Genomic DNA, 212,145 nt, shown 5'->3' with positions numbered 1-212,145 from the left:
CGTCAGTGGGCAGGGACTGTCTCTATCTGTGGCCGAATTATACATTCCAAGCGCTTAGTACAGTGCTCTGCACATAGTAAGGGCTCAATAAATACTACTGAATGAATGAATGCTCAGTACATGGTATATGCTCGATAAATACTATTGACTGGGGTCCTGTGAACGGCAGGGCAACATTCAGGTGCTGGGGCTCGAGACCCCGAGGGACACTCCTCGCCCCCCAAAAACCAGCGGGCACCTTAATCATTTGCATATCTTTAATCCACACCCCCCCCCAAAAAAGGGAGGAGAGTCAGGGTGTCCCCCCCCAACACCCCCCGCCCCTCACACACACACACACGCACACACACCCCAGAGGGACACAGAAATGCCCCCAGACAGACAAGGTAGCCTTGGGAAGGGGAGGGGCCCTCAAAAGCCACTCACACCCCTCCCCAGACACAAAAACAACTCCCCTCACACCCCTGCCCCTAGCAGCGTTTGTCAGGTCCCGCGGGGAGGGGGTCGGAGCCCCCCCACCCCTCCCCCGCGCCCAAAGCACCCCCCCGCCCCTGTTCAGGGGGCTCCCACTTGCCTCTCCCCCCTCCCCCCCAGCCCCACACACTTTGGTTCGCTTCCTGCAGCTCCGGCCCATGTCTCTCTCTCTCTCCCTCCGCTGGCTCCGCGCCCCCCGCCTCGTGTCCTGTGACCCCGCCGCGACCTACTCTGACCTTCTCCTGGCTTCCCCGTGCCTGTCCCGGCCCCGGCCCGTGGGGACCCCGGCCCCCCATCATCATCATCATGCCGCCGCCGCCCCCCGAGGTGGTTCACAGGGCGGCGTTGCCCCGGTCCTTGAGGTCGGGGGCGGACCGCTGGCGCCGCATGCGGGGTGGCGTAGTGTAGGGCGGGTAGCGGGGCGCCTGGGGGTGGGGGTGGGGATGTTTCCGGGGGTCGGCCTGGCCGGGGCTAGGGGCGCGGGCTGGGCCGGGGGCTTCCCCGCCGCCCCGCTTCGCTCGACCTCCTCCGTCCAGCGAGTTGCGACGGGGTCGGTGCGGGCGGCGGGGACTGGGTGGCCGGCGGGGGGTGGCGGGGGCCGGGACCGGGACCGGGGCCGGGGCCGGGGCCGGGGTCGGGGGGTCGGGGTCGGCCCCCGGCCCCGGCTCCGACCCCCCGGCGGCGGGCCAGGACTCGCGGTGCTGAGGGTTGCTCTTGAATGGGAAGCGGAGCTTGCAGTCGTGCGGGGGGACGAAGCGGGCCGGGGGTCGCCGGAGCCCCCCGCGGGGCCCGGGGCCCTGGAGGCCGGCCTGCAGCCGCTGCTGCTCCTGCTTCAGCCAGCGCAGGCGGCCGCGGCGGAACGCCGGATCTTCTTCCATCAGCCGCGACAGGCGCTCCCAGCTGCTGGCCGGGGCCGGGGGCGGCGGGGACGGGGAAGGGGGCTCCCGGCGCGCCCCGGGGGCCTCCTCCGACGAGCCGCCCTCCCCCTCCTCCTCGGGGGCACCCCACAACCCCATCTCTCCGTCTTCCTCCCCATCCTCATCATCCTGCGGCAGAGACGGAGGAAGAGACACGCAGAGACAGAGAGTCAGAGATAGAAAGAGCTGGTTGCTCGAGCTGACGAGCTGACGTGAGCCACCGCCCTGTGGGGGGGGAACGACAGGGGGTCTGTCTTCCCCTCTAGACTGTAAGCTGGTTGTGGGGAGGGAACGTGTCTGTTGTTCTACTGTCCTCTCCCAAGCACTTCGTTCGGTGTTCTGCACACAGTAAGTGCTCAGTAAATGATTGACTGGTGGGGGCCGGGGAGAGCAGCAGGGCCCGGGGTGGTGGAAGCAGGAGCAACAGGGCCGGGGGGACTGGGGTCAGCAGGGCCGGGGGGAGGAGCAGGAAGGTCTTGGGGGGGGGGGTCAGGGGAGGACAGGAGCAGCACGACTGGAAGCGGGGGACGGTAGGAAGCCGGCAAGCAGGACCCCTCCACCCGGGGCAGGGGTGGGGGGTACCCCCCTCACCTGCACCAGGGGGACCACCCGCTCCATCCTGAGCATGCGGTCCCTGAGGGCGCGGATCTCACGGTCCTTGGTGCTGTTCTGCAGCTTGACCTCCTGCAGGATGCCCGTCAGCTTGTCGATGTGGGCGCGCAGGTCCTCCACCTCGCCGGCCCCCCCGCGGGCCCCGCCCCCGGCCCCCTCCTCCCCGTCCTCCTCCCCGACCGTGTCCCAGACGTCCCGGGCCACGGCCCGCCACGAGTCCCCCGGCCCCTCGGCCTTGCCGTAGGTGCGGCAGAGCTCCCGCATCTTGAGGGCCGCCAGGGCCTCGATCTCGGCCCGGCCGTGGCGGAAGTCGGCCAGGGCCACCTCGTAGCAGATCTCCTTGACGGCCTGCATCTTCAGGTCGGCCAGCGTGGCCCAGCGCGGGTCCTTGCCCTGCAGGCGGCGGCGCTGGGGGATCTGGTAGACGACGCGGCGCGGGGCCCGGCGCTTGCCGCTGCTGGGCAGGCCGCACCGCTTGACGATGGACTGCACCGTCGTCGGGGGCAGCTGCTCGCGCAGCGACGAGATCAGCCGCCAGCTCTCCTCGCACGACCGCTTGTCCGAGTCGTCGCCGCTGTCCGAGTCCGCGTACTGCCCGCGGCGGGACGGGGAGGGGCGGGGGCTCAGTCGGGGGAACGGGGGCGGGCCGCGGACCCTCCCCGGCTCCCACCCCGGTGCCGCTTAGGAATGGAGCCCGCTTTGAGATGTGCCCTGACGGGACCCCAACTCCCGGAAGTTCCGTCCCCTCAGGGCCACCCCAGCTTCCGGCAAGCGTCCCCAGCTCCAGCACCTCTTGGGCCATCCCGCCTCCCGGAAGGCCCCTTATCCAGGACCATCCCAGTACCCCCCCAACCTCTCCAGCTCCCAGCACCCTCTGGGCCATCCCAGCTCCCAGCCTTGCTCAGGCCCGGCAGGCCACGGCCCCTTGGCTCCCACGGCCGCCCCTCACCAGCCTCTGCTGCTCCAGTAGTAGGTCGGCCTCCTCCTTCTCCTTCCGGTATTGGTTCTCCAGATCCTGCAACCTAAGGGGGTGCGGGGAGAGCCGGAGCTGTCAGGAACCCTGGGGGTGTGGGCGGGGTGGGGAACCTGGGGAAGCAGAGGTTGGAGATGGGAATGGGGCCGGGAGCGGCGGGACGGGTGGAGGGGGTGCCGGGGCAGGGCCGGAGGCTGGACGCCGGACGCCAGGGTCTCACCTCTTCTCCATCTCCAACTTGATGTCGATCCCCTGCTGCTCCAGCAGCTCCTTCTGGGCGAAGTTCCAGTCGACGGGCTCGGGGGGCGGCCCGGGCGGAGGTGGGGCCCCCCGCTCCCGCTCCAGACGCGCCTGCTCCGGGTGGTTAAAGCGGAACACGTGGTTCTTCCCCAAGACGATCCGGTTCCCTGGAGACGGCGGCCCACCAGGGTCAGCGGCGGAGCCCTCCTCGGTCGGCCCCGGCCCCAGGCTCAGACCCCTGAGCGCTTCCCCGGTCCCCCATTAATCAGTTAGCTGCCTCCCAAGGGTGGGGTCGGATCTCCTTTCCCCCCAGAGACCCCAAGGAACAGGCTCTGTGGGGCGAGACCACCAGGAAGTGACCTCGTACTCACTGCTGTCTGTCTAGGCATCCAACACGGACGGAGGCCCTGGGTCTGAGGTGGCCTGGGCCCCGCTAGCTGGGTTGGGCAGGGCTGTGGGTCCGATCCGCTGGACTCGCTAACCATTCCCAGGATTCTTTACCAAGGACAACCACCTCCTCAAAGGCCTCTCCTCCCTTCCCACTCCAGTCGGAGGGACCCCAGCTCTCTTCTTTATTCAGTCGTATTTATTGAGCACTTACTGTGTGCGCAGCACCATACTAAGCACTTGGGAGAGTACAATATAACAATTAACAAACGTATCCCCTACCCACAGTGAGCTTTCAGTCTGACCGGGCTTTTCCCTTGTCGTAGGCAGGTAGCATGTCTACCAACTCTTATAGTACCGGATTATCCCAGGCGTTCAGTATAGTGCTCTGCACACAGGAAGCACTCACACGATACCACTGATTCATTGATTTATATTCAATTTAACACCGCCGGCCAGACCACTCCCCCGATAATAATTTTGGTACTTTTTAAGTGCTTAATACGTGCCAAGCATTATTCTAAGTGCTGGGATAATAATAATGATAGTTGTGGTATTTGTGAAGTGCTTACTATGTGCCAGGCACTGTCCTAAGTGCCGGAGTGGATACAAGCAAATTGGGTTGGACAAAGTCCCGATACAATACGGGGCTCACAGTCTCATTCCCCATCTTACAGTTGAGGTAACTGCGGCACAGAGAAGTGAAGTGACTTGCCCAAAGTCACACAGCAGACAAATGGTGGAGCTGGGATCAGAACCGACGATCTTCAGATAAATCAAGTCCCACATGTGCCTCACTAAATACAGACGATTTAATCCCCATTTTACAGATGAGGAAATTGAGGGACAGAGAAATGAAGTGACTTGCCCAAAGTCACACAGCAGAAAAGTGGTGGTCCTCTGACTCCCAAGTCTGTGCCCTTTCCTCTAATAATAACTGTCGCATTTGTCAAGCACTTACTATGCTCTGGACACTACTGAGCGCTGGGTGGATAAGAGCAAATCGGGTTGGACACGGTCCCGGTCCCACGTGGGCCTCACAGTCTTAATCCCCATTTCACAGCTGAGGTAACTGAGGCCCAGTGGAGTGACTCGCTCAAGGTCACAGCAGACGAGGGGCGGAGCCGGGATTAGAAGCCGGATCCTCCGACTCCCGGGTCTGCGCTTTCTCTCCCAGCCCGTTTCCCGCTGGCCCTGTCTTCCCCCATTGATCTGTCGCCCCAACCAACCACCCGCCGCCCCGAGGGCGGCAGCTGGGTCATCGCCTTCCGGCCCGGGATCCCGCAGGCGGAGGGGATGGAACCATTGGAGGGGCAGACTGATTCTGGTCTCCCCAACCCTGGCTGCTCCCCACAATCCCCCCGACGGGCGCCCTCTCTCTCCGTTCTCTCCCCGTCCCGGGAGGGCATACCTGATCTCAGCACCAGGGGTTGAGTCACCGGGTTCCCGTTGACATAGGTCTCCGCCCCTTCCCAGGGCTCCAGCGTGACCACCACTGGCAGGAAAGAGGAGGGGAAGCGAGTCAGAGGCGTTGGGAACGAGGGCGTGGTTCTGGGGGACCGGCAGCGCTCCCCCGAGGGGAACCAGGGCGGCCCCCGCGGCCCCACCTGCCCACCCAGTACCTGCTGGAGTCCGCCGAACCCTCTGATGGCAGCACAGAGAGGAGGGAAGAGTAGAGGGACATTAGAGCTCCCACAAGCCTTTATCGAAGGGCATAAGGCTCCCCCAAAAGAGCCTACAACCCCCCAGAATCCTCTGCAGGATGGTCTCTCCCCGGCCCGGTGCCCAGACTCTATCTCTCATGAGGCTAAGCTCTTCTGGGGTACCCAGAGAGGCGGGGAGAAGCCACAGAGGACTGAGGGATGGAGGAGATGAGTGGGGAAAGAATGGCAGGGAATCAGCAATCTAGGCTTTTTTTTTTTTAATGGTATCTGCTAGGCACTGTACTAAGCCCGGGGTAGATCTAAGCTCATCAGACTGGACACAGTCCATGTCCCCACATGGGGCTCACAGTCTCGATCCCCATTTTACAGATGAGGGAACTGAGGCCCAGAGAAGCCAAGTGACTTGCCCATGGTCGCCCGGGAGACAAGTGACGGAGACGGGATGAGAACCCAAGTCCTTCCGACTCCCAGGCCCGGGCTCTATCTGCCAGGCCACGCTGCCTTAGGCGACTCTCCATGGGAATGTCTCCAGGTGGTTTCAGGAAGGACTGAACCCTCAAGGGCCAAGAGGGTCCAATTCCCTGAGCGTCTGCACGGCCCCTAGATGCCTCCCCTACCTTCTCCATCTGGCTGCGTCAGGCTCCGAAACAGGCAGTGCTGTTCCCGGATAAACTGTCCCGTCAGCTTGATGTCGACGTCCACCTGCCCGACCCTGTGGGGAGGGGGAGATGGGTGGGACGGGGAGAGTCTCCCCCGGCCCCCAATCTCCCCGCCTGGCCGGTCTCTCCTCCCCGCGCCCCACTTTCTCCCGATGTCCAGGCGGTACCTAGTGACCCCGTCCTTGATGTGATAGAGGAGGCACTCGGACATCAGAGGGTCTTCGTTGAGGTTGACCAGGTGCGGGGTCTGTCCGGGAAGGAAGAGGAGGGAGTGGGAGTGGGGCTCAGAGTCTTAATCCCCATTTTAAAGGTGAGGTTAGTGAGGGATGATGAAGTGGAGTGACTTGCCCAAGGTCCCCCAGCAGGCAAGTGGCGGAGCCAGGACTAGAAACTAGGTCCTTCTGACTCCCAGGCCCGGGTTCTACCCACTAGGCAGTGCTGCTTCAGCCCTCTAGACTATAAGTTTGTTATGGGCAGGGAGTGTGTCAGTTCTACTGTCCTCTCCCAAGCACTTAGTACAGTGCTCTGCACACAGTAAGCACTCAATAAATACAATCGACTAAGCGGTCAGGGTTCAAAGGTCAAAAGGTGTCAGGGCGCGGCCAGGAATCTCCCCTCCCCAACCTCGGGCCCCTCGCCACTCACCTTCCTGGGGGAGAAGACCCCTACGGTGCCGCCATCTTCCCGCACGGCCACCCCCATCTCCGCCAGCAGCGCTTCTCTGGAGGGAGATGAGAGCGGAAGAAGCTCACCTCTGGCCCCCTCCCCGCTTCCCCTTTCCCGTCCTTCCTCCTCCTCCCCCTCCCCGGGTCCTAACTCAGGGCGAACCCGAATCCTTCATGCCGGGACTGGAATTGGAGTGGCTCCCCCTCCCCATGAAATAATAATAATAAAGCAAGAATCATAATACTTATGGTATTTAAGCATTTACTATATGCCAAGCACTATTCTAAAGAACTGGGGAAAATGATGGTGATGATGATGATAATACTTAAGTGTCTGTTCTAAGTTGCTGGGATGGATACAAGTTAATCAGGTGGGATACAGTCCCTGTCCCACATGGGGCTCACATTCTCTAATTCCCCATTTTGCAGATGAGGTAACTGAGGCCCAGAGAAGTGAAGTTACTTGCCCAAGGTCACACAGCAGACCTAGTGAAGCCAGGAATAATAAATAATAATAATTATGGTATTTGTTAAGCGCCTATGTGCCAGGCACTGTACTAAGAGCTGGGGTGGATACAAGCAGATGGGGTTGGACACAGTCCCTGTCCCACGTGGGGCTCACAGTCTCAATCCACATTTTACAGATGAGGTAACTGAGGCCCAGAGAAGTTAAGTGACTTGCCCAAAGTCACACAGCTGACAAGTGGCAGAGTTGGGATTAGAACCCATGACCTCTGACTCCCAAGCCCAGGCTCTTTCCACGGAGTCACACTGCTTCTCCCAGGTCCTTCTGATTCCCAGGCCCGGGCTCTGCCCACTAGATCACACTGCTTCTCAGCAAGGTAAAGCCCCCCCCTAAACCTAACCCTTCTGAGGCTCAACCCCTCAGCCTTCTCCTCCTGGACGGACACCCTACCCTTCCATCTTGTCCCGTGCCCTGTATACACTCTCCAATCTAACTGGCTGAAAGAAGGCTCTGCCTTATTTGATTAGCTACAAGAGGGTTCTGCATAATTTCGCCTGATCGGTCTCGACTATTAGCTCCTGGTGGGCAGGGCACATATCTACACGTATTACTCTCAATCAAACCGTCATATATAGTGAATGCTTACTATGTGCAGACCATTGTACCGAGCCACTTGGGAGAGTACAATTCAACCGAGTTGGTAGGCGAGTTCCCTGCCCACGACAAGCTTACAGTCTATGGGGGAGACAGACATTAATATAGGAAAAAAACCAAAAACCAAACCCAAATTATGGATATGGACCTAAATCCTGTGGGGCTGAAGTGAATAAAGGGTGCAAATCCCAGCACAAGGGCGATGCAGAAGGGCGGCTAAGCGCTCAATATATCTGAGCACGATAAGCAATCAATAAATATAGATGACTGATTAACTGACTGGTCAAGAAAGTTTCCAAAGACTGACCAGCACCCCTCCCCGCCGGCATCTCTTGCTCTAGACAGACTTCCCCGCCTCCCCACTCCACCTTTGCCTCCCAAGACTGCACAGCATTTTGGAAAGGGGTTGAGTCCGGCCCACTCCACTCCCCCATCCGCCTCACCTCTCCATCCGCAGCGCCTCCGTCTTGCGCAGTTTCTCTTCCCACGTCTCATTCAGTTCCGCGATGATCTTCTCTGTCTCCTGCGGCCACGGAGAGGGGCGGGTTCAGAGGGGTAGGGGACGCGGGGTGCTGCCCCTCCTCCCAACCCTCATCCCCCTTTTCACCTTCAGGACCGAGGGGCCCCGACCCCCACCCGGCCCCTCCTCACCTGCAGCCGCTCCATGGCCTCCTCGGGCCCGATCTGGGGTTCGGGACTTGGGGAGTAGGGAGGTTCCAGCTCCCCGTTCTGGCCAGGGGGGCTCAGGCCGGGCTCCGGGGGGGTGGCAGGTGGGGAGAGGGGCGGCAGCGGGGTCCCACAGTGCCCATCCTCCAGCTTCAGCCCTGGTGAGGGAAGCGCGGAGGGACACAGGGAGAGGCATGAGGCCTGCAGGGGCCCAGCTATCAGGGCCGGGGAGACCGGGGTGGGGGGGTTGGGAGGAACCGGCCAACAGGGAGGTCAGTGGTGACAGTTGATGGGGCTGGGGTCCCGGCCAGGGTCGCTCTGGGAATGGAGACGGTGGACAGGGAAGGAGAGAGAAGGAAACGCAAAGAGAGATGGGGACACATGGAAAGAGACAGGGAGAACCCAGAGTCGGAGAGACCAAGCACAGCATCGAGGCGGATGATGAGGCGGTGGGTGGTGGAGGGGCCACCCAGAACGATCCCCTCCCCACCCCCCATCCTGCTGGTGGGTGCCAGTGTCATCCTGAGGAACCCCCCGGCCTGTCCACTACTAGGGACCCAAAAAGAGAAGAGGGTGGGGAGAAGAGCAGAGATTGAGTGATCAAGAGCAAGAAGAGTGGAAGGGAGACCAGGTACATAGGAGGGGAGAGAGAGAGCAGAGATCGAGTGGGCAGTGATCGAGAAGGGAGAGAGATCGAGAGGGGAGACAACAGAGATCGGGAGAGAAAGGGTGAGCAGAGATCGAGAGGGAGTGCAGCGGTTGAGAGGGGAGAGCAGATATCGAGAGAGTTGCCCCAGAGCAGAGATGGAGAGGAACCGAGAAAAGGAGGCGAAATGCCGGGTCCCTCCCCTGGTCCCCCTGTACCCCCGAGGGCGGAGGCCGACAGCCCCTGGGCAAACAGCAGCTCCCGCAGACGAGCCACCTCCTCCTGCAGCTCCCGGATCAGCCTGGCGTTGGGGTCCTCGTTGATGACGGCGTTGCAGCGGATCTGCTTGGCACGGTCGGCGTACCTGGGCGGGGGGTGGGGGGAGGGTTGGAGCCAGAGCCTCCAGCATCCGACCTCCCGGCCCCCGCCCCGCTCGGGAACCCCGGGCCCCCAGCCCCGCCCAGCCCCAGGGCACCTGAGGGTGCTCAGAGTCTCCTCGTAGTTGATGTCGGCCGGGCTCAGGGCCGCGATCATCGCTGTGCGAGAGTTGCCCCCTGGGGAGGGGAGACATGGCATGGGGGAGGGTCAGACTGGGACTCAGAGCCAGGAGGGGGTGCTCCAATGGGGATTGGGGGATGGTCACCAGACGCAACCTCCTAGGATTCAGGATAAGGCAGGGTCACTTCCTGAGGTGGGAAGGGGGGCACACAAAGGTCATGAGGCCACCAGGAGGGGGAAGGGGGGACGGGCTCAACAGGAGGGGCGGGGGCTGAAGGGTGGTAGAGAGATGTGGCTGGAGTTAGGGTCAAGGGACCAGGAGCGGATGGGGTGGGCAGTGGTTAGGCCACAGGAGAAGGGTCATGTCGTGGGGAGGTTGGAGGGAGCGGGAATCCGTCGGCAGCCCCTTACCCAGATTCTCCTTCAGCAGCCACGTCAGCACCGAGTCTCTGTACGGGATGAAGTCCGACTTGCGCTTTTTGGATTGCTGAGTGTGATGGCGGTTGGGGGGGAGGGGGCATATCAGGCTACTGGAGGGGCAGGGGTCCCTCCCCAAAGCCCTCCATTGCCCTTCCGACTCCCTGGGGACCCTCCCGCACCGTCCCCGGGCCCAGCCCCCTGCCCGTTCCTCACCATCTCTGCCAGAGCCGAGATCACCTTCCCCAGCGTGGTCAGGGACTTGTTGATGTTGGCACCTTCCTGGAATGAGGGGGAGAGGCAAACCGGGCCTCTAATCACCCCTTCCTCCAAAGCTCCCCCAGACAGTCCCACTATGGCACCCCCCCCAGACGTGGAGAGTTCTCCCCACCCCAAAACGCTCCTCTAGGCTCCTCTGAGGTGAATCGGACCAACCCCCTGCATCCCTGGAGGTGGCCCTAGCCCCAGCTGGTGAGGGGCAGTCTAGTCCCTCTCCCCTTTTTCATTTGTTAAGTGCTTACTATGTGTCAGGTACTGTACTAAATGCTAAGGTTGATAAAAATTAAACGGACTGGACACAATCCACTTCTCACATGGGGCTCACAGTCTTAATCCCCATTTTGTGGATGAGGTAACTAAGGCATAGAGAAATGACGTGATTTGCCCAAAGTCACACAGCAGACAAGTGGCAGAGCCGGGATCAGAATTCAAGTCCTCTGACTGCCAGGTCCGGGCTCTTCCCACTAGACCACACTGCTTCTCCCTCACAAATGGAATTCCTCTCTACACTGCGAATTTGTCCACTCTCACCAGTCTGTCTTCCTTATTCCCCCCTCCCTTTTTTTAATTTTTAATGGTACTTGTTAAGTGCTTACTACATGCCAAGCACTATACTAAGCGCTGGGGTAGATACAAATTAATCACATTGGGCCCCATCCCTGCCCTACACGGGGCTCACAGTCCAAGTCAGATCCTCGATATCTCAGTGCTTCAGTTGCCCCGTCCCGGCTAATTGGCCCAGCTTCATTTGTTGAAAGACTGAAAGGACTCCCCGACACCCAGTCAGTTTCTGGCAGCTGCTCAGCTTGGGGTCCCTTCTGAACTTTGGCTCCTTTTCTTTTCCTGTCTTCACTCCTGTTCTCTGGCCGCCTCTTCTCCCCGCCCCTCACCCCTACTTCCTCCTGGGGCTCTCTCTCCTGTCCCCCAGCCCGCTCTCACCTTCAGCCGCGTCCCCTTGGCCCCCGTAGAATCAGCTCGCTCGCTCCCAGCCAGATCCACCAGGCTGATCTTGCTAACCTGGGGGACAGGAAGAAGTGAGTGCGAGGGAAAGAGCCAGACAGAAGGCACACACCAGTAATGGGACAGGAGAAGCAGCACGGCCTAGTGGAAAGAGCCCAGGCCTGGGAGTCGGGAGGACCCAGTTTCTAATTCCAACCCCCGACATGTCAGCTGTGTGACCTTGGATGAGTCGCTTCATTGCTCAGGGCCTTGGTTACCTCATCTGTAAAATGGGGATCGAGACTGTGAGCCCCACTTGGGCCAGGGGCTGTGTCCAACCTGAATAGGTTGTATCTACCCCAGCGCTTAGCACAGTGCCTGGCACATAGTAAGCACTTGAAAAATACCATAAAAAATGGGGGGAGAGGGGATGGAGGAAGGGAGAGGGAGAAAGGAGTGAGGAGAAGCAGTCGGGGGGTGGTAGGACATCTTGGATGGGCAGTGGGTGGGCCGGAGGAAAAGGGTCATATCTCGGAGAGGTGAGGGAGAGTTAAAAGGCTGTGGATTTGGGAGGAGCCTAGGGGGCAGCGGCAGAGAGACGGGGCACCTTCTCCGTGTCGAGCCCCGAGAGCTGGTCATGGGATCGCTGGGTGAACACAATGGTGAAGACGGCATGCGAACGGCTACTGGTCTCATTCATGTTGGTGGCAGCCACCGTCCTGGAGAGGGGAGGGGACCCGGGCATCCAGCTCTCCGCCTGCTGGGCCTCCTCCAACCACCCGCCTCCCCACCCCCCACCCCAGCCCGTCCGAGGCCTAGGCATCCCAGCCCGGCCCTCGCTGGCAGCCTCCTCACCGGGCCTTGTTGCCGCAGTCCATGAGGTCGGCGATGTCGACATAGGAGGTGACGGCCAGCTTGGACAGGTCCTGCACGTACGGCCCCAGGATCGGATGCTCCCGGACCCGCAGGGCCCCCCGGCTCTTGGGGTTTAGCAGGTCCCGGACACGCTCGCAGTAGATCTCCATGTAGCTCACCTGGTCGGGGGCGGGAGACCCGGGCATCCTGCCACCCCACTCTCCTCCTTCCGGTCTTGCCCCCCACCCCCATCCTCCCAAGCTCCCAGAGTCCCACGGGCCCCCCACCCCTCCCACCTGGAGCAGGTGTATATGCACATACGAATATATCTGCTATTTATTTACATATATTAATGTCTGTCTCCCCCTCTAGACTGTGAGCTCGGTGTGGACAGGGAATGTGTCTGTCGTTGCACTGTCCTCTCCCAAGCACTGAGTACAGTGCTTTGCACACAGCAGGGCTCAATACAAAGGATTGAATGAATGAATGAAAGCATCCTCACCTCGACGGAGAAGGAGAGCTGGGCGCCCTGGTTCTCACTGACGCGGGAGAAGAGGTCTTCGCAGAGCTGGGGAGCCAGTGAGGGGGAGGACTGAGGCCCCTTTTGACCTCGGAGGTGGGGGGCCGGAGAGATGGAAGCAGATGGGGGACCTTCTGCTCTCCCCTTTCCTCTCCTTCCAGCACCTCCTGCGGCTCCCCCCCATTCTCCCCCATGGAGTTGAGGACGGACGGACAATTGGACCGAAGCCGTCGGGGACTTGTTCCCTTCCCCCCGTCAGACGGAGCACTCGCTTCTGGATCGCCGGGGTTTCCGGATTGGTTGCTTTCCGACCATTCCCACTGGTGGATCTTGGGCCCTGTCCGTGGGTCTCCTACTCTGCCCCCCTTCACTCGGGACCCCTCCTGGAGCTTGTGTATCTACCAGGCACAGGTCTCTGCCCAGGGTGGTCAGCTCCACCCCTCTCCCAGGGCCCCAGACAGTCTGCCAGACTCTGTGCACCCCCGCCCCCACAACCGCTGGTATGGGGGATGGGTCGGGTACCTGGGGCACGATGCCCTGCTGCCCCGGCTCCTGCCGCCCCATCATGGTGTAGGACTTGCCAGCCCCGGTCTGCCCGTAGGCGAAGATGCAGACGTTGTAACCCTCGAAGGCATGGACCAGCATCTCCTCCCCGATGTCCTGGTACACTTGGCGCTGGGAGGCAAACTGGGGGTCTTCGGCCTGGGGCGGGGTCAGAGCATGAGGGGGGAGGCCACAGGCCTCTTGACACCCTCCCCCCCACTCAAGTCCGAAGGGACGCCGGGGTCCTGCTCACCGACGTGTGGGACCAGTAGCTGTGGTCGAACGTGAAGCTCTTAGGGGAGTCCTTGTTCTGCTTGGGGTTGGTGATGGCTGAGAGGGTGGAAGGGGGAAGGGGTGAGGGCAAGCAGCCCCCCAAGTCTCTCTCCCACCCCCTGCCCCTCCACTCCCCACCCTCTGCCCTCTCTCTACCACGCCCCAGGGCTAAATTCAGCCCTGAGCCAAGGCCCCCACCTCCGAGCGGCCTTTCTGAATTGGGCAATGGGGATTCTGGGCCAACCCCTGCCTCCTCCCCCACAATCACTGCCCAGTGACCCAGAGAGCAGAGGCGAAGGGACAGGAGAGAAAAAAAGAACCCAGGCTTCCCAGCCCCTCCCTCGCTCCCAATCCCTGCCGGCCACCCCCACTGCCCGTCAGTCTGCCTGGCCATATGGGGCCCACTGGTCCACTCTCACTCCGCACCCCAACCTATTGGACCATTCCCTCCCCCCTGAGCCCACAGTCTGTCCCCCAGCTCCCCATCCCATCCCCTTGCCATCCCCGGCCACCCCACCCCACCCCCTCCGGCCCCCTAGCCTTCACTCACAGGTGGTAGTCCCCTGCATGCTGACCACACATTTGGCATCGCGGCTGGTCTCGCGGGCATTGAACGGGCGGACCCGGACGGCCACCTTCACCGAGGCCCCCGCCATGGCCCCCTCACGGCAGTGGGCGAATCCCCGCAACTCAACTGGGGCGGGGGGGACAGAGGGGAGGAGATGGGTCGGGCTTAGGGCAGCTGGGAACTCTGCCCCACCTGCTGCTCCCCTCAGGCTCCCAAGCCCACAATCCTCTCAGAATGAGCCCCCTGAGCATCCTCCTGCTTCCCTTCAGGACCCCGGGTGCTCCGGTTCCCAGCTACCACAAACCCCTCACCCATTAGGGGCCGGGCTTTCAGCTCCCAGCCCTGGCGCCACCTTCCTCAGGGGTACGGCACACCCCCTCCCCTCAGCCCCATCACCCTCATGGACCTTAGGCTGTCCCGCCACTGACCCCACCCCGCACAGGGACCCAGGCATCCTGGACCCCAGTAACTCCTCCACATCCTCCCCACCAAAAGTCTCCAAGCAACCCAAGGCCCATCCCTCTTGGGCCTCCATGCCCTGGGTCCCTCCCCTCGGGGACCCCTGATCTTCAACCCTCCATACTGAGCCAGGCACCCAGGTCCCCAGCTACCTGGTGGCCAGGCCCCAAGAAGGGGAGGCCGGATCAGAGGCAGCTGTGTCTGGTCTCGCGTGAAGAGTGGCCATCTTATGCCCAGGCTAGTGGCCCAGAGATCCTGGAGCTGGGGGGAAAAGGAAGAGAGGCAGGTCGGGGCGGGGGCGGGTGCCAGGCCAGCCTCCCGGCCCCCTCCTCTCTGGGGCTCATCGCTGGGGGGGGGGGTCCCAGGAGGGCTGAAGCCTGGGGCCGGACACCAGGCCAGGCCCAAGGTGAACCCAAGGGCAGGGGATGAGCGGGCGGGGGGAGCGGGGGCAGGGCCGGCAGATAGTATTTTTAGACCCCCGGCTCACAGCCACGCGGACCACACACAGAGGAAAACAGAGAGCCCGAGGCTGCAGAGGTGGGGGGGCGCGCACAGAAACCAGGTGGGGGTCTCCGCGGGCGAACCCCAGAGGCAAGGTGGGGGACAGAGCAGCAGCAGGAGTGGGAGGGGAGGGAACCGAGAAGACGGTGGAGGGGGAAGAAGACAGGGGAAAAGAGCGGAAAGGCCAGGAGAGACCAAGACACCCAGAAAGCCAGAGGCAAACAGAGAGAATGGGGAAGGAGAAGTTGAGAGACACCGAGACAGCCAGAGACATACAGAGGCAATGGGGATGGAGAGGCCGGGAGAGATTGGGACACACAGAGAGCCAAAGACACTCAGAGACACCTTGAGAGCCAGAGACAGAGAGGGCAGAAGAGATTGGGACACCCAGAGAGCCAGAGACATACAGACAGCCAGAGAAATATAAAGAGGGTGGGGACAGAGAAGATAAGAGAGACCAAGAAACCTAGAGTGGGGCCAGACCAGGAGAGACTGAGCCACACGGAGACATACAGAGACGGTGGGGATGGAGAGGTCAGGAGTGACCAAGATACCCAGGGACATACAGAGATAATGGGGACGGAGTGACAGAGAGAGACTGAGGCATTCAGAGAGCCAGAGACATCCAGAGACGGCAGGGATGAAGAGACCAGGAGAGACCAAAACACCCAGTGAGCCAGAGAGATCCAGAGACAGCGGGGACGGAGAAGCCAAGAGAGACCGAGGCTCTCAGAGAGTCAAAGACAAACAGAAACGGTGGGAACGGAGAGGCCTGGAGAGACTGGGACACAGAAACATAGAGACGGAGGGAACCGAGAGGCCGAGAAAAACGGGGACACCCAGAGACAGAGGAGACAGAGAGGCCAGGAGAGATTAGGACAGCCAGAGAGCCAGTGACACACAGAGACAGCAGGGACAGAGAGGCCAGAAGAGATCGCGACATACTGAGAGGCCAGAGACATGGAGAGAAAGTGGATCAAAGGGACACTACGGAGTGTTCCCCAACCACTACCCCAGTCTCCACCCTGTGCACATGTACGTACATACACAGACGCATGTGACCCTGGCAGGCCCAGAGCAGGCCACCTGGCACACGTGGAGAGGGAAGAGTGGGAAGAGGACAAAGTTTCCCCTCCGTCTGGGTCCGGCTCACCCTCTCCAAAACCACTCCGGACCCTTGGAGACACCCCTCCCCACAAGATTTCCCGCCTCCTGGACTCCCATCCCGCCCCCCAGCTGCTTCCTCTTGGGAGAAGGGGACAAAAGGCCCAGCTGGGTGGAGTTTTCCGGCCCCCCCCACCCAGTGAGCACTCGGGGAGTGGCAAGTGGGGTGGGGGTGGGGGGGATAGAGGGGATGAGCCAGGACCCCCCCCCACCCTGGAGCGCAGACTCACCGCCCTCAGGGAGCCAGAAAAGACAGAACTCGGAGAGACGGGATCTCAGAGAGAAGGGAAGGAAGCCGAGGAGCAGGGCACCAAGGGTTCCTGAGAAGCTGGAGTTGGTGGGAGGGGTCTGGGGGCTCTATGCCTGGGCTGGCGGAGACACCGAAAGGATTGCTGGGGGGGATGGTACTGGGTTCTGGGAAAGCTTGCCCAGAACTGGGGGATCGGAAGAGCAAGGTTGGGGGCTGGAGAGGGCCAGACTCAGGGCCTCAAAGTAGCTGAGGAAGGCAGGCCAAGATGCCGGGGTCCTGAGAGGGTTTTGGGGTCCGAAGGGGATCAGAGGGCTGGAGGGGGGTGTTGAGCCGGTCAGGAGCTGACAGGAAATGGGGGTGGGTGCGTGAGGGAGTTGGGGGGAACCCCTCCGACTGCAATCCCCGTGACGGGATCGAGGCGTCCCGCCTCCCCGCCGCCCCGGGGCCTCAGGGGTGCCAGACAGGAGTCCAGGAATGCGGGAGAGCGGGTGCCCACACCCTGAGTGGAGGCAGGCCTCGCCTGCCACCACCCACGGAGGGGAAGACACACCAGGGAGGTCAGGGAGGGCTGAGCGGGCGGGCGGGCGGAGGAGGTTGGCAACAAGCCCGCGGGGTCCCCTTCCCTCGAGTCCCTCGGCCCGGGTGGGGGGAAGTGGGGTCCAGGCGGCCCCCGGGGGGGTCGCCCTCACCTCTGGCACAGCGGGCCCGGCGTCCCGCCCACCGGCCCGGCCCGGCCCGGCCCAGGACAGGCAGGAAGGGAGCCGCTGAGACCGGAGCCGCTCGCTCAGGAAGGGGCGTTTCTGACCCCCAACCCCGGCCGGGAAAGGCAGGGGGCTGGGGGGGCGGGGGCTGGACGGATGGGGGGGGCGGAGCCTGGGTTGGGCTGTCAGACGGGTACAAGGGCGGGGGCGGCGGGGAGGGGGTCCCCCGGAACAGACAGCCGAGGATACCGAACTGGACCCCACCCTGATCCCCATCCTTTGGGGTGTGGGGTCCCCCAGAGTTGAAAGCTGGAGACACCGAACTGGACCCTACCCTGACCCCCGTCCCTTGGGGTGGGGGTCCCCCGGAGCCCAAAGATGGGGAAACCGAAGCGGACCCCACCCTAACCCCTGACCTTTGGGGTGGGGGCGTCCCCCGGAGCTAATAGCTGGGGATACCGAACCGGACCCCACCCGACCCCTGACTCTGGGGGTGTGGGGAGTCCCTGGCTGGTAGCCCCCCGGGCTGGGGCTGCCCGGGCTGGGGGGCGACCCCGGCCCCCCGATTCCTCCCTCGCGAGCCGAGCCCGGCTCCCGGGGCACCGACGGCCGGTTCAAAGGCGCACGATCGGCCGGCCGGCGCTCGCCTCCGGTCCGGGACATATTCCTCCCGCTCCCGGAGCTCCGGCGGACCCCCACCCCCCCCCGCACCGCGGCCCGGCGCACCTCCCTCCCGCGCCACAGAGTGTGTGTGTGTGTGTGTGTGTGTTGTGTGTCCCCGTTTCCCCCCCCCCTTCCACCCAGCCCGGCGCATTCCTCGGCGGGCCGGCCCCCTCCCCCCGCCCGCCCGGACCGGGACCGAAACCGGGACCGGGACCGGGACCGGACCGAGCCTCCCCCGCCACGCCGCCCTCCCTCGCTCACCTCTGCTCCCCTCCCGGGGAATGCAGAATTTCAGAACTCGAGGGGACCGGAGGCTCCGGTTGGCGGGCGGGAGGGTGGCGGCTCCCCCCGGGCCCCTCTGGCGGGGTCCCGGGGGTGGGGAGGGGGGGGGGGGGGGGGGCGGCGGCGGCGGCCTCGGGGAGAAGCAGCTGCCGGCGCCCGCCGGGGCAGCGCGAGCGAGCGGCGCGGGGCGGGGCGGGGAGGGGGCGGGGGTTAGAGCGGCCGGGCGCGCGCGCGGGGGACGGCCGGGCGCGCGCGCTCGGAGGGGCGGCCGGGCGCGCGCTGGGGGGGGGCGGGGGGCGGGGGGCGGCCGGGCGCGCGCTCTTCCCGGCAAGCCCCGGGCGTGGCGAAGGCGGAGGCGGAGGCGGAGGCGGAGGGACTGGAGGGAGTGGAGGGAGAGAGGGAGGGCGCTGAGGCGAAGCTCGGGGCGGCGAGGCCCGGGCCGCTGAGGGGAGTCACAGGGAGAGGCGATGGAGGGGCGGGCGCGGTCGCCTCCGTGGTCCCGCCCCGTCCACTCCCAAAGGATTCTTCCCCCGGGCGGGGCGCGGGGGGCCGGTGCCCGCTGAGCCCGGCCTTCCCCCTCAGGCCTTCCTTCCTTCCCCCTCGGCTCCCTCCCCTGCCCTCCTCACCACCCCCGCGAGGCCCCGCTGCAGTCCCATCCCCATCCCCATCCCCATCCCCATCCCCATCCCCATCCCACGGTGGCCCGGACGCCATCCGCCACCCCCGGCCGGCCTCGCCCGCCCTCAGTCGCACCCACGGCGGTGCCAGCCAAGTCCAGTCCAGCCCGGGCCAGTCCCACTGGGAGAGCGGGGCCCGGCCCTGCCCGCGACCCCGGGCCCCGCTGCGGCCTTCATCCACAACTTCGAAGGGCCCGCGACGCGCCCGGGCGCCTCAGAATCAGGCCTGCCGCACACGCGGCCCTGCCCCGCTTCTCCCGCTCCCACCTGCAGATACGCAACTCCCGCGCTTTGCGGGGACTTTTCATTTTCCTTTCACTTTCCAGGGTTCAGAAAGAGGGCAAAGGCTCACCCTCTCCCCTGACCGGCCATGCAGGGGCAGGACGAGAGGGGAGGCTTCGTCCCCTTCGTCAAGTAGGTTTCCCCCCCGACATGCCCCCGTTGGGACGGGTCTGGATGCCCGGGTCCCTGAAGAGCGGAAGGAAGGGGACTCAGGAGACACGTTCTTGCCCGTAGATGCTCCCGGATTGTAAGGCGTGCCCCGCCTCCCGGCCAAGCCGCCTTCGGTCTCCCCGCTCAAGGGGCCCCCAGATCGACTCCCCGGCCTTATGGGGAGGTTTTCTGGGAGAACCTCAGTCGCCAACCCAGGTATGCGACTGCTCGCTATTTCCGCCCTTTGCCGCCATTTTCCAACTCCAGGGGACCAATGGAGAGGACGAGCGTTTGGTGTCCGCCCTTGGGGGTGAGGGGAGGGAGGACGTGGGTGGATGAGAGATGACTGAGGTACAAATCCCAGCGTGTCCCGCGATGGTACACCGTGACCTGGGTGATCTCTGGCCCCAGGGGCCGTCGGGGTCCAAGACCCGGTACCAGGCCCCCGCGAGGAAGGGTTTGGCGAGGAAGTTGGGCAGACAAAAATTCCAGCAGCTTCGGTGACAGCTCTCAGTCATTCCAGGGGCCCAGGTGGGAAAGAAAACTGCTTACAGGGGCAGAAGACCAGTTCAAGGGAGAGAAGGGGAGATCAGTTAAATGGGGCCACCTCTTATCCCCAACCAGCTATTTATCCAAGGGTCTGTAGAGGCTTAAACTAGTCTCTTTCTCTCTCTCTCTCTCCCCTCACCCCCTCCTTTGGATCTTTTAGCTCTATTTCACCACCGGAAAAGCACACCATGGCTTCAGTTGTGTTGGTATGACAGCCTCCTCCAGCCTCTTCTCTCCTACAGACCCAGTCACCTTGTCCCCACCCCTTTTCTCCCCTTCACAAAGACCTCCCACAAATACGCTCCTCAGGGACCCAGCATCCTGCCCAGCCCACCCTCTCTTCTGACCCTCTCCCCACATCCAACCCCCAGTGTGAGCGGTAGAAGATGGGCCGCCGGCCCCATCTTCCTCCGTCTCCCTCACCCCCACCCCTCCCAGGTGCACGGAGATGCCCATCGGGCACTGTCCCACCTGGAAGCCCCCGGAGATCTGCCGGCCCCCGAGACGCTGTGCAGGAGGCGGCGGCGACAGGGCAGACCTCAGAGGCTCCGGGAGGCTTCGGTCCGGGTGCGGGCCGTGAGCTTCCACCTGGAGGAGTTGAGGAGACGCCAGCAAGCCATCGACAAGTAAGGGCTGGAGGGCCCGGAACCCCGAGGGGAGCAGGAGGATAGCGGGCGGGGGGAGTGAGGGTTTTGAGGTCTGGGGAGGAGAACCCGGGGCAGAACATCTAAGTCCTCGATCCCACCTGGTTCATGTCCCAGAGGGAAGAATCTGCAGTGGAGCAGCTGCAGCGCTCCATCTAGGGGCCCGGAGTCCGAGGCTGAAGCCCCAAATCTGACCTCGAGGCCTCCTAGCCCCACGGAGACCCCAGGGCCCAAGGCGGAGCCCGGGACCACCACCGAGGTTGGGAACAGCGCCAGCCAAAGACAGACCCAGGTGCTTGGAAGAGAACGGCGTGGAGGCTGGGCAGAGCGGGATGGGAACGGGGGGTCCGGGTTATAAAGGGGAGTGGGGTGTCTGCCCCCCTGAGGGCAGAAGAGAACAAACTGAGGGTTAAGAATTGAGCCGGGAGGTTGACGGAGGTGGGAAACTGTGGCCAGGAACTGTGGGGACAGAGAAGGGAGGGTGGGAGGCCTGGGGGCAGGAGGGGGGGCATTGGGGAAGATGGGGTCTTCCCCCCCAAAATATCTCATGTGCGCTCTCTACTTCCTCCTCATCCCCAACCCCTCCGCAGCTCCTGTGGTCCCCATGGACTCCCCATGGCCCCGAGCAGCCGTGGTTGCCCGGACTCGGCCCTCTGACTTCCTCCTTCGTTGTCACGGCCAGCAGGGCCGCTCCGGAGGTCCAGTGGGACCAGAAGCTGGAGGTGGAGTAGCCGTTCCCACGGTCTCCAGCCTCACCTCCTTCTCTGCATTCCTTCCCTCCCCAGGAGACCTAGGGTCCGCGGGGGTGGGGCGTCCTCACCAGGGGATCCAAGGACCCCTTTCTCCCTGTTGAGATTTCATTATTAAAGGAAATGAAGCTGATTTCAAGTTTTCTCATCCTTACGGGGTGGGGGAAGCTGTAACCTTATTTTTTAAATGGTATTTGTTAAGCGCTTACTATGTACCAGGCACTGTACTAAGTGCTGAGGTAGATTATCATCATCAAAAGTATTTATTGAATACTTATTGTGTGCAGAGCACTGTACTTAGTGCTTGGGAGAGCACAAGAGGACAGAGTTAATAATAATAATAATAATGTTGGTATTTGTTAAGCGCTTACTATGTGCCGAGCACTGTTCTAAGCGCTGGGGTAGACATAGGGGAATCAGGTTGTCCCACGTGGGGCTCACAGTCTTCATCCCCATTTTACAGATGAGGGAACTGAGGCACAGAGAAGTTAAGTGACTTGCCCACAGTCACACAGCCGACAAGTGGCAGAGCTGGGATTCGAACTCATGAGCCCTGACTCCAAAGCCCGTGCTCTTTCCACTGAGCCACGCTGCTTCTCAAAGTTGGTAGACACATTCCCTGCCCATAATGAGCTTAGAGTTTTTGAGGAGGAGATATAAGATAATCGGGTCGGACACAAAGCATATCCAATCCCCATTATACAGATGAGGGAACTGAGGCCCAGAGAAGTGAGGCGGCTTGCCCACGGTCACGCAGCGGGCAGTGGCGGAGCTGGCATTAGAGCACAGGTCCTCTGACTCCTGGGCTGGGGCTTTCTCCTCTAGGCTACACAGCTTCTTGCTGTGGGCAGGGAACACGCCGACCAACTCTGTTGTATTCAAGTCTCCCAAGCGCTCAGTACAGTGTTCTGCACACAGCAGGCGTGCAATCAATACCACCGATGGATTGGTTGGGAAGGGGAGACTGGTATATTGTGCCCGCACACTTCGTTCCTCCAATGCTACCCGTCTCACCGGAGAAGCAGCGTGGTGGAAAGAGCCCGAGCTTGGGAGTCAGAGGTCATGGGTTCTAATCCCGCCTCCGCCACTTGTCAGCAGTGTTACTTTGGGCAAGGCACTTCTCTGGGTCTCAGTTCCCTCATCACTAAAATGGGGACTAAGACTGAGCCTCATGTGGGACGACCTGATCACCTTGTAACCCCCCCCCCCAGCGCTTAGAACAGTACTCCGCAGATAGTAAGCGCTTAACAAATACCACCATTATTATTATTGTTATTATTACTTCCTTCTTGTCGATCTCCCTGCCGACCCCTCACCTACGGCCTGGCTCTGGCCCGAAACGCCCTTCCTCCTCAAATCCGACAGACGACTCCCACCCCCCCAAGCCTTACTGAGGGTCCATCTCCTCCGAGAGGCCTTCCCTGACTGCGCCTTCCTTTCCTCTTCTCCCCCTCCCTTCTGCGTCGCCCGGCCTCGCTCCCTTTATTCATCCCCTCCCTCGCAGCCCCACAGCGCTCGTGTCCGTCTCCGTCATTTCTTTATTTCTGCCTCTCCCTCTTAGTCTCTAAGCTCACTGTGGACGGGGGATGTGTCCGTTGTAATAACGAGATGTGTTTATTCATTCAGTCGTGTTTATTGAGCGCTTACCATGTGCAGAGCACCGCACTAAGCGCTGGGAAAGTACAGTCCGGCCACAGATAGAGACCTACCCAGCCACGGGCTCTCGGTCTAGAAGGGGGGGAGCCCGACAAGTTAAAGGGCTTACTCTGCGCCAAGCACTATTCTACGAGATAATAAGGTTGCCCCACGGGGGCCTCACGTTTAATCTAATCCCCATTTTAGAGATGAGGCAACGGAGGCCCAAAGTCAGGCGGCCGACCAGGGGCGGAGGGGCACTGATGATGATGATGATGTTGGTATTTGTTAAGCGCTTACTGTGTGCCGAGCACCGTTCTAAGCGCTGGGGGAGACACAGGGGAATCAGGTTGTCCCCCGTGGGGCTCAGAGTCTTCATCCCCATTTTACAGATGAGGGAACTGAGGCCCAGAGAAGCCAAGTGACTTGCCTACAGTCCCACAGCTGACAGGCGGTAGAGCCGACATTCGAACCCATGACCTCTGACTCCCAGGCCGCGGCTCTTTCCCCCGAGCCCTGCTGCTTCTCATATTATTGTTCTCAGAGGGTCCTCTCCCGAGCGCTTCGTAGAGCGCTGTGCACACGGTGAGCGCTCGGGATGGAGCTAGGGCTGAGGGCCGGAGGGGGCCCCTCACGTCAGGAATCCCCCCCGCCCCGTTAAGCGGGAGCCCCCCGGCCCCGCCCCCGCCCCCTTGCGCGGTGACGTCAGACGCCGCTGTCACGGCCGGGGCGGGGGGGGGGGGGCCGGTCTTGGGGAGAATGGCCGCCGCCGCCGCCGCCAGCGGGACCCCGGGAGGTAAGAGGCGCCGGGGGCCGCGGCCTCCCGCCCCAGCGCCAGGGGGCGCCGCCGCGCCCATCCGCCCCCCCCGGGTCTCCCCTGCCCCCTCCCCCCCCCCGCCGCGGCCACCCCCGACCCCCGCGGGGGACGGCGACGCTCCGGGGACCGTCCCTCCTCCCCGGGCCTCGCGGACGGGCTCCGGGCCGAGGACGGCGGTGGCCGCCGGCCGGGATGGGGGGACCCCCGGGGCGCCCCCGCCGGGGATCACCTTGACCCCGGCGCGCCCTGCCCCCCCCCCCGGAGAGCCGGCCGCGGGGCGGGGCGGGGCGCGGGGGACGGGACGGACCAGCCGGGACCAGCCGGGATGGAGCGCCGCCGCCGGGCCGGGACCGTCGCCCACCCCTCCGAGCCCCGTCCGCTTCCTCCCGCCGGCGGGGGCGGAGGGGAGCGGGGCGGGAGGCCCTCGGGACGGACCCACCGGGGACCCCTTCGGGACGGACCCACCGGGGACCCCTCCGTGGGTCCCTTCTGCGGCCCCGGGGTTGGGCTCCCGCTCCGCAGGGAGGGCGTGGGGGGCGAAGGGCGGCGGTGAGAAGAGCCGACGGGAAGAACGGGGGTCTCCGTCGGGGGGGAGGGGGCGGGGAGGAGAAACCGAGGCTGCTTCTCGAACCGAGCGCCGGTCGGTGGGCCAACCGATGAAAAGGGGGCGGCGGCTGAGCGGGGAGCACCCTGGGGGGCGTCTCGGGGCCCGGCCGGGCTTCGTGGGGTGCAGAGGGCATCGTCCAGCCACGCCCCCTCCCCCCTCCACCCCCTCCATACCCCTGGTCTCCATCCCGGCCCCCCCCCCCGACTCCCGCCCCCGTCGGCCTTCCCATCCCTCCTTCCTCTTCTGTCTCGCTCCATCCCTTCCCCTGCTTCCCCCTGCCTGTCCTTCCCCCGCCTCCGCCTCGCCCCTTCCGTCCAGCCCAGGGGATCCCAGGGCAGTAGGGAGGGACACCTTGGGGCCGGAGACGTTTAGCCGGTCCTGGACAGCTCCTGGCAGATGGTGTTTCCTGCTCCGTTCACCTTCTCCCGGAAGCTCATTCGTCCCCAGGGTCCCCCCGACCCCGGCCCTCTGCTCCCCTCAGGGACCCAAGCCCATTTCCTAAGCCCAGGCAGCCCTCCACCCCCTTTGCTGCAAGAACAGGGGGAGCAGGCCGCGATCGGAATCGCAACCCCGACCCCACCCTCTCTTCCCACAGCTCGAACGCCCCCTCCCCCCGGCCCCCCTGGCCGGGGGTGACCTGGCTTCCCGGAGCCGACCCGACCATGAATAACAAGGACCCAACCGAGGTCGCCGGTGAGTCTGCCCCGACCCCTTCGTCCTTTGGGGCCTCTCGGACCCTTCCCCCCACCCCGAGCGCGACATCCCCACCCCAGGCCAATCCACGGGCTCCCAGAAGCCTTTTGGGCTCCCTGCAGCTCCTGCTCCTTCTCAAGTCACTTCACTTCTCTGTGCCTCAGTTCCCTCATCTGCAGCAATGGGGTCTCAGTCCCCGTTCTCCCTCCTACTTAGGGGACTGGGAGCCCCTTGGGGGACTTGATTAGCTTGTATCTAGAGCTTAGTTCAGTCCTTGACACAAAGTAAGCGCTTAACAAATACTATTATCATCATCATCATTATTATTGTTCTCAGATGGGAGTGGGGGTGCGGGTGGGAGGGCCGGGGGCCAGGCTCACCTCTCCCCATCTGGTTTCCCTGCCCAGAGAACAGCCACCACCTGAAGATCTTCCTGCCCAAAAAACTGCTGGAGTGTCTCCCCCGCTGCCCCCTGTTGCCCCCAGAGAGGCTCCGGTGGAACACCAATGAGGTGCCCGGGAGAGGAGGGGGGCATCTCGGGGTGGAGGAGGGAACCCCGGAACAGGTTGACCGTGAAGCCTGACGGCGTCTTGTCCTTTTTCCCCCTCCTCCCGCCCCCAGGAGATCGCCTCCTACCTGATCACCTTCGAGAAGCATGATGAGTGGCTGTCCTCCTCCCCCAAGACCAGGTGAGGGAGGTCGGGGAGAGGGGGAGCGGAGAGGTCAGCCCCGGTTCGGTCCCAGGGCCCTCAGCTCCACCTCCTTCCCCCGCTTCCCTCCCCAGGCCCCAGAATGGCTCCATCATCCTCTACAACCGCAAGAAGGTGAAGTATCGGAAAGATGGCTACTGCTGGAAGAAGCGGAAGGATGGGAAGACCACCCGCGAGGACCACATGAAGCTTAAGGTGCAGGGCGTGGAGGTAGGGGCCACCGCCCTGTCCCCCATCCCCACCCCCCAACTCACCTCCTGGGCCGGGCCTGGGGAGTTCTGGACCTTCTGTGGGGAGGAGTGGGGAAGGTCCGCTGGTGAGGAGGAGGAGGAAGAGGAGGAACGTGACTCCTCCCACACTCGGCCCTGTTTCGTCCTCTCCCCCTCCCCCTCCCCCCCCCAGTGCCTCTACGGCTGCTACGTTCATTCTTCCATCGTCCCCACATTCCATCGGCGCTGCTACTGGCTGCTGCAGGTAAGGGGATTGGGGGAGAGAGCTGGTAGGGGAGTAGTGTTCCTGGGTCCTCGTGGCTGGGATTGGGGGGCTTGGAAGAGTGGGTCGCCTAGGTTTCTTGGGGGTCTTTAACGGGGAGGAGACAGGGGCTGTAGGGGAGGGTTACCAGAGGCCAGTGGGGTGGCCAGCTTGGGGGGCACAGGGGAGGGATAAGGGCAGACGCGGGTCCAGACTGATGCCAGTTTCAAGGAAGAGCCTCTGCCTCCTCGGGGTGCCGGGGGGGTGGTAAGCTGAGGCTGGGCAAATGCCATTAAAAAAAATCATGGTATTTATTAAGCACTTACTGTGGGCCTGAGCACTATGCTGAGGCCTGGAGTAGGTCCAAGATAGATCAGATGCTGTTCCTGTCCCTCGTGGGACTTACAGTCTGAGAGGGAGGGAGACCCAGGTACCTTACCCCCATTTTACAGATGAGGAAACCAAGGGTCAGAGAGGTTAAGGAACTTGCCTGAGGTCCCATGGCAGGCCAGGAGTAGACCTGGGGCCTGGAGCCCCGCCCCGTGTCCCACGGGCTCCTTTCTTTCTCTTCCCCCATCCCCACCCAGTTTTTTGGAGGTGCTGGGTAGAGGGAGGAGTGGGGTGAAAGAGGAACAAGCACTCAGGGGAGTGGGATGCAAAACCGAGGGGTTCGGGGGTACCCTGACCCTGGCCTGAGAGATAGGGACCGAGGAACCAGAGCCTGGCCCAGACTGAGCTCTGCCTGTCTCCCCCACTGACCTGTCCCCATCACAGGCTGGGGGAGTCACTCCCGTCCCCCAGAACTGAGTCAGCCTGGCTCCTGGAACTCACTTCCTGGAGGCTGGAGGGTGGCCTGGGGGCGGTTCCCGTCCTTACTGTTCTCCAGGAGACGGATGAGGGCGAAGGGGTGAGGGCCAGGGCACGGAGACCCCACGGTTTCTCACGGTCCCCTGGTCCCCGTCGCCCCCAGAACCCCGACATCGTCCTGGTTCACTACTTGAATGTCCCAGCCCTGGAGGATTGTGGTAAAGGCTGCGGCCCCATCCTGTGCTCCATCAGCAGTGACCGGCGCGAGTGGCTCAAATGGTCCCGGGAAGAGCTCGTGGGCCAGCTGAAGCCCATGTGTAAGGATTGCGGGGGCCAAAGAGGGCGCGGGGGTGGGACGGACGACCCCGTTGTCCCACGCGCACCTCCCGGCAGCCCGTGGGGCTCCCGGAGCTGAGCGAGGGCGCAGCCCCGGGGACCGCCGGGAGCTGGAGTGTGTCACGATTTGGATCGCGAGACGGGGGGGCGGCCGGAGGACGAGACTCCCCGGCCTCCTGCTGGGAGCAGGTTCCTAGAACGGGGGGTGGGGAGGGGGGCCGGGGTTCCCATGGGTGTGCCTGCCCAGGGACACACTGGGAGCTCGGCGGGAAAGGGGAGCGCGGCTCTCCGGGAGAGACCGAGTCACCGATACCTCCCCAGCCTCTCCAGCGGCCCATCCTGAGGCCCCCCCCAGGCTTATGGGAATCTGGGTGGGCGGGGATCCACGGGGACTGGGCTCTCCCGGGTCCTCATGGCTTCCCTCCACTCCTGGCCCCCCAGTCCACGGGATCAAGTGGACCTGCGGCAGCGGGAACGGGGCGGCGGAGTTCTCGGTGGAACAGTTGGTGCAGCAGATACTGGACACCCACCAGGCCAAACCCCCGCCACGGACTCACGCCTGCCTGTGCAGCGGTGGTCTGGGTCGGTACCCCACCCCCTCCCTCCCTCCCTCCCTCTGTCCCTCCCCGGGGCCCTGACCTTCGACCCCCACCCTCTCCCTCCCCTGGGGCGGGTCCGCCTCCTGCACTATTTGCATGGTGAGTGCATGTCCCTTTGCATGTGGATGATTCCCGGGATCCGGCCCCCGCCGGAGGCCTCCCGGCCCCGTCTGTCCTTGCCGCCCCCCGGCCCCCGCCCCCGCCCCTCTGCCAAGTGGGTGGTCTCCGCCGCCCCCCGGTGGGCCTCTCTGGCACTGCACCCGGCCTCGCCCTGGGGGCTCAGGGGGGCGGGATGGGGTCCTGGGGGAGCGGGCGCGGCGGCCTCTCACTCCCTCCTCCGCCCGTGTCCCCAGGAGCCCCCGGGAGCCTCCCCCACAAATGCAGCAGCACCAAGCACCGTATCATCTCCCCCAAAGTGGAGCCCCGAGCCCTGGTCCCCCCGGACCCTCCGCCGGCGCCCCCCGCCCCGCCCCTGGAGCCCCTGGAGCCCCCGAAGGCCGACGCCTCCCCTTCCTCCTCGTCGTCCTCTTCCTCCTCGTCCTCCTCGTCCTCGTCCTCCTCGGGGTTTGCCGAGGCCCCCGAGGTGACCCCCAGCCCCCCGGCCCCCCTGGGTGGGAGGTCTCGGAGCCGGGGAGCCCCACCCGCCTTGCTCCTGGTGACGGGTCGGGAGCAGCCCCCCGGCGGGCTGACCCCCAGCCAGCACCTGGCCCCGCAGGCCGAGCTGGGCCCGGCCCTGGGCCTGGCCCTGGTCCTGGGGCCCGAGCCCCCCGCGGCCCCCGGCCCCCCGAGCCCGGCCTTCGACCCCGACCGCTTCCTGAACAGCCCACGCCGGGGCCAGACCTACGGAGGGGGGCGGGGCGTGAGCCCGGACTTCCCGGAAGCCGAGGCGGCCCGGGCGCCCCCCTGCCCGGCGCTGGAGCCCGCCGCCGCCCTGGAGCCGGGAGTCCCTGGGCGGGGCAGCCCCCCGCCCGGTGCCCTCCGGGGGAACCGCTTCTTCATCCGGGACGACGACGACGGGGACGGGACGGGGACGGAGCCCCCGGGGGAGACCCCCGCCCCCGAGGCCCCGCCGGCCCCCACGCCCATGGACACGGCCGGCCGGCGGGGAGCGGAGGGGCTGTTTGGGGGGCCCGCGGCGGCCGGCGAGCTGCCCCTGGAGCCCTTCGGGCTGACCTTCCCGGACCTGATGGGCGAGATCATCGGCGAGGACCCCGCCGGGCCCCAGGCCCCACCCCCCGCCGGACCCCCCATGCCCCTCGGGGCCATCACCGACTTCTCGCCGGAGTGGTCCTACCCGGAGGTGAGCGGCCACCCATCTCCTTGCCCAGCCCACCCACTCGCTCCCCCGACCCGCTCCACCCGCCGGGCCTGGTTTCCACGGCAACTGAGCACCACCTGTTTTTCCTGGGTTTCCATGGGAACTGGGAGCCGGCCACCATTTGGGGGGCTCCTTCCTCCCCGGTTCTCACGGTACCCAGGGCCCCACCCTACCCTGTCCCCTTGGTACCCGTGGTCCCGTCCTCCCTTGTTTCCAGGGCAACCGCACCCCAGACCTCCGTGCCCATGACTCCGACAGCACACCCCCTCCCAGCCACTGTCCAGTTAGCATGTCGCCATGTCCGAGGGCCTTAGGCTTCTGGGATCCTGAGCCCCCCCCGCCCCCCCCCAGGCAACCCGCTCTGTCCCCTGGGTGTGACGGTGGGGTCTTGGGGCGGCGGGAACCTGGTGTCCCGTGTCTGCAGGGTGGGGTGAAGGTGTTGATCACGGGTCCCTGGACGGAGGCCTCGGAACGCTACTCCTGCATCTTCGACCAGATCCCCGTGCCTGCCTTGCTCATCCAGCCTGGGGTCCTGCGCTGCTACTGTCCCGGTACGGGGCCGGGGGCCCCCTGGGATTTTGGGGGGGTTGCCCTCTAGACGGTCCAACCTGTCAAGGGCAGGGGTTCAGGGCACCAGTTCGATTGAACCGTCCTTTTCCAAGCACTTGGGAAGCAGCGTGGCCTAGTGGACGGAGCCTGGGCCTGGGAGTTAGAGAACCCAAGTTCTTATTCCCCGTCTCCGCCACTTGTCTGCTGGGTGACCTTGGGCAAGTCACTTCCCTTCTCCGGGCCGCAGTTCCCTCATCTGGGAAATGGGGACTAAGACCGTGGACCCCTGGTGGGACATGGACCGTGTCCAATCCGATCGGGTTGTTTCTACCCTAGCACTTAGTACGATGCCTGGCCCGTAGTGAGTGCTTAACGAAGTGCTCAGTGCAGTGCTCTGCACCCATTAAGTATCACCAGTTGATTGACCGCGATGCACTGGGAATTCGGGGCCCGATCAGAGGTTGGGGGCTCGGGTAACCCGGGGATTGGAGGGCACGGCTTCCTGAGGCCTACAGCCTTCATTTCCCCTAGCAACCGAATGATGAGGCTCCCAGCATTGATGGGGCCGGTCCCGGGGGAGGGGAACGGGGAGACTCGGAGGGGAGGAATCCCCGCCCTGAGCCCTAACGGGTGCCCTCTGTCCCCCCCGCAGCGCATGAGGCGGGGCTGGTGTCCCTGCAGGTAGCCGGGGAGGGCGGGCCGCTCTCCGCCTCGGTCCTCTTTGAGTACCGAGCTCGCCGCTTCCTGGCACTGCCGAGTACCCAGCTGGACTGGCTGTCCCTAGATGGTGAGTACCCTGCCTCCGCTTCCTCTCTCCTTTCCTTCCCCGCTCTGCCCACCACAAAACCCTCTCCTTGGCCCCGGCTCCCAGCTTTCTTTCCCCAGAACCCCATTCTCGCTTCCCTTCTCAGGACCCGGGCATCCTGTCCCCCAGCTCTCAGTTCTTCTCCTGTCCCCTTCCAGCTCTCGCCTCCCCCTTCCCCATCAGCTAGGACCCCAGTTCTCTGCCCTTCTCCCCAGGCCCACTTAATGATGACGACAGTAATTGTAATAATAGTTTTCTATGCCATTTGTTAAGCACTTACTCCGGGTCAGTCATATTTATTGAGTCCTTACTGTGTGCGGAGCACTGTACTAAATGCTTGGGGGAGTACAGTGTAATAGACACATTCCCTGCCCACAACGAGCCTAAAGTCTAGGGGGAGACAGAGATTAATATAAAAAAATAAATTACAGAGCCGGACATGAGCGATGTGGGGCTGGGAGGTCGGATGAATAAAGGGAGCAAGTCGGCGCGACGCAAAAAGGAGTGGGAAAAGAGGAAAGGAGGGCTTAATCAGGGGAGGCCTCTTGGAGGAGATGGGCCTTCAATACACCGTTCTAATTTGGGGGTAGGTACAAGTTTAATTAGGTTGGACGCAGTCCCTGTCCCGTGTGGGGCTCACAGTGTATGTAGAAGGGAGACCAGGTATTGAATCCCCATTTTATAGTTAAGAAAACCAAGGCACAGAGAAGTGAAGCGACTCGCCCAAGGTTACACAGCAAGCAGTTGGCAGAACCAGGATTAGAACCGAGGTCCTTCTGACCCCCGGGCCCGGCCTCTCAGGCTGTGGCTGCCGTCCGGGGGTCACCATCACGGAGGGTAGGACCCAGGGGTCCTGACAGACCAAGACCCCCAGTACGCTGGCTTTCTGACCCCGTCCCTTGGTGTCTCGCCGCTAGGAAAGCAGCGTGGCCTAGTGGATAGAACATGGGCCTGGGAGTCCGAAGGACCTGGGTCCTAGTCCCGGCTGCACTACTTGTCTGCTGTGTAACCTTGGCAAGTCCCTGAAGTTCTCTGTTCTTTGTGTACCTCACCTGCAGAATGGGGATTAACGGGACATGGGATTGTATCCAACCTGATTAGCTTGTTTCTACCCAAGCATTTAGTGCTTGGCACACAGTAAACACTTAACAAATACTATTTAAAAATGTATATAAAAATGTCTTGGAGTCCGTGGCCTGTGGTGTCCCCACATCTCCCCCTCCGCTGTCTGCTTTTCCGTTTCCTTCGTTTGTGCTCTTGCTCTCTCACCCCAGGCCGGGGTTGGCTGTCGGGTTCCCCCCGATTCCGGGGGGCATTTCTTCTGGGTGGAAGCGGGTACTGGGATGGGGGGCTTCCGCCCATTTGCTCCTTCGGGCCTCTCCCCGGGAACGATCTCTCCCCGCCGAAGTCGGCGCGTCCTCGTGTCCGTCTCGGGCCCGGGTCTCTACCTCCGTCTCGGTCTCTGGGGGTCCGTGTCCGACTCCCTGCCGGCCTCTCTCCCTCCTTCCGCCCATCCCGGTCTGTCCCTCTGGATCTGCCTCTGACCCTGGCTCCCGCTCCTCCCTCGGCGCGCCCGTCCTCGCCCCTCTCGCCCCCGGCTTCGATCTGCCTCCCTGCCGCCGGCCCCTGGCCGCCTCCCTCGACCTGCCCGCGTCCGAGCTCACGAGGGGACGGATATAGCCCGTGGGTGGCAGAGGCAGGAGGGTGAACCCCGGGCTGGTCCTTCCACCCCGCCCCTTCCATGCAGACAGCTGCCCGAGGCGGGGGAGGGGGCGGGGGAGAGGGGACAGGGGAGGGGGAGAGGGGACGGAGACAGGGCGGGGGGGGCGGGGCGGTGCTTTCAAACCACAGGCTCCGCGCCCCGGCCGGGTGGCAGACGGGACCCTGGGGCCCCCAGCCTGGCCACGGAGGACAGAGGTAGCGTTCGGTTGGGGTGGGGGGCTGTGGGCCAGGGGCTTCTCCCGGGGAGAGGTGGGCGAGGGCCAGGCGCAAGAGAGGTACATCTCGCCGGCCGGCCCCCGTCCTCCCCCCGCCACCTGTGGCCCACCCACTGGAGGTTGGAAAGGTCCCCCAAGTTTGGAGAGGAGGGTCCCAGGCCTCCAGTCTCAGACGGGTTCTCAGTTGTAGGTTCTGGTGCCCCTGGGCGTGCGGGGTCCTCTGCAGTTCTGGCCCCGAGGTTTAGGGGTTCCCAGGGACCCCCATCCCTACGGTCTGGACCGGTCTCCCAGCACGACTCCTCCCCACCCCCTCTCAGATAACCAGTTCCGTATGTCGATCCTGGAGCGGCTGGAGCAGATGGAGAAGAGGATGGCGGAGATGGCGGCCGCCGGGCAGCCCCCTCCTCGGGGGCCCGAGCCCCCCCACGGGCAGGTAGCAGGCCAGCGGCCGGCCGGGGAGGGAGATGAGGGGCTTCCTGACGACTGCGGGTCGGGACCCACCCTCTCCGACCTGACCCTCGCCTTAGTCCTGGCCTCCTGTTCCTTTCTCTGCTGCACCACCCCCCTCCGCCCCCCGCTTCTCTCCCACCTTTCTCTCCCCGCACCCCAATCCTGCATCCCTCCTCCTCCTCCTCCTCCTCCTCCTCCTCGTGTGGCCCTGCCTCTTTCCCCTCCCCCTGACGTCACCCCAGCGCTCCACCCTCCGTGGCGGCTGCTATTCTGGGCTCCATTTTGGCATGCTCACCCTTGGGCTATTTCTGGCCCGAGGGGCGGGGGTGGGGAAGTGGGGGGTGAAGGGGGAGGGTCGTGCGGCCCACATCTTTCCCCTTTTCTCGGGCCAGCCTGGCCCCGAGCCCCATGGCCCGAAGTCCCCCAGGGGGAGGGCTCGGGGATCGGGGCCGGACCCCCTCGGTGATGGGACGGGTCCCCCGCAGGGCGGTGGCGGTGACTCGGGGGCCAGGTTCGAGGCCCGCATCGTGGCCCTCGTGGAGCAGATGATCCCCCGGGCGGGCTGGCGGCAGCGGTGGGCGGAGCGCCTGGCCCACGGGGGCCCTTTCCGTGGCATGAGCCTGCTGCACCTGGCGGCCGCCCAGGGCTACGCCCGCCTCATCGAGACCCTCAGCCAGTGGCGGTGAGCCGGGGGCAGGGCCGGAGGGGCGGGGTGACCGCGGGGTGCCCGGGAGGGGCTCTGGGCCGGCGGCCCCGAGACCCTGACCCTCGGTCCTTTCACCCTCTAACCCCTTGACCTCCTGCTTCCCGGGCTCTCTGTCTTGCCGACCCCTTGCTCTTCCACCTCCGGATGCCCTGCACCCATCACCGCCCCCCGCCCCAACACACACACGCATTCCTGGCCGTCCTGACGGCCACGCGCCGCTGCCCCCTCAGGAGTGCCGAGGCCGAGAGCCTGGACCTGGAGCAGGAAGTTGACCCGCTCAACGTGGACCACTTCTCCTGTACCCCACTGGTGAGGGGGCGGGGGATGCCCAGGACACCCAGGAGAGAGACAGTTGGGCTGGGACCCAGTGTTCCCCCACAAGCCTGGCCGGGGTGGGGGGTGGGGGAGGTCTACACGGTTCGGGACTCTTGGCCTAGGTCCCTTCCCCAGCAACGGGGTCCAGCCGGGGGTCGTCCATGCTGTCCGGGGCGTTGGGTGGGCCTGGGGATTGCCAGTCCAAGTCAGCCCCTGGGTGGGCAGTAAGGGCCGCGGGGTCCCCGTCTGACCCCGGCTGCTCGACCGTCCATCCTCCCAGATGTGGGCCTGCGCCCTGGGCCACCTGGAGGCGGCCGTGCTCCTCTTCCGCTGGAACCGGCGGGCCCTGACCATCCCCGACTCCCTGGGCCGCCTGCCCCTGGCCGTGGCACAGGCCCGGGGCCACGTGCGCCTGGCCCGCTGCCTGGAGGAGCTGCAGCGCCTCGACGCCCCTCCGGACCCCGCCCCCTCCCCGCCCTCGGCCAGCCCCGACACCGGTGAGGGGGCCCCGGCACCTACCACGGACGGGCCGAGTGGTGGGGGGGGGGGGGTAGGGACTGGCCCGGAGGAGGGGGGAGAGGTTGTGGGGCAAGGAGGAAGTTGGTCGGGGGATACCGCCCTGGGAAGGGAGAACCTAGAGGCGGGAAGGCTGATTACCGAGGAGATCGAGGCAGGAGAGAGGTGGAATGGAGGAGGGAAGTGGAAGCTGGGTGATGGAAGAGGAAGGGATTGGAAGGATGGGGGGATGCGGCAGAGGTGCGTGGAGGGAAATGGGAGAGGTTTTGAGACCCCACCCCCCCTTCCTGACTCCAACCTTCTACCCCTTACTCCGGGCGGGCCCAGGGTTGAGCAGCGTCTCCTCCCCCTCGGACTCGTCGGACGTCTCCGTTTCCGTCACTTCGGCTTACTCCAGCGCCCCCGAAGGCAGCCCCCCGCCCCCCTCCATCGAAGTGGCCATGGAGGTGACCGAACTGAGCCACCCACCCCCTCCTCGGGAGCCCGAGGCCCCCGCCCTGCTCATGGACTTCGAGGCCAGCAGCCCCGGGGGACCTCCCTCCCCCCCACCACGGCCCCCTCCCCTGGGAACTCAGCTCCTGGACTTCGGAACTGGGCCCGGTGGGGGCGGCTACCTTCAAGCTGTGGATGTGATCCAGGTACGGAGGGGGCGGGGTCAGGGGTCACTGGGATGGCGGGGCGGGGGGAGGGATGGCAAGCTTAGGAAGAAGGGGGGAGTCGGGCGTGACGGGAATGGCGGTGAGGAGGTTGGCTAGTTTAGCGAGTGGGGGGGGTGGTCCAGGGTCACGGAGATGGCAGTCGGGGAGTTGGCCAGTTTTACAGTCCCTCTAGACTGTAAGGTCGTTGTGGGCAGGGACTGTATCAGTTCATTGTTATGTTGACCTCTCCTAAGCCCTTAGGATGGTGCTCTGACTCAGTAAGCGCTCAATAAATAACAGTCGAAAGAATGAAAAGCTTAGGAAGCAGGGGTTGGGGGGCGATCAGGGTCAGGAGGGCGATGAGGCAAGTTTAGGGAGCAGGAGAGGGTTGGGGACAAGGAGTGGCGGGGGAGACGCAGTTGCCAGAAGAGATATGGTGCTGGCCGCAGGGGGAGGAGGGGAGGCCGGGACGGAACTGACCTTGGGCGGGGGCGGTGGGGGACGAAGAGGCGGGGCAAGGAGGGTCTCCACCCAATAACCAAGAGGCACGGTACTAAAGGAAGCGGGTCTGGGGCATACTCCGGCCAACGGAGGGCTCTGGGGGAGGGGCAAGGGACGGGGCTCTGGGAGAGCCGGTGACGGGGGCCCGGCGGCCGAGGTCCCGTCCTCTCCCCTCCCCGTCTCCCGACCCCTCCCCACGCTGTCCCTCCCACCCACTCCCCCTTCCAGGTGGACATGATCTCCCTGGCCAAGCAGATCATTGAGGCGACCCCGGAACGCATCAAGCAGGAGGACTTCGTGGGGGACTCCGAGGCCGGGGGGCTGCTGCGGGAACGGCCCGGGGCCATGGGGCTCAGCGAGACCATGTCGTGGCTGGCCAGCTACCTGGACAACGTGGACCAGCTGCCCAGCCTGGCCCAGCACAGGTACACGAGGGGGACCGACGTCTTCGCAATCCTCCTCTTGCCCCTCGGAACCCTCTCCTCCACCTCACAGTCATAACCGTGGTATTTGCTAAGCGCTAATAATAATAATTACAGCTCTGGTATTTGTTGAACACTACGTGCCAAGCACCGTACTAAGCGCCGGGGTGAATACAGACAAACCGGTCGGTCACAGTCCCTGTGCCTCACAGCCTTAATCCCCGTTTTACGGATGAGGTAACTGAGGCACAGAGAAGTTAAGCGACTTGCCCAAGGTCACACAGCAGACACGTGGCAGAGCGGGGATTAGAACCCAGGTCCTTCCGACTTCCAGGCCCGAGCTCTGTCCACCAGGCCCCGCTGCTTCAATCAGATCGGACACAGTCCCTGTCCCACACGGGGCTCACAGTCTAGAGGAGAGGGAGAACGGGTATTTAATCCCCATTTTATAGATGAGGAAACTGAAGCACAGAGAATAATAGTAATACTTATGGCATTGGCAAAGTGCTTACAGTGTGCCAAGCATTCTACCGAGCACTTGAGTAGATGCAAGTTAATCAGGTTGGACACGGTCCCAGGTTCACAGAGTAGCAGAGAGGGTGAGCGGGTGTTTTAATACCCATTTTACAGATGAGCAAACTGAGGCCCAGAGAACGATAGTAATAGCGATTAATAATAATTGTGGTATTTGTTACTCTGGGCCAAGCACTGGGGTGGATACAAGACCATCAGGTTGGACCTGGGGCTCACAGTCCTAAGTAGGGCAGGAGAACCTCGGTATTGAATCCCCATTTTGCAGATAAGGAAAGTGAGGCACAGAGATGTGAGCCACCTAGTACGGAGAAGGAGCTCTGTCTGTCTCTCTGGAGAAGGGAGAGAGTCAAGCGGGGTGGATGGTCCTGCCTGGATCACTGGGGGAGAGTCAGGGATGGAGAGGGGAGGGTTTTTTTTGTTTTTAATGGTATTTAAGTGCTTACTATGTGCCAGGCTGGAGTAGAGTCAAGCTACTCGGGTTGGGCTGGCACGGTCCCTATCCCACAAGGAGCTCACGGCCTTAATCCCCATTTTACAGATGAGGGAACTGAGGCCCAGAGAATTGAAGGATTTACCCAAGGTCACGCAGCAGACAAGTGGCCGTGGCGGGATTAGAACTCTTCCCCTCGGAATCGCTAATCTCCCCACCTCCTATCCTCCAGCTGCTGCCTCAGCCTTCTCACCGTCACCTAAGCACTTTTATTACCCAAACCCTCTCAAACCTCTTGTGTACGTACGGATCTTAGGTGATCTCTTATTCCCCGATCTGGAATCGAGTGTCTGCCTCCTCTACTAGACAAGATCCTTGGATGCAGGAATCGTGGGCCAGGGACAAGAGCGAGTGTCAGAGGACCTGGGTTCTAATGCCGAGTCTTGTGTCATTTTGCTTTTTTTTAATGGTATGTGTTAAGTGCTTACTATGTGCCGACCACCGTTCTAAGCGCTAGGGTAGGTACAAGTTAGGTCAGATACGGTCCCTGCCCCACATGGGGGCTCACAGTCTAAGTAGGAGAGAGAACCAGGTATTTAATCCCCATTTTACAGTTGAGGAACTGAGGCACAGAGAAGTGAAGGGACTTGCCTAAGGTCACACGGTAAGCAAATAGCAGAGCTGGGTATAGAATAGGGTAAGCAGCGTGGTACACTGGAAAGAGCACGGGCTTGGGAGTCAGAGTTCCTGGGTTCGAATCCCGGCTCCGCCACTTGCCAGCTGTGTGACTTTGGGCAAGTCACTTAACTTCTCTGTGCCTCAGTTACCTCATCTCTAAAATGGGGATTAAAACTGTGAGCCCCATGTGGGACAACCTGATTACCTTGTATCCCCCAGCGCTTAGAACAGTGCTTTGCACATAGTAAGCGCTTAACAAATGCCACCATTTATTTAACTCAGGTCTTCTGACTCCCAAGCCCAGGCTCTTTCCTGCTGCTCTTTTGGGCCTCGGTTTCCTCATCTGTACGATGGGGATACAATGCCCGCTTAGACCGTGAGCTCCTCGTGCGACCGGGACTGTGTCTGACCTGATTATCCTAGTGCCTACCCCAGCGCTCAGTACGGTGCTCGGCATTATCCCGAGCACCGATGATTATTAGCCCGATGATTATCCTTATCATCACTGATTCTGTCATAGTCCCCCAGCGTACAGTGCTCCGCATGCTCGTTAAAGTGCCGTCGGTTGAGGCGGTGTGCCGGAGGGCAGGGGGACGGGAGAAGCCCCCTCTGATTCCCCCGTGTCCCCCACAGCGAGCTGCCCTTCGAGCGGGGGCGCCTGGCAGTGCCACCCGCCCCTTCCTGGGCCGAGTTCCTCGGGGCCTCGGCCAACGGCAAGATGGAGAGCGACTTCGCGCTGCTGACCCTGTCGGATCACGAGCAGAGGGAGCTGTACGAGGCCGCCCGGGTCATCCAGACGGCCTTCCGGAAGTACAAGGTGGGGCGCGCCCCGGGGGGCTGGCGAGGTTGGGGGGGGACTCTGGAACTTGGGCCGGAGGGCCCAGAGGGCCAGGTCCCAGACGTGCCGGGGTCCGAGAGGCGGGATGGAGCGAGGAACATGCCAAGGCCCATCCAGAAGGGGACGAGCGGGGGTCCGGAAGGGACCGGGGAGGCCACCTGAGGCGCGCTGAGGCCCTTCTCCTCCCGCCCCACAGGGCCGGCGCCTCAAGGAGCAGCAGGAGATGGCGGCCGCCGTCATCCAGAGGTGCTACCGGAAATACAAGCAGGTGAGAAGGAGCCCTTGGCCGAACCCCTCCTCCTTCCTGCACCCGGGCCCCCCCCACCTCATCCTCACCCCCGCCCCGGCCTAGGCTCTTACCCCACTTCTCTCCCCACAAGCTGACGTGGATCGCCCTCAAGGTACTCGGTGGGGGGTGGGGGGTGGGGGGTGGGGTGGGAGGGTGGTCTGACCCCGAGCGGTGAGGGATGTGGGGGGAGTCTGACCTTGTGTGGTGAAGGATGTGGGGGGGTCTGGCCCCGTGTGTTGAGAGATGGGAGGGGTTCTGACCCTTAGGGCGAGGGACTCTCCGGGGAGTCTGACCCCATGTGGCAAGGGATGTGGGGGGTTGAGTTAGGGGGTCCGGGGGAGCTTTCGGAGGGCACCCGGCTCTGCGTGTCCGCTCCCGCGACCCCAGATCTCACCAGTCCGTGCCCTGCGGCGCCCCGTGCTTCGTACGGTCTCCCCGCCGGCCGCAGTCCCCCGTAGCCGCCCCTCCCCGCCCCGGGGTCCGGTCCCTCCGGCCGGGCCTACGCCCACCCCCTGACCGGCCGTCTCTCCGGCGCCGGCCCCGGGCCCGCCCAGTTTGCTCTCTACAAGAAGATGACCCAGGCCGCCATCCTGATCCAGAGCAAGTTCCGCAGCTACTACGAGCAGAAGCGCTTCCAGCAGAGCCGCCGGGCGGCCGTCCTCATCCAGCAGCACTACCGCTCCTACCGCCGACGGCCCCCTGCCCTGCCCCCGCGCAACAAGTACGGCCGCCCCCCTCCCTCTCCCACCTCCCACCACGCCTGGGCTGCCCCACAGCCCCTCCCCTCCGCCCCACCAACTTCTACCCTGTACCCCCCACGGCCTTTTTTTGGGTGCGTCTTTAATGGTATTTAAGTACTCACTGTGTGCCGGGCACCGTGCTAAGCACGGGGTAAATGCAAGCTCATCAGGTTGGACGGTCCCTGTCCTGCATGGGGCTCGCGGTCTTAATCCCCATTTACAGATGAGGGAACTGAGGCCCGGAGAAGTTTAAGTGACTCGCCCAAGGTCCCACAGCAGACAAGTGGCGGAGCCAGGATTAGAACCCAGGTCCTTCGGACTCCCGGACCCGGGCTCCACCCACTGGGCCACTCCGCTTCTCACAGGCTTCTTGCCCTGTCCATGCCCAAACCCCCGTCTCTCCCTGGCCTCCCGCCCTACCCCCTGGGTCCCTCTGCCCTGACCCCTTTCTCTTCCCAGCCCCTTACTCGTCCCCCTACCCCTCCACTCGGAGCTCCCCTGCCCCCCGGCCTCTCCCTGGCCTCCCACCTTCTCCCCCACCCCCTCCATCTGGCCCCCCGTCTCTGCCAAGCCTCTTACCCTGTCCCCGTACTCTTCCATCTGGACCCCCTGCTCCTCCCGGGCCTCCCCCGCCCTTCCCAATCCCCCTCCCGCCTGCGCGCCCCCCCCCCCCCCCCCCCCCCCGTGAGGTCTGATCAGTCGACGACGGCAGGTCACTTGCATCACCCTGTCCCTCTGCTTTTGGCTTGGGGGATGGGAGGGGACGTGCCCCTCCCGCCCCACTTTCTGCTCACTACTCCCTCCCCCGCAGGGGCTCCTTCCTCACCAAGAAACAGGACCAGGCAGCTCGCAAGATCATGCACTTCCTCCGGCGCTGCCGGCACAGGTGACCCCTTCCCCCCTCTCTCCTGCCCACCTCCGGCTTGCCGTGGCCCCCCTTCCCCCCGATTTCCACCTACTCCCTTCCCCAACTTCCCAGGGCCCTTCCCCCTCCCCGCAGCCATCCTTACGCTCCCCCGCACCCTGCCTCCCGCCAAACCCATCAGACACCCCGCTCGGACTCCCACCCGGGGTGATCATCACCCGAGGTTCCTCCGCCTGTGACCCCCGGGGTCTCTCTCTCTCCCTCCCCCGACAGGATGAAGGAGCTGAAGCAGAGCCGGGAGCTGGAGGGCCTCCCCCCGCCCGGCTTGACCACCTGACCCGCCCTCTACCCCCGTCCCCGGCCCTGCCCCGTCCCCGGCCCTGGGGGCATCGGAGTCTTAACCGGGAGGGGTCCCCCTGCGGAGGCGGCGGAAGGATGAGACTGCACGGACGGCTCGGGCCGCCTCCCCACCCCAACCCGCGCTCTCTGCCACCCAAGTGCTTGGCGTTGCCACCCCCCGCCCCCACCTATCCGCGTCCCCGCGGCCAAGTGGGCACGGAGCCATCCTCCTCCGGCCCAACCGTGCATTCTCCGTGGCACCGCCTGGGCCCTCCTCGTGTCCACCCGGCGAGCAGGGGGACGGCGAGGGGCGGGATAGGGCACGCCTTCGACCACTCCACCGCTAGCGGGCGGGCGGACGCTGCCCTCGGAGCTGGGAGCTTTCCCCCACACCACTGGGACCCCCGCCCCCTACTCTGTTCCACACAGCTTGGACCCCCGCCCCTCGTGCTCTGCCCCGCCCCTCGTGCTCTGCTCTGCCCACCTCCCCGGGCACCTCGCTCAGGCCACGTTGCCCCCGAGCCGCCTCGACTGAGCAACTGCATCTCCAGCAGTAGTGCCCGCTCAGAACCGCAGCCCCTGATGGGTCCCCCCTCCCCCCGGCAATGGCCGGGGGCTTTCTTCCTCCCCAAGCCGGGGGTGCCCCCAATTGCTCCATCTCCGGAGGTCTTCGTCTGCCCCCCCACCCCCCGCGTCGTCCTACCAGTGTCTCGGCAGCCTTTGACCTTAACCCCACCCGCCAGCGCCCCAAACCCATCTTCCCTCCCTCATCCCCCCGACCCTCGGCCCGTCCCTCGGGGGGTGCCGAGGGAGGGGTGTAAATAGGAACGTGGGTGGGGGAGGCGCCCTGGGTCTCCCCCACTGCGGGAGCTGTGTACATACTGTAACATACAGATTATAGTGGAGAATCTATTTAAGGGGCTGTGCTGGGGGAAACGGGGGTGGGGGGTGGGGTCGGTGCATGGACCCTAGGTTGGTCTCCCCATTTCCCGCCCCCGCAACCTTGGGGGATGTGGGGGAGGGCCAAACCCCCCCCTTCCCGGGGCCCCAGGCCCAGCTGGTCACCGTTTCTACTTCTGCATGGCCTTGGTTTATACAAATTGCCATTAAAATCATTGCTGCACCAGCCCCCGGCTTCTCCTTCGTCCCGGGGAGGAGAAGGCCCGAACCCCAGGAGTCGGGGGGGGGTCCGGCAAGAAGTCCAAGGCTCCGGAGGGATCCGAGGGGAAGGCGCCAAGGAGTCTTTGGAGCCGAGCTGACAGAGGGAAACGCAAATGAACCATCAGACCCTCTTTGGAGCCAATCGGGGTGGGCAGATGAAACGTCAACCACCTCCCCCACCCACCGGAGCCAGTCGGTTTTGGGCCAGAGGGCAGGAGAGCTCGCAGGGTGGGGTGAGATGAGGGGGAGATGCAAGCCCAAGATGGCGGGGCCCTGAGGGATCGTGACTTCGTGGCCCAGATAATAATAATTCTGGTACTGGTTAAGTCTTTACTATGTACCAGGCACTGTACAGAGCACTGGGGTGGATACAAGTAACCTGTCCAGAGGCAGGATTCATTCAATAGTATTTATTGAGGCAGGATGTGGGCAAGGGGTCGGTGGTGAGGTAGGTGAGTTAGAGGTACAGCGTGAAGGTTGGCATTAGAGGAGCGAGGGAGAGCAGTGAGGTGAGGTAGGAGGGGCCTATAGCATCCCTCTCTCCTCCAGTCCAGAGGATGTGGGAGGGGCTGGGGCCCGCTTTTATTTTAAAGGTTTTTGTTGAGCGCTTACTGTCTTCCAGGGACCGTATTAAGTGCTGGAGTGGATACAAGCTAATCAGGTCGGATACAGTCTCACAGTCGTAATCCCCATTTGACCGATGAGGGAACTGAGGCACAGAGAGGTGAATTGATTTACCCAAGACCACAGAGCAGGCAAGTGCCGTCAGCTCTGCGCCAGCCCAACTTGGGTCTGAACCCCGAGCCCAGCCCAGGCCTCCAGAGCGGGGAGAAGGGCTGAGGACTTCCTGGGAGGGGAGGAAAGGAAGAAGGCTGGCTTGCTTCCTTCTTTGGTCCTTCTGAACGTGGGACTCTCTTCTGGAGGGGAAGGAGGGGGCGGGGTGTGTTCGGAGGCAGGGGAATGGCCCGCCTCCAGAGGTTCCTGTCAGGCAGGGAAGTTAAGGTCCTTCCTGATGTTAAGCTAAGCGAAAGAGAGAAGTCTAACCAACAGGAAACCGGGGAGGTGGGGGGTGGGGGGACGCCGGCACCACCAGCAGATCATTTGAGGGCTCCCAAAACCCAGATATCCCGACCGTCACTCCGTGACCGTCTGCCCCCCGCATATATATTTTGAGAGTCAGAGGACCTGGATTCCAATCCCGGCTCCGCCATTTGCCCGCCGGGTGGCCAGGGGCAAGAAGTCACTTGACTTTTCTGTGCCTCAGTTTCCTCATTTGTAAAATGGGGATTAAACAAATACCCGTCCTCCCTCCTGTGTACATGGTGAGCCTCATGCGGGGCAGGAGCTGTGGCCTGATTCTCTTGCATCTACAGTCTTTCGTGCATAGTAAGCACTTAATAAATACCACAGTTATTACTACAATTATTTTGCTCTCTGGTCCCTCCCCCCGACATCAGAACAGCCCTTTCCTCTGGGGCCTCGGTGAGTAGTCCAGGAAGTCCAACGGAATAAGAGCTGGGGGAGACGCACTTGGATCTGTGACCTTTGGGCATTTGATATTCACCCCACCCCAACCCCAAGGCACCTACGTACCTATCTTTCAATTCCTTATTATAAATTACTCATTTATATTAGCGGCTATCTCCCTCTCGAGACTGTAAGATCATTATGGGCAGGGAACGTGTCTGCTAATTCCACGGTATTGAACTTTCCCAAGTGTCTACTACAGTGCCCTGCACAGAGTAAGCACTCAGTAAACGTCACTGATCGACCGATTGAGCTCCCGGTGGGACGTGGACCGTGTCTGACCTGATTAGCTTGTATCTACCCCAGCGCTTAGAACAGTGCCTGGCACATAGTAAGTGCTTAACAAGTACCATAAACAATTTTTAAAAACCCTCCTCGAGGGCACGGGTCGTGTCTACCCCAACCTATTGTCTTTTCCCAAGCGCTCAGTACAGCGATGTGTACACGGTAAGCGCTCAATAGATAATGATGGTATTTGTTAAGCGCTCCTTATGTGCCAAGCGCTGGGGTAGATACAGGGTAATCAGGTTGTCCAACATGGGGCTCCCGGTTTTGATCCCCATTTTTCAGCTGAGGTCACTGAGGCCCAGAGAAGTTAAGTGATTTGCCCAAGGTCACACAGCAGAGTAGCGGGGCAGGCAGGATTAGAACCCATGTTCTCCGATTCCCAAGCCCATGCTCTTTCCACTAAACCACGCTGCTTCATTCAGTCGTATTTATTGAGCGCTTACTGTGTGCACAGCACTGTCCTAAGCGCTTGGAAAGTCCAATTCGGCAACAGATAGAGGCCATCCCCGCCCAAGGACGGGCTCACAGTCTAGAAGACTACTTCATAGTACATAGTATTGTTTGATCGGGCCCCTACCTCCATGTGGGCAGGGAACCCCTCCTCCAACTCCGCTGTACTGTATTCTCCCAGCCGCTTATCACAGTGCTCCGCACAGAGTTACGGCTCAATAAATACTACTGACTGAGAAGCAGCGTGGCTCAGTGGAAAGAGCCCGGACTTGGGCGTCGGAGGTCGTGGGTTCGAATCCCGGCTCGGCCCCATGTCAGCTGTGTGACTGTGGGCGAGTCACTTCACTGGGCCTCGGTTCCCTCATCTGGAAAATGGAGATGAAGAACTGTGAGCCTCTCGTGGGACAACCTCATGACCCTGTATCTACTCCAGCGCTTAGTACAGTGCTCCGCGCATAGTAGGCGCTTAACGAATACCAACGTAGTCTCTCGAGCGCTCAGTACAGTGCCCTGCCCGCAATAAGCGCTCAATAAATACCCTTGATTGATGATTCTGTATTCTCCCAAGCGCTCTGGACAGGAGAGGCGCTGGAGCCCCGGGCCACTCCGCCCCCTGTCCGCTGTGTGACCTTGGGCCAGGTCACTTGGCTCCTCCGGGCCTCAGTTCCCCGGTCTGTAAAAGGGGAGCGGGGAGCGGGGAGCCCCGCCCGCCCCAGGGCCTGGGCCCAGTCCCTTCCCTTGCCCGGCAGCCAACGCTTGCCGACCGCCATCGGGATTACTGGAAATAGCGTCGATCGACCGCTTGCCTCCCTAGCGCTTAGAACAGCACTCTGCACCCCGCAAGCCTCCGACGGGCTCGGCGGCGGCCTCCCCTTTAAGGGGCGGCGGCCTCCCCTTTAAGAGGCGGGGCCTCCCCCTTTAAGAGGCGGGGCCTCCCCCTTTAAGGGGCGGGGCCTCCCCCTTTAAGGGGGTGGGCTCCCTGACGTCACCCCGCCCCCTTAAAGGCGCCCGGCCTGCCCTTTAAGGCGGCCGAGCGGCCGACGCTCAGTCGCTTCCAAGATGGCGGACCTGCTGGGCTCGATCCTTAGCTCCATGGAGAAACCGCCCAGCGTCGGCGACCAGGAGAGCCGCCGCAAGGCCCGGGGTAAGGCTCCAGCCGCCGACGCCCCGGAGCCCCGGGACCTTCCCCCGCCCCGGGGCCCGGCCTCCCCGCCTCGGCCGCCATCGACGGCCCCCCGCGGCCGACTGCGGCCCGCTCCTCCCGCCCGCCGCGCTCCGATTGGTGGCCGGGCCCGTCCGTCCGCCCGCTGCGCTTCCCCGATTGGCGGCCGCTCCCGCTCTGGCCCCCGCCCGGCTTTTCCCCGCCCACCCGCGCTGCCGATTGGCCGCCGGACCTGCTCGTCCGGGGCTTTCCTCTTCCCGATTGGCGGAGGCGCCTCGTGGGCGGGGCCGGACTGAGGAGCCCGACGGGACGGGCCTCCCCCGAGGGGGAGCGGTTAAAATCCCACCCCCAGGAAACCAAGCCCTCCACCTCCTCCTCCTCCTTGTGGAAGGGGAATGTGTTTATTCTTATAGCGTACTCTCCCGAGCGCTTAGCACAGTGCTCTGCACACAGTAAGCGCTCAATAAATATCATCGATTGCCTGATTTCAGCCCGCTAGCAATGAGGGGCTTCCCCCCTCCCCCTTTCTGGTATTTCCGGTCTGGCCCTGATGTCCATATCCGGCGTTTATTGATTTTAATGTCGGTCTCCCCCTCTACTACTAAAAATTATGATGATGGTACTTGTTAAGCGCTTACAAGGTGCCAGACTCTGTCCTAAGCGCTGGGGTAATGACAAGGTTATTGGGTTGGACACAGAGCCTGTCCCACATAGGGCTCACAGTCTTAATCCCCATTTTACAGAGGAGGGAACTGAGGCCCAGAGAAGGAAAGTGTCTTGCCCAAGGTCACACAGCAGACAGGTGGCGGAGCGGGGGTTATGGCTTAGTGGAAAGAGCACGGGCTTTGGAGTCAGAGGTCATGGGTTTGAATCCCGACTCTGCCACTTGTCAGCTGAGTGACTGTGGGCAAGTCACTTCACTTCTCTGTGCCTCGGTTACCTCATCTGTAAAATGGGGATTAAGACTGTGAGCCCCACGTGGGACAACCTGATTCCCCTGTGTCTACCGCAGCGCTTAGAACAGTACTCTGCACATAGTAAGCGCTTAACAAAATACCAATATTATTATTATTATGACTTCCTGGCTCCCAGGCTGTGCTCTTTTCACTAGGCCATGCTGCTTAAACAGAAGGCATTAGTTAAATGTGTACTGTTAGGCCAGCGTTGTGCAGAGTGCTGGAGTAGATACAGATTAAGTGACTCGCCCAAGGTCACACAGCAGGCAAGAGGCAGAGGCCAGGTCTTTGAACTGTGAGCTAAGTACTATATGAGAGTGGGAATAATGACCATGTGCTTATTTGGGGTTGGGTTTTGGATCCCCTCCTACTTTCCATTCATACATTCAGTTGTATCTATTGAGCGCCTACCGTGTGCAGAGCACTGTACTAAGCACTTGGAAAAGTACAGTATAACAATAAACAGTGTCATTCCCTGCCCACAATGAGCGTACAGTCTAGAGAGCCTGGGAGAACGAGCCTTAGCTCTCTCATCTGTAGAATGGGGTTCTCCCATCCCCTGAACAGTGTGTCCCATGTGGGCCAAAGAGAGCCATAAACCGATCTGATTACCTTGTACCTACCCCAGCACTTAGCACAGTGCAGTCACTCAGGAAATATCAATATAACAATGAACCTAAACAAGTAGACCCACAGACCCTGCAGAAACTTCTGGGCATGTCACTCCCCTTCTTAAACACCTCCAGTGGTTGCCTATCAACCTCCGCTCAAAACAAAAACTCCTCACTCTAGGCTTTAAGGCTCTCCATCACCTTGCCCCTTCCTTCCTCTCCTCCCTTCTCTCTTTCTACCGCCCACCCCGCACGCTCCGCTCCTCTGCCGCCAGCTTCCTCACCGTCCCTCGGTCTCGCCTATCCCGCCGTCGACCCCTGGGCCACGTCCTCCCGCGGTCCTGGAACACCCTCCCTCCTCACCTCCGACAATCTAATTCTCTTCCCCTCTTCAAATCCGTACTTAAAGCTCACCTCCTCCAAGAGGCCTTCCCAGACTGACCTCTCCCCTTTTTTCCCTCTGCTCCCTCTACCCACCCCTTCACCTCTCCGCAGCTAAACTCTCTTCTCCCCCCTTTCCCTTTGCTCCTCCCCCTCTCCCATCCCACCCCCTCAGCACTGTACTCATCCGCTCAACTGAATATATCTTCATCACCCTATTTATTTTGTTTAATGAGATGTACATCACCCTGATTTTAATTATTTACCATTGTTTTTATGAGATGTTCTTCCCCTTAACTCTGTTTATTGCCATTGTTCATGTCTGCCTGTCTCCCCCGATTAGACTGTAAGCCCATCATAGCGCAGGGACTTTCTCTATTTGTTGCCAACTTGTACATTCCAAGCGCTTAGTACAGTGCTCTGCACATAGTAAGCGCTCAATAAATACTATTGAATGAATGAATGAATGAATGAACTTACGTTCAGCACTTCCCAGCCCTTATGTCCATATCTCTAATTTTATTTATTTCTGTTGATGCCTAGACTGCAGTCACCTCTCTAATAATAATATTGGTCTTTGTTAAGCGCTTAACAATGTGCCAACACTCTTCTAAGCGCTGGGGTAGATACAAGGTAATGAGTTGTTCCACATGGGGCTCCCAGTCTTCATCCCCGTTTTACAGATGAGGTCACTGAGGCGCAGAGAAGTGAAATGACTTCCCCAAGGTCACCCAACAGACAAGTGGCAGAGCCAGGATGAGAACCCAGGTCTTTCTGACGCCCAGGCCCAGGCTCTAACCACTAGGCCATGCCGCTTCTACAGAGGAAATCCACCTCTCCCGATAGAAATGTCAGACTCCCACTCTAACGCCAGGGGAGAGACTCACCCGATCCAGCGACTGTGGGGACCGAGGAGGGCGAGCGAGCAGCGGTGGTCCCGCGGGACTTTTCTCCATGGACCAGAGACGACTCTAATATGACCTACCGGCCCCGGCGGACCACAGGATATTATGGGAGAAACCCAGACCGTGCCTGGGGCTCCCGGTGGTGGCGAGTGGGCCTGGCCAGGGTTCAGTCCACGGTTGGCGCTCAATAAATAGCATTGGTGATGGTGTTTTCTCCCCCCCTTGCAGAATGTGTAATAGCAGCCCCCTCCCCCCTCCTCCGGCCATGTGATCCTGCTGCTTCCGGATGATGTCATCGTTTGCCCCTCGAACCCTAACTTTCTTCCAGGGCAGATACCGAGAAATAATCTCTCCCCCCCAGGGTGTAATAACTGTCCTCTCGTTGACCTCTCTTCTCCCACCCCGAAACTAGCTTCTCCATTAACAATAATCATCATAATAATTATGGGACTTGTTAAGCACTTACTATGTGCCAAGCACTTTTCTAAGGGCTGGAGTAGATGTAAGTTAATCAGGTTGAACACGGTCGCTGGCCCACGTGGGGCTCTAGCTCTTAATCTCCATTTTACAGATGAGGTAACTGAGGCCCAGAGAAGAAGAAGAATAATAATTATGGTATTTGTTAAGCGCTTACTATATGACAAGCACTGTTCTGAGCACTGGGGTAGATGCAAGGTAATCGGGTTGTCCCACGTGGGGCTCACAATCTTAATCCCCATTTTCCAGGTGAGGTAACTGAGGCACAGAGAGGTTAAGTCACACAGCAGACAAGTGGCGGGGCTGGGATTAGAACCCACGTCCTCTGACTCCCAAGCCCGGGCTCTTTCTACTAAGCCACGCTGCAGTGGCACGGATCTACCCTGGAGAGGGGGGCAAGAGAGAGAGAAAGATAGTGTCCGCCTCCCAGGCCCGCGCTCCATCCACTAGGCCACGCTGTTCTCATTAGGTTAGTCAGGGAAGGCTTCTCAGAGGAGGTGTGATTTTTTTAGGAGAGCTTTGAAGATGGTACGATCAATCCAGTGGTATTTTTTGAGTGCTTATTGCGCTTGGGAGAATACGATTCAACACATTCCCTGCCCACAAGGAACTTACAGTCGAGAGGGGGAGACGGACATTCACAGAAATTGTGGATAGGGACATAAGTGCTACGGGGTGAATATCAAGTGTTTAGAGGGTACAGGTCCAAGCGCGGAGGTGACACAGAAGGGAGAGGCAGTAGGGGAAATGAGGGCTTAATCTGGGAAGGCCTCCTGGAGGAGATGGGATTTTTTTTTTTTTTTTAATAAGGCCCTGAATGCCGGGAGAGTCATCATCTGCTGGATAGGAAGAGGGAGGGTGTTCGAGGCCAGAGGTGGGATGTGGGCCAGAGGTCGCCGGTGAGATGGGTGAGATGGAGGTACAGTTAGCAGGGTGGCCTCAGAGGAGCGAAGTGTGCGGGCTGGGTTGGAGTAGAAGAGCAGCAAGGTGAGGTAGGAGGGGCGAGGTGAATGCCTGAGCGCTTTACAGCCGACGGTGAAGAGTTTCTCTTCGCCGTGGAGGTGGATGGGCAGCCGCTGGAGGTTCTTGAGGAGCGGGGAGAGCGGTGGTCTGTCGGCCATGAGGAGGGAGGGTGTTCCAGGCCAGAGGCAGGATCTGGGCGAGGGGTCGGTGACGAGAAAGACGAGTTCGAGGTACGGCGAGTAGGTTGGCGTTAGAGGAGCGAAGCCGCTCGGCTGGAGTAGGAGCTAGGTGAGGTGGGAGGGGGCGAGCTGACTGAGTCGTTGACCCCCTCGGCCTTTTGTTTCCTCTCCCCCCTCCCCTCCCCCATCTCCCCTCCCCCATCTCCCCTCCCCCAGAGCAGGCCGCCCGGCTGAAGAGGCTGCAGGAGCAGGAGAAGCGGCAGAAGGCGGAATTCCGGAAGAGGGTGAACGTGCACCCCACCCCCACCCCCCGCAACCCCCAAATCCTAGCCCAGGCAGAGTTGGGGGGCGGGAAGGATGGGCTCTCAGGGAAGGATTCGGAGTGTGGGGAGGCTTCTCAGGCTTGGAGACGTGTTGGGGGAAGGGGGTGTGAGGGAAGGAAGACTTTTGAGGGAGAGGGTCCATGTCTGATTTCTACCTGGGCACTTTTGTCAGCACTCAGCACAGTAAGTGCTTAGTAAATGATACTACTACTCTCTCCCCCTCCCCACAAGCTCACTCAGTCACTCACACAATTAGTAGTGTGTCCTGAACAGCACAGACTGTATAATGTGGTGTTCTTTGGGCGCTTTCTGTGTGCCGGGCGCTATACTAAGCATTGGGGTAGATATGAGATCGTCAAGTCAGCCCCCATCCCACACGGGGCTCGTAGTCTACGAGGGAGGGAGATTGGGGATTTTAATCCCATTATACGGTTGAGGCAACTGAGACCAGAGGAAGTGAAGTGACTTGCCCAAGGTCACACATCAAGTAATTGGCAGAGCTGGAATTTTAGAATCCGTGTCCTCTGATTTCCGGGCCTGGGATCTTTCCACTAGGACACACTGCTTCCCTGCCCACTGTGAGCTCACAGTGCAGAGGGGGAGGCAGACATTAATTCAAATAATTTGCAGAAGTCTGTCAATTGTATTGAGTGCTTACTGTGTGCAGAGCACTATATTAAACGCCTGGGAGAGTCCGATATGACAGTATAACAGACACGGATTCATTCATTCGATTGTATTTATTGAATGCTGACTGTGTTCAGAGCACTGTACTGAGCGCTTAGGAGAGTACAATACAACGATAGACACATTCCCCGCCCACAAAGAGCTTCCAGTCTAGAGGAGGGGAGACAGGCATTAATATAAATAAATGATGGATGTGGACATAAGTGCCGTGGGGCTGAGAGGGGGGAAGAACAAAGGGAGCAAGGCAGGGCGCAGCGGAAGGGAGTGGGAGAAGAGGAAAGGAGGGGCTTAGTCTGGGGAGGCCTCTTGGAGGAGGGGTGGCCTCAAAAAGGCTTTGAAGGGTTTGGGGGCAAGAGTCATTGTCTGTCGATGTGACACATGGTAACTCAGAGCGGAGGAAAAAGTGCCTAAAGACTAGAGCGTTTACGGTGCTGTGCTCTCTCGTCTGTTACCCCGATGACCACCATCACTGGTGCCCGCCCCACTGGGCAGCAAACGGGGGAGGACCGGGGGGAGGGGCAGGCCCGGGGTGACCCCTCTAGGCTCAGGGAGGAGAACGGCAGAACGCAGCTCTGATCTGACTCGCGGCATTTGTGAAGTGCTTACGAATGCCAAGCACCGTACTAAGCGTTGCACGTGGGGGCTCACGGTCTACCCCTCCTCCCCCCGAGGGCAGATGGAGAAGGAAGTGTCAGACTTCATCCAAGACAGCGCCCAGACCAAGCGCAAGTTTCAGCCCATGAACAAGATCGAGCGGAGCATCCTGTACGTTGGGGGCGAGGGCGGAGCCGGGGGCTGGGTTGCCCGGGTCCGGGGTCCAGCCCTCTGAGATGTCGGGAGGTGGGGGCCAGGATGCTTGGGTCCCCGACCTCTCCCTGCCATCGGCCCTCCTTTGAGATGTCAGGGGTGGGGGGCCTGACCTCTCCCGGCCGTTGACTCCCCGAGATGTCAGAGTGGGGCTGCCGGGTTGCTCCCCGGGATTGGTTTCCTGAGTGTGTCGTCCCGGCGTACCCCCAAAATGCCAGGCCTTCCCGGGGGGCGGAGACCACATCTCCTGGCTCTTGGACCCTTCCTCAGGTCCCTGGCTGGAGACCGGCCCAAAATAAGGCCACCTACTGACCACTCCCCCCTCTCTCCCGCCACACCAGCCACGACGTGGTAGAGGTGGCCGGCCTCACCTCCTTCTCCTTCGGCGAGGATGACGACAGCCGCTACGTCATGATTTTCAAAAAGGTGCGGGGGCACCCCGGGAGGCAGAGGAGAAGGGTGATGGAAAAACCCGCCCACCGTGGCCCAGCCGGACTGGATGGGAGGACTCTGGGGAGACTTCCCGGAGGAAGTGGGCTTCTGGCAGTTCTGGGGGAGGCAGGCAAAGAAGGCGGGAGGTTGAGGGGTGGGAGTTGGCGGCTGCAGCCCCTGAGGCCTGGCATTATGAGTAGGTGGGAGGAAAGAGTGGCTACTTGGTGGGGGGAAGTCCCGGGTGGTCTCTCTCCCCCCCAAGCCTCCATCGCCGCCCCCTTCCCCCATCAGGAGTTCGCCCCCTCAGACGCCGAGCTGGACTCGTACCGCCGGGGAGAGGAGTGGGACCCGCAACGGGCGGAGGAGCAGCGGCGACTCAAGGTATGGCCGCCTGCCCCCTCTCCCCTCTCCCCCGCCATGCCCACCCCCTGCTCTCCCCGGCCCCCACTCTCCCCGGCCCCCGTGCCCATCCCGCTCCTCTCCTTCCCTTCAGGAGCTGGCCCAACGGGAAGCGGAGGAAGAGGCCTCGAGGGGCCCGGCGGTGGTGAACCCCAACACCGACTACAAGGACAAATACAGCCACCTCATCGGCAAGGGGGCCGCCAAGGACGCCGCCCACATGCTCCAGGCCAACAAGGCCTACGGCTGCGGTGAGAGGAAGTCAGGCATCTATAAGGGCCTAGCGGGGGAGATTGCGTCTCCCAGAAACCCTGGGGTCCCAGTTCCCGAGCTGGGAAGCCAGTGAAACTGTTACCTACCAGTAGCCAGCAGGGCCACAGGCTCCTTGGCTGGGAAGTGAGTACGACAGTGTCTTCCAGAAGCCCGTGGGGCCTCCGGCTCCTCAGCTGGGAAGCGGGTTAGATGAAGTCGCCCAGGAGGCCCCCAGACCACTGGCTCCTCAGTTAGGGAGCGGGTGAGGCTACATCTTCCAGAAGCCCCTGGGGTTCCAGGTCCCCCATGTTGGGAAGCCCCGGGGGCCGCAGGCTCCTCAGCTGGAAAGGGAGTGAGACTGTGTGTCTCGGAAGCCCCTGGGGCCTCCCGCTCCTCAGCTCGGAAGGAGGTGAGACTGCATTTCCCAGAAGCCGCCGGGACCTCCGGCGTCCCAGCTGGTGAGGATATTGATCCCGGGTCTGCTGGGAGTTGGATTCCCCTTTGACTCGATCACACGAACGGGGAAGTGGTTGGCTGGGGTCCCGGCAGGGAGAGTCTCTGAGATCTCGCCTCCTTCCTCCCCCGCCTCTTTCAGTGCCGGTGGCTAACAAGCGGGACACGCGCTCCATCGAGGAGGCCATGAACGAGATCCGTGCCAAGAAGCGGCTGCGGCAGAGCGGGGAGGAGGGCCCGGCTGCTTCCTAGGCCCTCCCTGTGGCCCGGGGTGGGGGCCGGGCAGACCTCTCCCCCCCCACCCCGTGATGGGCACTCGGCAACCCCAGGCCCCTCCCCGAGACCTGAGCTTTTAAAGGCTGCCAACCCCAACCCCTCTCCCACCGCCCAGACAGAGGGCAGGGAAGGGAAGGGCCCTGAGTCTGGGGGACGGTGGCAAGGGGATGTGAGGCGAATGTTTTAGAGTTTTAAAAGGCGGAGTGGGAGTTATGCCCCTGCTCCTTGAGGTTGTGTGTATGTGTGTGTGTCTGTGTATGTGTGAGGCAGAGATAGAAAGGAAAGCGAGAGTGAGTCGTGACCAGAAAGACCATACTGAGTATTTAATTTGTGTTTTTCTCCCCCCCCCCTCCCTTTCTCACAGGGACTTCCTCTTCCCTGAGGGGAACGGGCAGGGAGTGTGGGGAGGGGCGGGGGGTGCTCTGAATAAATACTATGGAAAGACTCAGCCGTGGTGGTCTGTGGAGGGAGAGGTAGGGTTGAGGCTGTTGGGGGGGGGGGGTCACAGGCCCGCCCCCCACCCAGACTCCCCAGTTCTACCCGGCCGGCCTGAGATTCTGTCTCTGGCCGGGACCACGGGGCCCTTAGAGGAAGACGGGGGAGGTCACCTCTCGGCCGGCGTCTCACAGTTAGGGAGGGACCCTTCAGCCCCGCTCAACTTTCTCCACCACCCCCCTCCTCAACTTTTCCCCCCCAGCCGCCCCCTCAGAGACCGCTTCTCCCCGCGTCAACTCAGAACCCCCCTCGGAGCGGCTGGTGTCGTCTCTGCCTGCACGACTTCCTGTGGTAACAGATCACACAGGCTCACACTCTCTCACGGCCTCCGACGGTAGGGTGTCCTCCGCTCGGGCTTGAACCTGCGACCTCTGAGCTTTCCCCCACCCCACCCGGGGGGAGAGGGATTCTGGACAGATTTCGCTCACACCGGTTCGCGTTCCCCAATCCCAAGGCCCTCCGGAGCTTCTCAGGACCCGGAATCTCTTGACGCCCCTTCTCCAGGTCGGGTCTGTCTATAGCGAGAAGGGTGATACAGTATTCCAAGTGTAGGTGTGATGTCTTTATCTACAGAGGCAAAATTAAGCTGCTCTCTCTCTTTTTTTTTTGTTAAGCGCTTGCTCTGACCCAGCGCTTAGTACAGCGCTTTACACAGTAAGCACTCAATAAATACGATTGAATGAATGCGCCGTACAGACTAATCGGTCAGCCACAGCCCCTGTACAGGGGGCTCACGGTGTTAATCCTCATTTTACGGAGGAAAGAACTAAGGCACAGGGAAGTGAAGTGACTTGCCCAAGGAGAAGCAGCATGGCCTAGGAGGTAGAACATGGGCCTGGGAGTCAGAAAGATCTGAGTTCTAACACTGGGCAAGTCACTTCATTTCTCGGCTTCAGTTCCCTCATCTATGAAATGGGGATTCAGACTGTGAGTCCCATGTGGGCCAGGGACTGTGTCCAACCTGATTAGCCTATATAACAATAATAATAATAATAATAATAGTATTTGTTAAGCACTTACTATGTGTCAAGCATTGTCCAGTCCCATGTGGGACAGGGACTATGTCCAACCTGATTAGCATGTATTATAATAATGGGTATTTGTCAGACACTTACTATGTGCCAAGCACTGTCCTAAGTACTTGGGTAGATACAAGCGCTTAGTACAGTGCCCAGCACATAGGGAGCACTTAACAAATACCCCCAAAAATGGTTCACACAGCAGACGAGTGTCAGAGCTGGGATTCAATTAGATTAGTTTCATTTTCAATCCCTGTTGGACGCTGCGTGGTTCTCTGTCATGAGAGAACCAGGGGAACTGACACAATCGAATAATAATAATTGGTATTTGTTAAGCGCTTACTACATGCCACGCATGTCCTAAGCGCTGGGGCAGATACAAGGTAATCGGGTCCCACATGGGGCTCATAGTCAAAGTAGGAAAGAGAACGGGTATTGAATCCCCATTTTGCAGACGGGGGAACTGAGGCCCGGAGAAGGGAAGTGTCTTGCCCAAAGTCACAGAGCAGGGAAGCGGCAGAGCCGAGATTAGAACCCGGGTCTCCTGGCTCCCAGGCCCGGGCTCTTTCCATTTGGTCATGCTGCTTTCCAGTCGACTGATCTCTTTCCTAGTGGGCGCCTCCAGGTCTTGATGACGGCCTCGGGGGGCACCGGCCAAGACCCTCCTCAACTGGAAGAGGGGCTGGAGCCGGCCAGGGTCGGGCTCGGTCAGTGCCCTACGGCTTCCTCTTTGCTCCGTCTCACTTCCCTCATCCTCGTCTCATATCCTGTGTCTCCTTTCCAACCTTCTTCCCTTCCTGGATCCAGTCTGTATTTGGTCAGCTCTACCCACCAACAGATTCCCCAGGTCTCCTCTCTTGCTGCCTTCCCACATAATAATATTATTATGGCATTTAAGTGCTTGCCCCTGTGCCAGGGACTGTACTAAGCGCTGGGATGGATATAAGCAAATCGGGTTGGAAACGGTCTCTGTCCCATGTGGGGCTCACGGTCTCAATCCCCATTTTAGTTTTTAGTCCTCATTTTCTTTATCTTCTGAGCCCAACCTGTCTGTCCTGTCTGTTCCAGCCCTCTATTTCCTGCTTCCCTGTCATGTCCAGTCCCTCTTCTGACTTCCTCTCTGCCCCAGCCGTCCATTTCCAGGGGGTTTCCCGGTCGTGCTCGGTCCCACTTCCATCTGCCGGTCCCCTCCCCCTTTCCCCTCTCCTCAACTTCCCACTTGCCTCGTCCCATAATTTATATTCCCAATGTCACTTCCCAAGCCCTTTTCCCCTCCCTTGCCTGTCCCACCTCCACGGCTCTCGGGTTGCATTTCCCGCCCTCTCCTCCCCCAAAACGGAGTCCGAACTTCGCGGCTTTCACTGGAGCTTTATTGACCGGGAAGGAGGGAGCATCGCCGGTGGCCGAGATCCAGACTCCTCACTTGGCCTTGGGGTTGCGGAACTTGCGTCCGGCAAAGACTGCTTTGTCGCCAAGGGCCTCCTCGATCCTGAGGGGGGAGGGGCGGGATGGGGTGTCACGTCCAACCATACACACGAAGGCCCAGCCCCCCTGCCCTGAGACACCATCCCACCTCCCCTTGAAATGCTCCCATCTCTTCCCCTCTAGACTGTAAGCCCATTGTGGGCAGGGAATGTGTCTCTTATATTGTGCTATTGTACTCTGTCATGCGCTTAGTATAGTGTTCTGCACCCAGTAAGCGCTCAGTAAATACGATTGACCGTTTCATTGTTCTGTCGTCAGCTCCCAAGCGCTTAGTATACTGCTCTGCACACGGTAAGCGCTCAATACAACTTACTGACTGACAGCCGGGACCCCGGCCTATCTATCGCTCGACTGCTCCCTTCCTCCCCAAACCCCTCGACCCTGCTCCAGATGGGCCAGCTTTTCATCGTGACCGTGGGGGTGGAATGGGGTTAGGGATTTTGGGGAGCCCGGGGGGTGAAGGGGGTAAGGGAATAGACTCCAAAGAGGGGATGGGCACTATTTTAGGACTGTTGAAGCCAGGCTGGAAACCCGTAGGTCTTAACAGAGTGGAGCAAGTGTGGGAGCACGTCTGGCTCACACATGACGTCGGGAGGGACATCTGGATGGGGGGGGCGCTTATGACACCCCGGGGAGCGGGTGGTCTTGCCCCCGACCGCAGCCCCCTTCCTCCACCCTCCCCATTACCTCATAAGCTGGTTGTACTTGGCCAGGCGCTCGGAGCGACACGGGGCTCCCGTCTTGATCTGGGGGAGAGAGAGGGCTGAGTGAGCCTCCGAGAGTTGGGAAGGGGATGGGGAGAGGGGCTGGGGGACCGGAGCTGAGCGGTGAGGTCCGGAAGGGGGAGAACCCGGCTGCGGGATGGAGATGGGCTGACGCGGACCTTGGAGTCTGGGGCTCCCGGGAGGGGTATGTAGGGGGAGGGGGGTGATGGAGGAGTTTTGGGTGGGTGGGGAACCTCCCTCCCCCCAACCCCCAAGACCTGGCCGGTGCACAGTCCCACGACGAGGTCGGCGATGAAGGTGTCCTCCGTCTCTCCCGAGCGGTGGCTCACCATGACCCCCCAGCCACTGCTCTGGGCCAGCTTGCAGCTGCAAGGCAGAAGGCCGGGGAACGGGAGGGGTCACACTGCAGTCCTCACTTGTCCCATTCTCCCCTGGCTCTGCCCACCCATCCCTGGGGCTTTCGATAAGGAATACGATTCTCATCCTTCACTTCCCGGCCCCGGGTCAAACGTGGACCTCTCGAGCGTGACCCTTGACCTCTGGAGGCTGATTCCCGGCCCCCTTCGCCGGGGTGTCCTGGGAGCCGATCGGATGAGGACAGGGGGCGGGTGACTTCGAGGCGGGGGTTGCCGGGCCGGAGAGAGCGGCGTCACTCACGCCTGGATGGACTCGGTGACGGAGCCTATCTGGTTGACTTTGAGCAGGAGGCAGTTGCAGGCTTTCTTCTCCACGGCCTGGGCGATGCGTTTGGGATTGGTCACGGTCAGGTCATCCCCCACGATCTGGATGTCCACGCCGGAAAGGAAGGACGCCCACGTGGCCCAGTCGTCCTGGTCAAACGGGTCCTCGATGGAGACCACTAAGGGAAGGTCAGAGGAGGTTGTCGGGGAGGGGATCAGACGGCCCGGTGACGGGGAGCGGGGGAGGCCAGCGAGGGAGACCAGGCGGCCCGGCGTGGGACAGGGGCAGCTCTCACCGGGGTAGTTCTTGATGAAGCTTTTGTACAAGTCTCCCAGCTTCTCCCCGGAGATGTGCCGGGCGGGGTCATCCGGGGATTTGAAGTCCAGGTCGTACTTCCCGTTGCGGAAGAACTCAGAGGCCGCCACGTCCATCCCGATGACGACTTTGTCCGGGTAGCCGGCCTGCTGGATGGCCGTCTTCAGCAGCTCCAGGGCTGGGGGCGAGGCAAGGTGAGAACCTAGGAGTTCACCCCCGCCCCAGGGACCCCCAGCTCCGGGGCAGGGTGTCCAGCCAGTGACCCTCCGCTGCCCTCAGCGCTCCCCGCCCCCAACCCCAGGGCCCGGTCATCCCTCCGGTCCAGGGGCCGGGCACCTTCGTTGTTCTCCAGGATGTTGGGGGCGAAGCCGCCCTCGTCACCCACGTTGGTGGCGTCCTTGCCGTACTTGGCCTTGATGACGCCCTTGAGGTTGTGGTAGACCTCGGCCCCGATGCGCATGGCCTCCCGGAAGGAGGCGGCCCCCACGGGCAGGATCATGAACTCCTGCATGGCCAGCTTGTTCCCCGCGTGGGACCCCCCGTTGATCACGTTGAACGCCTGTTGCCGGCGGCGGGGTGCGGATTGGGGGGGACGGTCACGGGAGGGAAGGAGGGACACGCCCGAGGAAGGAGAGCACGGGGGGGGCAGGATGACTAGAACTCGGGACGGGAGGGAATTGTGGGAGGAGACGGATATCCGAGGGATACTTCAGTCGCATCTATTGAGCGCTTACTGTGTGCAAAGCAAGGTACTAAGCCCCTGGGATACGGTGAAAGAGGAGGGGAGAGGGAGTTGAGGTGGGGAGAGGGAGGATTCCCCAGGGACCTCAGGCGAGGGCAGGAGGGGTGCGAGGGGTGGGACGGACGGGGTGAGAGCCCCCCCCTTGGTCACGGGGAGAAAACCGGTCACCCTGCAGGGGTCTGAGGGCTCGGACTGGGGACGCCAAGAACCCCTGCGGGGTCAGGGATCGGGGCTACTCACGGGGACGGGCAGGACAAGGTCAGGATTTCCGGCCAGGTCAGCGATGTGTCTGTACAGGGGGACGCCCTTCTCGGCCGCCCCGGCCTTACACACGGCCAGAGAGACGCCCAGGATGGCATTGGCCCCAAATTTGGCTGCGAGGGAGACGGGGTGGGGGAGGGGATCGGAAGCTGCTCCTTCCCCAGCCACCCTCTCGTACATACTCCGGTGCTTGGCCCAGAGTAAGCGCTTAATAAATCCCACACTTTAGAATTATGATAACGAGAGTTTCATCCCCCCCCCCCCACAGCGACTCACACTTGTTCTCTGTCCCATCCAGTTCGATCATGAACTTGTCCACCTTCTCCTGATCCACAACGCTCAGTTTCTGTAGGGATGGGGGTGGGAGGCAGAAGCCGGGCAGGTCAGGTCTCAGTGGTCTAAGCCAGCGGGGGCGGGTTAGGGATGGTGGTGTTCAAAGAAGCCACACTTCTGGGTCTTCAAGCTCCCTCCAACACCCCTTTTCCTGGAGGTATCCAGGGATGGAGGCGAGGATTGGGAAGCTGGGTAAGCTTGAGGGGTTGGAGAGGTTGAAAGGGAGGGGGTTGGTGCCCTGGGAGAGGTCAGGGGTCACGGGGAGACCAAAAGGGGAGGATGGGAAAGGGGGAGACCGTGAGGGGGGTCACCTTTTCCAGGAGGGCGGGGGCCAGAGTCTTGTTGATGTGCTCCACGGCCTTTAGCACCCCTGAGAGGTAAGATTGGGTTGAGGGATGAAAAGGAAGCCCCCCCCCCACCCCTACTCGAATGTCTGCTCCCCCCCAGCCCTCATACTCTGAGCCCTCAGACCCCTGGTATTAGCCCCGCCTCCTTTTTAATGGTATTCGATAAGCGCTCACTGTGTGCCAGGCACTGTGCTAAGCGCTGGGGTGAATCCAAGCCATTCGGATCGGACTCAGTCCCTGTCCCACATGGGGCTCCCAGTCTCCATCCCCATTTTACAGATGAGGGAACTGAAGCCCAGAGAAGAGAAGTGACTGACCCAAGGTCACCCAGCAAGCAGACTAGGGGCCGGGATGAGAACCCAGCTCGTTGGGGGCAGGGGATGTGTCTGCTTAGATTCTATTTATCGCGATTAAGTTGTCTTGTTTTTGTCCCTCCGTCTCCCCCGATTAGACTGTGAGCCCGTCGGTGGGCAGCGATTGTCTCTACCTGTTGCCGAATTGTACCTTCCAAGCGCTTAGTCCAGTGCTCTGCACATAGTAAGCGCTCAATAAATACTACTGACTGAATGAATGTTATATTCAGCCCTTAGTACAGTGCTCTGCACACAGTAGACGCTGAATAAACACGACTGACCGAACGCAGGTCCTTCTGCCAGGCGGGCCCGGGGCTCCGGCCATTAGGCCCCGCCCCTTCTTCGGAGCGAGGCGCTATTAGCCCCGCCCCCTTCAAACCTTGACCCCGCCCCTTTCTCACCTGGCACGACCCCGCCCCTTCGAACCTTGACGCGGGCCCCGCCCCTTTCTTACCTAGCGATGACTCCGCCCCCTTCGAACCTTTGTCGCTGGCCCCGCCCCTTTAGAACCTTGGCGTTGGCCCCGCCCCCATTCGAATCTTGATGTTAGCCCCGCCCCCTCGGGGGAACCCTCGGAGTCTCCGGCCCCCTCCCCCGCCCCCCGGTCCGTCGCCGGTCCCCCGCCCCCGCCCCCGCCCCCCGGTCCGCACCTTTCCCCAGGTAGCGGCTCTTGTCGCCGTCTCGCAGCTCCAGGGCCTCGTAGATGCCGGTGGAGGCTCCGCTGGGCACGGCCGCTCGGAACCGGCCTGCGGGAGGCACCCACGGGGGTCACGGGGGGCGCGGCCCGAGAGATCACGCCCTCTCACTCCCTTCGGAGTCCCGTCCCCCCGCGATTTAGATGAATAGTGACGGTATTTGTGACAAGCGCCTGGCACTGTACTAAGCGCTGGGGAGGAAACGAGCAAATCGGGCTGGACACAGTCCCGGTCTCACAGTCAATCCCCATTTCACAGACGAGGCCACTGAGGCCCAGAGAGGGGAAGTGACTGGCCCGAGATCACGCAGCAGAGAAGGGGCAGGGTGGGGATTAGAACCCAGGACCTTCTGACTCTAAGGGCCGTGCTCCATCCACTAAGCCACGCTGCTTCTCTTGCTCCCCGTATTCACCGTCACCACAGCGCTTATGTCCGGCTCCGTAATTTATTCATTTCTACTAATGTCCTTCTCCCTCTCTAGACGGTAAACTCGTTGTGGGCAGGGATCGGGTCTGCTAAAGTATGTCGTCATCTCCCAAGAAGGTCATGGGTTCTAATCCCGCTTCTGCCACTTGTCTGCTGTGTGACCTTGGGCGAGTCACTTCATTTCTCTGGGCCTCAGTTCCCTCATCTGTAAAATGGGGAATTGAGACGGTGAGCCCCACGTGGGACAGGGACCCTCGTGTCTAACTCAATCTGCTCGTATTCACCCCGGTGCTTAGTACAGCGCCCGGCACACTGTAAGCCCTTAACAAATACCATCACCCTCTGCTCCTCGTCCCCTCCCCATCACCCCTACTCCCTCCTTCTGCCTCTAGCCCCGTCCCCGCCCCACAGCACTTGTGTATATTAGTACACATTTATATTAGTACATATGTTTTATTCTATTTATTTGTTTTATTAGTGATGTGTACACATCTATAATTCCATTGATCTATTTTGATGCTCTTGATGCCTGTCTACTTGTTTTGTTTTGTTGTCCGTCTCCCCCTTCTAGACTGTGAGCCCGTTGTTGGGTGGCGATTGTCTCTGTTGCCGAATTGTACTTTCCGAGCGCTCAGCACAGTGCTCTGCACATAGTAAGCGCTTGATAAATACGATCGAATGAGTGAATGAAGCACTTGATCCAGTGCTCTGGACACAGTAGGTGCTCAATAAATACGATTCAGGGAAGGGAAGGGAAGGGAAGGGAAGGGAAGGGAAGGGAAGGGAAGGGAAGGGAAGGGAAGGGAAGGGAAGGGAAGGGAAGGGAAGGGAAGGGAAGGGAAGGAAGGGAAGGGAAGGGGGGAAGGGAGAGCCACGGTGTCGAGTTGGGGGCTGGGGTACCAAGAGAGGGGGATGGAGGGATGTTGGGGGGGTCCCACGCGGAACTGGGGGGGGGGGACGGCCAAGCAGGACAGGGAGAGTGGACCGACCCGACGCCCCCCTCTCCCTCACCTTTGTTCGTGTAGAGGTCGACTTCAACCGTGGGGTTTCCGCGGGAGTCCAGGATTTCCCTGGCGAAGATCTTCTGGATCGACATGGCTGTAGGGGAGAGGAGATGCGGGACGTGGCGGGGAGGGAAAAGAGGGAAAGGCAGGGGGAGCGTTAACGGGGCGGGGGGGGGGGTGTCTGCGGTTTTCAGGGCGAGCTTTCCCGGTCCTCTCCCCCTCCCCTTAGCCCCCCACCCCGCCCCCCCTCCCCGGCACTTCAGCTGGGGCAGGTGCTTGGGATAAAAATACCCGGCGGAGTGACATTGGAGAAAGGTCAGCCCGCGCCCCCGCCCCCCTTTCTCCTCTGACCCCCCCCCCCGCCCGAGGACCCCAACCCATTTTCCCCCTGCACCGACTTCTTTTCCTCTCCTTCAGCTCTAAAAATCCCACTCTCTCCTCTAGTCCCCCCCCCACCACCCCGCCGTCTTTTATTGCCCTTCGCAGATTTTACAGGCCTCGCCCCGTTTCCCTTCCCCCCACGACCACCCCCCTCCACACACACGCACACGCACACACACACACACACACACACACTCTCACACCCCACACACATACACAGACCCACCCCAACCCTTCCCCGCCCCGCCTCGCTCCTCCCGGGGCCAGATGGCTTTCAGTCCACGGAATGTCTCCCTCCCTCCCCCTCCCCCCAAAGTCTCCACCTTCTAAACCGTGAGCCCGTGGTCGGGCAGGGATTGTCTCTATCTGTCGCCGAATTGTACTCCCCGAGCGCTTACTACAGTGCTCCGCACCCAACCCAGTAAGCGCTCGGGAAATACGATCGAATGAATGAACGGGGCTTCTGAAAGCCCCCCGCCCCGCCCCCCGCAGCCCCCCGCAAGCGGGACCCCGGGGTCCCGGGACCCCCCTGAAGGTGGGGGAGCGGAGGGGTCACCTCACCGGCGCCGGGCGAGTCGGGGGGGGGGTCCTGCGGGGCGGTCGGTGGGACAGTCCCAGGGGCGCCCCCGGCCCCGGCCCATTTATGCCCCTCCCCGCCCCTCCGGGGCGCCCCAGCCCACGCCCACCAAGCCTTTTAGGGACGGCGCCTCGCCAGGCCCGGACGGTCGCTGACCGTTTTCCCCGGGGGCGAAGGGCGGCGGGGGGTCCGCGCCCACCGTCCGGGGCTCGGCCTCCTGGGCCCCCGCCCCCCGCCCTTCGGGGGTCCTTGCGGCCCTCGGCCGGTCCCGGGCTCCCCCTTCCCCTCCCCCCCGCCCCTCCCCCCCGCCGCCCTGAGCCCCCGGATTGAGTTCCCGGCGGGAAAGGTTAAAGATCGGGGCGGCTATTCGGGAAAGGCCACCGGGGTAACCCGACCCCCGGCCCTGCCTCCGCCCCCCTCCGGCTCCAGCGGGGACCCCCGGGCCCTGGGCGGGCGGGGGAGGGGCCTGGGGAGCGCCAAAGGAGCGGGGCGGGGGGGCGTGGAGAGGCCGTCGGAGGTGGGGGAAGTGCGGGCGGGAGGGTGGTGGGGAAAGCGGCTTGCGGGGAGGAAAGTGCGGGTCCCGGGGCGGGTCAGAGCGGGCCGGCGGGAGGGCTCCGTTCTCACCTCCCAGGCGCCGCATGGCTCCCGCTCCGCCCCCTCCCCCGCCGCCTGTCCCCTGTCCCCTCCCCCGCAGGAATGTCACCCCCTCCCCCCGCTCGGCCCCGGGGAGGGGGGGAGGGGGAGGGAGGGGTCCGGGGGCGGCGCCCCCTGCTGGACCGAGCGGGGAAGGGGCGGCCTGGCGGCTCCCGCCGGCGCGGTGCGGTGCGGTCCTGCGTGGTGCGATGCGGTCCTGTGCGGTGCGGTCCGAGCTGTGGTCCGGAGGCGGGGGGAATCCGTTGGCGGGCAGCGGGGCGGCCGGGCCCCGGCCTGGGGCTGGCCCGGGCGGGCGCGGAGGCGGCCCTGAGTCACCAGGCCGCCGGGTGGCCTTGGGCAAGTGGCTTCACTTCTCTGGGCCTCGGTGACCTCATCCGAATGAGTGGAACGAACCCCCTGGGCCCCAGGGGGGACCCCCTCCTTACCTTCTATCCACCCCAGCGCTTAGAACCATGCTTGGCACATAGGAAGCGCTTCACCGCCTGTCTCGTTGTCCGTCTCCCCCCTTGTCGACTGTGAGCCCGTCGTCGGGCGGGGAAGGCCTCCATCGGTTGCCCACTTGTACTTTCCAAGCGCTTCGTCCACTGCGCAGCGCCCAGTGAGGGCTCAGTAAATACGATTGAATGAATGAATGAACAAATACCATCATCGTCATTATGATTATTCCCCTCTCTGGGCCTCGGTTACCTCATCTGGAAAATGGGGATTGAGACCGTGAGACAGGGACTGCGTCCAACCCGATTTCTTTCTGTCGACCCCAGCGCTCAGTAATAATCATGATGATGTCGGTATTTGTTAAGCGCTTACTGTGTGCAGAGCACCGTTCTAAGCGCTGGGGTCATCGGGTTGTCCCACGTGAGGCTCACAGTCTTCATCCCCATTTTACAGATGAGGTAACTGAGGCACAGAGAAGCTGAGTGACTTATCCGCAGTCACACAGCTGACGCAGGGCCGGGATTCAAACCCATGACCTCTGATTCCCTAGCCCGGGCTCTTGCCATTGAGCCATGCTGCCAGTACAGTGCCTGGCAGACAGTAAGCGCTTAACAAATACCACAGTTATTATTCTGTTTGTTTGTCGGCTTTGCGAGCTGGAAGGCTCCCCACGCCCCGCTCCGTTATCTCTCCGGCCTGCCCCGGAGATCTCTGCCCCGGCTCTTTCCCTCCCTCCACCTCTCTCGGGGCGTTTTCTGCGTCTCTCGTCTCCCTCTGTCTCGCCCACCCCCGAGTTATCACTCTGCGTCGCTTTCTCTTTCAACGATCGATCAATCATATTTATTGAGCACTTACTGTATGCAGAACGCTGTATTAAGCGCTCGGGAAGCAGGGTGGCTTAGTGGAAAGAGTTCGGCCTTGGAGTTAGAGGACCTAGGTTCTAATCCCTATCAATCAATCAATGGTATCTGAATGCAATGTGCAGAGAACTGTACTGAGCGCTTGGGGGAGTAATAATAATATCTGTGCTATTTAAGCATTTATTATATGCCATGCACTGAGGTAGATACAAGGTAATCAGGTTGGACACAGTCTCTGTCCCACATCTTGATACAGTGCAACAGAATCAGCAGGCACATTCCCTGCCCGTAACGAGTTTACAGTCTGTCACTTGCCGGCCGTGTGACTTTGGGGCACGTCACCACTTCTCTGTGCCTCAGTTCTCTCACCCGTAAAACGGGGATTAAAACCTACACTTCCTTCTCCTTAGACTGTGAGTCCTTTATGGAACAAGGACTGTGTCCAACCTGAATATCTTGTCTCGGCCCCAGTGCTTAGACCAGCGCTTGCCACATAGTGAGTGAGTGCTTGACAAATACCATAATTGTTTTTATGGTATTTGTTAAGCGATTACTATGCCAGGCACTAAGCGCTGGGGTAGATCCAAGCTAATCAGGTTGGACATAGTCCACGTCCCATATGGGGCTCACAGACCTTCCCCATTTTACAGATGAGGTAATCGAGGCACAGAGAAGTTAGGTGGTTTGACCCAGGTCACACACAGAGAGGTTCCCTGTCCCCAGCCATTCAAATAAATTATCGATTCATTAATTCAATCATATTTATAAATGCCTACTGTGTCAGAGCACTGTTCTAAGCACTTGGGAAGGTACAATTCAACAATCAACAGTGGCATTCCCTGCCCAAACGAGCTCGCAGTCTACATACCCGTGCTGAGTGGGGTGAATATCAAGTTTTTCAAGGGTACTGGTCCAAATGCATAGGGGAGGCCAAAGGGAGTCAAAGAAATCAGGATTTAGGAAGGAACGCCCTTTTTTTTTAATGGTATTTGCTGAGTACTTACTATGTGCCAAGCACTGTACTAAGCACTGGGATAAAGACATGCCAAACAGGTTACACACAGCCCCTGTCCCACATGAGTCTCGCTGTCTTAATCCCCGTTTACAAATGAGGTAACCGGAGCACAGAAGTTATAATAATGGTATTTGTTGAGAACTTACTACGTGCCAGGCACTTTACTAAGTACAGCTAATGAATTGCCCAAGCTCACACAGCCGACCGCGTTATTATTTCTGGCATCTTCGACCTGGATCGAGAGATGTGGGGGTCGGGGGATGTCGAGGTTTCCTGGGGGTGGGGGAGACTGATTTATCTTGATGGTACTGTCTTGTTTTGCCGTCTCCTGTTATTGGGCAGGGAGTGTCTCTTATCTGTTGCCGAATTGTCCATTCCAAGCGCTTAGTACAGTGCTCTGCACATAGTAAGCGCTCAATAAATATTCTTGAATGGGGAAGGGGGTGGATCAGAGGGCAAATGAAGGACCCAGGTGCCCCTCGCCCGGATCCTGTGACTCAGCGACTGTCTAGGAAGCCGGGCTGAAAGACAGGACGCCTGGGTCCTCGAGAGAAGAAGATAATGGGGAAAGGGGGGACGGCACTGGGAGGTTTCCTGCAAGTCCAGTCGACCCAAACCCTCGGCCTCCTGGGGCAATTCACAGCCCCGGGCCTGGCACCTGGATGGGCTTTGAAGGATCAGCTGCTGCCAATCTAGGCGGGCCCGTGGCCCGTCTGGAAGCGAGCCAGCCTCGTGCTCGGCCCGTGCAAAAGTTTTAAGAAAAGCCCCTCCAAAAAACCCGGGCGCAGGCTCACTCTCTCCCCCCCTCCGCCCTCCATTCTCGGCGGCGAGCTTTCGTGGTCCCTCCGCCTCAGAATGTAGTCCGCCCCGGGCCTGGACGGGGGCAGTCCGCAGCCGGTGACCTCTGCGCGGGCCAGGGACACGTGCTGGGCGCCGAGCCGGCCGGAGGGGGAGGGAGAGGAGGAGAAGGAGGAGCAGGAGCAGCGGGCGGAGGGCGGGACCGGTGCGGGCCGCAGCTTTGGGTGGGGCCCCCGGCGGGCCGGAGCGCCAAGCCGGGCGGAGGGATATCCCCGGGGTGACGGGCCGGGGGGGGCGCCGGAGCGTGGCACGGTCTGAGGGGGGAGAAGGGGCTGGAAGGGCGGGCTTGCGCGGCGCCCTCCCGCCCCCCCCCCACCCCGCTCCTCATTTCTGACTGGGAGAAACACACACTCCACAAAAGAAGTCGAAGGCGCCCGGTGCCGTCGCCGGCGGCCGGGGCGGGGGGGGGGGGGGGGGGTCGGCGCGAGCCTCCCCGGCGCGAGACACGTCTGCGGCCCCGCCCTCCGGCTGGAGGCCGTCAGGCGGCCCCGCGCAGGCGCACAACCGCGCCACGGCCCCTCACCCCGCAGGCGCATCGGGTCCTAAAGAAGCCTTCCGGGAAAGGGGGGGGAGGGGGCGAGAAAGGCGCGCGCGAGGTGGGGAGGGGGGGCGCGCCGGGACCGGACCCACTTTCCCCCTCCTCATTCCTTTTCCCGGGCTTTCCAAGCCGCCCGGGCGGGCGCCGGGGGTTCTGCGCCTGCGCCGTAGGGCGCGCGCGCCTGCGCAGATCACCCTCCTCCCCTCCCGCGCCCCCCCCCCCCCCCCCCCCCCCCCCCCCCCGGTCTGAGCGCTCTGGCGGGGAAGGCGACGCCTTTTCTTTTAACCCCTCTTCCGCCAGGAGAAAAGCAGCTCCTTTTGCGGTTGCCGAGAACCGGCGCTTCAGCTCTTTCCGCCTCGGGAGTGTCACTGTACGTATTGCTACACCAACGCACGTTTCCACACGTGCATTAGGGTTCCAGCATCTTTTCTCGCCCCGATACCCCCCAGCCCGCGTAAATTAGGGCTGGAAGTTGGGTCTCCCGGCTTCTGGCAAACTCCTGCACCGAAGGAGCGAGGGGGAGGGGGAGGAGGAAGGAGAGGCTCCGCCCCTCGGGGGGCTGCACCCTCCGTCTACCAAAAAAAAGGGGGGGGGAGGGGAAAAGGCTAAGGGGAGGAGGAGCAGGAGCAGGAAGCGGTGGTGGCGGCTGCTTCTTCCAGCGAGCGAGGAGTGAGCGGCAGCAGCGAGAGGGAGAGGAGCGCAGCGCACAGCACAGCAGAGGCGGCAGGTGTCTCCCCAGCGAACGAGCGAGCATGGCCGGCTGGAACGCTTACGTCGACAACCTGATGGCCGATGGCACGTGCCAAGATGCGGCCATCGTGGGCCACAAGGACTCGCCCTCCGTCTGGGCCGCCGTGCCGGGCAAGACCTTCGCCAACATCACGGTAAAAGGGGGGAGCCGGGCCCGGACGGGCGGTAAACAGAGGGGGAATTGGGTGGGGGGGGGGCTCGAAGTAGGGGAAGGTGGGGAGGTTGGACCCCGGCCGGGGCGGGGGGAGATTGGGGGGGGGCCCCCCCCCGAGGGGGCGGCGGGGTCTCAGGACTGGCCAGGGTTTCGTCATCCAGAGCTTGGGAGTGTGGGGGGGTCACGCAGAGGGGCTGGGGGGCCCTGCCGGGACGTGGCGGAGATTCAAGGGGGAACTCAGGGAGGGTCTCCCTCCCTCTCCCGCCCCTCCCGTCGCATGTTGCCGCCCGCCCCCCACCCGCCGAGGCCTGCTGTTGGGGCGACCGGGAGCCGGAGCGGGGGTTACATCCGGGGTAGGAGGCCCGGGGGGGAGGGGAGGGGAGGGAGGGGCGGCCCGGCCCGGCTCGGTCACTTCCGCCTCCTCGGGGCGGGGAGGGGCGGGGCGGGCTGGAAAATTTTTTTGCCAAGGAGGGGGGAGGGGAAGCGGGGGGTGGGGGGTGTCCCGGGCCGCGCTCCCCCGGGCGTTGCGAGAGCCCCCCACCCCCCTTCTCCCTCCACTTCCGGCTGCGGACCCTCCCCCTTCTCCCCCCATTGTTCCCCCACGCGGGAGCGGCGCGTGCTCCCGGCCGCCCCCTCCTCTCCTCTCCTCTCCCCTCCTCCTCGGGGACCCCCCAACCCCCGTTCTCCCGGGGGCCGCATTCCTCGCCCCTTGAGCCGCGCCCCCCTCCCCCAAAGCCCCCCCGTTAGGACGCCGTCCCCGGCCTGGGCGGACGGCGCCGGGCCCCGTCTCGGGGTAGAAAAGGGGGAGGGGGCCGCGGCCGGGAATGCCGGGGGGGGGAGGGGGCGCTAATCCCGAGCCCCCCGCGCTTCCAGGCTGCCCGGAAGTGGGGAGGGGGAGCGGAAGCGGGCCGTGGGGGGGAGGGGGGATTTCCGGGCGCGCGGGGACCGGATGTGGGTTTTGGGGGGGCGGGCGTGGTTCGAGGGGCCGCGCCGCCCGGAGTTGGGCGGGGGGGGAGGGTCCGCAGGTCCCGACTCCTCCGCCGGCTCGGGCCCGGTCCTGTCCCCCTCCCCCCTCCTGCTCCCCCAAACTTTCCCAACTTCCCGGAAGTTTGCAAGGGCGAAGCGTGTGTCTCCCCCCCCCCCCCCTTTCTCCCCTCCCCCCACTCCGGAGAGGCGAAGGGGGTCGCAGCCCCCGCCCCGACAACCTGCCCCGGATCAGCGTCCGTCCGGGCTTCCTGCCCGGGACCCAGGCGTCCTCCACGGCCCAGAAAGGCCCGGCCCGCAAAGCCCGCGTTTGCCCAAATAAGGACACGCGGCTCCCTCTCCCGCCGCCACAGCCCACACCGCTTCTGCTTTCCCTCCCGAGGCGGGGGTGGAGGCCGGGGGCTTCCCCCTACCCCCTCACTGAAGCACCTCCCCACCCCCGCCATCCCCAGCCTGCCCCCCTCCCCCCAACACCAGAGTTAGGGGGTCGCCCGGCCTGAGCCTCCTTGACCCCCACAGGCCGGTCGGTCCTATTTATTGAGTGCTTACCGGATGCGGGGTCCCGTACTGATCGCTTGGGAGGGGACAATAGGACGGTATTGCAGACGCGTTACCTGCCCGCAGCGAGCGTACAGTCTAGACGGGGAGATGGACTTTAATAGAAATAAATTAGAGATATGGACGTAGAGACCGTGGGATCGGGAGCGGGGATGAATGATGCAGGTCTGGGGAAGAGGCCCGTGGGTGGGTGTAGGTCGTGGGAGGGGACTCCAAGGATGCAGGCTTTGAGGGGCTGGGGAGTGAGGCGTTCGGGGGCGGTGGGCTTGGCCGGGTTCGAGCCCGGCTCCTCACACGTGTGTGTCCGTGTCTGGTTGCGCGCGTGTCTGTGTGTCTGCAGCCAGCAGAAGTTGGGGTGCTGGTGGGCAAGGACCGGTCAAGTTTCTACGTGAACGGGCTGACGCTGGGCGGCCAGAAGTGCTCCGTGATCCGGGACTCGCTGCTGCAGGATGGGGAGTTCACCATGGATCTGCGCACTAAGAGCACCGGAGGGGCTCCCACCTTCAACCTCACCGTCACCATGACCGCCAAGAGTGAGTGTCGTGTCCCGCCCCCGCCCCCAAATCCCCACACCCCCTCGGGACCCCCAGCAGCGTGAGGGCCCGTCACCAAACCTGCCACCCCGGGTCACCAGAGGGGACTTGGGGAAGAGGAAGCCGAGCGACTGGTCTGCGGCCACGGAGGTCGGCTGTGGGTGGCGAGGGGCCGGGGCTTGACGAACTACAGTGAGAAGCTGTTCGCTTTGACCCGAGAGAGGCTCTCCGCAATCAAGCAAGCAGTGGCATTTATTGAATGCTTACCATGCACCGAGCGCTGTACTAAGCGCTTGGGAGAAGATGTGCAAAAGCTAGCGCACACGTTCCTCGCCCGCCGTGAACTTCCGGTCTAGAAGAGGGAGAGGATCTTCCTCACTTGGGAAAGGGTCAGATTGGTTCACCTGTCTGCAGGCAGAGGGCTCATCTGATTGAGCCCTTGAGGGCCCAGATGCCACTCAAATGCCTCCTCCCCCAGGGGATCCGTGGAGAAGCCTGTTGAGGCAGCAGAGAAGCGAGGGGGGTGAAGGGAGCGGCGTTCAGGCCCCTGTCGTTTGGGTTGTCCAGAGGAAGGAGGTGAAAAGCCTGTCACAGGCTCTAACCCTGTCCCACAGAGCGAGGTGGGGGCAATTGGTGGAAAGGGGGGGCTTTCAAAAGCCTCCCAGAACCAAAAAGAGCTGAGCTCCTCACTGTCCACCAATACCCCGTGCCCGACCTCCCCCCGCCAATTCTGCTGGAATGGAGCCCAACTGGCAGGATCCTTCCAAAAAGCCCCTCTTGAATGGTAGCAGAACCCTGTCTTCCCTACCCACCCGTCCGCCCTCTCGCAGATCCTCTCCGAGGGAGGGAGAGGCGTGGAGTCAGTGAGGGCCGTCGTCCCCGAGGCCTTCTAGAAAGGCTCTGGAGCCACCCAGGAAGTGGCTGGGACGTCTCGTCCCCACCGGGCCTCGATTAGGAGGCGATTGGTTGGGTTGGCTCTGAGGGAGCAGAGCGGGGATGGGTAACTTTGCCAGGGATGCTTGTCCCTGGCCGGGACCCTCAGGAATGCTGGTGTGTTTAAGCGAGGCCTCGGGGGTGGAGCTGGGCCAGCCTGCAGTCAGTTGGTGCAGAGGCAGGGAGGGGGAGGGGAGGGGAAGGGAAGGCGGGATGTGGGTTTAGATACTTAAGATTTAGGGAAAAAAAAAACATGATCAAACCGGGACCGTTTTTGCCCTGAGAACTCCGACTGGCACCCTCCCCCTTCGACCTTTAACCTGCCCTTGAAGATTAGTCACCCGCTTACCTGCTTGACCCCGGAATAGAGGCGGCAGGGGCCGGAACTGCCTTGATGGTTGGGGGGAACGCGGCTGCTCCGCCCTCGACCTTTGCCCACCCAACCCAGACCCCTCTGACCCCCGACCTCTAACTCCCATACGGCCACGTGACCGAGGCGGGGTGGGGCAGAGGCCTATTTTTTCTCTTTTTTAAATGCCCTATTGTGTCCAGTTGAGCGACAGCTGGGCCTGTGAGGAAGGCTCAGTTTCCAGTCCCCAGGGCAGACAGCTGCTGGAAGGGGCGGATGAGGGGGAGGATGGTGAGGTGAGGGGGAGGGAGGGGAAAGGGGGGGATGGGGGCGCCAGGTCCGTCTGCTGAGATCATAACTCCTCGCCCTCTTCTCCCCACAGCGCTAGTTCTGCTCATGGGCAAGGAGGGCGTCCACGGTGGCTTGATCAACAAGAAATGCTACGAGATGGCGTCCCACCTTAGGCGTTCCCAGTACTGACCCCTGCCCCCGCCCCCCTCCGGTTCCTCCCACACCCCCCAGCCGCTTCTGCACTCCTCCTGTCCCCTGGCTCCCCTCCTCTCCCGACCCCCTGCCTCCCCTCCCCGACCACCACCACCGCCCCCCCCCCCCCCCCCCCCCCGACCTCCTCATCGCTGCCAAAACCACGCGGGAGTCCCGGGCTGGCCCCTCATTCCGCCCCCCTGCCGGCCGCCGAGACCCGGGCCCTACCACTTGCCCCCTTCTCATGTCCCCCAAGCCCTTGTGTGTGGTTGGGAAGTTTTTTGTTTTTTGGTTTTTTTTTTTGAGAGAAAAAAATACATTTTTGTTTTTTTTTTTTTTTTTTTCCTGGAAACTTATATTGGAATATGAATAAAACCAGATTCTACTAAACGGAGGCTGTGTAGTCAAGGCTCTGTGAAAGGGGGGGAGGGGGGCGGTGAGTCCTGAGGTCGGCGGCAGAGAAAAGCATAACTCCACCCTCGTACGCAGTTTAGTGCTCCGCACACAATAAGTACTCAAGAAATGCAAGAGAATGAACGAAGGGTATAGGGCCTGACTGACGGTCTGGTATATAACGTCTTTGCGGGCCAAGAATGTCTATATACTGTGATGTTATACTCTGTGAAGTGCTCAGTACAGTATTCTGGGTACAGTAAGCGCTCAAATACCACTTACTGACTAAAGGCTGGAACAGATCCCGTAAACTCTGAAAGTCCTCTCGCTCCTTCCTCCCGCCCGGGGCCCGAGCACTGTCGCCGTCAGGGTGGCCGGCCGGGGCCGAGGTGGAGCGGAAGGGTGGGGGCTGGGAGGCCTAGCGGAGAGGAGAGGGCGGGTGGTGAGCGGGCCCGGGTTGGAGGTCGAAGGTCGAGTTTGCTCTGAGGGAAGGGACGGGGCGGCCCCTGCCCCTCATCCGCTGCCAGGCTGGCTCCCGTTGTAACCGCAGGGCGGCCGGGGCCGGAGGAAGGTGGTGGGGGGAAGCAGCTGAATTCTGGTGGGCGGGGAGCAGCCGGTGAGGGTGCGGGGCGGCCTGGGCCCAGGCCTGGCCCTGGGGGCAGGGTAGGGGCGGGCTAGGGCCGGCTGGGTTGACTCAGCCCCACGTGGAGGCGGGCCTGGACCCTCCTTTCCCTCCTGGCTGAGTCACCTCGGGACGCTGGGGGTGTCGCCCTGGCAACCCGCCCCCCACCACCGACCCCAGGCGGGTCCGGAAAGAAACAAGTTTTAATAATCCAAAATGACAGCCCCAAGCCCCCAACCCAGCCCCTTCTCCCTCTCCACCCCCCGCAGCCCCCACCCGGGACGGGAGTGCTTTTGGCACGGGGGGGGGGGGGGGGGAGGGGTGTGGCAGGAGGCCCTGTAGTGTCCAAACTCCCTCCCCCGAGAAGGGGCGGCCTGGGGGAGGGGCCTCAGACCACCACGGGGCCAGGGGGCTCGGTTGGGGGTGTGGGGGGAGGTGGCCAGGGAACCGAAGGAGGGGAACGCCCGGCCCCGCCGGCGAAGGAGCCCAGTAGTGGGGGTTCGCTCGGAGGCCGGGCTGGCTCCTTCCGGGCCTCCTCTTCCTCCTCTTCTTCCTCTTTCCTCGTCCTCGGGGCCTCTCTGCACAGGCTGCTTTGCAGAGGGGCAGGTCTTGCGGGTTTGTGTGAGCCAGGGGTCCACGCAGCGGCTGTGGTAGGCTGGGAGGGAGATACGGAAACGGGGTGGAGACCGACAGAGATCGTCAGCTGGCAAGGAAGGGGTAGAACGGAGGTCACTCGAGGCCCCGGCGGAGGTGACACAGGGCAGGGGTGGAGCATGTGTGTGTGTTGGGCCGGGGGGGGGCAGGGGTCTTGCAGCTGATGGTCTGGGGGAGCGGGGGGCAGGGAGGAAGGGGGGTCCGGGGTCCCTCACCGTGAGCACAGGGCAGTACTCGCAGCTGGTCTCCCTCTTCGTACTCATCCAGGCAAATGGCACAGACGTCATACTGGTCCCCTGGGGTCGGGGGTATAGGGGAAGACAGGGGATGGCATCAGGGGGGTCGGGGGGGTGGGTCGGAGAGCGGGAAGGAATGGTTGATGGTGGGAGTGGAAAGGGGGAAGGGACGGGTTATGGGGCCTTTCCTGGGTTGTCCTTTCCCCCTTTCTTCCCTCTGAGGCTGATCAGTTCTCCTGGGAGTCCCCTGCCCCCTCAATGCCCCTCCACCTCCCTGCCTTACAGACCCCTCCCCTGCCCCCTCGGTGTCTCTCTCCGCCCCCCAGCACCGACCCCTCCTCGGCTGGGGCTGCGGGATGCAGTGGATGAGGGGGGTGGGGGGAAGGGAGGGGCCGGGCCCAGACGCATCTCAGCAACCTGGGGAGGGGGCGGCTGGCAGTGGGAAACAGAACAGGGTGGCGAAGCTGGGGGGAAGGGGGGGGAGAGGGAAGTGGTTTAGGGAAGGGAGGGGGTGAAGCAGAGCGGAAACTGGGAGGTGGGGGGCGGGGGTGGGCAGGGCCTCCCTGTGCTCTTGACCTTATATGGACACTAGAGGCTCCTGGGGCTGGCGCCGGCCTGCACCTCCCCCTCTCCGGTGTGGCCACCCACAGCCCCCCCATGGCCCGCCCTGCCCCGGTTCTCCTGGAAGACCCCAGCTTCCCCCTCGGCCCCCTGCCCATCTCCCTCCCTCCACCTGACTCTCCTGCCCCTTTGCGCCTCACCTTTCTCCAGGGCCCGAATGCTTTTTGCACATCCCTGCCACTTCCCAACTCTGGACCCAATCTTCCCCCCACCCCCCGAGGGGTCTACCTCCCCCAGTCCTCTCCAGCCTCCTCTGGGTCGGGGGGGGGGCGGGGGGGGGAGGGAGGGGCGCGGTTCTCCCACTCACCCCCAGCCTCTTCTTTGGGGTGGCCCGCCTCTCCCGGGTCACCTCCGGCCTCCACTCTGGAGGGCCCAGCTCTCCGAGTCACCCCCAGCCTCTTCTCTGGGTGGCGGGGAGGGGGTCCATCTCCCCCTAATCACTGCCAGCCTCCCTGCTCCCCTCACACCCCCACAATCCATTTCCGTACTCCGTCTCTCCATCCGAAGCTCTGCCTCACCTCCGTGACTCTCCCTACTCGTCTCCTCTCCAGCACTCCTCCCCACCACGCCCCAACCTTCTCCTATAACAGTGATGTCATTTCCTAAGCGCGTACTGTGTGCCAAGCACTGGGCTAAACTCTAGGGCCACTAGCAATCCAGAGGGGCCCTGTTCCCACGTAGGGCTCACAGTCTAAGAGGGAGGGAGAGCAGGAATCTTATTCCCATTTCACAGTCGAGGGACCTAAAGCCCAGAGCAAGATAAGTGACTTGACCAAGGTGACACGACAGGTCAGTGGCAGAGCTGGGACGAGAAATGGGTCTCCCAGAGCTCTGCTCTTTCCACTGGACCATCCTGCCTTCTGCTGCTCCCCACCCTCCTTCCCGAGGAGGCCCTCCCCTCGTCCCTTGCCCCCCGACCCCGACCCACACGGTGGTCCCGGCCCCCACCTCCCCTCCCCTGCCCCGGGGGCTCACCCTTCTGGTAGTTGTGTGTCGGCACCTGCCTCAGCTGCTCCTTGGTCAGCCGATTCCGACGGAGACGCTTCCGCTGCTGAACGCAGGCGAACCACCTGCGGGAGGGAGCGGGCCGGGCGCCGGACCCTTCCTCGTTAGGGCTGGACCCTCCTCCCCAAATCTGGTCCCCAGGCCACCGCCCGCCCTCGCTCTCCTCTGGGACCCAGGTGCCCTTGCCCCCCACCCCCCCAGGGGACCCAGGTGTCCCGGCCCCTGGGGCCCAGCACCCCACTCACCAGCACGGCCCCCATGGCCAGCACCAGGAGCCCCACAACCCCGGTAAAGGGGATGAGGTAGTAGCCCAAGGGGAAGCCGCTCTCAGGGACCAGCAACACTCGGGCCCTGGGGGAGGGGAGGGAGGTTAGCCGGGTTGGGGGGGTGGGGGGGTCGTCGAGAGGAGGTAGGGAGGACCCTACAGGGCAAAGGGGAGGCAGGCGGGGAGGTGGGTCAGAGAGCCAGCAGAGTCAGTCGACCACATGAGCAGTGCGGCCTAATGGCTAGAGCCCGGGACTGGGAATCAGAGGACCCGGGTTCTCATCCCGGCTCCGCCGCTTGTCTGCAGCGTGACCTTGGGCAAGTCACTGTGGGCTTCTCCGGGCCTCAGTTCCCTCATCTGGAAAATGGGGATGAAGACTGTGAGCCCCATGTGGGATGGGGACTGTGTCCCACCTGATTAGCTTGGATCTACCTCAGTGCTTAGTACAGTGACTAGCACAGAATAAACGCTTAACAAATATCATTGGAAAAAAACCCACACACATAGGGCTGGCTGATCCCACTGTGAGGAGGGGGCTGGAAGGGCTGGGGGCGGGTCCACGTCGGCAGACAGAACTGGTCCCTGGCTTCAGGGAGCTCACAGTCGGCGGAAGGAAGTCAGGCACATGAACACCCACTGTTCATAAGTGTACAAACGTGCTACCTGAGCGGGCGGGGGGTTGGGGGAGGGACCAGACAGGACCAGACTGTGGCCGGGGGATAACAGGGGGAAGAACTGCCTGGAAGAGAAGCAGCACGGCCTAGTGGGTAGGGTTCGGGCCTGGAAATCGGAGGGTCTCAAACTCAGCAGACACTGGGCGGCTATAAGACCTTGGTCATTTCCCTTTCCTGGCCTCAGCCTCCCCACCTGTAAATTGGGGATTCAGTATTTGTTCTCCCTCCCGCTTTAGACTGCGAGCCCCGCTGTGACCGTCCGACCTGACCGTCTTGTTTGTATCCGCCCCAGTGTTCAGCCCATAGAAAGTACGGCGATCTCGTCTGTCTCGCCGCCGACCTCTCGCCCACATCCTACTTCTGGCCTGGAATGCCCTCCCTCCTCATAGCAGATAGATCATTGCTCTCCCCCACTTCAAAACCTTACTAAAGGCACATCTCCTCCAAGAAGTCAGGGAAGGCCGCTCTTGCTTGCTCCTTCATTCATCCCCCCGCTTCCATCCCCACAGCACATGTGTATAGATCTGTAATTTATTTATTTATATTTTACATTTATTTATATTTATATTTTATGTCTGTCTCCCCCTCTAGACTGTGAGCTCGTTGTGGGCAGGAATGTGTCTGTTTTGTTGTTACACTGTCCTCTCCTAAGCACTTAGTACAATGCTTTGCACACAGCAAGCACTCAATAAATATGGTTGAATGAATATCATTATAATTGTTGATATTGCTATCCATCGATCAATGGTATTGATTGAGCACGCACTACATCCAGACCACTATACTAAGTGCTTAAGAGAGAACAGTGCAAGAGAATTAACAGTCACGTTCCCTGCCCAAAAGTAGCTTCCAGTCTAGGTGTCCTTGAGCGGCCAAGTGGGGCAGGGAAGCGAAAGGCTCACGGGAGGGGAGGCTGAGGCAAAGCTTTGGCTGTGGAGAGGGCAGACCTGGGGCTGTGAGGCAGGAGAGAAGAGAAGGGCGGCCAGATTGGGTGGAGGGGAAACTGGGAAGGGCCGATGAGATGATGCGGTGGATCCAAGGAATCCAGAGGATCCGACAGGAGGAGTCGCTTTAGAGCCGGGGGTGGGGCACGGAGTAATAACCTCAATGATAATCACGATAATAGCAGGATTTGTTAAGCGCTTACTATGTGCCAAGCACTGAATTGAGCACTGGAGTAGATACAGGATCATCAGGTTCCACAGAGGGCTCACGGTCTAAGTAGGAGGGAGAACAGGTATTGAATCCCCATTTTTTCAGATGAGAGAACTGAGGCCCAGAGAAGTGAGGTGACTTGCTCAAGGTCACACAGCAGATAAAGTGGCAGAGCTGGGAATAGGACCCAGTTCCAATGACTCCCAGGCCAGGGCTCTTGCCACTGGGCCACTCTGTTTCCCCCAGAGATAACGACAAGAGCAATATCTGTTAAGTGCTTACTATATCCTAAGCACTGTGGCAGATGGAGGATCATCAGATCACACCCAATCCCTGTCCCCTGTGGAGTTCACAATCTAAGGGGAAGGGAGAAGAGATATGTAGTCCCTATTTCACAGAGGAGGAAACGGAGGCCCAGAGAAGTCAAGTGACTCACTCGAGACCACCCAGCAGGCAAGTGGCTGACCCCGGACTAGAACTCAGATCTCCTGGCTCACAGCCCTGTGCTCTTTCCACTAGGCTGCACTGTTTCTTAAGGTCTCAGGGTACAAGGGCTGGACAGGAGAGCGAGGAGAAGGAACGGGGAGCCCGACAGGAGGAGGGGGTGAGCAGCTGGGCCCGCGGGAGAGGATAGGAGGCAAGTGGGAGGAGCAAGGAGGGGATAGAGAGATCATTTATTTTAGCATCCGTCTCCCTCTCTAGACTGACTGTAAGCTCCTCATAGGCAGAGAACACGTCTACCAACTCTGGGGTATCGGACTCTCCCAAACTCTCCGTCCAGTGCTCTACACGCGGTGAGTGCTCAATAAATACGATCGATCGTTGGATTGATGGAGAGAGGACAGGTTGGCTCTCGGTCCAGGGCTCCGCGCGCAGTAAACGCTCGAGAAATACCATCGATTGATGGATTGATAGAGAGAGGATGGGGTGGAGGAGAGCGAGGCAGGAAAAGGAGGCGTCCAGAGGGAAAGGAGCTGGAATTCGCCAGGGGGTGGGGTGGCTGCAGGGGCGGGGCGCGTACCCTTTGTCGTAGACAAAGAGGGAGCGCAGGTATTCGGAACTCGTCTCTCCCACGAACACGGACGGGATCCAGATCTGCCGCTGGACCTCCTCTGCGGGGACCGGCTCGTTAGGGGATCGCGGGACCCAGGCGTCCCCGCCCGTCCGCCCCCTCCCTGCCCCGGCGGCCCTCACCGCTGTTCCACACCATGTTGAGGAGTTCGTTGGAATGGACGTTGTGGACCACGGCCGCGCCGTATCCGGCCTTCTGGGCGTTCAGGACCTGAGGGGCATCGGCTCATGCCGGGGAGGGTCGGGGCGGCCTTCCGGCTCCAGCCGCCCCCGCCCCCTCCCGGGCTTCCCCGCTTCCCCCGGCTCCTCCGTCGTGGTCCCGGCCCCACCCCGGCGGCCTCCCGGGTGCCCCCTGACCTTGATGTCGAAGTTGCAGTCGAACCTGCGCAGCAGGGCGATGAAGACCGAGCCGTTGGTGGGCGCTGGAGGCGGGGGGGCGATAGGGGCACAGGCGTTGGCCGGCTGGGCCTCGATGAGAAACCCCTGGAGCGGGGCCAAGGGGATCTGGGGTCACGGAGCTCCCGGTGTCCAGTGGCCCCTGGTGACCCCCGCTCCCCCTCTGCCCCTCTAGGCTGAGGAATGTGTCTGCTGATTCTGTTGTGTGGTGCTGTCCCATCTGCTTAGTACAGCGATCTGCCTCTCGTAAGCGCTCAATAAATACCGCTGAGTGACTGACAAGCCGACCCAACCATCTACCCTTCTCCCCTGGGTCCCCCCGGCCCTCACCACCATCCCACCCTCCATCCCCCTCGGGGCTCTGTCCTTCCAGGTGTGCGTCTCACAAACTTTGGATCCACCCCCGCTTCGGCCTGGTGGCTCGGGAACTTGCATCGGGCCACAGGTCCACCGGCTCTCTCCCCGAACCCTCCCCCGGGCCCACGGAGGGTAACCCTGATAGCCATAATTACGGTATTTGGCAAATGCTTACTACGTGCCAGGCACTGTACTGGGCGCCGGGGTTGGGCAGAGTCCCAGTCTTAATCCCCGTTTTGCAGATGAGGTACCGGGGGCTGAGAGAAGTGAGGCGACTTGCCCAGAGTCAGCCAGAGGACAAGTGGTGGAGCCGGGACTAGGATCCGGGTCCGGGCTCCATCCACTCGGCCGTGCGGCTTCTCCCAGGGATGCTCACCTGCAGGCCATCCCGGGTCAGCGCTGCCCCAAAGAGGGCGGGAAGGTCCGCAAAGTCCATGCTGGAGTTGTGATCCGAGATCTGCCGAGGGGCATCTTAGTCTGGCTCCGCTCTCCCCGTCCCCGGCCCCCCCTCCTCCGCAGGGACCCAGGCATTCTGCCTCCAGAACTTCCCCGGAGGGTCACTTTTCCAACGCTTTTCCTCGGGGTCCCAGCCCCTTCCCTCCCCAACACCCCCGCCTCGCACCGCAGACTCACCGCTCGGATGAGGCCGCAGGTCGGGCTCGTCCCCCACAGCACAGTGGCGGCAAAGAAGGGGAAGGGGAAGGCGGCGGGGTGCATGGCGGGCCGAGGAGAGGGCCGAGGAGCAGGACTCCTAGGACCGGGCGTCACGGCACAGTCAGAGCCTCGGAGCCCCCCTGTCCCGACCCCTCACTCCGGGGCCCAGGAGACCCCTTTGCCTCCAGGGACCGGGGCTTCTGCCCCCTCTCTCTCTATTGCCCCCCTCCAAATTCTTGTTACCCCGCTGCGAACCTTGGCAGAAAGGGGGCGGAGAGGAGGGCAGGGCATAAGGATGGGGGAAGACGGGGATGCTTGGGTCCCTAGGAGAAAGGTGACTAGGGCAGTTTGGAACTGGACCCCGAGCTCACCCAGGAGGGATCAGATTTGGGGTTAACAACTGGGGAGGGGGAGGTGGGGGGGGGGGAACCAGCTGACGAGAGGCACTTCCGGTGGAAGGAGGACGGGAGGGAAGCCAGCGAGGAGGGGACTTCCGCCCAAAGGCCGGACCCCTTCGCATGGGGCCTTCCGGTAAGGGCAGCGGTACTTCCGGCAACCCGAAGACCCTCGCCCGGGCCGGGAGACTTCCGGCCGGAACGGCGGGTTGCCGCAGGGTCTCGCGGGAGGGACGATCCAGGTCTCTGAGGGAGAGGGCCTCCCTACCGGTCTCCCTGACTCGGGGGCCCCGATCCCGGCCGCCGGGCCCCGCCGCCCCGCCCGGACCCACTCTGTTTACACACCTCTCCTCCCTCTAGCCGCCGCCGCCGCCGCCGCTACTTGCGCTCCAAATCTCGCGAGATGGTCCTCCGCTTTCCTCCTTTCCCAACGGCCGCCGGCGTCTTTCGCGAAAAGTCTCGCGAGAGGTCGACCCGGGGTGGAAGGGGGGGGAGAGAAACCTTCGCGGCTCTCCGGCCCTCCCCAGGGCGCATGCTCCTCCGAACCTAACTCCTTCGGCCCCTCCCGCCTCCCCGCGCGCGTGCGCTTCCAGTCGCTCGGCCAGCCCCCCCCCACCCCCGCGGCCATCCATCGGTGGCCTTGCGCCTGCGCGGCCCTTCGCCTTTGGAGTCACCCCCGGGGAGGGGGGGCGGGTGCGCGCGCGCGGCGTGCGCGCGCGCGCGGTGTCACCTTGGGCGCGAGCGGGGCGGCGCGTGCGCGCGCGCTGGGGCCGGGCCGGGCCGGGTCGCCGGGCTTTGCGGAGCGGCGATGGCGGCGGGGGCCGGGGGCGCGGGGGCCGGGGCCGACGGCAAGCCCCGCACCTCCCCGAAGTCCGTCAAGTTCCTGTTCGGGGGCCTGGCCGGGTAAGCGCCGCCCCTCGGGTGCGAGCGGGGCCTCGGGGCCTCGGGGCCGCGGGGCCGCGGGGCCGCGGCCGGACCGTCCCCGGAGCGCGGGCCCCGCTCCGCCAGACCGAGCCCCGCTTTTCCTCAGCTCCCCCTCCCTTCTGCGGCGCCCCCCCCCCCCTTGCACCCTCTGCTCCCCCGCCCCCCAGCACTCGTGCATACGTCCCTAATTTATTTCTACCGACGTCCGTCTCTCCCGCTGCAGACTGGGAGCTCGTCCAGGGCAGGGATTGTCTCTCTTTATTGCTGCATTGTCCTTTCCCGAGCGCCTAGTAGAGTGCTGTGCACACAGTAAGCGCTCGATAAATACGACCGAATGAATGACTGACCCTCCCGCCCGCGCAGCATGGGGGCCACCGTGTTCGTGCAGCCCCTGGATCTGGTGAAGAACCGGATGCAGCTGAGCGGCCAGGGGGGCAAGAGCCGTGAGTACCGGACCAGCTTCCACGCCCTGACCAGCATCCTGCGAGCCGAGGGCCTCAGGGGCATCTACACCGGGTACCCACCTCCCTCCCTCCCTCCCTCCCTCCGGGCAGGCCATGCGGGGGGGGGCCTGGGTCCCTAGAGGGGGAGGGGAGGGGGCTCGGAGTTCAGGTTCCATGCCAAGATGGGCAGCTGAGAGGGAACAGCGCCAGGGGATTTGGCTTCCCCATGTGAGAACGATGGGAGGCGACTGCAGGGGACTGGACGGCAGCTGCCTAGGTCCCTGGAGGGGTGGGCTGGGACCTGGTGGCACTGACCGTGAGTCTCGGGGGGTGTGGGTGGGCTGGCTCCCACGGGGAACTGATTTCTGGGGCCCCGGGGAGAGGGCGGCCCCAAGTCCTGGGGGGCTGACCCCTGGGGCTCCCAGGGTAAAGGGTGACCTCAGGTCCTGGGGTGCTGATTGCTGGGTCCCCGGGGGTGGGGGTGACCCCAGGTCCTGAAGGTGCTGATTGCTTGGCCTGCGGGAGCGGGCCGAGTCCGGGGACACTGACCACCGGGTCCCCCGGCGTGCAGGCGGGCCCGGGTCTGGGTCCTGACCGCCGGAACCCCGGGGGGTTCCCGGGGTAGGGGTGGGCCGGTTTCCGGGGGCTCCGACCCGGGTCCTGGGGGCGCCGATCACTGGGTCCCCAGGGGGTGGGGGCGGGCCGGCTCCCCGGGTCGGAGGTGGTGCTCGGGGCACTGACGGCCGGGCGGCCCCGGCCACCAGGTTGTCGGCCGGCCTTCTGCGCCAGGCCACGTACACCACGACGCGATTGGGCATCTACACGGTGCTGTTCGAGCGGCTGACGGGCACGGACGGCACGCCCCCCGGCTTCCTGCTCAAGGCCGTCATCGGCATGACGGCCGGGGCCACCGGCGCCTTCGTGGGCACCCCCGCCGAGGTCGCCCTCATCCGCATGACGGCCGACGGACGGTGAGTGACACCCACCCCCCGGGCCCTGCCCCCCCGACCCAGCCCCACCCCCCGGGATCTCCGGGGTCCCGGCACCCCCGCCCACTCTCCTGTCCCCTCGCAGGCTGCCGGCGGCAGAACGGCGCGGCTACCGGAATGTGTTTGACGCCCTGATCCGGATCGTCCGGGAGGAAGGAGTCTTTACCCTCTGGAGGGTGAGTCGATCGATGTTCGTGTTCGTGCAGAGGACAATACCCCAGAGTTGGTAGACGAGGAGCTTAGTCGTGCCAGGATCAGGAAGGGCTCTGGTTGCACCGGGCTTGGATCTCCCCGAGGAGGGAGGTCAGCTCCGCGGCCCTTCTGAGGATCCGGCCGGGTCGATGTTCCCGTCCCCGGGCTCTTGGATGGACTATGGTGCTTAGCCATATGGGGGTGGGGGAGACGCACGTGCACACATACGCATACTCACACATACGTGACACTTTACTATAGGCTTGGGAGACTGCAGCAGGCTCTCTGCCCTCAGCAACTTTACTTTGGAAAAGACAGGCCAACCCAGTGGACGGACACAAGCACACACACACACACGTGGACAAATTCCAAGTGGGAAGCAGTGTGGCCTAGTGGATAGAGCCTGGGCCTGGAAGTCAGAAGGACCTGGCTCACCCATCTATCTACTTTGTGATTTTGGGCCCAGTCATTTCACTTCTGGGCCTCAGTAACCTCACCTGAAACATGGGGATTGAGACTGTGAGCCCCACGGGGGACATAAACTGTGTCCAACCTTGTATCTATCCTGGTGCTTTGAATGGTGCCCGGTATATGGTAAACGCTTAACAAGCACCACAAAAGAAAAAAAACCCAAGGGGGAGTTCTGGTAGGGCGGTCCTCGGCCTCCGAGGGAGCAGGAAAGCCCCGGGCCGGGGGTTGGGATGGGGAGGTTTTCAGACTGGAGGGAATGGGAAACCCCGGCCTGGGTGGGAAGGGGACACAATCCAGGTTCTCTCAGTGGGACTCTGGAAAGCCCCTCCCCGCACTCCCCGGCCACCATTTCCTCCAGGCCCCCCGTCAATCAGCCAGTGGTGTTTATTGAGTGCTGACTGTGCAGAGCATTGGTCTAAAGCACTGTGGGAGAGCTTGGTAGACAGAGTTGGTAGACACATTCCCTCCCCATATTGAATTTAAAGTCCCCAGGGGTGGGAAGCGTCTTGAGTAAGGAGCAGAGAGACTCCACGGGTCTGCCAAGAGGTAGGGAAAGGGGTAGGGGGGTGTCCGGGAACCCCACAGGCTCTGACTCCCCCCTTCCCCATCCCAGGGCTGCATCCCCACCATGGCCCGAGCCGTCGTGGTCAACGCCGCCCAACTGGCCTCCTACTCCCAATCGAAGCAGTTCCTACTGGACTCAGGTGAGGGCCTCCGGCCTGTGCCCCCCCCACCTCCCTGTCAGACACTGGGTCATCTGGCCCCTGCCCGCCCCACTACCCCTAATAGATCAGGACATCTAACCTGTGCCCACCCTACTCGTCACAGACTTGGATCCCTGGCACGGGCCCACCCCCTCTTCCCGGGAACAACCCCCCTGGGGCTGCCGGGGAACTCAACTGAACCCCTCTCATCTCCCTCAGGCTATTTCTCCGACAACATCCTGTGCCATTTCTGCGCCAGCATGATCAGCGGCCTGGTCACCACGGCTGCCTCTATGCCTGTAGACATCGTCAAGACCAGGTGAGAGACGAGACCCTGAGGTTGCCAGGCGGGAAGGGGAGGGTGTCCTGACTGGGGGGACTGGAATTGAGAGGTTGTGACTCCACACACAAACACTCCAAGGGGTGGGGTCACCCGAGATCCTCAGTCCATGGGGAGAAGGAGGGGGCGGGCAGCCGGGATGGGAGCCCAGGCTGGCCCTAGGCCACCCCTCCTCACGCCCACTCCCCGCTCCTTCTCCTCTTTCTCCTCCTCAGGATCCAGAACATGAGAATGATTGACGGGAAGCCAGAATACAAGAACGGACTGGTGCGTCCCACTGGGGGCTGGAGGGCGGCCAGAACACTTGGGGCCCTGAGAGGGTTGGGGGGCGAGCACAGGGTGAGGGTCTGGGGGAGGGCCCCTAGACCTGGGGTCCTTGTGGACCCCCGCCGAACCCGTCTTTCTCACCCGGGCAGGACGTTCTGGCCAAGGTGATCCGCTACGAGGGCTTCTTCAGCCTGTGGAAGGGTTTCACTCCGTACTACGCGCGCCTGGGCCCTCACACCGTCCTCACCTTCATCTTCCTGGAGCAGATGAACAAGATGTACAAGACGCTCTTCCTCAGCGGCTGAGCCCCGGGGGCGGGGCTGACCCCCACGGGGGTGGGTGGGGCTGACCTAGGGGGCCCGGGGTGGGGGAGGGTCCTGAGGAGGACAGGGCCGGGGAAGGGTGAGCCTGGCCTTCCCCCACCCTCTGCCCCTCTTATCCTGGGCCTCGGACTCTGCTCCCCCCAGGCCCCGCCCCTATCGCCCTATTTATTACTCCTGCTTGCCCCTCCTGCCCCCCCCTCAACCCCCACCCCGGCCTGGGCTCCTTCCCTATAAAGGACCTTGGTCACACCCGGCCCAGCCTCCACCTCTATTCCCTCTTCCCAACACACAGACTTCTCTCCTCAGCCCCATGTGACCTCTACCCTTTGACCTCCTCAGACTCCAAATTGTGCCAGGAGTGGGGTGAAGAGAAAGGAGTAGCCAGAGGTGCTTGGGACAGAGGTCTGGTTTCCTTGGAGGGGGAGAGGAGGGGCTGAAGACGAGCCCGCTGTACTAGCCACCTGAGGGAGCAGGAACATGCCTGGGCCACGGCACTGGTCCTGGGCCCTACCCTGCCCTCCACCCCCCTCGACAGAGTCCGTCCATCCCATTCCCGTCCCCCACTGAGCCAGGCTTCCCTAGCCTAGCTACTGTCATCCAGCTGGGGTCCATCCATCAGTGGTATTTATTGAGCGCTTACTAGGTTGAAGAGCACTGTGCTAAGCGCCCGGGAGAACCCAGTACAACTGAGAGGGTAGGAACGTTCCCTGCCCACAAGGAGCTTACCGTCTATGAGGGGAGATGGGCATTAAAATTTAAATCCGATTTCAATGCGTCCCCTATCCCGAGTGAACCCTCCACCGATATTTCTGATGAAATGAGATTTCTTTTAATCTAATCAACTGAAGGTATTTACTGAGCATTTATTGTGGCAGGACACCGCACAAAGCACTGGGGAGGGAACCCCGTGGGCCCCCCCCCCCCAAATCTCAGCCATAAGTCCAGTGTGTTCCACCAGCGTCATTTTCCCCTCCTGACTCTTTTGCCTGGGCCCCGCTCCAGGAATCTGTAGACCCGAGTTTTGGTCTTGGTTCTGGGAATCAGGAGGCCCGGACTCTGGACCTGGCTCTGGGAATCGGGAGGCCCGGGTTCTGGAAACTAGAGGACCTGGGGTCAGGTCCCGACCCCGGGAATTAGGCAGCCCAGATACTGGTCCCGGCTCTGGGAATCGGGAGGCCCGGGTTCCGCTCCCAGCTCTGGGATTCGGGAGGTCGGGGTTCTGGTCACAGCCCCAGGAATTAGTAGGCCTGGGTCTGGTCCTGGATCTGGAAATCGGGAGACCCAGCCTGCGGTCCTGACTCTGCCTGCTGGCACTACACTGTCAAGCAAGGTTTCTGACCAGAGACCCGTGGAGGCCCTGTGCCAGCTGAGCTGGCCCAGCCCCGAGCCTGAGAAGCAGCTGGCAAACGGGCAGCCATGTCCGTGGTGGCTAATGCCACCCCTAGGCAGGTGACTCCCTCGGGATCGTGGCAGTCTGGCCTGGGGCTGGCACTGGGCCTCCGTCATGGGCTCCAAGTGGACCCTGCGTGGGATAACTGTGCCCGGGTGTTGCATCCCTGCTTTCCTGCCTACTTGCTCGTTGCACTTTGTGCCCCCAGGGGGGATCACCACCAGGTTGGGACTCCCATGACTGGTCCCGACCCTCTCTGAGGTCATAACTCAACCTTGCGGTTAAGCTTGGGATTTGCCAGCCTACAGGCCTAGAGACCATACTCTCCCTCCCCAGCCTTTGGTGGTCAACCCCACCCTCTGCCAGGGGAAGGAACACACACACACACACACACCCCCGCCCTGCTTTCAGGCTCCCGGTGGCTGTCAGTGGCTCGGGAGTCCAATTGAGAGTCATGGTCTCTGGTTCTGCTGTCTGGCTTCTCTCAGGCCTCCCTGGTTTTTTCAGGCAAACGTTCTCATCCAGGAGAAACCGATGAAGATGGGCCTGAGGTTGAAAGATCCCACTGATCCCTTGGCCCCTGTCTGCCCACCACTGGGTCGTGGGGCTGAGATACCTCCTCCCACTGGGAAATCCCAAAGAAACCTGAAGTAGGGCTGCCATTTGATTCATGCCCATGTCCTTTAGGAGTTTAAGGTGCCTTAAGAGCACTGATTGAGGAATTCCTATTTTTAATAGGAGTTTAAGCAGAGAAGCAGCGTGGCTCAGTGGAAAGAGCACGGGCTTTGGAGTCAGGGCTCATGAGTTCGAATCCCAGCTCTGCCACTTGTTGGCTGTGTGACTGTGGGCAAGTCACTTAACTTCTCTGTGCCTCAGTTCCCTCATCTGTAAAATGGGGATTAAGACTGTGAGCCCCACGTGGGACAACCTGATTCCTCTATGTCTACCCCAGCGCTTAGAACAGTGCTCGGCACATAGTAAGCGCTTAACAAATACCAACATTTATTTTTTTTTTATTTTTTAATCTATGTGCCAAGCACTGTACTAAGCGTTGGAATCACAGTCCCTGTCCCAGGTGGGGCTCACAGTCTTCAGACACAAAGCACAGGGAAGTCAAGTGGCTTACCCAAGGTCTCATAGCAACTCCTGGGCCTGGGCTGTATCCACTATTGCAGACCTCTGTGCAAATCCTTGGGAAAGTGCAGTATCAGAAAGCCATCAGTCGTATTTGTTGAGCATTTACTGTGTGCAGAGGACTGTACTAAGCACTTGGGGGGATACAATGAAAAACAATCATTGCTAAGCATCTAGTGTGTGCCAAGCTCTGAGGGAGATGTAAAATAGGTTAAATATAATCTAAGTTCCATACCGAGCTTACAGACTGAGGGAGAGCAGGAATTTTGAATCCCCATTTTGCAGATGAAGAAATGGGTAATAATAATAATGTTGGTATTTCTTAAGCGCTTACTATGTGCCGAGCACTGTTCTAAGCGCTGGGGTAGACATAGGAGAATCAGGTTGTCCCACGTGGGGCTCACAGTCTTAATCCCCATTTTACAGATGAGGGAACTGAGGCACAGAGAAGTTAAGTGACTTGCCCACAGTCACACAGCCGACAAGTGGCAGAGCTGGGATTCGAACTCATGAACCCTGATTCCAAAGCCCGTGCTCTTTCCACTGAGCCACGCTGCTTCTCCAGCGTGGGTGGACAGAGAAGAGAAGTGACTTGTCTAAAGTCACAGAGCGGAAATTAGAACTCAAACCCAGGCTTCTCCCCTGAGATCACTCTGCTCAGACACAATCTCTGCCCTCGGTGAGTCAAATTATTTCACATGCGGGCTTGTCCTGTTTGAGGGCAGTGTGCCCTATTCATTCATTCAATCAATTGAATTTATTGGGCGCTTACTGTGAGCAGAGCACCGTACTAAGCGCTTGAGAGAGGACGATACAATGATAGACACATTCGCTAACCACAAAACGCTCGGGCTACGTCCCTCAGTGCCCTGCTCTGTGGGTGTTGTGTGGGCATTTTACAGAACGCCCCCCCCATTTTCCACCAGGCCCCACCCTCTCCAACCCTCCTCTCTCCCAGCCAGGGTCCAGAGCCGATGGAATGCCAGTCACCAAAAGTCTAGAAAAGACAGGACTAGAAGACAGGGACAGAATTTCCGTTTATTTTATTCCCATTCCAACTCTTCCAGAGGCTGACCGCTCTCCGTCCCGACCCTGGGTGTGGGAGAGGCGTGGAGAGGTCAGGCCAAGTTTCATATTGGGCCAAAGGAGATGACCAAGTTTAGTTAACCAGTTTGGCCAAATTCCCAAGCTTCCAGGCACCTGTAGGGGGATTCTGGGAGGCAGGGAAGCAGGGATAAAAAGCAGGGTTCAGCAGCTGGGCATTCCGGGCTCGAGATCCGGGGCTCGCCGGTACCCCATTTCTATGGTTTCCGTTGGGCCCGGCCCCTTTCCACCCCCTGGGCTGAGATGGAGTTGGGGTGGGCAAGCAGGGTGGGGTTGGGGGAGCGTGTGTGTCAGGGGACGGTGGGGGATGGCGGTGTGGTCCTCACAGGCTGTGATTGGCATACTTGATCTTGACCCCCCCAAGGAGATCCGAGCCACGATCCACGCTGAGCACCGAAGGCCTCCTGCCCAATGGGCGGGGCACCACCCATACGCCCCCGCGGAACCAGAGGAAGAGGCTGGACCTGAAGGTCGGCAGCGGGGCCAGGAGCTGGAGGAACCAGGCCCGGGGCACGGTCACCCACTTGCCCAGTGGCAGGAGGACGCCGGCCCGGAAGGTGGGTGGGGACGGGGCCCCCTCGCTGGATGGCCGGGACCGCAACAGGTGGGGCGTGGATGGTGGGCTCATGAGCGGAGGCGGATGGGTGCGGGCCACGGTCAGTGCCAGGGCAACCAGGGAGCCCAGGATTAATGCCACCCCCAGGAGGTACAATACCAGGGAGAAGAGGCAACAGGACACCAAAAGGGGGGAGCCTGGGCCCTGCCTCTTTCTTTCCAGTGCCATCACCTCATAGAAATGAAACTCAGAAGAGGTCGGGAAAGGGATCACTTCACTGGTCCCGGGAGGGGCAGAGGTGGGAGGGGTGGGGGTGACCTTTGGGGAGGAGACTTGGGGCGACGTGGTCTGAGGTTGGGGGTGCGGGCTGGAGGTGGAGAGCGTAGGGTTTGGACTGGGTTCCATGGTGCCCGGGGACGTGGGGGGTTTTGTGGTGGGGGGGGCCGCTATGAATTGTGAGGAGGTTGAAGAAGAGGGAGGCCCTGAGGTGATCAGCAAAGTGACGGGTGCTACGGTGGTAGAGTTTTTGATGGTGGATCGTGGGGTCGATGGAGCCATGGGGCTGGGTTTCGTGATGGAGGAGGACGTTGTAAGTGGTTGGGAAGTTGGGGAAGGGGTGGGCTCTGAGGTGTTCGGGAAAGCGGCTGGCACCAGGGTGGCAGAGCCCACGGTGGTGGATTGGAGGGCCACGGTGGTGAGGGTGGTGTCAGGGGCCAGGATGGTGGTGTTGATGGTAATGACGTTGGCTTCCGTGGTGGTCGGGGCCCCGCTGGGCTCCATGGTGGATCCCGTGACCGCTGAGACCAGAGTGACTCGCGTGATCGACAGGGCGGATTCCGTGGTGGTTTCCGTAGCTGCGAGGACCCCGGCACTCTTCGGGCTTATCGGGACCACGCTGGATCCCATGGTTAACGGAACTTTGGCTGGTACCGTGGCGACTTCCGTGATCATCCGGACCCCAGCGTTTTCCACGGAGGACGACCCAATGACGGGTGTAGACGGGACTGGGGACATCCAAAGCCACGAGGTCCCTGACCGCAACTCGGCCCGGGATGTGATCATGGTGGAGTCCTTGGCCGAGTCCTCGTATGCGTCCCCGTAATCCAAATCGTAGTCCGTGTCGCCCCCGACCAGGCAGTGGGCCTTGAACCTGTAGACGGGCGTACCCTTGGGCACCAGGTCCCCGGCGGCACACTGCACGCTGTCCACGTTGGGCGTGAGCGACTCCCTGACCAATTTCCCTTTGTCCTTCCGGTAGACGTTTCCCTCGTTGTCCCGCAGCCAGCGGGCCAGGTAGGAGATGTTGCAGTCGCAGTACCAAGGGTTATCGTGGAGGAAGACATAGGGCAGGATAATATTGCTGGAGAAGAAGCCGTTGACCAGGTACCGGAGCCGATTCTCCTGCAGCATGAGGTCCTCTAGGTCCCTCAGGGACTCCAGGAGGAGTCCGGGAAGAGCCTCCAGCTGGTTGTGGGCAAGGTCGAGCGTCTTGAGCTTGGGCGTGGGCCGTAAGAGGCCTTCCGGGAGCCCCTGCAGCCTGTTGACCGCCAGGTTCAGGCGCTCCAGGTTGCCGAGGCCGGCGAACGCCCCCTCGGGCAGGGTCCGCAGGGAGTTGAAGGAGAGGTCGAGGTCGGTGAGGTTGAGGAGGCCGCTCAGAGCAGGTAGGGCCTCCAGGGAATTGTTGGCCAGGTTGAGCTGCAGGAGGGTGGGCAGCCGGTACTTAGTGTCCAGGGTGTGGAGACCGTTCCCGGAGAGGTCGAGTTGGGTGAGCTGCTGCAGGTGGGCGAGGCTGGCGGTGGAGACGTGGGACAACTGGTTTTCCGCCAAGTCGAGGATGCCCGTGGCCGCGGGCAGGTTGGTGGGCACGGCCCGGAGCCCCAGGCCCCGGCAGGTGGTTTCCAGCTTGTCTGAGTGATGGATCTTCTCGCTGAGGCAAACGGCCCCGCACTCCTGGGGCCTCATGGGCAGGGGCAGCATAAGGAGGAAGAAGAGGAGATGGGGCGGCATGGAGCCTGGGGGCTGACGGAGAGGGGTTCCCTCCCCTCAGGCTCACTTCACTTCTCTTGGCTTCAGTTCCCTCATCTGTAAAATGGGGATCAAGCCTGTGAGCCTCATATGGGACGGGGACCGTGTCCCACCTGATGACCTTGTCTTTACCCCAGTGCTTAGGAATGGTGCTTGACACATAGTAAGCACTTAACAAATACCACAGTCATTAGTATTATTATTATTCCAGACACCCTGGAAACCCGGACCCTTCCCCCCGCCGCTCTCACTCTCCCCAGGGATCCCAGACGTCCTGCCCCTCCAACCCCGGTCCCCGTCCCCAACTCACCGGTTCCCACCGTGTCAGCAGCCCGGTCGCTTCTCCCCACTCCGGCCGTCTCTCTGCCAAGCACCCAGGCCCCCGGTGGGGGCAGGGGCAGAGGCAGGAAGCCAGTGGGCGAAGCTGCCAGGCTGATAGAGGTCCCGAGCCCCAAAGCGACTGGAGCGTGGTCGGAAGGCCGGGTCCTTATCTCCTCTCTCACCCGCTTCTCCTAATCCTGGAGGGGGCTATGAGGGGAAGGGGACATGTGGGAGCCAACTCGGTTGCAGGGGGCGAGGGCGGCGGGGGCAGGGGTGGGGGAGGAGGGAAGAAGACCAGCCCGGCTGGCTTTCCTCCTCCCACCACTGACAGGGGCATCCGGGTCTCATTGTAGGAGGGGCTGGATAATGGTGTGTGTGTGTGTGTGTGTGTGTGTTTGGGGGGCGGGGGGAGTTCACTCACTGCAGGCTGTACGAGACCAAGGTTTTTGCTGGAGCAGAGCACTGGACTAAATGCTGGGGAGAGGACTATATAGCAGAGTTGGTAGACGTGTTCCCTGCCCACAACGAGCTTCCTTCTAGAGGGCGAAACAGTTATTAATATCAGTAAGTTATGGATTTAGACAAAAGTTCTGTGGGGCTCTAGACGGGAAGCTCGTTGTGGGCAAGGAATGTGTCTGTTATATGGTTATATTGGCCTCTCCCAAGCGCTTAATACAGTGCTCTGCACACAGTAAGTGCTCAATAAATATGATTGACTGACTGACAGGTTTGTGGCGGAGGTGAATAAAGGGTGCAAATCCAAGGGAGAAGACACTGGTCCTGGGTTTCCTCAGTTCACCCAGTTAGTGACCAAAGGGTCTCCTTCCAAGGCGGCGTGGTTGGATGGCCTAGTGGAAAGAGCCGGGGCCCAGGTTTCTGGGGATCTGGGTTCTGACCCCGGTTCCACCACTTGTGTGCCATGTGACCTTGGGCAAGTCACTTCACTTCTCTGGACCTCAGTTATAAGATGGAGATTGAGACTGGGAGCCCCACAGGGGATGGGGAATGTGTCCAACCCGGGTTCACTTGTCTCCAACCCAGCACTTAGTACAGTGCCCAGCACATAGAAAGCGCTTAACAAATATCACCATTATTATTATTATCTGAAAGACCCCCACTATTCCCTTTTTCAAGGACCTACTGAAATCACATCTCCAGGAAGCCTTCCATGACTCACCTCCCATCTTTCCTCCCTATTTTCCTTCCCTACTGCATCTCCTATGTCCTTAGCCCTACCCTGAGCATTCCAGTGCTTAGTATAGTGCCTGGCACGTAGTAAATGCTTAAATAGCGTAATCATTATTATTTATTCCCATATTTACAGCCCTTATGTGCCTCTCCTTATACTCAGTGGTTTCCCCTACTGTAGGGTCTCTACCAAATGCACTGTGTTCTCCCAAGTGCTTAGTACAGGGCTCTGCACACAATAGATGCTGCTGATTGGTTGCTCATCTCTCTGGCAGGCCTCTCCTAACAATAATAATAATACTAATAACTGCAGTAATAAGGGGTTACTATGTGCCAGGCTCTGTACTAAGGACTGGGGTGGTTACAAGCAGATCAGGTTGGACACATTCCCAATCCCAAATAGGGCTGCAGAGTGGCTTAGTGGAAAGAACCCGGGAGTCAGAGGTCGTGAGTTCTAATCCAGGCTCCGCCCCTTGTCAGCTGTGTGACTTTGGGCAAGTCACTTAACTTCTCTGTGCCTCAGTCACCTCATCTGTAAAATGGGGATTGACTGTGGGCCCCACGTGGGACAACCTGATTACCTTGTATCTACCCCAGTGCTTAGAATCGTGCTTGGTACATAGTAAGTGCTTAACAAATACCATCATCATTATTATTCTCCTCTTCACCCTGTTCCCTTCCTCTCTTTCAGAGCCCCCCATTTCACCCCCAAAACCAAAGACCAGCCTCGTGTGGGTTCCTGGGGTCAGAGATTTGCCAATCTCCCTTTGGATCTGGGTAAAGGAACGTGGGCAGGGAATGTGTCTATTGTTGTAGTATCCTCTCCCTTGCGCTTAGTAAAGCGCGCTGCACACAGTAAGCGCTCAATAAATACGATCGAATGGATTGAAATATGATCTACCCCAGCTCTGAGTACAGTACCTGGCACATACTAAGCGCTTGACAAATGCCCTAAAAGAAAAAAGTAAAGAAACCCCGCCGCTAGTCCCGCTCTTATTCCACTCATGGCCACTAGAGGGCAGCGGAGGGATGAGGCGGACGCTGTTCCGGCCCATGACCACAAGGGGGCAGCGGGGAGGCGGAAAGGCTGCGGTGGCGGCCCGGTGCCCGCCGCCGCCGTTGGTCCAACGGATGCGCGGCTCCAGAGCCCGGAGAACCGGACCGGACCTGGAAAGGGACCCGGAGCCAGAGGGTGGGCGGGAACCCACCGGGTCGGAGAGCGGGCGGGCAGCGGGAGGCCTCTGCCCATCCGCCTGGAGGCGACTCTCGCCCCCGTGATGCCTGCTGATTTTGCGAGCCACCGACGGTGACTCCTGACCCCGCATATTGTCTGCAGTATCACAGACCTCGCCGCAAGGGGGCAGCAGACATGACGCTCTTCTCGTCTTCTAATAATAGTTGTGGTGTTTCATTCATTCAATTCACTCAATTGAGCGCCTACTCTGTGCAAAGCACTGTACCGAGCGCTTGGGAGAGGATGATAGAACAACAAACAGACACATTCCTTGCCCACGGATGACGATAGGCGGGTAATATGTGCCGAGCGCTGTTCTAAGCACTGGAGTAATAATAATAATTTGGTATTTGTTAAGCACTTACTATGTACCAAGCACTGTTCTAAGCGCCGGGTAGATACAATGTAATCAGGTTGTCCCACGTGGGGCTCACAGTTTTAATCCCCATTTTCCAGATGAGGTAACTGAGGCACAGAGAAGTTAAGTGACTTGCCCAAAGTCACACAGCCGATAAGTAATAATGTTGGTATTTGTTAAGCGCTTACTGTGTGCCGAGCACTGTTCTAAGCGCTGGGGTAGACACAGGGGAATCAGGTTGTCCCACGAGGGGCTCACAGTCTTAATCCTCATTTTACAGTTGAGGGAACTGAGGCACCGAGAAGTTAAGTGACTCGCCCAAAGTCACACAGCTGACAAGCGGCCGAGCTGGGATTCGAACCCATGACCTCTGACTCCAAAGCCCGGGCTCTTTCCACTGAGCCACGCTGCTTCTCTAGCCAAGCTGCTTATACAAGGTAATCAATTTGGACACAGTCCTTGTCCCACAGTGGGGTTCACGGACTTGATCTCCATTTTACGGACGAAGTGACTGGAGCACTTAAGTGACTTACCCAAGGTCACACAGCAGGCATGTGGCAGGGTTGGGATTTGAACCCACGTCCTCTGACTCCCAGGTCCAGGCTCTTTCCACAAGGCCACGCTGCTTTTCTTCTAGACTTCTAGAGCCTACAGGGAAGGTGCGCAGGGGCTCTGTCTTTTATTGTCATGTTGTACTCTCTGGAGCGCCTAGTACAGTGCTCTGCACAGCGGAAGCTCTCAATAATTGCGATTGACTAATTGACTCTGAGCTCGTTGTGGAGAGGGAAAGAGTCTGTTTATCGTTCTATTATACTCTCCCAAGCGCTTAGTCCAGTGCTTTGCACCCAATGAGCGCTCAATAAAGTACGATGGAAGGAATTGAATGAATGACCGACTTTCTCATATACACTCATGGCCACTGGGTGGCAGCAGAGAGGCAGAAACGACGCGGTCATCGTCTCATTATACACCTGGACACGAGGGGGCAGCAGAGAACAGGAACCAGGCGGTAAGAGAATATTGACTTTATTTTTTTAATGCCATTTTGTCAGGCGCTTCCTATGAGCCAAGGACTGGGATGGATACAAGCTAAGCAGCTTGGACACAGCCCGTGTCCCACAGGGGGCTCGCAGTTTTAATCCCCATTTTACAAATGAGGTAACTGAGGCACAGAGAGGTGAAGTGACTTACCCAAGGTCACACAGCGGACACGTGGAGGAGTGGGAATTAGAACCCGGATCCTTCCGATTGGGTAGTTTATCCACTAGGCCACGCTGCCTCTCTATTATTGATTTATAGTAGGGTCCACCTTACTGTGGTTCAGACCTGAGTGGGCAGCAGAGAGAGGAGAACAAGACAAGCTCCGGTGACAGCTCCTCTATTAGGGCTGAGTTTGCCTTTTTTTTTTCAGGAGGGTTTATGTTGTTTTCAGGCTCAGACCAACAGCATCTTGACGCGATCGGTTCATCTGCCCTGTACATGATTGGCTGGGGTGCTAATCCCGGCTCCGCCACCTGCCTGTTGTGTGACCTCGGGCTAGTTATTTAAATTCTCTGGGCCTCAGGTTCCTCATCAATAAAATGGGGATTGAATACCCATTCTCCCTCCCTTAGAGAGAGGCAGGGTCTGTTATCTCACCTGATCCTCTGATGTTGTGAAAGGGGGATTAAGTACCTTTTTTCCCTCCCCGTAGACTGAGAGCCCCGTGTGGGTCAGGGTCTGATCCGATTGTCTTGTAATCTACCGCCGTGCCGAGCCCTTGGTAAGTGCTTAATAGATACCAGCGTTGCTTAGTGGAAAGAGCCAGGGCTTGGGAGTCGGAGATGGTGGGTTCGAATCCCAGCTCTACCACTTGTCAGCTGTGTGACTTTGAGCGAGTCACTTCACTTCTCTGTGTCTCGGTCACCTGATCTCTAAAATGAGGATTAAGACTGTGAGCCCCACGTGGGATAACGTGATAACCTGGTATCTACCGCAGGTTTTAGAACAGTGCCTGGCACATAATAAGTAAAAAATACCATAATAATAATAATTATTATATGCAAAAGATAAGAAGCAGTGAGGAATCAAGTAGATCACTGTGGGCAGGGAACAGCGCTTAGCAGAGGGCTCTGCACAGAATACATTCCCAATAGACACCACGGATGACGATAGGCGGCTAAGGAGAGGCTCTGGCGCGGCCTGGGTTTTTTGTAGGATGTCCGTGTTGCTGAGATTTCCTTCGTGGAGGAGAGGCAGTGGAGGGGGCAGTGAAGGCAGGGGTCATCGGTGGAGGAGGGGGGGCCCGAGTCGGGCCCTCACAGCTGTCGAGTGGTTGGGGAGATCGGGTGACAGACTAATCTCCCCGGACGGAACTGTCACCCTCCTCCCTTCCTTCCTCCCTCCCTCCCCCGGCCCATCCCGGTCTGGAACCAGCCCCCGCCCCCGCCCCAACCCGGTGGCCGGACTCACAGGCCCAGAAGCCCAGACGATTCGGGGCGGACGACATGGGGACAACGGCGATCTGGGCTCTGATCTGCTGGGGGCTCTGGGGTAAGGGGTGGCGCGGAGCAGAGGGACACACACAGCAAACACACACATACGGGGAAGGGGGCGCGCGGGTCAGAGAACGAGAAGGTGGGGAGGCAGATTGGGAGGGGATTTGGGGGACGCAGAGAGAGACAGAGGCAGGTGGGCAATCAATCAAGCAATCAGTCGGTGACATTTATTTTGTTTGCTTCGTTTTTTTGGTATCTGTTAAGGGTTTACTGTGCGCCGGGCACTGTGCTAAGCTCTGGGGTTGGACAGATTTGGACCCAATCTATAGGGGATCACGGTCTTTATCCCCATTTTACAGACGAGGTAATTGAGGCCCAGAGAAGTGAAGTGACGTGTCCAAGGTCGGGAGCGCTTACTACGTGCAGATCGCTGGACTAGGCGCTCGGGAGAGAATACAATAGGGCAGGGCTGGCAGAGGAGCGGAGGGCGGGAATGGAGGAGAATCCAGGGGAGTAAGGGGGACGCGGGGGACGAGTCGAGACAGGGAGGCATGGGGTGGGCGGGGCGGGGGGGGAAAGGGGGTTCCTGGGGCAGGAGAGAGACAAACGGGGGGTTCGGGGGGGAGAAGCGTCGGACGGCGATGGGGGAAGGAAAGGGGAGAGAGACGGAGAGAAGACAGAGGCCCTCTCCGCGGTCAATCGCGGGGATTTGCCAAGCGCTCCCTGCCCGCAGAGCACTGTGCTAAGCGTTGGGAGAGGGTAGGGATTGGAACAGGGTCCGGGCAGAGGGAGATCGATGTGAAGGGAGACCCGGCGCGGTCGCGGTTGGGGAGGGGAGGCCTGGGCCGGGCTGGTTCCGGACCGACCCTCGGCGCTGCCCGCAGGGCCCGGCCTGCTCCAGGTCCGAGGGAACGAGGAGCTGCGCCTCTACAACGCCCTCTTCTCCGACTACGACAGCGGCCAGAGGCCCGTCCGGACCCCGGAGGAGACGGTGCCCGTCGCCATCAAGGTCACCCTCACCAACCTCATCTCCCTGGTGAGGCGCCCTCGGGACCCCCGACCCCCCTTCCGACCCCCTTCCCTCCCTGCCCCATCTCTGATTCCTCCCCGCTCCGTCTCCCCCTAGAACGAGAAGGAGGAGACCCTGACCACCAACGTGTGGATCGGACTGGTGAGGGGGAGGGCCTCTCACACCGGGGGGAAGAGGAGGAGGAAGGTCGGGGCTCGGGGGGGGGGGAGGGGGAAGGATGCTTGAAATTATTGATCTACATATTAGGGTATAAGCGAAGCGCTTGCTAGGGGTCTTACTAGCACCGTAGTAAGCGCTGGGGGTGGATTGCTACGGGCCGCCCCGTGATTGACGGGTTGGGCGGTGGGCGCGGGCAGGACTGGCAGGATTACAGACTCAACTACAGCAAGGGCGACTACGGGGGCATCGACACCCTAAGGGTTCCCGCAGAGAAAGTCTGGCTGCCGGAGATCGTCCTGGAGAACAAGTAAGAGCGAGGAGCGGGGCGGGGCGGGGCGAGCAGGGGAGACAGAGGGGACCGAGGGAGGGGGCAAAGAGCGGGGCCAGGGGCAGCAATGGGTCTCTTGGGTGTTACACGGTCCACTCCCAAGCGCTGAGTACAGTGCCTCGCACACAGTAAGCGCTCAATAAATACGACTGGGTGCATGGAGGAGGCAGGGGGAGGGGACAGGAGGCGGGAGACCGCACCGTGTCCCCCCGCCCCGGTCCCCGCACAGCATCGACGGGCAGTTCGGGGTGGCGTACGACGCCAACGTGCTGGTGCTGGAGGGCGGGTACGTGAGTTGGCTGCCCCCCGCCATCTACCGCAGCGTCTGCGCCGTCCAAGTCGACTTCTTTCCCTTCGACTGGCAGAACTGCTCCCTCGTCTTCCAGTACGGGCCGGGGCCCGGGGGGGGGCGGGGGCCGGGGGGGCGGGGCCGAGGGGCCGGGAGCCGAAGGGGGGGACGGGGGGCGGGGCCGGAGCCTACAAGGGCCCCGATAGGCCGGCGGGGGGGTGGGGAGGGGGCGGGGGTCGAGGGGGGCGTGTCCCGGCCCGCCCCTTCCCCTCCGGTCCCCGCCAGATCCCAGACCTACAGCGCCCGCGAGGTGGCGCTGGAATTTGCCACCGACGCGGACACGGGCCGCTTCATCGAGAAAATCGAAATAGACACGGAAGCCTTCACAGGTGGGCGACGCCCCCGGCCCGACCCCTCTCCCCACAGTGGCGGCGAGGGGGGTCCTCCTCGTTCATTACCGAGCGATTGTTACAGGGGGCTCTCCCCGGCGCCTAGTACAGCGCTTTAAACACAGTAAGCGCCCAAGAAATCCGGCCGACCGAACGGATGCTCGGCCCACCGGGAGCGCTCAAAAAACACGATCGAATGGATGAGTGAATATTGATTCACTCATCCATTCGATAGTATTTATTGGGCGCTTACTATGTGCAGAGCACTGTACTAAGCGCTTGGAATGTACAATTCGATCATCTCCCCCTCTGGCCCGGAAACTGGTGTAGACAGGGAACGTGTCTACCAACCCTTGGGTTGTCCTCTCCCCGGCGTCCAGTTCCTTGCTCTGTACGCAGAATGAGCTCAGTGAATACCACTGACCGTTCGCTTACTGGATCACGGTAGGGTCCCCCGGTCCTGCCCCGGGAGGTCTGTGATGGGACCCTAGGTTGTAACCGCCCCTCGGCTCCGAGGAGCGGGGCACGGGCGACCGGGTCTCGTCCCTCTGTCCCGCTTCCTCCGGGGCCGCAGAGAACGGGGAGTGGGCCATCGAATACTGCTCCGGGATGCTCCGCCATCACACCCACCTGCCCCCCGACACCCCCGGGAACACCGACGTGGTCTACTCGCTCGTGATCCGCCGGAAGCCACTGTTCTACGTCATCAACATCATCGTGCCCTGCGTCCTCATCTCCGGCCTGGCGCTCCTGGCCTACTTCCTGCCTGCACAGGGTAAGAGCGGGAGGTGGAGCGGGGGCTCCCCGGGATGAGGAGGCGAGGGTCCCGGGAGCCTCACCGCCCTTTCTCCATCATCTCCCCTCTTGGGGTCACCCGGCCGGGGCCAGCGGGAGGTCAGAAGTGCACCGTGTCCATCTCCGTGCTCCTGGCCCAGACCGTGTTCCTCTTCCTCATCGCCCAAAACATCCCGGAGACGTCGCTGGCTGTGCCTCTGCTGGGCCGGTGAGGGGGCGGGGCGGGGGGGGGGGCGAGTGTGTGTATATATGGGGGGGGATGGTTACCACCTCATCAGAGAAGCATCGTGGCCAAATGGCTCGAGCCCGGGCCTGGGAGTCAGAAGGACCCGAGTTCCGATCCAGACTCCGCCACTTCTCCGCTGTGTGACTTTGAGCGAGTCACTTCACGTCTCTCATCTGTAAAATCAAGCGCTTAGTACAGCGCTCTGCACACAGTAAGCGCTCGATCAATACCACTGAATGAATAAAATGGGGATTGAGATGGCGAGCCCCACGTGAGGGACTGTGACCCACCTGATTACCTTATATCTACCCCAGCGTTTAGTGGAGTGCCTGGCCCACAGTCAGCGCTTAACAAGTACCCCAGTTCTTGTTGTTGTTGTTGTTATCGTTTTCGGCTCCATCCCCGCATCACGCGATGGCCACTCCGGGAGCCGGGGAGGCCGGGCGGGCGAGCGGCCTGGTGACGTCCCTGGCCAGTCCCGTCCCGCCGCCACGTGCGTCGAGGAGGCGGTGGGGGGGGGGGGGGGGCGGGATCGTGACGTCACCCGCCCCGGCTCTTCTCCCCCCCCGCCCCCCCCCGGCCAGGTATCTCCTCTTCGTCATGGTAGTGGCGACCCTCATCGTCATGAACTGCGTGGTGGTGCTGAACGTGTCCCTGCGGACACCCGCCACTCACACCCTGTCCCCGCGGCTGCGGCGGGTGAGGCGGGGCCGGGGGGGGGGGGGCCCGGGGGGCGGGGCCGGGGCGGGCTCTCCCGACCTTTGACCCCTCCCCGCCTCCTCCCGCCAGGTTCTGCTGGAGCTGCTGCCCCGGCTGCTGGGGTCGGGGCGGCCCCCGGAGCGGCCCGAGGCCGGTCCCCCGCGCCGCGCCTCGTCGCTAGGCCTGCTGGCCCGCGCCGAGGACCTCATCCTGCGCACGCCGAGGAGCGAGCTGCTCTTTCAGGCCCAGCGGCACCGGCACCGAGGCGCAGGTGGGCCGGTCGACCGGCCGGGGGCTCCGGGGGTGCGGGGGCCCCGCCCGCCCCGCCGCCCCGCCAACCGCTCCCGCCCCCCGCAGACGCCTCCCCCGGCACGCTGGGGCTGAGCCTGGCGGCGGCCGCCCCCGACCTCCGCTACTGCGTGGACGCCATCAACTACGTCGCCCGGAGCACAAGGGAGCAGGAGGAGTGCGGGGAGGTGAGAGGGGAGCGGGGCTCGGAGGGGAGGGGGGCCGGGAGGGGCGGCAACAAAGGCAGTCCCAGCAGCCCCCGCCCCCCCAGAGTGAACCTTGGGCACATCCCTTACTCTCCCTGCCCCAGTTTGGTGATAAGAATTTCATTCAATAGTACTTATTGAGCGCTTACTATACGCAGAGCACTGTACTAAGCCGTTGAATTCTGAGGTCATTTTAGTCTGCGCCAAGCGCGGTGCCTAGATTTTTCTCCAGTCTCACATCTCCTCCTGCCTTCAGGACATCATTACTCGGATGTCCCGCCCACGCCTCAAACTTAACGTTTCCGAATCAGAACTCCTCGTCATCTCACCCAAACCCCGTCCTCCCCGCGGCCTTCCCCTTCGCCGTGGACAGCCCCTCCATCCTCCCCGTCTCCCAAAAGCCCGGGACCTTGGCAGTTTCCTCGATTCCTCTCTCGTTCGACCCGCATATTCAGTCTGTCACCGGGTCCCGACAGTTCCATCTTCGTGCAGAAATCCACCCTTTCCTCTCCATCCGAATGGCTACCTCGTTGATCCGAGGGCTTATTCTATCCCACCTCGATGAGCGCCTCAGCCTCCTCGCTGACCTCCCAGTGTCCTGTCTCCCTGCTGCTGCCCGGATCATTTTTCTATAAAGCGTTCGGTCCTTGTCTCCCCTTTCATCAAGAACCTCCCACCGTTGTCCGTTCTCTTCTGCATCAAACAGAAACTCACCACCATTGGTTTTAAGGCACTCGATCAACTCGCCCCCTCCTACCTCACCTCGCTGCTCTCCTCCTACGATCCAGCCCGCATGTGCTTCGCTCCTCTAGCGCTATCCTTCTGTACTTCAATCTCATCTCGCCACCGACCCCTCACCACATCCTGCTTCTGGCCTGGAACTCCCTCCCCCTTCTTATACCACTTCTCTCCCCACCTTCAAAGCCTTATTAAAACCACAGCCCCTTCAAGGGGCCTCCCCCATTTAACTTCCTCATCTGCCCTATCCGCTTTCCCCTCTGTGTGGCCCGAGCGCAAGGGTCCGTTCTCCTTGAGCACTTTGACAGTCACCTCCCCCCCGGCACTTATCCATCCATAATTTATTTTAATGTCTCTCCCTCTAACTCTGAACCCTTTGTGTACTTCAGTTGTACTCTCCCAAAGAGCTTAGTACAGCGCTGTGCATGTAGAGCTCAATAAATATCATTGATTAATTGATAGAAGAATATCAGATCAGCTACAGTCCCTGTCCCTGAGGCAGACTCAGTCTAAGGTGGAGAGAGAGCAGGTATTTTATCCCTAATTTACAGATGAGGACACTGAGGAACTGAGAAGTAAAGTGACTTGCCCAAGGTCACAACAGAAAAGTGGCGGGAGTCAGGATTAGAACCCAGGTCTTCCGGCTCCCAAGCCCAGGCTCTTTCCACTGGACCTGGGTTCTGAGATCAACCCCCTGTCCCCTATTTTACTTCACTCTGCAGCCTCTGGCTGCTCAGATAGGGACAGGGCCTGTTTCTGACGTCATTATCCTGTTTCTACCCCACTGTTTAGGACAGTGCTTGGAAAATAGTAAACACTTAAGATTCCTTATTTATTGCTATTTTTAAGCAGCGTGGTCTAGTGGAAAGAATCTGGGCCCGGGAGTCAGAGGACCTGGGTTCTCATCCCGGCCCTGCTACTTGTCTGCTGGGTGACCTTGGGCAAGTCTATTTACTTCTCTGGGCCTCAGTTCCCTCATCTGTAAATTGGGGGCTAAGAGTGTGGACCCCATGTGGGACAGGGACTGTGTCCAACCTGATTAACTTTTATCTCCCCTAGTGCTTAGACTAGTGCTTGGCACATAGTAATGCTTAATAAATACTTATTATTACTATTGTAGTGGGATCCAGTGTCTTTCCTGGCTCCCCCGCCCCCCCACCCCGTATTCATTCATTCAATCCTATTTATTGAGCACTTACTGTGTGCAAAGCAGTGTATTAAGCCGCTTACTTACTAAGCCCTGTATCCCGTGCCCAGAAGGTTTCAGACGAGTCGGGGGCAATGGATGGGCCACTTAGGGTGTGGGGGAGGAGGGCAAGGAAGGCCGGGACAGAGGGGCGGGATGGTATGTGTGTGATGTCCCCGTGCTGTTTTCTGGTCTGCCCCTGCCCTAGGAGATGGCCATGTGGGCCCAGGTGGGCAAGGCCATAGACAACATCTGCTTCTGGGCAGCCTTGCTGCTCTTCAGCCTGGGCACCGGCATCATCTTCTTTGGCGGCCACTTCAACCGGGTCCCCGACCTGCCCTTCCCACCCTGCATTGGCTAACCGTGCTCCCCTCCCCACCCTCAACCGCCTGTCCCAGGGGGTCCAGCTCAGCCCGAGCTCCCCCTCCCCAGCCTCAGCTCTTCCCCACACTGTTTTTCTCCTGCCCTGCCAGAGAGGCGTTCAGGCCTCTTGGAATAAACCCAAGAGTTTCCCACAGGTGAGAGTTGGTGAGTGGTGTTTATTGCAGTGCTGGGCACTGGGCTACACCCAGGCCACTCCGGCCTGGCCCACCTGGGACTCCCAGGCCAAGGGGAAGGCAGTGCTGAAATTGGGTGGAGAGGATAGGGACCCCAGGAGTTGAATCCGACAGTCTGCTTCCTAAACCTGGGCCGGGGCAGCTGGAGCCACAGATGGGCTTGGGAGTCAGCAGGATCTAATAATAATCATAATGGTATTTGTTAAGCGCTTACTATGTGCCAGGCACTGTACTAAGTGCTCAGGCGGATATAAGCTAATCGGGTTGGACACTGTCCCTGTCATATGTGGGGATCACAGTCTAAATCCCCATTTTATAGATGAGGGAACTGAGGCATAGTGAAATGACTTGCCCAAGGTCACACTGCAGACAAGTGACAGAGCGGGGATTAGAACCCATGACCTTCTGACTCCCCGGCCTGGGCTCTAGCCACTGAGCCATGCTGCTTCTAGATCCTAATCCCAACCCTGCCATTTGTCTGTTGTGTGACCTTGGGCAAGTCACTTCACATCTCTGGGCCTCAGGTGCCTCATCTGTGAAGTGGGGATGAAGACTGCGAGCCCCATGTGGGACAAGGACTAGGTCCAACCTGATAAGCTTGATTTGATCCCAGCGCTTAGTACAGTGCCTGGCGTATAACAAGCACTTAACGAATAACATTTTTGTAAAAAAAAGAGTCCTGGAGGAGACAGAAGTGAAGAGAAGTGAGGGGGGTGTTAAGCCTTAGAGAAGAGAAAGTTGCGGAGGAGGAGAAGGCTACCAGTTGGACCAAAGGTCAAGGGTCTCAAGAGGTTCTGTGAGGAGTCTGACGGTTTCTCCCTGACCACAGAGGACAAATGATCGCTATTTACTGCGTGCTTCCTGTGGGCGGAGCACTGGACTAAGTACTCACGAGTGTCCAGTACGTTAGGAATGGCAGCTTTGCTCCCTGCCCTCCAGGGGAGAACAAGGAGTTCCCACTATCGGTGGCTGGGAGACTTGTCAGGGAGATGATGATAATAATAATAGTAGTAACTGCCGTGTCTTTCCAGCACTTACTGAGTGGCAGGCACTGTACTAAGCACCGGTGTGGATACGAGCAAATGGGGTTGGACGCAGTCCCTGTCTCGAATGGGGCTCCCAATCCGAATCATCCCACGATGGGCTAGCGGTGGGGATGGAAGCCATAGTCAGAGAGCTGGGCGGGCGGGGGGTGGGAGGGGGCCTTGACCATCTACGGTTCGGGGGTTCCTTGACCTAGGCTTACGTCACTGGCTCAGAGGAGGTCCTGAGGGTCGGCGTGGTTCTCTGTCATTGGTTCCCACCCTCTTGATCCTCACTAGGCTTTGGGAGGGGTGGTCCCCCTCTGACCCCCGATTTCTCATGGGGGCAAGGAGGCGGTGGCGGGCAGTAGGGAGGCAGCTGGCTCAATTGAATCTTTATTAACAAATGAGGATTCCAAGGCCACTACATTGGGGGGGCGGGGGGGGGGGCGAAGGGCAAGAGGGAATGGGGGGCTTCTTGCTGCTCACACTATATACAGATGCAAGCAAGGGCCAGGCCTCTAGGGGACAGGGGGAGGAAAGGGGGCACGTTTGGCTGGCGGGGAGCCCCCCAGGCTCCACCCCTGTCCCGGGGTTGGGGGCGTTAAAGTGCTTTCAGAGAATGACAGAGGAAACGGTCCCCTCCCACCCCCCACCCCGGGTTGGGTACATTCATGGGGGGGGGCCGGCCCCCCCGGCGTGCAAAGCGTTGGGGGGAGGGAGGAGGAGGCTCTGCTGCCAACATCAGCAGCGGGTGTTGAGAGGAGACCCGAGGGGTTCCTCTTGGGGGAAGGGGGCCCGAGACTCCACCCCACAACAGCAGCAGCGTGTGTTGCGGGGAAGGCTCCCAGGGGTTTCCCCTTGGGGTTGGAGGGGGTGGGGGGGGCAGGGGCAGGGCCTGCTCAGCTCCTTTGGGGAGGGGCGGGTCACGTGATCACAGAAGCATCCGGCGGCCCGCTCCCAGCGGGCTCCAGTGAATCAAACCGGGGGAAGCAAGGGGCGGGGGGCCGGCTGGTGAGGTCCCCGGGCCGGGGGGAGTTGGGGATGGGGCCAGTGAGGTCCACTGGCTGGGGGCCCTCACTAGTTCACGGGGTTGGGGGGCGGGGGGGGAAGGTTCCAGCCGGGCCCCATCACCAGTTCATGGGGTGGGAGGGCGGGGGCGTGAGGGTGGGGAGGGTCCAGCGAGGTCCCCGGCAGGGGCCCGTCACCGGTCCATGGGGTGTGTGTGAGGGCCCGGGGTGGGAGCCCCTCACCAGTTCATGATGCAGTTCCGATTGAGGGTCATGAAGTAGACCTGGCTGCTGCCGCCCGAGCGGACCGAGGCGAAGAAGACCTGTGGGAGGTGGGCAGAGGGGCCTGGGTCAGGGGGCTGGGGCAGTGGCGGGAGGGCAGCGGTGATGGGGGGTGGTGGTCGCCTACCTTGTCATTGCGCTCACAGAGGAACTTGAGGCGCTGGGCCCGCTTGTGCATGAAGACGCCGTCCAGGTGTCCGGTCTCCACGGAGCGGATCTCGATGGCCTTCTCTCCCCAACCCATGATCTGGTTGGAGCAGATGTAGGCTGCCGGGGGACACAGGGGGTGGGGTGAGGGGCAGGGATGCCTTCAGGGGTCCAGGCAGGCGCGCCCTCCCCAGGACCCCCCGGGCCCGTCCGTCCGCTCGGACGGATGAGCGGCCACACCTGCTTCCCCAGAGGCCCGGGAGCGGGGATCCCGGTGGGGAAGGAGGGGTGGGTACAGACTTGTGCGGTGGGCAGGGGGGTTCTCTGGCGAGTCAGAAGGGTCTGGGGGCAAGTGGGGCAGCTGAAGGTAAAAGAGGGTTGACACTGGAGGAAGCCAGGGAGGGATAGCTGAGTCTCCAGCATCTGGGGGGAAGTGGGATGTCAAAGAAAGGGGGGTGACGTTGAAGCCAGGGTGGGGTGCCTGAGCCTCCAGGATCTGGCGGGGGGGGGAAGTGGGGCATCTGGAGAGAAGGTGGTGGCTGGGGTGGGGGAAGCCAGGAAGGAGTGTCTGAGTCTACAGAACCTGGGGGGGAAGTGGAGCATCTGAAAGAAGTGGGGGTGACACTGAGCAAAGCCAGGGCGGGGAATCTGAGCCCATTCGGTGCCCTTGTGGCTGCCCTCTTTCCACATCGCTGATCCCGTAGCTCTTGTCTAAGACTAGACTCCCTCTTCCCCCTCTGCTCTCTCCTCCTGCTTTACCCCTCCTCTGTTCTCACACCTTTCCCCCACCTGGAACACCCAACCACATTCCCAGCCTCTCCAAACCACACCGGTCCCACCCAGAGCCCCCCTAGAAAGCCACCTTCACCAGGGGGCCTTCCCGGAGCCACGGTCCCTCTGCTTCCTCTGAATGAACTCCCAATACAGTGGTCCAGAAAACGCCCCTGCCTGCCTTTCCCTCCGGGCTGTGAACACCTGGGAACTTCCCTGGCTAGGGTTCTGGCCCCTGGGAGGCATGCATTCCCCATGCGGGTGGGGTCGGGGGCTCACCCACGGAAGTGGGCATCTCCCCCCACTGCAGCACCACGTCCTTGATGATGCGCCCGTAGGTGTTGACGTAGACGCCCTCGTCCTCGTAGCAGAGCAGCATCTCCATGCCGTCTGCGTTGGGCAGGAAGATGATGGCGTGGGGGGTCACCTGGCTCTGGATCTGCCGCCGGGGAAGACCCAAACTCACACACGGCCCTCCCGGTGCCCCGCTGCTCCCCGGCCCTCTCCAATGCTCTCCCCGCCCATCATCCCCAGCCCTTCTGGTCTCTACCCCCACCACCCCCTGGTCAGCCCCGGCCCTCCTGGTCCCATCCCCTGCCCCCCTCCCCCAACCTGTCATACCCGGCCCTTTCGCTCTCCATTCCCACCCCCCGCCAACCTACCCAGACCCTTCTGGTCTCCACCCCTACGGCCTGTGGACCCCCCGCCCCCTCGCCACGGCGCAACCCCCAGGCTCCCAGGCGTCCCCAGCTCACGTGCACGGGGATGTAGATGTCATAGCTGTTCCCCGAGTCCACATCCACGGCATGGAAGCCGGCGCTGGAGCCGTAGATGACTTTGAGCCGCTGGCCCTCCTCCACGGTCAGGTCCACCAGCAGGGGGCGGTGCGGGAGATCTGCGAAGGACTGAAGGGGTGGGGGTGGGGGTGGGGGTGGGCAGCAAATTCGGGCCCAGGGCCGGCGGGTGAGGGACGAGGAGGAGAGCCAGGGCAGAACGGGCCAGGGGGCATGGAAGAGGAGGAGAGCCAAGGGAGAATGGGCCAGGGGGCATGGAAGAGGAGGAGAGCCAGGGGAGAATGGGCCAGAGGGCAGAGGAGAGGATATGGGCCCGGAGGGGTCGGGGGCCGGGGAAGAGGGGAGGAGGAGGAGGAGAGAGGGTGGATTGGGGGTAGAATAAACTCCTTAAAACCCCTCACCATCACCTTTAAAGCCCTCAATCAGCTCCCCCGCTCCTTCACCTCACTGATCCACTACAGCCCAGCCCAGCCCGCACTCTCCGCCCCTCTATCGCCAATATACTTAATCGCTGCGCCCCAATCTCGTCTACCTGGCCGCCGACCCCTTTCCCATGTCCTCCCCCTTGCCTGGGAGTCCCTCCCCCTCCATATATGCCAGGCCACCACTCTCTCCACCTTCAAAGTATTACCAGGGTCACATCTCCAAGAGGCCTTCCCCCATCAAGCTCTCTTTCTCTGGCGTGCTCTCCCTTCTGTGTCATCTATGCAGTTCAGTGTGTGACCTCTGGTCATTTAATATTTGCCCCACCAACTCCACAGCACTTATATCCATTTCTCTAAATTATATATTACAAACCATTTATTTGTTCATAGTAACATCTGTCCTCCCCTCTAGACAGTAAGCTCGTTATGGACAGGGAATATGTCGGCTAATTCTGTTGTATTGGACTCTCCCAAACACTTAGTACGGTGCTCTGCACACAGTAAGCAAGCACTCGGTAACTACGATTGACTGACCGATAGAATTAGAGACTGGGGGGGATCTAGGGGATGAGGGGAGGGAGGGAAAGGGAGGAGGAGCAGTTACCTTAAAGGCCATGAACTTGTGGTAGGGCTTGGGAGCCCAGGCGTACACCTCCACCGAACTCTTGAGGGCGATCACCAGAAACTTGATGCGCTCGTACTTCACTGTGGGGAAGGGGAGAGGAGAGGGGGCGGTCAGAGGAGAGGCCCGTGGCTGCTCGCGAGCCTGTCCCATCGTCCTCTGCCCTCCTCCTCCCCAGGCCCAGGCCCTGGCCCTGACCGACGCGGTAGTGGCCGCAGCCCTCCATGTCCCCCACGGTGGTCCAGCCCTGCTTCTTTTCCACCTCGGGGTCGTTGTGCAGGATCTTGTTCCGCAGCCACGACAGGTAGTACACCCGCAGCTTGTTCCGTTTCCCTGCGGGCCCGGCCGGAGGGTGCTGGTGAGCGCGGGAGCCCCGACCCTGGAGTCCCGAGTCCCGACCCCCCCGGCCCGCCCCTACCAGAGATGGTGATGAGCAGGTTGAGCCCCTCCAGCACGTCCATCTGCTGGAAGCGCCGGCGGCCGATGAGCCCGTACACCTTGCCCTGCCCACTGCGGTCCAGCAGCATCAGCCCGCTCTCCGTGCCCACCAGGAGGTTCACCCCTGCGCGGCCACAAAACGCTCAGGGATTCCACTCCCGGACACCTGCGCCATCCCCCTTTACAAGCTCCCCGTGCCCCACCCCCACGCCCAGCACTTCTGTCTCCCATCTCCCCAGCCTCCTTATCCTCACTCCACTGAGCCTCTGTCTCCCCACTCCCCGTGGCCTCCTCCTCTCCGTCTCTCCCTCTCTGTCTCCGCTTTATCTCCGCTCCTCCGCCTACCCCCCCGGCCTCTGTCCCCCGGGGCCTCTGTCTCCCCTCTCTCCCCAGGCCCCCGTCTCCCCTCTTTCCCCAGGGCTCCATTCCCCCGGGCCTCCGTCTCCCCGTTCCCCTGGGCTTCTGCCTCCCCTCTCTCCCCAAGCCTCCATTTCCCCTCTCCCTGGGCCTCCTCCCACTCCCTCCAAGCCTCCGCCTCCCCCTTCCCCCCTGACTCCGTCTCCCCTCTCTTCCCGGGCCTCCTTCCCGCTCAGGCCGGGCCGGCTCACCCCAGAGGGCGGCGCAGAGGATCTCGGAGTTGAAGCGTTTCTTGTACTTGCGGATCTCGGGGGTGTCGCTGTGGGGCCGCGTGTTGGTGGGGTTGACGTTCACCACTGAGCCCTTCCGCGCCTCGTACTGCAGCTGCTCCAGGCGCCCGCCCTCACCGCCGACCAGGGCTGCGGCCGCGGGAGGCGGGAGACCAGATTCAGGGTGGTGCCCTCTCCCACTTGCCACCCCACCCTACCACCCTGCCCTGCCACCCCACACAGCCCGCAAACATCCCGCCCTGCCCCGCCGGCCTGGTACTTCCCAGCCCCGTGCCCCATCCCCCAGCTGTCCCACGTGAACTCACCCGTGATGGGGATGGTGTCCCCGGAGCCCCCCGGCTGATAGATGCCCAAATCCACAAACATCGTGAAGGAGCTCTTCCCTGGGGCCTTGACCAGTCCCCGCGACTGGTACTGGGTGGAAGAGGGTGGCGTGGTTGGCACGGGCCAGGGCACACTTTTTTTTTTGTATTTGTTAACAGCTGACTATGTGCCAAGCACTGTTCTAAGCACTGGGGTAGATACAAGGTTATCAGGTTGTCCCATGTGGGGCTCCTAGTTTCAATCCCCATTATACAGACGAGATCACTGAAGGACAGAGAAGTTAAGTAACTCGCCCAAAGTCACATAGCTGACAAGGGGCAAAGCCGGGATTAGAACCCATGACCTCTGACTCCCAAGCCATTAAGCCATGCTGCTTTCTCTTGGCTACCCCATCCCGGCCCCTCCGCCCCGCAGGCGCCATGCCCTCCCTAATGTCTTCTCCGAGGCCCTGACTTGACCTGCCCTCCCTCTGCCCGGCCCAGTGCCCTCACCCTCCCCCCTCGGCACCGCCTACCCCCTCTCCATCCATCCCCGGCCCCCTCGGCCAGCCCTCCCGGGGCCTCCTTCCCGGGGTCTGCCTAGCCCCAGGCCCGCCTCACATCACCGCCGCCTCCTCCGTCCTTGGCGGGGGAGCCGGACCCCTTGGTCCCCTCGGTGGGCGACTGGCTGGGCTGTACCACGTCGGGCAGGTTGGTGTAGCCGTTGCTGTCGGCGTGGATCAGACCGCGCTCTTCCTCGGGGGTCTGGAGGGGGAGGTGGGAGGGGACGACAGCCGGGTCCCAAGAGGTTGGGCATCGGGCCCCACTGAGGTGGGGGCTTGGACCGGGGGGGAAGGGGAGGACCGGGAACCAAGGGGTTGGGGCAGGGGAGACAGACCCCAAGAAGGTGGGGAGACAGACTCCAAGCCTCCCCCCTGCTAGACTGTAAACCCGTTAGGGGCAGGGATTGTCTCTCTTCATTACTGTATTGTACTTTCCAAGCGCTTAGTACAGTGCTGTGCACACAGTAAGCACTCAATAAATAATAATAATAAGGGTATTTGTTAAGCACTTACTATGGGGTAGATAGAAGGTAATCAGGTTGTCCCACCTGGGGCTCACAGACTTAATCCCCATTTTAGAGATGAGGTAACTGAGGCACAGAGAAGTTAAGTGACTTGCCCAAAATCACACAGCTGACAAGTGGCAGAGACAGAATTAGAACCCACGATCTCTGACTCCCCAAGTCTGTGCTCTTTCCAGTAAGCAAGTTACTTCTCAAATATGACTGAATGAATGAAGGGGATGGGGGGAAGGGGAGGACTAAGCTCCAAGGGGTTGGGGGGAGATGGTCCCTAAGGGGTGGGGGCTTGAGGATATGGAGGACCCACAGGGATGGGGCTGGGTCCCAAGGGAACAGGGGGCTGGGGTGGGGATAAAGGTTGGGGGGGAACCCATCTCCAGCGGCATGGCGCCTTCTTGGAATCTGGGGGGGGAGGAGGAGGGGAGGGACTACCGAGGAGGCGGATCTTGGAGGGGAGGAGCAGGAAGACGGGCTTACCCGCTGGACCACCATGGTGCCGTCTCCATAGGGGGTCTGGGCCCCGGGCAGCTCCTCCACGTCGTGAACCACCATGGTGCTGACACTGTCCGTGTCCCCGTCCCTGTGGGGCCCAGCCGGGGTCATGGGGAGATGCCTCTCAACGGGCCCCGCCCCCCGGGCAAACCCCCGCAACCCCCGGTCCACTCCTACCGGGTCCCCGGCGTGTCCCTGCTCTCCTCTGAGCGCTCCCCCTCCCCCTCCTCTTCCTCCTCCTCCTCTTCGCTGCTCTCCATCTCGTCACTGGAGGACGAGTAGTCCATGGCTTTCTTCGGGGGTCGGGGGGCCTCGTCCGTCCTCTCCTTGAGCAGCACAAAGTCCTGGGGGAAGGGAGGGCGGGGGTGAGCTGGGGCAGAGGGGTCTGGGGTCCTGAGTCGGGGTTAACGGGGGCGCAGAAAGGGAAGGAAGAGCCAGAGGCAGCAAGGCAGGGGCCGTCTCTACACGCCTGTCGGAGCACATGCCCGCATGCTCACCCTCCCACCCCTTCCTCAAGGGTCACTAACCTCGCCGATTGCTCGCTTATAGCTCTGAGGGCAGAGGCCGCCAGGGCAGGCAGGGAAGAGGTTAAAAGAGGTTAGTGCCGCGGGGGGTGGTGGAGGGTGGTGGTGGCCATCTCTGCCCGCCTCCCGTACCCCTCCCTCCACAATCTCCACATCACCGCCACCTCCCATACGTCCCCCCTTCCCTCGGCGACCTCAAGCGAGGCCTAGCACACTCACGGCGGGCCGGCCTGGCCGAGAGCGGTGGTCCTCGCCCTTCTCTTTGTTCCCAGGGGGCAGGATGGGAACGCTCTCCGGCTTGGAGGAGGCTGAGGGCAAGGGGGAGGCACAGAGCCGAGGGCACAAACAGCAGGGAAGGCAGAGGGACAGAGAGGAGGGAAGGGAGAGAAGGGAAGGGAATGGTAAAGAGAGGAAAGGAGGGAGAGGCAGAGAGATGAGGCAAAGGAGAGGCAGGGAGAGGCAGAGGAAGGGAGGGAGAGGCAGAGAGAGGAGAGAAGGGAGAGGATTGTCACAAGAGGGCAGGGCACAAGATGGGCAGAGGGGGGCCAGGAGCCCCCTCCTCATTTCTCCCCCTGGAGTGTTCTCGAGATCCCTCTCCCTCCCTCCCTCTCAAATTTTAGCTCCACCAATGGCCCCCCTCTGACTCTCCAAGGGTCCCCCTCCATCCCCGCCGCCCTGTCCTCTCCACTTCAAGTCTCTCATCCTTGTTCCTCATTTGACTTTTCTGACCACCCCTTGGGGTCTGCTCCCCCTCCAGTCCTAGGCTCCCTAGGTTCCCACTCCTTAACCTCGTCCTCTCCCTTGGAGAGGCCCCACCCCAATCAGAGGCCTCCACGAGGCCTTCCCCCACTAATCCCTCTTTTCCCCTACTCCCTCTTTTTTTTTAATGTTATTTGTTTAGCGCTTTCTATGTGCTAGGCACTATACTAAGTGCTGGGATAATCAGGTTGGACCTAGCCCAGGTCCCAAATGGGGCTCAGTCTTAATCCCCACTTCAGAGAAGCAGCGTGGCTCAGTGGAAAGAGCACGGGCTTTGGAGTCAGAGATCATGGGTTCGAATCCCAGCTCTGCCACTTGGCAGCTGTGTGACTTTGGGCCAGTCACTTCACTTCTCGGTGCCTCAGTTACCTCATCTGTAAAATGGGGATTAAGACTGTGAGCCCCACATGGAACAACCTGATTCCCTTGTGTCTACCCCAGCGCTTAGAACAGTGCTCTGCACATAGTAAGCACTTAACAAATACTAACATTATTATTATTAGAGATGAGGGAACTGAAGCCCAGAGACGCAAAGTGACTTGCCCAGGGTCACATAGCAGACAAGTGGCAGAGCTGGGATTAGAGCTCAGGTCCTTCTGACTCCAAGGACTGTCCTCTATTCACTAGGCCATGGTGCTTTGTGGCTCGGTGGAAAGAGCATGGGCTTTAGAGTCAGAGGTCATGGGTTCGAATCCCGGCTCTGCCACTTGTCAGCTGTGTGACTGTGGGCAAGTCACTTAACTTCTCTGTGCCTCAGTTACCTCATCTGTAAAATGGGGATTAAGACTGTAAGCCCCGCATGGGACAACCTGATTTGCCTGTGTCTACCCCAGCGCTTAGTACAGTGCTCTGCACATAGTAAGCACTTAACAAATACCGACATTATTATTATCATTGCTTCCTGGTCCCTTCTACGTCTTCTATGCATTCCTTTAAGCACTTGATATGCACCCCACCCTCAGCCCCACAGCACTCCTGGCCATAACAGTCTGTCTCCCACTCCAGACTGTCAGTTCCTCCAGGGCAGAGAACATTTTGTATTGGACTCTCCCAAGCGTTTAGTTCAGTGCTCTGCATACAGTAAGTGCTCAGTAAATACTGCTGATTGATAATCAGGTCAGACACAGACCCTGACCTGCATGGGGCAGAGAGAGAGAGAAAGAGAGACTGGCCCCACCCCCTGCAGTGCCCTGCTGTAATTTATACCTGTAATTTATGTCCATATCTGTAATTTCTTTATTTCTATTAATGCCTATTTCTCTCTCTAGACTGTAAGCTCGTTGTGGGCACGGAATGTGTCCATTTATTGTTCTGTTGGGCTTTTCCAAGTGTTTAGTACAGTGCTCTGCACACAGTAAGGGCTCAATAAAACAGTGTGGCTTAGAGGATAGAGCACAAGCCTGGGAGTCAGAAGGACCTGGGTTCTAATGCCAGCTCTGCTACATGGCTGCTGTGTGACCTAAGGCAAGCACTTTATTTCTCTGAGCCTCAGCTGTCTCATCTGTGAAATGGGGATGAGTAGGTGCCCCATGTGGGACAGGGACTGTGTCCAACCTGATTAATTTGTAACCACTCCAGCACTCAGAACATTCATTCATTCAGTCGTATTGAGTGCTTACCTTGTGCAGAGCACTGTTCTAAGCGCTTGGAAAGTACAATAGAACAATAGAGGGAGACAATCCCAGCCCACCACGGGCTCACAGTCTAGAGACAGTGCTTGGCACAGAGAAGGCGCTTAACAAGTGCCATAATTATCGTTATTATTATTATTATTATCAATCAGATGGAATAACTGAATGCCCCGCCCTCCTGGGTCCCGGGCCCGCCTCCTGGGCCATGGCTCGCACCCCACACCCCGTACCTCCCACACGGTTGCGCTCCAGCGATCCTGCCTGGGGCAGGTGTCCGTGGGCCGGCAGGAGGCTGTCTGCTCGCTCCCAGCCCGGCTCGCTTCGCCGCAGGTCGGGGTTGCTGGAGGAGGGGGCAGGGGTTGGGGGAGAGCGGGCGGAGACCCGGGGGTGAGGGGGGTGCCGGGCAGGGGCGCGCCCAGGCACCGGGGGGGAGCAGCGGAGCAGGGCGGACTGGGCTCACCGCGGAGGGGCAGGCCATGCCAGGCCATTCCAGGCCATGCCATCCCAGCGCTTGGATGCGGGGCGGGAGGGGCGGGGGGGCCCGCCTCCACCTTCCATCACCAGGAGAGTGGGGAAAGGGGTTGTGGTGGGGGAGGGGGGCCGCCACCGGGCGGGAGGGGGTGTGGGGGGGCGGCTCCATTACCTACTGGCGTTGGGTGGGGCGGGGGGCCGGGAGGGGGGCCCCGGGGGGCGGGGGGCCGCCCGCTCCGCCCGCCGCTGCAGGTAGATCTGCCAGGCTGAGTTGCTGCGGGGTCTGTGGAGGGATCGCAGGGGCTCCGGGGTTCGGGGGGGGCGGCGGTTCGGGGGGAGGGGGGCGGGCCCGCCTGCAGGGGAAGTGGGGGTACCCCCTCCCTTGTCCCTTCCCGGCCCCCCAGCCGTACCCCGGTGCGGGGAGGGCTTACCTGGCACGGACGGCCTGGGCCGGGCGGGAGTTAGCAGCACCGCTGGTGTTGAGCGCCGTGGCGATGGACGAGGTCCGCTGAGGCACCTGGGCGGGAGTGGGGGTCGGGGGGAAGGGGGTGGGTGCCGGAAATTGAGGGAGGGGAAGTGGGGGGGGCTCCTCTCCGACCCTCCCCCTCCCTAACCCCCGCCTGGGGATGCCGGCAGCTCGCTGTGGGCAGGGAGCGTGTCCGTTTAATGTCGCACTGGACTCTCCCAAGCGCTCGGTCCAGTGCTCTGCACAGAGGAAGCGCTGAATAAAGATGGTTGAATGAAGGAATGAATGAACGAGTGAACTTACCTTGGGGGGCGCCTCGCTGTTGGGGTCAGACCGGGCCCAGGGCTGGGGGGGTGGGGCGGGTCCGGGCCCGGGCCCCTCGGACGTGGGGTCGGAATTCTGGCGGATGACGGCCCCGCGGGCGGGGGGCGGGCCGGCGGGGTCGTGGGCGGGGAAGGCGGCCAGATTGCGGGTGGGCTGGTCCTGCAGGGACTGGGAGCGCGGGACCGGGGCCGCGTAGGGCTTCAGGGGCACCCGGTGGGCTACCAGACTCTGCGGGGCGACCGGGCCGGGGGGGGGCGGGAGGGAGGGGAAGGAGGGAGGAAGGGCTGGGAGGGGGAGTCAGCCTCCGGGGGCTCGGGGGCCTTGGCTCTGGGCAGCCAGGCAGGAGGCCGGAGGCGGGGGGGGGATGACGAGCCCAGAGATCGGCCAGCCTACCCCCAGGGGCACAACCCTCTCCCAAACGCTCTGCACATGGTAGCCCCCAGTGAACACGACTGACTGATGGATTGATGGAGCAAAACCCTCAGATACACCGCTGGGGGATTCGGACCCCCTTGACCCCAGGGCCCGAGGCTTAGGCGGAGAGGGAGTTAATAATAATAGTAATAATAGTAATAACAGCTGCGGTGTCTGCTAAGTGCTTAATGTGTGCCAGGCACTGTACTAAGCGCTGGGGTAGATGCCAGCTAATCAGAGTTAGAGGTGGGCCACCCAGAGAAAGACGGGCAGAGAGGCGGAGGGCGCGGGTTGGGGAGGGGCTGACCTTGTGCGGTCCTTCCTGGGGCTCCACGGGCCGCTGCATGGGGGGTGTCTGGGAGGTGGAGCCGGGGGGCCCCACGGGGGGCTGGGCGGGTGGGCCCTCCGGCCCTGGCTTGGCCTTGACCAGGGGCGAGTTCTGCTGTTTGTTCATCCTGGTCCTCTCCTCCACCTGCCATGGGAGTGGGCGGCGGTCAGCGGAAAAGGTGGGGGTCGGGGGCTGTCCCCTCCCCTCTGTTTCTGGTAGGGCGTCCCCTTCCCCCCTCGCTCCCCTTCCCGCCCGCAGGAAGCCCGAGGGGTGCGTCGGCCACGGCGGGCCCGGGGCGGGGCTACCTCTCGGGCCCAGGCCGGCTTGTCGGCAGGGTTGCCCCCGCGGCTGTAGTGGTAGAGCGGCTTCTTGTCTCCGGGGGTCCCGGACTGGGCCGCCGGCGGCTGGGGTTGGGGCTGTGATTGCGGCTGCTGCGGTTGCGGCTGCTGCTGCTGCTTCTGGAGCTGCTGCTGCTGCTGCAGCGACTTGAGGTAGGCATGCTCCTGCTGCAGCTGCCGCTGGAGCCGCTCGGACTGCCTCTGCTCCTCCAGCTGCTTCCGCTTGTACTCCTGGGCCGGGGAGCCGGGGGACCCTCAGTGGGACCCTCCCCGCCCCGGACCCTCGCTCCGGAAGCCGGGCCCCTCCCGGGCCCCGGCCCGGGCCGCCGGCTCCCCTCCTCACCCTGCCCGGCGCCCACGCAGACCCGTGGACCCGCTCTCTGCTCCCAGGCCGGGCTCCCCCACTCCTGAACCCCTTCCCCGGAACATTTCTCCTGCCCGGAACGCCCTCCGCACGCCTCTTCTCCAACTCCCTCTGCCCTCTTCCTTCTACACCTACCACCCCAGTGCCCCCTTCCTTCTACAAGTCCCACCCACCATGTCCCCTTCTACCTACATCTGCTGTTCCCCCCAAGGCCCCCTTTCTTCTGCACCTACTGCGCCCCATTCCTTCTACCCCGGCTATCACCCCCAGGGCCCAGGAAGCCTTCCCGAACTGACTCCCCCTCCAGCTCCTTCCAGCCCCCAACCCTCCCCCTGCCCCACCGGCACATGACTGTTACATGAATTCACTCTCGCGAGCCATCCCTCTGTCCTTGTCACCCCGTCACCCAATGTGGGCTTGTCCGTCTGGGCCTTCCCCTGCCCAGACCCCCATTAGACCGATGGCTCCACATAGGGTAGGATCAGGATCTCGGTGGTCTGCTTCCTTCTCCCCTCCTCCTCCTCCCCTCTCCGCTCCCCCGGGCCTCTGCCTCTTGTCTGGCAGAGCTCTGGCAGCTCCCAGCAGGCTCTGGGGCTCCGGTGGCCGGGTAGCCCAGTAGTCCGGGAAGGATCACCGTCCAGGTTGAGGGCGCCCTTGGGCCGGCTTTGGCCCAGTCAATACTTGGCTGGGCTGGGCTGAGCTGGGTCTGAGGCTTCCAGGTCATTCAGGCCCCAAATGTCTTCCCAGCTCCCCCCGGCTCCCCACCGGCTCCCTCTCTCTTTCTCGCAGGTCTGGGCCTCCTGGGGTCTGGCCATGTTATTTTGGATCTGTCTCTCTCCCTCCCACTCCAGTCAGCTCCCCCTGCCCCAGGAGGGCCAGATTTCAGCTCTCCCTCCATCCCTCTCCTCGGTGCCCAGGGCACGGCAAGGCAAGGCAAGGCAAGGCTCGGCCCCCAGGACGCTCCTCGGCCCTCTGTGTTTGGACCTGGCCCCCCGACCCGCCTAGAGTTGGGTCCATGCCTTCCCACAGCTTTCTGTCCTGGGCAGAGCTGGGGCAGGGCAGGGGGAGGGAGGGACGGGGACAGACACCCCGTTACCAGCAGCAGGGCCTGTTCCTGAAGCAGCTGCTGCTGGAGGATTTCGAGCTGCCGCTGCTCCTCCTCCAGCTTGTGGCGGATATATTCCTGGACAGAGGGTTGGGGACAGGCAGGGAGGAAAGGGGGGGACAGGGAGGAAGGACAGAGGAATGATGGGACAGGGAGAAGGGACAGGGAGGAAGGACAGGGAGGAAGAGGGGATATGGAGGAAGGGGGAACAGAGAGGCAGGGGGAACAGGGAGGGCAGAAGAGCAGGTACAGGACAGGCAGGTAGGTGGGGAGGAATGAAGGGTAGCGGAGGTGACAGGAGAGGGAGGCAGAAGATGAGGGCAGAGGGAGAGGATAGCGGGGAAGGTGAGGAGCAGCAGGAGGGAAAGAAAGGATTTCAGAGTATGGGGAGTCAGCGGGGGAGAAGAGGGGATGGCAGGATGGATTCCAAGGGCAAAGGGTGGCAGGGAGAGTAGAGGGGAAGAAGAGGAGGAGGAGGATTGTGGGAGGGCAGGCGGGCGAGGCGGCGAGGAAGGGAAGACCAGACAGTGGGAGAGTAGACCGGGGGAAGAGAAAGCAGAGAGAGAATGAAGCGGCAGAGAGAGGAGCCCGCGGAGACCAGGGCACTGTCGTCGTCATCGTCGCTATCTCGTCGCTGTCGTGGCGGGGGGGGGGGGGGGGGGGGAGTACCTGCTCGCGCTCGGCCTGCCTCCGCTCCTCCTCCCGCCGCAGGGCCTGCATGTCCTCCAGCCGCCGCTGCTGCTCCTTCTCCTGCAGCTTCCGCTGCTCCCGCTCTCGCCGCTGTTGCTGTGGGGGAAAAGGCCGGGGCCGGGTCAAAGGCGGGCTGCCTCCATGGCCGACTGGATGCCCACCAGATGGGGGGAATAGGTCACGCATGGGCTATCTCCATGGACGGATGGACACTCACTAGCAGGGGCCGGGGCCCCGGGCGCACCCTGGCTACCTCCACAGCCGACCGGATGCCCATCAGCTGAAGAGCATCCTCCTCCCTTCGGGCGTCCTTGCTGTCCCGCCAGTGTTAGTAGGGCAGTATCCAGCTGAGGTCAGGGGGGACAAGGGGCTTTCCCTCAGGAAGGGCAGCCCCCCTCTAGAACGGGGGGGCAGGATGCGGGCACGGCTGACTTTCCGGAGACAGGCCGAGTAGCATAGTGTTGGTATTTAATAATAATGTTGGTATTTGTTAAGCGCTTACTATGTGCCGAGCACTGTTCTAAGCGCTGGGGTAGACAAAGGGGAATCAGGTTGTCCCACGTGGGGCTCACAGTCTTAATCCCCATTTTACAGATGAGGGAACTGAGGCACAGAGAAGTTAAGTGACTTGCCCACAGTCACACAGCCGACAAGTGGCAGAGCTGGGATTCGAACTCATGAGCCCTGACTCCAAAGCCCGTGCTCTTTCCACTGAGCCACGCTGCTTCTCAAGAGTGCCACGGAGTTGGGGTGTCAGGAGACTTAGATTGTAAGATCATTATGGGCAGGGAATGTACCTGTTCTATTGTTTTACTGTCCTCTACTGTCCCAAGCACTTAGTACAGTGCTCTGCACACAGTAAGTGCTCAATAAGCAACCACAGCCTAATGGATAGAGCACAAGGTTGGGAGTCAGAAAGAGCTGGGTTCCTATCCCAGCTCCACCACTTGTCTACTATGTGACCTTGGGCAAGTCCCTTCGCTTCTCTGGGCCTCGGTTTACCTCCTCTGTAAAATGGAGATTAAGACTGGGAGTCCCATAAGGGGCAGGGACCGTGTCCAACCCTATGAGCTCGGATCTACCCCAACGCTCAGAATGGTGCCCGGCACACAGTAAGCCTGTAAGACATCCATTAAAATTAAATAAATATATATGATTGACTGACTGCTTCATCGAGACCTGGGTTCCAGTCCCTACTCTGCCGCCACCCTGCTGGGTGACCTCGGGCGGGTCCCTTCTCCTGTCTGGGCCTCGGTTTCCCCATCCGTGGGATAATGGTACCCGCCTCTCCCTCCCTCCCAGAAGCTACCCAATGAGACGATGCCGCGGAAGGACTATCAAGCCGGATACACTCAAGAGCGGAGGTAGGGGCGGACAGAGGACAAAACGGCAAAGGCAGAGAAAGACAGAGCCCGGGGGAGGGGGGCGATTGGATGGGGCGCCGAGGGGTGGGCTGCCAGGTCCGTCGCCGCCCCCGCTGGGGCTGGAGGCAGCGCCCAGGGCCCGGGCAGCCCACCCGGGGCGTCTGCCCGGGCCCACCAGGGGGCGCCGTGCCCCTTCCCCTGGCTCCGGCCCTCCCTCCCGCCCGCCCCATTCCGGGAACCAGCCCGGGCAGGTTGGCAGGGTGCGGCGGCCCCGGGGGCGGCGGGGCGGGGGGTGGCCCCGCCTCTCCGGGAGGTTTCGGGAGGGGGCTGGGACGACGGCGAGTTGATCCAGGACCCCATGAAACTAGGTCCTGACCGGGCGGGGGTGTCCGGGGATGACCAGCGTCTCTGGTTCCCCAAGGGCCTGCTGGGGCCCGGACTGACCGCCACCCCCAGGGGAGCCCCAGACCTAGGGGGGCAGTGAAGGACCCGGATGGGGGCTCTGCAGCCCCCCACCCCCGGTCCACACCCACTGGTCCCTGGAACCGGCTGGGCCAGGAAGCCCGGTGGGGTGGGGGCGGCCCCTCCCTGGGGCCAGCCCGGGCCAAGTGGGCACGGCCGGGGGAGGGGCGCCTGAGCTTACCCCCTCCTCCACCCACGGCGCCCTGCAAGGGCCTGGATGCCCAGCCAGCAATCCGGCCCATCCGGTCTCAGGCCAGGCCGTGGGGGGCCACGGAGGGGCAGGGGCGTGGGGAGAGGAGACAGGACCCCTGGGGCTCCAATGCGGGTGCCGGGGCCAGTGGCTCGGGAGCCTGGCCCTGGGGGCAGGGGGAATCGGGGGGGCTGCAGGGGAGCCAAAGCCTTCCGGGAGAGTTGCCTGCCGAGGTGGGCACAGATGGACGGAGGGACCGCTGGCTCCAGAACAGATTTGGGGGCGTGGGGGTTCAAGCCCCTGGGATCTCTGGACCCGAAGCTGATGGTGGGCGGGGTACATGTCCACCAACTCTGTCATACTTTCCTGAGCGCTTAGTCCAGTGCCTTGCACACAGCAAAATCTCAATAAACACCACTGATTGATTGATCTGGTTCATCCTGGGGTCTACCTACACACTTGGGGACCTTAATCCTGAGAGAGGCAGACTCCCAAAGAAGGGGCAACTGCCCAAAGCCCGATAACGATGGGAAAGGAGGGAGGGAGGGAAGGAGGAAAGGAGGGAGGGGGAGGGGAATAATAATAATTGTGGTATTTGTTTAAGTGCTTGCTGTGTGCAAGGCACTGTACAAACCGCTGTGGTAGATATAAGGTAATCGGGTTGGACACATTCCTGCCTTATTTGGGGCTCACAGTCTTAATCCCCATTTTACAGTTGAGGGAAGTGAGGCCCAGAGAAGTGAAGTGACTTGCCTGAGGTGACTTGCAGACAAGTCGAGAGCGGGGATTAGAACCCAGGTCTGGGGAGGGAGGGAAAAGACGAAGGAAGGACCTGGGGGGCTTCCCAAACTGTCACCTGCTGATTTTCCTAGGGAGGGGAGGGGGTTCCAGGGTGGGGGCGGACCGATCCCGGTCAGGGTGCGGCCCAGTCACAGAACTGCTCCGGGCCGAACCGCTGCAGGGCGGGATGGGTCAGCGAGGGGTGGGTCAGGACCCCGTCCACCCCTTGTCCCCCGATCCCCCACGGCGCCCACCTCCTCCACCCGCCGCCGCTCCTCCTTCTGCTCCTCGATGCGCCGCTGGCGCTGGTGCAGGAGGTGTTTGATGTGGGCCTCGGGGTCGCGCTGCAGCTGCTGCAGCTGCTGCTGCTGCTGTCTCCTCAGGGCCTCCGAGTTGCTCTTGTTCTCCTGCTGCAGCCGCAGGAACTCCCGGCGCAGCGTGGATTCCCCGGGCACGTTCATGATGGAGCTGGGGAGGGCGGTGAGGGGGGACCGGCCAATGGGGGCTAAGTCGGTCCCCCGCCCACCAGTCTGAATCCCCAGCATGCCCCCTCGCCCCCCCCCCCGTGGGGGCTTACCTGGGTTCCCCTTCCTCCCCGTGGCTGTCGTCCTCCTCCTCGCTGCCACTGTATTCGTACTCAGTCTCATCTGGGGGGGGCAGAGAGGAGAAGAGGGGGGCATGTCTAGCTGATCAGATTAACATGCCCACCGATGCCCACCCCCAACCAAACACAGGCCGGTGAAGGGGCTTCCTCAGGAGGTAAGTGCCCCCCGCCCCCCAGGCCTGGGCATGGGCAGCAGCCTCTGTCCCAGCGGGAATGGGGGGAAGGTCAGAGGGAGGGAGCCATCCATTGGAGGAGAAGTAAGAGCAGAAGATGAGAAGGATGATGAAGACAGGGTGGCACGCAGTGGCCACCCCATCTTGGCCACTATGTTTGTTTTTCATATGGCATTTGTTAAGTGCCAGGAGCTGGACTAAGTGCTAGGGTAGATCCAACCTAATCGGGTTGGAGGAAATCCCTGTCCCTCATGGGGCTCATGGTCTTCACCCCCATTTTACAGATGTGGGAACTGAGGTCCAGAGAAGTGAAGTGACTTGCCTGAGGTCATGCAGCAGAAAAGTGGCAAAGATGGAATTAGAACCCAGGTCCTTCTGATTTCCAGACCCGGGGTCCATCCTCTAGGCCACGCGGCTTCTCACGGTTAGGAGTGTACCATCCCACCCCACATCAGGGAGCCCACGAGGCAGGCAGGAGGAGGAGAATACTAATTATGGAATTTGTAAAGTGCTTACTATGTGCCCAGCACCGTTCTAAGCACTGGGGTAGGTACAAGTTGATCAGGTCGGACATGGTCCCTGTCCCACGTGGGGCTCACACTGTTATCCCCATTTTACAGATGAGATAACTGAAGCAGAGAGAAGTTAAGTGACTTGCCCAAGGTCACACAGCAGACATAGGGTGGAGATTTGATTAGAACCCAGGTCCTTCTGACTCCCAGGCCTGTGCTCTATCCACTAAGCCACGTTGCTTGGAGCAGGAGGAGGAAGAGAAGGAAGAGGAGGAGGAGGAGGAAGAAGAAGAACAGGAGGAGGGGGCCATGTGTACTTGTGCGTTTGTGCGGGCGGTAGGGAGGGAGCAGATGTGCAGGAGGAGCAAACCGGAAGCCTGAGAACCGAATCCGGGGAAAGGGGGCCTCACGGCAGGTGGGGAGGCGGTGTCGGGGATGGGTAGTGCCCCGGGGAGGGGGTTGTGTGTGTATGTGAGTGTGTGTGTTTGTGTGTGGGTGGGTGGGTAGGGGAGCCGCCCCACTGACCCTTCTCGCCCCGCTTCTTGCGGGAGCGGTCGATGTGGTCCTTGAGCTGGATGCGGACCTGGCGCTCTGTCGGCTGGTCCCGGATGAAGGGGAATTTGAGCAGCTGCTCGGTCGGGGGGCGGTTCAGGTACGTCTTGATGAGACACGTGTCGATGAAGTCGATGAACTTCTTGGACCTGTCCAATGGGGGCAGGGATCGGGCCGGGCACCCTCCCTCCGGGTTTGGGGGGGTGGGTCCAGAGTCCCTCCCACCCCTTCCTCTGCAAGGTCAGATCGGGGTAGGGGGCGCAGCAAGCAGCCGGCTGGGGCCGAAGGGGACACCGCGGCGAGGGAGAAGAAGTGATGGAGAGAGAGGTCGACAGGGAGGGGGTGCAGAGAGTCTCCTCCCTCTCCCGGCCCCTCTCCGGAGACACATACCATTTCTTGGACTTGAGCTTGGGCGGAGGGTTGCGGGGGATGAGGAAAAGGGCCCGCATGGGGTGCATGTCACACAGAGCTGCGGGGGGGGGCAGGCAGATACAGCGCTGTCAGTACCCTTCCCCACCTCCAGTCCCCCGCTCCCACCTGCCCCCCTTAGAGTGCCAGCCCACTCCCCCCCTACTTACGGGGTGCGCCCTCCGCCATCTCAATGGCTGTGATGCCCAAGGACCAAATGTCGCTCTGTGGAAGGGGAAAGGGTCAGCAGGGGTGGGTGTGTTTGTGGGGGGAGGGGGCAGCGGGAATCTCTGCCCCCCCCGCGGTCTGTGTTCCTGGGGTCCGTCTTGTCTCCCCGGGCCCTCTCCGCTCCCCGAGTCCAACCTCTCCCCCAACCCCCGGCCCCTTCCCCCTCCTCCCACCCCTTCCCCCACCGGTTCTGGGCATCCAGCCTTATCACCCCCCGCCCTTGCCCTTCCTGCTCCCCTCCTCCGGCCCCTCCGCACCCGGTAGTCATAGGTGGCGTCGGGGTTCTCGTCACAGGCGATGACCTCGGGGGCCATCCAGTAGGGCGTCCCAATGAACGTGTTCCTCCTGCCCACCGTGCGGTCCAGCTGGGCACTCACACCAAAGTCGACTGCGCGGCACCAGCATAGAGGGGGATCAGGGACCCAGCCCGCCGCCCCCAGGCCACCCTCGACCTCGTTCAGGAGAGTGGGGGCTTGTGCGGGAGTCAGAGGGAAGAGGACATGGGGGATGCCTAGCAGGTGAGGTGGGTGTGTGGGGTTCCCGAGGCTGGAAGGAGGGCCAAGGTAGGGGAAGAGGGCAGCAGGGAGTGAGGAGAGGCTGGGGAGCAGGGAGGGGCAGGCTTCTGGGGTTTGGGGCTTCTTTGGGGACAGGGAGAGGGGCCCCCTGAACGGGGAGCTGTGTGGGTGGTCAACATGGAGGCTGAAAATGGTTCAGTGGAGGCAGTCTCCTGCCTGAGGGCAGCGGGCCGGCGTGGGGGCTAGGGCGGGGTCTCAGAAGGTCAGGGGAGAAGAGTTGGCACCCCTCCCACCTCTGCGCTGGGGCCCACGCTCACCCAGTTTGACTTCGGCGTTCTCGGTCAACAACACGTTCTGGCCCTTGATGTCCCGGTGGATCACCTTGTGCGCATGCAGGTGGGCCAGGCCCTGGGGGTGGCGGGGGTGGGGAGAGGAGTCGGGGGCTGCACTAGGTGTGACACCTCTCAAAGCCTCTCTGGCAGGGGGCAAGGGGGGTGGGTGAAAGGGGAAGGGCCTGAGGAAAGCCAGAGTGCCCAGAGGCAGGGGGCTAGATGAGGTGGTTCGAGGAGGGCTGTGGGGTTGCCCGGGGCAGGACCCCGGGGGCGGACATAGGGCAGAGCCTCACCCTGAGTATCTCCCTGCAGATGTAGGCGATGCAGTCCTCCTTCAGGGCGTTGCCTTTCGTGTTCTTCACCAGGTCGGTCACGGAGCCGGCCCCACAGAACTCCATGACCAACTGCGGGATGGGGTGGGACGGGATGGGGAGGGTGAGGGTCCGGTGGGATCAGGGGGTGGCGTCGGGAGTTTGGGGCTGGGGCAGGTGCTGCGGGGCTCCCTCGGACTCAGCCCCACGGAGGGCAGGAGAGGGCAGGTAGACTGGCGGAGGACCATGGTTTTGGGGGAGTGATGGTGGCCCCATGGTGGGCAGGAGAGGGCAGGGTGGGGGCAGGGAAGAGGGTGGGTGAGGGGAGGTGGGGTTCCCATTTTTTGTGTGTCGGGGGTACTCTGAGTTGGGGGATGGAGGTCCCCCACCCCCGGCAGAGGAGCATCCTGGATGGGTGGCTTGAGGGGCGGGAAGGAACCCGAGTCAGTTGACCCTGGAGGAGAATGCTGCGAGACCTCCACGGGGCTCAGAGACAGGGGCATGGATCAGATGAGCTCCCAGGGCCCTGGGGTGGGGGGTGTCACCCCTAACTCACCCAGAGCTGGTCGTCGTTCCCGGGGGGGGCTCTTCTTGACAAAGGCCCCATAGTAGGTGGCGATGTTGCGATGGTGGGAGTATTTCTTCAACATGTTAATCTCCTGCTTAATCTCCTCTTCCTCATCCTGGGAGGGGGAGGACGGAGGAGGGAATGGTGAGGGGGAGGGTTAGAGAGGGGAAGCTGACTCCCCTCCCCCACCGGGTCCCTCCCACCCTCTTCCTCCACTTGCCCTGATCTCTCTTTCTCTCCCTTCCCTCCCTTCCCTCCGGGTCCACCCTGATCCCTCCTCTGCCTCTCCTCCATCACAGTTTCCTTCTCTCTGCCCCGCTTCCTTCTTCTTCCCTCCATCCCCCAAGGGACGCCTCCATCCACACACCTCTGTGACATCCATGACCTTGATGGCTGCCAGCTGCCCGGTCTTGACATGGCGACCCTGGGAGAAAGGAATGACCAGTGGGTGGGAGAGCCCTCTCTTACCACCCGACCCACTTCGGAGGCCTCCTGGTGGGGCAGGGGGCAGCCGTTCTCTCAGGAAACCCTAGCAGGGGGGCTTCAGGTTAGATCTGAGGAAGAACTTCCTAACTAAGGGGATGGGAGCCACTGGCACAGGTTCCTGAGGGAGGCTGTGGGGATTTTAATGGAAAGGGACAAGAGGATGGAGGTTGGCCTGAATGCAGAGGGATGGCCCCGGTGACCTCCATCATGGCCCTGCTCAGGCCCCGCCCGCCTCATTTCCTCTCAGCCCAATTTCCTGGTTTCTGATCCAGGAATTGGGGAGGGGGTCACTACCCTTTGGGGTCCCAGGGAACGAGGGGAGGCGGTCTCTGCGCGGTCCTGACCTTGACCCTCCGCCGGCAAAGCCGTCAGGTCCCTCCCCTCTGTGCCCCCTCCTCAGCTCCGAGGGTGGGCCCAGCCTCCAGCTCCAGACCCAGTCCCTCCCCTCGGGAGCAGCCACAGCCCCCCACCCCCCAAGATTCCATTCGGGCTCCCCCACAGCATTCATGGAAACTCTCCCGGAGGGGTCTCTGTTGTGGGGGAAAGATGAGGGGGGAAGCCCCCTCCTCTCTGCCAGTGCATTCAAAGGAGACTGGAGGGTGGATGGCAGCGGGGGTGGGAGAGGGCAAGTCGCCAGAGAGCAATCTGGGTTGGGGCAGGGAGGATTGGGAGATACTCCTCCGGACCAGGTGAAGTAGATGAGCCACAGAGGGAGAAACAGGATGGAACTGCGAAGTTTTTGAGTTGGCGGAGGAGGGGGTTTAGATGCCATCGTGGTAGTCGATGATCTCAGGGTCAGGGGGACGGAGAACACCCAGGAGCAGCAGAAGGTGGGGGCGGGGAGAAAGGGGAGGCGCTGAGCTTTACCAACCGGGTTGGCCGGCAGGCCACCATCCGCCCCAGACCGTTTCGGCAACCATCTGCCTGGACGCAGGGGGTTGGAACAGATGACCCCCTCAAGGTCCCTTCTGAGAGGGTCCGCCCTCCTCGACCCCCAAACTCCAGCAGGGCGCCTGGGGCAGCCCCCTTGCGCCCCCACCCCCGGCCCCCGCCCGGTCTCTCCTTCCGGATTCCCCGCCGAGTCTCCGGGGCAGGAAACGGCAGGCCGACCGGCCCTTCCTGTGGAGGTAGCGGGGTGGGGGGGTGGGCCAAGAGCAGGGGCTCGCACGGGACTAGGGTCCCGGGGCACCAGGGAGGGGGATGGGTCCAGGGGAAGTTCTCTAGGATATTTTCTCCCTCTGCAGTTGTTTCAGAAGGCCCCAGCGAGAAGCAGGGAGGCGGTGGGCGGCTGTTTCCATAGAAACAGGCAGGGAGGTGGAGGGGTGGGAAACGGGTGGGAAGGGGGGTGGGGGGTGGCTGGGGCCTAATTCTCCAGAATCGCAGAGGGAGGGTCGGGGGCCGGGGCATGTCCATGGCTTTCATGTGTACACAAACACACACCCACACTCACACGTGTACGTGCAGACACACACACACAGGTGGGCACACATGCCCCTCCCAGGTCAAGGCCCACTGACTAGAATGGGTCAGCTCCCCCTGCACCGGACTTATCATTAGCCCCTCCTGGGCCTGCAGGAACACCTCTCCTGCCCCCACCCTCCTGCCCCACACTAATCCACCTAGCCTGGGCTCAGGGGGCAGAGGACCCCGAGGGTCCCGGTCTGGCTGGCCCCAGGGGTCATGGTCTGCCCAGCCCCGGTCTAGTCCCCAGGGTGAACCGGATGGGGGCCAGCGAGCCAGGGCGGGGCTTGCGCTCAGCCACCAGGGCAGTTCTGTGCGGGTACTGTCGCCCTGCCCCGCCCTTCGACCTTTCACCCTCACCACAGTCTCACGACTTACCTTATACACTTGCCCGTAGGTGCCATTGCCGACCACCTCCACCAACTCAAAGATGCCGGCCGGGTCCTGTGGGGAGAAGGGAAAGGCCAAGTCCGGGGTCAGGGCAGGGAGGGAACGGGGTGGCCCGCTGCAGACGGGAACCCCAAGACCCTCCAGACACGCCCTGGCTCTAGTGATCCGGGGCCAGGCCTACCACCTGGGGGGCCAGGGGTCCGGGAACTGAGCCCCCCATCCATCGCACCCTTCACTTTGGTTCTCCCTCCTTCAGGAAGCCTTCCTCTCTTCCCATAAAGACCCTGGAAAGCATATCGCCCGACTCTCCAGTCTGGAATGTGCTTCCCCGCTGCTCCCCCTCCGCCTTATCCCGGCCCAATCCCATCTCCCCCCACACCTCCTCTTCCAGGAAGTGCTCCCGGATTAACCCCCTGACTCAGCTCACCCATTTATTCCAATCCCCTCCGGCCCTGATGCCCATCTGTGTCACCGGGGCTGGCGCCTGGGCTTGTGGCTGTTTGTCACTCAGGCTTTAATAATTAATAATAATAATGATGGTATTTGTTAAGTGTTTACTATGTGCCAAGTACTGTTCTAAGTGCTGGGGTAGATACAAGGTAATCGGGTTGTCTCAAGTGGGGCTCACAGCCTCAATCCCCATTTTACAGATTGCCCAAGGTCACGTAGCAAACGAGTGGTGGACCCGGGATTAGAACCCACATCCTCTGACTCCCAAACTCGTGTTCTTTCCACTAAGCCACGCTGGGCTCTCTCGGCTTCCCACGGCAGCTCCCCTCAGGCAGGGACCTGCTCCCCACTCTCTTCCACCCCTCTCCGCTCTCGCCTGGGTGAAGCTGGGCTGGGCCTACGCCGGGTGCCCGATCCATGCTGCCCATCCAGTCGTCTGGGTGGAGCCCGGCCTCATGCCTGCCAGGGTCGCCTCCCTCCCCGAAATGGCAGCTTTCTGTGGGCAGGGCTGGCGGAGCGCCCCCAAGGGGTGAGGCTGAGTGGGAATGAGCCCAGGGCTGGGAGTCGGAGGATCTGGGTTCTAATCGCCAGCAGTGTGACGGAGGGCAAGTCATCTTGCTTCTCTGGGCCTTAGTTTCCCCATCCGTCAAATGGGGTTTCAACAACCCGTCCTCCCTCCTACTTAGACCTTGAGCCCCACCTGGGGTGAAGACTGTGTCCAACCTGCTTATCTTGCATCTACCCCAGCACTTAGTACAGTGATTAGCACAGAGTAAGTGCTTAACCAATATTGAAATTACTATCATTTCTGTGCTAGCGCAGCCAGGAACAGCGTCCGGTGGGCGTGGAGTCCGGGGAGGCCCGGCTCAGCTCTGCCCCGCGGCAGGCCACCCCCAGCAGCACCCTGCCCCACTCCCAGGCTGATGCTCAAGGGGCCTGGATGCAGAGGAATGGATGCGATGAACCCACCTCGTCCCTTCCACCTTCATCATCGGGGCATTTATTGAGTGCTTACTGTGTGCGGTGTACTGTACTAAGCGTTTGGGAGAGTCCAATACATCATTCCCCGCCCACAGCGAGCTACCTCGAGGAGTTGATGGCATTAAAGGAGCAGGGGAAGCCCTGGAGACTCCGCTCTGGGGAGCCCCAGGCTGAGCTGGGCTTCGGGGGGAAGGGGAGAATGAATGCCACCCTGTCATCCCCCTTCGCCCCAGGGCCAGGCGGCAGAAGCATGGTGAGGTTGGGAATGGGGAAGGGGCACCTTTCTGGCAAATGCCAAGTCCTCAGGCTGAGGTGGCGGGAGGTCCCTTCTCATATCCGACAGATAATGACTCTCTCCCCATTCGAAGCCTTACTGAAGGCCCATCTCCTCCAGGAGGCCTTCCCTGACTAAGCCCTCCTTTCCTCTTCTCCCACTCTCTTCTGCATCGCCCTGACTCGCTCTCTTTATTCATCCCCCGTCCCAGCTCCACGGCACTTACATCCACATCTGTAATTTTATTTTATTTCTATTAATATCCATCTCCCCCTCTAGACCGTAAGCTCGTCAAGGGCAAGGAACGTGTCTACCAACTCGGTTACATTACACTCTACCAAGTGCTTAATACAGTGCTCGGCACATAGTAAGCGTTCAACAAATTATGACTGACTGGTGCAGGGCTGAGTCGAGAGCAGGGGCAGGGGTTGGAGCAGGGCTCGGTGGGGAGCGGGCCACCGTGCCCGTCAGCCTAGCCGATCAGCCGTGCCGGCCAGAGAGGGCTCCGGCCTGGGAGCCGAACAAAGCCAGTCAGCCAGGGAAGCTGCGTCCCATCCCCCAGGGCCGGGTTGGGCCATCCGGGGGGCAAGAGGGCCCAGATGCCCAAGGAAGCATCTGTCGGTCACGTGAGCACATGTGACTCGGGGGGGGGGGGGGGGGGGGGGGAGCGAGAGGGTGGGGATGAGCCTCAGAGTCCCCTCCCGCTGTCCCATTTACCCAAGAGCCAGTCTGGGGAGGGGTGGCCAGCAGAGTCGGAGGGAACGCTGATGGTTGAAAGGGAAAGGGGGGAGGCGCAGGTTTATGGGACCCTCCCAACTTCCTTCGTGGACCCCAGCCATGGCTGCCCACCCCAGGCCCCGCCCAGCCCGATGTAGGTTACTCCCGCGTCCCACGACCGTGATGTGCTGGTTGGGCCCGCTGGGGCCCCCGCGGAGCGGTATAATAGCCGCTCACTAGGTCGGCAGCGGGGGGTTGGGGGACGGTGGCAGGAGGTAGGGGGCTGCAGCCCTGCTACCCCACAAGCTTTGCGGACCTAGCCCTGAGACCCCATCAACCCTTTTCCCCCAGGAGGGGGAGACATCCCAAGCTTCTGTTGCTCTATTCCCAAGTGTTCAGTACAGTGGGGGCACTCGCTGGGCGGTTCAGTAAATACCTTCACACTGCCACCGCCGCCGCCACCACCACCAGAGAAGCAAGGTAGTGATGCCTTCATCTCAGCCATCCCCCACCCCATGCCCTTCAGCCAGCCCTCCCCTCCCCTTCTGAGTCTGCCGACTGGAAGGTTCTTAATTCGGTCTGCCCCAAATCCCCGTGTTGCCACGGCCTCTCCTCGCCCTCCGTACCAGCCTCAGGAGGAGCCGCAGCCTTCCCCTCGGCGGGCTACAATGCTGCTCTGGGCCTTCTCTCTTCTAAACTGGAAGCTCGCTGTGGAGCAGGGAACACGCCTACCAATTTGGTTGCTTTGTTCTCCCCCAACACTCGATATAGTGCTCTTCACACTGTAGGCACTCAGTAAATACCAGATTGATTGGGAAACCTCTCCCCCTACCCCAGCAGACTGGAGAGGGACCAATCTGGGTCTACCCGGCCCCCAGCAGGCTTACCTCACTATTTAGGGGTGGGTCCTCGGATGGGCTACCTCAGCCTGTCTCCCCAGAGTCCCCTGGTTGGAGGGGCCAGCCCCTCCAATTCCCTCTTCCCCATGGGAGACCCTCCCCCCACCACCCATCAACATTTAGTTCTGCTCTTGGCTCCAGCGTGGGAAATAGTAGCTACACCCTGGGGATCAGGGGAAAGCAGGACTGACCAGGCTGGGGAGGCCCCCCCTGACCTAGGGAATGGCCAGGTAGCCCCGGCCGCCATCACTCCTCTGGCATGAGCCTCTAGGGTGGCTGGGGACCGGTAACTGGTCCGGGCCCTGCCTTGAGGAACATCGGTGGGCAGGCCCTCCCCCAGATGCAAACGTGCCAGGAGACCCACAGATAACCAGGGAGGGGCAAGGACATTCTCTCCACAGCAGTGACCTCTTGCCCACCCCGCAGAGACAAACCAACACCTGGGGGTGGAGGGGGAGGTGGAAGAGATGTGGATGGAATGAGAGGTGCTGACCAAGTGGTCGATAATAACTATACTAATGGTGTTGGTATCTGTTAAGCACTTAGTGTGCGCCTGAGCACTGTACTAAGCGTCGAGAGATACAAGCTAATCAGGTCAGACATAGCTTGCATCTCACCGGGAGGCTCATAGGCCTAAGTAGGAAGGAGAACAGGAATTGAACCCCCATTTTACAGATGAAGTAACTGAGGCCAGAAAAGCCAAGTGACTTGCCCGAGGTCACCCAGCAGACAAATGGAGGAGGATTAGAATCTAGGTCTTCTGACTCAAAGCCCGGGCTCCTTCCACTAGGGTGACGCTGCTTCTAGCTTTGAGCCAATCCCCTTGTGAGTTTGGAACCCCCCGAGTGACTCTTTGGCCACTCCAACTCCCACTTCTGGGGTCTGGGAAGGCTTCCTGAGGGAGGGAGACTTGATTTTTCTACAAAAACGTTCAAGCCACCTCTCCCCACTCCTCAACAAGCTCCAGGGGTTGCCCATCCACCTCGGCATCAAACAAAAACTCCTCGCCATTGGCTTTAAAGCATCCATCACCTTTCCCCCTCCTACCTCACCTCGCCGCTCTCCTACTATTCATTCATTCAATCATATTTATTGAGCGCTTACTGTGTGCAGAACACTGTACCAAGTGCTTGGAAAGTACAATTCGGCAACAGAGAGAGACAACCCCTACCCAACGCGCTCACAGTCTAGAAGGGCGGGGGAAGCCCACAACATAACAAAACAAGTGGACAGGCATCAAGAGCATCAAAATAGATAAACAGAATTATACTACAGCCCAGCCTGTACACTTCCTGCATACTTCCCTCCTCTAACGCAACCTACTGACTGTATCTTGATCTCATCTCTCTCGCCTTCGACTCCTTGCCCACGTCCTGCCTCTGGCCTGGAACGCCCTGCCTCTTCATATCCGGCAGACCACCTCTCTCCCTGTCTTCAAAGCCTTATTGAAGGCCCATCTCCTCCAAGAGGCCTTTCCCAACTAGGCCTTCATCCCCTCTCTCCCATTCACTTCTGTGCCACCCTTGCATTTGGATTTGCTCCCTTTATTCACCCCTCCCTCAGCCCCACAGGATTTGTGTCCATATCCATCATGTATTAATTTATATTAATATCTGTCTCCCCGTCTAGAGTGGAAACTCGTGGGCAGAGACTATGTCGACCAGCTCCGTTATACTGTACTGTCTCAAGGGCTTAGTTCAGTGCTCAGCACCTGGTAAGCGCTCAATAAATATGATTGATTGATTGATTGGCTTTGAAGAAGAGGTGGGCCCTGGGTTGGAGAAGAAAATGGTGGAGGGGACTCCCGGTAGGGGAATGGCTCGGAGGTGGAGGGAAAGAACAGGGTGGGGGTGGGGTGGGGAAATGGAAGGGAAGATCTGAGCACAGTGGGACCAGTAGGTGAAAGCAGTTAATAATAAATAATAATGTTGGTATTTGTTAAGCGCTTACTATGTGCAGAGCACTGTTCTAAGCGCTGGGGTAGGCACAGGGGAATCAGGTTGTCCCACGTGGGGCTCACAGTCTTAATCCCCATTTTACAGATGAGGTAACAGGCACAGAGAAGTGAAGTGACTTGCCCAGAGTCACACAGCCGACAAGTGGCAGAGCTGGGATTTGAACCCATGACCTCTGACTCCAAAGCCCGTGCTCTTTCCACTGAGCCACGCTGCTTCTCGTAAGGGATGGGATGATCGGGGGGGACGACACACATATGGAGGAAGTGGGGTGTGGGAGGAAGGTCAGGAAGTTTCGTGTTGGAGAGCCCGGACACCTCAGTTCAGTTCTGATTCCTGCTGTGTGATCCTGGGCAAGGCCCTCGGCCTCTCTGGGCCTTGGTTTTCTGGCCTGTACAATGAAAAGAGGAATCCCGGGGGCCCAATCCTTGTCTCCCGGGGATGTCGGGAGGACAGAGTGAGCTAATTGGCGAGAAGGCGTTTGGGGAAATAAAGGCGCCACATAAACGGCAGCAGACGGGAGGTGCTAGTACCCGGGCCATTACCATTATCGGAGGGGGATGGCAACTGAGCAGCAGGGTCAGCAGGGTAGGGGTGAGCTTCTGCAGACGTCCCGAGGTGGCGGGGGGGTGGTCCAAAAGGGAGACTCCTGAGCCGGCTCCCACCCCCAACATCCCCTGCACAGAAGTGGGTGAAGACGGCTGGAGAATCGGGGTCCGTGGGGGAAGCAGCGGGGAGGGGCCGGCGGAGATCACCGGGGTGGGTGAGGTGGCGGGAGGTCCCAACTCATAGTCCTGACCCCTGCAGATGGCTGGGGTGGTGGTGGATGCATTCCTGGCATCTGGTCCGGGGGAGAGAGAGAGGTGTGGGCAGGGACTCGGAGATGGTCCATGGACATCTCCTGGCTGCCCGTGGACGTATTGTACCAAACACTCCCAAGTGTTAATACAGGGCTCGGAGCACTCCAGAGTCAGCGTTGAGTAAATGCCGAGGTTTTAAGGATGTATTGGAGAGTGTCCACAGAGGGGATCGATAGTAAACTGGATTCACGGGGCCCAGGGCTGGGGGAGGAGGAGACCGCTGGTCCCGAGCTGGGACTTGTAGGCAGGTGAGGAGCTGGCCATCGCCTAGGCCGCTTGCCTGCCCTTCTTAAGGGCTGGGCCGACCTGGCCTCTTCCCCTTGGGGGAGTCCGGCTGGGGGTAGGCTTCCCGGGAGAGGGGGCAACCTCCACAAGGAGGAAGCCGAGGCGGGGAGAGATGGAGCAGTGGCTGTAGGCTGGCCGGGGAATTTAGGCCCGGCTCAGATAACAAAGCCGATCCCAAAGGCCAACAGCTCCTTCTTCCAGGAGGGAACCCCGTGGGGAGTGGGGGTGGGGGGTGGAGGCGGGGGCTGGGGGCAGCACCTGTTTATCTTGAACCGTTTCAAAGCAGGAGGCGGGGAGGTGGGAGGGTACTGAGGTAGGGTTCTCCCCAGCAGGGGGAGAACAATAGGTCCGTTTTCCTGCCTACCCGCCCGGCTCTGTGCAGCTCAGCTCTGGGCAACCCGGGCTCCCATCATCCAGTCCCAGATCCAATCCAGCCCCCGCAGGCTTGTGGCCTCACAAAAGACGGGCAAAGGACCCCAGAAACTGCCCTGCTGTGGAAGGTAGGCCAGAGCAGAGTGTGGGGAGGAAGGGGCGAGGAGGCCCAGGTCACTTCTGAATCCACGGCTCCCCACCACCTGCCCTCGCTCCTGCCTCCCCCACCCATCCCCCCCCCCCCCCGGACCTGGGCTGCACTCAGTGGGATGGTCCTGAGGACTTGGGGTTCCTTCCCATCCTAGATGGTGCCCCTGCACGCCCGGGTCCCCCTGCAGTGCCCAGCCCAGCCAGACCCCAGAGCCCAAGTGGAGAGAGAGACAGACAGGGAGGAAGAGGTACGGGACAGGACCTGGGGTTGAGGGGTGCAGGCTGCTGGGGGAAGCAAACAAAACATTACACACATACCCACACTCTCTCTCTCTCTTTTTCTCTTCCCTCCCCTCCCCCCCCCCCCCCGAGGATTCCTGGGCTCTCTCACCTGGGAACCCAGTGAGGTGATACCCCTGTGGCGGTGCCATCCCATGCCCCACCTTCTCTTGGCTTCCACCATGGTTCTTCCCAGGCCAGGCCAGCCTGCTCCCTCCCCTCCCTGCCACCTCACCGTGGATGTGTGGGCTCCCAAGAACCCCAGGAATCTCAGGGGGCTGCGAGACTGGGGAAGGGGCAGAGGGCCTGTTAAGGAGGGGGGCGGGCCTAGTCTGATACCATGCAGAGATCTCTCTCTCTCTCTCTCACACACACACACACACTCACTCCACACGCATACACACGCACACATTCCTGAGTCAGTCATCAGCCCGGGAGCCACCTTTCAGGATTTGAGCTACAATAATTCCAAGAGAAAGTGCTGCAGGGAGGGAAACCGGGGAGAAGAGGAGTCTCCACCTCGCCCACCCCCAACCCCAAAACACCTCTCCCTCCCCACGCACGAAAGCGTCGGAGCCGACCTGCCCTCCTGACAGTGGAGGGGGATGGGAACTGAGGCAGGGGAGGGCTGGGGGACCTTTGGCTAAGTCATCTCACCACTGTGAGCCTCGGTTTCCTCATCTGCAAAATGGGCACTCAGTACCTGTTCTCCCTCCTACTTAGACCATGAGCCCAATGTGGGTCAGGGGCTGTGTCCGATCTGACTGCCTTTGTATCCAGCCCAGTGCTTAGCACGTAGTAGCCTTTTAAACACATTAGAGGTGTCAGAGCTGCAGAGGGAGTTACGCTTTCCTGCCTCAGTCGGCAGGGGAACATAAGGGATTCCCCTCCCCCAGTGGAAGGGACGGGGACATGCAGTATGGATGTATACACACATATGCCCACACACACACGTACACACTCACGTAGGCACGCATGCACACACGCAGCACTTTTTGCTGTTTTTTCTCCCCTGGTTAGTCCTTTTCGGGTGGAGAGGTAGCCTGAGGTGGGAGAAGAGATGACAGAGAGAGAGATAATTCATCTCAGAAATGCCCTTTCTAGGTCTCTGTCTTAATTGCTTAGGAGAGTCCAATATAACAGAGTCGGCAGGCATGTTCCCTAACAAATTAACAAATTGTAGTATTTGTTAAACGCTTTGTGCCACGCACTGTACTAAGTGCTGGGTTAGATACAACACAATTGGGTTGGCCACGGTCCCTGTCCCGGGTGGGGCTTGTGGTCTTAATCCCAATTTTCCAGATGAGGGAACTGAGGCCCAGAGTTACAAGCAGACAAATGGCAGAGCCGCGATGAGAAGCCAGGTCCTTCTGAGTCCCAGGTTTGGGCTCTAGCCACTAGTCCACGCCGCTTCTCAGTCCCTCACTACCCTCTCCCCGCCAATGCTCCAGGCCGGGCCAACCTGACAGGTCTCCCAACACCCCGAATGCCCTCTTGGTCGCTTTTGTGTCTATTTGATATACACTCAATTATCAACTCGGCCAATCCACACAGACACATCTGTATCGTCTTGTCCTATTTCCACTACTCTGGAAGAATTTATCTGCCCATCCATCTGACCCCTTAGATTGGAAGGTCCTCGAGGGTGGGGAATGGGGGCTTGGCCTCTACTGGACTCTTCCACTCAATCACATTTGAGTGCTTTATTATTTTGGTATTTACTGAGAGTTTGCTGTGTGCCGAACACTGATCTAAGCGCTTGGGAGACTAATAGAACAGAGTTACTGAAGGTTCATCTCCTCTAAAGAGGGCTTCCCTAAGCACCCCCTTTCCTCTTTTCCCACTCCCTTCTGAGTTGCCCTGACTCGCTCCCTTTATTCATCCTCCTTCCCAGCCCCATGGCACATATACATAATCGTAGTTTATATATTTCTATTCATGTCTATCTCCCTTTCTATTTGTAAGCTCACTGTGCACTGGAATGTTTCTGTTTATTGCTATATTGGACTCTCCCAAGTGCTTAATACAGTGCTCTGCACACAGTAAGCGCTCAAAAAATACAACTGAATGAAGTTGGTAGACACCTTCCCTGCCCACAAGGAGCTTGCAGTCTAGATGGGGAGACTGTTAATAGAAATAAATGACAAATAGGGACATAAGTGCTGGGGGGAGGGAATCTGGGGATGGGGTGAAAAAGGGAGAAAATCCAAGTGTACGGGTGACACTGGAGGGAGAGGGAGAAGAGGAAATCAGGGCTTAGTCGAGGAAGGCCTCTGGGAGGAGATGGACTTTTAATAAGATTTTGAGGTGGGGAGAGTGATGGTCGGATATTAAGAGGGAGGGCGTTCCAGGATGTGGGCGAGAGAGGTCAGTGGCACCACTGCTGTGTGACCTTGGGCAAGCCACTTCACTTCTCTGGGCCTCAGTTCCCTTTTCTGTAAAGTGGGGATTAAGACTGTGAGCCCTATGTGGGAAAACCTGATAAACTTGTACTTACCTCAGTGCTTAGAACAGTGCTTGGCACATAGTAATCACTTAACAAATACCATCATCATTATTATTTGCTCGGTAGAGGGTTCTGCTCCCCGTGGGCCCACGGCAAATCCCTCTGATTGGTTGGTTGGTTGCCTGTCTGCCTGCTGCTATGGCTGGGGTCTGGGCTCTGCCTCTGTCCCTCAGCCTGGATATATCCATTTAGAAGCCCAAGCCTGGGAGTTAGAACCACCTGGGTTCCAAACCTGACTCCTCCACTTATCTGCTGTGTGACCTTGGGCAGGTTCCTTCACTTCTCTGTGCCTCTGTCACATCTATAAAATGGGGATTAAGACTGTGAGCCCCATTTGGGACAGGGGTTGGGTCCAACCTGAGTGTCTTGGAGTTACCCCAGCACTATGTACAATGCCTGGCACATAGTAAGCACTTAACAAATACTATCTATGTAGATAGGTAGATAGATAGATAGAGATAAATATATATTTGGAAAAAAAAGGGAAGAGCAACTGATTGTCTCAAGGTGAATAAGGGAGAGAACTTCCTGGCAGGCAGAACTAGCAGATGCTGGGGCAGGTGAATGAAGGCGGTTTGTCCATGTCCCAGGCTTTACAGACCGGATGGTACCCCAGGAGGTCAATGGGCCTATCCCTTTGCCTCCGGGCAAGGGAGGTGGTCAGTGTTGGTGTGTCCCTCTCCCAGATTTCCAAGCCTCGGGATGGAAGACTCCAAATCTCCCTCTGTCCCAGCCTCCCAGACCTGATTTCCTCCCAAGGGAGTGGAGGTGGCTGGATTGAGCGAAAGGTCTGCGGTGAGATAAATGAGATCAAAGTACATTGAGATCAGCATAATCATGGTCTTTGTAAAGCGCTTACCATGTGCCCAGTGCCCTACTAAGCACTGGGTTAAATACAAGATCATCGGGTCTCACATGGAACTCACGGTCTAGGTAGGAGGAACCACGAGGATTGAATCCCTTTTTAGCATTTGAGGGAACGGAGGCCCAGAGAAGTGACTTGCCCAAGGTCACATGGCAGTCCTGGCCCTCTCCAGTAAACCATAGTAGTAATGGTGACCGGTGACCGGTCAGGCCTTGAACCATCCCTCAGTGGTTCAGTCATTCATTCAATCATATTTATTGAGCACTTACTACCTGCAGAGCACTGTACTAAGCACTTAGGAGACTACCACAGAATAATAAACAGACTCATTCCTTGCCCACATTGAGCTTCTAGGGGGAGACAGACATTAACAGAAATAAATATATTACAGATACAGACAGAAGTTCAGTGGCATATTTTGGGACATTTTGAGCACCCGCTGTGGGCAGAGCACTGGATGCACATGTCCAACTGAGAAAGTGCCCAGCCCACAGCCTGGTGACAGTCTGTAAATGGCCCTGGCCCCCTCTCATGGGAGGGCAGCCATTCCTAATCTTCCATCGCCCGAACTTCCCACCTCCTCATCACCACCTCCTCCTCACCACCCCATCATCAAAAACCACCATCACCATCATCATCATTACTGACCCTCTTGTGGGCAGCAAAGCTCTTGGGAGAGAGAGGGAGAAGAGGACCTGTCCCCGCCCTCGCTGGGTTTGCAGTCTAAATCTGGGTGCTTGCTGCACCTCCCTTCCCCGCCCCCCCCCTTCCCCTAAACTAGACAGGAGGTGCCCTACGTACAGTGCCTGGCACATCGTAAGCGCTTAACAAATACTATGTATATAGATAGATACAGATGAATATATATTTTTAAAAAAGGAAAGAGCAACTAATTGTCTCTTAAGGATAGTAAGGGAGGGGACTGACGGAACAGCAGCGATAGCAGTGACTGGTCATCTGGGGTTGATCTGGGAGGGTTTCCTAGAGGCAGCGGAGAGGAGCTGAGCAATGAGTCTGTCTCCCCCTCTCGTCTGGAAGCTTGATGTGGGCAGAGATGTGTTTGTTTATTGTTCTATTGTACTCTTCCAAGCACTTAGTACAGCACACAATAAGTGCTCAATAAATACGATTGAATGAATGAGTTGGGCTGTGCTGGACCAGTGGATTCTGCCTGGCCTCTGCTGACCTCAGCTTGGCCCCTGGCATCCCTTTCCTCAGCACACTCCACCCCAGACTCAGCTGCCTCCCTATTTCTGTGATCCCTTCTGGGCCTCTCACCCATTTTTTTGTTTGTTAAGTGCTTCCTATGTGCCAAGCACTGTACTAAGTGTTGGGGTAGATACAAGATAATCAGGTTGGACACAGTCCCTGTCCCACAGTCTTTAATCCCCCTTTTACAGATGAAGGAACTGGGGTCCAGTGAAGTGAAATGACTTGCCCAAGGTGACACAGATGACAGGTGGTGGAGCCGGGATAAGAACCCAGGTCCTCTGACTCCCAGGGCCGAACTCTTTCCCCTAGGCCATGCTGGTTGATTGAGTCTCTCTCTCTGTCTCTCTCTCTCTCTCCCTCTCTCTAGGTCTCTCAGCAGTGTGCCCCTCCTCTCCACCCACTCCTTCACCCATGGGCACCCGGCACCCACCGACCCACAGCTGAAACCCAAACCCAGGGCTGAAATCAAAGAAGGGCAGGTGGCGTGTGGCCGGAAGCCGGAGCCTGCCCGGACCAGACGGCTACCGATCGCCCACCGTCCGTGGGGGGATGAGACAAGCTCTGCCCCAGGCTGCCAGCTGCCGCCCTGGCACCCCAGGCTGATGGAGAACCAAAGACAGAAAGAGATGGGGGAGAGAGAGGGAGACAGAGAGAACAGTGTGGGGCTGTGTGTGTAGGGGGGAAGAGAGGGAGGGAACCAGGGAGAGATGGAAGTGAGGAGGGAGGGAAGGGGGAGAGCAAGGGAGGGAGGAAGTGAGGAAGGTGAGGGAAAGGGAGTGGGAGAGGAGAGGGAGCCAGGGAGAGAGAGAGAATGAGGGAGTGACAGAGGTGGGGGGAGGAGCAAAGGAGGGGAATGAAGGGGCAGGACCAAGGACCCAGGCATCCCTGATTCCCCAGGACCCCGTCAAGAACTCAGAGGTGGCAGTGGAGGGATGGACCCCAGTGAAGAGGGCTTCCACACAAACCCTATCCGGAATGCCCTCTCCATCTGTCTTGGCCGAACCGTACCCCTGCCCATTTTCCGAGCACTCCCTCACACCCCGCCTCCTCCGGGAAGCCTTCCGGGGCAGACCCCGCCTCACTCCGCCCGCCCCGATCCCCGAGGCTCCCCGCGAAACCCTGACGCACAGCTCTGTCAGCACGCGCCCCTTCGCCCGAGGCCTTCGGTTTCCCTCACGGTGCCCGCCCCCACTGGCTCGGGACCTGCCCGCCCTGGCGCCCCCCACCTCCCATCAGTCTGTCGGCATCACCCAGGCTGGGCCGGGCCCCTCCCCCGGGTGGCAGCAGGGCGTGTGTGTGCTGTGTGTTGGGCACTGCCCACGGTGAACGCAGTTCTCACCTGAGAACTTTCTGACACCGGAAGTACAACAGCATTTTTGCAGTGGGGCGGGGAGAGGAGAAAGGTGAGGGGAAGCCCTAGGTTTGTGGGGAGGGGCGGGGAATCACTATCGGACGGGGGGTGGGTGGCACAGGGTACCCTCCCTGGAGTTGGGCCCAGTATCTCATCCGCCCTCCCTGTGTCTTGAATGCCCACTCGGGGACCAGCGGGCTGGGCCTGCAGTCGGGGCATAACAATAACTGTGGTAAATGTTATATGCTCATTATGTGCCCAGCACTGTTCTAAGCGCTGGGGTATATACAAGCTTCAGGTTGGACACAGGTCCTATCCCGAATGGTGTTCACAGTCTTCATTCCCATTTGACAGAGGGGATAACTGAGGTCCAGAGAAGTGAAGTGACTTGGCCAAGGTCAAACAGCAGAAGTGTGGCGGAGTCGTGGTGTGAACCCAGGTCCTCTGACTCCCGGACCCAGGATCTTGCCCCTCGGTGGATGGGTCTCCAAGGGGTGGATGGTCTCCGAGCCCATATCTCCCCGTGTCCCCCGAGCCCTTCCCAGCACCAGCAGGGGTGGAGGCCTCCGCCGCCGGGAGCAGCCGGGAGACAGGCCCGGGCAAGAGCAGGGAACCAGCGCCCGCCCTCCCCTCCCCTGCCTGCCCGGGATTAGAGAGTGGATGACAAACCCGGGCGGAGTCGGGCGGGGCAGACCGAGCTTTGGGGGCCCGGGGCCTCTCCGCCCACGGTGCCAGCCTCCCACAGCCAAGCCCCCGGCCCCGACCCTCCGCCCACCACAGACGCCATCTCCTGTGCCCCCCGCGTTGGTCCCCACCAGCGGGGTCCACACAACAGCCCGACTCCCCATTCCAGTTTGGACCCTCCCCGGGCTGCAGCAGGGGTCCCAGACACCACGTCCGTCCCCTATGCCCATTTGAGGGTCCCATGGGCGGAGAGCGGGGTGCCGCTGGCCATCTCCATCCACCCGAGGGGCCTCTCCGAGGGGGCAAACCCCCCCCAGTGCTTCCCCCCGCCGTGTCTAGATACCCGTCCCAAGGGGAAACCCCTCTTTTCTTCAGGTCCCCGTCCGGGACCGGATCCTGGCGAGGGCCTGTGTCGTGCCCCGGCCCGGCTCCATCTAGGCCTCCTGCTCCCACCCCTGGGCCAGGTGAGAGAAGCAGGGTGGGGGAAGGGGTGGAGGAGGAGGAGGAAAGGGAGGAGGAGGGAGAGCACAGCTGGGAAGCAAGATGAGCAGAGGCTGGGCTGGGTGTGGCAGGACAGGCCCGGGGTTTCCCTGCCCACTGCCGCCGCTCTGTCAACAGGAAGCTGGGTTTCTCATGGCCGGGTGGGGGTGGGGACGGACTGCAGGGCTCATGGACTGAGAAAGGCTCCCCGTTACCCCCACCCAGCTTCCCGGCCTCCTGGCCCAGGGCCAGCCTCTGTTCTGTTCCTCACGCCCCACCCCAGAGCGGCCCCCGGATATCAGAGTGGCCCTTGGGCGCCAGCCAACCCTGGGCAAAGAGTCTGTGTCTGGGAAAGAGACGGGCCCAGCACATGGCAGGCCTCCCCCGAACCTACTCTCGTCCAGCCGGTTGCCCTCCTCGAGAAGCAGCGTAGCTAGTGGATAGATGCTAGGCCTGGGAGTCAGAAGGACCGGGGTCTAATCCCAGGTCCGCCGCTTGTCTGCTGTGTGACCTTGGGCAAGTCGCCTTCACTTCTCTGGACCTGTTACCTCATCTGAAAAATGGGGATTAATGGTGTGAGTCCCATTTGGGACATGGACTGAGTCCAAATCGATGACCTTATCTACCCCAGCACTTTAAACAGTGCTCGGCACATAGTGAGCGCTTAACAAATACCGTCATCATCATCATCCCTGCCAGGCAATCTCACAGTTTAGGGCCCCAGCTGTGGCCCCCACTTTCCCTCCAACCGGGCCCTGGGGTCCGCTCACCTGAAACACCATTATCCTATTTATTTTGTTAATGAGATGTACATCACCCGGATTCTATTTAGTTGCTATTGTTTTAATGAGATGTTCTTCCCCCCCGATTCTATTTATTGCCATTGTTCTTGTCTGTCCGTCTCCCCCCGATTAGACTGTAAGCCCATCAAAGGGCAGGGACTGTCTCTATCTGTTACCGATTTGTACATTCCAAGCGCTTAGTACAGTGCTCTGCACATAGTAAGCGCTCAATAAATACTACTGAATGAATGAACACTGGACGTTAGGAGTGAAGGGAGCTTCACTCTGACCAAGGGCAGGGAGGAATCTGGGTCTTGCCTGTGCCCTCGGAGCTTCCGTCGTAGGTTTCATTCATTCATATTTATTGAGCGCTTACTATGTACAAACACTGTACTGAGCACTTGGGGGAATACAATAGAACAAGAGACACATTCCCTGCCCACAACTAGCTTACAGTCTAGAGGACGAGTTTCAATCCCAGTGCCCATGCCTCTTCTCCCCCTCACTCCCTGGGGTCAGGGGGAAAGACTGGTCTGGCCCAGCACCCCGGGGGAGATTACCATCCCCCCCACCCAATTCTCCTGTCCTCTCCCAGCAGGCGCTAGGCTCAGGGCAGAGCACCAGTCAGTGAGTGCTATTTATTGAGAGTTTATTGTGTGCAGAGCACTGGACTAAATGCTTGGGAGAGGACAATAGAAGACAGCAGGTGCTCGGTCAATCTTGCTAACTCATTTATTCAATCGTATTCATTGAGTGCTTACTGTGTGCAGGGAACTGGACTAAGCGCTTGGGAGAGAACGATACAACAACAGACACATTCCCTGTGATTCCAGCGCCAAATCCTATGTTTGCCCATGGCCCCCGTGGCCCAGTTGGCCTCCCCACAGGAGCGACAGATGTTGGAAGGCCTCCCCAGTGGCCGGGAGGCACTGGCCACTCTGCCTCTGGTTCTAGCCCAGGGCCCCAGAGCCAGGGCAGAGGGCGAGAGAGGGGCCAGAGAAAGGCCTGAGAGGCTGCCCTGATGGCTACCCAGTCGGGCCTCAGCTCCCAAGTCCTCCTTTGCCTAAATGCCCTCATCTCAGGGGGGTGAAACAGTATGGCCTAGTAGAAAAAGCCCAGGCCCAGGAGCCAGAGGACCTGGGTTCTCATCCTGGCTCCGTCACTTGTCCACTGTGTGACCTCGGGCAAATCGCTTCACTTCTCTGGGCCTCAGTTCCCTTATCTGTAAAATGGGGATGCAACTGGGGAGGGAGTGTTCCCTTAATTCATTCCCCTCTCCTCCAGCCCCAGCACTTATTTCCATATCTGTCAATTATTTATTTCTATTAATGTCTTTCTCCCCCTCTAGACTGGAAGCTCTTTGCAGGCAGGGAATGTGTCTGTTTATTGTTATATTCTCCTCTCCCAAGCGCTTAGCATTGACTGTCCTGTTCTCCCTCCTCCTTAGACTGTGAGTCCCATGTTGGAAAGGGACTGGGCCTGACCTGTCTGGGTGGACCCCAGGACTTAGACCAATACTTGACACATAGTAAGCACTAAACAGATGCCATAAAAAAACTACCTCCTCCTCTCACCTCCCCCACCGAGCCTCCACTCTACGCTCCCACATCCTGTGCTCCTGTCCCCGTTCCCTTCCTCGTCCCCTTACCCAGCCCAGAGAGAAGCCCTCAGGTAGCAGCACCCCCAACTCAGAGATCCAATGCCCCCTCCCCACCGCCACCCAACCCCATCCGTTCCCAGCCCACTCAGCCCCTCTCCTCGGGATAGCCCTCGGCTCTGCCCCCCCCGGGGCGACCTGCTGTTTGCCAACCTGCCCGTCTCTCTCCCGCCCTACCCGGCCGCCAGCTGCCGCTCGACCTCGGGAGAGAAGTGGCCGGCTTCACGCCGGAGAAGGGCCAGCCGGCGTCCTCGGGATCCCCCACTGGCTGGCGTGTCGGGGGATGGCCCCGCTCCGAGCCAGACCCTCGAATCCAGGGAGGCACCGGCCCCTCACTACCAGTCTCCCTTCCCATTCCGTCCCCAACGGGTACCCTCCAGGTGCCAATCCAACAGGGGAGCAGCAGGGCAGGCCAGATGGGGAGTCAGGACACCTGGGTTCTCGTTCTGGCTCTGCCACCTGCCTGCTGGGTGACCTTGGGCAAGCCACTTGACCTCTCTGGGCCTCGGTTTCCTCGACTGACAAATGGGGATTCAATACCTGTTCTCCCTCCCGCTTCGGAAGGTGAGTCCCCTGTGGGACAGGGACTGTGTCTAATCTACCTGTACTGTATCTACCCCAGCCCTCAGCAAAGTGCTAGGCACAGAGCAAATGCTGAAATATCACAAATGCCATTATGATTACTATTAATTGGAAGAAAAAGCCAAAGGTTTAGGCTGGAAGAGGCGGAGGAGGAGGAGAGAGTTACAGAATGCTTCTTGGCAGGGGTATGAAGCTTTGGTGTCAGCTCGTTGTGGACAGGGAACGTGTCCACCAACTCTGTTGTAATGTCCTCTCTCAAGTGCTCAGTCCAGTGCTCCACACACAGTAAGTGCTCAATAAATACCACTGATCGGTCGACTGACTGATTTGATTGATTGAGTTCTGCCCCAGGCAGAAAGGGTTTAAACTACTGAGGGAGATGCAGTGCATGTTGGGCGGGGAAAGGACGCTCGACCAGAGACCCTGTTCGGGGCCCATTTCTTCCCCTGCCCAGCGGGGGCAAATGGAGGCCCTGCCTCTCCCTGCCTCCAAGGAATGTGCACGGGGCAGATCAGAAAGCACTTTGGAGAATCAAAGGGTGGGTATCTTCATCTCCATCTTCATCATCCTTATTACTAGAAAAATAATAATAATGATAATTATATTTGTTAAGTGCTTACCCTGTGCCAGGCACTGTACACTGGGGGTGGATACAAGCAAATCGGGTTGAAGACAGTCCCTATCCCACGTGGGACTCACTCTTAATCCCCATTTTCCAGATGAGGGAACTGAGGCCGAGAGAAATGAAGTGACTTGCCCAGGGTCACACAGCAGACAGGTGGCGGAGCCGGGATTAGAACCCATTACCTTCTCCCAGGCCCGGGCTCTAGCCACTACACCATGACGCTTCCCATTACTCCAATCCCTTCCGGAGGGTATGGGTGTAACCACGCCCAGAGATGGTCCCCAGGAGTAATTCATTCATTCACTCATTCATTCAATTGTATTTACTGTACGCTTATTGTATGTGGAGCACTACACTAACTGCTTTGAAAGAGTACAATACCACAAGAAACAGTGACATTCCCTGCCCACAACGAACTTCCAATCTAGAGAGTCACTTCCAGGTCCCAAAGAGGAGCTTGGTATACCAAGGTCTGGGCACTGGGGGATTCCAGCTTAGGGAAGGGAGGCTGGAGGGCAACTACTCTGGAAGTTCGTGCAGGGCAGGGAACCTGTCCGTCAACTCGGTTGTATTGGCCTCTCCCAAGTGCCAATACAGTGCTCTGCACGCACTAGTGTGGGAGTTAGAAGGGCCTGGGTTCTAATTCTGGCTCTGCCACTTGTCTATGTGACCTTGGTCAAGTCACTTCATTTCTCTGGGCTTCGGGCACCTCATCTGTAAAATGGGGATTAAGACCGTGATACTATGTGGTCATCATGGACGCCACCTCCGGGCAGCTTACAGGTGAACCACAGGTCAACTTTGCTATGATCACACCCACCTGGGCTGTGAGAGCAAGAGCAGAGGGGCTGGACAGTGGGCAGCAGGACCAGGTAGGGCAGAGCCAGGGAGATATCTGAGGGTCCAAGGTTGGCAGCTGGGTTGTGGGATCTGGATTTGGCGAGGAAAGGGTTCCTAAGATAATAATAATAATGATGATGATGGTATTTGTTAAGCACTTACTGTGTGCCAGACACTGAACTAAGCACTGGGAAAGATACAAGCAAGTCAAATGGACACAGTCCCTGTCCCCCATAGGGCTCACAGTCTCAATCCCCATTTTACAGACGAGGGAATTGAGGCCCAAATGCGTCCACCAACTCTGTTGTATCGTCTTCTCCCAAGTCCTCAGTCCAATGCTCTGCACACAGTAAGTGCTTAATAAATGCCAGAGATCGATCGACTGACTGATTTGATCGAGTTCCTCCCCAGGCAGGACAGAAGGGGAATGAATGAATGAATGAATGAATGAATGAATGAATGAATGAATGACTGTGTCCAATCTGATTTGCTTGTGTCTACCCCAGTGCTTAGTACAGTGCCTGGAACATAGTAAGTGCTTAACAAATATCACAATTATTATTATTAACATCCCCCCACACACTGCTGAGCGAGCATGGTCTCTGGCCACTGTCCATGGTCACCCCAGGTTGGGAAGGGGAGAAGAGGGAGCAGAGCCCTGAGTCTTCCCCGCCCGTGAGACACCCCCAAACCTGCCTAGTGGGTTCCCCCCATGGGCATCTCGGTGTTTCTGCGCCTGGAACCCCCTCCCCCCTCCATATATACCAGACCCCCACTCTCCCCACCTTCAAAGTTCTATTAAGATGAATAATAGTAATGATGTTGATGATGGTATTAGTCAGTCAATCTTATTTACTGAGCGCTTACTGTGTGCCGAGCATTGTACTAAGTGCCTGGGAGAGGACCACAGAACAGATCCATTCCCTGCCCATAACAAGCTTACAGTCCAGCACTTCGTTAAGCGCTTACTACATTTCAAGCATCGTTCTAAGCGCTGGGGTAGGTACAAGCTAATCAGGTTGGATACAGTCCCTGTCCCGCTTGGGGCTCCCGGTCTTAATCCTCATTTTATAGATGAGGCAATTGAGGCCCAGAGAAGTGAAGCAACTCATCCAAGGTCATGCAGCAGACAAGCCGCGCAGCCGGGATGAGAACCCAGGTCCTGCTGACTCCCAGGCCCGGGCTCTACCTGCTAGGCCTTGCTGCTTCCAATAGCCCTCTTTTGCCCGGCTCCCTCCCCTTCCGTGCCGTCTCCCAAGAGCCATCTATGCACTTGTCTCTGTGACCTTTGGGCATTTGCTATTTGCCCCACCCTCAGCCCCACAGCACTTATGCACATATCTATAATTCTTTATTTACATTAATGTCTGTCTACTTCCCCCTCTAGACTGGTAAGCTCCTGGTGAGCAGAGAACATGTCTACCGACTGTTGTGTGGTACTCTCCCAAGGGCTTAGTGCTCTGTGTTCTGCACATGGTAAGCACTCAAATACAACTGATTGATAGATTCTGAACAGACCTGAGAAGCAGCATGGCCTTGTGGAAAGAGCCCGGGCCCAGGAGTCAGAGGACCTGGGTTTTAATCCCAGCTCTGCTGCCTGTCTGCTGTGTGACCTTGGGTGAGTCACTTTGCTTCTCTGCAGTTCTGTTTCCTCATCTGCAAAATGGGGATTTAATACCTGTTCTCCCTCCTACTTAGACTGTGAGCTCCTTGTAGGATAGTGACGATGCCTGACCTAATGATCTTGTGTCTACCCCAGTGCTTAGTGCAGTGCCTGGCACATAGTAAGTGCTGACCGACTACCGCAATCATCATTATTATTATTATTATTATTACCTTAAACCTTGGTTGCTTCCCCCCCTCCACCCCGTCAGCTCCTCGAGGGCAGGGAATCGATCACATTTACCATCTCTGTTGTACTGTCCTCTGCCAAGCACTCAGTACAGTGCTCAGCACACAGTAAGTATTCCGTGAATACCACTGATTAATTGATTGACAATCACCCAGCTCTTTGGCAAGGCCTTTCTTGAAAATAGCACAGAGCCCCAACCCCATTTCTCATCCACTCCTCCAAAGTGCCTCCCTATTGGATAGATGGGCACACAGAGGCCCAGAGAGGTTAAGTGACTTGCCCGAGGTCACCCAGCAGCAGAACAGAGATGGAGCCCAGGCTTCTGGGTGCCAGGGTGAGGGAACTCCTGCCCCCCATTACCCGTGGCATTCTCTTAGTAACTCCCAGCCAGTTTGAGGGAGCGCACGGCTAAGAGGTTGGTGACCTGGAATCTAGTGAGTCTATTTGGAATAGCGACTGTGTCCGATCTGTGTGTGCATGTATACACACACACACATATATATATGTATGTATCTATCTATCTATATATATATCACTTTTTTAATGCTACTTGTTAAGTAGTTACTATATGCCAGGCACTGAACTAAGTGCTGGGGCAGGTACACAAGAATCAGGTTGGACACAGTCCCTGTCCCACTTGGGGCTCACAGTCCAAGGGGGAGGGAAAACAGGGTATTCCACCCCCATTTTACAGATGAGGTAACTGAGGCACAGAGAAGTGAAGTGACTTGCCCGAGCAGACAAGTGGCAGAGCTGGGATTAGAACCCAGGTCCTCTTGACTCCCGGGCACGGGCTCTTTCCACTAGGCCAGATTGTTTCCTCAGTGCTCGGTAGAGTGCTTGGCACAAAATGCTTAACAGATAACCACTATTATTACATTAGTCCCAGAGCTGCTGGGTGACCTTGGGCAAGTCCCTTAACCTGTCTGAGCCTCAGTCTTCTCATCTGTAAAATGAGAAGAGTAATCCTTCCCATCCACTCCCTGCCTCCCAGGGGCTTTAGGAGGACAACCGAAAGGAGTAATGGCAAAGTTCTCTGGAAAATACAAGCGCAATGTACAGTCAAGGAATTATGATATTATTCATCTCATTATTCCTATCCAGCGGCCACCCCCGGGGAAGGGTGGGGGTGGTGACTGGCCTCTAGGAGTCATTTGGACCCAGTTCCGGTGCCAGGTCAGAGCCGGGGCCACGGGCTCCCGGTTGACAAGGTCGGGGACCCCGGGTCCCTCATGAGCCTGGCACTTTCGCATCGGCGGCCTCCTTATCAGACAAACGGTCGCTGGCATTCACTGAGCGTTTGCTAGGTGCAGAGCACTGTACTGCGAGTTGGGAGGAGTCTTATACCATGGAGTCGGTGCCCTGGGAAGACAGGGGGAAGGGGGATTCTTCTCCCCATTTTGCAGCCGAGGCCCAGAGAGACTCCGTGCCCTGGGCAAGCCCACCCTCCGAGGGCCGCGGAAGGGCCGGGCCTAGAACTCGGGTCTCGCGCGTGAGCGCCAGAGCCGGGCCCCACTTTTCCTCTTCCTCCTGGCGGGCAGGCGGCGAGGGCAGAGTCTGGCCGGCGTGGGCACACCCACCCATTTCATTACGGACCCCGACCCCAGGCTAATCAATAACCCGGATTTTGGCGGGCAAGAACCCAGAAGAACCCGTCGGGCCCCACGACCGACCCCGTCCCCGCCGGCCTAGCTCGGCCTCCTGGGTCTCCCAGATTCCCAGATTCCCGCCCGGCTCCTGGCCCAGATTCTCCGCTCTTCCCTGGAAAGCCTCCCGAATCCTCTCCCCGGGCGCCCAGGTGCGGCCGAGAGCCGCCGAGCGGCTTCTCCTCCAGGAAAACCGGGGCTCGGGGACGGACCCGGCTGGCGCGGTGACCTGGATGCCGGGGAAAACTGTGTCACCTCCAGAAACCTCATTACCACCGTGACGGTGCTCCCCGCTCCCCCTCCCTCTCGGGCCGGGCGGGCTGGCGGGCTTTTGGCTCGGTGGCCAAGCGTGCCCACGACGGCGGGTAGTGGAGGGGGCTGACCCGGGGTTCGTGGGGCCGGGGAGGGGGCCCCCCAGGCTGAGTCTTTCCCGGAGCTCCCCCGCGGCCCTCCCCCGGGCAGCGGGCAGCGGGCACCGGGCAGGGCACGAGCGGACGGAGGCTGGCACAAATGCTTATTCATCCGGGCCGGGCCGACGGCCGATGAAGAGCTGGGTTTGAGTCGGTGGGCGGGAACGGATCGTGCCGGAGAAAGGCGCGGCGGTCCCGGGGGGTCTCCCCCTGCCATGCCCTGCTCGTTGGCGCTCCCGCGACCCGAAGGCCCTCGTGGCCGTCCACGACGGCCCCCGGCTTCGCCCACATAATCCCCGCGGGGAGCGGCGGCGGGGGCGGGTCCGCACAGGCACGCACCGTCCCCAGCCCTCCGGGGAGCCGGCTCGGGAGGAACGCTTCCACGCCCCTCCCCCCAAAACGCATCCCCTCCGCCCCCCTCCCCCAAATGCACTTGTCTCTCCCAGCCCGTGGCTGCTGCAGAGTCGGCAATGCCCTACCCCGAGGCTGGGGCCCCGAAATCCCTGAACCAGCCGGGAGGGGATGAGGATAATCCTGGGACCGGAGAAGGGAAAGGCAGCGGGCGGGGGTGGGGGGATGGGGTGGGGTGCACGCAGGAAGAGAAAAAGCGGGGAAGGGGTGTGTTGGGGGGGTGGAGGCCGTTGTGTTCCCGGATCCTGGAGGCTGGTGGGCGGGAGGGAGATGAGGAATTGGGGGGACGGGAAGGAGGGGGGTTGGGGGAGGGGGGGACCCCCGGGTGGGAAGGGTGTGCGGCTGTGCGCATGCCCGGGAGGGAAGGAGGGCTGAGGACGAGGGTGGAAGGAGGTCAGAGGGCCAGACAAGGGGCCAAGGTGGAGCCGGACAGGTGGATGCCCAGCGGGCCCGCGGCGGGAGCCGCAGGCCGGGACGGCTTGGAGGGTGGCTTGGTGGGCGAGCCCGGAGGGGAGGGAGAGGCCGGCTGCGGGGCAGCAGAGGCAAGGCGGGGAGGAGCGAGGGACGACGCCCCCACCGGAGCCCGGCCCGGCCCGGGGGCCCGGGAGTCCGCCAAGGAGGACTGACACCCGCCTGGGCTTCGGCTGAGGCCCAGCCTGGCAGGACTCGGATCCAGGGGGCAGAGGGGGGCAATAAATGGCGGGGGGCGCAGAGAGGGGTGGCGGGTGTGCCAAGTGGACAATAGGGGTGGGCGTGCAAGGAGGACTATGGGGGAGGGGGACGGGCCAGGAGGACGATGGGGGGGGGGGGAGAGCTTGCCAGGGGGGCGACAGGGAGGTGCGTGCAAAGAGGACGATAGAGGGGCGCGGGCAAGGAGAACGATAAGGCTGAGCGTGCAAGGAGGGCGGGGGGGAGGGGGAGTGTGCAAGGAGGACGATGGGGGGAGCGTGGGAAGTGGCGGGGGTCCCAAAGGAGGGCGGTCTGGAGCGGGAAGGAGCCAAACCAAAGGTGGGGGGTGGAAAAGCGGGTGCGGGGGGGGGGGTCGGCGAGGGGAAGGGGGGAGAACGGGTGACAGGTGAGGGGGCGGGGCCTGAGGCGGGGCTCAGGTGAGGGGGGCGCGAGGCGGGAAGGGCGTCAGGCGCGCGCGCGGTCCCCCGCCCCCCCCCCCCCCCCGCCCCGCGGACCACCCCGGCCGCTTCGCTCACCCGCAGGGCGGACAGGTCGATGTCGTCCAGGCTGCGGGCGGGGGCCGGGTCTCCCATGGCCGGGGGAGCCGGAGGGGGAGAGGGGAAGGGGTCCGCTTCACGCTCCGGCCCGGCGGAGGCTGAGCCCGCCGCCGCTGCACCTGCCCCGCCGCCGCCGCCGCTCCGGCTCCGGCTCCGGCTCCTGCTGCGCCTGCCGCTGCTTCTCCCCCATCGGGAAACACGGCCGCCGGGGACGGAGAAAGGAGGGAAGAAGGGAGCGGCGGCAGCAGCTTCCTCCTCCTCCTCCTCCTCCTCCTTCTCCTTCTCCTCAGCCACCCACCGCCTCGCCTCCCTGACGGCCCGACTGACGGCGCTGACAGCGGCGGAGCGCCCCGGTCTCTACTGCGCAGGCGCCGGCGGGGGCGGGCTGGGCAGGCAGGGAGCGCGCGCGCGCGCCAGGCGCCCCCGCCCCGCCCGCCTGCGCGCGCGATAGGGTGAGCGCGAGGCCCGGAGCGGGAAGGGCGCGTGCGCGAGAGCCCTTGGGTGAGGAGGAGGGGGCGGGGCAGTCGGGAAAAGGTGTCTCGCGCGGCCACGCACGCGTGTTCCCTTCGGCCCCCACCTAATCGCCCCCGCACCTCACATACACACACCTAGAGAGAGCCCCCCCCCGGTTTCCTTGGCAACGCCTGCGATGCGGGGTGGTTGGCCTCGTGGAGGCACACACACACTCCAAACAATCGCCGTCACCATGGCAACGGTTGCCTCGCGAGAGGGGGGCGGGGAGGGCGGTGCCCCCCCCCACCAAGAGGCACGTGCTGCCTGAAGGGCGCAGGCCGCCTCAGCCCCGAGCCTCCCCTCAGTCATGGCTGAGGGGAGCAGGCCGAGGAGGCCGAGTTCACCTACCAATCAATCAATCGATCGATCGTTTTTATTGAGCCCTTGGTGCTAGAGCACCGTACTAAGCGCTTGGGAGGGGACACTACAACAATAAACAGATACGTCCCCTGCCCTCAATGAGCTTCCAGTCCAGAGGGGGAGATGGACACTAGTAGAAATCAATAGATGAAGATGGATATAAGTGGTGTGGGGATGAATAAAGGGAGCAAGTCAAGATGACGCAGAGGGAGTGGGAGAAGGGGAAAGGAGGGTTTAGTCAGGAAAGGCCTCTTGGAGGAGATGGGCCATCGATAAGGCTTTGAAGCAGGGGGAGAGTCATCGTCTGTCAGATATGAAGAGGGAGGGTGTCCCAGGTGGAACCCCATTGTGGAAATGACTCAGATGCCTTAGGTGCTTTAGGGCCACTCTGCCTCCTGCAACAGGTCACTTGGACCCTCAGGAAGGGCCAAGAGGTTTTTTTTTGGTTGTTTGTCTTTATTTTTATTGTATTTGTTAAGCACTTACTATATGCCAGGCACTGTACTAAGCACTTGAGGCTAATCAAGTTGGACACTGTCCATGTCTTACATGAACTCTAGACTGCAAACTCATTATGGGCCGGAAATGGGTCGGCTAATTCATTTATACTGTAGTCTCCCAAGTGCTTAGAAGAGTGCTCTGCACATTGCAAGGGCTCAAAAAATATCATTGAATGATGGGGCTCACAGTCTTAATCCCCATTTTACAGATGAGGTATCTGAGGTCCAGTGGAGTGACTTGCCCAAGGTCACACAGCAGACAAGGAGCAGGGCTGGAATTAGAACCCGGGTCATCTGACTCCCAGGCCCATGCTCTATCCACTGGGCCCCGCTGCTTCCTAGAGTTGCCCTTCCTAGGGGACCAGGGCTCCCACCACCCCAGGGACCCGGCCACAGAAACACTAGCCACATCTGATCCTTCCCCTAAATAGTTTTGGTGGTGACATGGACCCTACCGAGACATTATCTGGGTAATCCAGATCCCCAGAATCCACTTCAACCTCAACTCTCTGGACAACTGAGCCTCAAAAGATCATATTATTATTAATAATTAATAATGGTACATTTCAAGGGCTTACCATGTGCCAAGCACTGTACTATGCACTGGGGTAGATACAAGTTGATCAGGTTGGACTCAGTCCCTGTCCCACTCACACTCTTAATCCCCATTTATAGCTTAAAATAACCAGAGAACTTGAGGCCAGTGGCCAGGTCTCTCTGGGACCAAGCAAATTTTTTGAAGAGGCTTCTGGTAAAATAACTTCCATTTTTGGTCTCAATTCACACGAGGGAAATCTCACTTTCGGTGCCAAGCTAGCCTGAGTGGGAATTTCGCTATGCAGACACAGAGTGGGAACCACAAATCTCTAGTCCCATCCCCACATCTCCCCGAGAAACCCTAGCCTCACCCTGTCCAGTCACAGATGAATGAGGAAATGTAAAATTTGCTAGATTCATGGGTGCTGTGATGTTAGAATAGCAGGAGGGGGAAAATGGAAGGGAAGGCCACCTGGAGGAGGTGCCTTTTTTAAGGAGCACTCTGAGGAAGGAATGGGGTGAGATTTGGTGAAGTGGGGGTGCAGGAGAGGACTCTTCCTCCCCCCCCAAAGCTTTATTGAACACCCATCTCCTCCAAGAGGCCTTCCCTGACTAAGCCTTCCTTTCCTCTTCTCCCACTTCCTTCTGTGTTGCCCTGACTTGCGCTCTTTCTTCATCTCCCACCCACAGTACTTCTGACCACAGCTGTAATTGATATATTTATTTTAATGTCCATCTCCCCCTCTTGACTGTAAGCTCATTGTGAGCATGGAAGGTGTCTGTTTATTGCTATATTGTCCTCTCCCAAACTCATGTCCAGTGCTCTGCACACATTAAACGCTCAATAAATACAAATGGATGGTTAAATGAATGAAGGGGGAAGGAAGTGGGGGTGAGGGTGAAGAGTGTAGGTGTTCTAGGCAGGGGGAAAGGTATGAGCAAAGGGTTGGAAGTGAGGGAGTCAAGAGTGAGGACTAACAAATCAATTTATTGAGGCTTTGAGTCTGTCTCTTTCCTCAACCTCTGCTCCCAAATTCAAAAGCCTTTAGAAAGCAGCATGGCCTAGTTGAAAGAGCGCGGGCCTGAGAGTCAGAGGACCTGGGTTCTAATCCCAGCTCTGCCGCATGTCTGCTGTGTGACCTTGGGCAAATCATTTCTCAGGGCCTCAGTTAACGTCATCTGTAAAATGAGGATCAAGAATGGGAGCCCCATGTGGGACAAGGACTGTGGCCAACCTGATTGCCCTGTATCTATTCCAGTGCTTAGAAGAGTCCTTGGCTCATAGTAAGTGCTTAACAGATACCACAATTATTATTATTAGTGGCAGGAGGTGAGGAAGAAGCAGGGGAGGTTGAGAGGGAGGACAGGGTGGGGATAGTCCATGAGCCAAATGAGGGGGCTGATCTTTTTTTTTTTTCTTTTTAAATTATATTTGTTAAACACGAGGTGCCCACCCTATACAAAGGGTTGGGGTAGATCCAAGCTAATCAGATGGGACACACAGTCTTAATCCCCACTTCACAGGTGAGGTAACGGAAGCACAGAGAAGTTAAGTGACTTGCTCAAGTCACTCAGAAGGCAATGGTGGAGGCTGGATTAGAACCCAGGTCTTCAGATTGCTAGGCCCCTGCTCTTTCTTAATCGAGGCCTTCCATGATTAAGCTCTCTCTTCCCTGTCTTGCTCTCCCTTCTGCATCATCAATGCACTTGGATCTTTGACCTTTGGACATTTAATATTTGCCCACCCCTAACCTCACAGTACTTGTGTACATATCTTTAAATTATATATTGTAAATTAGTTATTTATTCATATTGTCTGTCTTCCCCACCGAAACTGTAAGCTCGCTATGGTCGGGAAATATGTCTGCTACTTCTTTTGTATTGTACTCTCCCAAGCACTTAGTACAGTGCTCTGCACATAGTGAGCACTCAATAAATACCGGATTGTGTAATTTTATTTATTTGTATTGATGTCTGTCTCCCTTCCTCTAGACTCATATTAAGCTTGTTGTGGGCAACGTGGCTCAGTGGAAAGAGCACGGGCTTGGGAGTCAGAGGTCGTGGGTTCTAATCCCGGCTCTACCACTTATCAGCTGTGTGACTTTGGGCAAGTCACTTAACTTCTCTGTGCCTCAGTTACCTCACCTGTAAAATGGGGATTAAGACTGTGAGCCCCACGTGGGGCAACCTAATTACCTTTTATCTACCCAGCGCTTAGAACAGTGCTTGGCACATAGTAAGCACTTAACAAATACCAAAATTAATATTAGTGTTGTACTTTCCCAAGAGCTCAGACCAGTGCTCTGTACACAGTAAGAGCCTCGATGAGTATGAATGAATGAATGAATGAATCGATTGATTGATTGGGTAGCCCGGATAAAGTCCAAACTGAAACCAATTCAATCTCCATCTCCCTCCAGTTTGGGTCGGGATCCAATCAGCCAGGACCTCTCCCCCACACTCATCCCCACCCCCTGACCGTGCCATTTGTTAAGCGCTTACTCTATGCCGAGCACCATATCAGTAGCAGCGGGGCCTAGTGGAAAGAGCACTGGCCCGGGAGTCAAAAGGACCTGGGTTCTTATTCCGGCCCTGCCACTTGTCTGCTGCGTGACCTTGGGCAAGTCACTTCACTTCTCTGGGCCTCAGTGTCTTCGTCTGTAAAATGGGGATTAAGTCGTGAGCCCCATGTGGGACAGGGAGGGTCTGTGTTCAATCCGATTTGCACGTGTTCACCCCAGCACTTAGTACAGTGCCAGGCACATAGTAAGGGCTTAACAAATGCCACAGTTATTATTATTCAATTCATTTGTTTTTATTGAGTGCTTATTGTGCGCAGAGCACTGTACTAAGCATTTTATTATATTAATATATATTTTTATAATATTCTAAAAATATATATTAATATAATAAAATGCTTAGGTTAGATACAGGATAGTAGCAGCAGTATTTATTGAGTGCTTACTTTGCGTAAACCCGTTATAGGCAGGCAATATGTCTGCCGATTTTGTTGTCTTGGAGCCTCCCAAGTGCTTAGTACGGTGCTCTGTACACAGTAAGCACTCAGAAAATACCATTGATTGATTGATTGATTCCAGAGCACTGTAGTAAACAATGGGAAAGAGTCTATAGGTGGGAATTAAAAATGGTCCCTGTCCCTTGAAGGGCTCATGATCTATGAATATAATAATAATAATATTGCTATTTGTTAAGCACTTACTCTGTGCCTGGCACATGTACTACGCACTGGGGTGGATACAAGCATATTGGGTTGGACACAGTCCCTATCACACACTGAGCTCCCAGTCTCAATCCCCATTTTACAGATGAGGTAACTGAAGCCCAGAGAAGTGAAGTGACTTGCCCAAGGTCACCCAGCAGACAAGTGGCAGAGCAGGGATTAGCACCCATGACCTTTTGATTCCCCAGGCCGTGCTCTATCCACTACACCGCTTCGGGGGAGGACTGGAGGCGGATCCATCGGGAGCAAAGAAACACTAAAACATAAATACAGCATAGAGGACAAGGACAGCGACACAATACACAAAAGGCAAACAAAAGTCAATAGGGAGCCGTAGTCAGAGCAGCAGAACCTCTCCTCGTGATTCAGAGTCCACAGCAGTGTCCATGCAGTCACTAGCTGTCTCCAGGTTCTCTGAGGTCTCATGCTGCAAGACCTCCTCTCATTCCCGCTGCGGGTGGGAGGAGGGGAAAACAGGACAGAAAGGGGGTCTCCTCGATGGTGAGGAGGGGAGTCGGGGACAGCCCTGGGCGGCGGGGAGTCTATCGGTCAGTCAAGTCAACTGTATTTACTGAGCACTGACTGTGTACACAGCACTGGACTAAGCGCTTGGGAGAGGACAATATAACAGAAACATTCCCTGCCCACAATGAGTTTACAGTCTAGAGGGGGGACAGGCATTAATAGAAATAAATAAATGATGGAGATGGACATAGTGCTGTGGGGCTAGGTGGGGACAAAATGAAGGGAACAAGTCAGGGTGATGCAGAAGGGACTGGAAGAAGAGGAAAGGAGGGTTAAGCAGGGAAGGCCTCTTGAAGGCAGTTTGCTTGGCCGCAGTGAGGGATGTCGAGAGCAGGCAGGAAGGCGAGGAAGAAAATGCCGGGTGTTTCTTTCAGACACGGTCCCTGTCCCCCACTGGGGCTCTCTAAAGGGGAGGGAGAACAGGTATGTGCCCTGCATTTTACATTTGAGGAAATGAGGCCCAGAGAAATCAAGTGACCTGCCCTAAGTTACCCAGCAGGCTGGTGGCAAAGCCGGAATTAAAACCCAGTGGCATTTGTTAAGGACTTACTACGTGCCAGGCACTTTATGAAGCGCTGGGATGGATACACGCAAATCGGGTTGGACACAGTCCCTCTCCCTTGTGGGGCTCATAGTCTTCAACTCCATTTTACAGCTGAGGTAAGTGAGGCACAGAAAAGTTGAGTGACTCGGCCAAGGTCACACAGCCAAAAATTGGCGGAGCTGGGATTGGAACCCAGGTTCAGTTGACTCCCAGGCCCAGATTCCTTCCACTAGGTGAAGCACTGGTTCCCAGGGGTTGTGGGGGAGGGAAAGAAGAGAAGGCTTCAAACCCACCCCCGGAACAGCTCCAGGCTCTTGAGCTCTGGGCTGACACATCATGACCCAACAGACTCCCTGGGAGGTTGAGTCACAGGTGTGTGTTGGGGAAGGGGGGATGACGACACCCAAACTGGAGAGGCAAGAGAGAAAGAGAGTCCAAGCGAGATGAGAGGGAAACAGAGACCAAAAGAAATGAGAGACCAAGAGACAAGATAGAAAAAGAGTCAGAGAGCTGACAAAGGAGAGGCTGAGGGACAAGAGAAAACAGAGACTGAGAGAGATGAGAGAAAAACAAGTAGGGAGAGATGAGAGAGTAACAAAGGCCGAAAGAGATGAGAGAGAAACAGAGGCCGGGAGAGATTGGAAAAGACACAGAAGCTGAGAGATATAGGGACATTTTTTGAGAGACACAGAAGTTTCTGCCCTCTGTGGTTTCAATATTTTTACCCTGGGGGGGGGGGGGGGGTCTGCGGGTTGTGTGTATGTGTGTGTGTGTGCATACAGGTGGGTTTCCTGAACCCACACTAGACTGACAATTCCCTGAGGTGAGGGATGGATTAGGTACATATCCCTCCCTCTCTTTCCCTCACCTCTTTCTCTGTCTCTTTGTCTGCCTCTTTCCTCTCCATTTCTCAGTCTCTCTCTCTCTGTTTCTGCCATCTGTGCTGTCTGTAACTAGCACAGAAATGCACAGGCTCTCCCCAAAAGCGGCGTCTGAGTAAGCAGAGAAGTGACAGATGGGAGGGAAGATGGTGGTGGAGGCGGGGGGTGATGGGGCTAGGGGTAGGAGGGGAGGATGTGGGTACCAGGGCAATCCAGTAGGTCTGCCTGGAGGGGACAGAATTTGAACTGAGCTCTGAGGGGGCCACTGGCCCAGGGCGGAATAGACAGGGCAGGAACCAGGAGGGCACGCATCCCCAGGGCCTGTTGCTGGGCATGAAATCCAAATGCTATTGGCACCATCTCTTTTCAGACACGTTTCAAGTCAGCAGGTGCTTAAGACAGTGCTCTGCGCTCAGTAGGCACTCAACAAATACTCTTGATGGATTTGTTCATTCATCCTTGGATGGGAAGGGGAGAGGCTCCAGGGGGTGTCCGGACTAGTGAAGGATGATAAGGGTGGGAGAGGGCAGTCGTAAGAAGCAGCAAGGTGTAATGGATAGGGCACGGGCCCGGGAGTCAGAGCATGGCTCTGCCACTTGTCTGCTGTGGGACCTTGGGCAAGTCACTTCACTCCTCTGGGCTTCAATTACCTCAGATGGGGATTGAGACTGTGAGCCCCATGTGGGACAGGGACTGGATCCAATCCGATTCGCTGGGCTCAACTCCAGCGTTCAGAACAGGGCCGGGCACGTGGTAAGCGTATTAAAAAATAAAAGGGAGCTGGGAGGGAGGCGAAGGCTGGATCAAACGTCCCTCCAACACCGTTCCCCCCCACCCCCCGACCAAGCATGGAATCCAGAGAGATACCCTTTTCTAATGTTTATTTAGGAAATAACAAAAGTGTCTGAGTCCAAAGTTATAAAGTGTCTGAGTCCAAGGTTAGTGTCTATGAGCCAGTGGGCGGGGGGATTAGTGTGGATCCCCCACCCCTCTTTCGGGGGACGAAGTGAGGGGGGCCAAGGGAGGACGTGGGGGGTCTAGCCAGGGATGGGTCCGGAGTGGGTGAGCCTACGTTGCTCTATTGGTCCTGGGGCACAGTGGTCTGACTCGGTCCCCCCGGGGAGCGAGGGGGGCATCTTATCCCGGGGCATCCCGCCGACTCCCCCCGGCCGTTTGGGGGATCTCGGAGTGCGTCTTCGGGTGCTCGAAGGAGGCTGGGGGCGTCCGGCACGGTCCGGTCACGTCCAGACCTCGACGGGCACCATGCCCTCCTTGCTGTTGAGCGGCGGGAGCAGCGACTCCTCCTCCAGGAACTTGAGCGGGAAGCGGACGAGGTGTCCGCGGAGGCGGGCCAGCTCCGGCCGGGCCAGCGCGGGGCTCACCGACGCCAGCGGCTCGGCCGCCGCGTACTCCCGCAGCGCGCGCAGCGACGGCGTGGCGTCCGTGGGCAGGCAGCGGAAGATCTGCGCGGGGGGTGGGGGGGAGGGAGGGAGGGAGGGTGAGGGGCGGGGCCTCCCGTCGGTCACGCCCCTCCGCCAATCGCCGCCCGCCGGCCCCGCCCTCCCGCCAATCGCCGCCCGCCCAGACCCCTCCGGCCCCGCCCACCGCCGCGCGCCTGGAGCCCCGCCCGCCGCCGCCGCTAGGGGGCGCCGCTCCCCGGGCCCCGCCCACCTGCTCGTAGATGTCGGCGTTGGTCTGGGCCGTGTCCCGCCAGCGGCGGAAGAAATCCTCGCAGACCGGATCCCGCAGGTCCAGGCCGGGCTGGGCTGCAGCCCCCAGGATCACACTGCGGGGGGGGGCCGCCGAGACTCAGACACGCCCCCCCCAGCTCGACGCCCCCCCCAGCTCGACGCCCCCCGCTCCTACTGCGCCCCCTTCTGGCCGCCCCGAGAAAGCCCCCGCCCTCCCTGGCCCACCTGAAGCAGTGTTTGCGCAGGCTGAGGGCGAAGCGTCCCGCCTGGTACCGCTGCCCGTCCATGAGCGACGGCTCCATCTCCGTGTCCTCCACCAGCACAGCCAGCTCGCTGTCCCGCTTCCCCAGCAGGCTCCGGTCGTTGATGTTCGCCGAGCCTGGGGTGGTGGGGTGGTGGGCCGGTGGGGCGGCCCACCTTCCTTCCTTCACTCCTCCAGGCCCCCTCCACACTCCCCCCGGGGCCAGCTGCTTCCCTGCTCACCTCTTACTACTCCCTGAACCTCCCACAAACCCTCTCAGCCTCCAACTCCACCCAAAATCTACCTCCCTGACTTCCCCTAACCCCTCAAATCCCCCAGTTTCTCCTGGCCTCCTCCCAACCTCTCTGGACTTCCACAGCTCCCCTTGGCCTCCATCCCTGCCCCTCCCGGCCTCCTCTCAGCCTCTCCGGACTCCTCCGGCCTCTCCTGGCCTCCTCCCTCCTTCTGGGCTCCATTCCCTCCTCCTCCTCCTGGTCTCCTCCCGGCCTCTCCCAGCCTCCCCCCAACTCTCCTGTCTCTCCCGGTCTCCCCGCAACGGGCCTGACCGATGATGACGGTGCGGTCGTCGGCGATGAGGAGCTTGCTGTGCACGTAGACGAGCTCGGACAGGATCTTGCCACCCAGCTCCCCGTGGGTCCTCAGGCCACACACCGACAGGAACTCCCGCCACTCGGTGCCCACTGGGTCGAGGGGGTGCAGGGGCCGGGTTGGCGGCCGGCGGGCCCTTCCTCCGTCCCCGCTCCCCTCCACGGTCCGGCCGGAGGGGAGGGCCTGGGCTCATGGAGGGGGGCCCGGGAGAGGGAAGCGGGAAGGCGGGTGTGGGGGAAACTCAGGAGGCGGGCATCGCGGAAGGACGAGTTTGAGGAAGAGCAGGGGGTGTGCCCGGTGGGCATCGAGGACTCCCAGAGGGCGGGCGGGGGGCGCAGAGCTAGGAACTTGTGTGTGTAGGGGAGAGGTGGACGGCCTACCCCTCCACCCCCATGCCGGACACTCACTTGCCGCCTTCAGACGGTGGAGAATTGAATATTCGCCCCGACACAGGGTCCTGGTGTGAGGGGAGAGAGAGAGGCAGAGTTGGGGATGAGGGGGTGAGGTTGGGGACAAGTGTGAAGGCACAGAGGTGGCTTTAGGGGGGAGGTGGGGGTCCCAGTGGAACCCCTGGGGAGGGCGGGGGAAGGGGTCACCGACCTGTAGGTGAAGTGCAGGATGGCTTGTATGGCGTTCCCGCCCCCGGTGGAGATGTCTCCCTCGAAGCCGGGTAGCAGGGGCAGCAGGATGAACACGCGGAAGCGTTCCCCCTTTCTGGGGCAGGAGACGGAGAGCGGAGAATGGCGGGGGAGGGGTGCAGGGGGCCCAGCTGGTCAGCCCTGCCCCCTCCTTCCCAGCCCAGTGCCCTGTGGGAGCCCTTCCCCCTCCCTCTGCCTCCTCAGATGCCTCCTCTACCCAGGGACTGTAAGCTCATTCCAGACTATAAACTCCTTAATTATGGTACTTGTTAAGCATTTACTATGTATCAAACACTTTTCTAAGCACTGGGGTGGATACAAGTTAATCAGGTTGGACTCAGTCCCTGTCCCACCCAGGGCTCACGGTCTAAGTACCACGTATCCGCTGCCTGACCTTGGGCAAGTCACTTCACTTCTCTGTGCCTCAATTACCTCATCTGTAAAATGGGGATTGAGACTGTGAGCCCTATGTGGGACAGGGACTGTGTCCAACCCGAATTGCTTGTATCCACCCCATCGCTTAGTACGGTACTTGGCACATAATAAGCGCTTAACAATCCTAATTATTATTAAGTAGGAGTCTTGGACTCCTCCTATAAGTCTCCTCTAGACTGTAAGCTTGTTGTGGGCTGGGACTGTATCTGTTTATTGTTGTATTGTACTCTCCCAAGTGCTTATACAGTGCTCTGCTCACATTAAGTGCTCAATAAATACGATTGAATGAATGAAAGAATAGGATTTCATCCCCTTTATAAAGATGAGGTAACTGAGGCACAGAGAAGTTAAGTGACTTGCCCAAGTTCAGCCGGGGATGAGAACCCAGGTCCTCTGACTTCCAGGCCTGGGCTCTTTCCACTAGGCGATGCTGCTTGTGGGCAGAGAATTGGCGTGGCCTAGTGGATAGAGCACAGGCCCATGAGTCAGAAGGACCTGGGTTCTATTCCCAGTTCCACTTATCTGCTGTGTGACCTGGGGCAAATCCCTTTACTTCCTGAAAAACGGGGATTGAGACTGTGAGCCCCTTGTGCGACTGGGACAGTGTCCAACCTGATTATCTTGTACCTACCCCAGTACTTAGTACAGGGCCTGGCACATAGTGAGTGCTTAAAAAATACCTTGGGAGGAAAAAAAACATGTCTCTCAATTCTCTTGTATTAGACTCTACCAAGAGCATAGTACAGTGCTCTGCACCCAGTTAAGTGTTCAATCAATATGACTGACCATCCCCCTCGGTGGATGCCCACCCCACATACCCTCCACGTTCTTCCTACACCTTTCCCTGGGCCTCTCCCCTCTCCTATGGGGCCCAATGAGGCTCAGACCCCGGCCGGACTGGTCAGCCCAGACCAGGCCCTCTGCGTCCCTACGCTCTCCCCACGCCCCCTCTTTCCCTCCCCAGCCGGTTCCCCCCACTCACTTATGGGCCAGTAGGATCCGCTCCACAATGGCATCCCCGACTGTGTTGAACACCGTCCGCCCATCCGTGCAGCTGATGAAGAACTGGTTCTGGCCGGAGCGGGGTGAGGGAGGAGGAGAGGGGTCAGGACCCGGCTCCACACTGTGGCCCGGTGAGATTCCCATGCACTCCCTACCCTTCCCCCAGCCTCTCCCACCTCGATGTATAGGAAGTGGCGGCTGTGGCGGATGGTGTGGAGGTAGGCATTGAGGATGGAGCTCTCCTGCGTGCCCGCCGACCAGCGGTCAACTGACCGGAGCACCTTTCCGGGGCGGAGGAAGGGGAAAATGGAGGAGGAGGAAAACGGAGGAGGAAGGGGAAATGGAAGAGGAGGAAAATGGAAAAGGGGAAAATGGAGGAGGAGGAGAAAAATGGAGAGGGAAAGGGAAAATGGAGGAGGAAGGAGAAAATGATGGAGGAAGAAGAGGAGGAGTCAGTGTACTCTCACTGGGTCCCACTCCTCCTCTCCTCTCTGTGGCTGTCTGTCCGTCCATCCGTCTGTCTGTCTCACTGGTCCTGGTGCGGTCTACCCTCCATAGCTCTACTGTCCCTCCGTATCTCCCCACACTGCCACTTCCCATCCCTGTAACAAATTTGAGGGCCCCTCTCCCCTGCTAGGTCGATCGCTCCTTGAGGGCAGGGATCGGGACTACTTCCAATGCGGCAGCCTCACAAGCTCTTAGTCCAGTGCTCTGCCCGCAGTCAGCACTCGGCAGTAATTATAATAATTATGGTATTTGTTAGGCACTTACTATGAGCTAAGCCCTGGGGTAGATACAGGATAATCTGGTTGGACACAGTCCATGACCCCACAGGGCTCAAAGTCTAAGTAGGAGAGAGTAGGATTTAACCCTTACTTTACAGATGAGGAAACTGAGACCCAGAGAAATGGAGTGACTTGCCCAAGGTCACACAGCAGATGAGCGGCAGAGTCTGGAGTAGAACCCAGGTCCTCTGACTCCCACTAGGCCATGATGCTTTTGGTAAATGCCAATTATTGACTGATTGATTGATGCCTTCTGTATTATTCTGCCTCACTGTTCCCATTGCCTTTCCCTCACCGCCTTGTCTCTCACAATTCTATCTGTCTCTCTTCTTTATTCTACCACTTTTCATCTCATTCACTCATTCATTCAATGGTATTTATTGAGCGCCTCCTGTGCAGAGCACTTTACTAAGCACTTGGGAAAGTACAACAATAGACACATTCCTTGCTCACAAGGAGCTTACAGTCTATCTCTGTCTCTTGCCCTGGGCCTCTCTCCCCTTATCTCTCTCTCCCAGGTTCTCTCTTTCCCCTCCATCCCTCCCAGAGGTGTCTCTCATCTCTCCCAGTGTCTCTCCCTCCCTTTCTCCCCCATCTCTCCCAATGTCTCCTCCATTCCTCTCAGTGTTTCTCCCTTTCCCCATCTCTCCCAGTGTCTCTCCTAGGGTCTCTAACTCCCTCCCTCTCCTCATCTCTCCAAGTGCCCAACTGGGCCTATCTCGTCCTCTCACCTGCACGGTGGCACATTGGCCCCCTGGCAGGGAGAATGGCAGCCGATGTGCCAAACTGGGTGATTTGGGCAGCAGGTATGGGTACAACGGGATCTTGTACTTGGCCTTGATTGTCTGGAAGGACAGGGGAGGGGGTGAGGAATGGAGGGAGAGGAAGAGAAGGAGAGAGAGTTAGGGCTGGGCATCGCTCTATCCTAATACCCTTTCTTCGGTGCCCACCTCCCCCCACCCCAGGCCCCTTCCCCGATTTTCTCTTCTTTTTATAGTATTTGTTAAGCATTTCCTATGTGCCAGGCACTGTACTAAGTGCTTGGTTAGATACAAGCTAATCAGGCCAGACCCAGTCCATGTCCCACATGAGGCTCATGCTCTTAATCCCTATTTTACAGATGAAGTAACTGAGGCCCAGTGAAGTGACTTACCCAAGGTCTCCCATTCCCACCTCCCTCCTGTCCTTAGTCCCAGTTTTCCTTCAAGCCACATCCCACCCCTCCCCCTTGGTCCTCTCTCCTGCCCCTTCCCAGCCCCCACACGGAGCTCCCTGCCTGAGCCTACTCTCTCCATGTGCCCCCCAGCCAGCCCCTTCCCCCTCCCTACCCACTGGTCATCCCCCCCACCTTCAGCTCCCCCTCCCCCAGATTCCCCCCGCCTCATCAGACTCACCCCCACTGGCTTCTCCATCCCCCTTCCACACTCTGGTCCTCCCTCCTCAATCTCTGATGCCCGGAAAGGCTGTCTGGATCCTTCCCCTCAGCTGGTCCCCCAGCTGTGCCCTCTCGTGCCCCCCGCAGTCCCCACCTTGGTGAAGTTCCAACGCTGGATGAAGTGTCGAGCCAGGTCTCGGGCGGGAGGTCCGTGAACCACCACGCCCACGTCCCGCCATGGCATCCGGGGAGTCTTCTCTCTGTCAATGAAATCTGGCCCCGGGGGGATGGGGGAGGTGGGGAGGCAGGGGGCCTTATCAGGGGAAGGGGCTGACAAGACTGTCAGCTTGTTGTGAGCAGGGAATGTGTCTGTTTATTGTTCTGTTGTACTCTCCCAAATGCTTAGTTCAATGCTCTGCACGCAGTAAGTGCTCAATAAATATGATTGAATAAATGAATGAATGAATGGCAAGGCTCTACCCACTGTCCTCCGCAGAGAGGACACAGATGGGGGCTAAAAGGCTTGAAGAAGTGTGGCCTACTGGAAAGAGCCTGGGCCTGGGAATCGGAGGTCCTGGATTTTAATTCCCACTCTGCCACCTGCCTGCTCTGTGAACTTGGGCAAGTCCCTTGTTTTCTCTGGGCCTCAGTTCCCTCATCTGTAAAATGGAGATTAGATCCCTCTCCCTCCTACTTAGACCGTGAGCCCCATGTGGGACAGGGACTGTATCCAACCTGATTACCTCGTATCTACCCCAGTGCTTAGAACAGTGCTCGGGACATAGTAACAAATTCCATTATTATTATAAAGCCTCTCTCCCTGGGCACCTTCTCTCTCTCCCATCTCTGCCTGAATTCGCCTGTCTCTTTCAAGCTCTATCTCTCTGATTCTCACCTGTCATTGTAACACCCCTGCCTGGAGCTCCCCTTCTTTCAAATAATGATGAATAATAATTACAGTATTTGTTAAGCTCTTACTAAGGCCCTGGGGATGATACAATATAAGCAGATCAGAGCCGGTCCCTGACCCACATGGACTCACGGCCTTAAGAGGGAGAGCCAACAAGTATTTAATCCCCATTTTACAGATGAGGTAACTGAGGCCCAGGGAAGTGAAGCGATTTGCCCGAGGTCACAAGCAGGCAAGTGGCGGAGTCGGGATGAGAACCCATGTCCCCTGACTCCCAGGCCCAGGCTCTTTCCACTGGGTCATGCTGCTTCTCAGGCCACAGCTCCCCATCTCTTCTGAGCCCTCCAGAAATCCCATCTCCTACTGGAGGCTTTCCCTGATACAATTCCTCCATCTCAGCTCAGGCTGGCCCCCTCTGCGCTTACGACACCAGGCCACCCTACAGCTGATTCACTCCCTTGTTGGTCTTCCCACCCAGCTATGACAAGCTGTGTCCATGCCCGCCCCTCCTCCCTCCAGCTGGAAACCATTTTGCACCTTCCTGTCTCCCCCCACCCCCAACCTCCACCCCGTTAGAATGAAGGCAGGCACCATGCTCTTTTACTTTTGTTGTACAGTGCTCTCTCAAGTGTTTGGACAGTGCTCACAGCAGGCATACAATAAGTTCCATTCATGGTTTCTGTCTCTGGGGCTGCAGGACTCTCAGAGTAATGAGGGAGGGAGGGAGTGTGTGTGTTTCTGCCTGTTTCTGAGGGGAAGGTTGTATGTCTTTCTCTGTTTCTGGAGTGAGGGTTGAGAAGAAGTCTCTGCATGTGTTTCTGTCTCTGGGGTAAGGGCTGAGGGGAAAGCTGTCTGTCTCTCTCACCAGCCTTTACCTAACTAAAGTGAGTGGAAAGCTGTCTCTCTGTCTCTGCTCTCTCTGGGGAGAGGGCTGAGGGGAAGGCTGTGTGTCTCTGCCTGTCTCTGGGTCTAGGGGTGAAGGGAAGTCTGTGTGTCTCTGCCTGTCTCTGGGTCTCCATCTCTTGCTCGAGGGCCAGGCTGTGTCTCTGCCTGTCTCCGGTTTGAGGGCCGAGGGGAAGGCTCTGTGTCTCTGCCTGTCTCTGATTTGAGGGCTGAGAGGAAGGCTGTGTCTCAATCTCACCCTCGAAGGGCCTCTCCAGCTGGACCCAGTCCTTGGCGATGAGGTTGCTGTAGTCCTTGCCGAGCCAGAACAGGTGGTTATGGGAGAGGTCGTGGCCTGCGGGCAGGGCCGGCTGCGGAGGAACACACCCAGCCCGGTGGGTCACCGGTGGGGACTGCAGGGGGCTTTCCAGAGGAATGCTACCCACTGGGGACCCCCACACCGGGAACATGGACCCAAACAAGTGGAAGGACAGATGGAGAGACAGAGAGAGAGACAGACTAGAAATAAGATGGGGCAAGTTACCAGTCTGGGCCCCAGGAGCAAGGTGGTGGGGAAGAGGAGGAAGGTCAGGGTGAGGCAGGAAGTGGGACCCAGAGGGACTATGGGCCTAGTCAGGGTCATGACCTCAGGCTAAGGCCCTTACCCAGTCCTGGGGTCATGGGGAAGGGTGGGCCGGCCCCAGGTGCGGTTTCTGGGGGAGAGGCTTCGGGGGGGAGCCCCCCTGAGGTGGGGGGCGGGCCGAGTGATACCTCGTCCGAGGGGCTTTGGGGGGATGAGGAAGTCTCCAAGTCCGTGAGCCGGTAATGCTGGTCATCCCAGCGGCCATAGGCCAGGTCCAGGCCGCCCACGAAGGCCACAGTCTGGTCCACCACCAGCAGCTTCTCGTGGTGGGCCCATAGGGTCACGTGATCTGGGTGGCGCATCACCTGGCGTGGGGGGTGGGGAGGTCACAGTAAACAGGAGGAGGGTCCTGTCTCACAAGCCTGTAACTTCGCCATTATCCTTGACTCCTGTCATTCAACCTACAGATTCAAGCCATCACTAAATCCTTTGGGTTCTACCTGTACAACATCACCAAAATCTGCCCCTTCCTCTCCATCCAAACTGTTACCACATTAATACAAGCACTTATCCAATCCCGCCTTGATTATTAGATCAGTCTACTTGCCGACCTCCCTGCCTCCTGTCTCTCCCCACTCCGGTCCATACTCCACTCTGCTGTCCGGATCATTCTCCTACCAAAACGTTCAGATGGTATTTCCCCACTCTTCAAGAAACTGCAGTGGTTGCCCATCCACCTCTGCATCAGACAAAAACTCCACACCATTGGCTTTAAAATACTCAGTCATCTTGCCCCCTCCTACCTCACCTCGCTATTCTCCTTCGACAACCCAGCCTGCATACTTGCTCTAATACTAACCTTCTTGCTGTCCCTCAATCTCGTCTAGCTCGCTGCCAACCTCCTGCCCACATCCTGCCTCTGGCCTGGAACGCCCGCCCTCCTTATATCAGACAGACAATTGCTCTCCCCACCTTGAAAGCCTTACTGAAGGCCCTTCTCCTCCAAGAGGCCTTTGCTGACTAAGCTCTCTTTTTCTCTTCTCCCACTCCCTTCTGCATCACCCTGACTTGTTCCCTTCATTCATCACCCCCACCAAGCCCCACAGCACTTATATACAAATCTGTAATTTATTTATTTATGTATGTATATTAATGTCTGTCTCCCCGTCTAGACTGTGAGCTCGTTGTGGGCAGGGAATGTGTCGGTTTACTGTTATACTCTCCCATGCGCTTAGTACAGTAAGCGCTCAATAAATACGATTGAACGCATCAATGAGAGGTGAAAGTCATGGGTGTGGACAAGGTGAGGAGAGGTGAGGGGGGTCATGGGAGATGAGAGGGGCTCATGGGTGTCGTAGGATTCACTGGAGACGAAGGGGTTAATGGGACACGTGAGGGGGTCATGGGGGTGGTATGGAGGGGAAGGGGTCATGAGAGAGGTGAGGGGGTCATGGTAGAGATGGGAATCAAGGCAGAGGTTAGGGGTCATGGTAGAGGTGAGGGGATCATGGAGGTGGTAGGGGTCACTGGAGAGGAAGGGGCCATAGGACAGGTGAGGGGTCATGAGAGAGGAGGGAATCATGGGAAGGTAGAGGTCCCGGGAAGGGTGGGGGGTCACGGGAGCAGTGAGGGGGTCATGGGAGAGGTGGGAGTCGCAGGGACATGAAGCGGTCACGGGAGGGGTCTAGGGTTGCGGGTGAGAAGCGTTTGGGTTGGGGGGTGGGGGCCTCACCCTGATGTTGGGATGCAGTAGGGTCAGGGCCCTCTTGCTGTAGCCGCTGTTGATCCCCAGGGCCAGCTCCACCTCCTTGAACAGCAGCACAGAGATGCGCACCCCCTCTTCCTGGGGGAGTGGTCAAAGGAGGTCAAAGAAGGGGCTGAGGGCTCCTGCCCACCCCCAATCTACCCTCAGGCTCCCCTGAACCCAGCCCCCCTCTGTCCCGGCTCTTCGCACATCTCCCCAGCCAGGCCTTTTCCCTCCTCCCAAGCACAGCCCCTCTCTCAGCCTGTCTCCCTCAGTTCCTTCATCTGTTAAATGGGGATTAAGACCATGAGCCCCACATGGCTCACAGAAGCAGCGTGGCCTAGTGGAGAGAGCCTGGGCCCGGGAGTCAGAGGGACCTGGGTTTCTCATCCCGGCTCCACCACTCGTCTGCTGGGTGACCTTGGGTAACCTCCCACACACTCCCACTTCTCTGGTCCTCATCTGTAAAATGGGGATTGGGACTGTGAGTCCCATGTGAGACAGGGACTGTGTCCAACCTGATTAGTGGGGATTTACCCCAGTGCTTAGTACAGTGCCTGGTACATAGTAAGCGCTTAACAGATACCATGGTTGTAATTATTATTATTATGTGGGACCAGGGACTGTGTCCAACCTGACTAGCTGGTCACCATCCCAGCTCTTAGAATAATGCTTGACACATAGTAAGCGCTTAACAAATACCATCATTCTTATTATTTGGGACGAAAGACTGCGCCCAACCTGATTAGCTTGTCTCTACCCCACCGCTTAGTACAGTACGGCACTTAGAGTAAGTGCTTAACAAATACCAGTAAAAATCAAAGAAACTCATGCCCATTTTCCAGCTGGTTCCTCTACATTCCCTGGGCCCACCCCCTGCCCACCGGCTCCGCCCTGCCCCTTCCCCCTCCACCTCCAAGAGCCCCGGCCCCTCACCGCTTTCCTCTTGAGAAGGATGTCGAGTCTCCAGGCGTCCGAGTGTGCAGGCCGCTTCAGGTAAATCTCAGGGCTCAGCCTGGGGGATGGGGTTGGAGGGAGCGGTCACAGGGTAAGGAAATTATGGAGGGTTGTCTTGGGGAGGGTTTGGACATCCATTCAGGGTCAGCCAATCAATCAATGGTATCCATTCATTCAATTGTATTTATTGAGCGCTTACTGTGTGCAGAGCACTGTACTAAGCGCTTGGGAGAGGACGATACAAAAGAGTTGATAGACACGGTCCCTGCCCACAAAGAGCTTACAGTCTAGAAGGGGAGATGGACATTAATATCAATAAATAAATGATGGTTATGGTTCTGAAGGCTGTGGGGCTGAAGGAAGGGGTGAAAATCCAAGTGCACAGCCGATGCAGAAAGGAGAGGACATAGGAGAGATGAGGGTTTAGTCTGGGAAGGCCTCTTGGAAAAGATGGGATTTTGATAAGACTTTAATAATAATAATTGTGGTATTTGTTAAGTGCTTACTATATGCCAGGTACTGCACTAAGCACTGGGGTGGATACAAGCAAATCGGGTTGGGCACAGTCCCTGTCCCACATGGGGCTCACAGTCTCACCCCCCATTTTACAGATGAGGTAACTGAGGCCTGGAGAAGTGAAGTGTCTTGTCCAGAGTCACACAGCAGACAAGTGATTGAGCCAGGATGAGAACCCATGACCTGAATCCCAGGCCCGGGCTCTATCCACTACATCGTGCTGCACCCCCTGGGGTCCACTCCCCAGGCCTCCCCTAATCCTCACTATGTCCTCTCCCTGACCCTATCTACCCTTCACTGGGCAGGTTCTGACCTCCCCATGACCCTACTACCCCCCACCCCAATACTTTCCCACCTCCTCCTTGACCCTCTGGGTTCTCCTGGCACACATGCCTCTCCACAATTGCCTCTTGACCCCAGCTTGACCTCCATGACTCCGCCATTCCCCCTTAGCTTCCCACGAGGCCTCCCGACTCTCTCTGATCTGCCAGCCCCTCTTCGGTCACTCCTGTGTGGTGATGGGGGTGCTCTCTCTCCCTTAGGGGCCTCCCACCCGCCAGTCCTCCCTCCCTCCCTCCTTCTCTCCCTCCGGGCTCACCACCAGTCCGTGATGTAGATTTCCTCCTCGGCCTGCAGGATGGCATCGGCCACGGCCGCGAAGTAGCCGGCCCCGTTCACAAACCTGTGGGGGCGGGGCCCGGGCCAGCAATGGGGTCAGAGGCCTCGAGTTTGGGGGTATTTCAGGGGTGCGGGAGACCATGGGGAGTTGGTCGGGAGACAGCAGGGAGAAAGAGGTCTCAGCAGAGGGGCAGGGTCTCTGAGCTGGAGGGTCAGGGGTGGGGTGGGGGGTGACAGAGGTGCTGGAGAGGATGCTGGAGAGGATAGGTCTGAGAAGGTAGGGGTGTCAGGGAGAGAGGGAGTCAGAAAGGCGGGAGGTGGGGAGTCAGAGAGGGTATGGGGGTCAGAAAGGAGAGAGGTCAGAGATGGTTGGAGGTCGGAGAAAGTAGGGGTGTCAGGGAGGATGAGAGGGCCAGAGAAGGGGGAGGTGGATGAAAGAGAGGGTGATCAGAGGTGTTGGAGTTCAGAGAAGATAGGGGTATAAGGGAAAGTTTGGGGGTCAGAGGTGTTTGAAAGTCAGAGAAGGTAGGGGTGTCAGGGAGGGTGGAGGGTCAGAGATCAGAGAAGGTAGGGGGATCATGAAGGATGAGGGGGCCAGAGAGGGTGGAGGGGTGAGAGAGTGGGTAAGAATGAATTAGAAGCAGCAGAAAGACCAGGGCCTGGATTTCCATTGGCAGCTTCCCACGACTGGAGCCCAGGAGCTGAGGAAATGTGCGATGTGGGGTCTCCTGGCCCGCCCGGGGACTGGTAGGGAGCTCAGAGGGGGGTGGTTTCCGAGTAGGGTGGGGTGGGAGGGTCTCACCATTTGGCTAGGGTCCCTGGACGGGGTGGGGCAAAGCTCTGGTGCTGGTGTAGCTGCAGGAAGTCCCGCCCTTGGCCCTGGGCCAGCTCCGTGATCTCTTGGCCCCACCAGCGGGCTTGGCGGTAGCTGTTGCACTTGAGAATCAAGGATCTGGGCAGGGGGAGAGCACGGGAAAGGGGGTTGGGATCGATCTGGAGGGGGGGAGAGCCTGGGAAGGGGGTCGGGTCCCAGGTCCCCCAGCCCCATTTCCCAGAATCCTCCAGCTCCTTCCTAGGGGGGCCCAGAGGCGCTCGGTGACTCACTGAGAACCACAAGGGAAGTTTAAGTAGCAGAGGTGGTGCCTTGGTCCAAGCCGGTACAAAAAATAATAATAAATGATAATAATAACAATTGTGTTTTTTGTTAATAGCCTACTGTGTCCCAAGCACTGTACTAAGCACTGGGGTAGATACAAATGATCAGGTCTCAGTCTAAGTAGGAGGGAGACAGGGATTGAATTCCCATTTTGCAGAGAGAAGTGAAGTGGCTTGCCCAAGTCACAGAGTAGACAAGTGGTAGAGCCGAGAATAGACCCCAGGTCCTCTGACTCCCGGGCCTGAGCTCTTTCCACTAGACCATACTGCTTCCCACCTGGATCCTAGGGCCTGGGTTCTAATCCCAGCTCTGCCACTTGCCTACTGTGTGGCCTTGGGCAAGTCACTTATTCTCTGGGCCTCAATCCCTCTAGGCTGTAAACTCAATATAGGCAGGGAACACGTCTGCTAATTATGTTGCCTCTCCCGCCCGTTCAGTACAATGCTCTGCACACAGTGAGCTCTCAATAAATACCACTGGTTGATTGATTAGCCTGTACCTACTCTGGCACTTGGTACAGTGCCTGGCACATGGTAAGTGCTCAAAGAACCAACCCAAACCATGCACCATGCCCAATCCCAGACACACACACACCCACGCGAGCATGCACGCCCACACACCGGTGTGACGTGTCGATCCGGACTCCATAGCGGGCCTCCGTGCTCCGTTTCCCCACCTGGACCTCAAAGTTGGGATCGAAGAGCAGCACGAAGGAGATGGAGCCTGACTCCGGCCGCATGTACAACAGGAACGAGTCCTTGACCACCAGCCATCTGGAGGCCCGAGCCAGGGAGGGGCTTAGGGGCCCAGGGCTCTCCCACCAGGCCCAGCTGTCCTTCCCACCCCCAGGGGCCCAGCCCCCAGCTCTCCTGCCGCCCCTTGGGGACCCGGGCGTCCTGGCCCCCTCGGCCCCGGTCCTCACCTCTTGGACCAACGGTAACAGATTTGATCCCTTCCGCAGCACTTGAACCCCGGGACACGGTGTCCCCCCGAACGCTTGCGAATCAACCCCTCCCTGGGGGGAGGAGAAAGCCCGAGGGGTCAGTGGTCCACAGGCCCAGCACCCGGCTCTCCCCAAGGGCTCCAGAGCATCCCACCCTCCCCACCCGCCACCCTGGACCCCAACCTAGGAGATTCTGCCCCCCACCAACCCCTACCCAGGACCCAGTTTCCAGCCCCTGAGTTGGCGCGGTGGGGTCCCCAGGGGCAGGGCCCTCTCCCACTGGTCACACGAGCCCTGGGGCAGGGGGCGGTCTGGGCCGGCGAGTAGGGAAAGGCAACTTACGGGTTGGAGGGGAAGGGGAAGGGGGGTGTCACTTACAGTCCCTTGGGGCCGAGGTCGGGGATGAAGGACAGCTGGCTCACCTCAAGGAACTCTGTCTGGGGAGGGAGGTGAGGAGTCAGAGAGGGACCCAGGTGTCCTGTTCCCCCAGGGCCTGCACTCCCCCACCATCTGGGGTGGAAGGGGGTCTCTCACCATGGCGTGGTAGTTCCGGTAGAAGGACATTGCCAACAGGCGATTCAGGTAATTTTCCAGGTATTTCTGGGAGGGAAAGGTGAAGAAGTTAGAAATGGCAGGTGGAGAGGGGAAACCCCCCACCCCCACCTCACCATAGCAGGGGCCAAGATCCCAAGCTTCCCGGCCCCTGGTTCTCTCCTCTCTCCCCATCCCCCTCCAGAGTTCCCGCTCCCTTTGGGGACCCAGGCATCTGGCCGCCCACCCCTCCCTTGATCAGACCTGCTTGCTGGCCGTGTGGCGGGAAGAACCATCTGTTCCCCGGGGCAGGGACGGCATCTCGGCGGAGGCGGCTTCTCGGGCCGGAGAGTAGGCCACTGCGAAGCTGGAGATGGGGAGGGTGGGGGTGGACCTCCCGGGGAGGGGAGGGGGCGGAAAGACAGAGAAGTTAGGGATGGGGGGGGATTGGGGACAGCCAGCAGGGCAGGATGCTGCTGCTGATGAAGATGGTATTTGTTAAGCGCTTCCTATGTGTCAAGCACTGTTCTGAGCACTGGGATAGATCCAAGCAAATCAGGTTGGACACAGTCCCTGTCCCATGTGGGGGCTCACAGTCTCAATCCCCCTTTTACAGATGAGATAACTGAGGCCCAGATAAGCGAAATGACTTTCCTGAGGTCACACAGCAGTCAAGTAACAGAACTGGGATTAGAAACCAGGTCCTTCTGATGCCAAGGACCAGGTTCTGTCCACTAGGCCATGCTGCTAGACTGTCAGCTCCTTGTGGGCAGGGATCACATCTACTATTATATCGTCCTTCCCTAAGCAGCTAGTACACTGCCCTGCACACAAGGAAATGCTCAGTATATACTGTCGATTGATGGATTGATTGAGGTGGTGAGGGATGTTTTGGGTCCCAGGACACAGAGCCTGGAGGCACTGGGAGTCGGGGGGCTGGGAGAAGGCTGAGCCTCCTTAGCCTTCCCCGCCCCCCAAAAGGGGAGCGGGTGTAGAGGGCGAGGGCTGGAAGCTGGGCAACAGGAGTGCAGGGTGGGCATTGGGGGCCAGGCGTCCTGGATTCCAGCTGGCAGAATCCTGAGGGGCGGTGGGTGGCCGGAGGGGGGTTCAAAGGCCGCCCCCACTGACCGGGCCAGAGGTAGAAGACTCATTAACACTTTGTGTCTCAGGAGATCTCGGTGCAGCTCCTGGAAGTTCCGAAATTTCTTCTTGGTCGTCCAGGTGAAATCTCCGTGGGACAGGCGGACCGAGTACAGAGTGCAGGTGCCCACCTGTGGGATCGAGAAGGGGGCAGGCAGGAAGACGCCACCCCCCGGCCAGACTCCGGGCCCCGGCTCCCCAGCACACATGGCCCTCCCTTGCCCGGGAGGCCCACACAGGCCCTCCCACTCCTGCAAGTTCATTCAACTGTATTTATTGGGCATTTACTGTGTGCAAAGCACTGTACTAAGAGTTTGGGAGAGTACAAAGTTCCCCCCCCCCGCCCCCTCCAGTGTCATACCTTGGAGCCGCTGGTGTAGCGCTCGGTCCCCACGACCCGGGCGGTGACGGGGACCCCCGGGGCGAAGACGGTGGGGTGAGCCCGCAGGGGCTGCAGGTCGTAGATGCTCAGGAATGGGCGCATCCTCCCGGCTGAGGGGGCGGGTGGGGGGACATGTGGAGGGCAACAGGGTGAAGGTGGGGGATAAGAACGCAGCCCCCCTCCAACTACACCACCCCTACCTCCCTACTCCTTCTCCTGCCCTCCACCCTGCCTCGGGTGGTGCCTAGAGGCCCCCTGCCCCCACCGGACCTGGGTCCTCCCCGTCTTTGAGGGTGTCCAGCTCGTCGGTCTCCATCTGCAGCTGTCTGGAGTCCAGACCCTCGGGCCCGGGGAACATCCCCTCGGAGGTCAGCATCCTCCTGGTGGACAAGGGACTGGGGCTACAAAGTAGTGAACACCCTGACCCTCGGGCCTCCCGACACCTCCCCCAACCCCCTCGTCTCTCCCAGCCCCCTCCCTGTAGTGGTCATTCATTCATTCGTTCCATCGTATTTATTGAGCGCTTACTGAGAAGGAGAATGGCTCAGTGGAAAGAGCCCGGTCTTAGGAGTCAGGGATCATGGGTTCTAATCCCGACTCCACCACCTGTCAGCTGCGTGACGGTGGGCAAGTCACTTCACTTCTCGGTGCCTCAGTGACCTCATCTGTAAAATAGGGATGAAGACTGTGAGACTCATGTGGGGCAACCTGATGACTCTCTATCTACCCCAGCGCTCAGAAGAGTGTTCGGCACATAGCGCTCAACAAATACCAACATTATTATTATCATTATTATGCGCAGAACACTATACTAAGCGGTCGGAAGCTACAACACAGCAATAAAGAGAGGCAATCCAGGCCCACAAAGGGCTCACAGTCTAGAGCGGGAGAGACAGACATCGGTACAAGTAAACAGGCATCGATATAAATTAAAATCTCTCTCCCTCCCCGTCCCTGGAGTCTCTCCCAACTCCCTTCCTGCGGATGCCCGCCCCCTTCCCTGGCCAGGGTCTCTCCAAGCCCCCTCCCCCCTGGCTCCGGTCATCGCCTCGGGTCTCCGGGACGACGGGGTGAGGGCGGGCCGGCTGCTGGCCCCGGAGCGGCCGGAGAATTGGGGCAGAGCTGGGGGGGGGGCGGTGGGGGAGGGCTGGGGCAGGGGGCTCGGCAGGAGGAGGAGGAGCGGGGCACCTGAGGCTCGGGACGGCCGGAAGCCGGGGTCCCCCCGGGGTCTCCCGAGATCGGGAGAGGAACGAGGAAGTTTCCGAAAGCGGCGCAAAAGCCCCGACCCCGTCTGCGGCTGAGTCAGCCGGGGGGGGACCCACCCCTCATCTCCCCGCCCACCGCCCCCGGACCCCGGCGTCCGGACCCCCCCAGCTCCCAGCCCCCCAGGCCCCGGCCCCCAGCCCCCGCCCGCTCACCTCGACCCCCCAACTCCCGGGGCTCCTCGCCAGGGCCGGGCCGGGGCAGGAGCAGGAGGAGGAGGAGGAGGAGGAGGAGGAGGAGCAGACAGGACCGGGGCCGGGGCGGGGACCGGGCCCGGGGCGGAGCTGTCCCGGTGGGGCCTGGCCGGGCCGGGACGGGGGCGGGGAGAGCCTGGTCACCGCCCCCAGGACGGCCCGGCCCGGCCCGGCCCGGGGATAAAGGGAGCGGCCCTCTCCCCACGCTTAGTCCAGTGCTCTGCACATCCTCATCTCGAAAATGGGGATGAAGACTGGGAGCCCCACCCGGGACAACCTGATGACCTTGGATCTCCCCCAGCGCTTAGAACAGTGCTAGGCCCGTAGTAAGCGCTTAACAAATCCCACCATCATCATCAGTAAGCGCTCAATAAACACGATCGGAGCGGGTCACTGGCCGGGGTAATAATAATAATAATGGTATTTGTCAAGCCCTTACTCTGGGCCGAACACTCTTCTAAGCGCTGGGGTAGATAGAAGGTAATCGGGTTGGCCAACCGGGGGACTCGCCGTTTAAATCACCATTTTACAGATGAGGTAACAGATGAGGCACACAAAAGTTAAGCGGCTCGCTCAAGGTCACACAGCAGACAAGTGGCAGAGCGGGATTAGAACCCACGTCCTCAGACTTCCAAGCCCGGACTCTTTCCGCTAAGGCACACCACTTCAGGTTGTTCCACGGCAGGGCTCACGGTTTTAAGGCCCATTTTACAGATGAAGTAACTGGGCCACAGAGAAGTAAAGCGACTTGCACAAGGCCACACAGCAGACAAGTGGTGGAGAGGAATTAGAACTCACGTCCTCCGATTCCCAAGCCGGGGCTCTTTCCACTAAGCCACTCTGCTTCCCCAAATGGGGAGACCCCGAAAGGCCAGAGGCCCCCAGGCGTCCCCTCCTCCCTCCCGTTTGCTCATCTACTGTACTCTCCCAAGCGCTTAGTTCAGTGCCCTGCACAGAGTAAGCGCTCAATAAGCACCATAGTCGGCTTTTCCAAGAGCTCCTGTCTACTGTTGCACTGTCCTCTCCCAAGAATAGTCCAGTGCTCTGCACACAGTGGCAGCTCAATAAATGTCGACTGACCATAGTGCGCTTTTCCAAGGGCTTATGTCGTTATCGTTGCATTGTCCTCCCACAAGCGCTTAGTCCAATGCTCTTCACATAGTAAGCACTCAAGAAATAACGATTGAATGAACCGTGATAGTTCTGAGGCAGAGGGCCCAGCCACTCCCTTTTCGATCTTCCAGTCCTCAACACCTTTCTGCCCCTCACACTGACCTCTTTTGTTTCCCATCTCGTCCCACCCCTCACCCCTCTCCTGCCCCCAACCCCCTCACTTCTCTCCCCCCATCCCTCCTGCCCCTCACCTCCCCCTCTCCCGCAATGCCTCAGCCCCACCAGCTCCCCCACACCTCCAGTTCCCTCACTTCCCTCCCTCTCCCCTCCATTCCCCCACCCATCTCCACCTCCAGGCCCCCCTTCCTCACCTTTCCCCACTCCCCTTGCCCCCAACCTCTCTACCGTCATCTCACACCCCACACCCCTCAGGCCCCCTTCACCTCTCTCCCCATCCAGCCCAACCCTCTGGCACCTGTAATGACAAGCCTGTCCAGCCCGCAGGCTCTCACTACCAGGCTGGCCTCAGGGGAAAGGGGTGCGGTGGGAGGGCGGGTGGGCCCTCTCCGGCAGCCCCCTCTCCTGGGGCTCCAGGTAGAATCAGCCATGGGGCTCAAGGAGCCGCGGTGCCTGCCCTGGTCCAGGCGGCGGAGAGCGCGGGCGGCTCCAGCGGCCAGCCCTGATCGGGCCTCAAGTACCCATACCAGCCCCAGCACAGGGACACGTGGGAGGGACCAAGTGGGAGGACCAAGGGGAGAAATGGGGGGCCCACTCGGGGAGGGGGAGGCCGGAGCTGGAAGGGGAGCCGGAGGGCTGGTGGCCGGAGGGACAGGTGGAAGAGGGGCCGCCGGTACGGAGGCAGGACGGCTGAGGGGACGGATGGGGAGCCCGGGTACCGGTCTGATGGACGGCTCCGGGCCCCACTGCCCCCAGCCGTGATGTCCTCGGTGGACCCCACACCGGCCCCTGCCTCTCCACCCCCATCGGCGGGGCTCCCCCCTGCCAGCGAGGGTGCCTACTTCAGCGGTAAAGCCCGGCTCTCCTTCCGCCACCAGCTGGACGGCCTGGCCTCCACCGATGACTCCACCGCCTAAGCCCGAGGCTCCTGCTACCGGGACTCCTGGGGATCTGGAGCCCCCACCCCCACCCCACGATTAAACCCTTGGTGCTCACCGTGTGTGCATTTCCGTGTGATAAAACTGTACCCGTTGCTCCCCTCAACCCAGCCTGGCGGCTGCAGGTTCACAAGCTGTGAAACAGGGGACCGAGGCTGACAGATGGCCTCCCTCCCAGACCCCAGGTTTTCTAAGACCTGGGGGGGCGGGGGGGAGGGCAGAAACCTTGGCTGGCCGGGCTCGAGGTGGAAGCACTGGGGGAGGAGGTGGGGCACGGATGGACGAGCGTTTTCAAATAGTTTATTGAGGCTGGGGCGGGGTCCCTGGGGTCCCCTCAGGGGGCGGTGACGGCAGAGAAGCGGGGTAGCTGGTTGCCCAGGATGACCTGGCTCTCCACGCCTGACTCTGAAATGGCGGCGAGGCGGATGACGCCACCACTGGAGCCGTCCCGCTCCATGGCAAGGGCCAGGGCTGCGGGGACACAGAAGGAGAGGGTGGGCGTGAGGCTTTGGGGGCCCGGCCGCCGGGAGCCGGTCCCCCCGGTGCCCACCCGCCCACACGAGGTCCTCACCGTTGGCGGTGAAGTGGAGACACTCCTCTTTGCTCATGCCCGGCCGGTAGGTGGCATCCACGTAGCCGTAGATGTAGGAGCTGCCGGAGCCCCCGATGGAGAATGGCTGCCGGACCATCATGCCCCCCATGGGGACGGAGTACACCTGGGGGGGAGCGCGGGGTGGGGGGCATGGGTCAGGGGGTGTGGCTGAGACTCCCCACCTCCTACCCCCACCCAACCGCACTGAGGAGTCAACAACGGGCAGAGGGGGTGTGGATGGGGCCGGCGGGACACCTGAGTCCTTTGAGAGAGTGGGATCAGGGCAGCCCAAGGGCAGGATGGGAAAGAGGATCATGGAGAACGGGGAAAGGTCTGGGGTTGGGCAGCTGGGGAGGAACATCCACAGAAGGGTTAAGGGAGTGGGAGGCCCAGCCTGGGGGGTGCTGGGGAGGTGGGGGAGGCTGACCTGTCCCCCCTTGCGGAGGTCCCACCCCGCCACGATGATCCCGGCCATTAGGTCTTCACGGTAGCGGTAACACATCTCTTTGAAGAGGCTGGCGGCCGTGTGCACAAGGGGGGGCTCATCCAGTTCGATGCTGCCCGGGGGGACAACGATCATACTTGGCTCAGGCCCCCCAGGGATTCGAGGGACCCCCAGCCACATAGGCCACCCACCCCCGCCCCCCAAAACTTCCGACCCTCAGGCCGTCGCATCCCTCCCACCCCGCCGAGGGACTTGGATGCCTGGCACCTGTGGAATCCCAGCTGATAAGTGACCGCATCCGCCACGGCCTGCGTGTCGGCCGCGGAGCCCGAGCGGCAGCAGAAGATCCGGTCGTGGATGGGGGTCAGCTTGTCTGTCACCCGGTTGGCGATATACGACCTGCAGGGAGGACGGTGGTGCGTGAAGGGGGTGGAGAGGGGAGCCCTTCCACCCTCCCCACAACATCCCGGGTTCCCCAGATGGTCAGTCAGTCAATCATATTTATTGAGTGCTATGTGCAGAGCACTGGACTAAGTGCTTGGGAGAGTCCGACAGAACAATAATCGGACACATTCCCTGCCGGCAACCAGCTTCCAGTCTAGAGGGGGAGGCAGAGGTGGATAGAAATAAACAAATGAGAGAGAGGAACAGAAGTGCTGTGGGGCTGGGTAGGGAGGATGAATAAAGGGAGCAAGTCAGGGCGACACAGGAGGGAGTGGAAGAAGAGGAATGGAGGGCTTAGTCTGGGAAGGCCTCTTGGAGGAGATGCCCCTTAAATAAGGCTTTGAAGGCAGGGACAGTCATTGTCAGATATGAGGAGGGAGGGCGTTGCAGGCCAGAGGCAGGACAGGGGCGAGAGATCAGCACCTCCAGGGGAAGTGCAGTATGCACCTCCCCCTGCCTACAAGGGTCTTACACTTTCAAGATGGGGAAAACAAACAAGAAAATGGTTACAGCCCATGTGACCCAAAAACGAATGGGGCAAGTGAACAGACAGATCAGTCTGTAGTCTCGATGGAGAAATGCCTGCGGGGAAAGCACTGTACTAAGTGGTTGTGAGAATAATGATAATAATAATAATTATGGTATTTGTTAAGCGCTTACTATGTACCAGGCACTGTACTAAGCACTGGGGTGGACGCAAGGAAATCCGGTTAGACACAGTCCCTTGTCCCACGTGAAGCTCACAGTCTCGATCCCCATTTTACAGATGAGTTCACAGGCTCAGAGAAGTGACTTACCCAAGGTCATACAACAGACAAGTGGAGGAGCCAGATTTAGAACTCATGACCTTCTGACTCCCAGGCCTGTGCTCTACCCACTCCTCCATGCTGAGAAGACAATAAAGTAGGTCTGACCCGTGCCCGCAAAGAGTTGACAGTGTAGCGAGGCTTTTATAGTCTAGACTCCAATCTGTTAGGCACATAGGCACTGAGGGAGTAAATAAATAGGTACGTGTTAGAAAGGGCCAGTTCAGTCTGGAGAGATGGGAATTTTCAGAGGGCTTTGAAAGCAGGGAGAGGGGTGGATTTGAGGTGGGGAAGGAGATCCTGGCCAGGGGAACGGGAAGAGCAAGGGCATGGAGACCGGAGAGAATTCCAAAACGAAAACTAGCTTGAGAGGAGTGAAGAGAGTGAGCCCGAAGAATCACTAGGTGATGAGGGAAGAAATCCCTAGGTGAAGTAGCATGATCTGGTGGGTAGAGCCTGGGCCTGGGAGTTAGAAGGATCTGGGTTCTAATCCCGGCTCCAATATGTCTGTTGTCTGCCCTTGGGCAAGTCACTTCACTTCTCTGTGCCTCAGTTCCCTCATCTGTCAAATGGGGATTCAATACTTGTTCTCCCTGCTACTTGGACTGTAGATGGCAACATCATCCTTCCTGTCTCACAAGCCCGTAACCTTGCGCTTAGCCTTGACTCCTCCCTCTCATTCAATCCACATATTCCATCCATCGATAAATCCTGTCGGTTCCACCTACATAACATCGCTAAAATCTGCTCTTTTCCTCTCCATCCAAACTGCTACCGCGTTAATCCAATCACTTATCCTATCCCGCCTTGATTACTCTATCAGTCTCCTTGCTGACCTCCCTCCCTCCTGTCTCTCCCGACTCCAGTCCATACTTCACTCTGCTGTCTGGATCATTTTTCTACAAAAACGTTCAGGCCATGTTTCTCCACTCCAAAAGGAACTCCCAAGGTTGCCCATCCACATCAAACAAAAACTCCTCACCATTGGCTTTAAAGTACTCATTCACCTCCCACCCCCCCACCCCCCGGCTCCCGATCTCACCCTGCTACTGTCCTGCTACAATCCAGCATGCACGCTCTGCTCTTCTAATGCTCATCTTCTCACTCTACCTTGATCTCATCTATCTCACCGCCGACCTCTTGCCCATGTCCTTCCTCTGGCCTGCAACGCCCTCCCTTCTCATATCTGACAATGACTCTCCCCCTTCAAAGCTTTAATAATAATAATACTGATGATGGCATTTGCTTAAGCGCTTACTGTGTGCATAGCACTGTTGTTAACGAAGGCCCAACTCCTCCAAGAGGCCTTCCCTGGCTAAGCCCTCCTTTCCTCTTCCTTTCGTTCTCCTCCTTTCCACCCCTTCTGTGTCACCTTGCCTTGCTCCCTTTATTCAGCTCCCCTCCCAGCCTCACAGCACTTACGTACATATCTGTAACTTATTTCTCTCATTATCTGTCTCCCCCTCTAGACTATAAGCTTGTGGGCAGCAAATGTGTCTGTTTACTTTTATACTGTTCTCTCTCAAGCGCTTAGCATAATGCTCTGCACACAGTGAACACTCAAAAGATACGAATGAATGGACTGTGAGCCCCATGTGTATCTCACCAGACTGATTATCTTGTATCTACCTCAGCTCCTAGTACAGTGCTTGGTCCATGGCATTTAACAGAAGACACAATTACTAATATTTTACCTCTACTGACACTGTAAGCTCGTTGTGGGCAGAGAATGGGTCTGTTTATTGTTATATTGCCCTCTCCCAAGCGCTTAATACAGTGCAATAAATACAACTGACTGACCGACAACGGACAGGCTCGAGGAATACTTCTGATGGCCAGATTTGAGAAAGAAGCTGGGGAGAGGTGTGGGAGTCCCCAGAATGTCTCAGGCTGGACCCTTGATCCCCGTCATCCAGGCCCCCAGAGTCCCTCACCCTGTGGTGGTCCTCGAGTCGGCACCAATTACGACCCCTCCGTCAAACTCCACTGCCATGATGGTGGTCTGTGAAAGGAAAATTGGGGAGGGGAGTTGCGGGGGGAGGGGGAGAAGCATGGTTAAAGAGTGAAAAGGAATGTGACCCTCCACCCCCACCGTTCTTTAGGACTCCCCCGACTCTGTCCCTTCAGCCTCCCTCCCAAGAGTCAATCAACCAGTGATATCTATTGATATCTATGTACAGAGCACTGTACTGAGTGCTTGGGAAAGTACAACAGTCCTCTCTCCTGCCCCTTCGGGTTCCCACTACCCTCTCTTCGAATCCCAGCTCAGCCACTTGGCAGCTGTGTGACTGTGGGCAAGTCACTTAACTTCTCTGTGCCTCAGTTACCTCATCTGTAAAATGGGGATGAAGACTGTGAGCCTCATGTGGGCCAACCTAATTACTCTGTTATCTACCCCAGCGCTCTGAACAGTGTTCTCTGCACATAGTAAGTGCTTAACAAATACCAACATTTATTTTATTTTACCCCCTTCACATCCTTGAATCCTTTGTGCCCAACCCTCAAGAACATCTCCTGCAAGGTGTCCCCAAACCCCGTGAGCTTCCAAAATACTTTCTTCCCTAGTCCGTAAGCTCTCTGTGGGCAGGGAACTTGGTCAATCCATTGTATTTATTGAGTGCTTACTATGCACTGAACTATATTAAACATTGGGAGAATACAATAGAACAGAGTTGGTAGGCATGTTCCCTGCCCACAACCAGCTTCTGGTCTAGAGGAACTATTTTGGAGGCTCAGAGGGATTCAGGAACTCTGAAGTCTCAGTACAGTGCTCTGCACATAGTAAGAGTTCAATAAATACCACTTATTGATTGCCTGCATAAGCTCGTTGGTGGCAGGAAAAGCATCTTCCACATCTGTTGGACTGTACTCTCCCAAGCCCTAGTTCAGTGCTCTGCACACATTAAGCGCTTAATAAATATAAGTGATTGACTTATAGTACAGTTTTCTGTACAGAGTAAGCACTAAATAAATACCATTGATTGACTGAGGGCAGGCAATATGTTTACAAACTCTGTGATGCTAATTTTTCCAATTGCTCTGCACACAGTAAGCACTCAGCAAATACCATTTATGGATTATGGGCAGGGAATGATTCTACCAACTCTGTTCGATTGGCCTCTCCCAAGTGCTTAGCCCAGTGCTCTTCACATAGTAAGTGTTCTGTTCTGTTTTGTTGTCCATCTCCCCCTTCAGACTGTGAGCCCGTTGTTGGGCGGGGATTGTCTCTGTTACCTAATTGTACACTCCAAGCGCTTAGTACAGTTCTCTGCACATAGTAAGCGCTCAATAAATACGATTTAATGAATAAGTGCTCACTAAATACCACTGGTTGACTGCGAGGACTTGTCTACCACCTCTCCTAAGTGATTAGTCCAGCCCTCTGCATACAATAGGCACTCAATAAATACCAATGGTTGTGGCCGGGGAACGTGCCTACCAACTCAAATTGCAGTGTCATCTCTCAAGTGCTTGGTCTAGTGCTCTACATACAGTAGGCGCTCAATAAATACCACTGATTGATTAATGGGGGGGCAAGGAATATGTCAACCGAGTCATCCTGTCCTGCCCCAAGCGCTTAGTCCAGTGCTCTGCGTACAGTAGGCGCTCAATAAATACCAATAATTGTGGTCAGGGAACGTGTCTACCAACTAGGTTGCATTGTCATCTCTCAAGTGCTTAGCCCAGTGCTCTGAATACAGTAGGCGCACAATAAATAGCACTGACTAATGGAGGATAAGGAATGTGTCTACCAAGTCTTATATAGTCCTCTCCCAAGCGCTTAGTCCAGTGCTCTGCGTACTGTAGGCGCTCAATAAATACCATCGATTGATTGCTGAAGGGCAAGTAATGGGTCTACCAACTCTGCTGTATTGTCCTCTCCCAAACGCTTAGCCCAGTGCTCTGCACCCCCTTGACTGCCCACATAAAGCGGCCGCGTTGTCCGGCCTGCCCTGCCCGCCCGGCACCGCGAGAAGCAGCGGGACCCGGTGGCAAGAGCCCGGGCTTGGGAGTCCCAGGTCGTGGGTTCTAATCCCGCCTCTGCCCCCGGTCAGCTGGGTGACTGGGGGCAAGTCACTTCACTTCTCTGGATGACCTCATCTGGAAAAAGGAGATGAAGACTAGGAGCCCCACGTGGGACAACCCGATGACCCTGTCTCTACCCCCAGCGCTTAGAAGAGTGCTTGGCACATAGTCGGCGCTTAACAAAGATTATTATATTGTTAAGCGCGGCCCCCGCCTCTCCCCCCCGGGGGTCCTCCTTACCCCTGTGGACACTCCGCGGTCTCCCCAGGCCGGGCCGCGGGCCTCGGCCCCGACGCGCGCCGCGAAGCCCGTCCCCCCGCCTCGCTCCATCGACATCAGCGCCGCCGCCATCTTTCCCTTCTCCTCTTGGCCTCGCGCCGGAAAGCGCCGGCCGCAAAGCGGTGGCCGGGGAGACGGCAAAGTCGCAAAACGCCCGGCACCGCGCTTGACGGCTGCTCGAAGCAACGGGAGGGAGCTTTGCGGCACCCGCGGGGGGGGGGGGAACAGCCTTAGATTCGTTTACGGCTGTCGCGCTTGACGGCAGAGGGGCGGTCGAGGGCGATCAGGAGCCTTCCAAATAGATAAATAAAATGGGTTTGGGTTAGGTTGCTCACACTTCTACCTCACGAACCCGAAACAGAGGAAAAGGAAAAGGAAACCCGAGTTTCCCGTGTTGCCCAACGGCCTTCCCGACACTCTCATCTAGCGGGAGCCGGTCGCCCCAGTGGCTTATGGGAGATGTAGTTTTCTATAGCCACCATTCATTCATTCATTCATTCAACAGTATTTATTGAGCGCTTACTATGTGCAGAGCACTGTACTAAGCGCTTGGAATGGATAAATCGGTAACAGATAGAGACAGTCCCTGCCCTTTGACGGGCTTACAGTCTAATCGGGGGAGACGAACAGATAATAATAATAATAATGTTGGTATTCGTTAAGCGCTTACTATGTGCAGAGCACTGTTCTAAGCGCTGGGGGAGATAAGGGGAATCAGGTTGTCCCACGTGAGGCTCGCAGTTAATCCCCATTTTACAGATGAGGTAACTGAGGCACAGAGAAGTGAAGTGACTCGCCCACAGTCACACAGCTGACAAGTGGCAGAGCCGGGAGTCGAACTCATGACCTCTCACTCCGAAGCCTAGGCTCTTTCCACTGAGCCACGCAGCTTCCCAGGAAAGAACAATAGCACCATCCTCACCCCTCCTCCTCCTCATGCCCAAGGTGGAATAATAATAATAATAATAATAATAGTATTTGTTAAGCACTTACTATGTGCAAAGCACCATTCTAATCACTGGGCGGGATACAAGGTGATCAGGTGGGCCCACGTGGGGCTCACAGTCTGAATCCCCATTTTACAGATGAGGTCACTGAGGCACAGAGAAGTGAAGTGACTTGCCCAAAGTCATACAGCTGACAAGCGACGGAGTCGAAATTAGAACCCATGTCCTCTGACTCCCAAGCCTGTGCTCTTTCCACTGAACCACAAGCAAGACTTCAGCTCCCATAGGTCCCCGGAAGGGCAACGTTCCCACAGACCAGGAGGGGCCGGCCTTTTGGGGGGATCGATGGAATTTTTATTTATTTATCCATTTATTTATTATGGTGTATGTTTAGCGCTTATCAGGTGCCAGACACTCTACTAAACGCTGGGGTGGATACAAGCAAAGTGGGTTGGACACAGTCCCTGTTCCACATGGGGCTCTGTTATTTATTTATTTTTATTTATATTATTGTCTGTCTCCCCCCTCTAGACTGTGAGCTTGTTGTGAGCAGGAATGTGACTTTTCGTGGTTGTATTGTAATCTCCCAAGTGCTTTGCATAGTGCTTTGCACACAGTAAGCACTCAATAAATACGGCTGAATAAATGAGTTAATGAATGAATGCATGAGGCTTACAGTTATAATCCCCATTTTACAGATGAGGTAACTGAGACTCAGAGAAGTGAATTTTCTTGCCCAAGGTCACGCAACTGACAAGTGGTGGAGTTGGGATTAGAACCCAGGTCTGACTCCTAAGGCCATGTTCCACTAGAACACACTGCTCCTCAAAGCGGATGATGTAGGCTTTACTCGCTGAGTCGGGAGGAGCTTGGAGGATAGAGTTCTTACTCATTCCCGTTGACCCACAGGGAAAGGGTGAAGAAAGTCACTATCAGCAGAGCAGGATTTGAGGAGAGAGAAGAGAGGAGGCAGGAGAAGGAGTGTGGCCTCCTGGATAGAACACAGGCCTGGGAGTCAGAAGGACTTGAGTTCGAATACCCACTGCCACTTATCTCCTCTGTGACCTTAGGCAAAGTCACTTCATTTCTCTGGGCCTCAGTTACTTAATCTGAAAAAATAGGGATTAAGATTGTGAGTCCCATGTGAGACAGGGACTGTGACTGACGTAATTGACTTGTACCTACTCCAGTGCTTAGAACAGTGTTTGACACATAGTAAGTGCTTAACAAAAACAAACCAATCTGATTACCTTGTATCTATCCCTGCACTTAGTACAGCGCCTGGCACATAGTAAGCATTTATCAAGTACCATTAAAAAAATTAAAAGACAGTGGAGTGAAGAAGGAAGATAGTTTAAAGGACAACTACTTTAAGGGGTGAGGGAAGATAGGAGAAAGGTGGGGAGGAAGAAGAAAGAAGGGGAGGAGGTGAAGGAGAAAGAGGGGAGGGGGAAGGAAAAAAAACAGAAAGGGGGAGGGAGGAGAAAGAAGGGTAGGGGGAAGAAGAAAGAAGGATGGCAGATGGAAAAAAAGGGGGAAGGGGAAGCCGAATAAAGGGGAGGAAGGAGAAAGAAGAGAAAGGGAAGGGGAAAGAAGAAGAAGGTGAGAGGAAGAAGAAAGGAGGGCAGGGAGAAGGAAGGAAAAAGGAGAGCAGGGAGAAGGAAGGAGAAAGGAAGGAAGGAGAAAGAAGGGGAGGGGGGAGGAAGGGGTAAGAAGGGGACAGGGGAAGACTGAGAAGTCGGAGAAATCGTCTGGTCTGCCTCTTCCTTCCACGTAGCCAAGCCTTGCCCCAGGCTGTCTTCCAGATGGAACCGTGGGAGGTGCGTCACCTCCATGACTCAGGGACCGAGGGTCACGAGCTCTCTGTGCCTTCTCATCTTTCTCTCTGTCCTGCTCTCTCATTTCTGTTTCTTTTGTCCTACCCTGGCTCCCTCTCTTCTGGTCTCCCTTTCTCCACTGCCTGGGGTTTCGTGGTCAGTTCACTGGTTGGGGGCAGGGGGGGTCTCTTTCCTCTGTCTAACCAGGCTCTGGTAATATTAGTTTCCAAAAGGCCCGATGCTGAGATGAACTGGTAGCATTCAGGCTGGAGAGGAAGAAAATGGGAAGGATGCATAAGCAGCAGAAGAGTCAGTCAGTAACACCCAGAGCCCATGTTAGAGTACAGCAGCAGTATGGCTTAGTGAGAAGATCCCAGGACTGCGAGTCAGATGAACTGGGTTCTAATCTCAGCTCTGCCACTTGTCTGCTGTGTGACCTTGGGCAAATCATTTTTCTGCACCTCAGTTACCTCATCTATAAAATGGAGATTAAAGCTGTGAGCCCCATGTTGGGCATGGACTGTGTCCAACTTGCTTGGCTGGTATTTCCCCCAACGTTTAGTACAGTGCCTGACACACAGTAAGTGCTTAGCAAATACCATTAAAAAAATCTTTGCCCAGTGATCATTCATTCAATCATATTTCATTCATTCATATTTATTGAGCAATTACTGTGGGCAGAGCACTGTACGAAAGGCTTGGGAGAGTACATTAAAACAATAAACAATGATCCCATCTTCACCAAGATGGCTCAAGGACAGAAACAGCTTACCTTTTGTCTTTTCTTTATTTTTTTATTTTATCCATTTGAGAGGCGACATCGTTAGTGCAAATAGATTGTTTCCCCATCGTTCCCCTGTGCTTCTGCTCCCCCGAGCCCACCAAAGGCAGAGGAGAAGCCGAGGAGGGAAGCCTCCAGAAATGTCCGGTCACCGTCTGGGCCCTCCCAAGACCATTGAAGCCCCCTGTCTAGATCACTCTGGGGAAGTGTGGTAGCACCTTGATTTTGCCAGCCCATCTGGGCCTGGGTCCCTGAGACGTCCTGCCTGCCCGATCCTCATCAGGACGGGAGGCTTGCTTTAGCACCATGTCAAGAAGGCTCTGTGAGAAGAGCCGAGTCAGTCAGTCAATCAATGGCATCCATCGAGTGTTTACTGTGTGCAGAGCACTGGACTGAGCAATTGGGAGAGGATAACAATATAACAGGTGCATTCCCTGCCCACAGTGATCTTACAGTATAAGTGTGGCCTAGCGGATAGAGCTTGAGCCTGGGAGCCAGAAGGACCTGGGTTCTAATCCCAGCTCTGCCACTTGTCTGCTGTGTAACCTTGAGCAAGTCACTTCACTTCTCTGGCCCTCAAGTACTGTAAAATGGGTATTAAGAGTGGGAGCCCTATTTGGGACAGGGACTGTATAAAATATGTTTAGCGCTTAGTACAGTGCCTGACACATATAAAGAGCTTAAATACCACAATTATTATTATTACATTATTCCCCAGTCTCCATTAGATCACCCCAGTTGCTCCGTTCAGAGAAGACACTGTCCGGCTCAGAGGAGCTGAAAGAAGTGACCGAATCCCAGGGTCAGTGGTGGTATTTGTTAAGCACTTACTATGTGTCAAGCACCATACTAAGTGCTGGAGTGGATAGAAGCAAATTGAGTTGGACACAGTCCCTACCCTACATGGGGCTCACAGTCTTAATCCCCATTTTACAGATGAGGGAGCTGAGGCTCAGAGAAGTGAAGTGACTTGCCCAAGGTCAGAGAGCAGATTTATTTATTTCTATTCATGTCTGTCTCCCTCGCTAGACTGTAAGCTTGTTGTGGGCAGGGAATGTGCCAGTTTATTCTTATAGTGGACTCTCCCAAACATTTAGTACAGTACTTGGCATGCAGGAAGTGCTCAATAAATACGATTGAATGAATGAATGAAAACAGAGGAGCTGGGATGAGAACCCACAGCCTCTGACTCCCAGGCCTATGCTCTATCCACTAGGCCATGCTGCTCCTCAAGGAAGGGGGTCAAGGAAGGGGGTGTGGGTGGCAGGGTGGTTGAGCTCGGGAACCCCTTCTAGGCCCCGGGTTCTGGCCCCGCCACCTCTGTCGCCGCCGGGCTCGATCTCAAGGCAGCTCCAGGAGGCCTCGGGCCGCGTACTCGTTCTGAGTGACGTTGTACACCCGCTGCAGGGTCTCAGCGGCCCACCGGAACCCCCGCAGGGCCTCCGCCTCCCTGCCCCCAGGACAGGCCAGGTTCAGTAGCCGGCCCCGTGGGGGCATGGCCAGGAAGGCCAGCCCGGCCGCCTGCCGGATGAGCCAACTGTGGTAGGGGGCCAGCGCCTCCCCGTAGGCCTCCGCGCACAGGACCCCGGTGTCCCCGGCTCCCCGCGGCCCCACCAGTTTGGCCAGGAAGAGCTGGACCCAGTGGAGGGCCCGGTGGAGGCGGAGGAGGGTGCGGAGGCCGGAGGGCGGGAGGGAGGGGTCCGGCGCGGGTCCACCGGGCAGGTCCACCAGCCCCCGGCTCAGCTCCCAGGAGGCCATGGTGGAGAGGGAGGCGTAATGGGCGGCGTGAGGACCCGTGGAGTGAGCGTCCAGGATGGAGAGCTTCGAGGTGGCCTCCTGGGTGACGAAGGAGAAGACCGTCCCCAGCGGGGACAGGAACCTGTGGGAGTTAAGGGGGCAGTCGGTGGGGGGAAAGAGAAGAAGATCCCAGCCCAGAGGCAGAGGCAGAGTCAGAGGCAGAGAAGGGGCAGAGGTCACGTACTGGGGACCCCCTGACTCCTCCATTCCCTCCACCTCTGCTGCTCCCCCTCCCAGCCAGTCATTCAGTGGTATTTACTGAGCATTTACTGTTTGCAGAGCACTGGACTAAGTGCTAGGGAGAGGACAAAAGAAAAATAAACAGACACATTCCCTGCCCACAAAAACCCTCTCCGGCCCCGCTGACCCAACATTCACCGACACCGGAACTCTGTGACCTTCTGCCCCATCTCGGCTAGAGCTCACTTGGAGAGAGGAGGCAGGGGAGGCCCGGAGACACAGGAGAGAAAGAAGAAAAAGCAGACAAAGGGGGTGGCCATCCGGGGCACACAGGGAAGTGGGGACTCTCCAGGGAGTGTGGGTGTAGCTCTCACTTTCTTCTTCATGGCATTTATTTAGCGCTTACCATGTGTCAGGCACTGTACTAAGCACTAGGATAGATACAAGCTAATCAGGTTGGACACCGTCCCCATCCCACACGGGGCTCATAGTCTTAACTCCCATTTTCCAGATGAGGGAACAGAGACCCTGAGAAGTGAAGAGACTGGCCCAAGGTCACCCAGCAGATAAGTGGCAGAGCCGGCATTAGAACCCAGATCACTCATTCAATCATGTTTATTGAACTCTTACTGTGTACTAAGCACTTATGAGAGGACAATATAACAATAAACAGACACATTCCCTCCTTCTGATTCCCAGGCCTGGGGATCCGTCCACTAGACCACACTGTTTCTCACCTGATCAACTCTCTCCAACCGGCCAGGTAGTGGTCCAGTTTCAGGTCCCTGGGGGTGGCCACGCTGGCTGTGAACTCCTTCACCAAGCGACCCAGTAGGATTTCGGGGTCCAGGCAATGAATCTTAGAGCTGGGGGAGCCCTAGAGGGATTTGGCAGGGAGAGGAGGCTGGATGGAGCAGAAGTGGTGGCGATCTTCCACCCCTGTCCCTCCCCCTCAGCCCTGGTCCTCCCTGCCCAGTCCCCAAGTGGCATCAGGACCATATCATCCCTTCTCCCACTTTTTTTAAATGCTATCCATTAAGCACTTACTATGTGCCAGGCACTGTACTATGCACTGGGGTAGATACGAGATTGGCACAGTCCATGTCCCACGTGGGGCTCAAGCCTTAAGCCCCATTTTATAGATGAGATAACTGAAGCACAGAGAAGTGAAATGACTTCCCCAAGGTCACATGGCAGACAAGCGGCAGAGCCGGCGTTAGAGCCCAGGTCCTTCTGACTCCCAGGCCCACGCTCTAACCATTAGGCCACACTCTCCTGCCTCCACCTTGGTCCCTTCTCCAACCCAGCTGGATCTTCCTGGGAAATCTCTGGACACGGAGATGAGCTCCATCTCCTGAGCATCCCCCTAAATTTCCCTCTCCTCCGAGCCGTCTAGCCTCCTTCCTTCCCACTGCTGTTCCCTTTGCACAGGGGCTGTTCCTGTGCAACACCTCCCATGGGTGGGCTGTGTTGCCGGTGAACAGCCCAATTTGTCTGCTTCCCGATTTGTGTGAGGTCCGCCCTGAACCCCTTCCCGCTTCCCACCGATGCTCCCTCGCCCTCCTTCCTCCTCCCCGGTGGCTCCGGTCCTACCTGGAGGGCGAGGATGGCCCGTGGTCGGTCCGACAGCGGCACCACTGCTGTGGAGAGCAGAGCAAAAGTGAGGGCCCGGGGGGTCTTGGGGTGGGGGAGACCGGGGGGCCGGGACGCTTAGCTCCCCGGGGAGGAGGGGGACGGCGGGGGGCAGGGGGAGGGTCACTCACGGAGCCAGCGGCTGGACAGGTAGAGGAGAAAGGCGAAGACCCCGAGAGGGAGGAGGAGCCGGAGGCCACAGAGACCCCCCGAGTTTCTCCAGGCACGAGGGGCGAGGGGCGGCGGCGGCTCCAACCCCATGGCTGCTGCCCCCGGCCCCTCTGCCCCCGGCCGCCCTCGCCTTTGCCCCTCGGACTCCGGGGGTAAATCATTAACTGCCCCTCACCCCCGCCCCTGGACGACCTTTTACCCGGAAGGAGAGGTCCACCCAGGGCTCCCCTAAGGGGGACCCCTCCCCATCCCCTGCCCTGGGTCCTGCCCAGCCCCCTCCAGGGTCCTGCCCATCCCCTCCCCCCGGACAACCGCCCCCTCCCCGCCACCCCGGGCCCCTGGGATTGGTCCAGGGCCGCCCCGGCCGGGGGGGATCCTCCCTGCCCATTGGCTAGCGTGGAGCCCCTTTCCTCCCCCAGCCGTGATCCCCCGGTCCCCACGCCCACCTCCAGGACCAGGGTCCGGAGAGGGAGGGCTCAGCCTCCTCTAAGCCCCTCGGGGGTCGGGCACCCTTATCTCCCCTCTCCCGGGCGCCCCTATCCCTTCGACCCCTGGGAATAATGATAATAATAACAACAAACTGTGGTATCTGTTAAGTGCTTACTATACTAAATTCTGAGGTAGATACAAGTAAATCGGATGGGACACAGTCTCGAGTCAAGTCACCGTCTCAATCCCCATTTTATGGATGAGGTAACAGGCACAAAGAAGTGAAGTGATTTGCCCAAGTCACACAGGAAACAAGCGGTAGAGCCGAAATTAGAACTCATGGCCTTCAGACATCCAGGCCCGTGGTCTATCCACTAGGCCAGGGGGCTTCCCATTAATTGAGCTCTTACTATGTGCAGAACACTATACAAAGCACTTGGGAGAGGACAATACAACAGGGATGGTAGGCATGTTCCCTAACCACAAGGAGTTTACAGTCGAGAGGTGGGGACGGGCATTAATATAGATTAATATATGAGGATTCCAGACAGAAGTGCCACGGTGGGCCTGAGGGGGAGCGGTGAATAAAAGGTGTCAATCCAAGTGAAAGGGTGACAAAGAGATGACCTGGGCCCCTGGACACCTGGGTCCCTCAGAGGGTCTGAGCGGGTGGGGACGGTTAGGTACATAATCTCTCCCGATGGGAGGTTGGCCAGATTGGGAGAGGCAGGAGGCCCAAGTGGCTACGGGGGCCGGGGGTGGGGAGATGGGGAGGATTAACTGGAAATGTGGGCTAAACCGCCCAGGTTTCCAGGAAGCGATTAGTCTTGGATTTCAGCTAATTGTTCCGGCCCCTACCGCAATCCAAGGTTCTGGGGGGTATAAAACTGGCAGAGGGGGCAGAGGCAGGAGCAGAGCGCCGAGGGCATGGCCTGGACACGGGGAGCCAGGCTGCTGCTGCTTCTGCTGCTGTTTCTGGGGAGGAGCTCAGGAGGGGAACCTGGGGAGAGGATGGCTCGAGGAGCCCCCCAGAAGTGGCTGGATCCCTTCTACACCACCGTCATCGAGGTGGCCAATGGGGGTCCCTGGGGCGAGTGGGCCTGGCCCGAGATGTGTCCTCAAGGCTTCGTTGCCAGCGGCTTCTCTCTCAAGGTCAGAACTCTGACCCTCTTTTCATTCATTCATTCATTCATTCATTCATTCATTTAATCTTATCTATTGAGCGCTTACTGTGCTCGGAGCACTGTACTAAGCCCTTGGGAGAGTCCCATGCCCCTTGTCGGGGGCGTGGAGTGGAAGCGAGCTGCTGGGTGGGTACGGGACGCCGGGGTTCTGCAGGGAGCGAGATGGGGGCTGGGGAAGGTGAGTGCTCGCCTCCCTAACCCCGTCCCCACTTTGCAGGTGGAGCCCCCCCAGGGAGGGTCCCTGGACGACACGGCTCTGAACGGGATCCGCCTCCACTGCACCCGAGGAAACTCCAAGCTCAACGCCCACGTGGTGGAGTCAAAATCCGGAAGGTGCGAGAAACTTCACCTCTTCGGCCCCCTCCCCTTCCCCAGCGGAAGGGAGAGTCAGTCCATCAATCGTATTTATTGAGGGCTTAGTGTGTGCAGAACACTGAACTGAGCGCCTGGGAGAGTCCAACAGAACAATACAATAATAACTGTGGTACTTGTTAAGTACTTAGTACAGTGCCTGGCACATCATAAGCGCTTAACAAATACCATAATTATCAATAATATTATTACGGTGTGCCAGGCACTGTTCTAAGCGCTGGGGTAGATACGAGTCAATCGGGTTTGACGCAGACCCTGTCCCATATGGGACTCAGAGTCTTAATCCTCATTTTGCAGATGGGGGAATTGAGGCACAGAGAAGTGAAGGGACTTGGCTAAGGTCACACAGCAGACAAGTGGTGGAGGCGGGATATAATAGGCGCATTCCCTGCCCACAGCGAGTTTGCAGTCTAGAGGAGCGAGTGAGTCCGGGGCTGGATCTAGGAGACCATGACCAGCCCAGCCTGGAGGCCCCCCAAATCTCAGCCCGGAGCCCCCCCAACTCCCAGCTCCTGCCGCCCGGGCTGTTCTTCCCTCTGCCGTCCGGCAGGGGGCGGAAGAAGGCCGAGAGACGACCCCCCCAGCTAGTGCAGCGGTCACGTGACCTCCCCGCCGACTGGGTGGACGGGGACACCAGGGACAGGAGTCAATCAGGCCTCCCGTGGTATGTATTGAGCGCTCACTGCATGCAAAGCACTGGGCTAGACGCTTGAGAGAGGACCCTAGAGTTGGCGGACGCGATCTCAGCCCTCAGTGGTGTGTATTGAGCTCTTATTTTGTGCAGACCACTGTATTAAACGCTTGGGAGAGGACCACATTGTCAGTAGACGCGATTCCTGCGCTCAGTGGCAGGAATTGAGCTCTGACTGTGTGCAGCGCACTGTACTAAATGCTTGGGAGAGGGCAATAGAGTTGGTAGACATGGTCCCTGCCCTCAGTGGTGTGTACTGAGCGCTTACTCTGTGCAGAGCACTGTACTAAACGCTTGGGAGAGAACCCTAGATTTGACAGACGTGGTGCCCTCCCTCAATCGGTGGTATGTATTGAGTGCTTGCTATGTGCAGAACATTGCGCTAAACACTTGGGAGAGGACAATAGAGTTGGTAGGTGCGATCTCCCCAGGAGCTTACAGTCTAGTGGGGGAGTCAATCATTGGTATTTATTGAGCGCTTACTGTGTTCAGAGCACTGTACTAAGCGCTTGGGAGGGACAGTACAAGAGAATTAAGCAGACACGTTTCTGACCTATAATGAATTTACAGCCCAGAGGGGGAGACCGGCATTAGTACAAGTCAATCAATCCATGGCATTTATCGAGCGATTACTGTGTGCAGAGCACTGTACTAAGCGCTCGGGAGTGGATAATGCAAGGGAATAAACAGACACGTTCCCTACCCCTAACGAGTTTACAGCGTAGAGGGGGAGACAAGCATTAATATGTCAATCAATCAATCCATGGCTTTTATGGAACGCTTAGGGTGCACAGCACTGTACTAAGCGCTCGGGACAGTACAATAAGCAGATACGTTCCTTGCCCATAACGAAAAGAAAGGAGGGGGGCAGGGCCTCGGGACCCCGGAGAAGGAGAGGGAGGCGTCTCCCCCCAGCCCCCAGGCCTGATAAGCCCGTCCCCCTCCCCCCGGCTTTGTGTCTGTCAGGTGGGGGTCGTGGTCGGAGCCGGAGTGGTGTCCGGGGGGCGGCTTCCTCCAGGCCTTCTCGCTGCGGGTGGAGAGCCCGGCCGGGCTGGGCGACGACACTGCGGCCAACGATGTGCGCTTCCGCTGCTCGGGGGGCGCCGTCGTGGCCGGGCCCGGCCTGGGCTGGGGTCGCTTTGGGCCCTGGAGCAACCCCTGCCCCAAGGGCGTCTGCGGCCTCCAGACCAAGGTGGACCCCCCGAGGGGCCTGCAAGACGACACGGCCCTCAACGACGCCCGCTTCTTCTGCTGCAGTGACTGAGGGACCGGGGAGGGGACGGACCGGGAGGGACTGGGGGGGACCCAGGCGTCCCGAGCCCCCTGCCCCCTACCCTACCCCCACCGAACCCCGCCTTTGTGATCATTAAAATTCAGCCGAACCCCGCCCCGCTCTCCTGCCTCGTCCATTCATTCCATTGTATTTAGGGAGAGCTTCCTGTATGCAGAGCACTCTGCCAGGTGCTCTTCCTTTAATGATGCTTCTTGTGGTATTTGTTGAGCGCCTACTATTCGCCAGGCACTCTACTAAGCGCTGGGGTGAGTACGCTTCACTTCTCGGGGCCTCGGTAACCTCATCTGTATAATGGGGATGGAGCCCATGAGCCCAACGTGCGACAGGAACCGTGTCCAACCCCAACTTGCTTGTATTGCCCCAGCGCTTAGAACAGTGCTTGAGACACTGTAAGCACTTAACGATGACCATGACTTCAAGCAAATCGGGTTGGACACAGTCCCGGGCCCACAGGGGTTCACGGTCCCAAAACCCCCGTTTTACGGATGAGGGAACCGAGGCCCAGAGAAGTAAAGCGACTTGTCCAAGGTCACACGTCAGGCACGTGGCAGAGCTGGGATTAGAACTCATGACCATCTGACTCCCAGGGTTGAGGTCAGATGGGTTACTGGGTGAGGAACGGATGCCAAGCACTGGGATAAATACAAGATAATCAGGGTGGACACAGTCCCTGCTCCACCCAGGGCTCACAGTCTAAGGAGAACGGTATTGGGGGAGGACCCGGGCCCCCCGATTCCACCTCAGCCCCTCCAGGTCGGAAGCAGAAGCAGTAGAGGAGGCCATCTCTGGGGTCAAACCGGTTTATTGGTCTCCCTGTGTCAGGCGGAGGGGTGGGCCTCTTAGGGGAAGAAGCCACGCTGGTCCGGCCTTCACTAGGAATTACCCTGCATAGGGGAACAGAGGAAACAGAGGGAGGAGCTGAGCTCACATCCCACACACAATCACTCTCCCCCTCTTCCAAGCCTTATTGAAGGCCCGTCTCCTCCAAGAGGCCTTCCCTGACTAAGTCCTCCTTTCTTCTTCCCCCACTCCCTTCTGCGTCACCCAGACTCGCTCTCTTTATTCATCCTCCCTCCCAGCCCTGCAGCATTTATGTCCATATCTGTCGTTTCTTTATTTATATTAACGTCTGTCTCGGCCCCACAGCACTTATGTCCATCTCCGTCATTTATTTATCTATATTAACGTCTGCCTCGGCCCCACAGCACTTATGTCCATCTCCGTCATTTATTTATCTATATTAATGTCTGCCTCGGCCCCACAGCACTTATGTCCATCTCCTTCATTTATTTATTTCTATTATTGCCTGTCTCCCCCTTAGACTGTAAGCTTGTCATGGGCAGGGCAAGTGTCCGTCATATTGTTCTATTGTCCTCTCCCAAGCTCTTAGTAGAGTGCTCTGCACCCAGTAAGCACTCAGTAAATGTCATTGATTGATTAATGGATTGGAATCTATAATTTATTTATTTCTATCAATGTCTATCTCCCCCTCTAGACTGTCAACTCATTGTGGGCAGGGAATGTGTCTGTTATGTTGTTGTGTTGGCTTCTCCCCAGCACTTAGTCCAGTGCCCTGCACAGATTAAGCACTCAATAAATGCCACTGATTGATTAATGGATTGCTAGCAGTAATTTCCTTATTTCTATTACTGTCTAGACTGCAAGCTCTCTGTGGGCAGAGAATGTATCCGTTGGTAGTTGTAGTGGACTCCCCCAAGCGCTTAATCCAGCGTGCTGCACATGACCAACTGAGCGACTGACTCCCTCGGCCCTCCACCCTGCCCACGGGGCCGGCCCACCCGTGGACCCCCACCCCAGGGCCTCTTATCCCACGAAGGGCTCGCTCACCCCTTTGCCCTTGCGGCAATCCCCGCAGAACACGCCGAGCGCCGCATTGACGAGCTGCGTCCCGCAGAGCAGTAACTCCAGGGCGGAAGAGGCCACCAGCAGCGAGAACAGCACCATGTTCCAGCGGACCACCCCAGGGGGCTCCATGCACTCACTCCACCAGGACTCATTGTGAAGGTAACTCCCGCTGCCCGGATGGACGGCGTCCGGGTGGAGACATGTGATCGTAGGGCAAGGGGGAGCCACATGGGGACCACGCGTGACATGTGGGGGCCAGGCACATGAAGGGGACCAGGTGGAGCCCCAGGGGAGTGGACCACAAGGGGGATGGTCAGGGAAGAGTCGCGGGTGAGCATGGGGGACATCACCAGTGGGGGCGAATTGGTCACGAGTGGGTCCCCCATCAATCGAGTGCTTACTGTGTGCAGAGCACTGGACTAAGCGCTTAGGAGAGGACAGTGGAGCAATATGACAGATACATTCCCCACCCACAGTGAACTGAAACATCACGAGTGGGGGGTGAATCGGTCACAGGCAGGCATGGGGGACGTTACGAGTGGGGGAGTGAATCTCTCACAGATGGACACGGGGAACGTCACACATGGGGGATGAATCACTCACAGACGGGAGTGGGGAACATCACGAGTGGGGGTGAATAGGTCATAGGCAGGCAAGGGAACATCACGAGTGGGACTCAAAATGCTCTCTGGTGTGCTTGGAGAACGCCATGAGTAGGGGCAAAAAGGTCACAAGTGGACGTGGGAAATTCCACAGGGCGGAGGGGACACGGGAAAAGTCACACGTGGGGTACACCAGAGGGAGAAAAGTGGGAAAGTGGAGGGAGCAAGGGCGAGGCAGAAGGAGGGAGGAAGGGAGGAGATATTTATTGTAGGGTTCAGGCCTCACCTGGATTCCTTGAAGGGATACCCCCATTTCCCCGTGCTGTTCTGCAAGCAGATTGGCCCATTCTGCAGCCCGGAGCCAGATACCGTGAGACAGTACAAGGACCCCAGCACCCCAAAAGCTGAGGAGCAAAAAGAGCTCAGCATCTGGGGAGCAAGGGACAGGAGGAGTAGTGTGAGAAGCAGGGTTGCCTAGTGGCTAGAGCCTGGGACCGAGATTCAGGGGACTCTCTGCTGGGTGACCTTGAACAAGTCACCTCACTTCTCTGGGCCTCGGTTCCCTTATCTGTAAAATGGGAATTGAGTGTGACTGTGTTCAACCTGATTGACTTGTAACTATTCCAGCACTTAGTTCAGTGGCTGGCACATAGTGAGCACTTAACAAATACCATTAAAAAAAAAGTGTGGGAGTCTTAGAGCTGGATAAAGACAGTCAGAGATGTAAGCTCTGGCCTTGTTGCCTCAGTTGGGAGGCAACTGGTCATCTCCATCTCAAAGATGGCCAGTGGGCTGAAGTTATCTGGCAGCAGGGAGTGGGTCGGGGGCCTTGGACCAAAACTTTCATTCAATTGCTCATTCAGCCGTATATGTTGAACATTTCCTGTATGCAGAGCACTGTACTAAGCTCTTGGGAGAGGACAGTATAACAATAAACAGACACATTCCCTGCCCACATCGAGCTTACAGTCTAGAGGGAGAGACAGACATTCATAGAAATAAATCAATGACAAAGATGGACATAAGTGGTGTGGGGCTGGGACGGGGGATGAATAAAGGGAGCAAGGAAGAGCGACGCAGAGGGAACGGGAGAAAGGGAAAGGAGGGCTTAGTTGGGGAAGTCCTCTTGGACCAGATGGGCCTTCAGTAAGGCTTTGAAGGTGGGAAGAGTCATTGTCAGATTTGAGGAGAGAGGGCGTTCCAGACCAGAGACAGGGTGTGGGTGAGGGGTCGGCAGCGAGAAAGATAAGATCGAAGTACAGTGAGAGGTTGGCATTAGGGGAGTGGAGTGTGCAGGCTGGGTTGTAATAGGAGAGTAGCAAGGTAAGGTAGGAGGGGGCAAGGGGATTGACTGCTTGAAATCCAATGGTGAGGAGTTCTCATTTGATGCGGAGGTGGATGGAGTTTCTTGAGGAGTGGGGAAACATGGCCTGAACGTTTTTGAAGAAAAATGATCCAGGCAGCAGAGTGAAGTATGGACTAGAGTTGGGCAGAGGCAGGAGGGAGGGAGGGCAACAAGGAGGCTGATACAGTAATCAAGGCGGGATAGGGTAAGTGATTGAATTAACATGGTAGCAGTTTGGATGGAGAAGAAAGGGTGGATTTAGTGATACTGTGAAGGTGGAATAGATAGGATTTAGTTATGTATTGAATCTGTGGGTTGAATGGGAGGACAACACCAAGGTTATGGGCTTGTGAGACAGGAAGAAGGATAGTGCCATCTACAGTGTTGGAAAAGTCAGGGGGAGAGTGGAGTTTGGGTGGGAAGATAAGGAGTTCAGTTTGGGACATGTTAAGCTTGAGATGACAGGAGGACATTCAAGTAGAGATGTCCTGAAGGCAGGAGGAAATACGAGACTGCAGAGAGAGAGAGAGATGAGGGCTGGAGATGTAGATTTGGGAATCATTTGCATAAAGGTGGTGGTTGAAGCCATGGGAGCAAATGAATTCTCCAAGGAAGTGGGTGTAGATAGAGAATAGAAGGGAACCCAGAATTGAACCTTGAGGGACCCCCAAAGTTAGGGGTTGGGAGGCAGAGGAGGAGCCCATGAACGAGACTGAGAACGAGCAACCAGAGAGATAAGAGGAGAACCGGGAGAGGACAGGGTCAGTGAAGCCGAGGTTGGATAATGTTTCCAGGAGAAAGGGGTGGCTGACAGTGTCAAAGGCAGCTGAGAGGTCAAGAAGGATTCGGATGGAGTAGAGGCCGTTGGATTTGGCGAGGAGGAGGTCATTGATGACCTTTGAGTGGGTGGTTTCTGTGGAGTGAAGGGGATGGAAGCCAGATTGGAAGGAAATGAGAGAATTGGAGAAGAGGAATTTGAGACAGCAGGTGTCAATGACTCGCTCGAGGAGTTTGGAGAGGAATGGTAGGAGGGAGATGGGGTGATAACTGGAGGGAGTCGTGGGGTCAAGGGAGGGTTTTTTTAGGATAGGGGAGACATGGGCATGTTGGAAAGCAGTGGGGAAGAAGCCACTGGAGAGAGAACAGTTGAAGGTGGCTTTTAGGGAGGGAAGAAGGAAGGGGACAAGTGTTTCAATAAGGTGTGAAGGAATGGGGTCGGATGCGCAGGTGGAGGGGATGGATTTTGAGAGGAAGCAGGAGATCTCTAAAGATACTGCTGGGAAAGATGGGAGAGTTGAAGACGGCGCAGGAAGAGGGAGGGGTTGGAGAGGGGCAGGGGAGATTTTAGGGAGGTCACGCCTAATCGTGTCAATTTTCTTAATAAAGTAGGTGGTCAGGTCATTGGGGGCGAGGGACGGAGGAGGCGGAGGGACAGAGGGTTTGAGGAGGGAGTTAAACATCTGGAACAACTGGTGAGGGCGATGGGCATGGGTGTCAATAAGGGTGGAGAAATCATTTTGCTGGGCAGAGGAGAGGGCAGAGTTAAAGCATGAAAGGATAAACTTGAAGCCGATGAATTCGGCCTGACATCTAGCCCTTTGCCCAGGGCTTGGGCAAAGGCATGGGCACCTACTCCCTGATGTGGCATTTTAGAGGCATCATTAGCTGTGCCCTCACAGTTTTTGGGGCAGCTCTAGCTAGCTCACCCTGCCAGCTCACCCTTTATTTCTATTTTTATGACATTTGTTAAGTGCTTATTATGTGCCAAACACTATATTAAGTGCTGGAGTAGAGACAAGCTAATTCATTCAATCGTATTTAGTGAGCGCTTACTGTGTACGGAGCACTGTACTAAGCACTTGGAAAGTACAATTTGGCAACAGATAGAGACAATCCCTTCTCAACAACGGGGTCACAGTCTAGATGGGTGAGACAGACAACAAAACAAAACAAAAGTTGGACACAGTCCCTGTCCCATATGGGACACACAGTCTTAATCCCTATTTTACAGATGAGGAAACTGAGGCTCAGAGGAGTGGAGTGACTTCCCCAAGGTCACACAGCAGGAAAGTGGTGGATCTGGATCCAGAATCCGGGTCCTCTGACTCCCACACCAGGCTCTGTCCACTAGGCCGCTCTGCTTTCAGCCTCCGAGGGAGAACACTCACCCACAATCCCTCCGGCCCGGGGCCTCATACCTAGAGTTCGGGTCCTATCAGGAGGGCAGTGGGGTGGAGAAGATGGGAAGTGGGGGCCCGGACGGAGGGCGGTGGGAGAGGGCGGAGGTGGTGAGCCCCGGAAGGTGGGCGATAGGGGCCCGGCCTGAAGGCTGGGTGAAGTAGGATCCGTTTAGGCAGGAGGTTGGGGGGTCTCGGGGGGGCCCTTACCCGGCAGCGGTTCCCACAGCAGCCAGCCCCGCAGCAGCCCTTGCCTCCGGCTCTCACGGCCTTGATCCCGGAACTCAGCACCTACACGGGGGCAGGGCGGACGGACAGATCAAGGGGTTCAGCCGCCCCCCTCCAACCCTGCCACCCTCCCCCCACTATCTGATCGCTTCCCACCTCCCTGCCCTCCAGCCAATCAGTGGTATTTGGGGATTAAGAGTGTGAGCCTCATGTGGGACAAGGTCTGTGTCCAACCTGATCAGCTTGGTCCTAGAACAGTGCTTGGCATGTAGTAAGTACCGTAATTATTATTATTTATTGAGCATTTCTTTTTTTAATGGCATTTTTTAAGTGCTTACTATGTGCCAGCCACTGTTCTAAGCGCTAGAGCAGATACAAAGTAATCATGTTGGATATAGTCCATGTCCCACCTGGGGTTCACAGTCTTTATCCCCATTTTACAGATGAGGTGACTGAGGCACAGAGAAGTTAAATATCTTGCCCAAGGTCACACAGCAGATGAGTGGCAGAGTTGGGATTAGGACTCTTGTCCTTCTTGACTCCCAGGCCTGTGCTCGATCCATTAAGCCATGCTGCTTCTGTATTTAGTTTGTGTTGGAGCGCTATACTGAGTGCTTGGGAGAGTCCAATACGATAATAATAATAATTATGGTACTTGTTAAGTGCTTATCATGTGCCAAGCACTGTTCTCAGAGCTGGGGTAGATACAAGGTAATCAGGTTAGGGGTGGTAGAGGCGATCCCTACCCACCAGGAGCTTACAAGTCCTTTACAGAGGAGTGTAAAACCCACTCCTCACCCCTGGAATCTAGAAAGCGCTTATGATGTGCAAGTGACTGAATTTGGCATTTTGAGATTCCATCAGAGTATTTGACACACAATCCCTTCCCTCAGGGACTTTTCAGGCTAGTGGGAGAGAGAAAGGAGCACACAGGAAAAGGAATGTCAAACTAGGGAAGAGGTAAACGCAGTTTAAAAATAACAAGCATGAATGGACAAGTGAATACAGAGCATCAGGTGATATGACTACTGAAGTGACTGTGGGATTGGGTGTGGAGGGGGAGGGCTCCCACTCCGGGGGGAGGGGTGGCACCCCTTCTCCGCCACCCCCACTCCCACCCCCAGATCTGCCACATGCATTTCCCTCCCTCCTTCCCAAAGGAGTGAAGGAGAAAAGGAGCCAAGGGTCAGAGCAGACCCCAAGCCAAACAGGAAAGAGTCAGAGCCACTCTTCTTTGAACCAGTGAGGGAGAAGCTAGAAAGTGAATCATTTTTGAGTCAATCAGGTGGCACCTATGTAAATGAAGCTGTTGGTATCCAGCCTGCTGATCTTCCCGCTACAGAGGAAGCGGGAGAGAATTTGACTGAGAGAATGTCACCTTTGTCCTCTTCTCTCTGCAAATTCTTTTAGTGGCTGCCTCTCCTACTAGACTGTTCTCTCCCTGAGGGCAAGGATCATGTGTCTCCTATCCTCCACTCCCACTCCTTTAGTACAGTACAGCCCAATAAATACCATTGATGGCCCCCACCCAATTAATCAACGTTCTCCGAGCTAAGCACTTGGGAGAAGGAGAGTTCCGAAGAGTTGGTAGACATGGTCCCTGCCCTCAAGGAGTTCATGGTCTAAGAGTGGGGAGACAGACCCACCCAAATTATTTAAGAATAGTGGAAACGGGAGGAAGAGGGACCTCGAGATAGGGAACGGGGTCAAATCAGACTGGGTTGATTCTGAAAGTACCTTAGTGGAAGGCAGCGTGGCCTAGCGGACAGACTGTGACCCCGGGAGTCAGAAGTAAGGGGGTTCTAGTCCTGGCTCTGCCCCCTGCCTGCTTTGCAACTCTGGTCAAGTTACTGACCTCCCCAGGCCTTAGTTTCCTCTCCTATAAAATGGGAATAAGAGCCACGCTCTTCTCTTCCTCCCTCCCTCTCTCCCATATGGGCCGGGTCCCTTGTCTGGCCTGATAATCTAAAAGAAGCAGTGTGACTTAGTGGATAGAGCCCGGACCTGGGAGTCAGAAGGACCTGGATTCTCATCCCGGCTCTGCCACATGTCTGCTGTGTGACCTTGAGTAAGTCCTTCTGATTTGCAGGTTTGGGCTCTATCCATACGATTGGGGAGATATTGGGAATTAAACGGGGAGTGCCTCCAAGAGGCCAATCAATCAATCATTCAATCAGTCATATTTATTGAACACTTACTATGTGTAGAGCACTGTACAATTATTCAGTTAAATTAATGCCTGTATCCTCCTCTAGATTGCAAGCTCGTTATGGGCAGGGAATGTGTCTACCAATTCTGTGGTACTGTACTCTCCCAAGCACTTAGTACAGTGTTCTGAACTCAATAAATACCACTGATTGATTAATTGATTGACAGGGGAACTAGGAAAGAAATGAAGTGACTTGCCCAAGGTCACACAGAAGGCAAGTAGTGGGGTCAGGATTAGAACCCAGTACCTCTGACTCCCAGGCCCAGGCTCTTTCCACTAGACTGTTCTGCTACTCGTGAGTCCCTTTCATTCATTCAATGGTATTTATTGAGTGCTTACTGTTTGCAGAGTACTGTACTACGAGCTTGGGAGAGTACAATAGAACAAGATTCATTCATTCAGTGGTATTTATTGAGTGCTAACTGTATGCAAAGCATTGTACTAAGCACTTGGGAGAGTGGCCTAGAAGCAGGTGGTTTAGTGAAAAGACCACCAGCTTTGGAAGTGAGTTGAAGTGGCTTCTAATTCTGACACTGCCACTTGTCTGCTGTGTGACCTTGGGCAAGTCTCTTAACTTCTCTGTGCCTCATTGACCTCATCTGTAAAATGGGGATTAAGAATGTGAGCCCCTTGTGGGTCAGTCTGATTACCTTGTATCTACCCCAGCACTTGGAACAGTGCTTGACACATAATAAGCGTTTAACAAATGCCTTAATTATTATTATTTTACAATATAGTAACGAACAGACACATTCCCAGCCCAGAATGAGCTTACGGTCTAGAGGGGGAGACAGACATGAATATACATAAATAGATAAATAAATAAATTAATAATAATGGCAACAATTATAAATAAACAATAAACAGACATATTCCCTCCCTGCCATTTGGGTGCTTTCTTTGGTCTGCGGATATTGCAGGTTATGCTGCACCGACCTCCCCTGACCTTTCCTCTTCCTGGTCCACCTGAAGGATGGTTCCCAATCACTCAGTAGCTTATCAACCTCCACCCACCAAGCAACCAGACAATCTCTTACCCTCACGGACTTTGGTCCTAGCACCAGATCGGAGACGTCCCTGAACTCGGGTTGGGCAGGGTCCTGTCTTGGGAGTAGAGGAGCTGGGACGGGGAGCCCTGGGTCCCCGGGGTCTGGAGATGGGGGGGGTGGGGATGATGGAGGAGTGGGAGGGGTTCCATCCCCACTGTCTCGCTGGCTCTGGATCTATAGTCACCCTATAGATTGTCAGCTCCTTGTGGGCAATCTCTTCAATCAATCCATGGTATTTACGGAGCGCTTACTGGGGGTGGAGCACTGTCCTGCGCGCTTGGGAGAGTTCAGTCCAACAGAGTTGGTAGACCTGTTCCCTGCCCACAGCGAGCTGACAGTCTAGAGGGAGAGACAGACATTAATATTGTATCGGACTCTCGGCACACAGTAAGCGCTCCGAATATACCACTACTGATTGATTGATTGATGGATTATTGAGGTTTGGGGGCTCAGACTGGGGCAGGAACTTTCTCCTCTCAGTCCAGGAGTGCTCTTCACTGAGATCGGAGGAGCTCAGTGCTAGGGAGAACCCGGCACTAGAGGAAGATTAATATCCCCCTCTAGACTGTAAGCTCGTCGAGGGCAGGGACGAGTGTTTATTGTTCTATTGGACTCTCCCAAACAGTACAGCACTCTACATTCATTCGATCTTAATCATGATGATGTTTGTTAAGCACTTATAGTGTGCCAGGCACTTTAATAAGCCCTGGGGTGGATACCAGCAGAGTTGGAAAAATGCCTGTTCCTTGTGGGGCTCACAGTCTCGATCCTCATTTGACAGATGAGGGAACTGAGGCTCAGAGAAGTGAAGAGACTTGCCCGAGGTCACACAGTAGACAAGTGGCAGACCCATGACCTTCTGACTCCCAGGCCAGTACTCTGTCTACTATGCCATGCTGCTTCTTATTTATTGAGTGCTTACTGTGTGCAAGCACTGTTCTAAGTGCTTGGGAGAGTACGATACACAATAAGCTCGACAAAGACGATTGAATGAATGAGTGAAGTGCCTGCTCTCAGGCCAATGGCAACATCCCCTGGGGGGACCCAGGCTCCTTCCCTTCCCTTGCTTGCCCCCCACCCGCCCCTCCAGGTCTTCCTTCCTCCCCAGCCCCTGGCCCCGAACACTCACCATGAGACCACCCCCGATGAATCCTCCCATCAGCCAGACCTGCAGCGTGAGGTGGTTTGTCCAACTGGTCTCTCCATTAGGGACCAGAAGGAGGGCGTTACCTATGATGCACAGCAGGGACAGAGGGATCAGAAAGAGACCCACGCAGCGGGCACACTGCCCAGTGCACATAGCTGGCTGGAGAGCAGACAGAAAGACAGCAGGCAGACAGGTGGACAGACAGAGACAGGCAGGCAGGCTGGCACAGGTGGCGGAGAGTCCAGGAGACGGAGGGAGAGCTGGGGATGGAGTTGCGGAGCTCAGCCTCCTGGTCCCTGCTCCTGCCACTTTCCGGAGAGAAGATAAGTGGAGAACCTGGGACGAAGGGCACCTGGGGAAGGGAGGGGCGGGGGCAGCAGAGAAGCGGAAATGGGAAATGAAAGAGAGAGAGAGAGACATCAGGGAGAAAGTGAAACAGACCCCATAGAGAGCGGCTCAGATGAGAGTGAGCGTTATAGAGAAGCAGCAAAGACTAGTAGGAAGGATCAGCAGGGCTTAGTGGATCGAGCCCACGACTGGGAGTCAGATGGACCAGGGTTCTAATACTGGCTCTGCCACGTGTCTGCTATGTGACTTTGGGCAAGTCATTTATTAGTAATAATAATAATAATAATAATAAAATTATCATAGTTGTTAAGCACTTACTATGTGCCAAGCACTAGAGTAGATACATAGTAATCAGGTTGGACACAGTCCCTGTCCCACATGGGGCTTCCACTCTTAATCCCACTTGACGGATGAGGGAACTGAGGCCCAGAGAAGTTAAGGTCACACAGCAGAGGCAGGACTAGAACCCAGATCTTTCTGACTCCCAGGCTTGTGGTCTGACTCCTCTAGGCCTTAGTTCCCTCATCTGTAAAATGGATAATTCAGAGTGTGAGCCCCAAGTTGGACAGGGACTGTGTCCACCCTGATTAACTTGTACCTACCCCAGTACTTAGAACAGTGCTTGGCACGTAATAAGCTTTTAACAAGCATTATTATTATTATTATTATTAGGGGACCTGGATTCTCATCCCTGCTCCACCACTTGCCTGTTGTGTGACCGTGGGCTAGTCACTTCACCTGACCTTGCCTCAGGTCCCTCATTTGTGAAAGAGGGATAAAATCCCCATTCTCCCTCCCTCCCTAACTGTGCCCAATCTGCTTGTACTGCATCTACCTCAGAGTTTAGTACAGTGCTTGGCATATAGCAAGTGCTTAACTAATACTCAATTACGGTTATTATTAGACTTTAAGCTCATTTTGGGCAGGGAATGTGTCTGCTTTATTACTCTATTGTCCTCTCCCAAGCACTTAGGACAGTGCTGTGCACACAGGAAGCACTCAATAATACAGCTGATTGATGGATTGATCCCAACCCGTGATTTGGGCAACACGGGAACAGACTCAGCCCCCTTCATCTGGGCTAATCCAGCTCCCTGGTGCCTCAGCAAAAACACAGCTCAATATAGGGTTTTCCTGCCTCAGCCCCATAGCACTTTAGTCCAAATCCATAATTTATGTATTTATATTCATGTCCGTCTCCCCATTTAGACTGTAAGCTCCTTTTAGGCAGGGAACTAACCCTAGATTATCATTTTTCTCACCTTCAAAGCCCTATTGAAGGTTCATCTCCTCCAAAAGGCCTTCCCCGACTAGGCCCTCATTTCCTCTTCTACCACTCCCTTCTGCATGGCCCTCGCGCTTGCATTTGCACCCTTTTTTCACCCCGCCTTCAGTCCCACAGCACTTATGTACCTATCTGTCATTTATTTATGTATATCAATGTCTATCTCCCTCTGTAGATTATAAACTCGTTGTGGACAGAGAATGTGTCTACCAACTCTTTCAAGTGCTTTTCCTCTCCTAAGCACTTACTTCAGTGCTCTGCAGACAGTAAACACTCAATAAATATGGCTGATTGATTGATTAGCAAAGTTAGGTAGGAAGGGGAGGGCTGATTGAGTGCCTTAAAGCCAATACTAAGGAGTTTCTATTTAATTTGGAGATGGATGGGCAAACACTGGAGGTTTTTGAAGAGAGGGGAGATGTGGACTGAATCTTTTTGTAGAAGAATGATCCGGGCGGCAGAGTGAAGAATGGAATGAAGAGGGGAGAGACAAGAGGCGGGGAAGTCAGTGAGGAGGCTGATGCAGTAGTCAGCGTGGGACTGGATAAGTGCTTGGATCAGCATGGCAGCAGTCTGTTGGCTAAGGAAGGGACGGATTCTAGAGATATTATGAAGAGCCGAATATGTGGGTTGAATGAGAGAGCTGAGTCAAGGAAAACGTTAAGGTAATGGGCTTGTGAGACAGGGAAGATGGTGATGTTGTCTACAGTGTTGAGAAAATCAGTGAGAGGACAGGGTTTGCGTGGGGAGATGAGGCCATTCGTCTTTTCAATTCACTTGAGGTGTCAGTGGAACATCCATATCGAGATGGTCTGATGGCCGGAGGAAATGTGAGACTGCAGAGAAAGATTGAGTTTGGGACTGGAAAGGTAGAATTGGGAATCATCTACGTAGAGATAGTAGTTGAAGCTCTGGGAGCGAATGAGTTCTCTGAGTGGGTGTAGTTGGAA

At 59.2% G+C, this 212,145-nt stretch overlaps 16 protein-coding genes across 22 annotated transcripts; 7 read left to right on the top strand and 9 right to left on the bottom strand.

Moving 5' to 3' along the window:
* Nucleotides 1–311: 311 nt before the first annotated feature.
* On the bottom strand, nucleotides 312–18,002 carry KIF1C (kinesin family member 1C). 3 transcript variants are annotated; one of them, XM_029055301.2, is made up of 23 exons: nucleotides 17,915–18,002; nucleotides 14,527–14,635; nucleotides 13,898–14,041; nucleotides 13,328–13,404; nucleotides 13,054–13,233; nucleotides 12,514–12,579; nucleotides 12,012–12,190; nucleotides 11,764–11,875; nucleotides 11,157–11,234; nucleotides 10,155–10,220; nucleotides 9,933–10,008; nucleotides 9,499–9,577; nucleotides 9,242–9,387; nucleotides 8,363–8,535; nucleotides 8,155–8,234; nucleotides 6,572–6,647; nucleotides 6,094–6,173; nucleotides 5,885–5,979; nucleotides 5,015–5,098; nucleotides 3,197–3,383; nucleotides 2,953–3,025; nucleotides 1,983–2,594; nucleotides 312–1,520 (listed from the first exon to the last, which is right to left on the bottom strand). In XM_029055301.2, the coding sequence occupies exons 3-23, from the start codon at nucleotides 14,001–14,003 to the stop codon at nucleotides 807–809; spliced, it is 3,339 nt and encodes a 1,112-aa protein (XP_028911134.1). In that variant the 5' UTR covers nucleotides 14,004–14,041; nucleotides 14,527–14,635; nucleotides 17,915–18,002; the 3' UTR covers nucleotides 312–806. The 3 variants fall into 3 exon arrangements, with proteins under 3 accessions (XP_028911134.1, XP_028911136.1, XP_028911135.1); XM_029055303.2 differs by lacking the exon at nucleotides 17,915–18,002 and adding an exon at nucleotides 16,979–17,010; XM_029055302.2 differs by lacking the exon at nucleotides 17,915–18,002 and adding an exon at nucleotides 16,270–16,407.
* Nucleotides 18,003–18,601: 599 nt separating this feature from the next.
* On the top strand, nucleotides 18,602–21,119 carry INCA1 (inhibitor of CDK, cyclin A1 interacting protein 1). The gene is made up of 6 exons (XM_029055396.2): nucleotides 18,602–19,026; nucleotides 19,129–19,260; nucleotides 19,754–19,799; nucleotides 20,032–20,219; nucleotides 20,355–20,529; nucleotides 20,828–21,119. Exons 1-6 carry the CDS (start codon nucleotides 18,983–18,985, stop codon nucleotides 20,966–20,968), a joined length of 726 nt encoding a protein of 241 aa, XP_028911229.1. The 5' UTR covers nucleotides 18,602–18,982; the 3' UTR covers nucleotides 20,969–21,119.
* A 2,264-nt stretch (nucleotides 21,120–23,383) lies between these two features.
* Nucleotides 23,384–41,659, top strand: CAMTA2 (calmodulin binding transcription activator 2). Of its 2 annotated transcripts, XM_029055299.2 has the most exons (23): nucleotides 23,384–23,417; nucleotides 24,641–24,738; nucleotides 25,146–25,249; nucleotides 25,360–25,427; nucleotides 25,523–25,658; nucleotides 25,851–25,922; nucleotides 26,890–27,043; nucleotides 27,504–27,644; nucleotides 28,015–28,961; nucleotides 29,404–29,530; nucleotides 30,181–30,315; nucleotides 32,588–32,703; nucleotides 33,206–33,402; nucleotides 33,657–33,735; nucleotides 34,022–34,238; nucleotides 34,585–34,895; nucleotides 35,625–35,821; nucleotides 38,094–38,277; nucleotides 38,495–38,566; nucleotides 38,679–38,699; nucleotides 39,142–39,308; nucleotides 40,139–40,213; nucleotides 40,466–41,659. In XM_029055299.2, the coding sequence occupies exons 2-23, from the start codon at nucleotides 24,708–24,710 to the stop codon at nucleotides 40,527–40,529; spliced, it is 3,615 nt and encodes a 1,204-aa protein (XP_028911132.1). In that variant the 5' UTR covers nucleotides 23,384–23,417; nucleotides 24,641–24,707; the 3' UTR covers nucleotides 40,530–41,659. The 2 variants fall into 2 exon arrangements, with proteins under 2 accessions (XP_028911132.1, XP_028911133.1); XM_029055300.2 differs by lacking the exon at nucleotides 38,679–38,699.
* Nucleotides 41,660–44,975: 3,316 nt separating this feature from the next.
* Nucleotides 44,976–53,665, top strand: SPAG7 (sperm associated antigen 7). The gene is made up of 7 exons (XM_029055402.2): nucleotides 44,976–45,101; nucleotides 49,808–49,875; nucleotides 51,278–51,366; nucleotides 51,750–51,834; nucleotides 52,132–52,221; nucleotides 52,334–52,490; nucleotides 53,087–53,665. Exons 1-7 carry the CDS (start codon nucleotides 45,017–45,019, stop codon nucleotides 53,194–53,196), a joined length of 684 nt encoding a protein of 227 aa, XP_028911235.1. The 5' UTR covers nucleotides 44,976–45,016; the 3' UTR covers nucleotides 53,197–53,665.
* A 2,417-nt stretch (nucleotides 53,666–56,082) lies between these two features.
* ENO3 (enolase 3) lies at nucleotides 56,083–63,114 on the bottom strand. 2 transcript variants are annotated; one of them, XM_029055351.1, is made up of 12 exons: nucleotides 63,044–63,114; nucleotides 62,109–62,195; nucleotides 60,627–60,722; nucleotides 59,588–59,646; nucleotides 59,220–59,289; nucleotides 58,923–59,056; nucleotides 58,277–58,499; nucleotides 57,921–58,118; nucleotides 57,602–57,803; nucleotides 57,202–57,310; nucleotides 56,907–56,965; nucleotides 56,083–56,223 (listed from the first exon to the last, which is right to left on the bottom strand). In XM_029055351.1, the coding sequence occupies exons 2-12, from the start codon at nucleotides 62,191–62,193 to the stop codon at nucleotides 56,154–56,156; spliced, it is 1,305 nt and encodes a 434-aa protein (XP_028911184.1). In that variant the 5' UTR covers nucleotides 62,194–62,195; nucleotides 63,044–63,114; the 3' UTR covers nucleotides 56,083–56,153. The 2 variants fall into 2 exon arrangements, with proteins under 2 accessions (XP_028911184.1, XP_028911185.1); XM_029055352.1 differs by lacking the exon at nucleotides 63,044–63,114 and adding an exon at nucleotides 62,806–62,829.
* A 4,573-nt stretch (nucleotides 63,115–67,687) lies between these two features.
* On the top strand, nucleotides 67,688–72,249 carry PFN1 (profilin 1). The gene is made up of 4 exons (XM_029055414.2): nucleotides 67,688–67,789; nucleotides 68,079–68,303; nucleotides 70,206–70,398; nucleotides 72,063–72,249. The coding sequence occupies exons 2-4, from the start codon at nucleotides 68,172–68,174 to the stop codon at nucleotides 72,158–72,160; spliced, it is 423 nt and encodes a 140-aa protein (XP_028911247.1). The 5' UTR covers nucleotides 67,688–67,789; nucleotides 68,079–68,171; the 3' UTR covers nucleotides 72,161–72,249.
* Nucleotides 72,250–73,491: 1,242 nt separating this feature from the next.
* RNF167 (ring finger protein 167) lies at nucleotides 73,492–80,869 on the bottom strand. Its single transcript, XM_029055429.2, is given in 10 exon segments — nucleotides 73,492–73,734; nucleotides 73,736–73,833; nucleotides 74,048–74,128; nucleotides 75,665–75,754; nucleotides 75,936–76,045; nucleotides 78,810–78,900; nucleotides 78,983–79,070; nucleotides 79,217–79,342; nucleotides 79,989–80,069; nucleotides 80,246–80,869. Coding segments are annotated over 10 exon segments (1,017 nt in total). The 5' UTR covers nucleotides 80,330–80,869; the 3' UTR covers nucleotides 73,492–73,566.
* Nucleotides 80,870–81,430: 561 nt separating this feature from the next.
* Nucleotides 81,431–86,156, top strand: SLC25A11 (solute carrier family 25 member 11). Its single transcript, XM_029055369.2, has 8 exons — nucleotides 81,431–81,564; nucleotides 81,949–82,101; nucleotides 82,793–82,999; nucleotides 83,103–83,193; nucleotides 84,294–84,384; nucleotides 84,604–84,703; nucleotides 84,940–84,991; nucleotides 85,141–86,156. The coding sequence occupies exons 1-8, from the start codon at nucleotides 81,470–81,472 to the stop codon at nucleotides 85,294–85,296; spliced, it is 945 nt and encodes a 314-aa protein (XP_028911202.1). The 5' UTR covers nucleotides 81,431–81,469; the 3' UTR covers nucleotides 85,297–86,156.
* Nucleotides 86,157–88,856: 2,700 nt separating this feature from the next.
* Nucleotides 88,857–92,096, bottom strand: GP1BA (glycoprotein Ib platelet subunit alpha). Its single transcript, XM_039910950.1, has 2 exons — nucleotides 91,834–92,096; nucleotides 88,857–91,580 (listed from the first exon to the last, which is right to left on the bottom strand). Exon 2 carries the CDS (start codon nucleotides 91,503–91,505, stop codon nucleotides 89,265–89,267), a length of 2,241 nt encoding a protein of 746 aa, XP_039766884.1. The 5' UTR covers nucleotides 91,506–91,580; nucleotides 91,834–92,096; the 3' UTR covers nucleotides 88,857–89,264.
* Nucleotides 92,097–97,078: 4,982 nt separating this feature from the next.
* On the top strand, nucleotides 97,079–103,953 carry CHRNE (cholinergic receptor nicotinic epsilon subunit). Its single transcript, XM_039910948.1, has 12 exons — nucleotides 97,079–97,156; nucleotides 97,986–98,137; nucleotides 98,228–98,272; nucleotides 98,488–98,597; nucleotides 98,848–99,003; nucleotides 99,193–99,296; nucleotides 99,871–100,071; nucleotides 100,185–100,299; nucleotides 100,902–101,016; nucleotides 101,107–101,287; nucleotides 101,374–101,492; nucleotides 103,643–103,953. The coding sequence occupies exons 1-12, from the start codon at nucleotides 97,111–97,113 to the stop codon at nucleotides 103,793–103,795; spliced, it is 1,497 nt and encodes a 498-aa protein (XP_039766882.1). The 5' UTR covers nucleotides 97,079–97,110; the 3' UTR covers nucleotides 103,796–103,953.
* Nucleotides 103,954–105,393: 1,440 nt separating this feature from the next.
* Nucleotides 105,394–153,489, bottom strand: MINK1 (misshapen like kinase 1). Its single transcript, XM_029055296.2, is given in 33 exon segments — nucleotides 105,394–106,346; nucleotides 106,433–106,572; nucleotides 107,503–107,662; nucleotides 107,979–108,128; nucleotides 109,047–109,147; nucleotides 109,263–109,397; nucleotides 109,483–109,626; nucleotides 110,111–110,278; nucleotides 110,455–110,563; nucleotides 111,073–111,216; nucleotides 112,013–112,115; nucleotides 112,205–112,371; nucleotides 112,555–112,578; nucleotides 112,771–112,859; nucleotides 115,172–115,281; nucleotides 115,844–115,929; nucleotides 116,182–116,430; nucleotides 116,924–117,088; nucleotides 117,250–117,513; nucleotides 119,421–119,537; nucleotides 122,492–122,705; nucleotides 122,815–122,884; nucleotides 124,052–124,227; nucleotides 124,469–124,547; nucleotides 124,657–124,711; nucleotides 124,972–125,102; nucleotides 125,547–125,637; nucleotides 125,855–125,965; nucleotides 126,429–126,455; nucleotides 126,457–126,555; nucleotides 126,808–126,864; nucleotides 128,766–128,831; nucleotides 153,108–153,489. Coding segments are annotated over 33 exon segments (3,942 nt in total). The 5' UTR covers nucleotides 153,165–153,489; the 3' UTR covers nucleotides 105,394–106,262.
* A 7,598-nt stretch (nucleotides 153,490–161,087) lies between these two features.
* On the bottom strand, nucleotides 161,088–177,929 carry PLD2 (phospholipase D2). Of its 2 annotated transcripts, none has more exons than XM_029055305.1 (25): nucleotides 177,896–177,929; nucleotides 177,638–177,768; nucleotides 177,347–177,477; nucleotides 176,974–177,116; nucleotides 176,110–176,212; nucleotides 175,849–175,914; nucleotides 175,693–175,751; nucleotides 175,294–175,386; nucleotides 174,992–175,144; nucleotides 174,018–174,167; nucleotides 173,196–173,279; nucleotides 172,061–172,139; nucleotides 171,113–171,223; nucleotides 169,569–169,745; nucleotides 169,057–169,168; nucleotides 167,160–167,278; nucleotides 166,362–166,475; nucleotides 165,022–165,126; nucleotides 164,826–164,914; nucleotides 163,371–163,484; nucleotides 163,178–163,227; nucleotides 162,728–162,862; nucleotides 162,146–162,299; nucleotides 161,901–162,015; nucleotides 161,088–161,692 (listed from the first exon to the last, which is right to left on the bottom strand). In XM_029055305.1, the coding sequence occupies exons 2-25, from the start codon at nucleotides 177,741–177,743 to the stop codon at nucleotides 161,468–161,470; spliced, it is 2,787 nt and encodes a 928-aa protein (XP_028911138.1). In that variant the 5' UTR covers nucleotides 177,744–177,768; nucleotides 177,896–177,929; the 3' UTR covers nucleotides 161,088–161,467. The 2 variants fall into 2 exon arrangements, with proteins under 2 accessions (XP_028911138.1, XP_028911139.1); XM_029055306.1 differs by having other exon boundaries at nucleotides 177,638–177,747; nucleotides 177,896–177,928.
* A 3,403-nt stretch (nucleotides 177,930–181,332) lies between these two features.
* Nucleotides 181,333–187,756, bottom strand: PSMB6 (proteasome 20S subunit beta 6). Its single transcript, XM_029055398.2, has 6 exons — nucleotides 187,606–187,756; nucleotides 185,274–185,341; nucleotides 182,357–182,488; nucleotides 182,072–182,201; nucleotides 181,624–181,768; nucleotides 181,333–181,523 (listed from the first exon to the last, which is right to left on the bottom strand). The coding sequence occupies exons 1-6, from the start codon at nucleotides 187,714–187,716 to the stop codon at nucleotides 181,387–181,389; spliced, it is 723 nt and encodes a 240-aa protein (XP_028911231.1). The 5' UTR covers nucleotides 187,717–187,756; the 3' UTR covers nucleotides 181,333–181,386.
* A 4,621-nt stretch (nucleotides 187,757–192,377) lies between these two features.
* GLTPD2 (glycolipid transfer protein domain containing 2) lies at nucleotides 192,378–195,070 on the bottom strand. Of its 2 annotated transcripts, none has more exons than XM_029055377.1 (4): nucleotides 194,930–195,070; nucleotides 194,760–194,806; nucleotides 193,904–194,043; nucleotides 192,378–193,068 (listed from the first exon to the last, which is right to left on the bottom strand). In XM_029055377.1, the coding sequence occupies exons 1-4, from the start codon at nucleotides 195,057–195,059 to the stop codon at nucleotides 192,531–192,533; spliced, it is 855 nt and encodes a 284-aa protein (XP_028911210.1). In that variant the 5' UTR covers nucleotides 195,060–195,070; the 3' UTR covers nucleotides 192,378–192,530. The 2 variants fall into 2 exon arrangements, with proteins under 2 accessions (XP_028911210.1, XP_028911211.1); XM_029055378.1 differs by having other exon boundaries at nucleotides 194,760–194,803.
* Nucleotides 195,071–196,393: 1,323 nt separating this feature from the next.
* Nucleotides 196,394–198,943, top strand: VMO1 (vitelline membrane outer layer 1 homolog). The gene is made up of 3 exons (XM_029055413.1): nucleotides 196,394–196,550; nucleotides 196,800–196,915; nucleotides 198,612–198,943. The coding sequence occupies exons 1-3, from the start codon at nucleotides 196,410–196,412 to the stop codon at nucleotides 198,907–198,909; spliced, it is 555 nt and encodes a 184-aa protein (XP_028911246.1). The 5' UTR covers nucleotides 196,394–196,409; the 3' UTR covers nucleotides 198,910–198,943.
* A 782-nt stretch (nucleotides 198,944–199,725) lies between these two features.
* Nucleotides 199,726–209,842, bottom strand: TM4SF5 (transmembrane 4 L six family member 5). Its single transcript, XM_029055404.2, has 5 exons — nucleotides 209,545–209,842; nucleotides 205,140–205,220; nucleotides 201,694–201,836; nucleotides 200,788–200,974; nucleotides 199,726–199,823 (listed from the first exon to the last, which is right to left on the bottom strand). The coding sequence occupies exons 1-5, from the start codon at nucleotides 209,713–209,715 to the stop codon at nucleotides 199,812–199,814; spliced, it is 594 nt and encodes a 197-aa protein (XP_028911237.1). The 5' UTR covers nucleotides 209,716–209,842; the 3' UTR covers nucleotides 199,726–199,811.
* Between the last annotated feature and the right edge of the window lie 2,303 nt (nucleotides 209,843–212,145).

The sequence above is a fragment of the Ornithorhynchus anatinus genome, chromosome X5 (assembly GCF_004115215.2).
Source record: "Ornithorhynchus anatinus isolate Pmale09 chromosome X5, mOrnAna1.pri.v4, whole genome shotgun sequence".
Taxonomy (NCBI): Eukaryota; Metazoa; Chordata; class Mammalia; order Monotremata; family Ornithorhynchidae; genus Ornithorhynchus; species Ornithorhynchus anatinus.
The sequence above is the reverse complement of the archived record's forward strand: the minus strand, read 5'-3'. Positions and strand labels throughout refer to the sequence as shown.

Bases quoted from the DNA above. Each gene is read 5' to 3' on its own strand.
- KIF1C (XM_029055301.2), bottom strand. From the start codon at position 14,003: ATGGCGGGGGCCTCGGTGAAGGTGGCCGTCCGGGTCCGCCCGTTCAAT. The intron at 13,405-13,897 runs GTGAGTGAAGGC...CCACCCTCTCAG, and splicing joins CATGCAGGGGACTACCACCT to CCATCACCAACCCCAAGCAG. The intron at 6,648-8,154 runs GTGAGGCGGATG...ATCTCCCTCCAG, and splicing joins GAGGCGCTGCGGATGGAGAG to AGAAGCGCTGCTGGCGGAGA.
- INCA1 (XM_029055396.2), top strand. From the start codon at position 18,983: ATGCAGGGGCAGGACGAGAGGGGAGGCTTCGTCCCCTTCGTCAA. The intron at 19,261-19,753 runs GTATGCGACTGC...TGGATCTTTTAG, and splicing joins AACCTCAGTCGCCAACCCAG to CTCTATTTCACCACCGGAAA. The intron at 19,800-20,031 runs GTATGACAGCCT...CACCCCTCCCAG, and splicing joins CCATGGCTTCAGTTGTGTTG to GTGCACGGAGATGCCCATCG.
- CAMTA2 (XM_029055299.2), top strand. From the start codon at position 24,708: ATGAATAACAAGGACCCAACCGAGGTCGCCG. The intron at 27,645-28,014 runs GTCGGTACCCCA...CCGTGTCCCCAG, and splicing joins CCTGTGCAGCGGTGGTCTGG to GAGCCCCCGGGAGCCTCCCC. The intron at 32,704-33,205 runs GTAGCAGGCCAG...GGTCCCCCGCAG, and splicing joins CCGAGCCCCCCCACGGGCAG to GGCGGTGGCGGTGACTCGGG.
- SPAG7 (XM_029055402.2), top strand. From the start codon at position 45,017: ATGGCGGACCTGCTGGGCTCGATCCTTAGCTCCATGGAGAAACCGCCC. The intron at 49,876-51,277 runs GTGAACGTGCAC...CCCCGAGGGCAG, and splicing joins AGGCGGAATTCCGGAAGAGG to ATGGAGAAGGAAGTGTCAGA. The intron at 51,367-51,749 runs GTACGTTGGGGG...CCGCCACACCAG, and splicing joins AAGATCGAGCGGAGCATCCT to CCACGACGTGGTAGAGGTGG.
- ENO3 (XM_029055351.1), bottom strand. From the start codon at position 62,193: ATGTCGATCCAGAAGATCTTCGCCAGGGAAATCCTGGACTCCCGCGGA. The intron at 60,723-62,108 runs GTGAGGGAGAGG...TGCCTCCCGCAG, and splicing joins CGACCTCTACACGAACAAAG to GCCGGTTCCGAGCGGCCGTG. The intron at 57,804-57,920 runs GTGAGAGCTGCC...ACCTTCCCTTAG, and splicing joins CTTCATCAAGAACTACCCCG to TGGTCTCCATCGAGGACCCG.
- PFN1 (XM_029055414.2), top strand. From the start codon at position 68,172: ATGGCCGGCTGGAACGCTTACGTCGACAACCTGATGGCCGATGGCACG. The intron at 68,304-70,205 runs GTAAAAGGGGGG...GTGTGTCTGCAG, and splicing joins AGACCTTCGCCAACATCACG to CCAGCAGAAGTTGGGGTGCT. The intron at 70,399-72,062 runs GTGAGTGTCGTG...TTCTCCCCACAG, and splicing joins CGTCACCATGACCGCCAAGA to CGCTAGTTCTGCTCATGGGC.
- SLC25A11 (XM_029055369.2), top strand. From the start codon at position 81,470: ATGGCGGCGGGGGCCGGGGGCGCGGGGGCCGGGGCCGACGGCAAGCCC. The intron at 83,194-84,293 runs GTGAGTCGATCG...TCCCCATCCCAG, and splicing joins GAGTCTTTACCCTCTGGAGG to GGCTGCATCCCCACCATGGC. The intron at 84,992-85,140 runs GTGCGTCCCACT...TCACCCGGGCAG, and splicing joins CAGAATACAAGAACGGACTG to GACGTTCTGGCCAAGGTGAT.
- GP1BA (XM_039910950.1), bottom strand. From the start codon at position 91,505: ATGCCGCCCCATCTCCTCTTCTTCCTCCTTATGCTGCCCCTGCCCATG.
- CHRNE (XM_039910948.1), top strand. From the start codon at position 97,111: ATGGGGACAACGGCGATCTGGGCTCTGATCTGCTGGGGGCTCTGGG. The intron at 97,157-97,985 runs GTAAGGGGTGGC...CGCTGCCCGCAG, and splicing joins GATCTGCTGGGGGCTCTGGG to GGCCCGGCCTGCTCCAGGTC. The intron at 98,273-98,487 runs GTGAGGGGGAGG...GGGCGCGGGCAG, and splicing joins CCAACGTGTGGATCGGACTG to GACTGGCAGGATTACAGACT.
- PLD2 (XM_029055305.1), bottom strand. From the start codon at position 177,743: ATGCTGACCTCCGAGGGGATGTTCCCCGGGCCCGAGGGTCTGGACTCC. The intron at 175,752-175,848 runs GTGAGAGACCCC...CTCCCTCCCCAG, and splicing joins ACCGGAACTACCACGCCATG to ACAGAGTTCCTTGAGGTGAG. The intron at 175,145-175,293 runs GTGAGGACCGGG...TCGGGCCTCCAG, and splicing joins TGTTACCGTTGGTCCAAGAG to ATGGCTGGTGGTCAAGGACT.
- PSMB6 (XM_029055398.2), bottom strand. From the start codon at position 187,716: ATGGCGGCGGCGCTGATGTCGATGGAGCGAGGCGGGGGGACGGGCTTC. The intron at 185,342-187,605 runs GTAAGGAGGACC...TTCCTTTCACAG, and splicing joins ACCGCGGAGTGTCCACAGGG to ACCACCATCATGGCAGTGGA. The intron at 182,202-182,356 runs GTGCCAGGCATC...CCCCCCGGGCAG, and splicing joins TATCAGCTGGGATTCCACAG to CATCGAACTGGATGAGCCCC.
- GLTPD2 (XM_029055377.1), bottom strand. From the start codon at position 195,059: ATGGGGTTGGAGCCGCCGCCGCCCCTCGCCCCTCGTGCCTGGAGAAAC. The intron at 194,807-194,929 runs GTGAGTGACCCT...TGCTCTCCACAG, and splicing joins CCTGTCCAGCCGCTGGCTCC to CAGTGGTGCCGCTGTCGGAC. The intron at 194,044-194,759 runs GTAGGACCGGAG...AAATCCCTCTAG, and splicing joins GGGCCATCCTCGCCCTCCAG to GGCTCCCCCAGCTCTAAGAT.
- VMO1 (XM_029055413.1), top strand. From the start codon at position 196,410: ATGGCTCGAGGAGCCCCCCAGAAGTGGCTGGATCCCTTCTACACCACC. The intron at 196,551-196,799 runs GTCAGAACTCTG...CCCACTTTGCAG, and splicing joins CCAGCGGCTTCTCTCTCAAG to GTGGAGCCCCCCCAGGGAGG. The intron at 196,916-198,611 runs GTGCGAGAAACT...TGTGTCTGTCAG, and splicing joins GTGGAGTCAAAATCCGGAAG to GTGGGGGTCGTGGTCGGAGC.
- TM4SF5 (XM_029055404.2), bottom strand. From the start codon at position 209,715: ATGTGCACTGGGCAGTGTGCCCGCTGCGTGGGTCTCTTTCTGATCCCT. The intron at 205,221-209,544 runs GTGAGTGTTCGG...GCCCCCGTGTAG, and splicing joins TCATCGGGGGTGGTCTCATG to GTGCTGAGTTCCGGGATCAA. The intron at 201,837-205,139 runs GTAAGGGCCCCC...CTTGCTCCCCAG, and splicing joins GCTGTGGGAACCGCTGCCGG to ATGCTGAGCTCTTTTTGCTC.